Source organism: Bos indicus, chromosome 11 (genome assembly GCF_029378745.1).
Source record: "Bos indicus isolate NIAB-ARS_2022 breed Sahiwal x Tharparkar chromosome 11, NIAB-ARS_B.indTharparkar_mat_pri_1.0, whole genome shotgun sequence".
Taxonomy (NCBI): Eukaryota; Metazoa; Chordata; class Mammalia; order Artiodactyla; family Bovidae; genus Bos; species Bos indicus.
In genome coordinates, this window is record NC_091770.1 from 9,868,904 (window position 1) to 10,144,879 (window position 275,976).

At 46.2% G+C, this 275,976-nt stretch overlaps 20 protein-coding genes across 41 annotated transcripts; 12 read left to right on the top strand and 8 right to left on the bottom strand.

Moving 5' to 3' along the window:
- Positions 1 to 10,825: 10,825 nt before the first annotated feature.
- On the bottom strand, positions 10,826 to 35,492 carry SEMA4F (ssemaphorin 4F). 3 transcript variants are annotated; one of them, XM_019969861.2, is made up of 14 exons: positions 35,209 to 35,492; positions 32,211 to 32,362; positions 31,528 to 31,587; positions 31,227 to 31,325; positions 26,367 to 26,460; positions 16,622 to 16,741; positions 16,376 to 16,527; positions 15,652 to 15,830; positions 15,269 to 15,416; positions 14,929 to 15,151; positions 14,680 to 14,789; positions 14,405 to 14,565; positions 13,365 to 13,423; positions 10,826 to 13,137 (listed from the first exon to the last, which is right to left on the bottom strand). In XM_019969861.2, exons 1-14 carry the CDS (start codon positions 35,354 to 35,356, stop codon positions 12,527 to 12,529), a joined length of 2,316 nt encoding a protein of 771 aa, XP_019825420.2. In that variant the 5' UTR covers positions 35,357 to 35,492; the 3' UTR covers positions 10,826 to 12,526. The 3 variants fall into 3 exon arrangements, with proteins under 3 accessions (XP_019825420.2, XP_019825421.2, XP_019825422.1); XM_019969862.2 differs by lacking the exon at positions 31,227 to 31,325; XM_019969863.2 differs by lacking the exons at positions 26,367 to 26,460; positions 31,227 to 31,325; positions 31,528 to 31,587; positions 32,211 to 32,362.
- Positions 35,493 to 38,756: 3,264 nt separating this feature from the next.
- M1AP (meiosis 1 associated protein) lies at positions 38,757 to 134,300 on the top strand. 2 transcript variants are annotated; one of them, XM_019969866.2, is made up of 10 exons: positions 38,757 to 38,944; positions 42,741 to 43,032; positions 68,281 to 68,466; positions 69,353 to 69,521; positions 105,941 to 106,114; positions 110,542 to 110,704; positions 111,668 to 111,809; positions 130,656 to 130,862; positions 131,947 to 132,087; positions 133,035 to 134,300. In XM_019969866.2, exons 2-10 carry the CDS (start codon positions 42,793 to 42,795, stop codon positions 133,215 to 133,217), a joined length of 1,605 nt encoding a protein of 534 aa, XP_019825425.2. In that variant the 5' UTR covers positions 38,757 to 38,944; positions 42,741 to 42,792; the 3' UTR covers positions 133,218 to 134,300. The 2 variants fall into 2 exon arrangements, with proteins under 2 accessions (XP_019825425.2, XP_070654500.1); XM_070798399.1 differs by having other exon boundaries at positions 131,947 to 133,152.
- Positions 134,245 to 137,184, bottom strand: DOK1 (docking protein 1). Of its 3 annotated transcripts, XM_019969864.2 has the most exons (5): positions 137,034 to 137,184; positions 136,385 to 136,684; positions 136,147 to 136,240; positions 135,742 to 135,926; positions 134,245 to 135,516 (listed from the first exon to the last, which is right to left on the bottom strand). In XM_019969864.2, exons 1-5 carry the CDS (start codon positions 137,091 to 137,093, stop codon positions 134,704 to 134,706), a joined length of 1,452 nt encoding a protein of 483 aa, XP_019825423.1. In that variant the 5' UTR covers positions 137,094 to 137,184; the 3' UTR covers positions 134,245 to 134,703. The 3 variants fall into 3 exon arrangements, with proteins under 3 accessions (XP_019825423.1, XP_019825424.1, XP_070654501.1); XM_019969865.2 differs by lacking the exon at positions 137,034 to 137,184 and having other exon boundaries at positions 136,147 to 136,236; positions 136,385 to 136,518; XM_070798400.1 differs by lacking the exons at positions 136,147 to 136,240; positions 137,034 to 137,184 and having other exon boundaries at positions 136,385 to 136,522.
- Positions 137,185 to 137,880: 696 nt separating this feature from the next.
- On the top strand, positions 137,881 to 155,814 carry LOXL3 (lysyl oxidase like 3). 4 transcript variants are annotated; one of them, XM_070798397.1, is made up of 14 exons: positions 137,881 to 137,987; positions 138,375 to 139,895; positions 141,562 to 141,725; positions 142,354 to 142,568; positions 152,350 to 152,566; positions 152,800 to 152,980; positions 153,113 to 153,267; positions 153,514 to 153,681; positions 153,816 to 153,978; positions 154,181 to 154,424; positions 154,520 to 154,635; positions 154,715 to 154,851; positions 154,959 to 155,070; positions 155,253 to 155,814. In XM_070798397.1, exons 2-14 carry the CDS (start codon positions 139,583 to 139,585, stop codon positions 155,324 to 155,326), a joined length of 2,259 nt encoding a protein of 752 aa, XP_070654498.1. In that variant the 5' UTR covers positions 137,881 to 137,987; positions 138,375 to 139,582; the 3' UTR covers positions 155,327 to 155,814. The 4 variants fall into 4 exon arrangements, with proteins under 4 accessions (XP_070654498.1, XP_019825426.1, XP_019825427.1 ...); XM_019969867.2 differs by having other exon boundaries at positions 137,882 to 137,987; positions 139,547 to 139,895; XM_019969868.2 differs by having other exon boundaries at positions 137,889 to 137,987; positions 139,571 to 139,895.
- On the bottom strand, positions 155,761 to 158,990 carry HTRA2 (HtrA serine peptidase 2). The gene is made up of 8 exons (XM_019969870.2): positions 158,336 to 158,990; positions 158,010 to 158,214; positions 157,726 to 157,920; positions 157,454 to 157,486; positions 157,125 to 157,230; positions 156,920 to 156,989; positions 156,221 to 156,316; positions 155,761 to 156,119 (listed from the first exon to the last, which is right to left on the bottom strand). The coding sequence occupies exons 1-8, from the start codon at positions 158,839 to 158,841 to the stop codon at positions 155,954 to 155,956; spliced, it is 1,377 nt and encodes a 458-aa protein (XP_019825429.2). The 5' UTR covers positions 158,842 to 158,990; the 3' UTR covers positions 155,761 to 155,953.
- A 75-nt stretch (positions 158,991 to 159,065) lies between these two features.
- Positions 159,066 to 162,130, top strand: AUP1 (AUP1 lipid droplet regulating VLDL assembly factor). Of its 4 annotated transcripts, none has more exons than XM_070798401.1 (12): positions 159,066 to 159,263; positions 159,344 to 159,481; positions 159,561 to 159,711; positions 159,911 to 160,095; positions 160,349 to 160,421; positions 160,513 to 160,586; positions 160,673 to 160,880; positions 160,976 to 161,078; positions 161,209 to 161,328; positions 161,445 to 161,560; positions 161,745 to 161,863; positions 161,958 to 162,130. In XM_070798401.1, the coding sequence occupies exons 1-12, from the start codon at positions 159,214 to 159,216 to the stop codon at positions 161,992 to 161,994; spliced, it is 1,374 nt and encodes a 457-aa protein (XP_070654502.1). In that variant the 5' UTR covers positions 159,066 to 159,213; the 3' UTR covers positions 161,995 to 162,130. The 4 variants fall into 4 exon arrangements, with proteins under 4 accessions (XP_070654502.1, XP_019825430.1, XP_070654503.1 ...); XM_019969871.2 differs by having other exon boundaries at positions 160,814 to 160,880; XM_070798402.1 differs by lacking the exon at positions 161,958 to 162,130 and having other exon boundaries at positions 161,683 to 161,863.
- Positions 162,131 to 162,281: 151 nt separating this feature from the next.
- DQX1 (DEAQ-box RNA dependent ATPase 1) lies at positions 162,282 to 170,813 on the top strand. The gene is made up of 11 exons (XM_019969873.2): positions 162,282 to 163,364; positions 163,590 to 163,783; positions 164,162 to 164,546; positions 164,891 to 165,124; positions 165,216 to 165,315; positions 165,420 to 165,578; positions 165,659 to 165,850; positions 167,551 to 167,670; positions 167,851 to 168,041; positions 168,379 to 168,569; positions 168,826 to 170,813. Exons 1-11 carry the CDS (start codon positions 163,128 to 163,130, stop codon positions 168,980 to 168,982), a joined length of 2,160 nt encoding a protein of 719 aa, XP_019825432.1. The 5' UTR covers positions 162,282 to 163,127; the 3' UTR covers positions 168,983 to 170,813.
- A 124-nt stretch (positions 170,814 to 170,937) lies between these two features.
- TLX2 (T cell leukemia homeobox 2) lies at positions 170,938 to 175,005 on the bottom strand. The gene is made up of 3 exons (XM_070798405.1): positions 172,085 to 175,005; positions 171,401 to 171,638; positions 170,938 to 171,298 (listed from the first exon to the last, which is right to left on the bottom strand). The coding sequence occupies exons 1-3, from the start codon at positions 172,482 to 172,484 to the stop codon at positions 171,082 to 171,084; spliced, it is 855 nt and encodes a 284-aa protein (XP_070654506.1). The 5' UTR covers positions 172,485 to 175,005; the 3' UTR covers positions 170,938 to 171,081.
- Positions 175,006 to 179,047: 4,042 nt separating this feature from the next.
- PCGF1 (polycomb group ring finger 1) lies at positions 179,048 to 181,368 on the top strand. Its single transcript, XM_019969874.2, has 9 exons — positions 179,048 to 179,197; positions 179,619 to 179,724; positions 179,883 to 180,035; positions 180,188 to 180,259; positions 180,386 to 180,491; positions 180,671 to 180,704; positions 180,814 to 180,900; positions 181,038 to 181,118; positions 181,222 to 181,368. Exons 1-9 carry the CDS (start codon positions 179,105 to 179,107, stop codon positions 181,267 to 181,269), a joined length of 780 nt encoding a protein of 259 aa, XP_019825433.1. The 5' UTR covers positions 179,048 to 179,104; the 3' UTR covers positions 181,270 to 181,368.
- Positions 181,369 to 186,580: 5,212 nt separating this feature from the next.
- Positions 186,581 to 188,562, top strand: LBX2 (ladybird homeobox 2). Its single transcript, XM_070798410.1, has 2 exons — positions 186,581 to 187,112; positions 188,177 to 188,562. The coding sequence occupies exons 1-2, from the start codon at positions 186,908 to 186,910 to the stop codon at positions 188,560 to 188,562; spliced, it is 591 nt and encodes a 196-aa protein (XP_070654511.1). The 5' UTR covers positions 186,581 to 186,907.
- Positions 188,563 to 192,844: 4,282 nt separating this feature from the next.
- Positions 192,845 to 200,520, bottom strand: TTC31 (tetratricopeptide repeat domain 31). Its single transcript, XM_070798155.1, is given in 9 exon segments — positions 192,845 to 193,263; positions 193,472 to 193,770; positions 193,849 to 193,901; positions 194,210 to 194,420; positions 194,528 to 194,600; positions 194,708 to 194,770; positions 195,206 to 195,326; positions 199,939 to 200,105; positions 200,410 to 200,520. Coding segments are annotated over 8 exon segments (891 nt in total). The 3' UTR covers positions 192,845 to 193,263; positions 193,472 to 193,678.
- On the top strand, positions 200,097 to 207,033 carry CCDC142 (coiled-coil domain containing 142). Of its 3 annotated transcripts, none has more exons than XM_019969875.2 (9): positions 200,097 to 201,569; positions 201,868 to 201,954; positions 202,033 to 202,182; positions 202,320 to 202,450; positions 202,520 to 202,633; positions 205,492 to 205,606; positions 205,823 to 206,000; positions 206,125 to 206,324; positions 206,455 to 207,033. In XM_019969875.2, the coding sequence occupies exons 1-9, from the start codon at positions 200,519 to 200,521 to the stop codon at positions 206,709 to 206,711; spliced, it is 2,283 nt and encodes a 760-aa protein (XP_019825434.2). In that variant the 5' UTR covers positions 200,097 to 200,518; the 3' UTR covers positions 206,712 to 207,033. The 3 variants fall into 3 exon arrangements, with proteins under 3 accessions (XP_019825434.2, XP_070654507.1, XP_019825435.2); XM_070798406.1 differs by having other exon boundaries at positions 202,532 to 202,633; XM_019969876.2 differs by lacking the exon at positions 201,868 to 201,954.
- A 173-nt stretch (positions 207,034 to 207,206) lies between these two features.
- Positions 207,207 to 208,977, top strand: MRPL53 (mitochondrial ribosomal protein L53). Its single transcript, XM_019969877.2, has 3 exons — positions 207,207 to 207,857; positions 207,955 to 208,067; positions 208,156 to 208,977. The coding sequence occupies exons 1-3, from the start codon at positions 207,766 to 207,768 to the stop codon at positions 208,287 to 208,289; spliced, it is 339 nt and encodes a 112-aa protein (XP_019825436.1). The 5' UTR covers positions 207,207 to 207,765; the 3' UTR covers positions 208,290 to 208,977.
- Positions 208,978 to 212,605: 3,628 nt separating this feature from the next.
- Positions 212,606 to 216,372, top strand: MOGS (mannosyl-oligosaccharide glucosidase). Its single transcript, XM_019969878.2, has 4 exons — positions 212,606 to 213,119; positions 213,302 to 213,528; positions 213,992 to 214,188; positions 214,424 to 216,372. Exons 1-4 carry the CDS (start codon positions 212,768 to 212,770, stop codon positions 216,165 to 216,167), a joined length of 2,520 nt encoding a protein of 839 aa, XP_019825437.2. The 5' UTR covers positions 212,606 to 212,767; the 3' UTR covers positions 216,168 to 216,372.
- Positions 216,373 to 216,557: 185 nt separating this feature from the next.
- Positions 216,558 to 218,878, bottom strand: WBP1 (WW domain binding protein 1). 2 transcript variants are annotated; one of them, XM_019969881.2, is made up of 5 exons: positions 218,744 to 218,875; positions 218,314 to 218,415; positions 217,686 to 217,788; positions 217,390 to 217,566; positions 216,558 to 217,221 (listed from the first exon to the last, which is right to left on the bottom strand). In XM_019969881.2, the coding sequence occupies exons 1-5, from the start codon at positions 218,810 to 218,812 to the stop codon at positions 216,761 to 216,763; spliced, it is 912 nt and encodes a 303-aa protein (XP_019825440.1). In that variant the 5' UTR covers positions 218,813 to 218,875; the 3' UTR covers positions 216,558 to 216,760. The 2 variants fall into 2 exon arrangements, with proteins under 2 accessions (XP_019825440.1, XP_019825441.1); XM_019969882.2 differs by lacking the exon at positions 218,314 to 218,415 and having other exon boundaries at positions 218,744 to 218,878.
- Positions 218,879 to 219,178: 300 nt separating this feature from the next.
- RTKN (rhotekin) lies at positions 219,179 to 250,264 on the top strand. Of its 5 annotated transcripts, none has more exons than XM_019969885.2 (13): positions 237,300 to 237,440; positions 237,796 to 238,221; positions 243,325 to 243,524; positions 245,534 to 245,595; positions 245,693 to 245,746; positions 245,845 to 245,962; positions 246,173 to 246,382; positions 247,120 to 247,214; positions 247,324 to 247,514; positions 247,667 to 247,795; positions 248,495 to 248,663; positions 248,881 to 248,985; positions 249,564 to 250,264. In XM_019969885.2, exons 2-13 carry the CDS (start codon positions 238,150 to 238,152, stop codon positions 249,896 to 249,898), a joined length of 1,740 nt encoding a protein of 579 aa, XP_019825444.1. In that variant the 5' UTR covers positions 237,300 to 237,440; positions 237,796 to 238,149; the 3' UTR covers positions 249,899 to 250,264. The 5 variants fall into 5 exon arrangements, with proteins under 5 accessions (XP_070654508.1, XP_019825443.1, XP_019825445.1 ...); XM_019969887.2 differs by having other exon boundaries at positions 237,301 to 237,440; positions 247,324 to 247,430; XM_070798407.1 differs by lacking the exons at positions 237,300 to 237,440; positions 237,796 to 238,221 and adding an exon at positions 219,179 to 219,288.
- On the bottom strand, positions 219,478 to 222,273 carry INO80B (INO80 complex subunit B). Its single transcript, XM_019969879.2, has 5 exons — positions 222,140 to 222,273; positions 221,732 to 221,924; positions 221,392 to 221,510; positions 221,052 to 221,221; positions 219,478 to 220,110 (listed from the first exon to the last, which is right to left on the bottom strand). The coding sequence occupies exons 1-5, from the start codon at positions 222,246 to 222,248 to the stop codon at positions 219,580 to 219,582; spliced, it is 1,122 nt and encodes a 373-aa protein (XP_019825438.1). The 5' UTR covers positions 222,249 to 222,273; the 3' UTR covers positions 219,478 to 219,579.
- Positions 250,265 to 250,384: 120 nt separating the features above from the next.
- WDR54 (WD repeat domain 54) lies at positions 250,385 to 254,286 on the bottom strand. Of its 4 annotated transcripts, none has more exons than XM_019969889.2 (10): positions 254,184 to 254,286; positions 253,576 to 253,863; positions 253,346 to 253,408; positions 252,750 to 252,816; positions 252,608 to 252,661; positions 252,156 to 252,283; positions 251,179 to 251,279; positions 250,917 to 251,079; positions 250,649 to 250,723; positions 250,385 to 250,573 (listed from the first exon to the last, which is right to left on the bottom strand). In XM_019969889.2, the coding sequence occupies exons 2-10, from the start codon at positions 253,795 to 253,797 to the stop codon at positions 250,442 to 250,444; spliced, it is 1,005 nt and encodes a 334-aa protein (XP_019825448.1). In that variant the 5' UTR covers positions 253,798 to 253,863; positions 254,184 to 254,286; the 3' UTR covers positions 250,385 to 250,441. The 4 variants fall into 4 exon arrangements, with proteins under 4 accessions (XP_019825448.1, XP_070654509.1, XP_019825447.1 ...); XM_070798408.1 differs by having other exon boundaries at positions 253,576 to 253,798; positions 254,184 to 254,253; XM_019969888.2 differs by having other exon boundaries at positions 253,576 to 254,248.
- Positions 254,287 to 254,332: 46 nt separating this feature from the next.
- C11H2orf81 (chromosome 11 C2orf81 homolog) lies at positions 254,333 to 260,226 on the top strand. Its single transcript, XM_019969892.2, has 4 exons — positions 254,333 to 254,459; positions 258,184 to 258,405; positions 258,491 to 258,712; positions 258,803 to 260,226. The coding sequence occupies exons 1-4, from the start codon at positions 254,442 to 254,444 to the stop codon at positions 260,159 to 260,161; spliced, it is 1,821 nt and encodes a 606-aa protein (XP_019825451.2). The 5' UTR covers positions 254,333 to 254,441; the 3' UTR covers positions 260,162 to 260,226.
- A 457-nt stretch (positions 260,227 to 260,683) lies between these two features.
- On the top strand, positions 260,684 to 267,792 carry LOC109565916 (retinol dehydrogenase 12-like). The gene is made up of 6 exons (XM_019969893.2): positions 260,684 to 261,038; positions 261,208 to 261,447; positions 261,944 to 262,033; positions 265,695 to 265,883; positions 266,361 to 266,467; positions 266,586 to 267,792. The coding sequence occupies exons 1-6, from the start codon at positions 260,861 to 260,863 to the stop codon at positions 266,772 to 266,774; spliced, it is 993 nt and encodes a 330-aa protein (XP_019825452.1). The 5' UTR covers positions 260,684 to 260,860; the 3' UTR covers positions 266,775 to 267,792.
- The last annotated feature ends 8,184 nt before the right edge of the window (positions 267,793 to 275,976 follow it).

Consider the following 275,976-nt stretch of genomic DNA (forward strand, 5'->3'; position numbering starts at 1 on the left):
ACTTGGGAGAATTCCAGCCCCAACTGTCTTTGCTGGGGCTGTTTTATCAAACCTAGGAATAGATTGTTGCCAAGTTATCTAAACTCTGCTTATCTGAGTCAGATTTTACCCGTCTAATTATCTATCACTAAAAGGCTGAATGCTTCCCAATTCATTCTAACACACACGTAGCAGTCCATGAAAAGAGTGGGGTTTGCACACGGCTTGAAACATGTGGCCTTTTTCATGAGACTTTCAAGAGCAGCAACTTTCCCTTCCCAGGCTGCAAAATCATGAAGACAGGATTCATTCCAAGAAACCAAGGTATTCTCAGCACCAGGACATTAGCAGGCTAAAGGGGAAAATCTGTACCATGTTAATGGATGATGGAAAGGTATTTGACCCCATACAACATCCATCCTGATTCTCCTAAAAGAAAAATATACAACCCTGTTAGTGTTTGAGATATAGGAGACTCCCTTAATACCATAAATGTATTAGAAACCAACAGAAAACATGAAAAAAATGGTGAATTCTTAAAGGCACTGCTATTAAAATTAGATTCAGGTCAAGAATGAGCTGTATCTGGGCTTGTTTTGGAAGTTGTAGTCAATGTGCTGATATAATAAATAAATTTATCATTATTCTAGGAAGATATGATGTTAATCAATAGAGAGATCATTAAAAAAAGAAATATCAAGCAAAAGAATTTTATGCAGCTATTAAAATAATGGTGTAGAACTTCATATGTTATTGTGGAAAAGTGTCCAAGATATATTATCAAGTGGAAGAAACAAGATACAAAGAGCATTATCGTATGTTTAATTAAATCTATATTTATATACTTACATTGAATATATATACGTATTGAAGTGAAAGTTGCTCAGTCGTGTCTGACTCTTTGCAACCCCATGGACTATACAGTCCATGGAATTCTCCAGGCCAGAATACTGGAGTAGGTAGCCCTTCCCTTCTCCAGGGGATCTTCCCAATCGAGGGATCAAACCTAGGTCTCCCACATTGCAGGAGGATTCTTTACTAGCTGAGCCACAAGGGAAGCCCATATGTATATATATTCTCTCTTTACATATATATATTCTCTCTATGAGAGAGAGAGAGAAGACTGAAAGGAAATTCACCAAAATATATTTAGAGATAATATTTCTGGCAAGATACAGTGGGATTCCAGGTGATACTTATTTTCTATACTTTTCTATATTTTCTGAATGTTTTATACTGTAATAAGCATATTTGTATAATGGGGAAAAAAAAAATAAATCTCATTTACCCACAAACACATGCACATTGGGCATGCATGCAAAATTCATTTCAAAGGATGAGCTATTTTCCTCCTAAAGTGATCAGTGTTTGTGACCTAAGGCCACTTCCCTACTCACCAGATTGGTCTGTTCTGCCTGGTCCCTTCCCCCTGGAGAGCCCCAAATCCATGGATTCCAGAAAGACCTAGCCCTGGGCCTGATTCCCCAAGTGGCTATGGCTCATGGTGTCAGCACCTGCCCATAGTCCTGCCCCATCTAATCTATTTGCAAAGAATTTCCAGCCCTCTAAGGCTGCCCACCTTGCCCAAAGTTGGGAGGGCTCTTCCTTGCAGTCATCCAGCAGAAGTCTTTGCCTCATCGGTAGATGGATTTGGAAACCATTCTGGCAGTCTCATATACCAGGCTTCTTTGCCCCACTTCTGGGCTGGAGGGCACAGGCAGAGCATGCCAAGTCCAGTAACCTCATCCCAGGTTTCTTGGAGACCTTAAGTGTCCCGTGCCCCAGCCCTGTACCTCAGAGAGTTGGTTGGGTCCATCCTGCTACCTCATTCCTAGTGGCCACAATTTTGTGTCTGAACTCTGCATCTGCCACTGCCCACCTCATCATACATAGACATTGTCTGGCATATGTGGTTCATCCAGCCCTCCATTCTGCACCCTGGAGGTTGTAAGAAGGCCCCTAGTAGGTCTCAATGCTTGCTAGGAAGAGGACTGGATCATCTGTCAACTCCCTGTTTCAACCTGAGTCATAATCTAGCAGCCCCTCCCCTGAGCCTCCTCCACCTGTTACTCACCCCACACTCCACCAGCTTTACTCCTGGCCCAGAACCCACTAGGCCATCAGAGGTTGTCAGGCCTGCTCTATAAGGCTAGATAGCCTCATCCCAGCCTGGAGCACACCCTTCAAATCGCTACAGCATTGAAGTGAAAGACCAAGTCCCAGGGAGACTCAGTAGACTGAAATCAAGACTGGTGTTCATTATTGGGATTTTTTTTTAATTGGCATAGTCAACCCACATCTCTCCAGAACCAACTCCCTACCAGTTTGACCCAGTAAGTAACATACAAATTCAAATGACTTCAAATAGATTCTCTTTGAACTTGCTAACTTCATAGTCATTTCTACCTAGCCTAGGTATTTGATTTATAATTCCATAACGTTTGAGGTTAAGCAAACTAGAAAAGGAGAAAATAGCAACTACAAAGCAGGCATCAGGAAGTGATAACCCAAGAAGAATTGCGTGTAAGTTTTGGGAAAATGTAGACCCTCAGAAGGAAAAAGCAAAAACTCTATGTATCTGACGTTACCACAAAGCACAATAATGGATGTTTACAGTGTAACTTGCAGTCACACACAAACATGAGTTACATTCAGCATGCTCCCCAAGGATGCCTGCTGCTGCTGCTAAGTCGCTTCAGTAGTGTCTGTGCGACCCCGTAGACGGCAGCCCACCAGGTGCTTACAAAGAACTCGCAGACTTCTGAAGGCTGCCTACTTGCCCACATTTCAGGGCTCCGCTTTGCAGTACATTCATCAGGAGCTTTTGTACAACCACACAGCACAGGCAATATGGGTCAGTTCTCATCATCTGGATGGCAGTTCTTGGAAACTGATTTGAATGTACTTTCACTACTGATACTTCTATATACTGATATATTTAAAGCACAGATAGTGCTGTTTTGCTATTATGTGCAAGTTTCTAGAACTAGCCAATGGAGGGGAAAGAAACCTGAACCAATGAACTGTTAATGACTTAAGTTTTCTGGTTAACTTCAGTTTCCTCATCTGTACACTGGAGTATATATTACCTGCCTGCGGTACTTCAAACGATTCCTGTAAAGATAGAATGTGTATGTGAAAAGGAATAAAGAGTATGTTTTAGTACGGTAATTTCTCTTACCGAGACTGAGTCATGGAATAAAATGAGGAGAGGAAGGAAAATTACAAGTACATAGTACTCAGAGTTAAATTAGATATATCTGGCTTTACAATAATTTAGATAATTGGTTTACAATGAGCACTGCTCAAAGAGGACTTCATTAACAATATGCAGCTCTCTGTGAAATAGCGACACCTACTGTACCTTGTCTGGTACCGCAACTGATTTGGAATACGGAAAGCCTTCAAACCTAATTTTCAGTTTAGTTCAGTCGCTCAGTCGTGTCCGACTCCTTGCAACCCCATGAATCGCAGCACCCCAGGCCTCCCTGTCCATCACCAACTCCCGGAGTTCACTCAGACTCACGTCCATCGAGTCAGTGAAGCCATCCTACCATCTCATCCTCTGTCGTTCCCATCTCCTCCTGCCCCCAATCCCTCCCAGCATCAGAGTCTTTTCCAATGAGTCAACTCTTCGCATGAGGTGGCCAAAGTAACTGGAGTTTCAGCTTCAGCATCATTCCTTCCAAAGAAATCCCAGGGCTGATCTCCTTCAGAATGGACTGGTTGGATCTCCTTGCAGTCCAAGGGACTCTCAAGAGTCTTCTCCAACACCACACCTAATTTTAGTCAGGCACAAAATACCATTGCAAAAATTAATTTTTTCATAGCAGCACTATTTATAATAACCAAGACATGGAAGTAACCCAAGTGTCCATAGATATATGAATGGATAAAGAAGATGTGGCATAATACTATTCAGCCATGAAAAAGAACAAAATAATGCCATTTACAGCAACATGGATGGACCTAAAAATTACTGTTTTAAGTGAAGCAAGTCATACGGATAAAGACAAATACCATATGATCTCACTTATATGTGGAAACTAAAAAAAGTGATATAAATAAACTTACTTGCAAAACAGAAATAGACTCACAGACATAGAAAACAAATTTTTGTTACCAAAGGGGATAGTGGGTAGGGAGTGGTAGATTAGGAACTTGGAATTAACCTATACACATTGCTATATATAAAATAGATAAATAACAAGGATTTACTGTATAGCACAGGAAACCATATTCTATATCTTGTAATAAACTGTAATGGAAATAATTTAAAATATATACATACATGTATATGTATAATTGAATCACTTTTTTGTACACTTAAAACTAATACAACATTGCAAATTAATTAGCTATTATTCAATTTTTAATTATTTAAACGATTTTAAGTGGCCACAGAGTATTTTCCTCAGAAAAAATCACAATTTTCTTCCATTTAAAAGTAACTTCTATTATTTTTCATTCGAATGTAATGTATATTAATTGTAGACAATTTTAAAAAGAAAATATAGTCCAATAACATCATCAACACTTAATACTTCAATTAGAGCCACTGCTGCTACCACCATCATTCTCTCCTCATTCTTCTTTCTTCTTTCCTTTCTTCTCTTTTCTTCCCCTCTCCCCTCAAAAAAAAAAAAAAAAGTATTGGAAATAAAAGCAAAAATAAACAAATGGGACCTAATTAACCTTAAAAGCTTCTGCACATCAAAGGAAACTATTAGCAAGGTGAAAAACAGCCTTCAGAATGGGAGAAAATAATAGCAAATGAAGCAACTGACAAACAACTAATCTCAAAAATATACAAGCAACTCCTACAGCTCAACTCCAGAAAAATAAATGACCCAATCAAAAAATGGGCCAAAGAACTAAATAGACATTTCTCCAAAGAAGACATACAGATGGCTAACAAACACATGAAAAGATGCTCAACATCACTCATTATCAGAGAAATGCAAATCAAAACCACTATGAGGTGCCATTTCACATCAGTCAGAATGGCTGTGATCCAAAAGTCTACAAATAGTAAATGCTGGAGAGGGTGTGGCGAAAAGGGAACCCTCTTACACTGTTGGTGGGAATGCAAACTAGTACAGCCACTATGGAGAACAGTGTGGAGATTCCTTAAAAAACTGGAAATAGAACTGCCTTATGATCCAGCAATCCCACTGCTGGGCATACACACTGAGGAAACCAGAACTGAAAGAGACACGTGTACCCCAGTGTTCATCGCAGCACTGTTTATAATAGCCAGGACATGGAAGCAACCTAGATGTCCATCAGCAGATGAATGGATAAGAAAGCTGTGGTACATATACACAATGGAGTATTACTCAGCCATTAAAAAGAATACATTTGAATCAGTTCTAATGAGGTGGATGAAACTGGAGCCTATTATACAGAGTGAAGTAAGCCAGAAAGAAAAACACCAATACAGTATACTAACGCATATATATGGAATTTAGAAAGATGGTAACAATAACCCTGTGTACAAGACAGCAAAAGAGACACTGATGTATAGAACAGTCTTATGGACTCTATGGGAGAAGGAGAGGGTGGGAAGATTTGGGAGAATGGCATTGAAACATTTAAAATATCATGTATGAAACGAGATGCCAGTCCAGGTTCAATGCACAATACTGGATGCTTGGGGCTGGTGCACTGGGACGACCCAGAGGGATGGTATGGGGAGGGAGGAGGGAGGAGGGTTCAGGATGGGGAACACATGTATATCTGTGGCGGATTCATTTTGATATTTGGCAAAACTAATACAATTATGTAAAGTTTAAAAATAAAATTAAAAAAAAGTAAAGTAAAATCCCTCACCATTACCAACAGCTTGGTATGTATTATTCCACATATTTCTGTACCAATGGCAGTATATATCTATCACAAACAATAATGGACTGGACTGTTTGTCCTTGACCTCCAGCCAGAGATTACCAGGAACACAGTGGTAGCTGGGTTCATCACTCTACAGCGAGAGAGAATTCACAGCATGGGCAACTACGGTTGTTTCAGTAACAGGCTGTTAGGAGGGACTTACTCACACTTGTGTAGGTGGCTTGCAGGAGGGTTTAAGGACGCAGGGCTTTGCTCTAGACTGGGTGTTGCCAGAAGCAACATAATTCTCTGCTGTTATTGTTTTTTAGTCGCTCAGTTGTGTCCGACTCTTTGTGACCCCATGGACTACAGCACTTCCTGCAGACTTCTCTGTCCTTCACCATCTCCCGGAGCTTGCTCAAACTCATGTCTGTTGAGTTGCTGCTGCCATCCAACCATCTCATCCTCTGTCGTCCCCTTCTCCTTCTGCCTTCAATCTTTCCCAGCATCACAGTTTTTTTAATGAGTCGACTCTTCGCATCAGATGGCCAAAGTATTGGAGCTTCAGCTTCAGCATCAGTCCTTCCAATGAATATTCAGGATTGATTTCTTTTTGGATTCACTGGTTTGATCTCCTTGCAGTTCGAGAGACTCTCAAGAGTCTTCTCCAACACTACAGTTTAAAAGCATCAATTCTTTGGCACTCAGCTTTCTTTATAGTCCAACTCTCACATCCATCCATGACTACTGGAATAACCATAGCTTTGACTAGATGGACCTTTGTCGGCAAAGTAACGTCTCTGCTTTTTATGACTGTGTCTACTTTATGTCTTTATGTCTTCTTTATGTCTGTGTCTATTCTGCTGCTCTGCATGTAGGATCATCAACATCATCTTTCTAAATTCCATATATATGCATTAATATACAGTATTTGTCTTTCTCTTTCTGACTCACTTCACTCTGTATATAGGCTCTAGATTCAACCACCTCATTAGAACTGACTCAAACATGTTCCTCTTATAGCTGAGTAATATTCCACTGTATACATAACTTCATTATCCATTTATCTGCCAAGGGACATCTAGGTTGCTTCCATGTCCTAGCTATTGTAAACAGCACTGCAATGAACATTGGGGTACACATGTCTCTTTAGTTCTGGTTTCCTCAGGGTATATGCTCAGTAGTGGAATTGCTGGGTCATATGGCAATCCTATCCCCAGGACTTTAAGGAATCTTCACACTGTTCTCCATAGTGGCTGTACCAGTTTACACTCTACCGATGGTGTAAGAGGGCTCCCTTTTTCCATACCCTTTCCAGCATTTATTATTTGTAGACTTTTTGATGGCAGCCATTCTGACCATGTGAGATGATGCCTCATTGTGGTTTTGATTTGCATTTCTCTAATAATGAGTGATGTTGAGCATCTATCCATGTGTTTATTAGCCATCTGGATGTTTTCATTGGAGAAATGTCTGTTTAGGTCTTTTACCCACTGCTTGATTGAGTTTTTTACTTTTCTGGTATTGAGCTGCATGAGCTGCTTGTGTATTTTGGAGAGTAATTCTTTGTCAGTTTTGTCATTTGCTATTATTTTCTCTAATTCTGAGGGCTGTCTTTTCACCTTGCTTACTGTTTCCTTCATTGTGGACACCACCATTCTACTTGCTGTCTCTATGAATCTGATTACTCTAAGTACCTCATATAAGTGAAATCATATAGCATTTTGTGATTGGTTTTTTTCACTTATCATAATGTCCTCAAGGTCCATCCATGTTGTAGCATGTATCAGAACTTCCTTCCTTTCTAAGTCATGTAAGAAACATGTTGTTTCAAACCACTAAGAATATGGAGTTGCATATTATTACATCATAGCAAAGCCTGTCCTGAGTAGTACAGCAATAAATACCCAAAAGAATAAGAACTTATCTAATAAAGCTCCTAAGGACAGCTTTGTCATAAAACTTTGCAGTGGCAGCATATGGACAACTTTGTCAACTAGGAACAGATTCACGTTCCCTTCTAAGAATGTTTATCTGGGAATTACAAAGTGATCACAACACAGTGAGCTATAGTATTATGATGAAACCACAGACAAATTGCCAAAATCCAGTACATCTGAGAGGTGATCAGTTTTGAGTGTGATTAAAAAAATATTAATTTGGTGGATATGTATGCAGATGAGCTACACTCGGGGGACTGACTCCTCAAAGGGTTGGAAGAAGCCCCTCCTTCTTCATTTCAGACAGCCAGCAGTCTTTCAGTTCTACTCTGTCTAGTCAGTTCTGCTCTCTGCATCTATAGGTCAGTTCATAATGCAGGTGTTCTAGACTCAGATAGTTTCAGACACGCTGGTGTTAGTTATCAGGTGTGTGGATTTTTCTCCACAAACTCATAGGTACAAAATCTATTATCTCTATAAGTCTAATTAACCTGGTTCTGAACTTCCAGTCACTTCGTGGGGAAAATATTCTATCTCAGCCATTTGCAGATGGTTATGCTTCTCCCTAGAACTGAACATGAATTCAGGGTACTTCTGTGGCTCCCACCAAAAGAAAGAAGAGTCTCTGGTTCCATGATTGCTGCTGATATGCTCATCATCCAACCTCACACAAAAGACAGGCAGTCCATCCTTCCACACCAAAGCATGGGACACCTGCCCATAATCCTCAAGGCCATGACTGTCTCCAGCATCCATAACTTCTATCGCACCAGAGCAGGAGTCACTCCTGGAGAAGCTGCCTGGAAACGGGACACAGTTATACATCACTGAAAGGAAAAAGCAGCCAACTCCATCTTCACCTCTCTTCTGCCTCCTCACTTCTTCTAGGAAAGGAAGAGCTTACCTGCCACACACAATTAAATGTATCGAAAGGAGAGTATTGAAGCGTGTGCCAAGTCTTTGCCCTCTTGGGCAGGAGAGAATTCCAGAGGACCCATCTGAGGCTGATTAGAACCTTTCCTGACAGATTTGGGGCTTGCTGGCAAAGGCCCGAAGCCCGAGCTTGCCCTAGGAGTTCTCTTCCTCAGCTTCTGATGAGAGAGGTCTGATCAGCCTCAACACGTAACCTTCAGAGAGTCCCTGGAGTGAACCTCAGCCCCAAGTGGACTGTATTCCCAGCCTCCTCAACCCAAAGGACTTGCCTGAAACTGAAGTTGAGATGTTGGTCTTTGGATCTGGTGTCAGTTGCTGACTCCTCCTGCCTCGACCGTGGCTCCGGCCACGGGTGATAAAAGCCTTCGGCCTGTGGTTCAGCACTGCTGTGCCTTGAGGTCCGTGAGAAGGGTGCCATGCACACCAGTGGGAAGCTCTGGATTCACTGGGAGCCCCAAATCCTAGGCTCAGTGTGTCTAGGGAAAACCCAAGCTCATGGGCTAGGAACCCAAGAAAAAAAGAGAGGAAGACAGTTCCTGGCTTGCATTTATTTCTCCACAGGACCAGAAGCAGTTCTCTGACCCCTCATCTGGGCTCTTCCAAATACCCCTGACTCCACCTAACATCCACAGGGAGCCAGGTCATTCTCTCTGTTGCTTGCCCCTCCATACCCTAACCCAAACCTGGTGCTTTACATCAATCCAGTTGGACTTCACCTCACCTCGGACCACATCTTCTGTCTACTGGCCACACAAATTGCCGTATCACAGAAAGGTCTGTGCCTGGACTCTACTAGTGAGAATTTTAAACTGCATAAACAATTCTTACTGCTTTTATTGCTAGTTTTTCCTCCATTTGGTGAAAACTGATCTTTAAAAATTCCAACCCTGGCTCTACTACAAACAAAAAAGGCCAGTCCAATCCCCACACCCTTGAGATAGGAGCTCTGTGCAATTGACCAGGAACAGTCTGTTGTAGCCATGACTGCCCCCTCTGACAGGGGCACAGTAGCCAGGAGGGACAAGGTCCAGCAGATACCTAAAGAAACCCTCTCCTCCCATCACTTGTGGGGCTACTGGGGAAAGGTAGGGAGTCAGGAGACTCCCAGGAAAAGATGTGAGTCTGCCTCCTGTTGGGTTAAGGGCCAACATTCTGGAATTCACTTGGCTCATGACAGTCAACGGTGAGCGTCTCTTTCTGGCTCTACTTTCAGTAAGGTCACGTGGATAGTAGCAGACCACTGGTTAGGGTTGACAAGCTAAGAGTCACAATGTGTGGACCAAAAACAGAGGGGAATTTAAGAGTAAGGGCCAGAAAGTGGATGACCTTTAGAGTCTGGAGGTAAACACAAATACAAACCCCATCCCCAACCCTCTCCCTGGCTGCTTTTATGTGCAAAAGCCAGTCAGGTCTCTGGTAGCCAGAATCCTCACAGTTCTACCCGCAGGAACCCTGCACACTTCTTCACCTCCCTTATCACTGGATTCTTTCCAACCCCACAACCCCACAGTCTGAAGATAATGCAACAGTTATTCACACTATTTCTTTGGGAACAGGTTTCACATTTCTATCCTCTCACTCACTCTTGGGGCTTGAACTTTCCACAGCCAAAGATGTGGCTCCCCTCCATTCCTGCCTATTTCCAACTTTCCTGTTTTCCTACATTTCACTTCTCATTTTCCTCCAACCAGAGCCACTATCCAAGGAGCAAATGCCCCACACCCACTGTGATCTGGCCCTCCCTCCTTGTGAAACTGTTCTCCCCTTTTCCCAGAGACTCCAGGTCCCTCTGAAATCCCCCATTCCCTTCCTTTCTCAAAATAAAACTAACCCATAACCTCAAGAGTGTACAGTGAGTGAGGATAAACCAAATACAGAGCCCTCCTCCATTCCCACAAAGATTAATAAGGTCACCAAGGTCAGATGCACCTGAAGAGTATAAAAATGACAGGCCCTGCTCCCAAAACCTAGACACTGGCAGCTAAGATCTGACCAGAGATGACCCAGGACAGGATGTTTGTGTGTGGCAATGACTCTTCTCCAGCCAAATGAGGCTTAAAGTGACTGCATGTGTCATGGTTATCCGATGGTTCAACTGTGTGATAATGGCATAATAAGCCAATTTTTACAAAAACAACCACTACTGGTATAGATAGTGCTTTATTGTTTACACGTTCTCTCATTTAATCCTTGCAGCAACCCTGAGGTAGGTATTATTATCCCCACTTTACAGATGAGTAAGCCATTGTTCCAAGGTTAGACTACTTGCTGAAGATCACACACTTACTTACAGCAAAGCCACCAATAATCACAACCCAAGGGGACTCTTGAGTAGTTCACGGGCTGCTGTCAAGGAAAGTAGAGCTGAAAACCTCAACTGGGAAAGGCTGGACCATTTATGAGAGTTCAGGGGGGTCCCTCACCAGGGATGAATGAGGCACATTCACAGGCCAAGACTGGAACTGAGCAGGAGAAGCCTAGAGCTCCTGGGAGTCGTGAAGCAAAAGGAGGTCTTTACACTTGGTGAGAGTTGACGTGTCTTCAAGTAGGCACAGGGCCCACCTTCCAAGGAATGGAGTAACAAGAAGGTATCCAGCAGCTGCCAGTCCAGAGGCTAGCCACAGGGCAAGTGTGGCAGGGCAGGAAGAGCTGCCCCTGCTTGGCACTACGTCAGCTTGGCCAACACGTGCTGACTTTCAGGTAGTGGTCCTTTACTTTGGTTAAGGCTTGAGAATCTGATGAGAGTCATAACCCCCTGCCCCCCAAGAAAAATATAGACACAAGTGTACAGACAGCATCTTGCATACAGTTTTAGGGAGGCCCTGAATCTCAGGTGAAATCCTGCTTTACAGCAAGGATGTCATGAGTAAAGTCACTGAAACAAACCTATCTTTGTGCAGCTTGTATTTACCATGGCTGTTCCCATTTTGCTATCCCCTGATATTTAGAATGTTGTGAAGTTTTAACAGAAGTCAAGGAGAGGGTTCTAGCCAGAGAAAGAGTAGCTGTGCATGGCAGTGGTGGCAGCCAGGAGGCAAAAACAAAGAAAAAGATAGGGTCATATGTACTATTCCACCCAGAAGATCACTTCTGGGGTTTTTGTCTACTCAACAGAAGGGCTGTGAGAGGTGATGGAGACAGGGCAGTGGTTTCCTCCTTTCAGAAAGGAGAGCCATTCCCTCACTGGCTACAGGGTCTAAAGTCCTGTTGGCATTGCCCTACTCCGACCTGACCCTCTCTGTAATCCCATGAATACACCTGAGCATCGGGCCAGTCATCCATGCACATGTGGCCAGGTAATCTATGAACACCCGTGTATTTACACATGCTCTTTCATGGAAGAAGGAAAACTGGGATGGGGTAGGTCTCAGGACAGAGATTGCGTGTTGCAGTTTGGGGAGCATGCATTCCCCACAGAGAATCACATACATTTCAAGAATCAGCACAAGGAGTCAGGGCACATGAGCCCCCAAACACTTCCACAGTTCCTCCTTCTGGCCAGGGCCCAACCCGAAAGCAAAGTTGCAGCGCTGTCCTGGGCCAAAGCGCCAAACTAACAAGCCCAAGAGAGTGGGCTGAAGGGGTCACACGGGTTGAGCGGGCAAGTGCAGGAAAAGTACTGATTCACTGTGACAGCAGTTCTGATCTCTCAGGGGAATCAGGCAAAGGCCTGGCCCTGAACCCGTCCAGGCCCAGAGAGAGCAGACAGGGAAGCTGAAGTGACCATTCAAAGGACAAAGAAAACTCAGAGGCCACGGTGACATTCCAGGCCCGCTGACCCCCCAGCATCCCAGTAGTCATTCCATCCAGGGGTCACTCATGCACTGGTGGTTATTTGCCCGGCCCTAGATGGACGTCTCATCACAGGTGGCTAGAGGAGCCCCAGTTAGCCGAATGTGGGCTGGGCTTGGGCAAGGATCAAGTAGAAAGGGTGGAGGGAAGCCACCAAAGCCACTGCCCCTCTTGGCCAGGGCCAGGGGCAGCCGCTCATCTTCGGGAGAGGGAGAGGGAGGATCCTGGCTGTAGCTTGTGGTACCAGACGGTGGGACCCCTAGGTCCAAGCCCACCTTGTCTCTAGCCAGAAGTTCCCTTTGTCGCTGTCGCTGCTGATGCCGACCAATCAGGAGGAGAGTCAGGGACGCTGCAAGAACTCCCAGGAAGAAGCCTGCTAGTCCAGCCCCTATTGTATGAGCCTGGCTCAAGGGGCCCCGTGGGGTGCCCCACACCAAGCTGTAAGCAGCCACCACGCGGGCTGCCCCACCCTCCTGACACTCACAGGCATAAGCACCCATGGCCCCTGGGGATATCACCACTTCTAGCCCCTCCTGCCGGCGGGTGAGTGCAGTCACTCCGCTGGGCTGGCGCCACACGCAGGATGCCCAGGCTGAGCTTGGGGAACACGGCAAGACCACATGTGCAGCTGCAGCCACAGGAACTTCAAACACCACCGGGTGTTCTGGAGAGAAAGCAGAGGCACAAACGATGGTGACGCTATAGGTTTGGGGTGACAGAAATGTGGGGTGATATGAGAAGGGGCCATGGGGGACAAAGCCAAAAGGGGGATCCCCAAAGACAGTAAGGCTGCCACATCTTCCAGCAGACAAGTTTTAAAGTAGGTCCAAAAAGGACTACTTTCTAGGCCCTTCCAGCCACTCCACCCATATTTCCCTAAACCATACAGACCTCCAGGCTCTTCAGGACACAAAGAAGAGACATCCGCTGACTCTATGTCTTGAACCAGCCTATAAAGAAGAAAACACTTGATAAATCCAGTGTCAACATCCCCTCTACCCTCCTCGGTACCAATGAACGTTCACTTGCCAATTGCACCTCCCGTCATCTCCTAAATCACTTCTAGAATTATCAGTCAACATTCTCTTCATCCCTAAACTTTTCCCCAATACCTTTTAGATGCATGACATTTTCTACAAATTCTACAAATATTTCTATTTGTAGAATTCTACAAATTGTACAAATATTTCTAGTAGTCGACAGAGAATTAAATCTGCACTAGGTCTGTCAGAAAGACATTTGGTTGGGGTACAAACAAAAGAAACACAGGAGCCTTCCAAGAAGTACAGCTGGTTGTCCACAACCCCAAGATTTCTCTGGAAATCTCTGGTAAAAGATTTTTCTGTTAAGAGCAAAGCTTCTTTCCTATCACAGTTAATTAAAATCCTGTTAGGATCAGTGAGATGACTGTGTATTTCATAAAATAGCTCAGCTAAAGGCACATCTGTGGTTATCACCAGTGCTTGGGGATGAAATCACCTTGCAAGCGCATAAAAGTGTAAAGAGAAGGATTAAACCCAGGGGAGTATTAGCATTCAGAAACTAGCTGGAAAAAGAACCAATAAGAGACATCTAGATAGGTGAGAGAGGTAAGAAGGAAAACCAGGAGAATGCAGAATCATAGAAGGCAACAATATAACGTTTTTCAAGGAAGGAAAGAGGGAGTGAAACCACTTCTGAGAGCACTTGTAGAAAACTGAGAAGCAAATGGCAACATGCAAGTCAACCATAGGCAGGGCAGGTCCAGCCGGGATGAGGACAGGCGGATGAGTTAGTATGGGCTGACGGATGGACACACAAGTGATACGAGCACACAAACCACACACACACACACACACGCAGGGCAACATCAACCCATGAGAAACAGACTCAGACGGATGGCTGGGCAGGAGCTGGGACCTCAGGCAATGCAACAGTGTAGCCACACTCACCCTCCGTGCTCTCCAGGGTGGGCCACACACGCAGCTAGCCGAACGCTCCAGGCACAGGCAGGGTCTCGGGCCAAAATGCACTCTGAGCAGCTCTGTAGACGGCCACAGTTGGCTGTATTCACTTGTGTCACCTCAGTACGGGAGCCAACCAAGAGCCAGTTCTACAGAAAGGGAATGAGCAAAAGGAACATGCTAGCTCTCCCAGACCTCAGGGTCACCAACTGTCTCTGGATTCAGATATCTTCCCAGCAGACTTGCCAAAATCTACAACTCACTTGGTATAACTTCATATTCTCAACTGGCTGAGGCTCTGGGAATAAGGCCAGATCCTCAAGGACACTGAGCTGGGCTCCAATCTGCACTGCTCGGTGGAGGTGTCCGTCCTCTAGGAAGCAGGCAAGGGGCAAAACATCATAACATAACTACCTGTGCCCGGGACCCTGATTACCTGTATGCAGGGGACCCTCTCTGTGGCCACAGCCTGTGTGCACTGGATGGGCAACTTGCTTGGCTATTAAACATACCTGTCCCCAGATAGAGCACATCATACTCTTTCCCTGAGAGGCTAGGGACCCTGTGGGCCACAACTCTGAGATAGGCTGTATCGGTCGTGACCAGGAGGGGGCGGCCATCAGCTGGAAACACTGGCCTGTCCATGAGCGGGTGGTCCCGGATGAAGGTGAGCACACGGTCAGGCAGGAAGAGTGATGAGCCAAACTGCTGGAGCTTCATGTTGTTGGTGATGCACTAGAGGAAACAGAATGTGTGACAAAGCTTTGCAGGGGCCAGGAAGTGTCTGTGATGCTTAGCTGGACTCTTGTCCTCGTGGGGCAACTCAGTTCTTTACCACCCCAGCCCCCTCACCTCTCCAGGCCTGGGCTGGGGTACGTCATTGTCCATGACAGGCAGTCCCCTGTTGCAGTCATGTTTCAGCTCTCTGAAGGGACCATTCAGCACAGTCCGAATATCTTGGGGTCGGAAGGAACAGACAGCAGAGATGGCAGCCCCTTCCCTGGAAGAGTCACAGATGGGAGCCAGATATTTGGCGGGAACTGGGGGGAGGCAACTCAGCCCCCGTCAAATGAGATGACCCATGAGAAACACACAGGGAGCTGTGCAGCCTGCCCCAGGGCAGAGGGAGCAGGGTTCCAGGAAGAATCCACCCCACTCTGGAGGAGACCGCACTGACACTGAACCAATCCCAGGTGTCTTCCACCCTGTAACTCTCCATATCAGGAGCCCCTCACCACTGGGAGGAAAAGATGCCGTAAAAGACAGGTGTCCCTGCTCCACCCTCAGGTCGAAGAATGGCCACGTCCTGCAGGACACTCGAGGCCCGGCCATGCTCAGGCCCTGGACATAGCAGGTCAGCCTTTAGAAAGGTCGTCCATCTCTGCTGGAGGGTCTTCCGGCCCCCAAGATCGCCCTGGGATGACAAGCACGTAGGAAGTTCTTTTTAGAAGACCAATGTTAGGGAAGGACTGTGGAGACCAATACACACTCCCCCCAGTCAAGATGCATAGAAATGCAAGGACAGAGACAGAGTAACTGAGGAGGACAATGCGATACAGGGCGGGCAGGGTCACAATAATGAGCGTGACCACGTTTATTGTGCACGTGTAAAGTACTGCACTACGTGCTTTACATAAGTTGCTCCATTTAGTCCTCAGAACAGTACCTATTCCTGTCCAGAGTTACACAGGCAGTAAGCAGTGTAGCAAGGACTTGAATCCAGGTCTGTTTGTCAACAGTTTCTGCCTTTAACCTCTACACTGCGGTGTCACACGGGGTAATAACGGGGGTAAAAGAGGCCAGAGCCCTTTCTCCCACATTCCTCAAGCTGCCAGAAAAGTAGTTAAGGTCCAGCAGAAAAGGAGATGGAAGAGAGACACAAAAACAAGAGACCAGAGGAAAAGACAGGAGAACAAGCGGAGCAGAAAACAAGGCAGATAGCTGGGATCAGGGTCTCACCGCACACACACGAGCCACCCTCGGGACTTTAATGCGTTCGTATGAATCAAACGCTCGGGCAATCTCCGTAAAGAAAAAGTAGATCTCATCGTCTCCATCTTCATCCCCCCACTCGGCTGGGCTCAAGGCCATGGCTGCAACAAAGGCTGGGGCTGGGGAGACCGGCGGCTTCAGATCCCACAGACATAGTCTGGGGCCGCCCAGCCTCCCCCGACTCTGTCCCCGGAGCAGCCCCCCTCTGCCCACCGTTAAGCCAGGATGGCAAGGTCTCTGTCCGAACCCAGTCCTCAGCGCGACCCACAGCCCGAGAGATGATCGGCTCGGTCCCCAGGTAGTTCTTCACAGTGGCAGCGTAGAGGGCGCCCCCTGCAGGGTGACAGCGAGAAGACGGGCTGTCAGACTCACTGAAGGAGCCTGCAGAAAGGGTCACGGTGGGCAGAGTAGGGAGTAAAAGCAGGGGCAAGAACCCTCAAGGGCTAAGCACCCATGTGCCAGGCACTGCTAAGCACAGGAGGCATTATCTCACTTAAAGTGTTCCAGGGCAGTAACAGGAACCAGGGTTGAGGGGAAAATGCTGGAATGTTCATGTATAAGAAAGAAGAATAAAAGCTATCCCTGTGGAAATCAAGATTTTTTGTTGGTCTGTTTCTTGTTGTTGTCATTTTTAATGACTTTTCTGTTTTACAATATGCTAATTACATGATAACTTTCCAGGAAGAGATCTGCTCTGCAGCATGTTCCCATCTTGCTGAGCTCTCCCACTATGGTGAATGTCTAAAGGAACTAGTGTTCTTTCTGAGTATTAGTGGCGTACACTGCCCTGGAACAAATCACCACTTTAGGGTATACTAGCATCATTTAGGGAACTGATCAAAATGCAGGTCCCTAAACCTGGGGCCCACAGTTCTCACTCAGTAGAGTCGGGGATTGGCCCATGAGTTACTATGGTGTGGGCAACTCAAGACCTCACTCTGAAAAACACCAACCCAAGGGGTTTCTGGATGTTTCACAGCCCGCCACAGGAAGCGACGAGGAATCAGATCCTTCCTCCTGGTTCAGTGGCAGAGCAGAGGTGCTCTAGCGATGGTGGGGATTAGAGAAATGAGATATCACACGCATTCTGGGAAGAAATGGAAGGTGCAGCTCTGTGGGCTGAATGTAAGAACTATAACCACTCTGATCAACACGGCCAAAGGCTCAGACAAGACTGGAGAAAATGACTTAGGGGATGAAAGAAGGTCACAAACCCCCTACTGGAGTTTTGAGTATTACAGGGACTCTGCAGAGAACAGAGAAGCATTCCTTCACCACCTACTACAGGAGAGGCACTGCGCTGGGTGCTAAGAACATCACTGCTCCCCCAAGAATTCCCAGCTGAGTCTAGAAGACAAATGTAACCAGATACCAGGAGGCGTGGACTCCTAGATGTGTGGGGGAGCACAGAGGAGGAGTGTGCTAGTTCTCTAACTAGGAGAACTAGTTCTCTCCTAGTTCTCTAACTAGGAGAACAGCATCTCAGAGGTCATGTCTGAGCTGGCTCTGAAGAATGAGCAATTTGCAAGGCAGAAGGACTTCAGGGAGAAGACAGGCAAGTGGGGAAGGGGGGAGCCATGTCTGGTGATGTGGGGCACTCCCGGTGGGAGCACAGGGCAAGTAAGCAGAGATCGCTAGAGGTGCAGTGATAGGCACTCAGTTGTGATGAATCTTCTCTGTATCACCAGGAAAATGTGGACTTTATCCTAAAGGTGAAGGCAAAACCGCAGAGATTTTCTTGAGGAGGAGTGACATAATTAGTTTTGTTTTTTAGGAAGACAATGCTAATTAAAAGGGCCTTCTCACAACAGAAACTAATTCAAAATTGTAAAGCAACTACACTCCAATAAAACTTAACTGAGGACTTCCCTGGTGGTCCAGAGCTTAAGAATCTGCCTGCCAGTGCAGGGGACACGAGTGCTCTCCCTGGTCCGGAAAGATTCCACATACCGCCATTTGCTGCCATAAAGTCACCACAACTCATGTCTGCGCACAGCAAGGAAAACCCAGAGCGGCCATTAATTAATTAATTCGTTTTTAAAAAGGACCTTCGTACAGTCCTGGCAAGAATAAAGGAGGACTAAGGCACAGCAGAGGAAAGAAAGAGGTTGGATTTGGGAGAGATTTCTGAGGAACAGCCCATTAACAAAATTTGAAAATTGAGTATGAGATGTGAAAGAATGTAGTGAGTGAGACAATGTCTCTAAGGTTTCCACCTATAAGACAGACAATAGGAGTTGGTGATATTGTGAACCAAGTGAAGATATGACGGAAGGCTCATAAAGGAGGTGGCCTGAGAGGAGGCGATTTCAGGTTTTGGATGCGAAAAGGTTGAAATGCCTTCGGGACATCTGGTTGGAGCCACTGGAAGGCGATTGAACAGAAGGGTGTGGACAACAGGGTCAGAGCCAAGCAACCTGGGAGTCATGTTTAGGTCACTATGTGAACCTAGAAGCCAGGGGAAAAAGGGAGAAGGAAACCCTGGGGCACTGCCACTTGAGAGCAGTTGAGAAGATCATGTCAAGGAGGCTAGAGAAGCAAGCAAGGCTGGAGTGCTGGAGGCTGGTGTCCAGGAACCCCAGCAAGAGCCACGGGGTCCTGCACACTGAGGGAGGCAGCAGAGGGCAGGGCCACCTTGAGGGAAGCACTGCATCCCGGGCTCACAGATGCTCCTGTGAAGCTGCATGTCTCAGGCACTGAAATGATAATGACTAAACTTAAAAACACTTGATGCAGGGCAAAAAAAAAAAAAAAGGTGGGTGGGGCCAGGAGGTGGGAGGGGAGACTACACTATCACTCAAGCTTGTGAAAGGAATCCAAGCATTTTAGAGTCAGGAAGGTTGGGTTTGAACTCTGAATACTTATTAGTAGTGTGATCTTAGGCAAATTACCCTTCCTAAGCCTCAGGTTCCTCAAATGTAGAATATGGATAATACCGCCTTCCACTCAGAGCAGTAAGATAAAGTAAAAATAAAGTGTTAGTCACTCAGTCGTGTCCAATTCTTTGCGATCCCATGGACTGTAGCCCACCAGGCTCCTTTGTCCGTGGAATTCTCCAGGCAAGAATACTGGAGTAGGTTGCCATTCCTTTCTCCAAGGGATCTTCCTGACCCAGGGTTAGAACCCCGGTCTCCTGCACTGCGGGCTGATTCTTCACCATCTGAGCCACCCCGGAAGTCCTACTCAGAGCAGTGCTAAAGGTTAAATGAGATAAACAGAGACACCCAGGTGGGGCCTGGCTATGGCTGGCACTCACCACGTGTCAGGTGTGGCAGCTCGCAAACCTCGGAGGACCGTATGCTTGTTTATTGCCATAAGGCAGGAGGCCACAACTGTAAAATGGCATCCCATTTCCTTCCAGAGTGTTTCAGGATGGAGAAAATAAGATTTGGGGCATAGGTTCTGGCAGCTAAGGAGCAGCAAATAAAAAAATCTTCAGTAGTTCCAGGGGGTGGTGGTTAGGGGTGGGGGAGAAGTTGATACAGAAGCCAGAATTGGAATGAAAATTTTTCTAAGAGCATTATATACGAAACACTTTAAAACCAAAATTCTGACAGAAGCTGTGTCATGGATACCCTGAGAATGGGGGAGATGTGGTGAAAGAGATAGCTATAAATATTTTGGAAGCATAACTTGATGTGTTTGAGGGAGAACAGCCGAAAATATTCTGGAAACGGTAAAGGACCACAGACAGCCATGCAAGGAGCCAGGGGTGGACAGAGGTAAAGTCCTAAGACTTTCTAAGGGATCAGTGGGGCAGCCAGCAGCTCTGGAGCCTAGAACTGCGGAAGAGCACGTTCACTCAGGGTGGAAGGGCAGAGGGCCACAGAGGGACCGCAGGAGGGATCAGGCACTTTGGGAGGGCACAGCAGGGCTTCAGGTGTTCTAAGAATACCGAGGGGTTTACAACACAAACGTCACACACACGCAGAGGAAAAGGAAGAGCAGCCACCGCAGTCACAGGGGCAGGAGTCCACAGGAGTACACAGTATCACATGCCCTGAATTTCCCGGAACAGTCCATTTCAAATATTCTATTGTACTGTCCATACAATAAAATATCCCTGTATGAGAAATTGTTTGGGAACTTATTACTGACTAGATCAAGCTAGTAAACATGAAAATATACATCTACTATATTGGCAAAAGATGGTATGTCACAGAAAGTGATGCCCAAAGTTCTGAATTCAGTGAACAAGGTAGAAAAAAACACCAGGTGTAATTCAACCCTATTTAAAAAAAAAATTATATATATATATAAAATTTAGTTGCAGGAAAGATTGAAGGAGTTACAACTGTACAGTGTTACTGATGCTTGTTTCTGACTAATGAAATAAGAAATGATTTTTATTTTCTCCTCTCTATTGTTTTGTATTCACTGAATGTTTTTTGTAGTTAGCATCTTTTATTTTTATAAACCTCCCCCCAAATTAAGATACTGTCATTTTGGAAATACGAGGAAAAAAAGATTGAAAGCCACAAAGATGAAGAATCACAGCCAAAGAAAGGTGACAATTATGTGCAGAAATAGATCTCTACTTGCTCAGAGGTAAAGTCTGTGAACATAAGCCTCCCAGATACGATAATAACTCAACACTGACAGACTAGGATACAAGCCATGGCAGTGAATATTTCACTATACCCTCGAGGGGTTCAATTTTTAACTCTGGTGTCAAAATGCTCACTTTATTATTACTTTTTTTTTTTTTTACTTTACAATATTGTATTGGTTTTGCCATACATCAACTGGTGGAAACTGGTGGATGTATGGCAAAATGCTCACTTTTAAAGAAGGTTTATAAGAAGAATTATCACTCATTGGTTTTAGAAAGAGGGCTTTAAACATATCCTGTCCTGCCTTCTTCCTCTCTCTTTTCTTCTCATGGTCAGAGCTTTGCAGGGTAGACAGCTGTGTGTGTGTGTGTGTGTGTGTGTGTGTGTGTGTGTCTGTGTGTGTGTGTGTGTGTGTGTGTCTGTGTGTGTGCACGGGTGCACTTAGTGGCTTCAGTCATGTCCGACTCTGTGCAACCCTAGGGACTGTAGCCTGACAAGTTCCTCTGTCCATGGGATTCTCCAGGCAAGAATACTGGAGTGGGTTGCCATGCCCTCCTCCAGGGGATCTTCCCAACCCAGGGACTGAACCAGCATCCCTTATGTATCCTGCATTGGCAGGTGAGTTCTTTACCACTAGCACCACCTGGGTAGCCCAGATAGACTGCTATTGACCTAATATTCTCTATTTCCTTATCTAAGGATTATGCTAGCTGGATACTTTTTTTAAAAGTCTATTATCAGGACATAATTATAGATCATTGGAGATGCAGTTTTTACCCTACCTTTTCCTCTGCTGGCCATATAGGGTTTCTCTAACTATCTTGTTTTGGTGTGTGAATGCTAGTCTCAGGGTACACACATTCATGGATTTAAGAGATAAGCTTGACCCCAAAATGCAGGCAGCACCCAGTACATCTGGAACACATACAGGGCTCCTTGACTGATGCGGTAATCAAAAGATGCAATGAGACCAAAAGGAGACAAGAAAAACATGAGATGGGTTCCCAAGAGAAAACAAAAGCTCCCTTCTGCTCTTCTTTGTAAGAGCCCTATTTATTACCGGATGTGACGGGGAGGGCCGAAGATGACAAATCACCTTTTCCAGCTTAGGTACCTTGGTGGGTGATGGCACTAATGCACTCACAGAAGGGGACACTGGTGCAGAAGGTTTGGGGGACGTGAGTGAAGACGATGAGCTCGGTTTGGGACATGCTGATTCTGAGATTCCTGGGGGACATCTAAGTGGAGCTGTCTGGAAGGTAGCTGGATGTGTGGTCCGTAGCTCCACATAGGATATGGGAGGCATCAGAATTTGGTGGAAACAGAATCCATAGGGCTGGCTGAGATCACAATCACAAAGAATATAAGAGAAGAGGATCTTGGGAACCCCAACGTTTAAAGCATGAACAGAAGACAGACACTGCAAAGAAGACTGAGAAGGAATTGCTGATGATCTTAGGCTAATGTGAACATTACTGTCAAAATATTTGCATTTTTCCAAATTGGAATAGTGCAAATAGAGACATTGAGATCATTTTTTTTTAATTTTATCTCAGTGCAGTGCAGATAAATGTCAAATTTGAAGATAAGATTTCTGAGACTTTTTCCTAAAGAAATACAAGTACCAATAAACACATGAAAAGCTCTTTGATCTAATAGAAATGCTAATCAAAAACATCAAATTGGACTCTGGAGAATAGCTAACAGGGTGTAATGAAACAGACCCTCTCATCACTGCTGGTAGGACTAACTGAAGAGCAAATGTGGCCAAATCCATCAAGTATTATAAAAATTTTTTATATCCTTTGGCCCAGCAATCCTACATTTTGGATTGACTAATGTAATTAATTGCTGTTGTTTAGTTGTCAAGTCATGTCCGACTATTTTGTGACCCCATAGGCCAAGCTCCTCTGTCCATGGGATTTCCCAGGCAAGTATACTGGAGTGGGTTGCCATTTCCTTCTCCAGGAGATCTTCCTGATTCAGGGATAGAACTCGTGTCTCCTGCATTAACAGGTGGGTTCTTTACCACTGAGCCACCTGGGAAGCCATGTAATTAATTAGATTCATGTAAATGATTTACATAAAAATTTATATAAAAGGATTCCTTACACAGCATTATTTATAAAAGCAATATTTTAAAATCTGAATGTATAATTATATGGAAATAAATAATTGTACTATATTCATAAGATGAAAAAGTATGCAACCACTAATAAAATCAAATTTTGAATAATTGAACAAATTCTACGATGATAAAATGCTCAGTATACAATACTAAGTGAAATATACATAATTCCAATTTATTATATTTATAATACATGTACACACACAGAATAAAAGAAGATACTCCAAAATAATAATAGTGGTTTCCTGGTGATGACTGAATTACAATCAGCTTTTAACTTTCTTCTTTATACATTTCTGTATTTTCTCAATTTCCCACAATGCATGTTGCAATTTTTATAATTTAAAATAAGAAATACTCCTGCCATCATAGTCTAATATTTTCATTACTAAGAGCTTTTACTTTTCTTTCAAAATACCTCTATTATCCTTAAAGACATTTGTATGACTCCTAACTGGGAATTTGGGTTCTAATTCTTAAATAATGTTGCCGTTATCTTCTATACTGCTATTTAATATTTTCAAAACAGAGGGACAGTAGGGCACAGTAGATCAACATTAAAAGCTCCAGCTAAGTATTGGCATTATGTCAGACCAAGAAAAAATTACATTATAGCCCTATACAGAACTTCAGAGGGAAACATTTAATTTGTAAATACCTTTTAAGACTTTTCTTATAAAGTCATGCATAAGAAAAAAGTTTAATGTTAGATCTTACACCCAATTTTTGCTATTCATAAAATACTGTGCAATATTTAAATTAAAATGTAAATTGTCCTATTGTACTATTGACAATATGTATAAAATCGATAACTAATGAGAACATACTATATAGCAGAGGGAACTCTGCTTAATGCACTGTGGTGACCTGAATGAGAAAGGGAGTCCAAAAGGGAGCAGAGACATGTATGTTATGGCTGATTCATTTCACTGTATAGTAGAAACTAGCACAACATTGTAAATCAACTATACTTCAATACAAATTAATTTAAACAAAAAAACAAGTAATACAACTCCTTCCTACTCTATCCCATACACTAGCCATCAGGCCAGGGATCCAGCAGGGTTTTGAAGGTTATATTCCCATCTCAATGCAGAAACTCCAAGCAAATGTGCTTGTTTATTTTGAATAAATAGTTTTCATAGTTTAAAATGTTTAATTGTCTGATATTTTATAATAAAGTTTGCAGCAACCTTAGTGAAGAAAGAAAAAACAGTATGATGAATGATGTTAAAAAGTCAACTGATTAGCTAGTTGGGGAAAATCAATTTTGATTCCCTTCTCATGCCATTTGAAAAATAAATTTCAAATAGATTAGAGTTAAAATGTTTGGGAAAAAATTTGAGAAGAAAATTTTACCTGCTCCCTAACTGAAGAAGGATTTAGCTTAAAATATATGATCACAAAAGAAAAGATATAGATTGGAATACTAATACCTTACCTGAAAATTGGCCCAAGAACATGAGCAGAGGATTGACCAAAGCAGAAATAAAAGTAAGTACTAAAACATGAAAAATGTTTAACTTCACTAATATTCAAAGAAATACAAATCAAAGCAAGGTGCCATTTTTAGCCTCAAATCAGCAAAAAAGAAGAAGTTTAATAACAAAAGTTATTAAACAAAGCAGTACAGTGAAATTTATGTGAGAAAAAAACTCATTTACTGCTGATTTAGAGTGTAAATTGGTATACCCTTTCTAAAAACTCAATTAGCAACAGATAATGAGCTGTAAAATATTCACACCCTTTAATATAGTAATCCATTTGCAGGAGTCTTAAAGAAACGATCTAAAATGAGGATAAAAATTTATGTACAAAAAGATTCACTACAGCGTTACAGTGGTGATGGTTTAGTCGTTCAGTCGTGTCCAACTCTGTGACCCCATGGACTGTAGCCCACCAGGCTCCTCCATCCATGGATTTTCCAGGCAAGAATCCTGGAGTAGGTTGCCATTTCCTTCGCCAGGGGATCTTCCCAACCTAGGGATCAAACCCAGGTCTCCTGCATTGCAGGCAAATTCTTTACCAACTGAGCCACTAGGGAAGCCCTTGGTGTTACAGACAAGTATTATAGACAATAGTAAAAACTTTGAAGTGAACTAAATGAAGTTGAGAATAAGTTCATATAAATGATTTGGAATTATTAAATCAGCATATGCTCACAGGTTGAGTAAAATAATATCATTAAAATTTTTCTTCACAAAAAATTTTAAAATTATATAGAAATGCCTATGCTATAAAGTCACGTGACAATATTCAAAATTATGTCCATGCAGCATGACATTTTAAAGTTTCATAATATACACACTCATAAAATTTCTATTAACCTGCTTGTCTTAAACTATCATGAGAAAAATGGTTGTGTTCTCACTGAATTTGCAGAGCGTATGTGGAGTGGTCTAACCTAATACACAGGCTATGTGGCACACAAACTGTTCGCTTTGTGGCTACCAAAGAACTAGTCAGTCATTCTCCAGAAAAGCTTAGGTATAGTCTGTGATAGAACCATTCAACACTTGAGCAACTGTATACGTATAACTTGTTCAAAGGAAGTAACAGAAGAAATTTGTTTAATAGTCATTATGGATTCTTCTGAGCAACAAACACTGGCCAGCAAAATGTACATGCATGAGTATATATGTGTGTGGACATAAAAAGACTAAAAGGAAATATCCTAAAATACTAGCGTGGTTTTCAGAGTAGGAATGCTCTAGAACTGTGTTAATATGGTACTCACTAGGTATGAATGGCTATTTACATATAAATTACAATTACATAGAATTTAATATTCTTCCCTTCAGTTGCACTAGTCACATTTCAAGGGCTCAACAGCCCATGTAGCCAGTGGCTACCATATTAGACAGCGAAGATACAGAACAATTCCATCATCATACCAAGTTCTTTTGAACTGTGCTATTCTAAAAGATTTCTTATGTTCTTTATACTTTTTGCAAATTCATTATAATATGCATTGTAGTAGATTCCTCTTCTACTGAGGAAAAAAATGACTAAAAGAAATAAGGTTAACAAAGGAAACGTTCACAGTCTACTGTGAACAGCAGACACATTCTCTAGAGGAAAGCAAGGGAAATGACAGTCTGTGGGGAAAAGCAGGAGGACACAAGCACTCTGGGAAGAACAGGAAAAGCTAGAAAGAGATGTGGGAATAATAGACATTCCGAGGAAAGAAAAGAAAGGACACGGAAATTCAAACAGCAGGGTGGGGAAGGAGGCGATTACAGCAAGAAGTCACAGGTTCTGGTCTCTCCCCACTCACCAGCCATCACAGCTGCTGACCGCTGAGCTGGCTCAAAAGGACATTTCCCCCGGCCACTCTCAAGTCTTTCAACCTGCTGGAAACTGGACACATCCTACAGACCAGAAGGGGGCAATTGGTTTAGAGGTCATGGGGAAGTTCATAGTGAGAATTACAAAGATGGTCAGATGAAGAAAAAACCCAATTCCCACTCATCTCTCATTCCCCCACTACCATCCCTGTATTCCCAGTCTGCCATTCCTGGTTCCACCGCCCATTCCTATATTCCCTATCTCTGCCATCCCTCTTTTCATCAGTTTATTCCTCTTCCCTCAATTCCCACAGTACCTAACACCCACATGCTCTAATGAAGGAATACCTAGGATGGCACTAGAAGACAATGAGAGACTGAAAGGTAGATCTCTCTGAAATGCTGCTGAACTGCTAGCTTGACAACTGGCTGGAGAATGCTATAAGATAAGGAGAACCAGGGAAAAAAGCAGGCCTCCCAGGGGCAGGAGCCCTTAAGAAGGATAAAGCAAAAGTACAGGTTGATAGAGGACCATCTGAAGCCCAGGGGTCTAGAGAGAAGGGCCATCCTTCCCCTAATCCCACCCACCAAACAACAGACAGAACCAGAATCAAGGATACACAGGAGGGAAGGGAATCTGCAAAGTCAATGAAGACCTGAAGCTCAGGTCAGAACCTGAAGATTTGGTGAGTAAGTGTCTTCCTCATCCAGGGATTCCAGAGAGACTGACCTGGGTTGGGGGTTTCTGGCGAGGGCAAGAGGTCTAAGAGTTGCACAGAGTCAGTCAGACAGTACCTTAGCGGAGCATCCAGCACTAAGAGAGGCTTTAAGGTAACATCTAAAAATGAAAATCAGGGATGATTTCAACCTGGACTGGTAGGGAAGTTAAATGTGGCCGGTTAGGAATCAGTCATGACATGAAGTGCCAGCATGATATATCTCGTTCACAAACTAGGATGGACATATGATGTTGCTGGAGCCTAATTACTGTGATGGCAGTGGGAGTACCAACACAAATCTAAGTCCTCTGAGCACAAGTGCACCACTGGCCCAACTTGACTACTCATGTATTTGCTGCAGTTGGTAAACAGAGTTTTATTTTATTGAGAGAGGCTTGAAGAAGGCCTGTTAAAATCAGGTGTTATCTGATGTTCCCTCAAAGGGGACTGCTGATGTTTTTGTTTAGTCACTAGGTCATGTCTGACTCTTTTGCAACTCTACGGACTGTAATCCGCCAGACTCTTCTGTCCATGGGAATACTGGGTCGAGAATTTTCTGGAATAGAGGACCCCATATAAGCACAATCACCTACATTGTGTGGCACTGGGCACATCACAGCTTGAGGAGAAAGATGACAGTTCAATGAGAGATTACCAAGATGTTTAGGCTCTCTGAACATAGGGTTATTACCTGCTGCTTTGGCCTGTTTTATTGCCTCCTTTTCTCCATACTGCCTAGCCTTGCCCCTAATTTACTCTCCATATGCACCCCAGATTAATATTCCAAGACTATTAGTCACTGACGTGATAAATGCTTGAGTCAGAAACAGACAAAAAAAATGGCTCACCACCGCCTCTTGATCCCAAACTACTGCTTCTAATCAAACCCGGATCACCTGTTATTCCTAGAAAACAATTCCTGAAACTACACCCTTACATTTCACCAAGGACTTAAAAAGGATGAGCCTTTTCTCAGTTCTCATTCTCTGTGATCTTTTTGCACTATTGAATACTTCTGATTCACTCCCTTCCTTGAAATATTCTACCTCTTGACTCCCTTGAAATTCTACCTCCTGGAGTCCCTCCTCCTATCGGTTGTCTGTCTCCTTTGGTTGGTTCTCTTCTTTCTAAGCCTCTAATCATGTATCCTTAGTCATTTTCATATATTTCCTTCAAGATCTCATTAATTTTTCGCATTTCTGCCCAGACTTTCTATGCAAATCATTCCCCTAACTCTCTAAAGCCTGATGTCTTCCAAACTCTAGTCCATATTTGCACTTGACTGCTGGACTTACAAAGAGGACCTATTAAAACTCAACATGTCAAAAACTCATCTTCTTCCAGGTTTCCCAAATGGCATCATTATAGTATCTAGGTTTACAGCCTTTGAGTAAGTGAGCCTATTAACTACATAGGTTATGATTACTGTATGTTCAAAGCGACATTTAATTAGGGTCTGAAAGGATAAGATCACTCTACTACATTATCTGAATGTTGAGATTCTTCATTATATCATCATGTGTCAGTCGGCACAGTCTTATCAACATCAGTTGCGATGAAGGCAAGTCCCTCAAGTTGAAAGCCGGAGCTACATAGCCAGGCTTTCATTAAGCTGCAGGGTTGGAACCCATCCTTTGACTTAGGCCAACAAGAATGCAAGGCATATAAAGGACCTTTCCTAAAAGATTAGGGGTGAGGGATAGAGGGGAGGTGGTCCCTGTTACATGAAACAAATCAAATGTCACACAAGACTCAAGCCATCTAACGTCTCCTCTTGGGTGCAGGCTGGATTAGAAGGACAGGGTAGTGGAACTGAGCCAGACAAACCCTGGGTTTGAATTTTGGCTCTGCCTTGGCCAGCATTATCTCTGACTTTACCTAACTTTGGGGAATGCTGTTTCATTCAGGTAAATTGGAAATAAATACTATCATGATGTGCTATCACTATTATAATAAATAAATATCATGATATGGTGATAAGAATTAATCTCCTCTATGAATGTAAGTATCCAGCACCAAGCCTGAACAGAGCAGACACTCAGTTAAATTGCAATTCTTCTCACTGTTGTTGGTGCTGCTCTTTTAATTCTAACATTTATCTTTGTTAATCGCTGGAGCTCTCTCAACAAAACAAATTAAAATATTTTCCTCCATGTCTAACGAGCTGTCACTGAAGGGCAGCACTCCACATTTTTAGAGCTGGCAGGTCCTATGCTTTCTTTTGTAATAACCTTCATTCTTCTGAGCAATCAACTCTGAGCAAGTTGTTATGGCTGGATCAGCTAGTCAAAGCTCTCAGATAATAGTTATACACAGTCTCAAAGTCATCCATCTGGGACATGAGAAGTTCAGCACTAAGGATAAGGCAAGAAATTGCTCAAGCAGATGGGGATTGTCAGGTAGCAGGATAAGACAGGTAAAGGCAGAAGAGAGCATTCAAGGAGTCTAGAGAGCAGTCTCAGGATGCTCGAAGAGTTAGCACAGCTGCTAGTTGTAACTTCTATTTCCCTATAAACAACTTTTGATTAAAGGATGGTCCTTCATTTCATGAGCTTACTGGACAGGAGGGTTCAGAAATAGAGCTGAAAGTCATAGGAGTGCAGACCACAGGCCCCTAGCTTCACTCTTGGTTGCTGATATTCCTCAAAAAAAAAAAAAAAAATGGATAGGGGTCCAAGTCACACCAATCCTGACCGGTGTGTCCAGAACATTTTCTGTCTAGATACTTATGTAACAACCATTAAAGCCGAAGAAGAACAGAAGGCCCTGTGGAACCAGCTTGGAGTGACTGCACCATCTGTAAACCATGGCTCTGGTATTCACATCCATGGGCTCCCTGATCCTATATATACTGGGAAAGGACAAATATGGCAATGGCAGTTCCACTGCTACTTTTGTGAGCTTCATGAGAACCGCAGGGAAACTAGACTCTCAATGTTACCTGAAGGGATACAGAGACTGTCAACAACATTCTGAACTGGGAAACCTTCCCAGGATGAGGGAACTAGCCATACTTCAACAGGGAATCTATCACCAGCATGATGAAAATAACTCAACATAAGCCCAACTCCCTCTAGGGAGAGTTCAGAGGGACTAACTAAGGCATCAAATATATACAATTAGAGCATTCTTGAGTCAAAAATATAAGGATGACGTTTAACAAAGAGGTTTCAAGGTATATGCTGAGTAGACCCATGTGGCAAAGACTATTGAAGACTGCAGAAGGATCAAGTCAAGATCTACTATTAATGACCATGGTCAGGAAAGGGAACTGCTGCACTCCCTCCTACCCCTAGCAGAAAGGGATAATAAATGTCCAGTAATATGAAGGATATTCGAGGCTTTTGACTCATTCCAGGGACTGATCACTAATGTGTGCTGCCAGAATAACAGTAATTGACTACCAGGTAACTGATGGGAAAAGGTGAGGGGTCAAAAACATTAAAACCCTTCCCTAAGATGTCACCAACCCCAGGGGCTTTTGAGGCCATGGCCAATCTACCTGTTATTAGGGGTATCCATGTCCCAAGCCTGCCTGGGTTTGAGGTTGGAGATGCCCAGGGCTTTAGCAGCAATGAAGAGGATTAAGAAGAAAACATCCTTGACAGAGTGCCCACCTTGAAGGCAAGATCCGGAGTATGAGGCCAACATGTACTACATTAGTGGGCAGTGACCTCAGAAGCCATGAGAGCAAAGAGTCACAGCCCACACAGAAAGAGGTTGACAGTGGAGGTGGGAGAAAGTGGTGAAAGTCAATTACATGCCATGGGAGGAAGACACAGGTACAGACAGTGCTGTTTGAGAAACGGACCCAGGTTACCTGGACAAACCAGGCACAAGGCAAGGAAACCATGAATTACTGGCCTCTGAAGTTCCTCCCCTCAGCCCAGCTAGCATCCTCACTTCCTTCACCATCCCACTATGGCCCTCTTCACGCTTCGTATTCCTCACCTTCTAGGGACAACCTCCCTCCCCCTCCCTTTCAAACCCTCCTTCGGTGGACAAAGGCTCTACCCTATGAGGGCATCCTTCACCCACAATGTTTCTCATGCACAAGGGCTGCCTTAAGCACGACCCCTGTCACAGTTGCTCACAGAAGACCCCTCCCATCCGCCCACCCCTGTCACTCACAATAACCCCGCACTTCGGATCAAAAGCGAAGGTGCCACAAGTGAGGAGGTGAGAGGCATTGGCAATGGCGAGAATCTGGACAAAATTGTGACATTCGTCCTAGGGGTCAGAGATGGTTAGAATCAGAAGCAGCAGGTACAAGGAAAGGCAGGGTTAGGACAGTTATATGGAGCTCTGGGCATGGTGTTAGAGTCCTTGCCTGGGTCCATGGGGATGGGAGCATTACGGAGGACTGACAGCAAGTCAGGGCTGGACCAAGGCCTCAGCTGACACCCAGGACAGGGCCTGGATTTATACCTACCTCCTTCTTGCCTTTCTTCCTACAGTTCTGTCTGTGGGCCTCAGGCACCATCCAGTCAATCTAGAAAGGAAGAGTGACCATTTCCCCCACATTCTCACCCCAACCCCTCCCAAGTCAGGGTAGGTGGCACAATTCCACAACCTCCATCAACTTGGGAGACAGAACCCCCTCTCCCAACCGCAGAGCACTGCTTTTCATACTGGAGGTCTCCACCCATTAATGAGCAGTGAAATCTCAACCAACATTATTTTTAATGAAATAGAATACATCAGAATGTACCACATGTAGGAGACTAAATATTGTTTCAAAAAAGTTTTCTTTCAGTATATACTTTGTGCACTGGGTCAAAATGTACCAGATATTTCTTACTAAGGGATGATCAAAAAAGTCTGAAAGCTATTGCCCTAGAGTAATGTGATGTTAATGATTCCTTGCCCACTGCCACCTGAACCCTGGCCACTGTGGCCTCCTCCGCATCATCATGAACCTCCGTCCTAGCCTCTTCAGTCACCATGACCCCCCCAATTACCCTCAGCTGAAACAATGAAGTTGATTATCTACCCTTATTCTTTTTTCACCCAGCATTCCCCCTCCTACCACAATACCCTCCCTCATATGCCATAAAACCAAGGACCCAATCACATGCTCTGGAATCAGAGGTCCTCCCCACTCTCATCTCTCACCCTTCGAGGTTTCTCCCCTGAAAAGGGCAGGGATGTAGCGAAGATCGTGTCCCGGGCGCCGACATAAAGCATGTGAGAAGCAGGATCCACAAGGAGAACTGAGTAATTGTATGTCTGAGGGATGGTGAACCGGGTGAGATAGGAGTCAGCCTCTAGCAGGACCAGAGAATGAGAGTGAAATGCGATATCAGCCATCATTTCGTAACAGTTAGGTCCACAAGAGCAAAGCCAAAGGGGCCCATTTTTTGCTTTCTTCCAAGAACCATTTATTTAGCAGCCTTAAGGGCAAAAACAAAGCCTTAACAGGCCAACCAACTAATTTCCCCAGGGACAGATAACTGACGAGGCACACAATAAAGTATGCTTTTTCTATAAAACAGTTTATTAAAACAGCATAAATATTAAGTCTATTTCATATTGGGCTGGCCAAAAAGTTCATTTGGGTTCCCATAAGTTGGTTATGAAAAACCCAAATGAACTTTTTGGCCAACCCAATATTTATTTCTATTCATAGCAACATGATACATAATTGAAAATACCCTTAGAAGGTATGAGTACTTTCCTCTCTAAATCTCCTTTTTTAAAAAAAAAAATTACTTAATTGTTCAGTCGCTAAGTTGACTCTGCCACCGCATGGACTGCAGCACTCCAGGCCTCTCTGTCCCTCACTGTCTCCCGGAGTTCACCTAAGTTCCTGTCCATTAAATCAGTGATGCTATCCAATGATCTCATTCTCTGCCGCCCTCTCCTCCTCCTTCTTCTCTTGCCTTCAATCTTTCCCAGCATCAGTCTTTTCCAATGAGTCAGCTGTTCGCATCAGGTGCAAACTATTGTTACTTAACAGTAACTCCTTTTTACTTAGAAGGGAAATGTCTCACTCTTTTTACCAACACATTAGTAGACTATTTCCTCTCTCTCCCACCACCCTTGATCCCAACCTGATTCTACCCAAAGAAGTAGACAGTAGCGTGGACAAGAAGAGAATGTGCTTCGGAAATAGATTCTACCCACGGTTTCAGCCCAAGTGTAAATGTGGCTCTTTCACTTACCAGGTGTCTGATCTTGAGTATGTTACCTGCCCACTCTGAGCATCACTTTGCTCATCTGTAAACACCATCCAGTGTTGTTGGGAATCAAATGAGATAACCTATGTGGAAGCATCTGACACATACTACATATTTCACAAATTGTTCCTTTCTTCCACCCTTAAGCATGTGTTCTGTTTGGGCCAAATCTAAACATATATCAGCATTCAGAACTCTGATCTAAGACTTCCCTGGTAGTCCAGTGGATAAGAATCCACCTACCAATGCAGGGGACCCAAGTTTGATCCCTGGTCCAGGAAGATTCCACATGCCATGGAGCAATTAAGCCCCATGCGCAACTCCTGAAGCCCGCAGGCCCTAGAGTCTGTGCTCCACAACGAGAGAAGCCACCAGAATGAGAAGACCATGCACCGCAACAAAGGGTAACCCTTACTCGCTGCAGCTGGCGCAAGCCCACACACAGCAACAAAGATCCAGTGCAATCAAAAAATAAAGTAAATAGTTAATTTTAAAACCCTGATCTATTTAAAGATCAAATAAGATGAATTTACCTTCTTAGCTCAATCTCTGGCGCTGGGGACAGGAATTAATACAGCTCTGCTCTACCTGCTTCATCTGCTCAGCTATCTTCAAGACTGGTAGGATGGCCATGCAGTCTTATATGTGCTGACTGGAGCCCCACCCACCCCATCCTCCCATACCCATACTCATATCTGTGCTGTTTCCTGCCTACTATCCCATGCTTACTATAAGCCCCAGATCCCCAACCACCCTCATATCCCCAACTCTGCCTCAGCTTGTCATATAGACCTCTCTGGATTCCTGGATATGAACCCAACCTGGCAACTTCAATGCCATGCTGTGGCTATTGCTCCAACAGAAACTGAAACCCAGGCTCTGATCACAACTTTGTCTTCTGGATTCATAGCATCCCTATATGTCACTGGTCTGAAATGACACAGTAATTTAGAAAACTCTATTACCCGGTTGTGAGTTTTTCCCAACAGGTTGTACTCTTGGTTTCACTGGTTCTGTCTGTGCAAGGTGCTAACGCTCAGGGCCCACTTCGAAAAACACAAGGTTCACGGCTACACTCATGCCCAACTCAGCAAAGAGCCTTTAAAGTCTTTAAATCACTCCAATGACCACTTTTAACCTCATGGCATCCCTTGGCTTCTTTCACATCTTTTGAAAGGGCATCTCCCTCCTCCTTTTTTTCCTTCTGAAGATTTTTAAAACCATTTAAACAGAATTTTAAATCAACTCATCGAATCGCTTCCCAGCACTCAATGTAGGGCATGGATAGAGGAGCACTGAGGAAGTTAGGAGGGTTATGTTGGATCAGATAATGGGAGACTAGGAGTTGGTGTCAGAGATGAAAGGGCTGCAAGTGGGTTAGGGATATTAGGGCCATGAGTCGGACAAAAGGCTCGGAGGAGGTTAGAACTGAGGATAAGGGAATGAACCTGAGAAGCGGGCAGATGTAAATGCTAAGCTGGCAATCAGAAGGACGGGTGTTTGGAGCAGTATGAAAGATCGATGGGTTTGATAGGATGGTCGTCAGGCTAGCACGACGGACACAAGTGCATGCGAGGGAAGAGGGGAATAGGGAGAGGAAACTTGGAAATGGACGGTCCCCGGCAACCCCCATTCCCCGCCCTGGGCCTCGGTGTCTGCGTCTACACTGTGAGAGGCGGCTGCACAAATAAAGGAGAGCGGGCGCCGCCTGGGCGTGCCGTAGGAGCCCAGACACCCGGTCGGGTGTGGAGCGGCACCACGTGGGGGTCCCGCCTGCATTGGGACGAGGCACGGGCACCGAAGGAAGCCGTGGACAGACCTGTGGGGGCGCGGGGTGCGGCTGCCCGGGTGAGACCGGAAGGTGGGTCTGGGTACCTGCAGGCGGGATCTGGGCCGGGAGCCAAGGGCTAAGGGCGAGGGCGCCCGCGCCTTACCGGAGATAGGAAGCGAGGTCCTGGGGACCGAATGTGGGACGCGGCCACACACCGGGCCTCTCAGCAACGCCAGCAGCAACAGCAGAAATAAGGGCGAGGTCCCGGAGGGCCGCAAGCGCGGGAGGAGCCGCGCGACGGAGCCCGGCATTTTTGCCACCTCCTGGCCACCGGGGTGTGGCACGCCCCGCAGCCTCGCTCGGCAGCTGAACAGCCACCAGCCTGGGCCCACTCAGTTCCCCTTGGTTCGGTTGGGCCTGCGGCTGCCGGTCACAAAGCAACCTGGCTCCACCCCTTCAAGAAGAGACCAATGATTGGGCTAATTTTCTCCTCCCTCAAAGGGGTTGCCTGGAAGAGGCTGGACTAAGAGAAAAAAACCCAACCCAGACAGACGGAGAGCTACACCCAAGGTTAGGTGGGAGGTCTACCTCCGAATTGGGCTGGACTTGTCATTCCAGGATCCTCAGTGACAGATTTGCAAAGGCTCTGCAACCTAGAAGAAATAGACAAATTCCTAGAAATGTGCAATCTTCTAAGAGTAAACAGGAAGAAATAAAAAACATGAACAGATCAATTATGTAATGAAACTGAATCAATAATAAAACAACTCCTACAAAACAAAAGTCTAGGACCGAATGGCTTCCTTCTACCAAACATTTAGAGAAGAGTTAACACCTATGCTTTCCAAACTAGTTCAAAAAAATTTCAGAGGAAGAAATGCTTTCAAACTCATTCTACAAAGCAGGCATCACCCTGATACCGAAACCAGACAAAGATATCACCAAAAAATGAGAAAATTATAGGCCAATATCACTGATGACCATAGATGCAAAAATCCTCAATAAAATAATAGGAAAATGAATTCAATAATACATTAAAAGGCTCATATGCCATGATCAAGTGGGATTCAATTCTCACAACTTAATCAATGTGATACACCAAATTCACAAATTGAAGAACAAAAATCATATGATCATCTCATGCAGAAAAAGTTTTAATGAAAGTAAACATCTATTCATGATTAAAAACTCATCAAAAATAATAAATTAATAAAATAAAAACTAAAAAATATTTTTTAAAACTCATCAAAATGAATATAGAGGGAACAAATCTCAACATAATAAAGGCCATATATGATAAGCCCACATTTATGTTTCAGTAAAGTTTCAGGATACAAAATTAATATACAGAAATCAGTTGCATTTCTATACACTAAGAACTATAGTAAGTCCACTACATATGAACAAGTTCAGTTCCAAGAGCATGTTCATAAGTCTACTTTATTCATTCAGAAGACATACAGATGGGCAACAGGGACATGAAAAGATGGTCAAGATTATTAATATCAGGGAAATGCAAATTGAAATCACAATGAGATGTCACCTCACATCTGTCACTATGGCTGTTATCAAAAGGACAACAAATAACGTGTTGGCAAGGGTGTGGAGAAAAGGGAACCCTCATACACTGATGGTGGGAATTTAAATTGGTACAGGCACTATGGAAACCAGCATGGAGATTCCTCGACAAATTATAACTAGAACTACCATAGGATTCAGGAATTCCACTCCTGCCTATTTGTCTGAAGAAAATGAAAACACTAATTAGAAAAGATACATGCATCTCTATGTTCACTACAGCATTATTTACAATAGCCAAGATATGGAAGCAGCCCAAGAGCCCATCAATAGATGAATGGATAAAGCAGATGTGATATACATGTATGTACAAATATATGTGCACATATATGGGGCTGCCCAGGTGGCACTAGTGGTAAAGAACCTGCCTGCCAATGCAGTAGATGTAAGAGACCTGGGTTTGATCCCTGGGTCAGGAAGATTTCCCCTGGAGGAGGGCATGGCCACCCACTCTAGTACTCTTGCCTGGAGAATCCCATGGACATAGAAGCCTGGGGGGCTACAGTCCATTGGGTCGCACAGAGTCAGACACAACTGAAGCGGTTTAGCACACACACACACAATCATGCACATACATACAACAGAATACTGCTCAACCATTAAATTAATGAAATCTTGCCACTTGCAACAACATGGTTGCACCTAGAAAGCATTGCTGCTAAGTCACTTCAATCATGCCCAACTCCATGCGACCCACCAGGCTCCCCTGTCCCTGGGATTCTCCAAGCAAGAACACTGAGGTGGGTTGCCATTTCCTTCTCCAATGCATGAAAGTGAAAAGTGAAATGGAAGTCACTCAGTCATGTCCGACTCTTCTCGACCCCATGGACTGCAGCCTACCAGGCTCCTCCATCCATGGGATTTGCCAGGCAAGAGTACTGGAGTGGGGTGCCATTGCCTTCTCCAGAAAGTGTTAGGCTAAGTGAAATGAGTCAGACAATTACAATATTTTATGACTTCACTTATATGTGGAACATAAAAAACAAAACAAATGAACAGTCAACCATAAAGAAACAGAGTATAGATAGAACAAACAGGGGGTTACCAGAGGGTGGGGGGTTGGCGGGGAGAGGGGAGTATGGAATGAAATAGGTGAGGGAGAGTAACAGGTACAAACTTCTAGTTGCAAAATAAATTAGTTACAGGTATGAAAAATGTACAGTGTGGAAATATAGTCAGTAACTATGTAATATCTTTGTACAGTGACAAAAGTAACGATGCATTGTGATGTTCAGTTTGAATTGTATAGAAATACCAAATCACTATGTTGTCTAACAGGAACTAACATAATTTTAAAGGTCAATTATACTTCAAAAACACAGAAAAAAAAAAAAAAAAAAAACACCTCATAGTAAAGAGATCAGATTTGTGGTTACCAGAGCCAAAGGCAGGTTGGGGTGGATGAAGGCAATCAAAAAGTACAAAATCCCAGTTATAAGTAAGTACTAGGGATATCATGTACAATGTAAATAACACTGCTGGAGAAGGAAATGGCAACCCACTCCAGTGTTCTTGCCTGGAGAATCCCAGGGACGGGAGAGCCTGGTGGCCTGTCGTCTCTGGGGTCGCACAGAGTCGGACACGACTGAAGCGACTTAGCAGCAGCAGCAGCAGCATGTTATATATGGAAGTTGTTAAACAGCGTAAATCCTAAGAGGTCTCATCACAAGAAAAAAAAATTTTTTAATTTTTAATTGTGTATTTATGTGAAATGATGGATATTCAGTAAATTTATTGTGGTAAGCCTTTCGTGATGTATGTAAGTTAAATCATTATGCTGTACACCTTAAACGTATACAGTACTGGATGTCAATCACATATCGCAATAAAGTTGGAAGAAAAAGAGTGACGGAGTCAATGAGTGAACCCAGGAATAAGATTGGGATACCGCTGGAGTTTCATGGGGTAGGAGTAGCTTGAGGAAGTGTCGGGTTTGGCATAATATTCTCAACACAAATCCGAAACTCTAAGCGTCAAAGAAAGGCTGTTAACCCTGGTGCAGCCTTGAAGACTGCCATCCCAAAGAGCAGCCTCAAGCGGACCCTGAGGAGGCGTCAGCAGTGAGCCGCCCAGCCTGAGGGGGGCGCCCTCAGAAGCGGTGGAGCACGCCGACGGCCGGAAGGGCCCGGTAGCCCGGTCTTTGCCTTCACGAAGTGGGGGTTCTCTGCAGGTGTGGGAACAGAGTAGAGGACCAAAAGCTGGGAGCCGGGTTGCGGGCAGCACTTCGCAGGAAAGGCTTGGGCTGACCTCGGGCTTGCCCTCACGGGGTGTCGACAGGCACCCGGTCAGCTGCCAGGGAAGCCTGCCGCCCGGAGGCCCAGGTCAGACGCGTGTGTGAAGCCGCCTGCCGCTCGCGGTTCTGACAGGGCGGACGGAGCCGAGTCTCCTCCTCTGCTGACCCTCCCGCGCCTGGGGGCGAGGCGGCCAGGCCGCCAGGCCGCGTAGGTGCCCTGCTGACAGCCCAAGACACTTTGAGTGGGAGGGGGGCAGGAAAATATATTAACTTCTTGTAAATCAATAGGAAACAGTGAAACCTCTGGGTCAAAGAAAAGGGGTTCGGTTTGGTTTGGTTTTTCTTAACAAGGGTGGGGGAATGAAATTTGAGGGCCTACGAAAATGTTTAAATTTTTTTTCTTTTAAACGCTGCTGCTAAGTCGCTTCAGTCGTGTCGGACTCTGTGCGACCCCATAGACGGTAGCCCACCAGGCTCCGCCGTCCCTGGGATTTTCCAGGCAAGAGTACTGGAGTGGGTTGCCATTGCCTTCTCCATCTTTTAAATGGGGGTTCACGAAAGCAAAGGTGCTTAGGATCATGAAATTTTTAATGCAGCCCAGTGGGAGGGAGAACCATTGACTCATAACACATAAAGTGTCCAATATAGAAGTTACAGGTGCTTTTATAGGGGCTTATTAAAGGGCCCTAAGCTATAAAGACCTGAAGTTTGAGACCTAACGGATGAGTAGGGTTAAGGAGGGGGCTACTCAAAAGAGACTATCAAAGGGCAGGATCCAGAGCAAGGGGCCAACCGCCTTGGGGAGGTGAAGGGTGCCGGCAAGGGCAAGGAGGATGGAACAGGGGAGGGGGTCGGCGGGGTGTCGCATGGCAAGAAGATAGAGAGTTGGGAGGAAGATGCCTGCAGAATTTCGGAGCCAGGGTAGAGATTTCAGATTTTGTTCCAAGTGTATGTGGAGGCCATTGAAAGGTTTTTTGGCAAGGGAGTAACGTGATGGCTTTTGGTGGTTCAAGGCCCAGATTTAACCTGTTTACAGAGGAACATCAGTAAGTGGGCATTCTTGTCAAAAGTGGAGAATATAGGGTCACAAATAGTCAGATGCTGCTTAGAACCACGCCCAGATGCATTAGAAGCATTATCGCGTTTGATGATACAAGGAAGAAAGCTGCCTTTTACCTCATTTAAAGAACAATATTGGAATTGTATAGTCTAAAAATGACTGTGGGGTGGGGTGATGATTTGGGAAATTGGGATTGACATATATACATGATTGATACTGCGTATGCAGTAGATAACTGTTGAGAACCTGATGTGAAGAGCGGACTCATTGGAAAACACCCTGATGCTGGGAAAGATTGAGGGCAGGAGGAGAAGGGGGTGACCCAGGATGAGATGGTTGGATGGCATCACGGACTTAATGGACATGGGTTTGAGCAAACTCTGAGAGATAGTGGAGGACAGGGAAGCCTGGCGTACTGCAGTCCATGGGGTTGCAAAGAGCTGGACACAAGTGAACAACAGGAATCCAGCATACTTGATCTAGCACATGAAAGAGTGCATCTGACTCTTTCGCAACCCCCGTGGACTGTATCCCACCAGGCTCCTCTGTCCATGGGATTTCCCAGACAAGAATATTGGAGTGGGTTGCCATTTCCTTCTCCAGGGGAGCTTTTCAACCCAGGGATTAAACCCACACTCCTTCCTTTGTTGTTCAGTCGCTAAGTTAGTCCACTTCTTTGTGACCGCATGGACTGCAGCACACCAGGCCCTGCTCAAACTCAAATCCATTAAGTAGGTGATGCCATCCAACCATCTCATCTTCTATCAACCCCGTCTCCTCCTGCCCACAATCTTCCTCAGCATCAGGGTCTTTTTCAATGAGTCAGCTCCTCACATCAGGTGGCCAAAGTATTGGAGCTTCAGTTTCAGCATCAGTCCTTCCAGTCAATATTCAGGGTTGATTTTCTTGGCAGGTGGATTCTCTACCACTAAGCCACCTGGGAACCCCATCTCTAAGAATAAAATTTAGTAAAAGATGAGACCTTTGGGGAAAATTATGAAATTATAAAATCTGTATATTCTTTTAGATTTTCTGTATGAACAATTAATCATATCATCTTGGCAAACAGTGACAGTTTTATTTCTTCCATTGCAGTGCCTTTTTTTTTTAATGTGCCAAGTTTATTTGTCTTGCCTTATTGCTACCTTCACTACTGTGTTGAAGTGATGATAGCAGCCTCCTTGTCTTGGAAAACTTTCAGCATCAACATTAAGAACTGTATTTGCTTGTTTTATAAATATTTTATCAGATTATTCCTATTGTCTACTCCTAGTTTACTGAGGTTGATTCTTTATCATGTATGAATGTTGTTTTCTTGCATCTATTGAGATGACCATATAATATTTAATCTTTTAATATGATGAATTACAGTGACTTTTTCTAATGTTATGTCAACCTTATGTTCTTGAGGTAAACCCAGCTTGGTTATGATGTGTTATTCCTTTTATATATTGATTTTTTCAATTTGCTTATATTTTGCTTAGGATTCTTACATCTAAGTTCATGGATGAGATTGTCCTATAATTTTTTTCTTATAAAAAATTATCTGATTTGGGCATCAAAGGTTATGCTAACCTACTAAAATCAGTGGTGTTCTCCTGTGCTCTGCAAGAATCTGTTTGAAATTCTTGATCTTTGAGAGTAATATGGAACTCATCAGTGGAATTATGTGGTCCTGTAGTTTGCTTCACGGGAACATATTTGACTACTAATCTCATTTTCTCACTGGTTATAGACTATTTATGTTTTTTAAATTTCTTTTTGATTTAGTGTTTGTTAAATATGGTTTTCTAGAAATTTGTCCATTTTATTAAACTTACTGGTATAAAGTTGTTCATTATATCCTTTTGTAACCTTTTCCATGCTTGAGTATTTGTAATGATGTTCCCTCCTCATTGCTGATGTTTGTTCCAAGTTTTCATTTGTTCTCTTTTCCAAATCTGAGCCCTGGGGATAAGTGTAAGTAGCCAGTAAAGAAAAAAGGCAGGGCTGTTGCAGGTATAGAAAACAGCATGAGCAAATGCACTGAAGTTGATGGTATACTTGGTTTTATTTCAGTGAAAAACTTGAGGTAAAGAATAGCCTCCAATAAGACTGAAGATCAAGTCATAAAGGGTTTTGAGTGAGTCTTGGAGGGTGAAAATGTAGTTATATTTTCATTTTTAAGAATTACTATGTACAAAATAAACACTTTGCTAAGCTCTGATATATAGAGTGGGTAATTTCTCTATCCTTGGGAAGCTCACAATACAGTGGGAGAGGCAGTCAGGGAGACAATTATACTACAGTGCAATGCCAATAAAGAAACAAAGTTCATGAAGACAGATAGCTTACTTTGAGACTGTAGTTTGACTTTTTTGATTAGTTCCCATTCAACATTGCTAATCATCCTCAGCCTTACATTACAGGCAAACATCTAGATACCTTGGCAGCTGTTAAGATTAGGATAGCCTAGAGAAACTTGAGGAGAAGGCAATGGCACCCCACTTCAGTACTCTTGCCTGGCAAATCCCATGGATGGAGGAGCCTGGTGGGCTGCAGTCCATGGGGTCGCTAGGAGTCAGACACAACTGAGCAACTTCACTTTCACTTTTCACTTTCACGCATTGGAGAAGGAAATGGCAACCCACTCCAGTGTTTCAGTGGAGAATCCTCTGGGGTCGCACAGAGTTGGACACGACTGAAGCGACTTAGCAGCAGCAGCAGAGAAACTTGAGTCATCACCTGGTTTGACTTCTTTCTGAACTTAGTTCCCTAGATCTGTGTTCATTGTTTCAACCTTCAGTTTTATGAAAACCAGTGATTTCTCTTTTCTTCCTTACAGGTGTAGAGAATATCTCAGTGGCGGCTACAGTACCACCTCTGGTCTAGCTGCCATGCATCATGGGCAAATGGCTAGTAAAAGGCCCTCTAATCCCACACAGATGTACCAGCAACCTCCAAGGCTTCTCATTGTGCATATTGCTCTACCATCCTGGGCTAACGTCTGTTCCAACCTCTGTGAGGCTCTGCAGAACTTTTTCTCTCTAGCCTGCAGCTTGATGGGCCCCAGCCGCATCCCTCTCTTCAGCTTATACATTGTACAAAATCAGCACGAGTGCATCCTCCCTTTTGTGGTGAGTATATCTATACTTGTTCATTTTATCCTGAAAGCAGAGGTGAGAGTTCTGGAACAGAGATCAGTTATTATTACTTAAAGCAATAACTATGCCCACTCCCCATACCCATAACTCACAGGCAACACAATGAGAGCCTCATATCATCCTACACACAGGGGATTTGTACTGAAGGAAAAGAACCGCAAAATTATTAATATGAGACTGTAGATAAGCCATGTCTTGCCCCCCACCTCCAGTCCTGAGAGAGAGAAATCTTGGCATTTACAGTCCTTTGGAATGTAAGCAGCTGACCTCTTTCATCCCCCTTTGAAATGTAAGCACAAGGAAATAAATCTCTAAATTTCTTCAGAAGTCTCTGGCTACTCTACCACCCTTTAATTTCTAAAACTTGTCTTTTGACCCAGGTTCTAGTTTTTTGCTCAGAAAGCCCCATCTGTGCAAAAACATGAAAATATTTTTTACACAGGACTCAAGTGAAACTCCCCTAGTTTCAGAAGGCAAAGGATGGGCTAAGGGCAATGCTTTTACCAAGCTCCCTCACACATAGGTAACTCTTTTCCTCCTCAAACAAACCCAATTTTTTACTTCCTCCCCTTTACAAAGTTCAGAGTCTCAGGGATGGGAAAGACTTCAGTTCAGTTCAGTTCAGTTGCTCAGTTGTGTCCAACTCTTTGCGACCCCATGAACTGCAGCACGCCAGGCCTCCCTGTCCATCACCAACTCCTGGAGTTCACCCAAACTCATGCCCATCAAGTCAGTGATGCCACCCAGCCATCTCATCCTCTGTCGTCCCCTTCTCCTCCTGCCCCCAATCCCTCCCAGCATCAGAGTCTTTTCCAATGAGTCAACTCTTCACATAAGGTGGCCAAAGTATTGGAGTATCTGCTTTAGCATCAGTCCTTCCAAAGAACACCCAGGACTGATCTCCTTTAGAATGGACTGGTTGGATCTCCTTGCAATCCAAGGGACTCTCAAGAGTCTTCTCCAACACCACAGTTCAAAAGCATCAATTCTTCGGTGCTCAGCTTTCTTCACAGTCCAACTTTCACATCCATACATGACCACTGGAAAAACCATAGCCTTGACTAGATGGACCTTGGTTGGCAAAGTAATGTCTCTGCTTTTGAATATGCTATTTAGGTTGGTCATAACTTTCCTTCCAAGGAGTAAGCGTCTTTTAATTTCATGGCTGCAGTCACCATCTGCAGTGATTTTGGAGCCCCAAAAGATAAAGTCTGACACTGTTTCCACTGTTTCCCCATCTATTTCCCATGAAATGATGGGACGAGATGCCATGATCTTAGTTTTCTGAATGCTGAGCTGTAAGCCAACTTTTTCACTCTCCACTTTCACTTTCATCAAGAGGCTTTTTAGTTCCTCTTCACTTTCTGCCATAAGGGTGGTATCATCTGCATATCTGAGGTTATTGATATTTCTCCTGGCAATCTTGATTCCAGCTTGTGCTTCTTCCAGCCCAGCGTTTCTCATGATGTACTCTGCATAGAAGTTAAATAAACAGGGTGACAATATACAGCCTTGCCGTACTCCTTTTCCTATTTGGAACCAGTCTGTTGTTCTAACTGTTACTTCCTGACCTGCATATAGGTTTCTCAAGAGGCAGGTCAGGTGGTCTGTTATTCCCATCTCTTTCAGAATTTTCCACAGTTTATTGTGATCCACACAGTCAAAGGCTTTGGCATAGTCAATAAAGCAGAAATAGATGTTTTTCTGGAACTCTCTTCCTTTTTCCATGATCCAGCGGGAAGATCTCCTGGAGAAGGGAATGGCAACCCATTCCAGTATTCTTGCCTCCCCCACCCACCCAAAAGACTTCAGAGGTTCTAGTAAATCCCCTTCCTTCCTGAGACAGCCTTGCTGTTGGGATAGTCAGAAAAGACCCAGTGGAAAGCCAGGACTTTGATTCCTACCTAGTGTGAATAAGACCTCCTCCCACATAGTGTCCATGAAGCCATATGGTAGCCTGGACTCCCCTCAACCCATTCAACTTTAACAGGGTAACTATTTCACCCCCTCCCTATTGAGGTGGTATTGGAGGCTGCAGAGTGGAGGCCATGTGGGGAGTGATAATGAGGCATCTTTTTGCCTCTAAGGCAGCCTGGTGTCAGTGAAAGCCTAGTGGGAAGCCACTTCTTCTTGTGGGAAAGCCACTTTCACTTCTTCCTAGTGAAATGCGTAATGGTAATGAAGCTTCTCTATTCCCAGAGTGTCATTGGGGGGCATATGAGGAACCTGAACTTCCACCCCCACCCAGAGATAACAGGACACTCTCCCTTCTGGGATATAATTAGAGACCAAATACACCCCAATTATACCCCAACCTGGCAATAATTATGTGGAAACCACTTCCTTCACTGGTGCAGTGACAAAAAAAGTCCTGCTAAAACAGAAGATTTAACAGGATTCGTTCTTACAGCATAATACCCAAAATGTCCAGAATACAATTTTTTTTTAAAATTCCCATAATTATCAAGAAACAGGAAAATCCAAACTTAAATGAGACAACAAACATTGAGATAACAAAGATGTTAGAATTATCTGAAAAGGATTTCAAAGCAGCCATCATAAAAATCTTCCAACAAGCAGTTATGAACATGTTTAAATGGAAAAATATAAAGTCTCACCAAAGAAATAGAAATATAAAGAAAAACCAGATAGAAATTTTAGAACTGAAAAATGCAATACTCAAATTTTAAAAACAGAAAATCTACTATAGACAGGCTCAGCAGCAAAATGAAGAAGTCAAAGGATCTTGAAAATAGAATAGAAATTACCCAATCTGAGTAACAGAGAGAAAAGAGACTTAAAAAAAATTTACAAAGCCTCAGGGATCTGTGAGACTATAACAAAAAGCTAATATATCATCACAGTCCAAGAGGAAAGAGAAAGGAGGGTGGGACTAGAAAAATATTTAAAGAAATAATCACTGAAAATTTCCCAAATTTGGCAAAAGTTATAAATCTAAAGATTCAAGAGGCTACAGAAATCCATTCTAAGACACATCATAATTAAAATCTTAAAGACAAAGAAAAATTCTTGAGAGCAGGACACTGACACCTTACCTATAAGGGAGAAACAATTCAAGTAATAGATTTTTTTTCATTAGAAACCATGAAGGCCAGAGGAAGTGTCACATTTTTCAAATGTTGAAAGAAAAGAACTGCCAATGTAGAGCTCTATCCAGTAAAAATATCCTTAAGGAATGATGCAGAAATCAAGATATTCTCAGTTGAAGGAAAGCTAAGAGAGTTTGTCACCAACAGACCTACTTTATCAGAATGACTAAAGGGAGTTCTTGAAACAAAAAGGAAATTATAAAGGCTCTTGGAATATCCAGAAGGGAGAAAAAATAGAAAGAATTAAAATATAGATAAATATAATAGATTTTCTACAAAATCTTCTAAATTATATTTGACAATTGAAAGAAAAATTATAACATTGTCTGATATGGTTGTTAGTGTATATAGAGGAACTACTTAGGATAATTACATTATAAATGGGAGGACAAAAGGACTTAAGAAAATTAAGGTTCTTAAATTTCATTCAAAATGATAAAATATTGACAACAGTGAGAGTCCCTTGGACTGCAAGGAGATCCAATCAGTCCATTCTGAAGGAGATCAGCCCTGGGATGTCTTTGGAAGGAATGATGCTAAAGCTGAAACTCTAGTACTTTGGCCACCTCATGCGAAGAGTTGACTCATTGGAAAAGACTCTGATGCTGGGAGGGGTTGGGGGCAGGAGGAGAAGGGGACGACAGAGGATGAGATGGCTGGATGGCATCACTGACTCGATGGACGTGAGTCTGGGTGAACTCCGGGAGTTGGTGATGGACAGGGAAGCCTGGTGTGCTGCGATTCATGGGGTCGCAAAGAGTCGGACATGACTAAGTGACTGAAATGAACTGAACTGATACTGTGATAAAGATGTATGTATGTATAAAGTAACACTTAAAACAACCACTTTAAAAAATCTGTGTAAAGAGACACACTCAGAAACACTATAGATAAATCAAAATGGAATTTTAAGAAAATAGTCAAGTAACCCAAAGGTAAAAGAAAACAGAGAAATGAAAACCTGAGGGAACAAACAGAAAGCAAAAAAACCCCAAAAACACCTGATAGGCTGACATACCAATAATTATATTAAATGTAAACACTTTTAATTAACCAATTGAAAGAGAGAATTCCCTAGCAGTCCAGTGGTTAAGACTCTGTGCTTCCACTGCTAAGAGGTCAAGTTTGATCCCTGCTCAGGGAAGTAGGATCCCCCAAGCCACTCAATGTGGCAATAAATAAAGAGATTGGTGGAAATGGAGGGATGATCCAACTATATTCTATCTACAAGAAACCAACTTCAAACACAATAAAAGTAGGTTGAAAGTAAAAGGATGGGAAAAGATATCCCATGATAACAATCAGAACAGTACACCTAATAAAATATGGCTTCCTAGGTGGCACTAGTGGTAAAGAATCCACCTGCCAATGCAGGAGATGCTAGAGATGCAGATTTGATTGCTAGGTTGGGAAGATCCCCTGGAGTAGAAAGTGGCACTCCCTCTTTCCAGTGGCCTGGAAGATTACATGGATAGAGGAGCCTGGTGGGCTACAGTCCATGGGGCTGAACAAGTCAGACATGACTGAGCAATTGAGCACACACACACAGTGATAAAAGAGTCACAGAACTAGAATAAATAATCCTAAAATTTATAGGGAATCCAAAGGCCTAGGATTGTCAAAGCAATCCTGAGGAAAAAGAACAAAACTGGAGGCATAATCACCCCACCACCACCTGAGACGTCAGACAATATTACAAAACTACAGGAATCAAAACAGCATTGGGGCTTCCTGGTGGTCCAGTGGTTAAGACTCCACGCTCCCACTGCAGGGGGCATGGGAAGATCCTACATGCCACGTGGTGTAGACAAAAAAAAAAAGCATGGAACTGGCACAAAAACAGACATATGGATTAATGGAACAGAATAGAGAGCTCAGAAATAAGCCCATGCACCTGCAGGCAATTGATCTTTAACAAAGGAAGCAAGAATACACAATGGAGCAAAGACTGTGTCTTCAGCAAGTGGTTTCTGAAAAGCTGGACAGCCAAGTGTAAACCAATGAAGTTAGAACACTCTGTCACACCATATATAAAAATAAACTCAAAATAGCTTAAAGACTTCAAATATGAAGCATGGCAACATAAAACTCCTAGAAGAGAACATAGGCAAAACATTCTCTGCAGTAAACTGCAGCCATGTTTTCTTAGGTCAGTCTCCCAAAGCAAAAGAAATGAGGGCAAAAACAAACAAGGGAGACCTAATCAAACTAGGAAACCATAAACAAAATGAAAAGACAATCTACAAAATGGGAGAAACTGGAAATTATGTGACTGACAAGGGCTTAATGTCCAAAATATACAAACTGCTCAATATCAAACAGTTCTATATAAAAAAATAAAATGAAAAATGGGCAGAAGACCTAAACAGACAAGAAGGCATATAGATGACAAACAAGCACAGGAAAAGATGCTCAATAATGCTAATTATTAGAGAAATGCAAATACGAATGACTGCGGTGAGGTATCACCTCACACCAGTCAGAATGGCCATCATCAAAAAATCTACAAGTAATAAATGCCTGAGAGGTTGTGGAGAAAAAGGAACCCTCCTACACTTTTGTGGGAATGGAAATTGGTGCAGCCACTATAGAGAACAGTATGGAGGTTCTTTAAAAAACTAAAAATAGTGACCATATGATTCAGCAATCCCACTACTGTATAGCTAGGGAACTATGTTCAATATCTTGCAATAACCTATATATCTGATTCACTTTGCTATACACCTGAATCTAACACAACACTGTATATCAACTATAATTTTTTTTTAATTTCCAAAAGAAAAAAAAAGAGTCAATCCAACAAGAAGACAGCAGTCTTTTTTTTTTTTTAATACTTATTTATTTTTGGCTTCATTGCTACTCATGGACTTTCTCTAGTTGCAGCAAGCGGGGACTACTCTCTGGTTACAGCGCACAGGCTTCTCGTGGTGGTGGCTTCTCTTGTGTGGAGCACAGACTCGAGGCTCACAGGCTTCAGTAGTTGTGGCTCACAGGCTGTAGAATGTGGGCTCAGTACAGGCTTAGTTACCCTACGGCAGGCAGAATCTTCCCAGGCCACGGATCAAATCTACGTCCCCAGCGTTGGCAGGCAGATTCTTAACCATTGGACCGCCAGGAAAGTCCAAGAAGACAGCAGTCTTAAATCTGTACCCACTAAACAACAGAGTTGCAATGTCTATTAACTGGTGAATGACTAAACAAAATGTAAAATTCTCACTCCATAAAACTGAGTTTCGTATAAGCACACTGAGGACAGAATGAAAGTGATAGTGATGTTTACAGTGATATGACCCATATGACAAGTATGTTCTACTGTGCCATTTTCCTTGTGCATGTCTGTCCCATGACCACACTTGGCTGTAATATCTATCTTTTGTCAGGCAACAGGGGTAGAGAAAAGCTGAGAGTGGTCTGGAAGGGCAAATAGAAAATATCCAGCATAGGAAGCTTCTGGGAGATGAGCTTATGTCCCAAACAAAGGTAAAAGGATTTTTATTTCCTTCTTCTAGTGACTAGGTTCTATGCCTCTGGTACTCAGTACATTTGTCTCTAGGTGAATCCTTTGATCCCTTAATCACTCTATTAGGAAAGACAGACGGTTCTAGCCTAAAAACCACTGACTAGTCATTCAGAAAAGATTAGAAGTTAAAATTTCCTTCCAGAAGATCGATAATTTCAACCATGGTCAAAAGCTCAAGAAAATCACTGAAGTAATGCCATTACCTTGTGTATCTCTGTGTGCATGCTCATGCTCACTTGTGTCTGACTCTTTTGCAACCCCATGAACTGTAGCCCGCCAGGCTTTTCTGTCCATGGGATTTCCTAGGCAAGAATACTAGAATGGGTTGCCATTTACTCCTCCAGGAATCATTTCCAACCAGGAATCGAACCCATGTCTCCTCCAATTCCTGCACTGGCAGGCAGATTCTTTACCACTGGGCCACCTGGGAAGCTCACCTTATGTATAGAGGAGTCCAGTCTTTGTTTAAATCCATTTTCTCTGACCTATCTAAGTATCTGACATTTTCTGTCTGCAGAGTTAGCTCAAAATATAAATGGAGAAAGAGACCAGGTAGGGAGTCTTGCCTACGTTGAACACTTCAATTTATCTCCTCATATTTGATTTATAAGTATAATAAAATAATTCTGAACTTTTCATGAGGAATGTTGACAAAATTCATAATTTAAATATTAGAATTCCTTTTATATCCATTGTGCTCTTAATATAAATAAATTCTAAAATGATTAATCTCTCAAAGAGTTTCAAAAGAATTCCATTACTGTGAAGATTTTATCAATTCTTTTACCTTTTTTTTCGAGAGCAAAGAAGTTATTTAAATCATATAAGATCTACTATGGTATTTGAAGATCAGTACCGCTGTAATTTGGCTATTACATTTATTTTCTTATCCTTACTAGCTGATCTTCAATAGAATCATTTAAAAGTGGCAAATAATGGGAATATATTATATAAAGGAATATAAAGATAAACTCCAATACAGATAATATGTTGCTGCTGTTTAGTTGCTAGGTTGTGGCCAACTCTTCACAACCCCAAGGATTGTAGTCTGGTAGGCTCCTCTGTCCATGGAATTTCCCAGGCAAGAATACTGGAGTGGGTTGCCATTTCCTTCTCCAGAGGATCTTTCTGACCCAGGGATCAAACCTGCATCTCGTACATTTGAGACAGATTCTTCAGAACTGAGCCATCTTGGAAGCCCAAAGATAATGTAATAAACTATAATTGAGGAGGGTGGGGAGAGTAAGAAAAGGAAAGGTACAAATTTTATGATTGTATAGTGGACATTTTCATTGCTCATTAATGGATATTACTAAATAAATAACTTACTGGAATTATATAAACATGGAATTATAAAGACAACCACTAGAACAAATACAAACCTTTCTAATTATGACAAGAAAAACATAATAGAGCAGACAAATTTACACAGTATAGTGATTTTTCAAAATTTATGAAAACAGTGTATACCTTAAAATAATATTACTAAAAATAACTATATCTGTCACATTAATAAATGTGTCCTAAACTTATCTATTAAAACATTTAAAAAACACAGATTTGATTGCAAAACAAAATTCTGTATTCAAGAGACTATAACAAAGTGATTCAGAAAAGTTGAAAATAAAAGGAAGGGCAAAGGTATACTAAGCAAATGTACCCCTACAAAAAAAACATGATTTGAATATCAGACATCATTGAATTTGCAGCAAAAAGCACTAAACAAGACTAAGTATGGCACTATAATATCAACACAAAGCAGGGAAGAGTAGAGAATTATCAAGAGACTCATGAGAAATATATTCAATACAGAGGGCTTGCTGGAGAGGGAGTCTATTAAAAATATAACAGTTTTGAATACCAATTACCAAATAATATAGTATCAACATTTTTAAAAGAAATATGTGTATTAAAAAAATCCACACCTTCCTGAAGTGCTCATGGAATATTCACAAAAGTTGACAGGATGTTAAGCCACAAATAAACCCAAAAACTTAGATGAATTCTAAAAACTACAAATAGATCAATCAACATTCTCTGAACACAGTGCAGTAAAACTGGAAATAAGTAACAGACACAGAGAACAAAAAGTTTCTACCACCTGGACATTTTTATGCTGCTTAATAGCTTTTGAGTCAAAGAGGAAATTCAGGCAAAAATTACAGTGTATCTAGAAAATAATAATAATGAAACACTACATACCAGAACATATGTGATACAAAAAAGGCAATGCTAAGAGAAAAAAATCATCTTTAAACTGTATGTTTTATTATTTTTAATTTTATTTGTAAACAAGAAAAACTGAAATGACGCAAGCAACTCAAGAAGAAAAGAAAAAACTTAAGGAAAGCTGAAAGAAAGAAAAAAGATAGAAGCAAAGAGTAATGAATATGAAAATAGAAAATGGTAGAACAAATGAATAAATCTAAATATGTTCTTTGGGGGGAAAATAGGAAATACAGATCAACCATTGTTAGTTAACTTAGTTTTAGGAAAAGAGCAGTGGGAAAGGCATGTATACACAAAATAAGGTAAAAAGAATGTAACCATAGATATACTTGTGTGAAATACATAATTCTCCATGAAAATATAATTACCAAAAATGAATTCAGAAGAGATAGAAACTCACCATTTTCCATAAAAGAAATGGGAAAGTTATCAAAGAACTACCCTCCCCCAAAATAAAGTACTGGAACCAAATAGTTTTTGTTTTTGTTTTTTAATTTAATTTTATTTTTTAACTTTACAATACTGTATTGGTTTTGCCATATATCGAAATGAATCCACCACAGATATACATGTGTTCCCCATCCTGAACTCTCCTCCCTTCTCCCTCCCCATACCATCCCTCTGGGTCATCCCAGTGCACCAGCCCCAAGCATCCAGTATCATGCATCGAACCTGGACTGGTGACTCGTTTCATTTATGATATTATACATATTTCAATGCCATTCTCCAAAATCATCCCACCCTCTCCCTCTCCCAGAGTCCAAAAGACTGTTCTATACATCAGTGTCTCTTTTGCTGTCTCGTATACAGGGTTATTGTTACCATCTTTCTAAATTCCATATATATGTGTCAGTATACTGTATTGGTGTTTTTCTTTCTGGCTTACTTCACTCTGTATAATAGGCTCCAGTTTCATCCACCTCATTAGAACTGATTCAAATGTATTCTTTTTAATGGCTGAGTAATACTCCATTGTGTATATGTACCACAGCTTTCTTATCCATTCATCTGCTGATAGACATCTAGGTTGCTTCCATGTCCTGGCTATTATAAACAGTGCTGCGATGAATATTGGGGTACACATGTCTCTTTCAATTCTGGTTTCCTCAGTGTGTATGCCAAGCAGTGGGATTGCTGGATCATAAGGCAGTTCTATTTCCAGTTTTTTAAGGAATCTCCACACTGTTCTCCATAGTGGCTGTACTAGTTTGCATTCCCACCAACAGTGTAAGAGGGTTCCCTTTTCTCCACACCCTCTCCAGCATTTATTGCTTGTAGACTTTTGGATCGCAGCCATTCTGACTGGCAGGAACCAAATAGTTTTATAGGGGAATAATACCAAACTTTTAAAGGACAGATCTTTACATTTTTTTAACTATTTTATACTGCAGAAAGAAAAAATATCCTTCCCGATTCTTTTTATGAAAATAACATAATATTGATCTTAAAATGCAACAAATATTGCAAAGAAAGAAAAACTACAAATCTGTCTCACCCAAAATCCCAACTAAAGTATTAGCAGTAGAATCCAACTTGTATTTAAAAAAGCATTTACAGGAATGCAGAGATGGTGCAATATTGAAATCTATTAATATAGTTTACTATGTTAATATATCTAAGAAAAATATGGTAGTGTTTTTTTCCATAAGTACTAAAAAAAGGTATTTAATAAAATGCAATATCCAATCATTAAAAAAAAAACTTAAAAAACTAGGAATGGCCATTCCCATAGTGTTTGTCGATGACAACTCAAAAACAGGATCTTATTTAATGAAAAACATTGAATATATTCCTGTGTAAATCAAATAAATTTACTATCATCACTGTTATCTAACAGTATTCGAAAGATTTTCACTGATATAATCACACACATAAAACGAAGTTAGAATAAAGAAATAAGGAAATGAAGGGCTTAGCTGGCAGTCCAGTGGTTAAGACTCCATGCTTCCACTGCAGGAGGTGCAAGTTTGATCCCTGGTTGAGGAACTAAGACCCCAAATTCCACACAGAGTAGCTAAAAAAAAAAAAAGAAAGAAGGGAAAGAGAGGGGAGGGAGGTTCAAGAGGGAGTTGATACGTGTATAATTATGGCTGATTTGCATTGTTGTACAGCAGGAATACAACATTGTAAAACAGTTTTCCTTCAATTAAAAATCAATTTAAAAAAGAAGAGAAAGATAAATGATTATTATTTGCAGATTAATGATAATATATCTACAAAACCCAAAAGAATTAACTAGAAAATTATTTCAAACAACAAAAGAATTCATTACAATGGTCAGGTATAAATATTAATACAGATAATAGTACCCTTTCCCCTTCATGGATCACAGCCTTGTCTTGGATAAGGGGCTTGTGTGACTCAATGAAACTATAAGCCATGCTGTGTAGGGCCACCCAAGATGGACAGGTCATAATGGAGAGTTATGATCCACTGGAGGAGGGAATGGCAAACCAAAATTCAGTATTCTTGAATGAACAGTGCAAAGAAGTAGAAGGAAGCAATGAATTTGCTGGCATATTGAGTGCAGCACTTTCACAGCATCGTCTTTTAGGATTTGAAATAGCTCAACTGGAATTCCATCACCTCCACTAGCTTTGTTCATAGTGATGCTTCCCTAAGGCCCACTTGACTTCACATTCCAGGATGTCTGGCTCTAGATGAGTGATCACACTATCGTGATTATCTGCATCTTGGTTATAACAGGATTAGTCAGAGGTTTTCAAGGAGGAACTATCCTCAAGCAGGATACATTGTTGTTATATAATCCTTAGTACAGAGTTTAAACTGAGTTAGTTGTTGTGTAATCATCAGTTCTAAGCTTAAAGAAAAAAAACGTTTTATGTGACTAAGACTAAGGAATGTACAGGGAAAAAAAAGTGTCTTTTCCTCCTCCTTGAGAATTCTAGACCCCTGTCTCTTCCTTGAGAGCCCCAGACCCCTTTCTCCTCCTTGGGGACCCTGGACTTCTTATCAACCTGCCTAGGAATTGACTCCCTCAACAGCAAGGTGATCAAGCCAATCAATCCTAAAGAAAATCAACTGTGAATACTAATTAGAAGGACTGATGCTGAAACTGAAGCTCCAACACTTTGGCCACCTGATGCAAAGAACTGACTCATTGGAAAAGACCCTGATGCTGTGAAAGATTGAGGGCAGAAGGAGAAGTTGGTGGCAGAGGATGAGATGGTTAGATAGCATCACCGACTTAATGGACATGAGTTTGAGCAAACTCTGGGAGATAGTGAAGGACAAGGAAGCCTGGCCTGCTGCAGCCCATGCTATCACAGAGAGACATGACTGAGCAACTGAACAACAACAAAAGTACCCTTTGTATTCTGGTTGTTATTCCAGAACAACCAACTACAAGTTAAAATGGCAGAAAAGTTCTCATCATAATAACCAAGGTGATCAAATAAATGCTTATGAATGAAAATAATAATAAACATGAAAAAATTTATATGAATTGAAATGCTTTTGAGAAACACAAAAGAAGACTTGAACAAATGAAAAGTCATTAGTTCTTGGGAGCATTCAGTCCAGAAAGATGTCAGTTATCTCTAAATGAATCTATAAATCCAGTGCAATTTCCAGTTAAAATTTCTAGCAGAATAGATATTTGATAATAAAGTTAAAATTAGAAATAAAAAACAAGAATAGCTAGAGATTCTTTCTCTCAAATATTAAACAGGTATTCAAACAGTGTGACACTGGAAATTGAAAAAACAAAGCAATAGAATATAATTTAAAGTCTAGAAATAGACCCAAATATATGGTGGGATTTAGTGTATAATAAAGATGCTATTTAACATTAGTTGGAAACAGTATTCAACAAACTAGGTAGTTGTGGAGAAAAATTAAATTAGATTCATACTCACAGTTCAGTTCAGTCGCTCAGTTGTGTCCGACTCTTTGCGACCCCATGGACCACAGCACTCCAGGCTTCCCCTGTCCATCACCAACTCCCAGAGCTTACTCAAACTCATGTCCGTGATGAGTCAGTGATGCCATCCAACCATCTCATCCTCTGTCGTCCCCTTCTCCTCCTGCTTTCAATCTTTCCCAGCATCAGGGTCTTTTCCAACTATTTTTACTTACAACTTATACCTATATAAATTCCAGATGGATCAAAGATTTAAATGTAAAAATTGAAAATGTATAAGTACTAGAACAGATTGTATCATTTTGGGTTCAATCAGGAGATAGAAACCACAGTAATTTTAAAAAGGAAAATTTACACAGAATATTTTAACATAGTTTAACCTATTAAACTATGCATGCATGCTTGCAGGCTGAGGGAGAGATCTCAAAGAAGGACAAACTTGAAAAGGGGACCCCTTTCCCAAGGCTGGGGTTTAGAGCCAGTTGGAGAATGTGTGGTTGTAGCTCACTGGATACAAAGAAGATACTGGTTTGCTCAAGCTAGTGCTGGTCCATGGCTACTGGGACAACAGGAACCTTTCAGGTATAGGCACAGTGGCCAATGCACAAGCATGCAGAGTGGAGTGCCAGTGTGGGCAGGAGGCCTGGAGTAAGCAGTATCCATGTTGAAAAGAATGGCAGCATTGGAAGGACCTCCAGAGACAAACCTCTGAGAGGAATGACAGGTGAGCAAAGGGAGTCAGGCATCAGTGCAGGCAAGAGGCCTGAAGCATGCGGTGTCCTGGCTAAGTGAACAGCTGAAGGTGATCAGGCTAGGGCTAAGAAGTTCCTAATGTCTTAGCTCAAGTTGTGACTGACTGGTTTAAACAACAGACATTTATTTTCTTGAGGTTTAGAAAGCTGGAAGGCCAAGGTCAGGGTGCTAACCTGATCAGGCTCTGGTGAGAGCCCTCTTCCATCTTTCAGACAGCAGCTTTCTTGCTATGTGCTCGCATGGACTTTCCTTAATGCATGTATTGTACATGAAGAGAGAGCTCTGGTGTCTATTCCTCTTATTACAAGACACTCATGACTTCATCAAAACCTAATTATGTCCCAGAAGCTTTGCCTCTCATCACATTGGGAGTTAGGGCTTCAATACATGAATTTTAAGGGGACACAAACATTCAGTCCGTAACACCAAGGGCCTATAGGTTCTGGGCATTTGGGTGGAACACTGCGAGGTTGTTTTATCCCCATTGGTTTTAGCAGAAACGTACCTTCCTCCTGCAGTGTCCCTCTAGTACACTCTACTCAGAAAACTTACCATCATGATTACTGTGAAGGAGAAAGGCTTAATTGACAATAAGTTGACAGCATGCAGAGCTTGGGGGGAAATGTAAGAGTAAGAAAGGCCTTTCTAACCATAACACGAAACCCAAAATTCCAAAAGTAAAAGATTAATAAATTCACTTGAATAAAAATAGAAAATATACACTTGGTCAAAAAAAATACTAGGTGTAAAATCTAAAGACCATATGAGGACAAATATTTGCTTCTATACCACAAAGAGTTAATTTCCATAACTGCATAAAGGTTTCCTTAAAATCAATAAAAATAATGACCAATAGTCTAATAGGAAATGAGATATGATATGAACAGTTTTCAGAAAAGGAAATACACATGACCTTGAAATATTGAATATGTTCAGTCTCACTCATAAAAGAAATACAAGTTGAAACTGCTTTGAGATGCTATTATTTTTCAGCTATCTGATTGGTAAAGACTTTTTTAAGTTAAATGACAATGTTTTTGAGGATTTAAAGAAACAGGCACCCTTGTATACCATTTATGGGTATATATTTTAACACAGTTGCTATAGTGGGCAATTTGGTGACAATATCACAATTTACATACCCTTTAACTTAGCAAGTCTGCTTTTAGAAACTTATCCTACATATATGTTTTCATATGTGCAAAAATGGTTTTAGATTATTCATTTTAGAATTGTTTAGAATAGCAAAAGATTGGAAATAACCTACTGTCAATTAATAGGGAATTGGTTAAATAGAGTTATGGTCCATCTATTAATGGAATCCTATTTAGCCATAAAAATTAAGATACTTTTTATCTATTGAGTGTAATGATTACCCAAATATACTGTGTAACAAAATCAGGATTCAAAATAGTATCATAATTGTTGGGGATTTTCTCCCCGGGACTTGGAAGCGATGAACCTGAAAGAATGACACTCGGACAGTCTCTTGCAAGAACTGACAAGTTTATTTCTGCAGTCAAGCTTTTTTATAGAAGCAGGAACAAAGAGCTTAAAGTATAGGGCCAGCAGAGCACATACGGAGTTAGCACATAATCGGTAAAAACATTTCAAGGACAGCGCGCTCTAAATGACTCATGGGCTTATCCCACAACCCGCTTTCACAAGTAACATCCCTATTTATTATTAACTCTTGGCGCTGAGCATAACCAAAGGCAGGAGATGTTTTTCTGTCCGCAGTGCAAAGCTGGGTACTTCGGGCCCTTCACCATTTTCCCAAGGACTTTCTCCTTTTATGGCTATTTTGCACTATGCTTCCCAACAATAATCTCTTCTGTTTTGGTAAGAAGAAAGATGGAAAGTGAAAGTGATAGTCGCTCAGTTGTGTCCAACTCTTTGCAACCTCATGAACTGTAGCCTGCCAGGCTCCTCTGTCCATCTAATTCTCCAGGCAAGAATATTGGAGTGGGTTGCCATTCCCTTCTCCAGATCTTCCTGACCCAGGGATCGAACCCAGGTCTCCTGCATTGCGGACAGATTCTTTACTGTCTGAGCCACCAGGGAAGCCCATTTATATTTCCTTTTATGTAAAGATATATCTCTGGGAAGATATCGAATAAGCTGATAATATTGATTGCCTGCAGGAAACTACTGGTTAGCTGAAAAATAAGAGTAGGAAGGTGACTTTTTCTACATGTTCTTTTGAAACCTTTGAATGTTTGTTGAATGAGAGGAGAAAAATTGCAACAAAATTTTGGAAACTATAATACAAGTGAAAAGTAATAAATGACTTAGCAGTCCCCTAGAGAGCTAAATCTTAAGCCAGTAGTGGGAAACCCAAGAGAGAAAGCAGTTTAAATCACCAATTTCTCAAAAGGCTTAGGAACTAACAAAATCAAGTACTTTTGAAAGTAAGAATGTAGATGGAACTAAAAGTAGAAAAATGTTAACCATCTGTTTTAAAAGTAGCTTGACCTTTAGATCCTCTCTTCTACTCCAAAAACAACAAATTGATTCGTCACATTTGGTTTGACATTGCGACATGCCCCATACCAATGGACATGTAAAAATTTCACTGAGGTAGAAGTCCCCTGAATTTTAGTCAAATTTATTTCCTACATACTGGCTTACAAATGTCTTACCAATAAGTTAGAATAGGTGCTACTTCTTGCTCATTAGGTCCACTCAGCATGTCATTAATGTAAAGGGCCAGTGTGATAACTTGTGGAAGGAAATGGCAATCAAAATTCCTGTGAACTAAATTATGACATAAGGCTGGAGAATTGATACACCCATGAGGTAGGATAGTGAAGGAGGTGTATTGCTGGTCTTGGCAGCTGAAAGCAGACTGCTCCTGTGGGACATTATAGACAAGAGTGGAGAAAAGGCACTTACCAGATCAATAGCTGTATACCAGGTACCAAGAGATGTGTTAATTTCTCAAGCAATGAAACTGCATCGAATACAGCAACTGCTGTTGGAGTTACCACCTAAGTAAGTTTATGATAATACACTCTCATTCTCCAAGACTCATCTATCTTCTGCACAGGCCATATAGGCCAAGTTGAATGGGGATGTGGTAGAAATCACCAACTCTGCATCTTTCAAGTCCTTGATGGTACACTAATTTCTACAATCCCTCCAGGAATTCAGTATTGCACTTATTGTTTTCCTAAGTAGAGACAGCTCTAGAGACTTCCACTTGGCCATTCCCACCATAGTTGCCTTCACTCCACAGGTCAGAGAACCAATGTGGGGATTCTGCCAGCTGTTAGACATGTCTATTCCATTTATACTTTCTAAAACTGAAGAAATAGCCATAGGATGCATTTGGGGACTCATCAGACCCAACATAAAATTTCACTGATCACTTGACTGCCATAAGCCCCTGCTCTGATTGGGGTCAACAATAATGTTCAGGACCTCTGGAAATAGTGTCCATTCATAGCCAGTATCCAGTAGATACTGAAAGGTCTGATTATTCCCTTTACTTCAGTGTACAGATACCCTTGTAACTTTCAAATCTTTTGGGTCCTTTTTGATAATTTTTAAATTCTTTATTCATGGCTTTGAATAATCCCTCTTACTTCTTTAAACTTCTTAAAGGTACTTAAATATATTTAATATTTCCAATATCTGAAATGGTATTCTAATTCTCCTCTTTGTTGTTTCTGTGGACTCTCACTCATAATATTTATTATCTAACTGATTTTGTAATTTTGGATTATGAGTTTATCTTAAACTGATCTTAATGTGTGAAAATTCTGTGAGGTCTTAAGTTTATGGTGTATGTACATCTAGAAAGGATTTATGTTTGCTTCAGTCAGATGCCCTGAGGTGCTATCACCCCAGGACCACTTTAAGTTATGTTTTAAACTTAGGGTTTCCTAGACCCTGTTCAGTTCAGTTCAGTTCAGTCACTCAGTCATGTCCAACTCTTTGTGACCCCATGAATCGCAGCATGCCAGGCCTCCCTGTCCATCACCAACTCCTAGAGTTCACCCAAACTCATGTCCATCAAGTTGGTGATGCCACCCAGCCATCTCATCCTCTGTTGTCCCCTTTTCCTCCTGCCCCCAATCCCTCCCAGCATCAGATCTTTTCCAGTGAGTCAACTCTTCGCATGAGGTGGCCAGAGTACTGGAGTTTCAGCTTTAGCATCATTCCTTCCAAAGAACTCGCAGGGCTGATCTCCTTTAGAATGGACTGGTTGGATCTCCTTGCAGTCCAAGGGACTCTCAAGAGTCTTCTCCAACACCACAGTTCAAAAGCATCAATTCTTCGGCTCTCAGCTTTCTTCACAGTCCAAGTCTCGCATCCATACATGACCACTGGAAAAACCATAGCTTTGACTAAATGGACCTTTGTTGGCAAAGTAATATCTCTGCTTTTCAATATGCTATCTAGGTTGGTCATAACTTTCCTTCCAAGGAGTAAGCGTCTTTTAATTTCATGGCTGCAGTCACAATCTGCAGTGATTTTGGAGCCCAAAAAGATAAAGTCTGACACTGTTTCCACTGTTTCCCCATCTATTTCCCATGAAGTGATGGGACCAGATGCCATGATCTTCATTTTCTGAATGTTGAGCTTTAAGCCAACTTAGACAAATCCTAAACTGACATAAAGGAATGTATGTAGTTTCTAGGTTTTAGCAGTGATTTCTTTCTCATTTCTACTCAGAGCTCACATAAGTCAACAAGTTTTATTGTCATCTGCTTTGACCAGTGAGTGGATTCTTTCTAGCCCACCTTTTCACTGAGAAAATAACCTTTTGAATGGTCTTAACTTTTTGAGCCAGGGTAGCAGTTCCAACTCTTCTTTACAAGGGCCTAATGCCTTGTCTCCTTTTCCCTTTCAACACAAAGCCTTTGGTTCCCAAGATCAGCAAATAAAGTCAAGGCTTTTATGCCTGTCTAACACTGTAGTTTCCTGTTGACCCCCCCTTTGGTACTTGGGGATTTCCCTTAATTTCTTATGAATTCAACTATGCATTTAAAAGATATTCTAAATAGACATTTCTCCTAAGAAGATATACAGATGGCCAAGAGGCAAATGAAAAGATGTTCAGTGTCACCAATTATTAGAGAAATGCAAGTCAAAACTATGAGGTACCACCTCATACCAGCAAGAATGGCTATCATCAAAATATTCACAAACAATAAATACTGGAGGATGTGTGAAAAAAAGGGAAGCCTCCTACACTGTTAGTAGGAATGTAAAGTGGTACAGCCACTATGGAGAACAGAATGGAGGTTCCTTAAAAAGCTAAAAATAGAACTACCATATAACCCAGAAATCCCACTCCTGGGCATATATCCAGAGAAAAACATGATCTGAAAGGATACATGCACCCAAGTGTTCATTGCAACACTGTTTACAATAGCCAGGACCTGGAAGCAAACCAAGTGTCCATCAGTATAAATGGATAAAGATGTTGTACATATATATAATGAAATATTACTCGACCATTAAAAAGAATGAAATTATGCCATTTACAGCAATATGGATGGATCTAGAGATTTGTCATGGGCTTCCCTGGTAGCTCAGTTGGTAAAGAATCTGCCTGCAATGCAGGAAACCCCAGTTTGATTCCTGGGTCAGGAAGATCCCCTGGAGAAGGGACAGGCTACCCTCTCCAATATTCTTGGGCTTCCCTGGTGGCTCAGATGGTAAAGAATCTGCCTGCAGTATGGGAGACTTGGGTTCAATCCCTGAGTTGGGAAGATCCTCTGCAGGAGGGCATGACAACCCACTCTAGTATTCTTGCCTGGAGAATACTCCCATGGACAGAGGAGCCTGGTGGGCTCCAATCCATGGGGCTGCAAAGAGTCAGACACGACTGAGCAACTAAGCATAGTGCACAGAGATTTGTCATACTGAGTAAAGTAAGTCAGAGAAGGAAAAATATTGTATGTCATCCCTTATATGTGGAATCTGAAAAGAAATGATACAAATGAACTCGTAAAATAGAAGCAAACTCACAGACTCAGAATGAACTTATTTTCCAGGGGGATGGATGAGGGGAAGGGATAATTACGGAATTTGGGATGAACATATATACACTGCTGTGTTTAAAATGGATAACCAACAAGGATGTACTGTATAGCACACAGAACTCTGCTTAACCTTGTGTGGCAGCCTGGAGGGGAGGGGAGTTTAGGGAAGAATAGATACATGTATATGTATACCTTCTCTGTTCACCTGAAACTATCACAACATTGTTAATCCGCTATACCCCAATACAAAAAAAAGTTTAAAAAAAGATGTTTGTGTTTTATCTGGTATATGTATTGTTAGCTGGTGAAAGAGTGTGTTTCAGATATCTAGTTTATCTGTAAATGCTTTTTTTACACATTAAGATTAATGTCATGCTGATTATATACATTGCAAATACTTACCTAGTTTGTTTTTTGTCTTTAACCTTATTTGTATTTTCCTTTACTTAACATAAAAATTTATTTTTTATATGGTTAGATCTTCTCATTTTTCCCTTTGTGTTTTCATACCTTTTTTGTCATGTTTCCAAAGACCTTCCCTACCATAAGATAGTATCCTTTTTTTCCTACTATTTTCCTGGTTTATTTTTTCAATAAATTTCTCATTACTGAGTAATTTTAGATACATCAAAAAGTTTCAAAGTATGGAATTCCTATATTTTTAACTTATATTTTCCTCTCCATGAAATTTTTTATATATGCATCCCTTTACCATTTATTCAAAAATAATTTGTTTAATACAACTGTATTCCAGGTACTGTTCTAGGCCCTGCAGACATGGCAATGAAGAGAGAGCTCAGATTCCTCCTTTAATATATTATTATATTGAGCTTATATTCTAGTGAGATAGACAGACAATAACTGGTCAGTATACTTTGGAAAAATGTCATTCTCGTTTGGCTCTTATCCATTTGTATTCTGAGGCTATTTATCTCACTTGTTGTAAAGTTAGTAGTGAGTGGGAATTATTTTTTTTTTAAGGTACGTAGTACATCATAAGTGGGCTTCCCAGGTGGTGCTAGTGGTAAAGAACTCGCCTACCAATGCAGGAGACATAAAAGACGCTAGTTCAATTCCTACGTTGGGAAGATCCCCCGGAGGAGAGCATGACAACCCACTCCTGTGTTCTTGCCTGGAGAATCCCATGGATAGAGGAGCCTGGCTGGCTACAGTCCATAAAGTTGCAAAGAGTCGAACACGACTGAAGTGACTTAGCATGAATGCACGCACACACATCATAAGCACATAATAATAAATGTTTTTTTTAAGTGGGTGAGTTAATGGACCTATGTCATTTACATAGACAGTATATTTTCTTCACTTATTTTTATCAGTTGTAGACTAGGCCCATTACAATACAAACCCCTTCTGTTTAATTAGCAATGTCTTAAGTGTTTTTAGGGTTTGATCATCATGATAAAAAAATAATAAACAGTTAACACTGAGTACATACTGTGTGCCATGAATTAAGTCATTTAGTATTCTTTAAGATAAGTATTTATATTCTCCTCATTTTCTGGTTGAAGAAATTTTAGCTTAAGGACTCATAGTCAAGAAGAAGAAGAGAGTGGTTAGGAACTCAAGTTGCATTTGGATCTAAAACTTGAACCAAGACTAGTGCTTCTTTATTCATAAACTGTCCACTACTCTTCAACAAGCATCCTCTACTCTTATCAGGCATATTCCTTCTTTCTCTCTGGCACACTACATTCACTTTCAACCTCCATAGATGCTTATATTGAACTTTCAGCCTCTCTACCAGCCCCCCAACAAACGCACACATATACATCTAAAATACTGTATTCTTTTTACAAACCTTATCCTTTAAATTCTAAGCTCAATCTCACCCCCTTTCCAACAACTCTTTTTCTAAGTTTCTAAAGTATCAATGGTCTATAAGTCTCTTCCACCTGTGATACACATAAAACTGGGGCTGTAAGAGTTCCTAGGGCATGGGAATATATAATTTTCAAGAATTGTTATTATAGATCTTCCATTTCTACTGTATTCTTTTCTAAAACTTCTATAATTATGCCTATGATGAGGGTGTCAGGCTCCTTCTTCATTCCTACCATCCCTTTAACAATTACTTGTCTTCCACATCACAAAGAAAACCCAAAAATAAAAAGGATGAGGTGAAAAGAACATATCTTTCACCCACTATAAATTTTACTGTGATGAATTGCCATGTGGTTTTAAAACTTCCAAGGACACCAAACAAAGGAATAATTCAAAATATTGACATCAGTGTAAGAAAGAAAATGACTTAATGATTGGGTTAAAAATCTTTTGCAACCGGGTAGTCTCCAATTTTAACAAAATTGAAGGAAGACTAAATTGAGTAGCAGCTAATAGATCATTAAAATAATTTTATTAGTATATCCATATGTAATTTTTGGCATATAACTCAGAATGAATTTGACAGTTTGTTTGACATCTGTATTTATCAGGATGAGGTTTCTCAGCACTAGAAACCTCCTAGAAAATAGGAATAGGATTAATACTTAATGTTGTGCCATTTAATCAATAATTTATTTATTCACACATACCTTAACTAATTAAAGAACCCAATGTGCTCACCATTGAGATACATTTCTAATTAAATTTTATCCTTAATGCCAATAATTATCAAAATTGATACTATATATGTTGTTTTGATCAATTTATATGAACAATAATTTTAAAAATAGTTCAATCTAGATAACTCCTTAGAGCCTATGGTCATAGGAAATTTAAAAATCTGATGACATATTTTTGATGCATAGAAATATGATAAGATAATCAATAAAAGACTGCCAACCAGAAAGTTCTATTACATTATGATAAAACTAGGGGAAATTGAAATGGAAATATGAATTCAAGGAGAAAATGAATAATATTAATTTCCATCTGTTAAACTTTTAAAATTGAAAAATGAAAGTATCAAATTCTTATGATATTAATATTTAGATTAATAAACATAATTAGATTATGTTTTAAAGAGTTGTATTATAGTGTCATTTTTAAATATTGATATTTAAATATACTGGAAATTATATATCCTTAACAACTACTTACACTTAGAATTTTAAAATCTAGATGTCAACATAATATATAATAGAGTATATCATTTTTCATATTCTTTTAGGGAGTACATGAAAAGAAATACTTAATGGCTACTGGCCTCATTTGTTCTCATTTATTTCTTGAGTAGGTTTCTTATCTTCCTGTCTAGATTACAAGTTCTCTTTGTATAAAAATTATATCCTATTTCTTCCATTTTCACCAGAGATTCATGAAAAGGAGCAAGTAAGCAAAGTAACATGCTCATGAATTTTATGTGTGTTTTGCAAATATTGCTCAATTCTGCTCTTTGATCAGGAAAGTGTCTTCATCCCAAATATAATTTCTCCCCACCCCACCCCCACCTGCTATTGATGCCTGGCATTCCTTCAAATAGTGTCACAAATTTTAATGCCACATTTATTCAAAATGTATATATTCTTAGGAGACGTAACATTGATCTAGAATCATATTAGATTAAACTACTTCCTGAGAACAAGATTTTGTGAAGGAGAGTGAGGACAGTCAGGAGATTTACATGTTGACTCCTTGACCTGATTGCAAACAAGCATCTTTTCTTTACTGAAGTGACCCTGAGGGGCCTGTTAGGTAGGACCTTATTGGAAAAGGTCAGTTTTCATTCCAATCCCAAAGAAAGGTAGTGCCAAAGAACACTCAAACTACCACACAATTGCACTCATCTCACACTAGTAAAATAATGCTCAAAATTCTCTAAGCCAGGCTTCAACAATACATGAACCGTGAACTTGCAGATATTCAAGCTGGTTTTAGAAAAGGCAGAGGAACCAGAGATCAAATTGCCAGCATCCTCTGGATCATCAAAAAAGCAAGAGAGTTCCAGAAAAACATCTATTTCTGCTTTATTGACTATGGCAAAGCCTTTGACTGTGTGGATCACAATAAACTCCAGAAAATTCTGAAAGAGATGGGAGTACCAGACCACCTGACCTGCCTCTTGAGAAACCTGTATGCAGGTCAGGAAGCAACAGTTAGAACCAGACACGGAACAACAGACTGGTTCCAAATAGGAAAAGGAGTACATCAAGGCTGTATATTGTCACCCTGCTTATTTAACTTCTATGCAGAGTACATCATGAGAAACGCTGGGTTGGAAGAAGCACAAGCTGGAATCAAGATTGCCAGGAGAAATATCAGTAACCTCAGATATGCAGATGACACCACCCTTATGGCAGAAAGTGAAGAGGAACTAAAGAGCCTCTTGATGAAAGTGAAAGAGGAGAGTGAAAAAGTTGGCTTACAGCTCAGCATTCAGAAAACGAAGATCATGGCATCTGGTCCCATCACTTCATGGAAAATAGATGGAGAAACAGCGGAAACAGTGGCAGACTTTGTTTTGAGGGGCTCCAAAATCACTGCAGATTGTGACTGCAGCCATGAAATTAAAAGACGCTTACTCCTTGGAAGAAAAGTTATGACCGACCTAGCTGCTGCTGCTGCTTCTAAGTTGCTTCAGTCGTTTCCGACTCTGTGCGACCCCATAGATGGTAGCCCACCAGGCTCCGCTGTCCCTGGGATTTCCAGGCAAGAACACTGGAGTGGGTTTTCACTTCCTTCTCCAAAGCATGAAAGTGAAAAGTGAAAGTGAAGTCGTTCAGTCGCGTCCAACTCATCGAGACCCCATGGACTGCAGCCTACCAGGCTCCTCTGTCCATGTGATTTTCCAGACAAGAGTACTTGAGTGAGTTGCCATTGCCTTCTCCGGACCAACCTAGACAGCATATTAAAAAGCAGAGACATTATTTTACCAACAAAGGTCCGTCTAGTTAAGGCTATGGTTTTTCCAGTAGTCATGTATGGATGTGAGAGTTGGACTATAAAGAAAGCTGAGCGCCGAAGAATTGATGCTTTTGAATTGTGGTGTTGGAGAAGACTCTTGTGAGTCCCTTGGACTGCAAGGAGATCCAACCAGTCCATCCTAAAGGAGATCAGTCCTGAATATTCATTAGAAGGAGTGATGTTGAAGCTGAAACTCCAATACTCTGGCCACCTGAGGCAAAGAGCTGACTCATTGTAAAAGACCCTGATGCTGGGAAAGATTGAAGGCAGAAGGACAAGGGGATGACAGAAGATGAGATGGTTGGATGCCATCACCGACTCAATGGATGTGAGTTTGAGTAAACTCCGGGAGTTGGTGATGAACAGGAGGCCTGGTGTGCTGCACTCTATGAGGTCACAAAGAGTTGGACACGAATGAGCAGCTGAACTCAGTTTTAAATGATCAACCACATCAAAATCCTCATTTCTGGTAAAATATCACTCTTGAATAGAGTGCCTCCCAGTTCCTAGACTGACTGAGAAATGAAGAGTGACACATTGAGAGTGACACTGCTAGGCCTCCAATTCGCAATAAAACTGAGCAGTCACAACTGAACCTTCCTTTGGGAGAGTGAATGAGTTAAAACACATTTTCTGTTTCTAGTAACTCCGCATAATTAATGCCTTTTGGCTGCAAATTGTAGGGAAATTTAGGGAAGGTTTTAGTGCAGTGCCTAGAATGGAATGTGCATTCCATAGATCTTGGTCAAATAAATGGATTTTCAGGAAGGGAAAAGTACTCAAGTAATAATGGATAATAAATTAGACTGCCAATTAATCTGTAACCTGAGTCACTAAAGATGTGCACCCTTGATTCATTTTTCTCTGCAGCAAGTGAAAGGGAACTTTGCTAGGCTGCAGGCCTGCATCTCAGAACTCCGCATGCTGCAAAGAGAAGGTTGTTTCAGACCACAAGGCACTTCTCTGCAGCTGGCAATAGAGGATGGGCTGCAGCAGTTCAAACAGTACAGCAGACACATGAGCACAGGTGCAGCTCTGACCTACAGTTCCCTGGAGGTAAGAGATGCTGGCCTTAGGACACTAAGCTTTCTTCCCATTTAAGTCCATCGAAATCCTTCATTATTTGCCATCCTTCTATAGTTCGCTGTTTCATTCACTTGAAGGTCATCACTAGGCACTCCATTGGGTATGTGAGTGAGTTAAAATACATTCAGTCTCTGTAACATCAGGCATCAAACAAATGAGTTTAAAAATAATTATGCTCTCATCCATATGCTTATTCACCAATCAAAATGTCTAAGTACAAAAGAAAATTGCATATATTTAATACTTGCCTTCCAGAGTTTGATGTTCAGCCTGGATTCAGATTGAGCAAGGAGAGACATCCAATGGAAGTACCACTGAGAAAAGAGCATATAAGCTCTCTGATACTTAGTACACATCTAACAAGTGGAATTTAAGGATTCTGTTTCCTTTGTTTCTTCATGAAATCAAAGCACTTTGAGCAAGAGGGATACTGCCTGTGATTCAAGCAATCTTAAAAGCTGAAACGCAGTGGGGGACTTCCCTGGCAGTCCAGTTGTTGAGACTCCGTGCTCCCAATGCAGGTGGTGTGGATTTAGTCTCCGGCTGGGGAATTAACATCCTACATGCTGTGGCATGGCCAAAAAAACACTGAAACAAGGATGGCTTCTCACTAGTCACTTTCTGGGATAGATTCAGTGTGTTTGGAAGGGTACTGTGATGATCTATCGCACCAGACCTCTCCCACCAGAATCTGTCAAATAAAACTTGATTTGCAAGTTACAATTAAATCCTCTTCTGTGCTCTAAGACACTACTACCAATTTCTTCGATGTTTATCCTCTAGATCTAACCTCTTAACATTCTTCACTCTGTACATCAGCGAAAGAGGGCACAATGATTCTTTGTTTTATTTCCAGATTACCGTTCTGACTTCACAGCCTGGAAAAGAGGTGGTCAAACAGTTGGAGGAAGGATTGAAAGATACAGACCTAGTCAGGATCAGGAAGCTTCAGGTGGTTGAGATCACAAAGGGAGCCCTAGAATGTATGAACTCAGCATCCCCTGTTGAAGAGCCCAGCAATGAGGGTAAGGATTAAATGAAAAGGTTAAAAGAATGGGTAGAATTTTAATGAGTAGTCTTTTACAGCTGAGGAAGATTATTTTCCATGGTCTTTTTATATTCTTAAATGAAATAAATCCAACAGATTTCACTGTGGTCCAGAAAAGTGTTTCTAGGTGATAGAGTTTAGTTTTTAATCTTATTTTTAATTTTAGAAGCTATATATATATATTAGTGTAAAATCTGAAACATTATAGGTAAAGAAAGTTAAAAATTCCTTCCTCCTCAAGAGATTGGGGTATCCTTTGTAATGTTCTAACAAATAGATATATAGAAATACTTTATATTTTAATGGGATCATCACATACATAATAATCTGTAACCCTCTTTGTGTGTTGTACAGCTGTCTATGTTAGTATCTGTAGACATGCTTCATTTTTTACTGGATACATGATGTTTTTTACTTTCTGGTTGGACCATAGTTTGTTTGTTTAATTGCTTATTAGTGAATAACTTGGTTTATTACATTTTGCTGTATGAAGAGACTTACATGCAGGGCTGGCTTCATTGGGCCTATGACCAGTACAGTCATACAAGGCCCTGCATTTAAAAAGATCCCATGCTTAGAATTTAATGCTTTTGGGTAACCGTCTTAAAATTCTTGATAATTTTATTTTTGAATTTGTGCTTTGTAAGTGAAGTTTGATGGAACAATGGAACATGTGCCAGGGGGTTATATTCTCAGTTCATATGTGTCCTGCCTACCTTCTACCTCCCCAGAATGGGTTCTCAGTCACTAACTTTCCAGTCCTGATGGTCCTAGACTGCCTACCCCTACCAGTCACTACTGGCACCAGATCCTACACTTCTCTGAAGAGAAAATATTTAAACTGAGTTTTAAAATACAAGTAGGAATTAACCAAGCAGAGGGAGAGGAAAGGGAGACTCAAAAAGGAGACCAGGGGCATGAGAAAGCAAGATAAATCATTTTTCAGAGATAAACGCATGGTTCCATGTCAGGAGCCTATCAGGCAGAGGCAGGAGTAAGGCTTTAGAGGTAGACAAAGGTTAGATGAAGAAAGGCCGTATATGCCATGTGCCCGTTCTGAGACATTTGGATTTAATGCTGAAGCATTGGAAATTTATGAAAAGATTTTGGTCAGAAAGTCAAATAGAGATTCTCAAGTTATGGAATTTAAGATTTTTAACTGACTTTAACTTATCCAAAACTCAAGTTAAATTCACCCTCCAGCAGTTATATTGGCTTTCTCCAAGGTTATACACACCTGGAGGTGCTCACTGTTCTGATACCATTGATCTCTTCCTGGTACCACAAAAATAACCTCACTCTTCACTTCACACCCTAATTGGGTCAGGGACTTGGTAGCTAAGGGTGTGTTTCCCATCGAATTCTGACTCATGTGTATCCTTCCAGCATCATGGACCTCTGACATTGTGCCAGTTGGGGAAGAAGGGTAACCAGCCTTGCTGTGTGGTATATGATATCTTACCTACTATTCAGTTCAGTTCAGTCGCTCAGTCGTGTCCAATTCTTTGCGACCCCATGAATCGCAGCACACCAGGCCTCCCTGTCCATCACCAACTCCCAGAGTTCACTCAGACTCACATCCATCAAGTCAGTGATGCCATCCAGCCATCTCATCCTCTGTCATCCCCTTCTCCTCCTGCACCCAATCCCTCCCAGCATCAGAGTCTTTTCCAGTGAGTCAACTCTTCGAATGAGGTGGCCAAAGTACTGGAGTTTCAGCTCTAGCATCATTCCTTCCAAAGAAATCCCAGGGCTGATCTCCTTCAGAATGGACTTGTTGGATCTCCTTGCAGTCCAAGGGACTCTCAAGAGTCTTCTCCAACACCACAGTTCAAAAGCATCAATTCTTTGGCGCTCAGCCTTCTTCACAGTCCAACTCTCACATCCAAACATGACCACAGGAAAAACCATAGCCTTGACTAGACGGACCTTTGTTGGCAAAGTAATGTCTCTGCTTTTTAATATGCTATCTAGGTTGGTCATAACTATTAACACTCTGCTTTTCTCAAGCCAATGTCCCCACTGACTATCCTATTTACATCCCTCCACTTGTAGTAATCTTTTCCTCTGAATTTCCTCTTATTTCCTCTGAATTCCTCCCCCTATCCTCTTCCAACCAAATCATCTTCATCCTTTAAGGCCTAATTGAGGTTCATGACTACTGTATTGATTTTCCTCTTCTTAAAAACAACCTCATAGCTTGTGGTCTGCACAATACAAGTTAGCGCTTAATTATATACCATATAGAATTATTTACCATTGCTTTATTGTGCTTCCCTAGTAACTCAAATGATAAAGATTATGCCTGCAATACAGGAGACCCCAGTTTGATTCCTAGATCAGGGAGACCATCTGGAGAAGGGATAGGTTATCCACTCCAGTATTCTTGGTCTTCCTAGTGGCTCAGCTGGTAAAGAATGAACCTGCAATGCGGGAGACCTGGGTTCAATCCCTGTGTTGGGAAGATCCCCTGGAGAAGGGAAAGGCTATCCACTCCAGTATTCTGGCCTGGAGAATCCCATGGACTGTATAGTCCATGGGGTCACAAAGAGTCAAACACGACTGAGCAACTTTCGCTTTCTTTCTTTCTATTGTGTGATAATTTTGTCTTCTCACCTAAACTGTAAACTAGTTGATTTTTTTATCTGCATTAAATCTTAAGTTTTAAGCCTTGGCATTACAAATTTATCTTATTTATTTATGTGCCCCACTCTGTAAGTATCTCCTAAATTAGCAGTAAATATTTGTTAAATGATGACTGTGATACCTGTGGAGTCTGTTCTTGCTCTGCCCAGCGTCCCCTGCATCCCCTTTCTTTAGTAATGCCTCTACTTTCCTAGTCACAGAGTGGGCCATAACCCAGGTAAGGCAGTCATAGTTCTCCAGGCCAATAATCTAAGAGTCCCTCCCAGTGGGTTCTCAGACTGAATCTGTGAGAGAGAAGCTCCTTTTATTTCTCTTTGGCCATGAACAGATCAGGTACGGACTATGTCCTTTTCTCCCTTCAGTGACTAGAGAAAGGGGATACAGATCTCTCCAATCTTATACAAACTCTTTTAGAAATTAAAAAAGAAAGAAAGAAAGAAAAATGCCCTCCCCCTAGTCATGATATAAAGCCAAACAAGAACAATGGTAGCTGGATGGGAGGGGAGTTTGGGGGAGAATGGATACATGTTTCTGTATGGCTGAGTTCCTTAGCTGTTCACCTGAAACTCACAACATTGTTGATTGACTGTACCCAAATACAAAACAAAAAGTTAAAAAAAAAGAAAATTTCAAGCCAATCCACTCATGAAAATAGGTAAAACCATCTTAAATAATCTAATCATACCTAAAAAGAGAATACAGAGCTGATCAAGTTGAGTTTATCCCTGTAATGTAAAGTGATTTTGCATTAGAAATACATAAATATAAATTTAACCAAGGAGGAAAAAATTTATACTCTGAAAACTATAAGACATTCATGAAGGAGATTAAAGATGATACAAATAGGAGGAGGAGCCAAGATGGCAGAGGAGTAGGACGGGGAGAACACTTTCTCCCCCACAAATTCATCAAAAGAGCATTTAAACATCGAGTAAATTCCACAAAACAACTTATGAATGCCGGCAGAGGACATCAGGCACCCAGAAAAGCAATCCAACTCTTCGAAAGGAGGTAGGAAAAAATATAAAAGACAAAAAAAGAGACAAAAGAGGGAGGGACGGAGTTCCGTCCCGGGAAGGGAGTCTTAAAAAAAAGAGAGAAGTTTCCAAACACCAGGAAACCTTCTCACTGCCGAATCTGTGCCGAGCTTTGGAAGCACAGAGGGCAACATAACAGGAAGAAAAAATAAATAAACAATTAAAACTCGAAGATTGCGAGTCCTACGGTAACTCCCCCAGCGGAGAAGCAGTGCAGACGCCTGCACGCGCCATTAGCAAGCGGGGGCTGGGCAGGGAGGCGCAGCTGCATCGCTTAGAGTAAGATTCTGGCCTGAATACCCTGAGCACTATCTGAGCGAAATAATTTGGGCTAGCAAACCAGACTGTGGGATATCTACCACGCGAAAAGTCAGCCCCAACCTAAGACACCGCCAGGCCCGCACACGGAACAAAGAATTGAACAGAGATAGCCGGCTGCAGACCTTCCCCCTCCGGTGACAGGCAGCCAGAGCCGGAAGGGGGCAATCGAAGCCCCAGAGAGACATTATCTATAAAACTGTAAGCAGGCTTCTTTGCTAACTAAAACTTTTTGGGGGTCTGGACGATTAACATCTGCCTGAGAAGGTGCGCCGGTTTTACACCCAGATAACCGAGTGGCGGGGAGGCGATAAGTCGCAGCATTGGCGCTCGCCAAACACCTCATCACTTGAGCTGCTCGGACCTGGGAAGAGCACAAAACTCAGGCCCAACTGAGTCTGCGCCTCTGAGGACTACCCGAGTGCCTGAACCTGAGCGGCTTGGACCTGGGAGGTACATGCAACCCAGGGCCAGCCTCGGATTGTTCCCGGCGGAACAACCTAGAGCCCGAGCAGTGTGGGCAGGGAGGCTACGTGCGCCGTGAGCGGGGGCAGACCCAGTGTGGCTGAGGCATTGCGAGCGCACGCCAGTGTTATTTGTTTGCAGCATCCCTCCCTCCCTCCCCACAGCACGACTGAACAAAGAGAAGAAATACAGCTCCACCCATCAGAACACCGACACAAGCTTCACTAACCAGGAAACCTTGACAAGCCACCTGTACAAACCCACACACAGCGAGGAAAAGCCACAATAAAGAGAACTCCACAAACTGCCAGAATACAGAAAGGACACCCCAAACTCAGCAATTTAAACAAGATGAAGAAACAGAGGAATAGTCAGCAGATAAAGGAACAGGATAAACGCCCACCAAACCAAACAAAAGAGGAAGAGATAGGGAATCTACCTGATAAAGAATTCCGAATAATGATAGTGAAATTGATCCAAAATCTTGAAATTAAAATGGAATCACAGATAAATAGCTTGGAGACAAGGATTGAGAAGATGCAAGAAAGGTTTAACAAGGACCTAGAAGAAATAAAAAAGAGTCAATATATAATGAATAATGCAATAAATGAAATTAAAAACACCCTGGAGGCAACAAATAGTAGAATAACAGAGGCAGAAGATAGGATTAGTGAATTAGAAGATAGAATGGTAGAAATAAATGAATCAGAGAGGATAAAAGAAAAACGAATTAAAAGAAATGAGGACAATCTCAGAGACCTCCAGGACAATATTAAACGCTACAACATTCGAATCATAGGGGTTCCAGAAGAAGAAGACAAAAAGAAAGACCATGAGAAAATACTTGAGGAGATAATAGTTGAAAACTTCCCTAAACTGGGGAAGGAAATAATCACCCAAGTCCAAGAAACCCAGAGAATCCCAAACAGGATAAACCCAAGGCGAAACACCCCAAGACACATATTAATCAAATTAACAAAGATCAAACACAAAGAACAAATATTAAAAGCAGCAAGGGAAAAACAACAAATAACACACAAGGGAATTCCCATAAGGATAACAGCTGATCTTTCAATAGAAACTCTTCAAGCCAGGAGGGAATGGCAAGACATACTTAAAATGATGAAAGAAAATAACCTACAGCCCAGATTATTGTACCCAGCAAGGATTTCATTCAAGTATGAAGGAGAAATCAAAAGCTTCTCAGACAAGCAAAAGCTGAGAGAATTCTGCACCACCAAACCAGCTCTCCAACAAATACTAAAGGATATTCTCTAGACAGGAAACACAAAAATGGTGTATAAATTCGAACCCCAAACAGTAAAGTAAATGGCAACGGGATCATACTTATCAGTAATTACCTTAAACGTAAATGGGTTGAATGCCCCAACCAAAAGACAAAGACTGGCTGAATGGATACAAAAACAAGACCCCTACATATGTTGTCTACAGGAGACCCACCTCAAAACAGGGGACACATACAGACTGAAAGTGAAGGGCTGGAAAAAGATTTTCCATGCAAATAGGGACCAAAAGAAAGCAGGAGTAGCAATACTCATATCAGATAAAATAGACTTTAAAACAAAGGCTGTGAAAAGAGACAAAGAAGGTCACTACATAATGATCAAAGGATCAATCCAAGAAGAAGATATAAAAATTATAAATATATATGCACCCAACACGGGAGCACCGCAGTATGTAAGACAAATGCTAACAAGTATGAAAGGAAAAATTAACAATAACACAATAATAGTGGGAGACTTTAATACCCCACTCACACCTATGGATGATCAACTAAACAGAAAATTAACAAGGAAACACAAACTTTAAACAATACAATAGACCAGTTAGACCTAATTGATATCTATAGGACATTTCATCCCAAAACAATGAATTTCACCTTTTTCTCAAGCGCACATGGAACCTTCTCCAGGATAGATCACATCCTGGGCCATAAAGCTAGCCTTGGTAAATTCAAAAAAATAGAAATCATTCCAAGCATCTTTTCTGACCACAATGCAGTAAGATTAGATCTCAATTACAGGAGAAAAACTATTAAAAATTCCAACATATGGAGGATGAACAACACCCTGCTGAATAACCAACAAATCACAGAAGAAATCAAAAAAGAAATCAAAATTTGCATAGAAACGAATGAAAATGAAAACACAACAACCCAAAACCTGTGGGACACTTTAAAAGCAGTCCTAAGGGGAAAGTTCATAGCAATACAGGCACACCTCAAGAAACAAGAAAAAAGTCAAATAAATAACCTAACTCTACACCTAAAGCAACTAGAAAAGGAAGAAATGAAGAACCCCAGGGTTAGTAGAAGGAAAGAAATCTTAAAAATTAGAGCAGAAATAAATGCAAAAGAAACAAAAGAGACCATAGCAAAAATCAACAAAACCAAAAGCTGGTTCTTTGAAAGGATAAATAAAATTGATAAACCATTAGCCAGATTCATCAAGAAACAAAGGGAGAAAAATCAAATCAATAAAATTAGAAACGAAAATGGAGAGATCACAACAGACAACACAGAAATACAAAGGATCATAAGAGACTATTATCAACAATTATATGCCAATAAAATGGACAACGAGGAAGAAATGGACAAATTCTTAGAAAAGTACAACTTTCCAAAACTCGACCAGGAAGAAATAGAAAACCTTAACAGACCCATCACAAGCACGGAAATTGAAACTGTAATCAAAAATCTTCCAGCAAACAAAAGCCCAGGTCCAGACGGCTTCACAGCTGAATTCTACCAAAAATTTAGAGAAGAGCTAACACCTATCCTGCTCAAACTCTTCCAGAAAATTGCAGAGGAAGGTAAACTTCCAAACTCATTCTATGAGGCCACCATCACCCTAATACCAAAACCTGACAAAGATCCCACAAAAAAAGAAAACTACAGGCCAATATCACTGATGAACATAGATGCAAAAATCCTAAACAAAATTCTAGCAATCAGAATCCAACAACACATAAAAGATCATACACCATGACCAAGTGGGCTTTATCCCAGGGATGCAAGGATTCTTCAATATCCGCAAATCAATCAATGAAAAAAAAAAAAAAAATTCTAGCATACAGGTATGTTGTGTCCAAAAATACACACACACACACACACACACACACACACACACACACACACACATATTTAAAGCAATGTGCTTTACTCAACTTAACTTCTATATTTTTACTTAGCATTTGTCTTGTTACTTTAAATTTTCTTTCCTTAATAAATGTATTCATTTAACTGAAAAAAAAAAAAAAAAGATGATACAAATAAATGGAAAGATATCCTATGTTCATGGATTAGAATTAATGTTGTTAAACTATCCATACCGCCCTGTGAACTCGCTTCAGTCGTGTCCAACTCTGTGCGAACCCAGAGACGGCAGCCCACCAGGCTCTGCCGTCCCTGGGATTCTCCAGGCAAGAACACTGGAGTGGGTTGCCATTTCCTTCTCCAGTGCATGAAAGTGAAAAGTGAAAGGGAAGTCACTCAGTCGTGTCCGACTCTTAGCAACCCCATGGACTGCAATCCTCCAGACTTCTCCATCCATGGGATTTTCCAGGCAAAAGTACTGGAGTGGGGTGCCATTGCCTTCTCTGTCCATACTGCCCAAAGCAATCTATACATTTAATGCAATCAGTATCAAAATACTCATGACATTTTTCACAGAACTAGAAAAAATAATCTTAAAACTTGTATGGAACCACAAAAGACACCAAATAGCCAAAGCAATCTTGAGAAAAAAGAAAAAAACTAGAGGCATCACACTGCCTTACATCAGACTATACTACAAAGCTACAGTAATCAAAAAAGTATGGTTCTGGCACAAAAACAGACACATAGATCAATGGAACAGAATAAAGAGCCCAGAAATAAACCCACATACTTATGGTCAATTAATCTACAACAAAGAAGGAAAAATACATGTTGGAGAAAAGACAGTATCTTCAATAACTGGTATTGGAAAAACAGCACAGCTATGCATAAAAGAATTAAATTAGAACATCTTCTCACATGATATACAAAAATAAACTCAAAATGAATTAAAAACCTAAATGTAAAACTGGAAGCCATAAAAATCCTAGAAGAAAATATAGGTAAAACAATTTGACATAAATCATAGCAATATTTTTTTACATCTATCTCTTAAAGCAATGGAAACAAAAGCAAAAATAAATAAATGGGATCTACTTAAACTTAAGAGCTTTTGCACAGTGAAAGAAACCATCAATAAGATGAAAAGACAACCTACTAAATGGGAGGAGATATTTATAAAGTCATTTGATAAGTGGTTAATATCCAAAATATATAAAGAGCTCATACAACTGAATATAAAAAAAAAAAAACAATTAAAAATGGGTGGAAGACCTGAATAGACATTTTTTCCAAAGAAGACATATAGATGGTCAACAGGCACATAAAAGGATGCTCAGCATCACTAATTATCAGGAAATGCAAATCAAAACCACAATGAGCTATCACCTCACACCTATCAGAATAGCTATCATCAAAAGATAGCAAATAATAAATGCTCACAAGGATATGGAGAAAGGGAACTCTAGTACACTGTTGGTGGGAATGTAAATTGATGTAGCTACTATGGGCTTCCCTGGTGGCTTGGACGGTAAAGTGTCTGTCTGCAATGCAGGAGACCCGGATTCAATCCCTGGGTTGGGAAGATCCCCTGGAGAAGGAAATGGCAGCCCACTCCAGCCTGGAAAATCCCAGGGACGGTGGAGCCTGGTAGGCTACTGTCCACGGGGTCACAAAGAGTTGGACATGACTGAGCGACTTCACTTCACTTCACTATGGAAAACAGTATGGAAGGTCCTCAAAAAAAGTACAAATAAAACTTACACAAGAGGATGTAGAGTTGCCGGTGCCTGACAGTGCGTCTGACACAAAGCTGGATGGGGTAGAGAGTAGGGGATGGTAGTGAGGGGTGGTGGAAGAAGGAAGAGGCAGCGGTGAATCACTTATAAATGACTCCAAAGCAGGACCTGGAGCGTAAATTCCAGGAGGATAATGGTCATTCATGACAAAAAGGGAAAGGCCTGAGACGTGGAATCAGCAATTGCAACCCTTCAGTGTGAGTTAGCAGGCCCTGAGAAAGGGGAATGCCTGCCAACTGGCCTTCATTCAACTGCAGCCACTCCAGCCACTCCCTATGGTGAACCTAGAGGAAACTCTGAGAATGCAGGATTACAGGTCCAAGTTAGCTAAGATGCCCTGTGACCTGCAACCAGAGGATTATACATTCTGAAAAAGACAATTCAAAGGACTGTCTCCAACCTGGACAGAAAGACCCTTCTCAGATGACGCAGATTTACATCACAATAAAGATGATATGCAGAGAAAACCCATGCCCCCAAAGAGATTACAGCCATTCCTCCAAACAGATTCAGTGGGAATAACCGCAAAAGTCACCCTGGGGCCCCTTAATAGAACAGGGCGAGAGCTCCATGACCCCAACTAGGTAGGGTCTAAGAGTCCTGTGTCAGCATTAAAGAAGTTACAGAAGACTAACCATCTGTCCCTCATTACCCCAATAAAGATTTCTTGGGGTTCACATCTCAAGGAAAATTTGAAGTAGGAGATAGATGGGTCCCTGGGCTGAACAGCTGGTGATTTTCAAATGGAGCAAAATTGAAGTTTATCTTCAGCCAGACAAGAATGACACGTGTTTCCCTTCCTCCCTTCATATGGAGGGAATAAACTGATGGGGGAATTTGTTGCAGTGAAAAGGAAAAATGAGGAATGAGTTTTTCTTTTTCACTTCTCTGAGAGTAAAGAAGATAAAGAGAACAGTGAGCAGGCCTGAACATTCCTAGTTTATTTTACTTTGCTGCTACTGCTAAGTCACTTCAGTCGTGTCCGACTCTGTGCGACCCCACAGACAGCAGCTCAACCAGGCTCCCCCATCCCTGGGATTCTCCAGACAAGAACACTGGAGTGGGTTGCCATTTCCTTCTCCCATGCATGGAAGTGAAAAGTGAAAGTGAAGTCGCTCAGTCGTGTCCGACCCTCAGCGACCCCATGGACTGCAGCCTACCAGGCTCCTCCATCCATGGGATTTTCCAGGCAAGAGTACTGGAGTGGGGTGCCATTGCCTTCTCCTGCTCTTAATTCTGCATGTCTGTAACTAAGTTTGCTTTTCTGCCCCCTAACTCTGCAGAGCTACACTTCACTTGACTCTATGCTAAATACATCCCCTATCTGGTGTTTACCTTTACAACAGCCTTCCCCTTGTAGTTACATGTCAGAAAGAAGGTCTCAGAGCCACCAAACTGCCAGATGCAGTTACTGGGTTACTGACACCAGTTTATGACTGTCTCTGAAACAATGCAAGAGGAAGAAATCAAGATCCTCTCACCTTTGTTCTCTCATCACCTACTACTGACTGCGAGCACTTGCCTTAGGGGCACAGTTCTTGAGGCAGGAGCATACTGTGTTCCCCTCTCCATCAGCTGAGAATAAAAGCCACCATTCTATTTCTTCCAAAAAAAAAAAAAAAAACCTAACACAACATTGTAAATTAACTGTACCTTAATAAAAAAATTAAAAATAAAATTACCATATGATCCAGCTATTCCACTCCTGGGTATACATCTGAAGAACACAAAAACACTAATTTTAAAAGATGTATGCACCCCAATCTTCATAGCAGCATTATTTTCAAAAGTTGCTTATGGAAGCAATTTGTGTCCATCACCAAATTAATGGATAAAGGAGATGTGGTATGTATATACAATGGAATATTACTCAGCCATAAAAATGATTGAAATTTTGCATTTGCACAACATGGATGGACCTAGAAGATATTATGCTTGGTGAAGTAAGTCAGACAAAGACAAATACTGTACATTAGCACTTATATTGGAGAAGGAAATGGCAACCCACTCCAGTATTCTTGCCTGGAGAATCCCAGGGATGAAGGAGCCTGGTGGGCTGCCGTCTACGGGGTCCCACAGAGTCGGACACGACTGAAGCGACTTTGCAGCAGCAGCGGCAGCACTTATATGTGAAATCTAAAAAAATAAGTGCATAATATAATAAAACAGAAACAGACTTATACAGAGAACAAATTAGTGGTTACCAATGGGGAGAGGGCTTGAGGGGGATGGAAGATAGGGGAAAAGGATTAAGAGGTACAAACTACCATTATAAAAGTACAAGGATATAATGTCCAGCACAGGGAAATAACCAATATTTTTTAATGACTTTAAATAGAATATAATCTAGAAAAATATTGAATGACTATGTTGTAAACCTGAAATGAATATAACATTGTAAGTCAATTATGTGTGTGCTTGTGTGCTCAGTTGTATCCAACTCTTTGTGACCCCCAAGGACTATAGCCCACCAGGCTCCTCTGTCCATGAAATTTTCCAAGCAAGAATATGAAGTGGGTTGCCATTTCCTACTCCAAGGGATCTTCCCAACCCAGAGATCAAACCCGCATTTCTTGTGTCTCCTGCACTGGCAGGCAGATTCTTTACCACTGATGCCACCTGGGAAACTATACTTCAGTAAAAAGGAAAAAAAACATATAAATATAATTTACCACATAAACAAATGTAAAAATTATGTTATCTTAATAGACACAGGAAAAAAACATATGATAAAATAAACATCCATTCATCATTTAAGGAAAAAATCTTAGTAAACCGGGGATAGAAAATAACTTCTGTAACTTGGCAATAATGTTTCCATCAAAAATCTACAATACAGTCCTTACTGGTGAAATGTTAGAAAGATTACCTTCATGCCTCTGCATGAAGCACCCTGTGAACAAGTGAAACTAGACTAAACACAGAGGAAAAGGGGGGGGAAAAAGTGGCTGAGATGGCAGAATAGAAAGACCCTGAGCTCACCTCCTCTTGCAAGCACAACAAAATCACAACTATCTGTAGAGTAGCCATCAATGAAAAAGACCAGAACCTACCAGAAAAGGTCTTCTACAATTAAAGACATAAAGAATAGACCACAATCAGATGGTAGGAGAGACAGACTTGCCATGTAATCAAGTCTCATACACACTGGGTGAGCAACCCACAAAATAGAGAATATATTGCAGAGGTTCTTCCACAGGAGTGAGACTTCTAAGCCCCATATCAGGCTCCCCAGCCTGGGCTGCACCAGAAATATAAGCCACAGAGCACCTGGTTTTGCAGGTTCAGTTCAGTTCAGTTCAGTCGCTCAGTTGTGGCCAACTCTTTGTGACCACATGGACTGCAGCACACCAGGCTTCCCTGTCCATCACCTATGCCCAGAGCTTGCTCAAACTCATGTCCATACAGTTGGTGATGCCATCCAACCATCTCATCCTCTGTAATCCCCTTCTCCTCCTGCCTTCAGTCTTTCCCAGCATCAGGATCTTTTCTAATGAGTCACTTCTTCGAATCAGGTGGCTAAAGTATTGGAGCTTCAGCTTCAGCATCAGTCCTTCCAATGAATATTCAGGACTGATTCCTTTAGGATTGACTAGTTTGATCTCCTTGCAGTCCAAGAGACTCTCAAGAGCCTTCACCAACACCACAATTCAAAAGCATCAATTCTTCAGTGCTCAGCTTTCTTTATGGTCCAACTCACATCCATACATGACCACTGGAAAAACCATAGCTTTGACTAGACAGACCTTGGTTGGCAAAGTAGTGTCTCTGCTTTTTAATATGCTGTCTAGGTTTGTCATACCTTTTCTTTCAAGGAGCAAGCGTCTTTTAATTTCCTGGCAGCAGTCACCATCTGCAGTGATTTTGGAGCCCAAGAAAATAAAGTCTGTCACTGTTTCCATTGTTTCCCCATGTATTTGTCATGAAGTGATGGGACTGGATGCCATTATCTTCGTTTTTTGAATGTTGAGTTTTAAGCCAACTTTTTCACTCTTCTCTTTCACTTTCATCAAGATGCAGTTTAGTTCCTCTGGCTTTGCAGGTTAGCAGGGCTTAATTTCAGGACTCCCAAGGACTGAGAGAAATAGAGACTTCATTCTTAAAGGACACACACAAAAATCTCACACACACCTGGACCCAAGGCAAAAATAGTAATTTAATAAAAGCCTGGGCTAGACCTAGCTGCCAGTCTTGGAGTCTCCCAGAGAGATGGGGGGTGACTGCCACTCACCCTGGGGACATAAGCACTGGCAGCAGCCATATTTAGGAGCTTTCTACTGTACAGACACTGGTCCAGGCAGGCACCATGGTGGTGTCTTCCTCCTAGCTCATTCACACCAAGACCTGGCCCCACCCAACAACTTGGCACCAATTCTGGTACATCTCAGACCAAACAGCTAACTGGGTGGGGACATAGCCTCACCAATCAGCAAACAGGCTGCCTAGAGACTTCCTGAGCCCACAGCTGCCTCTAGATATGCCTCTAGACACAACCCTGTCCACCAGAGGCCCAAGACCCAGCTCAGCTGACCAGTGAGCAAGCACCTGCCCTATCCTCCAGGAAGCTTGCAGTAGCCTCTAGACCAGCCTCACCCACAGAGGGCAGACACTAAAGGCAAGAACACCACAATTCTGCAGACTGCAGACCCAGCCCACCCACAGCAGGCCACACCTTACCCTAGGATCAACTGGGCCCTGGCCCTGTCTACTAGTAGGCCAGCACAAGCTTTTGGACACTCTAGACCCCATACCCAACAGTATTAGAAATGTCTCCCCTGCTCTGACCCCAGCAATCTGATACCAACTCTGGGATCCCTGGGCTCAGCAGCTGGACTCCAGGACCCAGCTCTGCCTTGCCATAGTCCAGCACTAACCCCAGACCTGGCTCCATCCACCAGTGTGCAGGCACCATCCCTGGAGTCTTCTGGACCCTGACTCTAGCCACCAGAGAGCCAGCACTAGCCCCAGGCCCCCAGGGGTTCTGCAGTTAGCCACCTTGTGACCAGGCTCTGCTAACCAGCACCTAGCAGCATCCACACAAGGCAAGGCCTGGCAACCGACCTGGCTAGGGGCTAACTTAGCCTACCAGAATGCTCACACAGTCAGCCCACCACAACAGAAGGGAACCCCGCAAGCATATAACTTGGGTAACAAGAGGGATGTGCACTGAGGGGACGCATAGAATATCTCCAACAGAAGGCCACTTCTCCAGGGCCAAGAAAAGTAACCTACTATATACATAAAAGTACAAACAACAGCTTAAATAAAATGAGGCAATGGAGGAACATGTTCCAGACAAAGGAGCACAATAAAATCCCAGAAGAACTAAGTGAAGTAAAGATAGGCAATCTACCCAAGAGAGAGTTCAGAGTTGTTTGTTTTTTTTTAAATACGATCCGATCAAAGAAGTCAGGAAAAGAATGGACGTACGGAGAAAGAAGTTGGAAGTTTTTAACAAAGAGTTAGAAAATATAAAGAACAACCAAACAGATGAACAATACAAATAACTGAAATGAAAAATACACTAGGAGGAATCAATAGTAGACTGAGTGTTTCAGAGGAATGAATCGGTAATCTGGAAGACGGGGTAGTGGGAATCACTGCCACTGAACAGAAGAAAGGTTAAAAAGAAAGTTTGAAAGATTGAAAAGGACAGTTTGAAAGACCTCTGGTGCAATATCAGGCACACTAATATTTGCACTATAGTGGTCCCAGAAGGAGAAGAGAGAAAAAAGGGCTGAAAATATATTTCAAACCATAATAGCTGAAAACTTCCCTAACCTGGGAAAGGAAACAGTCACCCAAAGTCCAGGAAGTAGAGAGTCCCATACAAGATTAATCCATAGAGGAACACACCAAGACACATATAATTAAAATGACAAAAATTAAAAATCAGATCAGATCAGTCACTTAGTCGTGTCCGACTCTTTTCGACCCCATGAATCGCAGCATGCCAGGCCTCCCTGTCCATCACCAACTCCCAGAGTTCACTCAGACTCATGTCCATCGAGTCGCTGATGCCATCCAGCCATCTCATCCTCTGTCGTCCCCTTCTCCTCCTGCCCCCAATCCCTCCCAGCATCAGAGTCTTTTCCAATGAGTCAACTCTTCGCATGAGGTGGCCAGAGTACTGGAGTTTCAGCTTTAGCATCATTCCTTCCAAAGAAATCCCAGGGCTGATCTCCTTTAGAATGGACTGGTTGGATCTCCTTGCAGTCCAAGGGACTCTCAAGAGTCTTCTCCAACACCACAGTTCAAAACATCAGTTCTTCAGCGCTCAGCCTTCTTCACAATCCAACTCTCACATCCATACATGACCACTGGAAAAACCATAGCCTTGACTAGATGAACCTTTGTTGGCAAAGTAATGTCTCTGCTTTTGAATATGCTATCTAGGTTGGTCATAACTTTCCTTCCAAGGAGTAAGCGTCTTTTAATTTCATGGCTGCAGTCACCATCTGCAGTGATTTTGGAGCCCAGAAAAATAAAGTCTGACACTGTTTCCACTGTTTCCCCATCTATTTCCCATGAAATGATGGGACTGGATGCCCATCACTTCATGGGAATTAAAATAGAAAATTAAAAATAGAGAACATTAAAAAGGATTAAGGGAAAAGCAACAAATAACACACAAAGAAACTTCTATATGGCTATCAGCTGATTTTTCAGCAGAAACTCTTCAGGCTAAAACCTGGTGGCACAATATATTTAAAGTGATGAAAAGGAAGAAACTATAACCAAGAATACTCTGCCCAGAAAGATTGCCTTCAAAAATCAGGAATAAGACATGGGGGCCCCGTTACTGCTTTGATTCAGCATAGTTAATCATAGTGGTTTCCCAGATGGTGCTAATGATAAAGAACCCGCCTGCCAATGCATGAGACGTAGAGACGTGTTCAATCCCTGAGTAGGGAAGATCCCCTGGAGAAGGGTATGGCAGCCCATTCCAGGAGTCCTGCCTGGAGAATCCCATGGACAGAGGAGCCTGGCAGGCTATAGTGCACAGTTGGACACAACTAAAGCGACGTAGCACACACACATGCAGTTGTCATAGACTAGCAAAATAAGAAAAATACTAAAAAAATGTGAAGATTGGAAAGAAAGAGACAAAACTATTTTTGTCTGAAACATACTTAATTGGCTACGTTAATAACCAAAAGATTCTATGGAAAAATTAGTAAGAGTGTAACAAGGTGGTTGGACATACCCATGGACTATAGCTCGCCAGGCTCCCTGAGGATTCTCCAGGTAAAAATACTGGAGTGGGTTGCCATGCCCTCCTCCAGGGGATCTTCCCAACCCAGGGATCGAATCCAAGTCTTTCGCACTGCAGGTGGTTCTTCACCGTCTGAGCCAGTGCGGAAGCCCAGATGTAAGACAAACATACAAAGTCGGTAGCATTTCTATAATTAGAAACAAACTCTTAGACTTCCATTTTTAAATAAATACCTTTTACAAGAATAAAAGAATAAAGTATTTAGAAATAAAGTTTAACAAAAGATGCATAGAATAGTTATTGGGAAAAGTTGAAAGCTTTACTGATGGCACCTTAAAGAAGATATAACTAAGTGGAGCATGTTAATGGATAGAAACATTCAATATCATAAGGATTCAGTTCTCCCCAAATTGACCTATCAATGCAATTCCAATCAAAATGCTATCAGAATTTTTTGATGAACTTACAAGCTAATCCTAATATATATATTTAAAAGGTGATGGAATTCCAGTTGAGCTATTTCAAATCCTAAAAGATGATGCTATGGAAGTGCTGCACTCAATATGCCAGCAAATTTGGAAAACTCAGCAGTGGCCACAGGACTGGAAAAGGTCAGTCTTCATTCCAATCCCAAAGAAAGGCAATGACAAAGGATGTTCAAACTACCGCACAATTGCACTCATCTCACACGCTAGTAAAGTAATGCTCAAAATTCTCCAAGCCAGGCTTCAGCAATACGTGAAACGTGAACTTCCAGATGTTCAAGCTGATTTTAGAAAAGGCAGAGGAACCAGAGATCAAATTGCCAATATCCGCTGGATCTTCAAAAAAGCAAGAGAGTTCCAGAAAAACATCTATTTCTGCTTTATTGACTATGCCAAAGCCTTTGACTGTGTGGATCACAATAAACTGTGGAAGATTCTTCAAGAGATGGGAATACCAGACCACCTGACCTGCCTCTTGAGAAACCTGTATGCAGGTCAGGAAGCAACAGTTAGAACCAGACACAGAACAACAGACTGGTTCCAAATAGGAAAAGGAGTACATCAAGGCTGTATATTGTCACCCTGTTTATTTAACTTATATGCAGAGACATCATGAGAAATGCTGGGCTGGAAGAAGCACAAGCTGGAATCAAGATTGCCAGGAGAAATATCAATAACCTCAGATATGCAGATGACACCACCCTTATGGCAGAAAGTGAAGAGGAACTAAAAAGCCTCTTGATGAAAATGAAAGAGGAGAGTGAAAAAGTTGGCTTAAAGCTCAATGTTCAGAAAACAAAGATGGTGGCATTCGGACCCATCACTTCATGACAAATAGTTGGGGAAACAGGGGAAACAGTGGCTGACTTAATTTGGGGTGCTCCAAAATCACTGCAGATGGTGATTGCAGCCATGAAATTAAAAGACATTTACTCCTTGGAAGAAAAGTTATGACCAACCTAGATAGCATATTAAAAAGCAGAAACATTACTTTGCCAACAAAGGTCTGTCTAGTCAAGGCTATGGTTTTTCCAGTGGTCGTGTATGGATGTGAGAGTTGGATTATAAAGAAAGCTGAGCACTGAAGAATTGATGCTTTTGAACTGTGGTGTTGGAGAAGACTCTTGTGAGTCCCTTGGAATGCAAGGAGATCCAACCACTCCATCCTAAAGGAGATCAGTCCTGGGTGTTCATTGGAAGAACTGATGTTGAAGCTGAAACTCCAATACTTTGGCCACCTGATGCGAAGAGCTGACTCATTTGAAAAGACCCTGATGCTGGGAAAGATTGAGGGCAGAAGGAGAAGGGGACGACAGAGGATGAGATGGTTAGATGCCATCACTGACTCAATAGACATGAGTTTGAGTAAACTCTGGGAATTGGTGATGGACAGAGAGTCCTGGCATGCTGCAGTTCATAGGATTACAAAGAGTCGGACACGACTGAGCGACTGAACTGAACTGAAGATAAATATTAAAGCTAAAGGTTTCCCTTGCCTGATATTAAGATGATTATTAATATAAGGCTGTTCTAATTAAGATAGTGTTGTATTTCTACAGGGAAAGACAAATGTCCAGTTTAGAACAGATGAGAGAACCCAAAAACAGACAGCCACATTATATGAAAACTTAATATGTGGCTAAGTTGACATGACAAAGCAATAAGAAAGAATGGATCTAGTCATTAAATTATACTGAAACTATAAACATTCCATATGGGAAAAAATGAAATTTGATCCCTGCTGCTTCTGCTAAGTCACTTCAGTCATGTCCGACTCTGTGCGACCCCATAGACAGCAGCCCACCAGGCTCCCCTGTCCCTGGGATTCTCCAGGCAAGAACACTGGAGTGGGTTGCCATTTCCTTCTCCAATGTATGAAAGTGAAAAGTGAAAGTGAAGTCGCTCAGTCGTGTCCAACTCTTCGAGACCCCATGGACTGCAGCCTACCAGGCTCCATTTACAACACTATATTTTAAATAGATTAAAGACTTAAATATGAAAGTTAAAACTTGAAAAATTTGCAGGAAAATACAGGAGAAAATTTTATCACCGAAGTTAGGGAGGAGGAAGAATAAATTTGCTAAGCATAAAGTAAAAGATTGATATTTTATGGTATTTGATTACTTCAAAATTAAGAATTTCTATTCATCAGAAACACCATAAAGAAAATAATGACATGTCATAACTATATTTATAACTCATATGACCAATAATGAGTTGGTATCTAGAATACGGAATGCCTGAAACTTGATTTTTTAAAAAAAGACTATCTAATTTTTAAATAAACAAAGTCTGAACAAGTATGTCACAGAAGAGGAAATCTCATGAAAAATAAACATAAGAAAAATTCTCACCATCATTAATAACCAGGGAAACACGAATTAAAACAATGATATCCCATCTTATACCCACTAGATTGCAAAAAATTAACAAGTCTCACAAGAGTGTTAGCAATAGCAGAGCATGGAAACTCTTATATACTGACAGGAAAAATGTAATTGTTTCACAAATTGTCATTTTGTTATAAAGTAACATCCATAATACCCTACAACCTAGCAGTTCCATCCCTAGGAGAATGTCTCCAGAAAAACTTTTTATAAATGTGCAGTTGAAGACATGTACAAGAACATGAATATTGACATTATTTAAAAAGCCAAAAATTAGAGTACTCAAATGTCTGTTGAATGACTCATGAATAAATGTGTGTGCATGCTCAGTTGCTCAGTGGTGTCTGACTCTGCAACTCCGTGGACTGTAGCCTGCCAGGCTGTCTGTCCATGGGATTTACCAGGTAAGAATACTAGAGTGGGTTGCCATTCCCTTCTCCAGGGTATCTTCTCGATCAGGGGATCAAACCTATGCCTCCTGCATTGGCAGGCAGATTCTTTTACCATTACAACATATATTCACAAAGTAGAATATCATACAGTTATGGAAATGAACGAACCACAGCTACCTACAACAGTGTTGACAGATCTTTTCAATACTGAGGAAAAAAGCAGATAACCAAGAATGTAGACAATAAGACACGTCTTTATAAAGCTCAAGCAAAACTAAAATCATAAAGTATTTAATAAAACTAGCTTTAAAAGGAAAGATAAGATTTTTAAAAATTCAGCATAGCAGTGTTTCCCTTAGAGAAGATCAGAGCAAAGCATATAGATACCTTACTAGCATTGTTGATCGACATCTTAAGTTAAAGGCTTCATGAGTGTTCATTTTGCTGTTATGCTTCATAGCTTAAATATGTGGTGCCTATATTCATTTGCATGTAATAAAATTTTTATAGTAGCTTTCCAAAGAATGACTAAGTAATCAATACGACAAAACTAAAACAGCCACTGTGATCAATGCATTTTGGCATCCAGAGGGTGTCATCCATGTTAACAGCAGTCTGGGTATGTAAGCATTCTTTGGGTATGTAAGTCTTTCAACCAGTTACAAATCATCTTAATGATGCTGTCAACCGGCCTCCATTTCTCAGCCTTGGAACCACAAGAATATCAGGTTTCTTTTCTAAGTGCTCACAAACCATCTGTTTAGTATTTCCTCCTAGTCTTTGCCAGGGATTGATGTCAAGCTATTTTATCCATATGTGTTCTCAGGAAACACCAAATGTTAACAGCCCAAACATATAACATAAAGATTCATTGCTTCCTAAAGGATTCCAGAAGGAAAAAAAAAAACTTTTCTATGATTCATGCTTCAGTACAGTTGTCAGAATTCTACTTACTGATTTTTTTCTCTTTTCGGTATCCTTAAAAATACATCAGAAAATGCAGCAATCTGTTGAATTTGTCTTTGAAAATTATATTGAAGTCATTTCCCTGTGGCATTAAGACTAAATTAGAACCACTGTTCTTTTACTATCTAAAGATTTTTAACACAGAGACATTTATTAACAGGAGGCATGGCCTCAGAAAAATGACACCTCTTCTCTTCTTAAAAATTGAAGAATTTTTTTAGAGCTCAGTAGAAAACCTAAAGTTATTTGAAAATTAGGTCTTTTAATTTTTTCCTTACCTCTTTTGAAGAATAATTTGCACACTAAAAGTTTCATTCCCACTTCTCCAGTAGCTCAGATGGTAAAGAATCCACCTGCAATGCAGGAGACTCTGGTTCAATTCCTGGGTTGGGAAGATCCCCTGGAGAAGGGATAGACTACCCACTTCAGTATTCATGGACTTCCCTGGTAGCTCAGATGTAAAGAATCAGCCTGCAATGCAGGAGACCTGGGTTCGATCCGTGTATTGAGAAGATCCCCTGGAGGAGGGCATGGCAACCCACTCCAGTATTCTCGCCTGGAGAATCCTCATGGACAGAGGAGCGTGGCAGGCTACATTCCATGGGGTGGCAAAGAGTTGGACACGACTGAGCGACTAAGCACAGCACAAATTTCATCCAAACTGTACAAGCCAGTGAGTTTTGACATCTGTGTATGCCCACAAATCATCACCACAATCAAGATACAGAACACTTCCATCAACCCCAAAAGATTCTTCTTGCCCCTTTACACTCCATCCCTCATGTATACCGCTGATCTGGTTTTTGTCTGTAGATTAGTTTGTATTTGCTATAAATAGGATCATATAAATGGGATACAATCTTTTGTCTGACTTTTTCATTAGATTTTGAGATTCATTTACGTTGTTTATATCAACAAGTAGTTATTAGTTTCTTTTTATTTCTAAGCAGCATTATATGATTATGCCACATATTGTTTAACCATTTTCCTGTTAATGGATGTTCAGTTGTTTCTAGTTTTTGACTGTAGTTACTAAAGTTTCTACAAAATATCTGTACACATATCTTTGTGTGGGCATATGTTTTTAGTTTTCATGAGTCTTACCATATTTATGGTTAATCATTTTCCATCCACTTACTTTCAACCCGTTTGTGTCTTTATACTTAAAGTTTATCTTTTATAGACAGAAAATAATTGGGTCTTGCTTTCTACCTATTATGCTATTCTCTGCTTTTTTTTTTTGGGGTGTACACTCCATTAACATTTACCATAAATATTGACATTGTTGGATTTAGGTCTGTCTGTCATTTTATTTTTTTGTTTGTCCTCTCTGGTTTTTGTTCATCTTTTCCCTGTTTTCCTGCTTTCTTCTGGATTAGCAAACATATTCAGAATTCAGTCTTATCTATTATAATTTAGCTATATTTCCTTGCATTACTTTTAGTGGCTTCTGTAGGGATTACATTATACATTCTTAACTTTTGAAAGTCTACTTAGAGTCAATATAGTACACTTCACATAAAATGCAGAAACCTCAAGATTACAGTACCTCATAAAATAGAAACCTTGTGGGGATTAAAATATATTTTAACTTGTTTACAGCCTACTTAGAATTAATACAGTACTATGTCATGGATATTAAACAAACTTTGCAACTATGTGGGTCCATTTATCCCCCTGCATACACACACATATACACATTGTCTTTTTGTTACAGTTGTCATGTGTGTTAAATCTACATTATAAACTTCACAAGGCAATATTATAAGTTTTTGCTTTAAACAACCATGTGTATATTATAGAAACTGAGAGAAAAATAGTTTTTATATTTACTGTTTCCAGTATTCTTCACTTATTCCTAAAGATCCAGCTTTCCCTTAGGTATCATTTCCTTCAGGTCAAAGAACTTTAATACTTCCTGTAGCTTGTTTCTGGTCATGACAACTGCTCTTAGCTGTTATCTGAAAATGTAAATTTCACTTTCATTCTTGAAGGAAGTTTTTATTATACACAGACTTAAGGGTTGACAGGATTCTTTTTTCTTTCAGCACATTAAAGATATTGCTCCATTGTCTTCCTGCTTTCCAGGGTTGCTCAATAAAAGTCACAGTCCTTAAATCACCTTCTACTTTATGTAAAGGATCGATTCTCTGGATGCTTTCAAGAATTTTCTCTTTATGTGTGTTTTTAAGCAGTTTTATAATGATGTGAATGGGCACAGATTTCTTGTTTGGGTTAACTGAGCTTCTTTAATCTGTAACTTTATATCCTTAATCCAATTTGAGAAATTTGTAACCGTTATTTCTTCAAATTTTTCTTTTCTGTCTCATTCCCTCTCCTCACTCCTCTGATACTCCAATTACCCACATGTTAAACCTTTTAAAATTGTTCCACAGTTCCCTAAAGCTCTGTGGTTTTCTGCTTGTTTGTTTCATTTTGTCCAAACTCTTTTCTTTCTCTTCTTCAAATCAGATAATCTCTGTTGATCTGTCTTTAAATTCACTGATTCTCATCTCTCATCTCCCTTCTGCCATTAGGCTCATGTGGGGAGTTTTCGTTTCAGATAGTATACTTTTAAGTTCTAAAATTTCCATTTGGTACTTTTTGATATTTTCTATTTCTCCATTGATATTTCCTATCTTTTCATTCATATTGAACATATTTTCCATTCCTTATGACCATAATTTTAATTTTGCTGCTTTAAAGTCCTTGTCTGATAACTCTAACATCTTTGTCATCTTGAGTTTGACTCTATTTTCCTCTGAAATTGGGTCACATTTCTGATTCTTTGTATGCCAAAAACACTTGGATTGTCTTTTCTGTATGTTGTATAGACTCTGGAATCTATTATATTACCCTGAAAAGTGTTTGTTTTAGCAGTTAGCTTTGTTAGACTCAAACTGCAACATTTCATGACCTGCAGTAGGCCCCTCACTCAAATCTCAGTTTCATTCTTTAAGCTTAAACTAGGCACTGCTTTCAGATTGCCCCACCTGGGGTCACCGAGGTATCTGGACTCTCTGACCCTGGCTTTCTCCCTCTGTAGATTTCTTTCTCACTCACCAGAGGCTCTGGTTGCGCCAGGCTGCTTCTCCTGGTAATGCTAGTGAAAGACAGAGGCCTTGGCACTGAAGCTTTAGTTGACCCCACACTGCTGTGATGGAGGCTCCCTGTAAGACAGAGGTACAAAAAAATGGGAAACTCATTTCTTGCTTATCACTTATTGTAAGTTTCAACTCTTCTCACAAATCTATCTTTGTTCAGTCTCAAGAGACCTCAGGTAGTTATTTTGTTTTGTCTTCTAATATTATCCAGAGTTTAAAGCTGTTATTGACAGGAAGATGAGTTCGTCAGGTATTAGATTGGAAGACCCTTATCACTCTCAGCAGTTTGGTTCCTTCTTTTTACCTCCTCTTCCATCTTCTATTTAGATTAATAGGGTCAAGTTCTTCGTCATCTCTCTCTATATTTAGGAAATTATGACTTAACTTATTCTGATTAAATTCCAACCCTTCTTTCCTCCTGTTCTTTCCCCCGCATCCACTGACACTCAGAAATAAACACAGCCCTGCTTTACTTGGCAGATGACTTGACTGCTCCCACTCAGTCTTAGTACAGTCTGGCTACTTCTCTACCTGAAATCACACCTATCGTATACCCAACACTAGAGCATAGTTAGCACAGTACAAAGACTGATTCCCCAAAGGGACTTCTAATAAAACTGAAAACCATTCCAATGGGTAAAAAAAAAAAAAAGATTGATTGCAGTCAAAAATAGACACAAGTACATATATAAATTTAGTATAGGATGAAGATGACAAATCACTAGAGCACAGATGGTTCAAAAAGTGGTCTGGGACAAGTGGTTAGCTATCTAGAAAATATTCTAAATGGACCAGGGACATTAATGTTAAGAATGATATTTTAAAAGTCGGTAAAGAAAACCCTGGTGAATTTCTTTATAATCACAGCATAGGGAAAGATTTTCTACCTATGACTCAAAATCCAGGTACAATAATTTATTTAACTACATAAAAATTCACTATGTAAAAATTAAAATCTTTAGGCATGGCAAAGATCACCATAAACAAAATTGAAAAGACAACTGGGACTTTCCTGGTGGCGTAATGGGTAAGAATCCGCTTGCCAATGCAGGGGACATGGGTTCAGTCCCTGGTCTAGGAAGATTCCACATGCCTTGGAGCAGCTCAGCCTGTGCGCCACAACTTCTAAGCCCACGCTCTAGAGCCCACAAGCCACAACTACTGAGCCCTTGAGACACAACTACTGAAACCTATGCGCCATAGAGCCTGTGCTCCACGGCAAAGAGTAGCCCCTGCTCCACACAGCTGGAGAAAGCCAGGAAAAGCAACAAAGACCCAATGCAGCCAAAAATAAAAAATTAATTAATCAGTTATTTTAAAAAGACAACTGAAAAACTAGGAGAAAGTATTTGTAATTTATATCTTGGGGGGAAAAGGACAAATATCTCTAATATATAAAGAATACTTAAAAATCAAGGGTGGGGGGAGACCAAAAACCCTATAGAAAAATGAACAAAAGACATATACAGATAATTTTTTAATTAATAAAAAAATTTTTAATGATCCTTAAACACATAAAAATATGCTCAACTTCAATCATAATTCAGTTCAGTTCAGTTCAGTCACTCAGTCGTGTCCGACTCTTTGCGACCCCATGAATCGCAGCACGCCAGGCCTCCCTGTCCATCACCAACTCCCGGAGTTCACTCACACTCACGTCCATCGAGCCGGTGATGCCATCCAGCCATCTCATCCTCTGTCGTCCCCTTCTCCTCCTGCCCCCAATCCCTCCCAGCATCAGAGTCTTTTCCAATGAGTCAACTCTTCGCATGAGGTGGCCAAAATACTGGAGTTTCAGCTTCAACATCATTCCTTCCAAAGAAATCCCAGGGCTGATCTCCTTCAGAATGGACTGGTTGGATCTCCTTGCAGTCCAAGGAACTCTCAAGAGTCTTCTCCAACACCACAGTTCAAAAGCATCAATTCAAAAAAGAAAAAAAAAAACAAAAGCATCAATTCTTTGGTGCTCAGCCTTCTTCACAGTCCAACTCTCACATCCATACATGACCACAGGAAAAACCATAGCCTTGACTACAGAAATGAAAACTAAGACTATACCAACATACCATTTCCCACCTTTAAATGGACAAAAGTTAAAAAGTATGACAACAACAACAAAAAAAAGTATGACAACACATTCTGTTGGTGACGCTACATTTTCATTCAATGCTGGTAGACTATACAATGGTACAACCCATTGGAAAAAACTCTGATGCTGGGAAAGATTGAGGGCAGGAGGAGAAGGGGGCAACAGAGGATGAGATGGTTGGATGGCATCATAGACACAATGGACATGAGTTTGAGCAAACTCTGGGAGATAGTGAAGGACAGGGAAGCCTGACATGCTGCAGTCCATGGAATCACAAACAGCTGGACACGCACGACTTAGCCATTGAACAATAATTGGCAGTATCTAACAAAACTACTTAGGCGTTTGCTTTTTTTTTTTTTAGGCATTTTCTTTGACTCACGACTCTCACTTCTAAAAATCTAATACCCTGAAGATATACCTCTAATAATGTAAAAATGCATACATGTATAGAGGATTACAAAACTGTTATTTAGATTTTTATTGCTGTTGTTTGGGATATGTTTTAGGACTTTTTGTAGTTTCTGTCCCTTTTTTTAAAAACATTTCCTGACTTAACCTAAGTCCCCAGTAAGTCTTACAGTCTTTCTTGGTTCCTCCAACTTATATTTTCACCTCAGAGTAGATCTTTCTCTTAGCTTGCTTGGGCATTAAGAAGGCAAAGCTCCTTGGTCTGAGTTCTCAGGGCCATACCATTTCCTTCTCCAGGGGATCTTCCCAACCCAGAGATCAATCTCGTGTCTACTGCATTGGCATCAGGGCCACATCAATAGATTTAATGTCATCTTAATCCCACTTCCTCCTTTTCCTAAATAACCATTCCCCTGCTCTCCTCCAGCACCGCAGTGCCTTTGAAAACACTTCTTCCCAATCCACTTTTCTAATTTGCATTGCAATTTACATTAAATGCTTTTAGTTTATAGAATACGTAAATTTGTGCAGAAAAGGAATTCTTTTTTTAAATACCTTCTAAGTCTTGTGTTTCCCAAGTCAAACTGTGCTTTAGATCTTGGTATGTCTCAGTCAGTAGTGATCAACCCCTTTTGCATGTGAGTCGTAATTTTTTTCTCAGTAAAATGAAAATAGAGCTAATTGAGACCCAAAGATAAAATATGTTTTCTTACAAATTGAATCATATAAGTATGATATAATATGATTATTGAAGACAAAAATGTCACCAAGAAAAGAGGAAAGAAATGTAACTAAATGTTCATGTGCAGACAGCTGGGAGGCAGCTTTCTGCTGTTTCAGCCTTTATAGTTTAGTTATGCTTTTAAGTCTACAAAGTGCTTTCCAGTATCATCATTTGATACTTAAATGAACCCTAAGCCTAGGTGTTATCATCATCCACTTTATAGATGAAGAAATTGAACTTAGAGAGAAGTGGTCTAAGATCACGAGGAAGTTAGGAGCATATTGGCCATGATTATTTGTGCAGTGAAGCATTTGCCGAGCTCCCTGTTGTATTCCAGACCCTGTGCTAATGCTAGGTCTATAGAGGTGGGTAAGGTGCTACATCTGGTATCCACAGGCATGCAGATACCCGTCTATAACCCAGACCCTCTTTATTGCATCTACAAGATCTCTCTACTGGGGCTGGCCAGGGCAGGGCAAGTCAGGCATCTCAAAGCAGGATTGGATGGGACTCTGTGCTTCCTGACTTCTGGTCAGGAACTAGAAAGCCATGTGGCTCGGGAAAAAAAAAAAAAGAGGATTGGATGGCAGGGAATATTGTCAACTCCTGTCACGGGGTGTTGCTCCCACGGCTCCAGATGTGTGAGGATCCCATGCAGCTTCTCCCATTGGGAAGTCCCTACAACCAGTCACAGGCTTCTGCACCCTTAGGAACAATTCTGAAAAGATTGCTCTCCCAGCCAAAGTAATTGCTCTGGAAACATTTCTTTTTTCTAATTCATCTACTTACTAAGGGCTGAAATTTTACATTGGGAATTATATTAAGGCATGTCTCAGAGCTAGAGATGCCCATACGTCCCTATTTTGTCTCTAATAATGTAAATCATCCATTGTGAATCATTAGTATTACATTCTTTAGTTAACACTCGAGCCTCCTTTTTATTTTAGCCCACCTTAGGCTGCACCAGCTTGACCTTCCATTGTAAAACTCTCTGGGTAACTGACTAGGGCTGGAAAAGAGGCATGTCCACTACAAGCTGAGGGGTCTCTGCTTGAGTTCTGCTTACGGGACTCCCAGATTCCTCTCTCATTTTTCGACCACTGCCCATTACTACCACAGGACAGGAAAGTATGTGTGGGAAGCCTGGACTGAGACATGGGTATCTCACACAAGCTAGCAGTTTGGCACACCTTCAGACAAGTGTCTTTAGAATACTAATTCAACAATTGTTTAGGAGCCAAGAGCTATAAAGAAGTAAAGGGAAAGGAGTACGGGTTCTCTTCTGCCCCAGTCTTGCACACTTCTTCCCTAAGCAGAGTCAAAGGCTTGCAATAATGGAACCCACCCTTCTTAGAAACAGGTGTAGTGACTACCTGTTGTTACATGAGTGTGTTCCTTTGGGGAGATCTCATCCTTCACCTCGGCTGCTTACCTGCCTGTCCTCACTTCCTCCCTTTTTCTGCTTTAGCCTTCTTGCTAGTCCTCCAATATACCAAGGTCATTCTCACTTTAAGACCTTTGACCTTGCTGACTCCTCTGTAAGGAACAGTCTTTCCATAGATGTTTTCATGACTCCCTCCTTCACTTGGTTCAAGTCTCTGCTCAGCTGTTATCTTCTTAGAGCATGCTTCTTCCCTGGCCAACCAAGAGAAAAGTTCACAGACACACACAAATATCCTGATTTATTTTTCTTCCAAGTTACCCATTATTATCTGTAATTGCTTTCCATTTTGTGTGTTTGTTATTGTCTGTTCTCCCACTAGAATGGAACACCATAAAAGCAAAGAATTTGTCTCTTTCATTGTTGACCCCAAGCAGTGCCTAGCTCATGGAAGGTACTAATAATCATTTGAATGACAAATTAAATAAGTGAATGAATGAATGAATGGCAGTAGTATTCTCCCTGAGACTAGTTCCGAGAAATGAATTTTCTCTGTCTCATTACACTTCTACTGATGTTTTAACCCCTCTAATAGACAGGGATCCTAAGAAGATGATCACCACTTGGTCAGTGCTATGCTCACTTCTCTACAGAGGACACACTGCCTTAACCCCACCACCTCCTTTCAACAGGCTTTTCCTTTTTCCCAGGGCTCAATCATTACCACCACAAATGAGGCTTATAAGTTCAGAAAGACAAGCTGGACTGCCCCTAACATTGTGATGTGTTAGAGACTATCCCCTTGCAGTTATTGACTTAAAAACTGTGGTTGAATGAGCATGAACAGTTATTCCTGAGCAAACTGTCTGCTCTGATTACTTATCCTAGTTGTTAGCATCCTAAAGCCACTCCTGTATTCACAGAGTAGATAGCACTGATTGTAAACTGACCCAGAAAGCTAAGGTACCATGATTACATAGTTTCTGTAGCAGTTCTTGACATTTTGAGGGTCACAGAGCTCTTCTGAGAATCTAATAAAAGCGAAGGACCTAACCATCTCCTCCACCCCGACCAAAATACACCTATGCTCTTACAAACTGAGTTGTATTCAATTTCAAGGGTTCCCAGAACCCTTGAAGCCCATCCATGACACCAAAGGACAGGTAACATCATAGTCATTCAGAAAGAAATAGAATTTTCATATAGGTCAAGACCTTTGTGGGAATGGGGAGGTTGTGCAGGACTGGCCAGGAGCACAATTTTCCTGGGCCTCTTCTTTAGACATTCTAGGTGTGTGTTAAAGTATTAAATTCTCCCCTTTTAAACACATTTCAATTTTGTAACCCTATTTTAGGGTTGACTTCTGAGAAGCATTGCTTTAGGCATTACCTTATTACTCTTAGGTTTTCTTCAGTTCAGTTCAGTCGCTCAGTCGTGTCCAACTCTTTGAGATCCCATGGACTGCAGCATGCCAGGCCTCCCTGTCCATCACCAACTCCTGGAGTTTACTCAAATTCATGTCTATTGAGTCGGTGATGCCATCCAACCATCTCATCCTCTGTTGTCCTCTCTCCTCCCACCTTCAATCTTTCCCAGCATCAGGGTCTCTTCAAATGACTCAGTTCTTTGCATCAGGAGGCCAAAGTATTGGAGTTTCAGCCTCAGCATCAGTCTTTCCAATGAATATTCAGGACTGATTTCCTTTAGGATGGACTGGTTGGATCTCCTTGCAGTCCAAGGGACTCTCAAGAGTCTTCTCCAACACCACAGTTCAAAAGCATCAATTCTTCAGCACTCATAGGTTTTCTTAGTCTTTCCCATTATTGTGGCTCTTCCAGAACTTAGCTCAGTGAAGGATATCACTGCTTATGGCCACAGGGTGGCAGAGTAAGTCTAAAAACTGAATGAAAATGCTGGCTACCGCTACTCTGCAACAGACCAGGTCTTCAGGAACACCCAAACAACTCAGAGCCAGAGCGGGTGCATGAGAGCCACGCGTTGACTCCAGTAAACTTTTAGTTCATAACCTCAGTAGGACCAGTCCCACTGACTACCCTGCTCACCAGTAAGTATGAGAGCTGATTGTCATCTGAGAAGTCTCCTCCCCATTCCCCAGGTTTAGTACATTTAGTTGTATTTATAAAGAACACAATACCAAGTGTTGATGTTCTTATGTTTGTTGGTGGCAAGGAGAAAGTCACCAAGATAAGCAAGTAGAGGGAAAAATACTTTTTAAAAAGGAAAGTATCTTCTTTTCCTGTAAGAGCAACTCATTTTGTTGATGAGAGAAAAGGAAGAAAATTCCATTTGTTGGCTCTGCCATATGCCATTCATAGGTAATCATCTCATTTCTTATGCATCCTGTAACTATGAAATAGGCTGTGCTTTCCCCACTGTGCCAAAGTAACATAGCTAACAACTTTCAAGCCACAATTCAAACCCTGTCTTTCTACTACATTCCACCAAACGAAGCCCACAGATGCTCAGGGGCTACTGATTAAAGTCAGATAGGGAGGATATAATTAAACATGTGCCTGCATGCTAAGTCGCTTCAGTTGTGTCCAACCCTGAGACCATATGGACCATGGCAGGAGCCGCCTGCCAGGCTCCTCTGTCCATGGGATTCTCCAGGCAAGAACACTGGAGTGGGTTGCCATTTTCTTCTCCAGAGAATCATCCCAACCCAGGGATCGAACCTGCCTCTCTTATGTCTCCTGCATTGGCAGGTGGGTTCTTTACCACTAGTGCCACCTTGGGAAGCCCATAATTAAGCCCATAATTAATAACTTCCTAGAAAAAGTCAGTCTGAATTGAATTCTGGAGAAATTGCAGGCCATAGATTGAAAAAGCACTAAGGAAGGAAATAACATGGCAAGGAGACTAATTTAGTTGAAGCAGAAGAGTTACAGGAAAAAGTAATAAGAGCTGAGGAATAGGCATTTGCTGAACTTCAGCTCTATGCAAGCTACTAAGCTGGAGGATGGAGGGGCAGGGGTGTTGATAGGCTCTCAACAAGTGGAAAAAAGGAGGAATGTATGAAAGGGCTTCCTTGGTGGCTCAGTGGTTAAAAAAAAAGGTCTGCCTGCCAACGCAGGAAACATGGGTTCAATCCCTGGGTCGGGAAGATGCCCTGGAGAAGGAAATGGCAACCCACTCCAGTATTCTTGCCTAGAAAATCCCATGGACAAAGAAGTCTGGTGGGCTGTGTAGTCCATAGGGTCACAAAGAGTCAGACACGACTTGGCCACTTGAGCACATGCACATGGGAGTATTTGAGGAATAATGAGTAGTAACAAATGGTTCAGAATGAGTGAAGAGGATAAAGAAGCTGACAGCAGAAAGGCAGTATGTGCTCCTTAGCAAAGGAAGGATCTGGTGAAACTGTTTCAGAAAAATTAATTGGTAGTAAAAAGTACCAGAGGGGAAAGAATGGAGTTTGATGGGGCAGCTAAGAGGCTACTGCTATAATTCAGGCACAAACAAATGAATGCCTTGACCAGTGACAGAGAATATGGAAAAGAAGTTCCCCCTCTAAAGTGTTCTGGTTTCCATATTACTGTTTAGCTTGGATAATGTGACTGTTTCTGAGACGGTCCCCTCAAACCTGAAGCATAGCTCTCTGGCGATTACTGAGAACTGTTTCAAAGGAAGAAGCTCTACTCAGTGGCTCTCTGAAGAACCTATAGGTTAAGTTGGAAAGAACTCTCACACCATATACAAAAATAAGCTCAAAATGGATTAAAATATTAAATGTAAGCTCTGAAACCATAAAACTTCTAGAATAAAACACAGGCAGTGAACTCTTCAGTATCAATCTTAGCAATATTTTGGGGGATATGTCTACTCGGGCAAGGGAAGCAAAGTGAAAATAAACAAATGGGACTACAGCAAACCGAAAAGGTTTTGCACAGTGAAGGAAACAATTGACAAAAAGAAAAGGCAGCCTACTGCCTTTTGCAAATGATATATCTAAAAAAGGATTAATATTCAAAATATACATAGAACCTATACAACTCAACATCAAAAAACAAACAACCCAATTTAAAAATGGGTAAGGGGCCTAAAAAGACATTTTTCCAAAGAAGACATGCTCTGTCAACAGGCACATGAAAAGATGCTCAGCATCACTAATCATCAGAGAAATGCAAATCACCACAATCACTGGACACCTGTCAGAATGGCTATCATCAAAAAGACAACAAATAACAAATGTTGACAAGAATGTGGAGAAAGGGGAACTCTCATGCACTGTTAGTGGAATGCAAATTGGTCCAGCCACTGTGAAGAACAATATGGAGTTTCCTCAAAAAGTTAAAAATAGAACTGCCATATGATCCATCAGTTCCACTCCTGGATGTTTATTTGAAGAAAAAACACTCATTTTAAAAGATATATGCATCCCTATGTTTATTGTAGCATTATTTACAGTAGCCTAGATATGAAAGAAACCTAAGTGCCCATCAATAGATGAATGGATAAAGAAGATGTGGAATATTCTTTATGGACTATTACTCAGCCATAGTAAAAAAAAAGAAAAGAAAAAAGAAGTCAGTCTTGCCATTTGCAACAACGTGGGTGGACGTAGAAGCTATTTTCTAAGTGAAATGAGAAAGACAAATACTTTCAGATTTCACTTATATGTAGACTCTAAACAACAAAACAAATGAACAAACATAACTAAACAGAAACAGAGGTGTAGATATAGGGAATAAACAGGAAGTATAGTAAGGAGAGCAGAGAAATAGCTGAGGGAGAGTAAAAGGTACAAACTTTCAATTACAAAACAAAAAGAAGTTGGAAAGAACTTAGCAACATTGACGGTGTGTCTGCAGGGAAGACTGGCATTTTCCTTCAGAGGTGCCATGTTTCAGACTTGCTTCTTCAGCTTTACAGGGTCAGAAAGTTGATCTTATCAACATCCTCTCAGAGATAGACTCGCCTGATCAAGCTCAAGACTAAAGTTGTTGGCCAGAATATTTTAGAGGAAGGGCCATAACCACTATAACCAAGAAGAGCAGAAGCTTGACAGATGCATCCTGCCTTCCTGCCGCTGGGGCTCCTCACTGAGCTAGCACGCCCTCTCCTCTGAGCTATGCTTGGCTGATCGAGGCCAGCATCTGCCGCTGTTCCTCCCTTTCTCCGTGCTCCATTTCTGGTCAACCCTCTCTCCTTCTAATGGATCATTCATTCCTTGGATGAGCCCGTACCATCCATAGGCTCCAGCCAAATCTTGCTTTGGTCTATAAGCCATTCTTTTTAAAGTGACTGTTTTTCATTGACCTCATCACTCTGTATTGACTTTATTTTTTAACTATCTGAGGAAACCCCTATTTTTCTTATTTCCAGATTCTTAATGGGGAGATACTTTGCTCTGTCCCCATACCCATGGTAGGAATTTTCTAATCTTTTACCATTTCACTGGGGAGAAAAAAAGAAACACTTGCCTTCTCCAAAATTCTGTTGTTTGAACTCAAAGCAGTATCATCTGCTCTACTTTTTAAGATCCTTTTTTCTACTTCATTTATTTAGTTCTATATCTGCCTCCTTATACTTTAATAACTGTTTTGCTTCTTTGAAGAGAAGCTGTTCAGTCATTTCCCTACTTATTACTCAAGTTGAAGTCCAGACTCAGAAAAATTACTTCTTCTTTTTCCTATGACACAATAAATTTCCCATTATTAAAAAGAACATTTCTCCTCACTTATGAGGAGCATTTATTTGATGATGACTTCATATTTATCACTGTAGTACCTGAAAACATAGTGGAGTAGACGAGAGTTTAAGGAGAAATGGTCAAGAATAATGTTGCTTTATAAATTCATTAAGGTAAAGAGTATCATATATCTTTATATAGTATTTCACCTTCTATGTAGTACATAATTAATATTATTGCTTGATGGAATGAGTTCATTAGCTAATGAATCCTCATAACTATTCACAGAAGATGGTAGAAGTTTTTTTTTTTAAGTGAAAGCAAGTTTATTTAGAGAGATTCACATCCCATAGGCAGAATATGGTCCACCTCAGAAGGCGAGCGTAACCAGTGGTAAAGTTTTAATTATACTGGGTCAAAGAGAAATGCATTTGGTGCCCATTTTCAGCCACATAATACGTCGATAAATATGACATGAAGTCACTTAAGTCTCACCACACTTTCCCCGTGTGGGTGCCAACACGTTGGACTGAAGCCCTTTGTTCCGTGTGGAGAGTCTGCCACCTCTGCAGACTTGTCCTCAGGAATGTCGTTCTAGAAATAAACCAGCGTTCTCCTTGGGGTCCATGAGTCATACATAGAAGTTAATTCATTGGAGCGACTGACTTTTCTTAGGCCCTTTGTAAAAGTATTTCTGAGAGTCCCTCACGGTAAGGCAAAAAAAGCCAGGTTCCTCTTCAGTTTCTTTCCAGCTCTTGTCTCATTTCCTCTCTCTGTGCTTCCTCTGTCACCTTATATTTGGCTTCTACTGACAAACTTTATGTCCAGATCCAGATCCCAATTCCTGAGCTAGTGTTGCCTAAATAAGGAAATAGACCATCAAAGTCTCATCACCCCGCCTACCTAGTCCCATTCATTCAGATTGGGAATCAAATCACACTCCACCAGCCCATCCCTGGCTTCTTGGCTGCTAATCACACTTGTGAGATACACCAATGGCAAACTTGTATAATTCTGTATCAGAAGGTGGAGCTTATAATTCATCTTTTCTCTTTTAGTCTTTTAAAATTTATGTTTTATAACAGAGGAAATAATTGAATACATTTTCACTGTGAAACAATAACATAAAATTGAAGACCTTATTAACTAACTATTTAACTTGCATTGTGGATATGAGAGTTGGACCATAAAGAAAGCTGAGTGCTGGAGAATTGATGCTTTTGGACTGTGGTATTAGAGAAGACTCTTAAGAGTCTCTTGGACTGCAAGGAGATCCAACCAGTCCATCCTGAGGGAAATCAGTCCTGAATATTCACTGGAATGACTCATACTGAAGCTGAAGCTCCAATATTTTGGCCACCTGATGCTAAGAACTGACTCACTGGAAAAGACCTTGATGCTGGGAAAGACTGAAGGCAGGAGGAGAAGGGAATGACAGAGGATGAGATGGTTGGATGGCATCATTGACGCGATGGACATGAGTTTGAGCAAACTCCGGGAGTTGGTGATGGACAGGGACGCCCACTGTGCTGAGATCCATAGGGTCACAAAGAGTCGCACATGACTGAGTGACTGAACTGAACTGAACTTGAATTGCTATATTATTTTTGGCTGTTTTTATATTCCAAAATGTTTTTTAATACATAAAATACATAAATACAATAAAATTCAAATGTATAGAAGTATGAATAATATAAAGTGAATGTATCTCAGAATTCTGCCCCATTTCTACTCCAGTCCACCATTAACAATTTAATAGTAGACTTCCAGAGCTCTGTAAAAGGCATTTCCATACATATGTATGTATTTAGGCTAACAGTTTTATTTTTATATAAATGAGTCACACTATACTCTGCTCTAGAACTTTCTTTATTCACTATCTCCTAGCTTTCCATGTCAGTACATTTAACTTTGTTAACAGCTGCATAATACTCCATAGTCTATGCCATAATTTATTTAAATATTTCCCTATTGATGGGCATTTGAATAGCTTTCTGTTTGGGGCTTTGATTATTTGTTTTTGCAACAATGCTGTGCTGAACATCTTTGCATGTGTCTCTTTGGGTACTATCCAAGAATGTCTCTAGGCTAGATATCTAGAGGTAGAATTGACAGGTTCAAAAATGGGTGCTTTTAATATTTTATAGTTTTAAAAATTTGTAACTAAAGAATTAAACATTGTAACTACCGTTTCCCTTTCTTCTGCAGAGAGTTCTGTCCTGGCAACTGACATTGATCTTCAGACTATAGACAGTGATATTGTCAGCATGGAGATTTTCTTCAAAGCCTGGCTGCATAACAGCGGAACAGATCAAGAACATATTCACCTTCTTCTTCCTTCATGGAGTATCAGCAACATTTCCAGAACCAGAGATGATTCAAGTACACTCTCCCTAAAAGATATATTACATAGACAGTGATTATCCTAGTCTAGAATTAGGATTGGAAAGTCATCAGAATACAGAGTAGTTGAGGTTTAGGGACTGGAGGAGGAGTGGATGAGGCTGTCCAATGTCAGCATGAGAATTTCTAAACTTCTAATTTTCAATTAGGAAACTGAACCTGATTAAACCCAGACAGCAAGAGCCAGTTAGTTTCAGTGTAGAGACTTAAACACCTCAGTAATAGGGCATCAGCTACACTACATGAGAGAACAATGATCATATGTTTTCTCAAGTTTTCATTTTTGATGTGGCAGATACTATTGACATAATTTCAGGTAAGCTGGTACCTCAATAACATGAATAGGGCCCATAAGGAGAGGAAAGGAACCAAAACTAAATGATTAAATAGAGATCTTCTCAACAGGAAGACACCAAATTGAGGGGAACTAAAGCAACTATAGAACAAGCCCCAGGGAGTTCAACTAGTGGCCCTAGACGCTGTTAACAAAGTCCGTTCTGGCGGTTGTGGAAACCAAGAGGTCAATCCAGTGCTGTAGGCGTGCCAGCAAGGTCCTGGATACTGTTCCAGCCGGCAGTGATACCTAATTCAGGTCCCACAGGATTGTAGGAATAAAGCCATTTCTAGTCTCCATCCCCTTTGAAGGTGGGCCTAAGACCTGGGTGGCAGGACCTGCAAATGGACCCATCAGTACAGTCAGCCACAGCTTCAAAGGGAAAAGACTAAACTGTGTCTTCCCCTTTAGGAGTGTGTGCTTAATGAGAAAAATAGATATACCGACTTCTGTCCCCAAAGGGGAGGATACACCTTGGTCCTTTCTTTATAGAGATAGCCATTGGGTTCTTAATCTATCTCCCCTTCCCCCCCATTTCAGTCAAGGGCCTGTGATGCCTTTAACAACTTCTCTTGATTTTCCTGTCTTTCCTTTGTGTGTAAAATCTTCCCATGGCCTCCATTCCACCTGCTTTGCCCAAGACCAATTGCTCACTTCATATCTATTTTTTCCCAAACAGTGTTAACTCCTTTCCCTGCATTATCCTATTTCATCTTCATAACAGCAACATGATGCAGGTACTGTTATCACATGCCATTGAATCTAAAAGTGAAAGTGTTAGTCACCTCAGTCGTGTCCGACTCTTTGCAACCGCATGAACTGTTGCCCACCAGGCTCCTCTGTCCGTGGGATTCTCCAGGCAAGAATACTGGAGTGGGTTGCCATTCTCTTCTCCAGGGGATCTTCCCAACCCAGGGGTAGAACCTGGGTCTCCTGCACTGCAGGCAGATTCTTTACCGTCTGAGTTACCAGGGAAGCCTAGATGGTGTCAATTATAAGACATACCATTATTTTATGTACCACCAAGAAAGAGAAACAATTCCAATTAAATGTGACACATTGCTTTTTATCACTTAGAAATATTATTTTATTCTTACTGAGAGAGTTCTTTCAGGTTAGAGTAGTAAGTAAGGGTTAAGACTGTCTGCCTGGTCCATGGTGATTGTAAGACATATACAGAGACACTGCTGCTAAGTCACTTCAGTCGTGTGCGATTCTGTGCGACCCCATAGACGGCAGCCCACCAGGCTCCACCGTCCCTGGGGTTCTCCAGGCAAGAACACTGGAGTGGGTTGCCATTTCCTTCTCCAATGCATGAAAGTGAAAAGTGAAAGTGAAGTCACTCAGTCGTGTCCGACTCTCTGCGACCCCATGGACTGCAGCCTTCCTGGCTCCTCCATCCATGGAATTTTCCAGGCAAGAGTACTGGAGTGGGGTGCCATTGCCTTCTCCATACAGAGACACTAAGTGAAAAAAAAAAAGTGTCTTAAAATCAATAAATATATTATCCCTGTTTACAGATGAGAAAACTGACACTCAGAGGAATTAAAAATTCCCCCAGGGCTGCACAGAAAATTAATAGCTAAGCCAAAATCTGAAGCCAGGCAACTCTGAATCCCATTCTTAACTCTTAGGATTAGAAATCTATATTTTATACATTTGATTACTCTCAGCCCAAAGCATATTCATCAAACCCTGGTCTGTCACCTCCAGAGCCTGGGCCCTTACCTACCATGCAACCTGCATCCTGCTGGGCACTTCTCTCAATAGGAGGGCTAGGGCCATCCAGAGCCAGAATCTCCTGCAACCAGCCTTTCTTCTGCTGCCGCATGGCATTTGCCCATGGTCATATTGAGAATTCTCTGCTTTGCCCTCTCTTTTCCCATGGCTTTCAACACCAGGGTCAGACCCAGAATGTTTATCTCCATCTGCAATTATTTTTTGGAAATCCACAGGTCTTCAGGGTGGGTGGTAGAACTTAGATCTAGGATGGTGGTAGAACTGCTGAAAACATCTTCACTGGAATCCAGATGCTCATGCACAAGTTGGAATGATGTCCAAAGAAGGTAGGCCTCTCCTGGGGTGGGTATGACCCACATGAGAGTTTAAACAAGCGCAATAAAGACCATATTATAGTTACCCATTGTTCACAAAACTGATGCATTGCTCTTTATGTGAATTTCTAGAAATGTGTTTCCCTAAGGGGAAAAAAAAAAAAAGCTAATTAAACCCCTAAGCTCTCCTAATATATAATCTTTTGAGGACTGCTCTTCAGATGTTCACTCTGACTTCTCTTTACAAGGTTCTCCACCCAACACTACCTGCTTCCTTCACCCTCTCCCTAGATGCTTCCTCAGAGGCCTCTTTCTGACAGAGCATAGTCTGCCTCGGATGAACTTCTTTTCTCATTCTTGGTCTCTGCTGTCTCTGCACCTGGGTCTGAGTGATGAGAAGCATATCTGGTTCTAGACTCAAACCCTGCTAAAACACCTTTCCCAGGTTTGGAACATTGCTGAGACTACGGTTCCATTAGTTCTCATCCCTGGCTACAGTAAGAATCAAATGAGGAACTTTTAAAAATACAATATCAGCTCCAGCCCCAGAGATCCCAGTTTTGCTGGTGTGAGGTAGGGGCCAGACATCCGTACCTTTTACAAGTTCACTAGGTGATTCTTACTGCAGCCAAAGTCAAGAACCTCAGTCAGATGAGCACAGCTGTCTAATCCTAAAACCCAAGGACCCAACAATGAAGCAGTCAGGCACAGAGGAAGTAAGGGGAAGCTGGAGTCCTAGGCCGGAGAAGGCAATGGCACCCCACTCCAGCACTCTGGCCTGGAAAAACCCACGGACGGAGGAGCCTGGTGGGCTGCAGTCCATGGGGTCGCTAAGAGTCGGACACGACTGAGCGACTTCACTTTCACTTTTCCCTTTCATGCATTGGAGGAGGAAATGGCAACCCACTCCAGTGTTCTTGCCTGAGAATCCCAGGGACGGGGGAGCCTAGTAGGAGGCCGTGTATGGGGTCGCAGAGTCGGACATGACTGAAGCAACTTAGCAGTAGCAGGAGTCCTAGGCAGAGTCCCTCCTAATGACTTCCTGGGCTCTGGGACACACCTGGCCAAGAGCTCTCTCATCCAGAAGTGATGTCCAGGTCTGGTTGCCAGGCCCAGCTAGACCTATTCTTTCTACATTATTTCTACTTTTGTTTTTACCTCATGTTGCAGGTACTTCAGTCATTTCATAAATCACTGACATCAACAGCTAACCTTCTCACAAGTACAGAACACTCATATATTCATAGTTTGTTAACAATACTTAAACCCAATATATATTTCATTTAAAACCTTCATAGTATCAAGGATTCAAATCCAGAGCAACAGAACATTGTACACTGTGACATGTGAACATGCCTGCTGGAGAAGAAGCTTACGGAAGCATAAAAAACCTCCATGAATAACCCATACATAGTCGGAACACCCTCAGAAGTGTTGTATGTTGCCATAGTGATGTTGCAAGGTCCAAAAGGTTCTATTCACTTGGGGAATTATAAAATAAACCGTTTCAGGAACTTAGTCCTCCCCCTCCCTCGAGTGTCCTGGAAGAGCTCACACAGAAGCAGTAGCTGTCAGCTGACTGCCTGACTTCTGCTTTCCTGCTCTTCCTTCATCTGACCTGCAGTCTTGCCAAAGCTTAGCCACAGGGAAGCAGGAGGGGCAACATTTCCTTCTCTGATTGCCAAAAGGCCCTGCATATTGCAGTGTTAACTGCCTCCTCCACAGCAGACACACATTCCTCTCGGACTCAATCACAAGCCAGATCTCTCACTATGAGGAAACTGCTCAGCCAGCCCAGAAGTAAAACAAGAAAAAAAAATCATGTCACACCCAGAAAATAAAGTTACCTGTTATGTAGAGCAATATTATTTCAGACCTGCTCCTCTGTCCACTTTCCTGCCTCCCAACCCTTACTTGCCTGGTGGACACGGAATGGGTGGCAGATGATCTCTCTTAATCATATAGCCTGAGGTAACTTGTGACAAACAATCCCTCCCCAAATGCCATTTTTATTGCAGTGTGCCTGAAATGTGATCTCCAAGAACGACTTCTCAGCCCATCCCTACTCCCTGGAACAGCTGATGGCTCCTTGAGGATGGATGACCCCAAAGGAGACTTCAGCACCCTCTACCAGATGGTTTCCCAGTCACCAGCCTCTTGTTACAAGCTCCGGGTGATCAAGTATGGTCCAAGAGAACCTCCCTAATCCATGCAAATATTTATTCTTATTGGTTCCAGCTAGGAAGACTAAGATAGAGGGAGGGCATGGGCATCCCCAAGTGTCAGGCAGCAGGGGGTCAATTCCAGAGTAGCAACTACAGGTGTGGGCGTGAAATAGCAAGGTCAGGCTGCTCAGTATGTGGAGATGAATGAGGAGACAGTGAAAGATATGTCTCAGTAGAATATTCTAAAGTCTGGATGAAGACTGGAAATCCAGAAAGTCTCTGAGAATGCAGAGGAAAAAAAGATAAACAGAGCAATGTTTATCCATTCAGCAAATGTTTATTAAACACCTACTATGTTTAGACATCAGGACAGAGGTCTGATCATCAAGGAACGAGTGGCACCTAGGATCTACCCCACCTTTCCATTTCTTTAAGTACTAGAATTCTTGTTTCTGAGAGAATCAGTTCCAGAGCTGAATTAGGAATGATGGCAAAGACCACTTTTACTGCTTCCTAGTTCTGTCACAGTGCCCACATGCAGGTATCTGAGTAAGCTTGTCTATGGACTTGGGCCCATGGATGCTGCTGGGGAAACTGCTTAAACGAAATCTCTTCTTAACTGTGTCTTCCGTCAGCATCTTGCCACAGAAGAACCAGGTCTGGGATGCAGATAGTTAGCATACTGTTGTATAATGTGGTTGCTGCAGCAGGAATGAATGGGACAGAGTAAGCTCAGGAGAGGAAATACCCATCAGAGTCTTGAGGTCTCAGAATAGGTGCTGCATTCATTCATTGACAGACTTTGAGACTCTGCTGTGTGCCATATACCCTGATAGGTACATCCTAAGGTGAATAATTCACAGGCCCTAACCTAAAGGATTTCACAATAGAGTCTTAGACTTAAGCTAAATTTAAGTGGATCTGGGTCAAGGTTCTGGATATCACGAAGGAGCCTCATACTTCCATTGTCTCTTCCCAGGGCTCTAAAATCCAGTGGGGTCTGCGAATCATTGACATATGGACTCCCCTTCATCCTCAGACCCACAAGCTGTTGGCGGCTGGAATGGGATGAGCTGGAAACAAATCAGCAGCATTTCCATGCTTTGTGTCACAGCCTACTGGTGAGTGCCCATGTCACCAGGTGATGAAGAGTGTTAAAGTACCCACCAGAGGGAAGCAGCTAATTTAATCCTGCCCTGATCCCAAATCTGTCCCAGTCTTCCAGAGGATAGAGAAAAACTGGACATACTTTGAAATATGGATCAAGTATGACTTGCCTTTGTTGGTTTCATGCTATAGAGAATAATTCCTGAATTCCGTTATATGACACTAAACTTAAAAATCCCTGATTTTACATTTTAATGGCAACAGGAAATTGTCCTTAAGTAACTATATCTTAAACCCTATTTTCTTCCTATCACTATGCTGGATATTATGGTTTATTTCAATGAAGAACACATAGTCTATGCTAGAAATTGTGCTAAGTCCCAGATATTCAATCTATTATGGTAGACATTATCTGTGGTCTCAAAAAACTTTCTAATGAAAGAGACAGAATTAAATATGTATATTCTTAATTGTGAGAAGTTTATGAAGGAAAATAAGGGCTTGCTAAAATATAGCCTCTCTATAAAAGTGACGATTAAACTGAGATCTGCCAGATGAAGGAATTAGCTAGGTGAAGGGTGGCAGGAAGACCATTCCAGGTGCAGAGAAATCCATGTGCAAAGACCCAAAGGCCAGAAAGAGATGATCCTCAAATCAAGAATGGAATGATCATTGTGACTGAAACAAAATGAGCAAGAATAGAGAGAACCAAAAGGTGAGGAGCTAAAAGTGAGCAGGCTAAAATCATACCAGGATTTGTAGCCCAAACTGAGAACGTGGGACTTTATGTACAGAAAGAAATCATTAGAAATGACATCATCTATTTAAATGTTTAAATGATTAATTGTGCCAAAATTTAGAAATGAACTTTCCAAAGCAAAAATGAAAACAAGAAAATAAGGTAGGAGGGCGCTGAAATAGTCTAGGCAAGAGACGATTTTGGCTTGGTATTGGATATTGAAGTCAAGATGAGAAAAGTAAACCAATTAAAGCAGTATTTTAGAGAAAGAGAACTTGTGAAGGATTGGATATAGGGAGAGAGAAAGAGGAAAGTATCAAATAACTGCCTGGTTTCTGGTTTACCATTTCCTGAAATGAAAAATCTAAAACGATCATACACATGAAACAGTAATACAACACTGAGAAAGCAAAATGAAAAAACTGTAAATGCAATTCAGGGTTGAGTATAACTACTTAGTGGCTACAGAATAACAGTTTGACCCAGTAGGATATGGGAGATCAAGACAACACAATAATGTGTCTCTTTCACTATCAGAAGCAGACTTCTTTTTTCCTGTTTCAAAGCCCACACTCCCTTTTAGGTCCACCCACTAAGTTCCTGTTTCCTATCTGACGAACACCCATCTCCTATCTTTGCAGAGCAGAGGCAACAGATACCTCCTGACTGTTAAAGCCCAACCACTCAGTTTACTATACTCTACCTGATTCCTCAGGATCTTGGAGATCTACTGGGGAGAAATTTCTCTCAAGGGGCTTCAATACATTCTTTTGAACATGATATCTTAAACAGACATTTGCATTTTAATACACTGATAGAGGGAGTATAAATTTTCTGAAAAGTGGTAACCCTCAACACTTTAATTCTACTACCAGGAATATAGCCCAAGAAAACAGTGAGGAAAGAGAGAAAAGTATGACCATAGGTATGGTAATGTTTATCTCGGTGTTATTTACAATGGTAAAAAACTGGAAACAACTTTAATGTCCTAAATAGAAGAATTGTTAAATTGAAATAGGGGAAAGGTTAGAAGAACAACAATTCACCCAAGCAATGAGGTATTATGTAGCAATAATAGTTTATAGTAAGGATGGGAAAGACTATTCTTTTCCATCCTGGCTTAACATTACATGAGATTAGAGTCTCTCTGCCTCTGAACTTGGGATGTGAGAATCCATATTTATTCGTTCAACAAATATTTATTGAGCGCTTCCCAGGCGGTTCAGTGGTAAAGAATCCGCCAGCCAATACAGAAGACATAGAAGATTCGGGCTTGATCCCTGGGTTGGGAAGATGCCCTAGAGTAGAAAATGGCAACCCACTCCAGTATTCTTGCCTGGAGAATCCCATAGACAGAGGCGCCTGGCAGGCTACAGTCATTGAGGTTGCAAAGAGTCAGACAGGACTGAGCAACTAAGCGTGCATTTATTGAGCACCGTGTGCCAGGTATAGTTGTAGAGGCCAAAGAGACCTCTTCTTTAGCACTCCTCTCCCATGCAAACTCACAAGTATGTAGTTGATCCAAGTCTAGCAGATACCCATTTTTGGTAGCACTTATTATAATAAGAGCTAGTCACTTAACCAAGTGCTTTGCATATCTTAACTCATTTAATCCTCACAGTAATTCCATGAGATAAATTGCTATCCCTATTTTTACAGATAGAGAAGACTAAAGAGATCAAGTGACTTACCAAAGGTCACGCAGCTACTGAAGTGATCTCGTCAGAATTTGAATGTAGTTCTGCTGACTACGTACTTTTTAAAAATATGTGTCATACTTTTAACTCCTTGGTTTCTGCTACCAGTGTAGCCAGATAAACACAGACTACAGCACCAAAGCTAATCCTTCTCCCTTCACTTAACACCCCGTGCCTCTGTACTTCACTGGACTCGAATTCACTTAAACTGGTAGGAGGTACTTCCTTCCTTACCCATGTTGTGCTTCTTGTGCTCCACTCCATCAGATCAAAGACCACTCTCCTCTTCTAGAAAGGAAAGAAGCAAAATAGTGTTTGAATGGCTCTCCCTTCTTGCTTCTCACGTGGCATCTCCAAGCAGCAAAAAGCCTGAAAGGCAGTGTGTTATGGAGGGAAAAATTCACAAGCTTCTGTTCATTCATTCAACACCAAATATTTTTGGAGTCCCTACTATGTGACAAGACTTATTTAGAGTTTTAACCTTCCTGATCCTATTTTTACAAGTTCTCAGCACTTCTTTCTCACACCTCTTTCATATGTTCTTTCAGAATCTGATGTCATCGGCTCCCCATGTAAATCTTTTGACTTCTTTTTTTTTTCCTTCTGTTTCTCACTTTGTTGTTTCCCCTCCAGCTAACTTCTCATTCTAACTTCTGTCTTTCTGTTAATAGCAGCACCACCACTGTCTACTCACCCAGGCTTGAAACCTCAGTCACTTTCAGCCTTCTCACCCTTTACACCCATTTCATTCCTAAGTCATATCAAATTTTTTCTCAGGAGTTGTAACTGTTCTTCCCTCCCCCTTCCCACTGCTTGTTCTCACCAAGACTTACTTCTTCAGTAAACTCCTAATTTGCTTCCCTGTGTCCAATCTGTCACTCCTAATTTGCTCTGTTCTTTAAGTCAGGTTAATCTTCTTGAAGCATTCCCCTAATGTCACCTGATTACTTATGTCGTGCCTGCTCTAACACCATAACATCTACTGTATGTATTTTTTCCTCTCTATTCTTCTTATCATTATCTTAGGTCAAGTCCCCTTCCCCTCTTTCCTTTAATGTTACAGTAATTGCTTAACTTGGCTTTTAGTGTTGCCCCTTCCCAATCCATTTTCCATACTGCTGCCAGATTAATCTTCTTGAAACACAGCACTGATCCTGCCACTCTTCAGCTTAAAACTATTTTGTGGCTTCCTATTAATCATATTTTAAAGTCTATATTCCTTAGCTAGGTAGTCAAACTCCATCCTTGCCTCCCGTTATTCTCCTTCCTATATCATACAGTCCAACCAAATTAATATACAAACTTAAAATCACCCCACCACTGAACTTTTTTTCACGTTTTCCCTTCTCCTATCTCCATCTGTTCAAATTCTACCTCATTCTGAAGGACTCAGCTCAGATGTTGCTCCTGCAATGAGGCCTTTCTGGATGCCTGTATTTACCAGAATGACTTTGTGCATTCTGTTTCTTTTTGGAGAAAAGTATATTTCAATTTGTTTTTAAAATATATGATCCTATGGTTTTGGTTAAAGCCTATGATATAAATTTGACTACCCAGACTCTAGGAAAACATGGTTGCCTTTTCCTGAAATTTCTACCACTTCCCCATTTTACCAACTAATTCCTCAGCCTTATTCAAATTTAGGTTTAGAGTAGAAACTCTTCTTTTGCTATCTCTCTTTGTTGGAAGTCAAGACCAGGCAGTCTTCTTTTCTTTTTTCTTTTTCTTTTCTCATTTTCTTTATTTGGTAGGAATGTTTTCAATATAATTCAAGTAGTACTTTATGCCAATAATGATTTTGTTGAGAACAGCAGCTTTTCATTTTTCTTTATAGTTCTCATGATTAGAACAGTACATGGAACACAGCAGGTTCTCAATAAATGTCCATAAATACCATTTAAATTTTTTATTTTTTAATTTATCTTGTTTAATTGGAGGATAATTGCTTTATAGTATTGTGTTGGTTTCTACTATATATCATGAATCAGCCATAGGTATACATATGTCCCCTCCCTCTTAAACCTCCCACCCTACCTCCTACCCCATCCCACCCCTGTAGGTTATCACAGAGCTCCCTGCATCATACAGTAAATTTCCACTGGCTACTTAATTTTCCCTATGGTAATGTATACATTTCCATGCTACCCTCTCAATTCGCCCCACCCTCTCCTTCCCCTGCTGTGTCCACAAGTCTCTTCTCAGTGTCTGCATCTCCACTGCTGCCCTGCAGTTAGGTACATCAGTGCCATCTTTCTAGATTCCATATATGTGCATTAATATACGATATTTGTCTCTTTCTGAACTTACTTCACTCTGTATAATAGGCTCTACCTTGGTAGAACTGAGTCAAATGTGTTCCTTTTTATGGCTGAGTAATATTCCATTGTGTATATGTACCACAGCTTCTTTATCCATTCATCTGTTAATGGACATCCAGGTTGCTCCCACGTCCTACCTATTGTAAATAGTGCTGTGATGAACATTGGGGTGCATGTGTCTTTTTTAATTATGACTTCCTCAAGGTGTATGTCCAGTAGTGAGATTGTTGGGTCATATGGTAGTTTTATTCCTCATTTTTTAAGGAAGTTCCATAATGTTCTCCATAGTGGCTATATCAATTTGCATTCCCACTAACAGTATAAGAGAGTTTCCTTTTCTCCACACCCTCTCCAGCACTTACTGTTTATAGATTTTTTTGGAGGATAACCATTCCAGCCCATGTGAAGTGATAACTCCTCATTGTAGTTTTGATTTGCATTTCTCTAATAATGAGCAATGTTGAGTATCGTTTCATGTGTTTATTCGCCATCTGTATTTCTTCTTAGAAGAAATGTCTGTCTAGGTCTTCTGCCCACTTTTTGATTGGATTGTTTGTTTTTCTGGTATTGAACTGAATGAGCTGCTTGTATATTTTGAAGATTAATCCTTTGTCAGTTGTTTCATTTGCTACTATTTTCTCCCATTGTGAGGGTTATCTTTTCATCTTGTTTATAGCTCCCTTTGCTGTGCAAAGGCTTTTAAGTTAAATTAGGTCCTGTTTGTTTATTTTTGGTTTTGTTTCCATTACTCTAGGAGGTGAGTTATAGAGGATCTTGCTGTGATTTATGTCAAAGAATGTTCTGCCTGTGTTTTCCCCTAAGAGTTTTATAATTTCTGGTCTTATATTTAGGTCTTTTATCCATTTTGAGTTAATGTTTGTGTATGGTGTTAGGAAGTGTTCTAATTTCATTCTTTTGCATGTAGCTGTCTAGTTTTCCCAGCACCACTTATCGAAGAGACTGTCTTTTCTCTACTATATATTCTTGCTTCCTTTGTTAAAGATAAGGTGCCCATAAGTGCATGGATTTATCTCTGGGCTTTCAATTTTGTTCCATTGGTCTGTATATCTGTTTTTATGCCAGTGTTCCATTGGTCTATATTTCTGTTTTGTGCCAGTGTCTTGATAATTGTAGATTTGGAGTACAGTCTGAAGTCAGGCAGGTTGATTCCTCCAGCTCCATTCTTCTTTTTCAAGATTGCTTTGGCTATTCAGGGTCTTTTGTGTTTCCATACAAATTGTGAAATTTTTTGTTCTAATTCTAGAAAAATACCATTGGTAGTTTGATAGAGATTGAAATTGCATTGAATCTGTAGATTGCTTTGGGTAGTATAGTCATTTTCACAATACTGACTAGGAACATGGTATCTCTCCATCTATTTGTGTCATCTTTGATTTCTTTCATCAGTGTCTTATAGTTTTCTGCATACAGGTCTTTTGTCTCTTTAGGTAGGTTTATTCCCAGGTGTTTTATTCTTTTTGTTGCCATGGTGAATGGGATAATTTCTCTTTCTGACTTTTCATTGTTAGTGTATAAGAATGCAAGAGATTTATGTTATTAATTTTATATCCTGTGGCTTTGCTATATTCATTGATTAGCTCTAGTAATTTTCTGGTGGCATCTTTAGGGTTTTCTATGTATAGTACCATGCCATCTGCAAATAGAGTTTTACTTCTTCTTTTCCAGTCAAGATTCTTTTTATTTCTTTTTCTTCTCTGATTGCTGTAGCTAGGATTTCCAAAACTATGTTGAATAATAGTGGTGAGAGTGGATATCCTTGTCTTGTTCCTGATCTTAGAGGAAATGCTTTCAGTTTTTCACCATTGAGAATAATGTTTGCTGTGGGTTTGTCATATATGGCCTTTATTATGTTGAGATTTTTTTTTAATGCCTATTTTCTGGAGAGTTTTTTTTATCATAAATGTGTATTGAATTTGTCAAGAGCTTTTTCCGTATCTATTGAGTTGATCATATTACTTTTATCTTTCAGTTTGTTAATATGGTGTATCACATTGATTGATTTGCATATATTGAAAAACCCTTGCATCCTTGGGATAAAGCCCTCTTGATCATGAAGTATGATCTTTTTTATATGTTGTTGGATTCTGTTTGCTAGAATTTTGTTGAGGATATTTGCATCTATGTTCATCAGTGATGTTGGCCTATAATTTTCTTTTTTTGTGTGGCATCTTTGGTTTTGGTATCAGGGTGATGGTAAGGCCAGGCAGTTTTCTAATCTGTTGTGGTAAAATACAGTTTATATTGTCCGTGAAAAGTGTGGGCTTTGGAATCAGATGGTCCTAGGTTTCTGAAAGCTTCATTATTTTCCAATTATGTGAACTTAGGCCATATACTTAACCTCTCTAAACATAAGTGTATTTATCTATTTGTGACCCTAACAAATCTAGTGGCCCCACGTGCTGTAGTCTCCATATAAATGGCATATAAAGAAGCACTACCCAGAAGACAAATAGTAATTTTAAAATTAATTTATGTGTGCTTTCAAAGAACACCAAACAGGAAATAGTTCATTACCCACAATGATATTTTTCAAATTTTCTTCCTCTACTCCTCAATCATATCTAACCTGGAGATGTTCTAAGAGCCTTTCACATACATGCACACACAAAAACTAAGACTCTGTTCCAGTTCCTGTTCCTCTATCTCCTTCCTCTCTCAGCCATATATATATATACATATATTCTACAGATTGATTTAGCCTCTCTGACATAGTCCCTTCCCTCTTAGGTCCTGTCTCTCTTTACCTATCTAAAATATACAGGAATAGAATCCACACAGCTTCTCCTTTCATGAGTAGAAGTGGAGTGTGAGAGAAGGGAAAAGAGGGAGAAGATGCATGATGGACATATTAGTAACCCTTGTCTCTTTCACATGTAAAACAAGACAATAAAAAATACCTCGTGTGGTTTTTAAGATGACTAAGTAATACTACATGTGTAAAGCACCTGGCATACATCTGGCATATGATTTGTACATAATGGTTGGTTAGTAGTTCTATGAATTACATATGTTTCTTTTTTATGGATTCTAATTCTCTGGAGAAGTTCTCCACATTTTAACGTATTTTTTTAAACAAACTAATCATAGTTATTTTAAGGTACTTTGCTAAACTCAACACCTGGATCACTTGTAGTTCTGTATCTATTGTCTCTTTCTTCATTTGTGTTTCTTGTCTTTTGGTGAACCTGGTAATATTTTAATGAAAGATGCTCATTGTGCCTAGAGAAATTATAAAGGCTCCAGGTGGTGTTAGCTTCCTCTGAGCAAGTTTATCCTGCCCTGCACTAAGCAGATAATTTTGACAAATCATCCTTTTCTACTCAGGAGCTGTGCTGAGTCAAGGCTGGGCTGTAGTTCTGATAAGTCTCAATCTACCCCTGGTTTGCTCCAGGCCCTCTAGAATTTTCCACTGAAAACCTGGTCTATAATACGCATGACGATCCCAACTCTAATCACTGTTTCTCAAGTCTGCTAAAATGCTCTACTTCTAGAGACTTTCTCCTTGGGTGTTTTTGTCCTCTGCTCCATGCAGCCCCAGTATTTGGCAAATATGGTAAGTGAGAAACTGACTTGAGCAACTGTCTTACCCCTGTCAAATCTCCACCAAAAAGTTCTGCTAGTTTCTCTGTTCCCTTGCAACTGCCTCAGGAGATATAAATCCTAGATTATCAGTTCCCAACCACCATTCCCTTCAAGTCAAAATAAACATATGCCCTCAGGATTACAATACCTCTCTCACTTCTCCGAATTCTTCCTTTTCCAGAAACTTAGCTACCTCTCACTTCTATTGTCTCAGCACTTTCTCACAGCCCTCAACCAAATGGTTTCTATATATTTTTCAGCTTTCACAGATATTCTAGGCAGGAAAACCAGTCTGCCTCTGGCCATTCCAACCCACTTAAATGTAGAAGTTGAAGGTTATTAAATGTTCATTTATTCCCTTTTGCATCCTTTATCTGACTGGACAATCTGTAATACATTTTCTCGTTTACCCTCAGTTAGTTGGCTGGTTCCACCGTGTTCTCATTTTCAGGTTCCTGGGCATAGCTTCTAGCAAAAGTGGGCGGTTTGCATTTTTATGATCTTATCTAATCTTGGCTCTACTATCACCCTTCAACCCACTCCAGTATTCTTGCCTGGAAAATTCCATGGACAGAGGAGCCTGGCGGGCTACAGTCCCTGGGGTTGCAAAGAGTCGGACATGACTAAGTGACTGAGCACGGAGCAGCACCTTTTATTTCCTTTGTCCAGTCCCCCTAATTGTTTATTTTGTTGTTGTTGTTGTTGCCTTTTTCTAAACTTGGATAACCACTTTGGAGAATGTGGTAGGGAATTATATATTTAATTTTTCCAAGTATTTATTAGATGAATTTATTCATCACTAGGAAAACATCTTTTCAGTTACCAAATCCTACTACATAGTCCCCATTATGTAGCTAGTGACTCACTTTCCACATCCTCATTTCTCTTACAAAGTCATGTCTGTGTGAACTAGGAAAAGAAATGAAAATACCACCTATTTAACAGATCTTTATATTAAGTATTTAGTAGATCTTTCAGTTTCCAACTTAAAATGTCAGAATTTCTGGATACACATTCCAGAGCTTTACAACCCATGTCTGCCCTAATTGGCCACAGAAGTGACAGGATTCAAGCCAAGGTATGCCCAGCAGAAGTCAAAGTACATAGGCAATGACCTGGTTGGGCTGTAAATGGGTGGGGAAATGGAAATTCCTTGGTTATATTAGGCAAAGAGTCAAGAGCAAGAATCTAAGCTGAGAGTGGGGTGATGGCAGGTCAAGAGCCATTTGTTAAAAATGATCAGAATGTAGTTAGAGTATACAGCCTCCAGTGTATACAGACAGGGGCTAGAATAGCAGGATAGCACAGCATCAGTAGCCTTCTTGTGACCCAGCCTCTTGCTTCATCTTTCACCATGTCCCTTCTATCCTCCACACCAGCCATACTTATAAATTACTAAATGTTTCCCAAAGATGCTAAACTGCTTCACACCACCACACCCTTTTTCATGCTGCTCCCTTCCCCTTGCCTTAGCCACACAACAAATTTTTTTAACTTTTTTCCAGATTCTGCTTAAATACCTTCACTATGAAGCTGTTCCTGCCTCCCACCACAGCCTGCCCCTACTCTTTCTTTTTTCCCTGTCCCCACCCATGTACCCATTATCACATCTATTTCAACCTTCACAGAACTGGTAAATGGTATGAATGTGCACCTTAGCTCTCTGATGTTGAGAAATGTCACATTATTATATTTTTCTAAATAAAATTTTAAAAATATTAGTCCTCAAGTGCTAGGATATTAACATGCTCATAATCCTAGAGGGGCTAATAGTCCAGAAATGTGGGAAATGGCCCTTTGGTCTTCAGTACATCTCCAACATTGTTGAATAGAAATGACAAGTGCAGACATCTTTGTCTTGCTCCTAATCTTAGGGGCTAAGCACCCAGTCTGTGTTGTTGGGTGTTGTCATTATAGACATCCCTGAACCGGCTAAGTCTGCTCCTGCCCCTAAAAAGGGCTCTAAAAAAGCTATGACCAAGGCCCAGAAGAAGGACGGCAAGAAGCGCAAGCGCAGCCGCAAGAAGAGCTACTCCGTGTACGTGTACAAGGTGCTGAAGCAAGTCCATCCGGACACGGGCATCTCGTCCAAGGCCGTGGGAATCATGAACTCCTTCGTCAACGACATTTTCGAGCGCATCGCTGGCGAGGCATCGTGCCTGGCGCATTACAACAAGCGCTCAACTGTCACATCCAGGGAGATCCAGACCGCCATGCGCTTGCTGCTACCTTGGGAGCTGGCCAAGCACGCCGTGTCCGAGGGCACTAAGGCTGTCACCAAGTATACCAGCTCCAAGTAAATATAATATGCCTAGCCGCTGTTAACAGAGAAGGCAATGGCACCCCACTCCAGTACTCTTGCCTGGAAAATCCCATGGACAGAGGGCCTGGTGGGCTGTAGTCCATGGGGTCTCTAAGAGTCGGACACGACTGAGCGACTTCACTTTCACTTCACTATGATGTTAACTGTAGTTTTTTATGGAGGCCTTTGATAGGTTGAGGAAGTTCCATTCTGTTGAATGTTTTTATCATGAATTTTATCAAATGCATTTCCCACCTTTATTGAGTTAATTATGTAGTTCCATCCATTAGTCTATTAACATGATGTATTACATTGTTTGGTCTTTCAGATATTATGCCAACCTTGCATTCCTAGAATAAATCCCACTTTTAGTGTATAATCCTTTTTATATTTGCTGGATTTGGTTGGCTGGTATGTTGCTGAGGTTTTTTGCATCTATATTTGTAAGGAATAGTGGTCTGTAATTTTCTTGTGATTTTTTTTTTCTAGTTTTAGTATCAGGGTAATACTAGCCTCGTAGATTAGTTGCAAAGTTTTCCTTCATCTTCTGTTTTCTTGGAAGAATTTGTGAAAGATTAATGATATTTATTTAAAGGTTTGGCACAATTCACCAGTAAAGCCATCTAGGCCTTAATTTTTTGTGTGGAAAATCTTCTAATTACTAACTGTATATCTTTACTTGTTATAGATTGTGCCAAAAAGTTTATATAGCAGGCCTGAGATTTCTTTGCTTAGAAAGTCCTACTTACAAGATTAACCCTTGTCTGGCATATGGGAATTTGGATTTAGGGAGTGTTCCCACCATCCCCCAGTGGCTCACTGTGCAAAAGTATGTGCTGACATCTGCTTTTCTTACAGGAGTCTAGAACTTTGGGATGTGCTGGGTACAAGGTGCTTATGTGACCAACCTCCAAAAAACTGTTGGGCACTGAGTCTCTAATGACTTCTGGTGGACAACATTTTACATATACTGCCACAGTTTAACACTAGAGGAATTAAGTATGTTCTGTGACTCTACAGCATGTGTGTGTGTGCATGTTAAGTTGCTTTAGTCATGCCCCCAACTCTTTGCAACCATATGAACTGTTGCCCACAGGCTCCTCTGTCCATCGGATTCTCCAGGGAAGAATACTGGAGTGGGTTGCCATGCCTCATCCAGGGGACCTTCCCAACCCAGGGATCGAACCTGCATCTCCTGCAACTCCTTCATTGCAGGAGGATTCTTTACCACTGAGCCACCAGGGAAGCCCAACTCTGTAGGTAGAGGACTTTTAAAAGCTTACACTTTGTTTCCTCTGAACTTCACCCATAAGCCTTTTCTTCATGCTGATTTTCTTTTGTATTCTCTTGCCATAATAAGTCATATTTATGCTAAGTCTTGTGAGTCCTCTTAGTGAATCACTCAACCCAGGAGTAGTCTTGGGGACTCCTGACACAGATTTATTCAGAAGATTTTCTATTTCCTGTTGAGTCAGTCTTAGCAGTTCGTGTCTTTCTAGGAATCTGTCCATTTCATCTAGGTTACCTAATTTGTTGTCATACAATTGTTTATAATATTCCCTTATAATATTTTTCATTTCTGTAAGGTCACTATTGATGCTACCTCTTTTTTTAATTTAATATTTATTTTTGTTTGGTGGTGCCAGGTCTTAATTGCAGCATGTAAACTCTTAATTGAGGCATGTGGGATCTAGTTTCCTGACCAGGGATCAAACCTAGGCCCCCTGCATTGGGAGCACGGAGTCTTAACGGCTGGACCACCTGGAAAGTCCTGATGCTACCTCTTTTATTTTTGATTTTACTAATTTAGATATTTTCTTTCTCTCTTATCAATCTAGCTAACTGGTTTTTACATTTCTATTGATCTTTTCAAAGAACCAACTTTGGTTCCATTGATTTTCTCTACTATTTTTATACTGTCTATTTTATGTTTTTTTACTCCAGAAATTTTTTAATTTCCTTCCTTCTACTTGCTTTAAGTTTAGTTTGGTCTTCTTCTTCTAGTTTCTTAAGGTAGAAGATTAAGGTATTGATTTGAGATCTGTTTTCTTTTTAGTTTAATAGAGGAGTTATCGGCTATAAATTTCCCTCTAAGCACTGCTTTGGCTATATTTCATAAGTTTTGGTATGTTGTGTTTTTTACTTAAACTCATCTCAGATTGCTTTCTAATTTTCTTTGTGATTTCTTCCTTGATCCATTGATTACTTAGGAGTATGTTATTTAATTTTCTTATACTTATGAATTTCCCAAATTTCTTTTCTTTGTTGATTTCTAATTGCATTCTACTGTGATCAGAGAAGATACTTTGGATGATTTTAATTTTTTTAATTATTACAGTTTGTTTTATGGCCTATCACATGATCTGTTCTGGAGAATGTTCCATGTTCATTTGAAAAGAATATACAGTCTGATGCTTGGGGGTTTGGAATCCCATTTACCATCTTCCCCTGGTCTCCTCTGTGGAAGCCAGTATGAGAGCAGCAGAGGAGTTGTCACTGTATCTTCTTTTTCTTCCCCTCCTGCATCCTGCCTTCTGGAGGGAGAGAATAAGCAAATAATGCCAAAGCAACAACTTCTTCCTGATGCCCTTCCAGATTCCAAAAATCCCCAGGTATGCATGGCTTTACTATCAGATCAGATCAGTTGCTCAGTCGTGTCCAACTCTTTGCAACCCCATGAATCCCAACACGCCAGGCCTCCCTGTCTATCACCAACTCCCAGAGTTCACTCAGACTCACGTCCATCGAGTCAGTGATGCCATCCAGCCATCTCATCCTCTGTCGTCCCCTTCTCCTCCTGCCCCCAACCCTTCCCAGCATCAGAGTCTTTTCCAATGAGTCAACTCTTCGCATGAGGTGGCCAAAGTACTGGAGTTTCAGCTTTAGCATCATTCCTTCCAAAGACATCCCAGGGCTGATCTCCTTTAGAATGGACTGGTTGGATCTCCTTGCAGTCCAAGGGACTCTCAAGAGTCTTCTCCAACACCACAGTTCAAAAGCATCAATTCTTCGGTGCTCAGCCTTCTTCACAGTCCAACTCTCACATCCATACATGACCACAGGAAAAACCATAGCCTTGACTAGACGGACCTTTGTTGGCAAAGTAATGTCTCTGCTTTTGAATATGCTATCTAGGTTGGTCATAACTTTCCTTCCAAGGAGTAAGCGTCTTTTAATTTCATGGCTGCGGTCACCATTTGTAGTGATTTTGGAGCCCAGAAAAATAAAGTCTGACACTGTTTCCACTGTTTCCCCATCTATTTCCCATGAAGTGGTGGGACCGGATGCCATGATCTTCGTTTTCTGAATGTTGAGCTTTAAGCCAACTTTTTCACTCTCCACTTTCACTTTCATCAAGAGGCTTTTGAGTTCCTCTTCACTTTCTGCCATAAGGGTGGTGTCATCTGCATATCTGAGGTGACTGATATTTCTCCCAGCAATCTTGATTCCAGTTTGTGTTTCTTCCAGCCCAGCGTTTCTCATGATGTACTCTGCATATAAGTTAAATAAACAGGGTGACAATATACAGCCTTGACGAACTCCTTTTCCTATTTGGAACCAGTCTGTTGTTCCATGTCCAGTTCTAACTGTTGCTTCCTGACCTGCATGCAAATTTCTCAAGAGGCAGATCAGGTGGTCTGGTATTCCCATCTCTTTCAGAATTTTCCACAGTTTATTGTGATCCAAACAGTCAAAGGCTTTGGCATAGTCAATAAAGCAGAAACAGATGTTTCTCTGGAACTCTCTTGCTTTTTCTATGATCCAGCAGATGTTGGCAATTTGATCTCTGGTTCCTCTGCCTTTTCTAAAACCAGCTTCAACATCTAGCTGTAATTTCTCTTCCTAGACACATATGACAATGAAATGTGTCTGTTCCCACAAGCAATGCAAAATGAGTGCTCTTGGCTCTTCCCTACTCTCAGTGGCTGCCTCAGGAGCTCTCCCACTCAGGAGTGGGTCAGTGCTTCTTTAATGGATGGATTTGGTCCCAGGTCATTATCTTGATGGGCTTCCCTCGTGGCTCAGATGATAAAGAATCTGCCTACAATGCAGGAGACCCAGGTTTAATCCCTTGGTCAGGAAGATCCCCTGGAGAAGGGAATGGCAACCCACTCCAGTATTCTTGCCTGGAGAATTCCACAGACAGAGGAGACTGGAGGGCTACAGTTCATGGGGTTGCAAAGAGTCACACATGACTGAGTGACTAATACTTTCACTTTTTCATCATTGATGGCAAGTCAAAGAAGGAATGGTTTAGTGAGATTAGAGTTTTTACTTGATAATAATAAACTCCCACCTGCCCCTCTAGCAAGGCCTACACCAGTGCCATTGAATTGTCCCTTCTACTCCTGTTTTCCCATATACTAGAAATAAATAACCACCTCTTCTTCTTTTTCTTTGAAATCTGTAAAAGATCCATCTGGCTGTTACTAACAGAAAACCAACCCAACTCTACTTTGAGTAAGAGTTTATTTTTCTCATGTAACAAAAGAGCGAGGACAGAATTCTGGGGCTGGTGCAGTTGATCAGTGCTGTCGAGGACCCAGGCTCTTGCTGTTTTCCCATAGCATCCTTAGCAGGTATACTTCATCCTCATGCCTGCTGCCTCATGGTCACAAGCTGGCTGCTGCGCCTTAAGATCAAGTCCTGTCCTAGGGAGAAAGAAGGGGCAGGGTGCAGGCGCAAAAAGCCTGCCAGCACATTACAAAGCTTTTCCAGAAGCCACTTCTGCTGATGTCTCATTATTTAAGTCCACATTACATATCACTGAAAGACTAACAGAGAGAAAGGGGGTGGGGGCAGTGTCCAGGAAACCAACAGTGGCTGCCACACCACACCTTCCTTCAGAGCTTTAGTAATTAGAAGTGGGGAGGATGACTTTAATCAGGCTGAACTTGGAATACAGCATGCCATTCAATTCTCCCCCTGTCACACCTGTTCTAATAAGAATCAACCTCCACCTCCTAAAATCTAAACTCCCTGACACCTTACATAGCAAAGTCCCTAACCACAACATAAGTATAGAAATTTTTTCACCCACCTTCTGGTAAATTCAGCATCCAACTCATGCTCCTTTCTTTTGAATTAGAAAAAAACATATTCTAAAGTACTCAGCAGTCATCTAATCATTCTAATCCCAAAGAAGGGCAATGCCAAAGAATGTTCAAACTACCATACAGTTTTGCTCATTTCACATGCTAGCAAGGTTATGCCAAAATCCTTCAAGCTAGTCTTCAACTGTATGTGAACTGAGAACTTCCAGATGTACAAGTTGGGTTTCAAAGAGGCAGAGGAACCAGAGATCAAATTGCCAACACCTGTTGGATCACAGAAAAAGCAAGGGAATTCCAGAAAAACATCTACTTCTGCTTCATTGACTATGCTAAATCCTTTGACTGTGTGGATCACAACAAACTATGAGAAATAAAAGATGGGAATACTAGACCCCTTACCTGTCTCCTGAGAAGCCTGTATTAAGGTCAAGAAACAACAGTTAGAATCTCACATGGAACAACGGACTGGTTCAGAATTGGGAAAGGAGTACAAGGCTGTATATTGTCACTCTGCTTATTTAACTTCTATGCAGAGTACATCATGCAAAATGCCAGGCTGGATGAATCACAAGCTGGAATCAAGTATTGCTGGGAGAAGTATCAACAACCTCAGAGATGCAGATGATACCAACCTAATGGCAGAAAGTGAAGAGGATTTTTTTTCTTTTTCTTTTTTTTTTTTTATTCTTTTTTTAAAAAAAAAGAAAAAGAAAGTGAAGAGGAACTAAAGAGCCTCTTGATGAGGGTGCAACAGGAGAGTGTAAAAGCTGACTTGAAACTCAACATTCAAAAAACAAAGATCATGGTATCTGGTCCCATTACTTCATGGCAAATAGAAGGGGAAAAATTGAAAGCGGTGGCAGATTTTCTTTTCTTGGGCTCCAAAATTACTGTGGATGGTGACTTCAGCTGTGAAATTAAAAGAGGCTTGCTCCTTGGAAGGAAAGCGATGACAAACCTAGACAGCATCTTAAAAAGGAGAGACATCACTTCTCCAACAAAGGTCTGTATAGTCAAAGCTATGGTTTTTTCATTTGTCATACACAGATGTGACAGTTGGTCCATAAAGAAGGCTGAGCACCAGAGAATTGATGCTTTTGAATGCTGGTGCTGGAGAAGACTGTTGAGAGTCCCTTGGACTGCAAGGAGATCAATCCTGAATATTCATCAGAAGGACTGTTGCTGAAGCTGAAGCTCCAATACTTGGCCATCTGATGGGAAAAGCCAACTCACTGGAAAAGTCGCTGATGCTGGGAAAGACTGAAGGCAAAAGGAGAAGGGGGAGGCGGAGGAAGAGATGGTTAGATAGCATCACCAACCAAACAGACGTAAATTTGAGCCAACTCCCGGAGACAGTAGAGGACAGAGGAACCTGGCCTGCTGCAGTCCGCAGGGTCGAAAAGAGTCAGACGTGGCTTAGTGACTGAACAATAGCAACGAAGTCATTAAGCACTGTTCAATTTGAGGATCCCAAGGTCTTCTGAGACACCCCTATGCCACTGCCTTTTCTCAACCTCAGATACCTGGTTTGTCAATTAACTATTTCCATCACAGGTTCAGTGCCTGTAGGAACAAGTCAACCCATGACCTGGGTAACATGCTCAAGCTTGGTTCCAGGACTTCAAATAATCACTGTCCAGGAAGAGGTTAGAAATTCAGAGTCAAAATAGGAGCCTTAAAGTTCAATTTCCCTACCTCTTACTTTCTCAGGATGTTCCTGGGAAATGCAGATAAATTAATATCTTTACCATTCTAATAAGGGTATATTTGCCTGTCTTCTTCCAGAGCCTCTGTCAATCTCTCTGTAAATTAGTCCAGAAATTTTAAAGTGCCCTGTAAAATCCTTTCAAATCAATCTTTTCCCAGTCCTCTGACAGTTCCCACATCAGGAGTTACTTTTGAGAGATCTCATGTATTTCTACATATCACTTCTCTAACATAATTTTAGCCATTGTCCCTAAAATCAATAGACTCAAATTCTAGGGATCATAATTTTTTTGTGTGCTGCATTCAGATTTTTTTAGTAACCCCAGGATATAACAGTTGTGAATTTGCCTCATAACCCTGAGGTGTAAGAAATGTCACACTGCCATAGTTTTAGCCCCCAGAGACTTGCCACGGTGGCAAGATATTTTATTCTCCAAGGAGTCTTAGAAGGGTAACCAATTGCTCCAGTTCGCCCAAGACTGAAGTGTCTTCTGGGATACAGGACTTTCAGTGCTAAAGATGGACAAACTGAAACAGTTGGTCATCCTAAATCTTGGACAAACAGTAGTTTACAAACCTTCTGCTTCACGTGTCTAATGAATTTCTATATACCCATACCTAGTGCTTGGGACATAACGGGCATTCAACAAATTCTTAATAAATAAACAAACTAATCTACAAACAAATACATGAACCAGCATGAAAAAAAAGATTAAAGTAATGATAATAATCCAAACCCTGAGCCACATCAGAAGGTACTTGAAGGATTTCCCTGGTGGTCCAGTGGCTAAGACTCCACACTCCCAAAGCAGGGGGCCCAGGTTCAATCCCTGATCAGGGAACTAGTCCCACATGCTGCAGCTAAAAAGCCTGCATGCTGCACCAAAATCTAAGATCCTGCACTCTGCAACTATGCCTGGCGCAGTCAAACAAATAAATACTTTTTTTAAAAAAGAATTGGGAGTCTAGTAATAAGCCCTCACTTTTTACTTGAGCCAACTGAAATGGAGTGCCCTGCAATTTCCTAATATCCCTTCCAGCAAACATCCCTTCCAGGCTTAAAAAGGCCATGTCCTAGGACCAGGGGCAAATTCTCCCCATGCACACATAATACCGTGAGTTCTATATCATTTATTTCCAATTTGACAGACTTGAGAAGCATCAGGTACTTTCCAGACATTTTGGATCTGTCTTCAGGAACACAGTGCATCTCCAGATAATAAGCAAAATGTTAGAAACCATGAACTTCTGCAGGCACCTACCACTTGCCTGGCTTACCAGACCCCCTCAGAGTTCTGTGCTGCACAAAATGATGGCACTGCTTTAAAACGTCGAGAACTAGTTGAGGGGAGGGAGAGTAAACAGGCCGGCAATTGGGACTAATCTTCCAAACATGCCAAAGACTGAAGATGAGCCTACACTTTTGTGTCTTTGTTTCAGAAAAGAGAATGGCTGCTATTGGCCAAGGGGGAGCCCCTGAACCGAGAACACAAACTGAGAGAGCCCGCTAGCACCTTCTACGTGATCCTGCCATCTCACTCTCCCACTCTGCTGGTGAAGGCAGTGGCCACTCGGGAACTGATGCTGCCCAGCCCTTTCCCCCTGCTACCTGAGGACATGCCTGCTGACAGCCTTAAGACTGTGGAGGCAAGTGAGCCCGGATCTCATGGGATAGAGGGGAGAGAAGAGAATGGAGTTCAAGAAAGGGATGAGGGAAACGAGTCAGCCCCAGAAGGAAAGGACCAGGGAGCAGAGGGAGAAGTGGTTCCAAGAGTATGGTAAGAGGAACAGAGAAGAAGGCCAGGAACTGAGGTGAGGCGGAAAAAAGCACGCATCTGTGTGATGGTGTGTTCTCATGGGTCCGTCTTTGCAATCTCTGAATGCATGTGTGTGTGCCTGTGTTTGTACGCCTCTATCTCTGAGAGAAAGAGGAAAAGGCAGCCAATATAGGCGCTGAGAATAGGAAGAGCTTTAAATGAGACTATGATGCAAAAGAGGGAACAGCTCTAAGGCCAGTTTTCTCCTTCCCCTCCTCTCATCTTGGATTGGGATTCTGGATTTCCTCTGCCAGCCTCCCCATCTGAGGGTGGGAGGGGGGCTCACGGCACAGAGAACTGGAACCACACCCCTGCTGCTAGATTCCTGGCTTACGTGCCGAGAGGACAGAGCCTGGGATTGTGCTCTTGGCTTGGCAGCCACAGGGATGCGAGAGAGGTGGGCACGAGTGGCCGTGGCTCACTCAGCGTCTCACTTCAGGGCCAGTTGTTTCCTGGCACAGGATGTTGTGGCCGGAAAACCTGACTGCTCAGGAATGCTCTGCTCGCATGTCCTCTGGTTATGCTCGCCTCACAGGCCGAGAACTCAGTGTACTTGCTTTGCAGACTGAGCACCTCAGCCCCCAACTCACCCTCCCTCACAGCCTTACACACTGGCTCCCTTGTAACCCTCACGGCACTCTGGCCTTTCTCAGAATCCTTGTGACATGGTTCTTGGGGCCAGAAAGCTCAGTGTCCCTCACCATTCGGTTGCTGCTTGTACCCCTGCCTGACACTTCACAAGCGCTCAGACCTGGGGGCCTGAACACCCAAGAGGGCACGCATCTCTCTCACACCCCTCAGTGAAGCCCAGGGCCATCACACCTCCTCAGCTTCTCACGCTCAGGTCTCTGCCTGACATCTTGGGTTCTGTGACCTCACGTTTCCCAGTGAGGCGCCTTGTCTCTCTTCTTCAGAGCATGCTTGATGACCTGGAACTAGAATCCACCTACAACCCCTTGGAAGTCTGGAGCCACCTGTACTCACACCTGAGCAGCACCTTTGCCAACCCTCATGGCCGGTTCCACCCAAGCTCGAAGAGCCGGGCTGTAAGAAAGGTACTTCCCTCCTTCCCCGTTATGCCCAGAATGCCAGAGTCCTCTTCCCCTGTCCCCCATCCAAAGGAGATCCTCCCTGATATCCTCTGGAAGAACAGACCAATGGGAAGAGAAGCCTTTAACCCTAGACAAAGAAAATTACAACCCTTACACAGTACTGGGACTTTTTTTGCTTGGGCATTTACATAAAATATTTAGTTATCTTAATTGCAGTGTTTGGGAAATTCAGTAGTCATTTAACAGATCACTGTCCCACTAAGCAAACTGGCTGCGTTGGAACCACAACCGCAGCCTCTGTTGAAAGAAGGTGGGATAAGAAATGCCCAAGGGGAGGGAAATTAGTATTTACCAAGCAACAGTTATTTGCCAGGTTTTATGACATGTACTCTCACATATATTTTTCTGATTTAATCCTCACAGCATCCCTACAAGGTAAGTGTTATCTCATTTTACAGATGAGGAAAGGGAGGCTGACCAAGGTTAGAAGCTTAGAGACATGGCTCCAGTGACAAGAGTCCAAGAGAGAAGAGTAATTGGCGGGGGCGGGGGAGGATTTATTTTTATGAAATCCATGTTCTGTAGTATATGGGCTTCCTTTTGTGCTCTTATAAATCTTTTTCTTGTTTCTCAGTAACAAAGCCTGTAGAAAAAAACTTTTGTCTTACCTGAAGTTACAAGAGAAAGAGGTTTCCAAACTACAGACAGTCTAGAGAGGGGAACAGAACCCACCATGAGTTAGCTGTTTGGCAAGCAGACAGAGGAGGACACTCAGCTGGGAGATAGGCATTGTGGAGGCTAGGGCCCCGGGGACTCCAGTGCTCTGGGCCTTAAGGCTGTCACTCATGGGACCCAAGAAGCAGTTAGGACTGGAGACCCAGCAGGGAATGGAATAGGAAATCAGGACTTTGTCTAGTCTTCACAGAAAGCTCTTCTTGCTTTCTCTGCAGGCTCAGCCTTTGCAAATAAATCGAGTGCGAGCCACAGTGGCCCCTCTGCCTATGACTCCAGCCCCTGGCAGAGGCCCCAAGATGCCAGCAGCCAGCAAAGCTTCCTCAGAAGTCTTCTTCCAGCCTCCTATGGAAGAGAAGGAGGAAGAAGAGGCAGAGGAGGAGTATCCCTTAGGGCCCTAAGTCACTAGCACCATAGCCCGACTGCCCTGCTAAAGCACATCCATTCCAAGGTCCCAGATCTGTCCCACAGTGGCTTTCTGTGGCCAGACTTGCCTTCTGTCCACCTGACCCTCTGCGAGTTCCAGGTGACTGGGAAACAGAGCCTTCCCCTCCTTCGCCTCCAATGCTTTCATCACCCCACTCCTCAGGCTATAAAGAGACACATCTGACCCTCTTCTTTCTCCAAGAAGGGACTTATTTTTCTTTTGGATCATTTGATACTGTTAACACAAATGAAGAATAAATACCCAGTAGGTCTCCACCATTGTTAGGAGTATTCCCAGACCCAAATTTCTCCTTGTAGTTCTGTGTAAGCAGGTGGATGATGTCAGGTCACCTTCAGGAAACTGGACCTCAGGAGAGAAGGATGAGGTTTTCCGAGCTCATGACAAACAAGTAGGAGTGAAATCTAAGCTTCATTTCAAAGCCTGTGCCCCTCCCATCACATTGCAAGTCCCATCAGCCTTCAGACAGAAAAGTGGCTGGTGCTTGCTACCTACATGCAAACTACCTACATGTGAGAGAAAGAGAGAATGAGAGACAGGGGAGGGGGGCATCCTAGAGCTGAGAACGGGGGAGAGGGTAGTATGAAAAAGGCCTGTTTTCCCTCCCTGTTCCCCTTTCCTCACACCCACCCAGCAGCCTTGTCCATCCACAGAATAACTACCATTTGTAAAATGCTTATTCTGCACTTCAAATCAATTAAGTACTTGAGAAATTTAACTCCTTCCATACAAAAAACCCTGTGAGGTTGTGCCTATAATTAAGGGCAACAGGGGAAACTGAGGGTTACCGATGTTATACCCAGGGCCTCACCCACCCCAGGTGGGCCTAAGTGGACCTTTCAGACTCTGAATGGTCACCCCCTCCCTGGGGCCCTTTCCTCCTTCAGTGGCCCCTAACGCCTTTCTGGTTCTCCTAACCCCGTGTCTGCCCAGTACATCTTACCCCTCTGTCCCCTTTATGACTGTTCACAGACATAGACCTCTTAAATCCAAACTGACTTTAATGAGAATAAAACTTACCCCCCCCAAAAAAAAAAAATATATATATATATATGGTAAAGAACAATGAAGCGGGAGGGATCCAGACACAGCTCAGTGTCTCCCTTTACAAGGAGACATACAAGCCTCTCCATACAAGCCTCTCAAACCATACCTTGTCTGACCAAATACCCTTTTCTATAGTTCTGCTCCAGCAGCTATCCCTTCCTTTGGTGGGGATGACTTAGAGGTGCTGGCCTCCCCCAGATCCCATCCCTGAGCCCCTTTATGACTCTGTCCCGCTTCCATGACTTCTTGGGACAGATCATCCTTCCCTTGACTCCCCTTGTACCCCGGTCTCTGCACACAGGCCCCTCTGGTTCCTGCTGGTTCTAACAGGTTTCTTTGATCCCATGCCCCTTCCCCATGGTCCTCCTATCGGCAGCCTCAGCTTCGCCCAGTTCTCACGTGGAACCCTCTGACTTGGCCCCAGTCCTGTCAGTCACTACTCCAGAGAGCCCACAGTCCCAGCTCCCTGAGGCCCCGCTTTTCTGGACCTGGCTGTACAGGGCAGTGTCTGAGCTATGGCCTTGGCTGCCACTGCCAGTTGCAGCACCAGATTCAGATAAGGCCAGGCCCTGGGGCTTGGGAGCTGGAAAGGGCTTTGTGCTCCGAGGGGGTGGCACAGCATAATCATCCATGGCAGGGTTGTAGGGGAGCTCATAGCCCTCCTCCTTCACCCGAGCCTGGCACCACCACGCATCCTTGGGCTCCTGAGGCAGATCATAAAGGCCCCGGAGAGTGGCTGGGGCCAGGCCCTCAGGTTCATCATAAATGGGGTCTTCTTTAGGGTCTGTCAACTTGGCCTTTATCAGCTTTTGCTGCACATGTTCACACAAGTCCCAGTAGAGAGCTTTCTTTAACTGTGTCCCCTCCCCTGCCCGAGCAGGGGTGCTGTCCAAGGGGTCTGAGTACAGGGAATCTTGGGAAGGGCCTGGAGGAATGCGCAGGGAGTCTAAGGGTTCAGAATACAGGGCTGGAGGGCTTCCTGGGAGCTCCAGGGGGGCCGCGAGGGAAGCCAACTTCCCGTCTGCCACTTCTCCTTCATGGGAATCAGCTCTGAGAACATCCTGCCCCTGGCCAGCCTTTCCCTGAATCTTCTGTCGGTGGATAGCAGTCTCGACTGCCTGAAAGATGTCATTTCCCTGTGCCGTCTGGAAGGTGAAGGTTCCAGGGCCGGAGGGACAGCGGCGGCCAGCCTCAAAAGAGAACATAACCTGAAGAGGATGTAGAGGGAAACACATTACCAGGAGACATCAGAGGAGGTGAGTCACAGGGCTAGAACTAGTTAGGGGACCTACAAAAAAGAGACCACTGGAAAGGGAGGTTGGTCATGGTCTAGGCAAGAAAGAGTTATCTAGAGTGCAGTCTCCCACCTTCCTGTCCACCCCTCCCACAGGTGCCCAACCCAGTCAGCCAGTCCTGTCTTGACAGCACCCTACCTTGTCACGGCCATAGCGACGCAACAGAGTGTAGGGCCAGAAAAGAAGTGGCTCCAATATCTGCCTCTGGGCCCCCGGGGCCAGAAGAGTCAGCCTCTCTGCCTCCACTCTCAGCACATAGGAGCCATGCAGGCCACAGCGCTCGGCGGCCTCAGTCTTCTGCACCGTTACCCAGAACTGGGATCCTGGAAGGATTATACAATTAGACTGGGACCCGGCCAGGACTGGGGTGGGGGAAGGGAGCAGATTGTAAACACACACACACACACACACACACACACACACACACACACTCTCTCTCTCTCTCTCTCTCTCTCAAGCCAGCTCTTAGGAGCTTCCTACTTCCCCTCCTAGGACACCCTTTCTTTCCACCCCATCCCTGCTGGGGCTTTTCAGGCCATCTACCTTCCCAGGAGGGGCTATACAGCGAGTTCTCCAGCATCTCCAGGGCGGAAAGCTTGGGTGGGTTCTCGGCAGGTGCCAGGGCCCAGCTGCCTTTCTGGGGTAAAGAGAAGGAGTATGAAGGAGGCTGTGATTCTCTCACCCCGATTCCCAGGGTCTGAGCCAGCCCAGTTCCTCTGCCGCTGTAACTGCTCCCACCCCGCCTCGCCTCTTGGGCCCAGTGCAGCCCCGAGCCCCTCACCGGAAAGGCGTTTTGGCACAGCGTTTGCACCCAGGCTGCACTGGACGGCGCGTCGGCCGCCAGCAAGTGGGATCGCTGTGCGGTATCCAGGCGAAAAGCTGCGGCGCCAGGCTCAGGGGGGCTCTCCACTGCCACGGGGGCCACGCTCACACACTCTGCCAGACGGATCACCTTGCAGTCCAGGCGGCGCGAGCTCCCTCGGCCACCTCCAGAGCTAGACCCCTTGTGGTCAAAGAACTCGAGCCGCGCGACACCGTGGGGACTGGCCGGGTAGAGAACCGCCCAGGTCTTCCTCCATCTCTGGGGAAAGAGCCGAGAGACGCTGGGGAGGGAGCGAACAAGCACTGGCTGCCCGGCCCCGACGGGGGAAGGAAAGACCCGCGCGGGCCGATTTCAACACCAAGGCTTCCCGATCGCTGGCGAAGTTTCTCCTGGAGGATGCCGCTCTGTCACCCCAGGGCTGGAGAGGCATACCCGGAGGCCGGCGGACACTTCTCCGAAGAATGTGCAAAGCATTTTAGCGGGAACGTCACGGGGCTCTCCGGGTCCCGGCGCCGCTCCCCTACCCGCCGCGAGCCCCCTCCCTCAGTTTGGGCTCAGTCGCCCACCCCTAGCTCTGATGGGGTTCAGCAACCCATGCCCACACTACCTTGGTCCCGAAACGCTGACTCTGCAAAAACAGCGGCCCTTCCATCACGGCCCCGTCCATGGCCCCCGGCGGTTCCTTCCGCGCTTCCTGGCCCGGCGGGCCCGGAGGCGGGGCGGGGCGGGGCGGGGCGGGGCTCGCGGGAGGCGTTCCCATCCCTCCCCAGCCTCAGCGAACCCAGAAAGGGGAGGAAGGAGATGGGCCAGAGGAAGGGGAAGGGGTACCACCTCCAGACCCCCACCTCCAGCCCTAGGTCTCACTCTAGTGGCTTCACCGAGAGAAACCCCGTGACTTCGGTCAGAGGACTCTGGCTCTTAGGCTTGGGGGCTGCGTACAACGTCAGATGCTCAACGTGACATCAGAGTGAAGGCCGTGACATCATCTAGAAAATGCCTACGGGCACCCTGGGGCATTGGAGGGACTTTCTGGGCCTTCGAGGCTTCAGTTCCCCGGACCTGACCCGACCCCTGCTCCGCGGGAATTCGGCTATTTACGATCCGCAGAGCCGGGGACATGGGGGAAGGGCTGGGGCTGGGGACTGAAGACTTCCCGGAGCTCGGAGCCGAGTCGCCGCACGGGGCGCAGCCCGGGATAGTCTGCGGCCCCGTGGCCTCCTGTGTGTCCAGCTCTCTGACCGCAGCTGCCCGGCACCCAACCCGCGGGAAAAGAGAGCTTTATTAAACAGGCTGGGAGGGGCGAGGAGGGGGGCGGGAGGGAGATTGAGCGGCGGCAGCGGCCAGCTTCAAGGAGGAGGGGAGAAGAGGAGGGAACTGGCCTGGGAGGGATCCTGGGAGAAGGCGGAATGTGGGAGGGCTCAAGGGGACGTGGGAGGAACGAAGAGGGGGGGCGGGGGAGAAAGAGGGGCAGTCTCCCAAGTACTTTTTTTTGGAAGTCCTAGGATTGATCTACAGGACCAAGACTCTTCTCCCAGCCGCTAGGGTCCCCGTTCAGCCAAAGGTAGGGGGAGTCACGCTCCCGGTGGGAGGAAGGAGAGTTGTAGATGGAGAGGATGATGGAGGGACCTGGGAAAAGGGGTGATGTAGGGTAGAATCAAAGGAAAGCCAAGCTACTGAGGGTTGTATAGTCAAAGAAGACACAAGAAGAGTGGGGAAAGGAAGCAGATATTGGGGAGTGGGGCTACAGGGTGTTCCAAATAGGGCATCCGAAGTGCCCGAAGGCTAGGGGCTCCTCTGTGAGGCCCTCTCCCTGGGTCCCCAAGCCAAAATGTCCCCAAACAAAGCTTCCCTGTTGTGTTGTTTGTCTGAGTTGGGGGAAGCATGGGGCAGGGGTTGTGGGGGGGCGGGTAGGGGGAGCTCGCTGTAAAGGAGTTGTTCTCCTTTACAGAGGGAAGGCCTTGGCTGAGAAGCCGACTAGTGCTCTTGCCTCCTGTGGCCCCGGGAAAGAGATGGCTGTGTTGGCAGGAGGCTTGGACAACCCCACCCCACCCCACCCCACCCCAACCTTGAGGCCTGGCCCTTCTGGGCCCCTTGACCCTGCAGGGCATGTAGGATGTGTACCAAGTTCTCCAATGCATTCTGGTTCTCTGCCTTTTCTACCTGGAATCTGCCCAGAAAGGACTCTCAGCTTGGCTGCCATTTAGGGGACCTGAGATCTGAGGATGCCCTAAGCCCCTTCTTGCCTGCCTCTTTCCACAATCAGTAACTATCTGTCCTCTCTCTGACTGGCTGAACAGGATCATCTGGGTCCCTCCTGCCTCTGCTCCTTGGCTTTTGTCAGTCCCTCTCCTCCTCTTTGCCTTTTCATGAGGTTCGTGGGGTTCTCAAGGCAATTATACTGAGTTTCAGTAAGCTCTGGGAGTTGGTGATGGATAAGGAAGCCTGGCGTGCTGCAGTCTGTGGGATTGCAAAGACTGAGCAACTGAACTGAACTGAACTCCTCCTTACTCATTGCCTGCCTTTCTCAGTTGCTCCCCAATTCTGTGTGCCAGACTCTCTCCTGATCCCCTTCTGTCCATTTTCAACACACTCTCTCTCTCCGCTGTCTGTTTGGTCCCCTTTTATTCCCACAGTTTCCCTTCCTCTCACATCCTGTCTGTCTGGGTCTCCCTCTCTGTGTCTCTTGCTCGGTCTCAACCTATTTATCTTGATGGGCCTCTGATCTCGGTCTCTAATCTCTGTCTTTTGATCACTGGGTGTCCTTGACCTGTGAATCGGGATATAGACGTGATGATAGCAGAACTAGGGAAAGGACATTATGAGACATAACAACTAATAGTGAGCGTTTATTCTTTACAGAAGGGAGGGAGAGCCTTCTCTCTCTCTCTCTTTTTCTCTCTCTTTCTCTCTCTCTCTTCCCCCCGCCCCCCTCCCCAATCTGGGTGTCTCAGTCTGTGCCTCTGTTACTCTGTATTTCTCTTCTTACCTAGTATTTCTTTCTGTCTCTCTTAACCCCTGGGTCCCTCCCTTTCTGTCACACTGGCTCTCTGTCTCTGGTCTTAACCAGTGTCTCTTTTCCTCTCATGACCTCTCTCTCAGACCTGGGCTTCTCAATTTCAGCTTCTCTCTCTCTGGGGCACCCAGGCCTTCCCTGCCATGGGACCTGTCAGCGTTTGGCAGTGGAGCCTGTGGGGGTTGCTGCTGTGCCTGCTGTGCAGTTCGTGCCTGGGATCTCCAACCCCATCCACGGCACCTGAGAAGAGGGCTGGGAGCCAGGGGCTGCGGTTTCGGCTGGCTGGTTTCCCCAGGAAGCCATCCGAGGGCCGTGTGGAGATACAGCGGGCTGGTGAATGGGGCACCATCTGCGATGATGACTTCACGCTGCAGGCTGCTCATGTCCTATGCCGGGAGCTGGGCTTCACAGAGGCCACAGGCTGGACCCACAGTGCCAAATATGGCCCTGGAACAGGTGAGCAATGCTTCAGGCACAGCCTAGGTATTGCCAAGGTACAGCCTAAATGTAGGGGAGGGAACAGCCATGGGGACACAGAACACCAAGAACAGCCAGAGTCAAGTACACCCGCGGAGGAGAAACCATCCAACATACAGCTGCATGAACTTAGGCTGATCAATGCCTTCTCTGAGCCTCAGATGCCCCCATGTGCAAAATGACTAGATGATCTGTAAGTTACCTTCTTCTGCCAAAGTATGATTCTACAAAGCCACATGCAAAGACAGCCTGACGCAGATGAGCCCTGTATGATTAAAGTACAGCTGGTTTCATGGGAAGCTGAGAGCAGGTAAATGATGTCTGGATGTCCCAAAGACAGAAGTGATCACAGATACTGCAGCCAACAAGATCAGATTATAATTTAGAGCTGAAACTGACAAGCTGGGCTTCCAAAGACAAGTATAAACTTTAAGATGTGGTTAGTAGGGGTTTAGGAGCAATTCTGAGACCTGGGGGCACTTGCATTGTATAAACTCACAGTGGAATTGGTAGAACTGGTGCAATCTGCAGTTAACCCCCAATTCCCACTGGTTAGACCACATCTGGAATAAAGCATCACTTTAGATGCCACATTTTCAAACAGACAGTAGAAAATGGAAGCACTGGGCATTTCCTGGTGGTCTAGTAGTTAGGACTTTGCGCTTTCACTCCCGAGGGCACAGGTTTAATCCCTGAATAGGGAACTTAGGTTCCTGGAAATGGAAGTACTTTCAGAGGAGAGCTACCAGATGTAAAAGATTGGAAGCCACGTTTCAAGGAGGAATAGCTGAAGAAAGCAGGGATATTTGACATGAAATGAAAAAGCTTTGGATAATAATTACATGATGGTTGAATTCAAACTTGAAGACAGTCATTTGACTGAGGGACTTTTTCTGGGTGGCATCAAAGGACTGAATCAGACCTGGAGTGGAGGAAAGTAATAAAAGAATCTCAATAGTTTGTGATAGTTCCGATAGCCTGATGGGGCAAGAGGTAGGTATCCCAGCAGAAGCTGGGTAAGTCCTGTCCGGATATGCATGAGGGTTCCCTGCACATGGCCCTTTGAGGGGCCACCAGTTCTGAGAGAAAGTCAGTGATACTCATTTCAGTTTGGCTCAGGTCAAGAGAAGAACACGGGGCAGCATGGCAGCACAGAGCAGTCACATGGGAGAATGGAAGGCTGAGGTGAAAGGCTCTTACGTTTCCAAGTCCTACAAATGGCTCAAATCCCTAAGCCCTCATAAATTGGCTGTATGGTCCTAGGCAAGTTACTTCACTTCCCTGAACTTCAATTTCTTTATACAAAATGGTGATAATATCTTCTGGCAGCTTTGTTCTAAGAATGATCACATATGCACATACCTTGGCAGAGTGCCTCACACACACTAGGCGGCTATCACTGAATGGGTAAGGACAGATCAGAACTTCAGTGTTGACTCTTGGGTTTTTTATTCACCCTACCAAATTCTTGGGTATCCCCAGAACACTATCAACTGTCCATCAATCCTATGCTCCCTTTCCTATTCCTTTCCAGGGTCCCCTGTCCCTTCCCTACCCATTATCTTACCAGGTGTGAGGCTTCCATGCTCTCACCAACATCCCCATGCTACCTCTCCAAGCCTCCCTTATCTCCCCTCCCACACAGGCCGCATCTGGCTGGACAACCTGAGCTGCAGTGGGACTGAGCGGAGTGTGACTGAATGTGCCTCCCGGGGTTGGGGGAACAGTGACTGTACCCACGATGAGGATGCTGGGGTCATCTGCAAGGACGAGCGCCTCCCTGGCTTCTCAGATTCCAATGTCATTGAGGTCTGTAGTTCATAAACACACACACACACATACACACACACACACACACCACCCAGGACGGCAAGACAGAAAGGGCTGTGGGGTGGTTATATGTGGAGATACTAGAATGTAGGGGATCCCATGTGCCCAATGGGATAATTGGGGTCAGTGGGAGACTGGGGGAGTGGGCAAAATGATAGAGCTCTGAGACACTGCATAGTCCAGGTTTATTTTAGCATTAGCATTCAAGTTACTAAGCCTGGCATGAACCTCTCCAACTTCATCCCTGGTCCCCAGGGCACCTGTGCTCTCTCTCAGCTCAGATATTCCTGAGGGAACATTTCACTCTTACTTTCTCTTACTTCTTCAGTGCCACTTCCTCCGTAAGTGTTCCCTCAGGCTCCAAGCAGAGTTAGATGCTCCTTCCCCAGCTTCTTCTGGACCCTTAGTCATTTCTCAGAGCCCAGCAAGTCCTCACACTCTGGTGGCTGCACCACAGTCAGTACCTCACAGAGCGCAGGCCTGCCTCTCAGCCCCATCTCGCCACTGGGTTCACAGCAAGTACACTCAATCAGGGTTTCTTTAGAGTGGCCAGACGTGTGAAAGGTGCCACTGGGATGCCTTCCTCTGCTTGTGGCCCCCTCCCCAGGTAGAGCATCACCTGCAAGTGGAGGAGGTGCGACTTCGGCCAGCTGTTGGAAGGGGCAGACGGCCCCTGCCTGTGACTGAGGGACTGGTCGAAGTCAGGCTTCCGGATGGCTGGTCGCAAGTGTGTGACAAAGGCTGGAGTGCGCACAACAGCCATGTGATCTGCGGGATGCTGGGCTTCCCGAGCGAAAAGCGGGTCAACGTGGCCTTCTACAGGTGAAGCGACGTGGGCGCTGGTGCAGCAGTCTGGAGTTGAGGGGTGCTTGTTAAGGAGCGGTGTTGAGGGACCTCCGAAGGGGTTGGTTCACCTGGGGAGCCGGGGGAAATCTGGAGGCCTCGGTGAAACTAGAGAGTTGAGAAATCTTGGACCATGAAGCGGCCCCCGAGGCGGATTTGCTGCGGGGACCAGCGAAGCTCTGGCCCCAGTGGCCAGAGCCGGGGCGGGGCGAGCGGCGGCGGTGGCGTCGGGGCCGGCGGTCGGCAGGTGGCGTCTCCGCGCCCCGGGGCCAGAGCTGGGCCTCGCGGGGCCACGCCCAGCGGCCCGGGAGCCCGCGGGTCCGAGTCGGTGGGTGGGGGTAGCGACCACGCCCCGCCGAGGCAGTACCCGGGCGGGGCCTAACGCCGTAAGTCTGACGGCGACCGGCCCGGGGCGCCCGCGGGGCGGCGGTCCCATCCTGGCCGCCAATCCCTGAAGGCCGGAGGGCGCCGGAAGAGGCTGGGGCCCTTCCCTGGGTCCCGGCGGCCCACTAGGCGTCTGTGAGCGCGAGAGCACTCAGGACTGCTAAACTAGTTTTCCAGAATATCCTTCAGCCCTGGAGGCCGGCCCTCTCCACCTGCACTGGAGCCCTGGTGTAGGCGCCGGCTTCCGGGGAATGTATCACACTGGGGACCGGCTCTTTGCTTACTGCGTCTCGCTTCCCTGGAGCATCTAATTTGGCCGTTTTAAGAAATTTTGAAATATCTTTATAATTTAAATGATTATCTTCTTCAGCTGTTCCTTAGACCAGTTTTGCAGGAAGAGCTCTTAACATCTGGGTGACCTTCTACTAGGCACGCTACTTCCGATGTGGGGCTGATCGGGGCAGGGTACAACATAACAGCTCTTTTTAATGAAAGCATCTAGATTTTGCACTGCCTTTCCGTTGAGGCAGCATCCCACTGCTCTTATTGACCTTGTAATCACCTAAATTAGGTCTTCCCTCCTCCTTGATACTGATAGAGCAGCCTATTTGAACCTGAATCTGTTGAGTTTACCCTATGAAATGTTTGATACATGTTCTCATGTTTGATACATCATTTAAAAACCATAATGATCCCATGAGATTATCTTGAATCTTGACATTATTTTGCACTTGTCATCCCTCCCTGCCCCCTCTGTTCAGTAGATATGATAGCTATGCCTCCTGACGTCATCAAAGTGACTGTTAAATGTGTTGAAATCTTTAGAACCAAAGTCTAACTCCTCTTATGAATCCTCCAGATTTACATCAAACCTTTAATCATTAGTTGTGAAATGTTTTTTCAACAGTTGGGACAAACTGAACACTACATTGATACAGCCAACATTTCATCATCTTATCTGTAATGAGATTATAGGAGATTTTATTAGTCTTTTGCTAAAATCCACATACACTATGTTCACAGCCATTCTGCAATTTTAGGAATCTTAAAGGAAGTCATGGTGGTTTGATTGAGCTGACTGTTACTGAAATCCTTTTAGATTTCTAAGGATCACCATATTTTTTCCTCAATGCTCACAAACTTTCTACTTAATGACTATTCTAGAACATAAATTATCTGTAAATTGGGGAATCCTTTTCCTCCTTTTTGAAAGTCAGTACATTAACCAGGCTCCAGTCTTTTCCATACCTGCTGAAATTTTTTTTGCCTTGGCTCTGAGAGACATCTGAAAGTTCTTTAGGCCCCAAGGAATATACTTTCTCTGGTATAGCAACTCATATACAGTTGAAAACATCTATGTGCTGTGCTCCTCTGCTGTTATCTACCTCGGGCCTATATTTCCCTATGCTTGTTCTTTACCTTCCCAGAACCAAATCCAGGTTCTGAAAGATTAGTGCGACTTAAATAGCAGGCATTTCAGATGAAGAGGGTAGCACGAACAAAGGTACAGAGAATAAACATTTATTGAGTGCCTATTGTGTGCCAGGGACTGTTGTAGACACTAGGAATTCAACAATAAACAACAACAACAAAACCCCCAAAATCCTTGATCTCATGAACTAGGGAAGAATCAGGAAAAAAGTAAAATTACAAAATGTAAGGATGGCAAAGAGTGTAATAGGTAAAAATAAAGCAGGGAAAATGTTAGGAAGTGGGACTGGAATTGCAGTTTTAAAATAAGTCAGAGGAGGCATCATTTGAGAAAATATTTATAGGGCACAATCTATGCAAAAATCTTGATGAGCATCTCCAGGAAGAGGCATCATAAATGAGAAGATACCAGAATGAGGGGTTAGGGGGAATTCTTGTCATACTCCAGGAAGCCACTGGGGCTGGAGCTAAGGGAACAAGGCAGAAGATGACAGGAGATGTAATTTAGGAGGAGATAAGGAAAGAATGAGGAGCCAGATCATGTAAGGCCATTTGAGAGACTTTAATTTTTACTGTGTGAGATGAGGTTTTGAGCAGAGGCGTGACATCTGTCTTCCACTTTTTGTGTATTGGGCTGTTTTGTTAAGAATAGACTGTAAGGAATGTGTAGAGTCAAGGAGGCAGGGAGACTAGTTAGGCAGTTATTGTCTCCTGAAAGCCAACTAAAGAAAGTGAGAGGTGATGTGACCAGTGAAAGTGGTGAAAAAGTGATCAAATTCTGTGTTGAAGATAAAGCCAACAGGATTTGCTGATGGATCCATCGTGGTATGAAAGAATGAGAGGAATTAGGGATCATTCCAAGGTTTTTGGCCTGAGCTAGATATGGAGTTGACCTCATTTGATAAAGAAAACAGTGAGTGGGGCATATTTTGTGTGGGGATGGGAGAGTGGAGATTGTATATTAGGAACTTGTTTTTAGACCAATTAAATTTGAGTTGCTTTAGATACTGAAATGGCGAAGCTATTGGATATATGACTCTAGAGTTCAGTTGAATTAAAGCCCTGAAACTGGACAACATCACCAAGGGAGGGAGCGTAAATAGAGAAAAGGAGGTGCAGGGACTGAACTCTAGGGAGTTTAAACATTATGAGGTCAGGAAGATAAGGCAAAATGCAAACAGAGAGGTGAGGTAGAAAGAAAACCAGGTGAGTGTGGAGACCTGGAAGCCAAGTAAAGTGTTTCAAGGAAGAGCAAGAGGGATCAACTGAGTCACTACTGCTGATGCATCCAAAAACATGAGGACTGAGAAATGAATAGGATTTAGTAACTTGGATGTCATTGTTGACCCCAACAGAGATGAAAATGAATAGGAAATTTTGAAAGACAGTTGACTAGAGTAGAAGATTTTTGTTTAGTCACTAAGTCATGTCCAACTCTTTTGTGACCCCGTGGACTGTAGCCTGTAGGGCTCCTCTGTCCATGGGATTTCCCAGCCAAGAATACTGGAGTGGGTAGCCATTTCCTTCTCCAGGGGATCTTCCCAACCCAGAGACTGAACCCATGTCTTCTGCACTGCTGAGCCACCAGGGAAGCGAGAGAGAAGATGTATACTGAGAAATAGTGGAAGAAAAATCTGAATGGATAAAGTAAGGCTAGGAAATGGAACACTTTTAATGCCAGAGTGGAGAGTTTTACCTTTATCCTATGAAAAATTAAAAAATAAAAGTACTTGTATGGGACAGTGACAAAAATAAGGCCAGTGTTTTTAAAGTTCGTCTGATAGTAGTGAATTGGAAGAGGAGGTTCTAGACGCAGTAAGAGTAATTAGGAAATATAAAAATGAAGCTGACTAGGAGGATGACAACAAAGAGAGAGGAATGAATAGAGGTAGGATGACTGATAGAACACAGAAAATAAAAGAAGAGATAACTAAAATGATTCTGAAACTGCTCAAGAGAAGGATGGTGCCTGGCATCTCTGGGCTTTAAGTTAATATGAGCTAGCTTTAGACATGGGCCATCCCTGGGAATTTTGAGGCTCAGGAATTGTCCCTAAGTATGCACAGACTCAAGAAAACTTCAGAAATCAGGAATATATGTCTACATATTGGAATCTCTTACTGAGTCTGGAATATGAAGGCTGGAAAAGGAGATATATATTAAGTACAGAGTTCATTCTTAGTAGGGAAAGAGATTACAGTGGTCCTGGGAGATTCTGTGATGAGAATTTGTTGTAGATATTCCTTCACAGGTCAAGTCAGACAGAGGGAGACTCCTCATAGGTAATGCAATTATAAAGGCTAGGCAGGATAGTTATAAACAACTCTGCCTTCCTTGGAGAAAGAAGATGCATCTGGTAGCTTTTAGAGGAAGTTAGTAAGATTTAGAGAATAAGAAAATCATAATGTGATGTATCATATTTCAACTTTGATTTGGTACTTCTACCCTAGAACATGTGAAAGTTGTAGAATTTTAGAAGAGGAAAAGAATGTACAGATAACTGAGCCATTTAATGCCTTTTGGCAGGCAAAGAAATTGAGGTTCTAAGAGCTTAAGTGCTATTTAAGAAGACACTCTTCTAGTTTATTTCAGATATTCTTGTTCATATTCAGATATATTCACTGACAGATATTTACTGAGCTCCCACTGTTTGCCAAGCACTGCGCAAGGTGCTGAGAATACAGAGGTGATGAGAGAGTTGATTTGGCACCAGATCATAGAAGACCTTGTAGGCTATGGTAATGATTTGAATCTTTATGATAAAAGTAACGGAAAGTGATGGAAGTTTTTTAATGAGGAGGGCTGTGAGAGAACGTGATCAGGTTTGGGGCTCCCACTTTGACTGCACTTTGAGAATGGTTTAGAGAAGAGCAAGAGCAAATGGATTAGAGAGTCATTCAGGAAGGAACACTGGCAGGACTTGGTTACAGATTGACTTTGGGAGCCAAAGAAGAGAGAGATGTCAAGGTTGATTCCTAAGTTTCTGGCATATATTTTGCTAAAACAATTGGACCCACATTAAATTTTAGGTACTTTTGAGATATCTAAGTAGGAACATCGAGAAGGCAATGGGATATACAAGGTTAGATGTAAATGAGAACATATAAAGAGAGGATGTGAAGTGAGAAGAAGGCCTTAAAGCTCCAAAAATGTAAATAACTATATAGAGGAGGAGCCTGCAAAGAAGACCAAGAAAGAGCATCCAGAATTAGGACTCAAATAAAGCTAATGGTGTTGTGACAGCTAAGGAGGGAGAGAGAACAGCAGTGTCAGATGCTACCAAGAGTCAGTGGTATGTGAGACCAAAAAAAAAAAAAAAAAAATCTAGATTATTATCACAGAGTGATGGGTGGGGAAAGACAGAAAGGACTGGATTAAGGAGTGAGTGGGAAAGATGATGAGTGTTGACACTACTGAAAAGTTTTTCTACTAAGAAGAAATGTGGGCTGGAGTGTGTGTGTGTGTGTGAGAGAGAGAGAGAGAGAGAGAGAGATTTGAATATGTTTAAAAGGATTCAGTTGAGGGAAGGTTATGTGCAACTTCTCAATTGAAAGAGAAAGGATCCTAGGGGAAGGAATTCAGAAACATTTAGGGGTGGTGGCTTTAGAAAAGAGAGACAGATATCAGCACTGTCCTTAAGTGCCAGGGCCTCAATGTAACCTGTATTTGCCTGATATATATTAATAATTATATATACCATATAATTATAAAGACCTTATAAAGTTCTTGAATAACTAGAGAAGTACTTCTAAATTTGTAGATAATACTACATTTTTCTGAGTATTGTTACATGATTTCTCTTGGTTACTGGTGAAAGAAAGTGCCAGATACATTTCATTTCAGACATGTTTGAGAAAAAAACATTTGGAGAAGACATTTTTCACTATACTTATCTGATGAAAGGTTCTAAACTCTTAGCAGTGTCTCAGGAAAGGGACCCAAGAGTTATTGTAGACTCTTTGCTAGGAATGTTGAATGTATTGGATGTTTTGGCAAAGATCATCCTCAGGAAGAAGCCAAGGTAGGAAATACCAAGCAGATTCAGCCCTGTTTAAATCTATATATTAAAATCCTCGCACATCTGCACGTAATATACCACATCCAAACATAACTCAAGAGAAGCAGCAGAACAGAACAGACAGGATAACTAAGAGGATAATGGGGAATTCCATACATTTTGTAAAGACAGACAAGACCTGCATTCATCTATATATAGTTGGACAGGACAAAGAGTGGGCAAAATGAAAGTCTTTGAAATCAAAGGGAGAATGAGAGGAGAAACAGACCTAGTTTTCATTCATCAGACTTAAGGTAACCTCCTGAAGAATAAAATAGGTCAAATATTTAGGTCAATTAAGAAGAAATAAGGTTTTAGACCTTAATTCCCTAGAAGTAAGTCTGGGAGATGAGCTGTTTGTGAATGACTAAAGCATGTGGGATTTAGTTTAGACAGGAAGGATACTGTCATCCTAAGCATCCTGGCCTCATGCTCCCCCAGTCAGACCCAGTCAATGTCCCTTGCTGTCCAGCCTTGTTCCTTGGTCCTCGTCCACTGGCCTCGGACCTGGATATGCCAGAAGCCAGAGCGCATCCAGAAAAAAAATAGTCAGCCTCCCTAGGTGTGACCAGGCCAGTTCTCTCTCCTTGCCTAGTCAGTCTGGCAATCCTAACACCCGTCATTTTAACCTGTCCCCCCAGCCCTCCCCCAGGTTTAGAGCAGCCCTAATATCAGTCCAAGAATCCTGTTCCCCGTCTGCCTTAGCCTGACTTCTGTGGGTCCTGGTACAGGGTCTCTATCAGCCCCGAGTCCACGTCCTTCACCGCAACTCACCTGTCTAGTTCATGTGCTTCTGAGGCCAAACAGCTGTGAAGGGTAGAGCCTTGGGGGCATCTAATGCTATAAGATCCTGCCACCAGGAGACCTCTAACTGCTAAAACAGAAATCTTGCCCCTGGTCCCTGTTCCACCAACCTTTCCCACTTGGTTCTAGACTGTTCCTGACTCTGCTGTTGTCTTATCCTCACAGAAAGTTGAGGAAGCGAGCGGCCAAAGCCTCGGCCCGACGCTCCAAGCCCCTTGGAAGGTAATGGGGCAAGAGCCCCGGGACCTCCTGCTCATCCCTGTGGCCCCAGGAGGTGGATGGATGGAAGGCAGCCTATCCATGTCCATCCCAAAACCCAAGCTGATGAATTAGGGATATGGCTGGAAAATGGCCATTCCAGGAGGGAGGAGTGGGGAGGCAGGCATGCGGGTGGGTAAGTTTTGATTTAGGAAGCACAAGGAGGAAATAATATAGGAATGACTAAGGAGACACCTCCGTATCTTTATACTGCCCCCAAATAGCTTGGACTCCAGCCTCAGCCATCTGCATGCTTCCTCCCCCCACAACTCCTAACCTCCCTTCATTCACCTACATCCCCACACTCTCTCCTCCCTCCACTATTCCTCTCATCTCCTCTCCCCTCCACCTGGACTGACATCACCAGATTTCTCATCACTGTTGCTGAATCCAGTGAGCAGCATGTATTCCAAAAATCCAGTTAAGTGGTATTCAGCAGTGTATGTGGAAAATCTGACTGCCTGCTTTGCCCCTTCCCACGCTCTGCATGAAGGGTCCTTCCTAGAGACAGAAAGAAGAAAGAATCCTTTGCCTTTCCCGGGTAATGCACCTGACCACTACTGCCACTAACTTCTTTCTCCTTTTTTCAGACCAGTCACCAAGCTTAAAGCCAAACCCAAAACCCGAATGGGCAGGGGGCCTATTAAGAGGTAAATAAAGTTTAGGCTGGGTGGAGAGGAGAGGGAGTGCCAAGTGATGAGTCGGGGGCATCGGGCTGTGGTTAGGAAGGGGTCCAAGAGACGCCTCCACAAGGAGGTGGAGGAGCAGCAGCAACTGTTACAAGCCACCTTACAGATGATTCACCACAATGTAAAGTAAGATCGGCCCTTTTGTTGTGGTTTTTTTTTTTTTTTTTTTGGCCCATATGTTTTTTGTCTGAGGAATTATGCTCGTCACAGGATTTTTGAAAAATCTCCATAGAAGTTCACCCATTGACTCCTCTTGTTCCACATGCTTATTTATCTTCCCCCAGCAGATTTTAGGAGATACTCTGGCACTCTTGTCCTTCAGATGCCATGCTTGCCTCTCGCCCAAGGAGTTAAGTTTCCCTAAGGGATCAGTGTTCCCATCCTACCTTTATTAATTGTTAAATGGAATAAGTGCTACTGGGTTGGAAGTGAGACTCAGGATCCCCTGTGGAACCTTTCCCAGGGCAGGAGTCAGATGACAGTCCTGGTCCTCTGGCCCAGTTAACACAGTTAGGCTCCCAGTTCCATCATTTTCCTTCTGGGCTCCTTCAGAACCCCAGGGAACAAAAAGCTTCCAATCCCAATGACTGCGTCTCAGGCTTCTGAAGGCAGTTCGCGCAAGAAAAGTCCCCTGGAGAGCTCCTTCAGCAGTGTGTGAGGGGTGGAGAAGTAGGCCCTTTCTATTGTCTCCTCCTCTTTTCACAGCATTCCAGGATCACTCAGGGGTCCCAGGCACCGCCCCCCCACTCCCCAGCTCCTCCCTCTGGTGCCTTCAACAGGCCTTGGCATTGGAGGGTGTTCCCATAGTGCCCTTCCAGCTTAGGGTTGTCTTGCACAACATGGCCATACTCTGGCCTTCCCTGACCCCCACATTAAAGCGATGACCTCTTTCACTTTTGTTTTCAGCCACACAGGACTTTGAAAGAATACTAAGTCTCTTTGAGCTTCAGAGTCCACTTATCTTGAGCTTCCAAAGGTATTCTGTAAAGTCTCCAGGCTTCCTTTGTCTGATTTGTCTATAACTTATCCCTCTCTCTGTGTCTTCCTAGCCAGTGGCTTCAAATCATCATATTCTCCTCTGACATCAAGTAATAGAGCACATTACTGTAGTAATTCGCCACCAGACCACCCTCACAGGCCCACCCCACCAACACAAGGCCTCATTGGTTCCTTCCCTCTCTGGGTTCAAACAGGCTGTTCTGGGAAGAAAGCACTTCTCTTATTTCATGGCTCACTGCCTTGAAATTTCATTCCCTTCCGTTGGTGTTGATAAGCAAGCCCCCTCATTCTCTCTAGCATCTCTCTGCTGTGTTTCAAAGTTTTAACGTCTCTAATTTAGTCCCATTTTCCTGCTCAGGTGGCTATGGAACATTCTTTCTGTTACATTTAAACTACGGAAGCATGGACTACCTCATTAAAGACTCATACAGTTCAGCTTTAGGTCTGGGGTTATCCTTACCCTTCAGTTGTTCACATTCACTCTCCTTCTCTGGTCATGTGGTCTCTCTTTGTCTTGCATTTGTACATCTTCATTCCTATATATACCAGCTCCAGTCTTTCCTGTGTTCCACCTTCTAGTCTGTTCTTCCTGTAACTGCCCATCATCCTCTGGCCTGGAAGCCCCTCTGGCCTCTAAGAAGCCATGTAGACCCAAGACTTACTCACTTCTTTGCATCCTGACTCATTTAGTTCTTTCAGTCGCAGCGTAATAGAAAGATCTGCTTACTCTGGCCATTCAGGCTTCCTGTTAGCTACTCCCTCCTGCCTATCTCTTCCAGATGGTCAGTCCTGGCTTCCTAATCTCTTTGCACAGCAGCTTCAGCCTCCACGGGGGCCAGCTCCCTGAAACCACACAGAACAAGGTCTCTGTCAGGCAAGTCAAAACTAGCTTTCCTTCCCACAGGGTTCTTCTGTTGCAGAACATACCCAAGGAGCCCCCTGTTTGGGCTCTTTCAGCCTGGAAACTCCCCATTACCGTTGTCTCTTTGTCTCTGTGTTTTTGCAGAGAAGAGAAGAAGAAGAACTAAAGCGGTCATGAAAGGTTGGGGGATGGTGGAGGCATGGAGCGGGAGGAGGGCTGCAGGCAAAGAGGCAGGAGCACTGTTTCACCCTACTGCTCCCACTCCTGTCCCCCCAGGCTGCTGGCCCAGCGGCAGCAACACTCCTTTGGTCTGCATGGGGTGGCGTGCGTGGGCACGGAGGCCCACCTCTCCCTCTGCTCTTTGGAATTCTATCGAGCCAATGACACCACCAGGTGCCCGGGGGGGGCCCCTGCGGTGGTGAGCTGTGTGCCAAGCCCTCTCTACGCAGCATCCAGTGGCCAGAAGAAGCAACAGTCGAAGCCTCAGGGGGAGGTGTGTGAAACACTATGACCTTCCCCACCGCCCAGGTGAAGAACCCCATAGCCTGGCCATCCCTTGATTAAGCATAGTTCTGACCTTTGAGGACAGAGAGGAACCTTCCAGGGGTTGGGCCACAGACCTGAGACCACCTGCTCCCTCCCACCAGAATCTCATTGATCTCCCAGGTCTACTGTCTCTGTGCTGATGTTCCCATTCACTGCTGCGCACGTCTCTCTCCTGTACAGGCCCGAGTGCGTCTAAAGGGCGGCGCCCACCCAGGAGAGGGCCGGGTAGAAGTCCTGAAGGCTGGCACGTGGGGCACGGTCTGTGATCGCAAGTGGGACCTGCAAGCAGCCAGCGTGGTGTGTCGGGAGCTAGGCTTCGGGAGTGCTCGAGAGGCTCTGAGCGGTGCCCGCATGGGGCAGGGTGAGGCGGGCACAGGTTGGAGGGAGAGGGAGGTAGGAGGTACATACTCCTGGAGGGGTACATTCCTTAGGAAGGAGACCCCTGGGCAGACAGTAAAGTTAGAACCTCCCGACCTCTGACTTCTGACCTTAGGCATGGGTGCCATCCATTTAAGTGAAGTTAGATGCTCTGGACAGGAACTCTCTCTCTGGAAGTGCCCCCACAAGAACATCACAGCTGAAGACTGCTCGCATAGCCAAGATGCTGGTGTCCGATGCAACCTGCCCTACACTGGGGTAGAGACCAAGGTCAGTCACTCTTTCCCACCTTGGTTCAGGAGTCTCATGTCCTATCCAGTCCTGCCTGGTCGTGATGCAGTCTGATGGCCCTACTGCCCACTGCCCCAGGCCCCGATCATCCTGCAGCTCCCCCTTGACGCCACCGCTTGCTAGCCCTGTAAGTGCTTCTGAATCACCATTCAGCCACGGGCCCACTGTGGACTCCCACTACTCCACCCCAAAAGCTTCCACAGCACTTCCATTGCATCACTACAGATCCGACTCAGCGGGGGCCGCAGCCGACATGAAGGGCGAGTCGAAGTGCAAATAGGGGGACCTGGGTCCTTTCGCTGGGGCCTCATCTGTGGAGATGACTGGGGAACACTGGAGGCCATGGTTGCCTGCAGGCAGCTTGGACTGGGCTATGCCAACCACGGCCTACAGGTGAGTGGGAAGGAGAAGGGAACCAAGGCTATTGCCTCCAAAGGTGGTGTCTGGGACACAGGTCTGCCAAAATGAGTCTCTTGGCTGGGGAGGCTGGATGGTGGCCTCACAAAAACACCTCTGTATGTCCCCAGGAGACCTGGTACTGGGATTCAGGAAATGTGACAGACGTGGTGATGAGTGGAGTGCGCTGCACAGGGGCTGAGCTGTCCCTGGACCAGTGTGCTCATCATGGCACCCATGTCACCTGCAAGAGGACAGGAAGCCGTTTTACTGCTGGAGTCATTTGTTCTGAAAGTGAGTCAAGTGTAGGGTGATGCAAGCCAGGGAGGGGAGGCTCTGGGTCACCTCTTTGCAGGAAGAGCTGCAATCTGGAGGGGTACACCTTCCCTGTGGAAAGCCAGTCTCACCCGCTTTCTGGGGGAGGGGGATGGAAGCACTCCCACCTGTCCCTGCCCCTCACCAGTGACGTCTAACTCTCCTCCCTTCCTCGGTGCAGCCGCGTCAGATCTGCTGTTGCACTCAGCACTGGTGCAGGAGACCGCTTACATCGAGGACCGGCCTCTGCACATGCTGTATTGTGCCGCTGAAGAGAACTGCCTGGCCAGCTCGGCCCGCTCAGCCAACTGGCCTTACGGCCACCGGCGTCTGCTCAGATTCTCCTCCCAGATCCACAACCTGGGACGTGCTGACTTCAGGCCCAAGGCTGGGCGCCACTCCTGGGTGTGGCATGAATGTCATGGGTGAGAGGGTCAAGTAGTAGAAGGGCAAGACCACTGGGGAAGAGGTGAGCCTGCTGGGGGCACGGAAAGAAACAGGGATCCCCTTGTCCCCACAGGCATTATCACAGTATGGACATCTTCACTCACTACGATATCCTGACCCCCAACGGCACCAAGGTGGCTGAGGGCCACAAAGCTAGTTTCTGTCTAGAAGACACCGAATGTCAGGAGGGTGAGTTGAGGCCCAGAATAGATGGCACTGTCCTCATCTCCACAGCCTTGCCTCGCATGACATATGCTCATCTCCTCAGATGTCTCCAAGAGGTATGAGTGTGCCAACTTTGGAGAGCAGGGCATCACTGTGGGTTGCTGGGATCTCTACCGGCATGACATCGACTGTCAATGGATTGACATCACAGATGTGAAACCAGGAAACTACATTCTGCAGGTGCCGGGGCTCTGAGATTTCCAGTTGTTGAGTGGGAAGAGTGTTTATTAAAGACACCTTTGGATTTGAGGAATGCAGCTCATTTGTTGGCTTTCTCCTACTCACAGGTAGTCATCAACCCCAATTTTGAAGTAGCAGAGAGTGACTTCACCAACAACGCCATGAAATGTAACTGCAAATATGATGGACATCGCATCTGGGTGCACAACTGTCACATTGGTATTTGGTGGGAAGAGAAGCCAGAAGGCCTGGGAGTGGGAGGGAAAGGCCTTCATTCGCATCTCCCTAGGTTGTTTCTGAGTCTCCCCACCCACTTCTGGATCTCCCAGTCTCTCCACTTCCACCCACCCTTCCCCATAATGGGTCTGTTTTCCTACCCAAACCACCTGTTCACCTTGCAGGGGATGCCTTCAGTGAAGAGGCCAACAGGAGGTTTGAACGCTACCCTGGCCAGACCAGTAACCAGATCATCTAAGGTGCCACCACCTTCCTCTGCAGACCACCACTGGCCCCTAACGGCAGGGGTCTGAGGCTGCCATTACCTCAGGAGCTTACCAAGGAATCTTTGATGTCGGCAGGCCCACAGCACTCGTCCGTTGTGCACTGCAGATATGGAACCATCAAGCAGAAATCACTGCCCTCTTTCTTAGGCTAGCTGTCCTGATCTGTGGCCAGGCACGGGGCATTCTGCTCCCAAGCCCAGCACAAAGCCAAGCATGCCAGAGAGAGGCGCACCTGACTGACTACCCAGGACACCAGACAACAGCGGCTCGTTTTCTTGAACAGGGAGGTCAGAACGGTTTAACTCCAGCATCTCCCCTCAGTTCTGGAAGACAAAGCTTTACCTCTAGCCTTTTTGTGGGGGGAAAGAGCAGTGTTCCACCCTTCCCCTCATTTTTCAGTATGACATGTTGTTAGGTATAATTTTATTTTATATAAAAAGTGTTTTTGTGATTCTTCAGAGCCCAGGAATTGGTGCTGGTAGTTGGAGGGACCTGCCCCCAACTGGTTCAGTCAATCCTCTGTCCAGGTGCCCTCAGAGCCCAAGCCATGAAACCAAGGTTGCAGTCCGAACAGGAGCCTCCTCCTCTTGCTGGTTCATTCATTCCGTGACTTCAGGGGTCACATATAAGGTCAGAGTTTCCTGTCCTCGCCGGATCCGCACTGCCAGTTGGGATTGGGTTCGAACAGCTTCATAAATATCTTCAGCATTTTGTACCAGCTGCTCCCCAATGGCCAAGATCACATCACCAGGTCGTAGACCAGCCCTATGGCAAAAGATAGAGAGATAAAGGAGGGACTAGATGGCCCAGTTCAAGGGCACATACACCCCACCCATCTCCACCTCCTAATGCAGCCTCTCCCTCACCGGTGAGCAGGGGAGTCCAGGATGACTTTATGGATGAGCACACCATGCTGAACATCAGGAAAGCTTGGTTCTCGAAGCTGTAGTTCAGCAAGGATGCTGAAAGGACACAGATCACTCTGTTAATCACAGGGCACTCTCCCCATTTGGGGTTTGCCTCAAATCCTTCATCAGCATGCTGACAAGTGGGTGAACAGGGCATGCACTAGATCCTCTTGATACAAAAACAATTCACTTTCTGCCTTCTAGCAGTTAGGACGTGGAATTCCAAGTGACACACAGGGTTAAATCAATAGCACTAATGTCATTCTAGAATCCTAAAAGAAGCTATAACTTTAGGAAGTGCTATAACTTTAGCTTAACCTAGAAGGATCAATCTGATATTTAACTATATAAAACAAGAACAACATAAAAACACGGGATTAGGAAATCAAGTTGGCAGGAACAGAAAATACTCATAGGGAAGCCACGTCTAGGTTGGGTGTTGTAAATCTAAGCAATAACAGGATGGGAGGTATGCAAAATAGAGTGAGGTGAGAAAAATCAAGATAATGAGAGAGAACAGCTCTTCTGATAGCTCCAAGAATGGGGCAACTCATCTTAGATAAAAACAGAACTAAGAACGAAGCTCAACAGAACTGCCAGGTACCCACCACGGGTTACACTGATGGCCCTACGTGTCACTACCCCTAAAGCTCATACCTGGGAGTCAAGGTCAGCATCATCACCCCAATGTAGCGGCGCTGGGACCCACTGATTCCAAACCAGGAGTCTGTGTTAGAAGGACAAATGAGCCCCACCCAGGTATATCCTTACTTCCCCTCCCCCTCCCAATAGACCCCTCTCCAGCAAACCCTCCCCACCCCTGCCACTTAAAGAAACCCCTTTCCCCGCAAGCCAGGCTTACTCTTCTTTTCTCCACGATGCAGAAACTCTCGAAGGCGATCAGAAGGGATGGCAAAGGAGATTCCAGATGTGACCTTCATGGTATTCACCCCAATCACCTCCCCATCCTGTTGGGACACAGCCCACTATTCTCTAACCCAAACAAATAATAGGAGATGGGGGTACCTGAGCAAGAGTGGCAGGGAGTTTTAGGGAGATCTAGTTGGATTCTGGGAGACAGCCAACAAGAAACTGCTCAGAAACTTGACCAAACATCGGTGAATTAGGGAAAACCCACCCCTTCCCATACTGACCTGGGATAGGGATTCTTGGAAAGGATGTCACACTCACCAGGTTGACCAGGGGACCTCCAGAGTTTCCAAACTGCAGGACAAGGAGAAAATATGGGAGAGATCCAGGGACTCTATGCCTCGGGGCACAATCAGGATGTAGACACTTTCTCCAAATCCTCTCCTTTCCCAGCCCGTGAAGGAGTGGCCACATTTTTTGCGACCCAATCCCAGTATATAGGCTCATCCACCATCTATCACCATTGGTGCCTGTACCACACACCCCCTACCCCCCCCAACCTAGTCTCTCATTTCTCTCATATCAGGACGCACATCAATAGCTGCATCAGTCTGGATATACTCCACATTGGTTTGGGGAAGGCCCAGATCTTTGGCTGGACGCTGAGCAGAGCTGACAATGCCGGAGGTGATTGTGTTCTGCAGTGCAAAGGGACTTCCCATAGCAACAACAAACTCCCCTTGCCGAACATCAGCTGAGCGTCCCAGGGGCAGCGTAGGGAGAGGCTCCTAAGGGAGAATGGGTACAAGAGACCTGTCATCTGGAGATGTGAACAAATTCACAGCCCCAAGCAGATATGGCCTGCCCCGACCCCCACCTTGGTCTGAATCCTCAGCGTGGCGATGTCTGCCACAGGATCCACAGCTGTGACCACGGCCTCATACGTGTCGCCGCTAGGCAGCCTTACACGGACTCGGCGCCGATCAGCCACCACATGGGCATTGGTAACGATGAGTCCATCGGCAGCCACCACGAATCCTGAGCCATTCGAGATAGGGACTTCACGGCCCGAAAAAGGGTGCCTGGAAAAAGGGGGGGGGGCGGGGCGAGGGGGAGTACGGATGTGAGGAGGCTCGGACCCATCCTTCTTGCCCGCCCTCTAGCCCGCGGCTGCGGTGCCTTTGTGTTTACCCCCACCGTTACCTGCCCAAGATCTCGATATAAACCACCGCAGGGGCCGTCTTCTCCACCACGTCCGCGATGAAGTTGTACTGGCTCCGGGGAGAGGTGGGCGGCGAGCCAAGGACCGAGGCGAGCACAGCCGGGGGACCCCGCCCCCCGCCCCAAAACAACAACAGTACTGCCCCTCCAGCGCCCAGCGCCACCGCTAGCCACACGCGCAGACGGGTTCCAGGAGTCCCTGAGTCTTCCGGGGTCCGGGGATCTGGGGTCCCAGCGATCAGCCGTGCTCGGAGATCCGAAGTCCGGGACCTCAGGCATGTCCGTGGTTCAGGGACCCCCACAGACAACCGGGCCCTGAAACTGGGGGTCCCATAAGTCACTCGGGTCCGAGGGTCAGGAGTTCCTGACGTCAGCAGGGCCCGGAGGTCAGGGGTCAACAGGGGTCCCTTTCCCCAGCGACCCCCCCACAAAGCCCGCCATGCCCGGAGGCTCCAGCCAGCACCCCGCCCCGCCCTCAGTGCAGCCATCAGCTCCGCCTCGGCGGCTTCCTCGCCCGCCCAGCGCAGAGGCGGCGCCCTAGACGCGACCGGGAGGACGGCTGGACGCTGAGAACGCCGGTACCTGAAGTCTCCAGAAGTGCACGCTGGGACCCAGGATTCCAGGAGGCCAACTCCGCCCCCGCCCCTCGAATGCCGGGAATTGTGGTCCCCGCGGGACGCGAGTTATGAGGTGGCCTACGGGTCCGCGAGGCATGATGGGACCGCTAGCCCTTCCGGGGCGCCTCAGAATTTCAGGTCCCGGCACCCTGGGCGGATGCCCGCAGACTCCGCCTTCCCAAGAGCCCCTGCGGCGGGGCGCAAAGATGGCGGCATCGGCCAGACAACCCTAAAGCAGCGGCAATGGAACCTCCCTCGTCTCCGGGGCCGGAGCGGCTCTTTGATTCGCACCGGTAAGAACCCCGGTGGGAAGAGACCGACTTCCGTGTCCACTTGGCCTTCGGCGCCCGATCACCCCGCCTCTCGCCCCCAGGCTCCCGGGTGACGGCTTCCTGCTCCTCGCGCTACTACTCTACGCTCCAGTCGGGTTCTGCCTCCTGGTCCTGCGCCTGTTTCTTGGGATCCACGTCTTCCTGGTTAGCTGCGCGCTACCAGACAGTGTCTTTCGCAGGTTCCGACCCGGGCGCTCGGGGAGGGTCGGGGCTGGGCCTGGCCCGAGGCCAGGTAGTCACCACTGCCTGCGTTCGCAGGTTCGTGGTGCGGACCATGTGTGCAGTGCTGGGGCTCGTGGCCCGGCAGGAGGACTCTGGACTCCGGGATCACCGTGTCAGGGTCCTCATTTCCAACCACGTGACACCTTTCGACCACAACATAGTCAACTTGCTCACCAGCTGTAGCACCGTGAGTTAGGGAGGAAGCCGAGAGTGCCACGGAGTGGCTCCCTGGGGCCCAGCTCAAGGCGCCCCTCTCCGTGTTCGGCTTTCCCTTGGGGACCACAAGATACTGACCCTTACCCCGACCTCGCTTTTCTACCCATATGTCAATTTTTCTCACTTCACAGCATTCTTTTCTTCTTGCTTTCTCTCCTTCCGATTCCCAGCCTCTACTCAATAGTCCCCCAAGCTTTGTGTGCTGGTCTCGGGGCTTTATGGAGATGGATGGTCAGGGCGAGTTGGTGGAGTCACTCAAGAGATTCTGTGCTTCAACAAGGCTTCCCCCTACCCCTCTGCTGCTATTCCCCGAGGAAGAGGCCACCAATGGCCGGGAGGGGCTCCTGCGCTTCAGGTGGGTGAGCACAGGTATCTGTCTCCAACTGTAGGTGATCAGGCTTGGGGGCCCTTGGGTTTTCACAGCCTTCTTCAGCCCTGCCCCCTACTTTCCTAGTTTATTTACTTTTTGCCCACTTTTAGTTCTTTCCCTTGAATCCGTTAATTTCCCACGTTTCTATTTGTACAGTGTGACAGTGTCTGTTTTAAGTCAGGTATGAGCTGCTGACTAGATTGGCTAGAATCCCATCTTACTTTCTTCACTCTTATAGTTCCTGGCCATTTTCTATCCAGGATGTGGTACAGCCTCTTACCCTGCGAGTCCAGAGACCTCTTGTCTCCGTGGTGAGTGTGTCCCACAGGGAATCTCTGGGTTTGGAGGGGAAGTTTCCTACTCCTGGCCCTGGTTTAGACCTCACTCATGCCCTCCCCTCAGACGGTGTCAGATGCATCCTGGGTCTCAGAACTGCTGTGGTCACTTTTCGTCCCTTTCACGGTGTATCAAGTAAGGTATTAACTGTCCTCACTTTTTGGTGGCTGGGAGAAACTCATCTCAAGGTCAAGGAAGTAGCTGTCTCTGCCCTGTCCTTTTGCAGATCTTTTAATGTCAAGGTCCTACCACAGAGGCAATATAAAGTATTTATTACCTCCCTACTGTCACCACCACTGTTCCAAGAAAAGACGCATCAGAGTGGAGAGTGGGTGACCCCAACGTGGACCTGGATTATTTTTTGCAGGTGGCTCCGTCCTGTTCATCGACAGCTGGGGGAGGGGAGTGAAGAGTTTGCCCTCCGTGTACAACAGGTGGTAGGGGACATGGGCAGGGTGGAAGTGGGTTCTTTCTTTAGGGGGAAGGAGAGGAACACTTGAGAAACTTCCAATCCTCCAATTTTCCCTAGTTGGTGGCCAAAGAATTGGGCCAGACAGGGACACGACTCACTCCAGCAGACAAAGCAGAGCACATGAAGCGACAGAGACACCCCAGATTGCGCCCTCAGTCAGGTGTGTGGTCTCTGGACATAAAGCTTTTCAACTCTTTTGCAGCCTGTTCTGACTTCCTCCCTATGCCTGTACTAATCAGCCTCTCTCCTTGAGTTTTCCACTCACCATATTTTGGATTTCTTTTTTGCAGCCCAGTCTTCTTTCCCTCACTCCCCTGGCCCTTCTCCTGATGTGCATCTGGCAACTCTGGCTCAGAGAGTGAAGGAGGTTTTACCCCATGTTCCACTGGGCGTCATCCAGAGAGACCTAGGTATGAGAAAGAGTAGCTTTACCCAAGAAGACAGGCATAGGGAGGGAAAGTGGGTGGCGAAGGGAGAAGGTGAGCAGAGAAATAGACTGTGCTGTCCATTCCTCCCTTCTCCGCAGCCAGGACTGGCTGTGTAGACTTGACCATCACTAATCTGCTTGAGGGAGCCGTAGCTTTCATGCCCGAAGACATCACTGAGGGGACCCAATCCCTTGCCACAGCCTCCACTCCCAAGGTGAGACCCAGAAAATGAGCAGGTCCAGGACTTGAGGTGGGATGGGGCAGTCTGCATATTCCCTGTCCTGACGTCTGTTTTTGATCCTGAGACCCTAGCACAGTACCTCTCTTGCAAAGTAGGCATTCGATGCGTGTTTAATGATGATGACTTCGCAAGCCCTCTGACATTGTGATCACCTCAGTTCCCCAGCTCTGGCCCGGCAACCCCTCAGCCCACAGCCCTAACATTTGCCAAGTCCTCCTGGGCCCGGCAGGAGAGTCTACAGGAGCGAAAGCAGGCGCTGTATGAATACGCGAGAAGGTGAGACGCTTAGAGGACAACCAGTAGGAAAGGGCAGGTTGGAGAAAGGGAATAATATAGCAAAGCCCATACAATGTTTTCTTGTGTCCCACAGGCGATTCACAGAGAGGCAGGCCCAGGAGGCTGATTGAGTACAGGATGGCACCCAGAGCCGCAGGACGGAGACTGGGGGCAGCCCTCACCCGACTCAACAGGCCGGATGGGTGGGTGCTAAAGGGAGGAATGGGCTCCCCCCAGTGTCACATTAAATTCAGGGTTTTCACTCAAGGTCTCTGTTGCCTCTTTGGGTCTCAAAAACCTTGTAGCAGGTTCCTTTTCCCTTGGTTGTGGGATCAGGAATGAGGGCCTCCTTGTGGGTTTGTGGAAGGTTGGTCAGAATGGAACTGTCTGTACTCACCTCATGTCAAGAGATGAGTGATATTAAGGAAGTATAACTAAGCTGAATGCCCAGCAGCAACTGGACCCAGCCTCAGAATTCAGCCCAGGTGGATGAGGAAACAGCTGTAGAACTGCAAGTCCCAGGATACCTTTCACTAATGAGCACAGTACACAAAGTCTAGAATTCACACATGCTCAGTGTGGTGGCTGGAGCCTATTTTCCATAGGTTCCTAACTAGATTAAATAAGGTGGAGCACATGGCCCCACCCCAAAACAGTCTCTAGGATTGTGCCCCAGGGTGGATCCGGAATTGACCTTTGTACCTCACAGTAGGTCAGGGTTTGTGGTGACTTGCTGAGTGGGTCTGGAACTGGCTGCCATTCCATCGCGTCTCAGAGCGGCAGGCAAAGGTTTGAATCCAGGATCCCTGTGGCCCTGCTCCCCAATTCCTGACCCCACTCCTCCTGTTCCTCACTCTCTTCCCCAGGGGACCTTCCCACAGGTCACCAGGTCTTTCTTTCTTTCTTTCTTTTTGGCTATGTCAGATCTTAGCTGTGGTGCACGGGCTTTGTTGCCCTGCCATATGCAGGATCTTACGTCCCCAGCTAAGCATTGAACCCACATCCCCTGCATTGGAAGCTGGGTTCTTAACTACTGGACTGCCAGGGAAGTCCCAAAGTCCACTTTTGATAGTCCCTTACTTGGAGACTCAACTCTTCCCTGTTTCCTGGCAGACGAGAAGTACTGGGAAGGATGAACCCCAGTGCATTATCACCTGAGGGTACAGGTTAGGGATCAGGGCTGAGGTGGGAAGATGGTGTCGGTCACCAAATACGAGGCCTTGATGACTGCCCTGCCTTCTGTAGGTCCTGCTAGACAGTCACCATGGCCTCTCAGCTTCTCGGGTTGGAAGAAGAGTCTGGCCCAAACCCTGAGGAGTCTGAACTGGCTGTGAACCCCTTTGACGGGCTCCCCTTCTCTTCCCGCTACTACAAACTACTTGAGCAGCGCCGATCCTTGCCTGTCTGGGCTGCTCGCTTTATCTTCTTGGAGCACTTGGAGAGTAGCCCCAGTGGAGTGGTACTGGTGTCTGGAGAGCCTGGTTGTGGCAAGAGCACCCAGGTGGGAGTGGTGGGGGCTGGGGAACTGGCTCCTCCTGGGACAAGGTGGGGAGTGGGGTGGGGGTTGCTGTGTGAAATAATAGGGGAGGTGGTCAGAAGGAGACAGGCAGTGAAGCACCAGAGGACTCCTCAAATAAGGAGAGATGAAACTGACCACAGTTCCTCCGGCACTTTTGATGGGTTCTGTGTCCTGCTGACGGGTTGTCCTTCCCTACGCTTACCCCAGATCCCACAGTGGTGTGCGGAGTTTGTGCTGGCCAGAGGTTTCCAGAAGGGCTGGGTAACTGTGACTCAGCCTTACCCTCTAGCAGCCCTGAGCTTGGCTCTGCGAGTTGCTGATGAAATGGACCTGACCCTGGGTCATGAGGTTGGATACAGCATCCCCCAAGAAGACTGCACTGGGCCTGACACTCTGCTAAGGTGTGGCCCCTTGCAGGCCCAACTCCAATCTCCTTCCCCTCACTCCGTAGAAACAAACCCAGCCTCTGACATCTCACCGTACCCTCCCTCAGAATAGCTCACCGTGTAAATCATGCATGATGCAACTTCTGAATGTAGCCATTTAACCCTAGCCAGCAACCTCAGACATTCAACCTCACCCTCCTCATGAAAGTCTCACTTTCCTAACTGGAGTACAGCTTATGAACAGTGTCATCAATAGGTCACAGAAACTCAGTCACAGGATCTTTTCCTGATCTTTACTGTCAGAGCCTAGGCCCCCTGAGGGGAAGCTCCTCTGGACTTCTGGGGCTGGTTGGTTTCCACACTGACTCCTCTGCCCACTGCCAATGCCAACAGGTTCTGCTGGGACAGGCTGCTTCTGCAGGAAGTGGCCTCAACCCGGGGCACTGGAGCCCGGGGTGTGCTGATCCTGGATGAGGCTCAGGAGCGGTCAGTGGCCTCAGATTTGCTCCAGGGACTCCTGCGAGATGCCAGGCTGGGAAGCCTTCCAGGGGACCTCAGAGTGGTTGTAGTTACTGACCCAAGCCTTGAACCTAAGCTCCAAGATTTCTGGGGCGGTCCTCCTACTGTGTGTGTCCCCAGAAAGACTGGCAGCTGCCCCACTCCAGTCTACAGGGACTCTCTCCCTGCTGACCGAGTAGACGCTGCCTGCCAAGCTGTGCTTGAATGGTGTCGGGAGGAGGCTCCAGGAGATGTGCTAGTGTACCTGCCCAGTGAGGAGGTAAAAAAATGGGATGCGAAAGGAGGTACTCGTGGCGAATGTCTGCCCCTTCCTGTCCCAGGGGAGAATGGGAGCAATGCTGATTAGGAACATTGGAGCTCTAGTACTTATTCTCTGTTGAGGTCTTAAGGAAAAATTCCAGGGTTTTGGTATAAAAACTTTTTGATTCCATACAATGTAGAGATTTGCAGTTCAGTGAGTTGCTGAAATTAAAACACCCCAACTTTATATATAGAGTATGTGCACTTTCTCAGAGTGAAGAACCATAGCTTTCATCAATTTTTCAAAGGGGTCTCTGACCCACAAAGGTAAGAATTACCCTAACACCCCACCTCTCTCTTCAGGAAATTTCCCTGTGCTGTGAGTCCTTGTCCAGGAAGGTAAGGTCCTTAGAAAACCAAGGGCCCCCACCACGGGTGCTGCCCCTTCACCCAGGCTGTGGACAAGCTGTTCAGGCTGTGTACGAGGACACAGAATCAGGTGCCCGGAAAGTTGTGGTCACTCACTGGCTGGCCGACTTCTCCTTTTCCCTCCCTTCCATCCGACATGTCATTGACTCAGGACTGGAGCTTCGAAGTGTGAGTGAAAGAGAAGTGAGGGGGACACAGGGGCTAAAGATAGAAATAGCCCACTCTCATCTGTCTTGGCCTTGGTTGGGGGTGGTGACAGGTTTACAGTCCTCAGATCCGAGCAGAATCTCAAGTGTTGAGACCAGTCAGCAAGTGTCAGGCAGAGGCAAGACGGCTGCGGGCAGCAGGGATCCCACCAGGTAAGAGCTTTCACCCTCAATAGGATCAAACACGAAAAAAGTCACCAACCACCGGCCCCGAGAAATCTACAGTGGTCTTCTCTCCCAGATCTTTCTCCCCTCAGGATCCTGCCTCTGCCTGTATCCTAAGTCCTTCCTAGAACTAGAGGCTCCCTACCTGCCCCAGCCCAGAGTGTGGGCAGAGAATTTGAGCTCCCTGATGTTACTACTAAAGAGGAGACAGATTGCAGAGCCAGGGAAGTGTCACTTCCTGGACCGGCCCGGTGAGCACCCTTCCTGCCCACGTCCTGCTGCTCTCCAGGTTCTGAGATCCCCTGTCCTGTAAGCCTTGTTCCCTCTCCAGCTCCAGAAGCACTGATGCAGGCCCTGGAAGACTTAGACTACCTGGCCGCCCTGGATGATGATGGGGACCTGTCAGACCTGGGAGTTATCCTGTCAGAATTTCCCCTGGCCCCTGAGCTGGCCAAAGCCCTGCTGGCCTCGTGCGAGTTTGACTGTGTGGATGAGATGCTCACCCTGGCCGCCATGCTCACTGGTATGAATCACTCGCCTCTCTGGCCCTTAGGACCGCTTCAGCCTTCCGTCTGGCGTTCTGATGCTCCTTAAGCTGGCCCCTTCCCCTTTGCTCTAGTTCCCAGCCCTCACTGTGCCTAAAGAGTTAGGCTTCATCACTTTCCCCTCTCCTGTCTCTGTTGCTTCTTGTCCCCCAACAAGTCTCTCCTACCTGTTTTTACTAAAACTGTACCTGTCTTGTTCAACCCTGTAATCCCTTCATTATTCAGAATAATCTCCATCCTGCTCAATCTAGGTATTCCTCACCCACTGCATTCCAGTTCAGGCCCACCCCAGCAGAAGGGTGGCACTTCTGCTCACCAGTGGCCTCCTAGAGACCTAATCCAGTGAGCACTTCTGAGCCCTGTTCATGACTTTCTTTTGACACTTGAGAATGGCAACCACTCCGACTTTAACATTGCCCCCTCCCTAAGCCTGTGATCTGCTTCTTGTGGTTTTCACCCTACCTCTCTTGCCACTCCCTTAATCTCTTACTTGAGCTCTTCCTCCTCTGCTTGTTCAAAGTAAGTTGAACCTCAGGGTTCCACCCTTGCCCCTTTTGTCTTCTCATTCCCTGAACTCTCTGAGCAAGTTCATTCACATTCATGGTCTGAAATGCTACAATATCATTCTTCTGAATCTTGGATTTATATATCTAACTCCTGATGGCCATTCCTGTCAGAATGGTCCACAAAACTTCAACCCAGAACTGAACTCGAGCACCTCTGTTGTTGCTGAGCTGAGCCCTTTTTAAATCTGCTCCCTCACCACCATCACCAAAAATCATACCATCACCTCAGTGGCTCTACTATCATTCTAGACTAACCTTTCTCCAGGTTTGTTTTTTTAATTTTTATCTCCTAATTTAAAAAAAATTTTACCTGTTCTTCACCTGTTCTTCTCCATACTTAAGGACTTCCCTGGTGGCTTAGAGGGTAAAGCATCTGCCTGCAACTCAGGAGACCCAGCTTTGATCCCTGGGTCAGGAAGATCTCCCGGAGAAGGAAATGGCTACCCACTCCAGTACTCTTGCCTGGAAAATCCCATGGATGGAGGAGCCTGGTGGGCTACAGTCCATGGGGTCGCAAAGAGTCGTACATGACTGAGCGACTTCAGCTTCACCTTCACTGCATACTCAGAGTTAATGCCAATGTAGCTTCTCATCGCTGCTCAGCTGGATTCCTTGAGTAGCCTCCTAACTAGTCGTGTGAACTTCTTCCAAACATGTGGATTCTCTTAAAAGCTCTTCTTCATCAGTTATTCTCTACCTTCCAAACAGAATGTAAACTCATTTGCACCGCCTTGCCCATACCTCCCTCCAGCTTTATCTCCAGCCACCCTGCCACACATACTGTTCCCTTATCCATAATCGTAGGTGCTCGAAGTTCTCCAAACATGCTATTCCCACGCCTAGAATACTCCCTCTGCCCTTCTCCACTCAGCTAATTCTCAAACTTCAAATATTGGCCCACACACCTATCTTACGTGTTGGTCTCTCCCACTAGACTCTAAGCTCCTTGTGGGCAGAAACTGTTTTTCATTTATTTATCTTCAGTGTCCAATAAAGTGCACAGTATCTACAAGTCTTTTGAGTAAAGTTCCCAGAGTGACGTTGCTGCCTTTTTCAGTGTACTGCTATCTGTTCTCATGCCCCCAAATGAACTTCCTGTCTTCTGCCTCCAGCTGCCCCCGGGTTTACTCGTCCTCCACTCTGTGCAGAAGAAGCTGCCCTGCGTCGAGCGCTAGAACACGTGGATGGTGATCACAGCTCTCTGATCCAAGTGTATGAAGCCTTTATACAGAGTGAGTGCTCCACTCTGCATCCTCTTACAGAACCCAGATTTTCCAAAGAGAGGAAGTAGTATGCAGCCAGCTGACAGATCTCTAGTCCCAGGAAAAGGAAGCCCTTTGACTGACAGTTGGGTTCTTTTAGTCTTAAAGTCTCAAGGACTTTAGCTATAACTGGTCCCTTTCTGTTCCCAGGTGGAGCAGACAAGGCTTGGTGCCAGGCTCGGGGTCTAAACTGGGCAGCATTGTGCCAAGCCCGTAAACTTCGGGGAGAACTCCTAGAACTCATGCAACGGATTGAACTTCCCTTGTCTCAACCAGCCTTTGGATCTGAGCGGAATCGCAGAGACCTTCAGAAAGCACTGGTGTCAGGATACTTCCTTAAGGTTAGGGGAAAGAGTTGGGGCAAGGATCATAAAAGGAACAGAAAGTAGAGGGAGCAAAGGTTAATGTATGCCACCTCTGAAATTGGGACCCAGGTGGCCATTCAAAGAACTCTTTAGAACCAGGAGAAACTTTTCCTTTGATGTTTTGGGGTACAAGGGGCTATGGAAATGCCATACATTATGGTAATATGGTAGGACTATAACACCTAGAGGTATGCCTTACTTTTAATACTCTCACTACCCTTGCTAATAATTCTTTCTCAACCCCCCTTTCTTTCTTCTACTGACTGACACTTCACTCTCACTTATTCCTTCAATATCTTTGTCTTTCAATGAGGTGGCCCGAGACACAGATGGAACTGGAAATTACCTGCTTCTAACCCATAAGCATGTGGCCCAGCTCTCCCCAAACTGCTGCTACAGAAGCCGCAGGGCTCCTGCCAGACCCCCACTGTGGGTGCTTTACCACAGTTTCTCCATTTCCAAAGACAACTGTCTTTCCATTGTTTCTGAAATTCAGCCACAGATGTGAGTTCCCTGACACCCCTCCTGCACTGTCCATTCCTCTTCCTGGGGCCAAATTGCAGCTGGAGACTTAGAGAAGCTAAGTGGGGGTGGGGGGTAGGGTGGCAGGGGTGGGAATGGAGGGGAGTGAGAGGGTCTTTGTGGTTTGTAGTAACATGATTTGAGGAGACAGGGTTTGTGGAAGGGGTAGTAAGAAGTTCAACAATATGCATTATGAAAGAGGATATGGAAATCATCTAATTATGAATGTCTCTATCAGGCTGGTGGAATTGGCTCCTCCATACTTTCTGAGTAACTTACCCCCTAGTGAAAGCAGAGACTTCCTGAACCAGCTGAGGGAAGAAAGGACAGATTCTTCAATCAGGAGTGAATCTTCCTCCACCCAAGAACTTGAGAATGCCTGTGCCCTGCAGTGACCTGCCTATGGGGTGAAGTTGAATTCATCTCATCACATGAGATCTTCCCTCAGGCTAGCACGCCATCCAGATTTAGAAGCCCAAGGGTCAAATGTAAATACTGGAACCTGAGTCCCAAGAAATGGAGCTGGGAGTGGAGCAAATTGGTTAAGCCCCAGGCTATACAGGGTAGGACTGATTCCTTAGCTTTCTTCTATTTATTGAAGAGGAACTGACATGCCCTCTATACCCCCAACTTATGCCAAACCCATCCTTGTGCTCCCTTTTGGTCTATAAAAGTTCTGTTTATATGATACCAAATTTGAGTTTGGTTCTGCAGTAGCATTTACAATATCTATGAGTTAAAGATAACACAATATAAAAGAATCAAGGTGAATTTCAACAGTGATATCCTCCTGCCTGGCTCCCACCTCTGGTCGAACCTTTGTGCTCTGACTGACCTCGCTGTCACTAACATGGAAACAGGTAGTTTGACTACAGTTGGCCTCTGACCCTGCCTAAAGCTTACCTCACTCTATCAACTGCTCTTGCCTGCAGGGGAGGAAGAATGGGGGTGCTATAAGAATAAGAAACAATTGACCCTTTTGTTCTCATACAACTTAAATCTTGCTCCTTCTTAAACCTCAAGGCTATTGGAGCTGTACCCAAATCCTTAACTTTCTAGCACCAAGCTTCCCAGCAGCCCCTGGCCCACCCATAAGTTCTAACAACTTCAGGAACATCATGCTTTTACCAGCTGGGTACTTCTTTCTCTTTTCTTTCCTTAGACTATTAACTTTGATATCCTCAATCATCTTACACATTATAAATGTGTTTACAGAAATTGATAGAAACATTTAATCCTTAGAACTCTGCTTTTCTACTCAGAGTTCCCTCCCTTGGTGATGCTGTCTGCTTTCATCATTCCATGTATTTCCTCCTCTATGTGGATGTCAACTGACCTCCCCCGAAAGGCATTTTTCCAGAATGTATTCTCTCCGTGTGCTTGCTCAGTCGCTCAATCTTGTCTGACTCTCTGTGACCCCATAAACTGTAGCCTACCAGATGCCTCTGTCCGTGGAATTATCCAGGCAAGAATACTGGAGTGGTTGCCATTTCCTACTCTAGGGGATCCTTCTCTCGAGGTTTAGCATTTAGTTTTGCCTGCAGAGTTAATCTTGGTCTTGTCTTCCCAATTTCCCTTTCATCATCCACAACACCATTGATTTCTTGCTCCTTTACATTTCCAACCTAGGAATTATCTTTGATTATTTTTAAGCCTATCACTTCCTATTATTTGCCAGATTCTGCTCACTGTAACTCCCCTGGGCCCATTAACTTTGTCCATTGCTTCCCTCTCTGTCCCTGAGGGACACCAGAGCCTGATAAGTGTTCTTAGATTTTCTCTTTCATCAAGTGTGTCTCGCCCACCACTCACTTGGGAGGCGCACGCAAGTGGGAGGACGTAGTCAGCAGGTTAAACACAAGACGATATGGGGCTCAAAGTCCTTAGCGATTATTTTACAGTTGAAGAATGACATGCCCAGCATGGATAACCCTCTGGTTCCCGTCACAGTCAGACTCGCCCTCTAGCACCTCCTCCATTACTCCCCTGTCATTGGCGTCTTCCTTCCTTCCTTCTTTCCTTCACACATTTGGTACAGACCCGGCAGGCTGCAGCTGCCGAATCCCAGCGGGCCCTGTGAACAGCTTGGGCCCGACGGAACCCTGGTTCCACCCCACCCGCGGAAGAATCCGGAGTCCCTCAAGAGGGCAGCCATAGGCCAGCCTGCTCTCCTCCGCGCACCTCACTGGCTATCAAACTGCAGGTCCCGCCCCCTCAGCCCCTGGGTTCCAGCCACCGTGCGACAAGAGTGTGTGGGAAATGGCGGGAAAGATCGCATTTAAGCGCGCGGGGCAGTTGCGCAACGTTGGCCTGCGAACCGGCGGTGGCCGAGGAGCCCTCGGCGATAGCCTCAAAGCCAGCTCCTCCTCACACGCTCCACTGCTACAGAACCACGGCGTGGGCGGCCATGCGCTCCTAGGCCCCAGCTCCGAGGCTCCACGAGGCGCCTCGGTCCGGAAAAGAGCGCTCGCTCGCTCGGTCGGGCAGGCGTCGCTCACACCACTGAAGCAAGCCCGGACACGGAAGCCACCTTGTTGTCCTCGGCCCAGGGCTGCAGATTCTGCAGCGCGAAGAGCGACGAGTTGTGCAGGCAGAGCGGGTCCGGGGGCAGCGGCGGCCGCAGCGGCCGAGGCAGCGCGTCCTGCTGCAGGTGCAGAAGTAGTCGGCCCGCGCGGTGCCGCTCCGCCTCGCGCTCCTCGGCCGTCTGGCGCCTGGGCGGGCGGAGACGCGGGGTCAGCGAGGCCAGCCCCAGCCCGCCCCGCGCCTCACCGCCACTTGGCCCAGCCCGGTCTTTCACCCGCCCCGCGCCTCACCGCCACTTGGTGCGCCGGTTCTGGAACCACGTCTTGACCTGCGCGTCGGTCATGCGCAGGGCCTTGGCCAGCGCCGCCCTCTCGGCAGAGGCCAGGTACTTCTGGCGCAGGAAGCGCCGCTCCAGCTCCAGCACCTGCGAGCGGGAGAAGGATGTGCGCGGCTTCTTCCGCTTTGGGGGGGTCCGATTTTGGTAGGGGTGACCTATACGGCGCGTCCCGGAGAAGGGCGAGAGCGCCGCTACAGAGAGGAAGAAAGAGCAAGGCTAGGTTTACGGGGTGGCCCGAGGTGTCACAGAAGACAGCGCGGCTGCTGAGGCCGCAGAGCTCCCGCGCCGGGTCCCTACAGTGCCCCAACCTCGACTCCGCACCAGTAGAGTCTTCTACACACAAAAAAAGGGGGCCTCGGAAATGGCCTTCCCTCTTGGGTGAGGGAGAAACCTCCCCTGAAACTTCACCCTGCCCTCCCTGCCGTGCGGACAGTGAACTGCAGAGAGCGCGGGCATCGACGGCAGCTACCTCCCCAGCGCCTCTCAGCAGCGGGGCCAAGAGATACAAGTTGAGGGAGGATCCCCTGGGATTAGGGGCGAAGGGTATGAAAGGGACCTTGAGTTGGAGCAGAAGGATCAAAGATGAGAAAACAGGGTCAGTGTGGGGCATGACACTGGAGGGATCGGGCAACCTCACCCGTGAGCCGGTCCTTGGCATAGCGGCGGCCGCTGTCCATCCAAGGGAAGGTGAGTCCCGCTAGGCCCCCGGCGCCGCCCAAGCCCGAGGGTCCAGGAACTGCAGGTGCGCCTCCCGCGGGCGGCTGCACTGGCAAAGGACGATGCGCCGGGACGCGGATCACGCCGCCCGGGCCAACACCAGAGCTGCCTGGTACTGGGGCCAGCGAGGCCGCGGGGCCGTAGCTTGAGGCTCCGTGAAATCCACCCGAGAACGCCGCACTCTCTCCATGGCCTTGGCCCGTGCGACCCGGGCCTAGGCCGCTCCCGGGGGGTTCCGGGCAGCTCAGGATCTGATCGATGCCGAAACTGATTGGCTCGTGGTGCGGGAGGTTGTGCGAGGCCAGCACCCCCGGCTCCATGGGTCCGGGTCAAAGAGGACCTCAGGAGGTTTGGCGGTTAGGGAGGACCCCCCAAACAGCTGTGGGAGCCCAGCAGCAGAGCGTTTAGGGCGGTGGCTTCAGGGACCTGCCGGGCTGGCCGCAGAGAGGCGCCGGGACGCCCAGGACATCTTCATCCCTATGTACTGAGAGTAACCCAGCCCGTGCCGGCCTCTGCCGGGTGTCGGCGCAGGGACTCGCATCCCGGGGGAGCGCGACCGACTGGGGCCCCAGGAGCGCCCTTCTTGACTCTGAAGCGCGGATGGACGCTGGACTGCCAGGGCCTCTGCCCGAGTCCGGGGTGGAGAGCGTTGGCCGACTTGGGCTGGGGCAGTGACTGACAGATCAGTCTTGGGTGGGCAGTGGGGGCTGGGGGTAGGGCAGGGGCGGGGCCGGGCCGTTAAAGGGGAAGAGACGCCTGTTTGCTCCAAGCGCGGGCAAGACTGGCCGGCGGGAGTGGTGAGGGTGTTGGAGGGGGGAAGGTGGCGAGTGTGTTATGAACTTGCACGGGAGGGGCCAGAGCTCCGGCCGCTGCGCGCTGAGTCAGCCGAGATGCGCAAGGCGACTCCATCCTCACTGGCCTCCGCCTCTGGGTTTCCTCTCCTCACCAACTTCCTTGCAGGTGCCGCCTCCCACAGCCCCCACTCTTCGCCTCCCGATGGGTCCAGCCTGACGACTCCCGGATTCGTTGTGGCCCCCGCCTAAATGCTCTCGAAGACCAAATTTCGTTGTGGCTTTCTGGCTGCGATGGGAAGCGGCTGGGGAACGGCGCCGGCGAGTTGGAGGCTGGGGAAGAGGACAGTTGGAGGTGTGGCGGGGTGTCCGGTGAGCTAGGGCGGGGAATCACTGGGCCAGTGATCCTGGTGCTACTCCCGGCCTCTCCCGTAGGGGCCCCAGCTTCTCTCCGGAGCGCCAGTAATGGGCGTCCAGTGTTTCTTAGAATTTCGATTTCCGTAAATCGGTGTAAAGCGGACCCGTGGTTGTACCCGAGCCAATTTAGGTCGGTGAGGACTTGGGGCTGGCGTTCTGCCCCCGACAGGGAACCAGCAACGCGGACTCTGCGCCCCGGCTCTTCGCCCAGGAAGTCTATTCTCACACACTCCTGCCCAGCCTCCAACGAAATCGCCACAGGCGACACTTGGAACCTTACTGAAGTCCTCGGAGGATCCCAACCGCCTCATTTCACAGAGCTGCTTCACCCCACCCAAGCCCAGGAAATTGTGCCTGGAGCGTGTCAGAGAAGGGCGGTGGGGAAAGCCCGAAGCCGCTCAGCGACCTTGTGACCTCTGGCCGCGGACCCAGGAGCTGGGAGCGTGTGAACTCTGCATCCTTCCCCGGGATGGGACCCCGGGCCTGCCGGGCCCCTGAGCCTTAGACCCGCCCCTGCCGCCACCCGGCCCGGTGCAGGCCGCCATAATCGGGTTAGCTGGGTCGGAATTACATTACCTTCCCCGGCCCGCCCCGGCCCCGGGGGTTGGGGGGGGAATCCTGGCGCCTCTGAGCCGGTGAGACTGGGCGCCTGGAGGCGGATGTTCTTACCATCCCTCGGAGGGTGGGCACCCGATGAGCAGCTTGGCTTGTCTCAGACACATGGTGGCCAAAGGACCCTGCCCTGCTGTGGCAGTCCTTAGCCCCTCCACCGCAGCCCACTCAGGTGCTCTGATCCTGACTGCCAGTGACCCTTGTGAGCTGAAGTGCCTTCTAAGTCTAATAGCTGGGTCTCCCTGGGAGCACGGATCTTCCAGTTGATTCTCCAGGATCTTCTGGGGAAAACTCTGCCCCTCCTTTCTCCCTAGCAGATGGGCTGGCAGCCTGGAGCCTAGGGCAGGGTAAGAGGTCTTTTCTCTCAAGGGAACCAGGAGTGATATTTGGGCATCTGGGCAGGAAGATAAGGAAGAGGAAGAAGGGCTTTCTCCCCACACAAAACCTCAGTGTTCGCAGAAGCCTCAAGGTGAAGGCTGAGGCAGGGAACAATGGGGCAGGGAGGCAGTGGGCATTAATAACACGCAACATCCTCCCCAGACTTGTCTACCTTCATCACGCATTTATCCAGCTCTCCCCCACCCTGCCAACAATCTTCTGAAAGGGTTGAGGGTGGGGAGGTACTGCCCTTTGGTAACTGTTTTTGTCTTGGTGCAGAAGACAAATAATATCACCTTCCCTAAGCCTTCACAGAACTCCAAGCATCTTTTCTCAGCAGGTAAGGGCTTGGACTACTAGACAGCATGAAACCTCTGCTGTTCAGGCAAACCCTTCATAGATAGCATGGGCTGGATTCCCCTGGATGAGAACAAAGAGCCTGGGGAGACAGTAAATTAAATAACTCTGAAGAGGACTGGCTGGCAGGTTAGGAATTTGTCAGTCCCTTTTCCCACTCCCTTGGGGGCTTCTCTTGTGGCTCAGCTGGTAAAGAGTCTGTTTGCAATGCAGGAGACCTAGGTTAGATCCCTGGGTTGGAAAGATCCCCTGGGGAAGAGAAAGGTTACCCACTCCAGTATTTTGGCTTGGAGAATTCCATGCAAAGAGTTGGACATGACTGAGCATCTTTCACTTTCTTTTGCCACTCCAGAGGTGGGTCCCTAGGAGGAGAGAGTGGGCACTAGTGTGTCTCCAATCAAGCTGAATAAAATCCTTCTTGAATAAATCAATGCAAGTGAAAAACGTAGCATCGTGCAGACCTTTATACCTCCTTATTCTACATCCTGCCTTGAGGTCAGCACAGATGGCTGTGCCACCCAGAGATTGCCCAACTGATCCTTAGAGGAGAATGGGCACAAACCTGGTAGTGTATATATATATATATACACACACACACACACGCACATATTCTGGAAATTTAAAAAAAGATTTCAGTGCTCTGCTTCAAGGACAAAAGGCATCCAGTTCTGTCAGCCAAAGTTCTAGGAGTTTCTCAGTTTGCCTCCACCTTGCTGATTCCCTGACTCTATGAAAAGCATGGTTCCTATTGGTTTGTGTTGAAGAGAGGCTCTGGAGTCAGCACCCCCACCTCTCATAGGGACTTCCTTGGATCCATGTCACCATATCTCACATGCATGTAGCTGCCCAACTCTTCAAACCTGCAGCTTCACAGGGAGAGGCCACACTCCTAGCCTGTTTTCCTGCATCTTCTCTTCCATCCTGCTCTTGGTGCAGTATTCCATGGTTGAGGTGGTTCCCACTCCTATATCATCAGTTTCCTCATCAACTTAGTCCCTTCTACTGCCAACTGTCTAGGTCTCTACTGTCTGGACAAAGTTTTTGCCCAACTCTTCAAGAGAAATTATGTTTCTTTTTCTCCTTTACTGCCCATATCCATTGTCTCCATTTCCTCAGTATTTATTCTTTTAATCCACTGTAAGTTAGCTTCACTACATGGACCCTATCTCAGAGATATCCAGTATCCAGTGTCTATTATCCAAGACTTCTCTGACATGTTTTACTTTGTTGACCATCAACTCTTTCTTGAGGTATCCCTTCTTTTGGCTCCCATAATATTGTATTATTCTACATCTTTGGACATTCACAGTTGCTGCTTATCTTTTTCCTCCACTGACTTTTCTTCTTCCACTGAAGACTGTGAGCATTCAGAGCTCAGACTTCAGCTTTACCCATATCTACATCTGCTCAGTTTTCATCCTTTCCAATAGTTCCATCTAATATATCTACCCAGAAAACTCTGTGACCTCAGTCCCTGGTTGCGACCCTTGCTGTGCTCCATCCCACTATTCTAGTTTTCTGGCCAGCTCTACCTGCTTTTGCTCTAGCCACCTTAGTCCAACAAGCTGGAGGAAATGCTTCCCCCGAAGCTCCTTATTCACTTCCTCCTATTATTCTTTGAAATGTTTCATACACAGCCCTTCCTTTCCATTTCCACAGATAAAACCCTAATATAGGCCAGGCTTCCCTGGTGGCTCAGTGGTAAAGAATCTGTCTGCCAGTGCAGGAGACACGGGTTCAATTTCTGGTTCAGGAATATCCCACATGCTCCAGAGCCATGCTCTAGCTAAGCCTGCGTGCCACTAGTACTGAGCCTGTGCTTGTAGGGTCCAGGAGCCACAACTACTGAGCCTGTGCATGCCTTAGAGCCCATCTTCTGCAACAAGAGAAGCCACCACACACTGCAACTAGAGCGTGGCCCCCCACTCACCACAACTAAAGAAAAGCCTGTGCAGCAATGAAGACTCAGCACAGTAAAAATATATTCTTTAAAAAAAAGCCTAATATAGGCCATCATCACCACCACCCATATTCATGTGTTCATCCACAAAATTTTGATTGAAGGTACTATGTGCTTGGTACTATGTACTAGCTACTGTGTGCCTGGCACTGGAAATATAGTTGTAAACACAACAACAAAAGTCCTACCACTGAATAGCTTACATTCCAGTGGGGGAGGCAGTTGAAAAAGAAAATGTATACCATATACTCAGAAATGCTAAGAAGAAAAATAAAGCAAAGAAGGGGGCAGAGTATAAGAGTAGGAGATGATGATTTATCTAGATTGATCACAGAAGGCCTCATGGAGTAAAGACCTGAAGGAAGAAAAGGGCCATTTGGATATCTGAGCATTTCAAGTAGGGGACACCAGTAGGTATACTGGTGTACCTGCGGAAAAAACAGTGGGAGGTCCTGTGTGTTTGGAGAGACTGAGTGACTGTGAGAGACCAAGCAGTCTTGAAGGCTTTTATTCTAATTGGAAAATGACTGGATTGTTTTAAACAGAAAGACACCTGATTTTTACATTTTAAACAACTTTAAGGCAAAAGTGACATACAGTAAGCTGTACATAAAATGTGCAATTTCATACACTGATAAATGTGTACACCCATGAAACCATCAACACAATCCAGATAATAAGCATCTGTCAACTCTTCTAAGAAAACTTCCTATGTATCCTTTTGGATTTTGATTCATGTTTTACCAGAATCACTGTGAGCTGCTATGTTTAGACTAGGCTAAAGAGGGTAAAAGTAGAAGCAAGAAAGCAGGCAAGAAGCCACTGCAGTCACCCAGAGAAGAGATAATGGCATCTTGGAACAGGGAAGTAAGCAGTGGCTATGCTGCTGCTGCTGCTACTGCTGCTAAGTCGCTTCAGTCGTGTCCAACTCTGTGCGACCCCACAGACGGCAGCCCACTAGGCTCCTCTGTCCCTGGGATTCTCCAGGCAAGAATACTGGAGCGTGTTGCCATTTCCTTCTCCAGTGCGTGAAAGTGAAGTCGCTCAGTAAATGTCCAACTCTTAGCGACCCCATGGACTGGAGCCTACCAGGCTCCTCCGTCCATGGGATTTTCCAGACAAGAGTACTGGAGTGGGGTGCCATTGCCTTCTCTGAAGCAGTGGCTATAGCGAGTAGTTATTTTTAAAAATCACTTATCTCATAACTCCTTGCCTCTAATTCACTCTGAAGATAAATGAATATGTTTCTTTCATAGGATAACCCCCTTTCTTCAGAAAAGTTTTTTTTTTTTTTTTTTCCCTATTGCCCTCACACTAAAGTCCCAACTCCATACGGTTCTGCTGCTTCTCATTCTTCTCTATCATCGCTCTCAAATCTACACCTTATCCTCTTTCAGGCCTCTCTCCACTGTGCTTTTCTTTTCTATTTCCACCACACTTCTTTCCCCTACTCCCAATCTCTAATTGTGCCCACACAAAGACCCACTTCCTCCAGAAAGTTTTTCCCCGTCTCCGCTGGTATCTCTCGCTTCTTGATTGTCCAACTGTACTTGATGTTAATACTCCACAGTAATCTTATCCTTGTTTTCGTTGGATTTTGAATCCCACTTTTTAGAAAGTACCTAGGGACGTCGGTGTACCAGGTCTAGTGCCCCTGCATCCTCCCCAAGTATGGGACTGGATCTATGCCAGGCAGGAGCTCGCTGCCTCAGCGTGTCCATGTGTGGTAGTGTCCTAGCCGTCCTCCCCTCCTCCTTGGGCATCTGCTCTGCATTAGTCTGTCCCAGGCCTCCGCAGGCGCCGATGATTGAATCATCATCATTAACCAGGGCCTGCCCCCCCAACCTCGGCGGCAGAAGGGAGTGATGGGGGTGGGCACGATCACTACCAAGTCCCTGGGGTCCCTCCTTCCCCGCCACCCTCTACGAGATTCCGCAGAGCTCCAAGAAACCTCCGCTGTGGAGGGGGCACAAGGCCTGCCATCGGGATGAAGCTCCGCAATGCGGGCGCGTAGTAGGACACAAGCAGGGGACCCGGAGGGGTTTCTTTTATCAGGGACGTCGCCCCAGGAGATCGACAACCCTGAGTGGTGGCGGGCGGAGACCGCCGGGCCTTTGGGGTAGAAGGCGGCAGTCTTTTGCAGGCTCCAAAAGTCAGTCCCGAGATCATGTAGGGTCTACTATGACGATTACTACAGAAGGTCGAGGAGATAGGACCCCTTCCCACGAACCCCCTGGACTCCCTAATAACAGATTGAGGAGGGGGAGGGGCTAGTGGGGCTCAGGTGAGCACACGGGGAGAAAGGACATGGGCGGGGCCTTACAGAGGGTCAGCGAATCCGAAAAGACCTAAGCCTTCGTTGCGGGGCGACAAGTCCCGCCCCGCAGGCGGCACCGGAAGTAGCAGGCCGAGATCAGCCTTTAAGATGGCGTCTCCTCAGGGGGGCCAGATTGCGATCGCGATGAGGCTTCGGAACCAGCTCCAGTCAGTGTACAAGATGGACCCACTACGGAACGAGGTGAAGGGGCGGCAGGGTTACCACTGCGATCGGCTAGCAGTGCGAACTGGGGCCGGCTAGAGGACGGGCGGTGGCTGGCAGGGCGCCCAGTGCGCCTGCGCAGAGACAGGGTGCCCAGTGCGCCTGCGCGATTGCGGTTGGGTTGCCAAACTCCAGGCTAAGACGCCTGCGCATTGCGCCGCTGACGTTTTGTAGGCTCCCCTGGGAAAGGAAGGTCGGGTGAGTCAGGCTGGAGAGAACCCCTGCTGTGCACGGAGCCCTCTGCTGGGCGGAGGGGGTGTGTCAACCCCCTGGGAGCTAATCAGCTGACGGCGCTGGGTGCAGAGTTGGCGGTGGGCTCTGATGAGTGGCGACTTCCAGATCGTGAAGGCACACGGGTTGGGGTTGGGGAAATGATCGTTGACGGAAGGTGTGTCCGCAGGAGGAAGTACGAGTAAAGATCAAAGACTTGAACGAGCACATCGTCTGCTGCCTGTGCGCTGGCTACTTCGTAGATGCCACCACCATAACAGAGTGTCTTCATACGTGTGAGTGCCCAGAACCCTGGCTGTTTCTTCCAAGCCCTATATCCCACTAAGCTGGCTGTCAGCCTCTAGGCTGCTTGCCCTAACCACCCAGGAAACGCAGCCAGCCTATAAACCCAAGTTTTCAGAGGGCTTGAGAGTCTGCCTTTCTCTTCTTGCAGTCTGCAAGAGTTGTATTGTGAAGTACCTCCAAACCAGCAAGTACTGCCCCATGTGTAACATCAAGATCCATGAAACACAACCACTGCTCAACCTCAAACTGGACCGGGTCATGCAGGACATCGTGTACAAACTAGTGCCAGGCTTGCAAGACAGTGAGTAACCACCTTGACTTTGAGGGGCCTCTAGAGCACTCTTGCTGTGTGGCAGCTTGAGGTGGCAAGGGCTTTGGTAAAGAGGTTGACAGCTCAAGGAACAAAGAATGAGAGAGGGCTTATATTTTACTTCCCATACTACCCTCTTCTAGGTGAAGAGAAACGCATCCGAGAATTCTACCAGTCCCGAGGCTTGGACCGGGTCACCCAGCCCAGTGGGGAAGGTATGTTGCTTGGTAGCAGGAGGGTAAGGTAAAGCCCCCAGAGCATTCCTCCTGCCCAGATTTGCCCCCTGGGGAAAATGGAGTGTGGAACACCTGCCACTTTCCTTGTTACTCTGTCTTTCTCAGAGCCAGCCCTGAGCAACCTTGGCCTCCCCTTCAGCAGCTTCGACCACTCAAAAGCCCACTACTATCGCTATGATGAGCAGCTGAGCCTATGCCTGGAGCGGCTGAGGTGAAGGATAGGTCATGGGCTATATGAAGTGACAATGACAATGACCCAGAGCCAGGGAGGGGCCCAGGGAGAAGGCGAGCAGTAAGGGAGTGTCTTCCATTCAAGAGAGTATATCCTAGCTCTGGGTGGGGGGCAGGGGAAAAGCCAGGGCTCCCTAACCTGTGTGTGTTTCCTCCCAGTTCTGGCAAAGACAAGAATAAAAGCATCCTGCAGGTAAGAGGGGCTGAGGGGAGGGCCTCTCTAAGGAGACTCACCACTCCATGACCCTTCCCTCACACATCTTGTCTTCTTCCTGTCCCTTCCGCCCCCCACCAACCCCCAGAACAAATATGTCCGGTGTTCTGTTAGAGCTGAAGTTCGTCATCTCCGGAGGGTCCTGTGTCATCGCTTGATGCTAAATCCCCAGCATGTGAGTATTCCCATGTAGATTTTTTTTTGAGGGGACGGAAAGGGGTAAGAAAGGAGGAACAGAGTCAACGGTAGACTTGGTAGTTCTTGACCTGGGCAAGAGAATAGTTTCTGAAACTTTGCCCGTCTCCTTCCCAGGTGCAGCTCCTTTTTGACAATGAAGTTCTCCCTGATCACATGACCATGAAGCAGATATGGCTGTCCCACTGGTTCGGCAAAGTAAGGCAGTGCCAAGGCAGTCCCCAGGGCAGAGGTGGGCTGAGGGGGCCTTCTGGGTAAGAACATTTCCACTGACTACTACTTCCCATTGTTTTTTCCTTAGCCATCCCCTTTGCTTTTACAATACAGCGTGAAAGAGAAGAGGAGGTAGGGGCCAAGCCCCCACCCTTCCTTGTCCCCTCCCCTCCCCAGATATTTATGTGAAATTAACTTCGGCTTTATTTTTTGAAATAAAAACTTGAAAAAAGCAGCTCTCCTTGCCCTGTTTTGTTCTGCCACACACCCCTGCTTTATCCTGTGTCCTGCTTCCCTGTTGAGACGTCTTCTTGAGTTTCATCGAAAAGGAGGACCTTTCTGTGTTGGTGTCCCCTCAGTGAATTACCAAAGGACAGCCGTGGAGAACCTTACGTATGTAAAACTCAGAAAGTGAGCTGAGTGAACCAGGTCACTCATAGCTTCCTCTTCTGGTGAAGGGAAGGGGTGCTCTCGCTGTCCTTGAACGCTACCACGTGTAAAGCAGACCTGAGTGCATCAGGTGTCCTAATTCAGTAGTGGTGAGAATGGGGCTAGGGTCTGATAGTGGCCACTGCAGGATTGAAGAAGAGTGATATTTTAAAGAAAATACAAAGAACTGCACCATGGGAGGAGCCTTTAAAAAAAAATGGGATGCAAGAACACATTGGGGATCGTCACAGTTGGAAACCTGCTGTCCATGTGAGATTCAGGTGCCTGGGCTAGGTGAAGCCAGGGTGTGGAGAGGGTGGTTGAGAGAAGGGAACTGGTTCCCAGAAAGGCCACCTTTTAGGAACAAGAGGGAAGCAGCAGGGTGAGAACTCTATTGAGTACTTTAGCAATCATTCCTTGTCAGTTTGAGCCAAACAGTAACAAAGGAGGGAACTGGAGGCCAAAGCAAGGTGTTTTTCCTGTAAGAAGCTAATGGGCTGCTGTGGAATCTGGGACAAGCTAAATGGTGCAGGCAGCATAGATGTTGCCAGAACCTGATGTTAAAGCCTAAATCTGGCGCTGGCCAAAGTCTGACAGTATGAGTTCAAGGGGGTCGCTGAGCATAGCTTGTGAGGGCTGAAGGTGCCTGAGCTTCCCTAGATGGAGACTGGGTGGCAGAGGACTTGGGAAAGGGGTTAGTGAAAAACCCTTAACTGGCCAGAGGAGCCAGAGACTCCGGGGGCAAAAAACCTGAGCTCTCTCCCAGGACACAGCAGGCCAGGGCTTTGCTCCCCATGGATGAACCTTGTAGGCCAAAAGAAAGGCCTATGTGGAGGGATTGCAGACGCAAGGCAGAGCCCTAGGTACAAGCTGGGCAGGGAACAGGGCCCAGGGTGGACACTGCCTGGGCACAATTCCCTCCTCGTACCATATCCAGGATTCCTGAATCTCCGATTCTTCAGGACTCATGCCTGATTTGTATCCCCCACCCCCTGCCCCCAGCTGTTCTTGAAAGCATAAATTCACCTCCTCCAGAAAACCTTTCCTCAGTCAGAATCAGGCCTTCTTCCAGAGTCCTTGGCCTGCCTCCACACCAGCACATATCTCGAGGATTTTGATTAATTATATCTATCCCAGGGTTCCCTATTCTCTTCTCCCTGAATATAAGCTCTGGGTAGTCCCAGGCCCACTCAAGCCACAGTATTCAGATTGTTCTCAAGGCATTTGTGTGTGAAATGGCATTTCCAAGGCAGGTGGGGTGGGGTAGTGGAGGTAAGGAGAATGGAAATACCCCTGGGGACTTTTTCTGGCATAATAGTCCAGTTGGGGCTTTGCGGCAGCTTGATGTCTAGCAGGCCCAATCAGAAGATAACTCTGGGGGAGACCTGAGAACCAAGCCTTAGGATGAGGCCTTTCATGACACATGACATGCAGCCAAGAAGCCCCAGAAGGCACTCAGGCCTGGATCTGGGGTGGCATGGCTCCCTGCCTGACCCCCAGCTCAGCAGAGCCTTCTTTTTTCAGCAGCAGTGGCAGCCGGCTGATGCAGGCCATCTGCAGGTACCTCGCCATTCTCTAGCTATGGGTCCATTACTTCGCTCCCCAGCCTGCCCCACACAGATCCTGCCCCTCGGAATCACTTGGGTCTCTATCTGTGCCAGGGTGGGCAAGTCAAGCCCGCAGTGCTCTTGGGCTCAGTGGCCCAGAACACACATGCCTGCTCAGAGAAGCAGCTGTAGGGCTGCCCCAGCATGCTCCCAGTTGCCCCAGACCTCATGGGGTGCCAGGGTGGAAATGTCAGTCCTCACCTGCAGGGCCAAGCTTGCCCGTGCTCCTGATGCCCTTTCTCACCAAGCTCTTTTCGTGGTCCACGTTCACCTGGGCACTGAGACTTGCTCTCCCCTTTGGCACAGAGGAGTACAGGTCCCTCTCAGGCTGGTCCCTCTCCCAGGACTTGGAGGTGAGCGATGGTAAGGAGACAGGGAAAAGGGACTTCCCTGGGACAGTGCGCCTCAGGGGGTATGCCAGTGTCGGGCTGTGGTGGAGGTGGTGAGCATCCCACTGCTCCCCGACCCCAGCCTGCAGACCCCCCGAGTTGGCAGCAATTGCACGGAGAATTTTGTAAAAGGCCTAAAGAACGCACAGACCCAGCGTTCTGGAAGTAAGGAAGATTTATGTCTGAATCGGGTCACTCTGCATTAACGTTTTCTGAAAGAGAAAACCATCCCAGAGGTGTGTGAAATGGAAGGACTTCCGGCCCCAGCTCTTCTGTCTGGAGTTTCTTCATTTAAACACTCATGGCCCTCTCATCCTGGTTAACAGGTTTTCTCTAAGATGGGGGGATGGTGAGGAGAAGCACGCCTCTTGGGGCTGTCCTTCTCGGTCGTCCACCACCCCTAGGAGGTTATTCTGAGGATCCTCGTCCCCGCTTCTCTCACTCACAGAACTCAGAGAAACGTGTACGGTGGGAAATCCAGGGGCCTGAAGGCCATTTATTGAGCCGATATCAAGAAGAGGGGGTACATCGGGGGTAGGCCTGGGTACAGGCATCTACAAGATGAGAGGGTGAAATGGACAAAGGCAAGTCAGAGATGCAGTGGCAGGGAATGAGAAATAAGATGGGGGTGATGGGGAAAGGGAATTCTGAAAGAGGGTGGTGGGTGTGTGTGAGAAGGCATCCTTAAGTGGGAGTGGAGGTGTCTTCTGAAGAGAAAGTGAGAAAGAGGGGATCTCTACCAAGTGAGGGAGCAGAGGGCCCCCGAATGTCCTCTGAAGGGACAATGGGGAGAATCCATCAAAGAAGGGGAGTGGCAGGCAGGAATGTAGGCTCAAGTCCTTCTCTAAGGACCCAGGGCAGAGAGGCTGGGGCCATGGGTATGGGTGATACGGCAGGAAGAGGTGCACTGGAGCGCAGCCACTGTCAAGTTGGGCTTGGGGGAAGCCTAGGAGACAGCTGAACACCCCCTCCTCAACCCAGGTTTAATCTCTTAATCTCCCTCATTAATCATCCCCCTCCTCCTACACCCGTCAGAGGATCTGGTTTCTCCCCAGCTCAGGTTCCAGGGGCTTTGCTGGGAAAAGTCCCCTCCTGAGGCCCCACAATTGTCTGGACAAATCCCTGGCTGCTGGGATGACCTTAGCTGGTCTCTGCTGTCAGCAACCTCTTCCCTTGACTAGTCTCTCCTTCCCTCTCCTCCCCAAAACCCACATCTGGGGATTGCCCAAGCCCATTGTCCAACCCCTTCTGTAAGCCTGGCGGCAAGGGGAAAAGGTTGAGAGACAGAAGGGGAGGAAAGCAAAGGCCCTTCAGGAGCGCTCCACAAGAACACACAAGAGTAACTAAGAGCAGAAGAGATGACATAAAAGCTACATAGAAGATGCATGAGTAAAGGTCACAGTGTCTTTTTGGTGGCAGGACATGAGCTAGGCAGTTCCTACAGCCTCCCTAGAAAAACCTTCTTTGCAGACTAAGTGAAACCACCAGCATGGTTCAGAGGGCTGAGGCCTCCTGCCTCTCTGCCACCTGCCACCATTAATAATCAGTTAACAAGGTCCTGAGGCCTCTCAGCTTTCCACTGTCTGCTCTCTGACCCAACAGTGGGCCCACTGGGCTGAGTTTATTGCTTAGGCTGCCATGAAGGTACTATGTGAGTATCTGGGTGTGTCTCAGGGGACGGGGAGTGTCACTGGAGGGAGTCCTTTATCAAGAAGACCCTGTGTTTCTCCACCTTTGTTGGATGTGGACTAGGTCAATGCCTCCGGTTACATGAGGTTCCCTGACCCCCATTATCAAAGTGCCTTCCTGTCCTTGTCAAGGAATCTTTATCCAGGTGTCTTGGCTCTCCCAAGCTCTGTTTGGTGCACCCCATCTTCAGGCTCCACTTGCCCCAGAGCAGACAGGTGGACTCAGGGGATCACAGCACAAATCGTGGGAGGAAGTCTACAGAGAAGGTGACCAGGAGGGACTTCATGGCACTGTTTGAAGAAAACAGAAAACCCCGCGTTCCCTAGGAATGGTGAGTTCCCCAGGAGTGGCAGGGCTTCTCTGCCTCTGTGATGTGACCTATGAACAAAATCCTTGCCCTGTTGAACCTTCACTGGTGAGCAGTGCTGTCCCAGAGCTGCCTTCTTCCTACAGTGGAAGGATGTGGTGTGAGCCCAGGACTAGAATAAGTGTGGGAGAGAAGGAAGACGGGACTCGGATAAAATAGAAAAGAATATCCCTGGTCTTAGAATTTGCAGTTGGGTTTGTAGGGGTTCTGTCTCCAGATCTGGTTGGGTAGATGAAGTCTGCCCTTGAGGTTACTCTTCTACAGTGAGTGGCCCTGATGCTCTGGGGCAGTGAGTGGTCCCCACTGTTGCAGATGCTGGGTGGTTTTTGGGCCTCTCCAGACTGAAGGACCCATACTCCAACTATAGGAGCTTAATAGGAAGACAAAGACAGACAGATCGACTGATAGATGGAAAGACTAATCAGGAGGCCCTCTGTGGAGGCCAGTCTTCACTGGCCTCCTGGGCAGTAACAGCAGCTCTGGTTTGCTGTGTTCTCTTTCCTGAGATTCAGGTCTCCGGCCGGTTCTCCGTGTGTTTAGACTTCCTCGAGGCCTCTGAGACGTGGCAGGACGGCCTTGGATTCGGCCAGAGAGCCAGAAGAATCCACTCACCTGCGCTTGCTTCCCCGTGGCATCCCCAGAATCCCCGGTTACAGTCGCCCTGCCCTCCGGTCCTTCCAAGTCTCCAGTCCCCCAGCCCCCAGCGCCGCGCTAATAACTTCCAGCCGCCGGACCTCTTTAAGAGAGTTCCGCAGGGGTGGGGCGGGACGAGGGGGCCAGGTCAGGAGATAGAGGTTCTTACTAGGTGAGGCTGGGGACCCTACCACTGTCAGCTCTGCTCTTCCTTCTTGAAATTTCGCAAATCCCCAGCCGTTGGGGCCAGGGAAGGCAATTTTATTGCCGACGACTTTATGAGCCAGAGCTGCGGCTAGGCGGGGAGTCTGTGGTACACAGAATCTAGGGGCCGCCCAGGACGGGCCCAGCCCGAGTGTGCACTGGGCCGCGTCTGGCAGCGCAGAGTAGCCCTGCGGCCCGGCCTGGCGGGTAGTTCCGCCGGTTTCTCTCCGCACCTCCCCACCCTGTAGAAATACCGCTGCCGGGACGTCTACCAGCTCCAGACCCACCGCGGACCTGGGGTGGGGGGTGGGGGCGCAGGAGGAGGGGCACACAGGCTCGGGCCCAGCGCGGGGGGCGGGTCCGAGGCGGGGGGCCCAGATCGGGAGCCGCGCTGGGGCCCAGGCAGCTGCGGAGCCGAGCGCGGCAGGCGGCTGGCCCGCCACAGCCCCGCTGGCCATGAGCTCGGGATCCGAGCCCCGGACATCCCTAACATCCTTCAGCATCGCAGACATCCTAGGCTCGTGCATGATTCCCCGAAGGCCCTCTGTGTCACGGCCTCCAGAGTCGAACCAGGGTCCCACGTCGCCGCTGTGCGCGCTGGAGGAGCTGACTAGTAAAACTTTCCGCGGACTTGACGGGCACACACCGCAGCCCTCTGAAGGTATAATTCTGGCGAGGTCGCACACTGTGACTTGGCCTTCTCCCCATTCCTCTTCCAGGTTCCTGGTCTCGAACCTTCGTTCACCCTGGCCGCTACCCTAACCTGCACCCTGCCCGCGGCCCATGTGCCGGGGTTTGCCTCTTCCTCTCCTCCCCTCCCCGCCGTTAGTTCTCAGGCTCCGCTGCCGCTCCTGGAGGCCGTCAGCGCCGGGGGAAAGGACCAGACTGTCGAGAACTGAGCGACCCTTGGGTCCGTTCGCTGTAGGCGGAGCAATCGCGACAGAGAAAGGCCGGAGAGGAGACAAAAGGCTGTAAATAAGTGAGCTAGGGTTAGGACCGCAAAGAAAATGCTGGGAGGTGAGGCTCGGGCCTCGCAGGGTGACCAAGCTCCGCTCCAAGCTGCTCTCTTCTCGAGAGGGCTGAAGGAGCAGAGGGGCCCTAGAGCCGCAAGGGCCGCGGGACTCTGGACTCTGTTTTTCCTCGCCCTTTGTACCCCACTCTCCCCCTTTTGGGCCCGAAGAGAGTGTGCTTGTGTCATCCAAAACGAATAAGCCCAGAATGCCCGACACCCACGAGTTTAAAACAGGGCATGATCAGGGTTCTGTTACAGAACCCTGGCTGGCTAGGGTTCTGCCAGCTGGCTGCCCCTACTCTGACCATGGTCGGCCCCCGCCACCGGTGCCGGCCTGATCTGCAAGTCCGCTCCAGCAGGGGCTCCGGAAGGCCTCAGAGTCCCCGCCCTGTACTCCAGACGGTGCGCCCGTTCTCCTCTGGCTTGTCCCGCCTTCCTCCCAGTCCCCCGACCCCGCGAGATGCCCTCATCCTTCTGCCTCCCAAGGGTACCCTGAGGCCGGCTCCACTTTGCGCCCCACCCCCCGGGCTGAAACACCACCGTCGCCCCTCGAAAAGTTCGGGAAGGGTCCGCGGCTCTGGCTCGGGTTCGCCTTCTGGCCCGCACCAAACCTCCCCCCTCTCTGACTTGACCCCACGCCCGCTTCTCCTCGAGGACCGAAGTCTGACTCCCCCAGGCTAGGATCCTGGCTGACCCCCACCCTGTCCCCGCAGGCCGCGCGGCCCAAGGCGCGCTGGGCTCTGGCCAGGCTGGCCGCAGACGACGGAAGTCACGCACGGCGTTCACCGCGCAGCAGGTGCTGGAGCTGGAGCGGCGCTTCGTCTTTCAGAAGTACCTGGCGCCGTCCGAGCGCGACGGGCTGGCGTCTCGGCTCGGCTTGGCCAACGCGCAGGTCGTCACGTGGTTCCAGAACCGGCGCGCCAAGCTCAAGCGCGACGTGGAGGAGATGCGCGCCGACCTGGCCTCGCTGCGCTCGCTGTCCCCAGAAGCCCAGTGCCGCCTCGCGCTGCCGGACGGCGCCCCTGGCCTCGGCCCTGGCCCCGCCCGGCCTGACTCTGAGCTCCACCTTTCTGACGAGGAGATACAGGTGGACGATTGAAGGCAAAGCTGCCTCGAGGGCTCTGCGGCGCTGACCTCCGCGCCCCCGCGCCCTGTCCGGGTTCCGGGGTAGGAGGGAGGGTGTCGATCCGCGCCCCTTCCGGCTCACAGTCCAGACGCCCACCTTCCCCGATTGTTGAGAATCAAGTCCAGACTTTGCTGCTGCTGCTGCTGCTGCTGCTAAGTCGCTTCAGTCGTGTCCGACTTTGCGACCCCATAGACAGCAGCCCACCAGGCTCCCCCGTCCTTAGGATTCTTCAGGCAAGAACACTGGAGTGGGTTGCCATTTCCTTCTTCAATGCATGAAAGTGAAAAGTGAAAGTGAAGACGCTCAGTCGTATCCGACTCTTAGTGACCCCATGGACTGCAGCCTACCAGGCTCCTCCGTCCATGGGATTTTCCAGGCAAGAGTACTGGAGTGGGGTGCCATTGCCTTCTCGCAGCACTCCTCAATCCTGGCGCCCAGAGCAAAACCTCCTGATTATTGCGAAGATTCCATGCTTTGCACTGTGCCGAGCGCTGTAAATCCGATGTTTCCTTTAACTCTCATAGCAACCCTATAAGGTAGGTGATACGGTTATGTCCGTTTTACAAAAGAAGAACCCCTAAATCAGGATGTAGACCCAGGCATCCAGCCAGCCTTCAGATCTGGTGCTTGTCAGCTTTCTGCTCCAGGGACGCTGGGTGAGGGGAAGGGCACTGGACTCTGATAGTTGCCAACCCCTCCTCTAGCCCCCGCCTTGGGGCTTCCCTGGTAGCTCAGCTGGTAAAGAACCCGCCTGCAATGCAGGAGACACAGGTTCGATTCCTGGGTCGGGAAGATCCGCTGGCGAAGGGATAGGCTACCAACTCCAGTATTCTTGGGCTTCCCTGGTGGCTCAACTGGTAAAGAATCCGCCTGCAATGCGAGAGACCCCGATTTTATTCCTGGGTTGGGAAGATTCCCCAAGGAAGGGAAAAGCTATCCCTACTCCAGTATTCTGGCCTGGAGAATTCCATGGACTGTATAGTTCATGAGGTCTCAAAGAGCTGGACACAACTAAGCGACTTTCACGTCACTTCTCTTCAGAGGTCGCCTTAGTTCCAGAACGCCACTCGGGGTTTGATCCGCCGCCGCCTGGCAGACCTTGCACCTAACAGACTGGTGCCAGAGTGACAGCGTCCCACCTGCCTCTCCTCCTTCCCCACCCTGAGGCCATTTGTTAATAGGGTCCGGACTTTTGTCTTTTTCCCCAGGAGAGTCCTACACTGAGACCCAGGCAAAGTGATAAGCGCTGGGAGAGGTGACGTACCCCTGCTTCTGGGACCTCCACCCCACCTTGCGCTGGTGGGAAAATGTCCCCACCAGGATGGTGGTGGTGGCCCCGGGACGGTGGGGAGGACTGATCCTACACCCTGAGGCAGAGCTTGGGGTAGCTGCTTGCCGGGTAGAGAGCCCAGCCCACCTCCTCCAGCAGGCTTTCCTGAGATAATTTCTAAGGCTGCTGATTAATCATCCTCCCACATGTGATGGGGAGGGAGTGCAGGTCTTCCCTGAGCTGGCCATCCTGGTTCTTGGTTAGGTGCCTTCCTGCTTCCCCATCATTGACTGGAACAGATAATGACTACTAACTAGTATAGAGCTAAGAACCTGTCATCTATCATGTACAAAAAGTATTCTTTGCACCTGTGTTGCCTCTTCAGTACACATATACAACACACACATACCTCCCCTGGTTCCTGTTCAGGATCCCTTCTGTATTCCCTTCATGCTCTTCTAAAGTCTGCCTTTCTGGAAACTTTAAATTGGAATGACCAACTCATTCGTGTTTGCCTAGGACTTTCCCAGTTTTAGCACAGAAAGTTCCACACCTTTGGAAATCCCTGTCTCAGGAAAACCACGATGTTCGGTCATTCTGCTTTGTTTAAGGCACTGGGTCAGAACCCTACCAGTTAGCAGTGTGAGTGTGGGATAAAGTGGAGGCAAGGTGTCAGGAGTCCTATGGCTCTGGGTCAGAACCCTACCAGTTAGCAGTGTGAGTGTGGGATAAAGTGGAGGCAAGGTGTCAGGAGTCCTATGGCTCTTGGGGAAGATTCAAGCCTAGGACAGTCTAAGAGGCACTGGGGAGGGGACATTGCTTTTGAGAGGCTAGAACCCTCCTCTACTTAAGCCTTCCTAAATAGAATTTAGAAGCCCAGGGCTGCCACCTCTTATAATCAAGCCTTGAATAAACAAAACTCAAACCTGTAACACCAAAATAGCCTCTTGGATGGGTGTCTCCTCTCCTAGGTCCTAGAGCTGCTGCTGCTGCTGCTGCTGCTGAGTCACTTCAATCATGTCTGACTCTGTGTGATCCTATGGGCTGTAGCGCACCAGGCTCCTCTGTCCATGGGATTCTCTAGGCAAGGGTACTTGAGTAGGTTGCCATGCCCTCCTCCAGGGGATCTTCCCAACCCAGGGATCAAATGTCTCCCGCATTTCAGGCAGATTCTTTACCTCGGAACCACCAGGGAAGCCCAGGTCCAAGAACAGACCTTCTCAAATATCAGGATGCCTCAGAATCACCTGGAGGGCTTACTGAAACATAAACTGTTGCGCCCTACTCTTAGTTTCTGATTCAGAAGGCCTAGGGTGGGCCTGAGAATTTGCATTTGTGAAAAGTTGCCAGGCGACACTGATGCTACTGGCACAGGGGACGTGCTTTGCGAACCTCAGTCCCACAAACTCCGGCACTTTGTGAGATAAGTGGCAGTTCAGTTACAGCCCTCTCTTTCTGGCGTCGGAATCATGAATGTGTAGGACAATTTCAGATAAAAACCAGTTTATTGAACACTCACTATGTTCCAGACTTTTGGTAGGTATTTTCTCACACTTTCTCTTTCAGCCCTCATAGCAGCCCTGTGAGGTAGGGATTGCCCACATTGTACAGAAGAGGAAACTGACGCACAGGTGTTAAGAAATCTGCCCAAGGCGACACAACTTGTAATGACAGCCTGCATTCCACCATACAGTATTTAAGAGGCCTGCAACTGTAAACAAAAGAATCTGGGAAGGCCTTAAACAAAGGAGGTGTCTCAGAGCCGCCTATCTCTAGGTACAAATGGTGTTGAGTAAGACCCATAGGGCAGCAAGAGTCATTTATCCTGATAAACCGTTCTCCAAAGAAAAGCATTCTGGGACGCCTGCAGATCCACATTTTAATGAACTGAGAGTCCCAAGCAGAGCCAGGGAGGAACCAGCCAGGAGGAGCTGTCAAGATCTTAGAGGAAAAACTAGAAGGAGGTCGTGTTTCTTATAGAGAAATTAGAGAATTTTAGTTTTTTTAGGGGCAGTGATCCTGGGTAGAAAAACGAAGTAAATTCACACGAGGGAAACGCTGGTTACAATGCCCAGCGCTGGAGTGGAGAAAGAGGAAAACCAAAGGGGCAGAAGCCCGTGTATCTGCTGAGGCTCCATCAGCGTGAGAGCCAGCAGGTGGGGCATATGGAGATGTACGGATTCTGCCAGCTCCAGCAAGGGGCTGGTAAGGGGCTTCCCAAATGCATACCCTTGGTGAATCTTCTAGCAGTGGAAGGAGGTGAGCATCAGAACCACTGGACAAAGGAGAGGTCAGAATATGCGTAGAAGTGTGGACAGGAAGCAAGGTATGAGAACTGAGGCTGGAGAGGACAGGGTAAGAACTGGGATTAGGAAGAAGTGGGCTTCCATCAAGCTGCAGATCAAGACTTAGGCCTTATTCATCACTGTGACCCCATTCCTGAGCACAGAGCTCTGGCTGGTGAGTTCCCCAAGACCAAGAGCAAGCTTCAGATGCCCCTACAGACAGGTCTGTTATAGTCTGAGAATCTGAATTTTTGTCTAGATCTCTTCTTGAGCCTTGGGGGATTTTATTTTTCCTTACTGCTCCCAGAAGCCATCTGCTTAAGAACCAAAGAAAGGCTATTTCAGTGGATGCAGAGAAAGGAGCCCTGCATCCACTCTGTGTCAAGAGGTATGACTATCTCTGTGTCAAGAGGTATGACTGCCAGCCTGTTCCCATCCATGGTTTTAGAGTACAGGTCTCACAACGTGCAATGAACTGCTCCTACACCGTGTCCTTTATCCCCGTGGGATGCACACACGGCCCTGCCTTATCAGGGACAGGTTCTCCTTCATCTGGTGTGAGGTAGATGCTGGGGCCCAAGTTCCAGGATGCCCCAGCCCTCTGAGGAGTCCTGGAGGTGGAGAGGACCGGGTCTTCTGCTCTGAGTCTGGGGGAAGGACCAGACTGGCTCAGGTTGGGGATGATGCAAGGGTGGAGATAGAAGGCCAGAGGCCCTTGGGGCAGTACTTCCAGGGCAACTGCAGGAGAAGAGGCTTAAAGGCCCCAGCTCAACATGGAAAAATGGATGGAGAAATTCAGTTGACGGAGGCAGCCCAGAGATTCCTCTTCGCTGGTACTGCTGAGGAAGGAGAGAGGGGCCACTGGACACCTTCCAGCAGGGCTGCCCATGCCCCCCTTATCCTATGCATCCTGTACCCCTTACCTGTCTGAGGCAGAAAGCAGCACCACTTGTGATTGCAATCTCGGCCAGTTCTCTCTGTTGCCCTCTCAGCATAAGAGCGGGCCTGATCCCCTTACCAGGGTGACTTGCAGGAGGCAGGAATGTTAGCTCCCAGACTGCGTCAGGCTGGGACCCGCCTCTCAGAGTCTCCAGAACACACCGCTGCCTCTTCAAAATGCTTTGGTCCCAGAGGAATTAGAAAGCAGAAGGTTGAGGTGTCAGCGAAGTCAAGGAATGTTAAAACTTCCCTTTTCTCAAACTGGCTCCAGCTCCTAGTACCACTAGCACATTTTGGTAATAGCTTAACTAGAAAATGTCAATGTACACCTGATCCCCACCCCATCCCACCCAAACTCCTCTTCTGCTTCCAACCTCAGACCCATTACCTGCAGTACCATCAAGGCCTTGCCCAGGCGGAAGAGGCCCCAGGGGCTACATCAATCAGGGCTCACACCGGCTGACCCAGCCATTCACTGCAGAATGAGCAATTTCCAAATAACCTGATAAAAAATAAAGTGGGCCAAAGTCTGGGTCCTTGGCACCCCGCCTTGCCCTGATAGCTCAGCACAAAGGCCACCCCCACCCCCCACCTACTAGTGGTCCTGGGGGTTGAGCTTCAAGACTCAGGTGAAAAGGACCATGGCCTTGTGGTAGAAACCATTTTGAGCAAAGCTGGTACCCAACTCTGGGGAGAAGGGAGAGTGGGAAGTTCAGATGGGGCTATCCTAGGGAGGGATAGGTGAGGAAGGAGAAAGAATCTCACTTGCCAGCTCCTGGCTCTATTGTAAGGCAGCTGCCAGCAGTCCTGGAGATAACCTAGGGATGGGAAGCAAAGTCAAGGCCTCAGCCTCCCCAAATCCTTCTCCTTTGTCCAAACACTTTGCATCATGCAACGCATGGAGTCCTCATGACAGTTCTGCAAGATCGAATCAGCCCTACTTTCCTGTAGAGGAAACTACCCTGGGTCAGGGGGACAGTGATGGATCTTGATCCCTGGTGTCTCAACCTTGGGGCCAGAGAACTCCTTCTACTAGTCACTGCCCTCAACCCTTAGTAGATCACCTCTCTTCCCAAAGCCCTCTGGCATCCCTTCCCCTGGTTCTAGCTGAGGTTCTTCCGCCCACCTCCTCACCTCTGCCTTATGACTCTGCCTAGGGCTCTCTTCTTTTGGAGTACTTCCTTCCTCCCGGTTCATCTTTTCTTGGAGACCCAGGCTTCTGCCTTGGGGCTAATGACTTAGTCCCTTTTCTCTGTGGGCATTGAGGGGTCAATCTCCAACCTTGCTGAAAGCCAGAGACACAAAAGTACTATTAACAGATAGATCCAGTGAGTCTTGTGAGCAGAAAGGAAAGTTAAGGAAGGGCAGGGATGACGTATGTCCTAGAGTAGTGGGAGGAGAGGGCAGGCAGAGACCATGAAGGGAAGGAGGGAGGCTCTTTCTTCTTCCTCACTACACTGTCCCTGAGCTGAGTTCCCAGAGCTGGACGGGGGTCTCCCATCGCCATCTGTAACGGCCTCAGCCTGAAGGGAAGGTGAATAGCTAGAGTTGGGATCAGCTTGAGCTGCCTGCTTTTCCAGTCCCACCTCCTGGCACTTGGTGCTCTTGGGATCTGCCTGCAGACATTCGTGTTGGACTCCCTGCCATCCTTCTCCAAGTACTCTCTTCGCTTCTGATCCTTTTGACGCTGTGGTAACAATGACAAAGAAGAGGAGGACGTATTTTGAGCACTATACTTAAACATCCACACACATCCACAAACAAAATTTGTAACTTGAGACCAGCTCTTCATGTGGACAATATATACTATATGCCATGTTACTGGGCTAAAAGTTTTGCATACACTATGTCACTTAATCTTGAAGCTCTCTGAGGTAGGTTTTGTTGTCATCCTCATTTTACATGTGAAAAAGCAGATTAGACAGTCACCAGGCAGAGGGCTCCTAGAAAGCAGGCAGATTCCAGCCCAGGCAGCAGAGTGTGACTCTACAACCACTGCACCAAATGGCCTCCAGGAGACCCTCCCGTCCCTGAGCCCTAATGGCTCCCCAGCCATCCTCAGTTCTTTCCTACTCCCGCCCCCAAATCCCTCAGGGCTCCCACTTCTTTGCCCTCCAGCTACCTTCTTCCAGAGTCTTTTCTTCTCTGCTTTCTCTTTCACACGCTCCTCCTCAGGCATCAGCTCCTTAGCAGGTTGCTTGGCTTCCTGGAGGATCCTTCTCCACAAGCCATCATTTCTTGATCATTTCTCCATCAAAGAAAACCCACTATGTCCTGGGATGGGAAGGGGAAGGGAGGCTGGTATTGTGGGGAACTCTGAGACAGGGCAAGGAGCTTGGCTGGGTTAACCTCTCCACCACGGCAACCACAAACTAGCTACCCAGCCTGGAGAATTTGACAGGCCAACCTCTCCCTGCTCAGCATCTCAAAACACGCTGCTGGCTTTCATGGTGTTATCGCCTCCCTTCACTAATTCTCCTGCTTTCCCAAGGGCTGAAGGTAGCATTCAGTCCAGCCCTCTTCAGCATCCTGTCCCTACTCAGCCACAATGAGGCCCCTGAGATGGAGCCCTCTTACCTGCTCTTCCAGCTGTGTCCCTTGTCATATCCTTGAATATGAACATCCCCATATAATCCACCCTGGGGCTAGCTCAGTGCCTAAATGAGTGCCACAGTTCCTGGTTGGCCCCTTCCCTGCACTTTATGTGTTTCTTCCCCAAACCAAGTTCTCAGCAATTACGCCCTGTCTCAAAATTTTCCAGTAATCCTCCAATGCCAGGGCCACAGGCAAGATTGAGTCTAGCCTGGGACTTGGACCCTTACAAAAAGCCCCCCGGCTAAGCTTTCCAGTCTTCTCTTCCAGTCTTCCCTTACTTAGCTGCTGCCCTCCCTCTGCTACCAGGCTCCTTCCAGCCTTGGGGGTCTTCCCCTAGCTGTCCTAGAATCCTTTCTGGCTCTGAGCTTCTTTCTCACCACACTTTGCCTTACCTTCAAGATGAAGTTCAAGTTCACATCCCATTTCTGCCTAAAGCCTTTCCAGACTCTTTCAACTCCAGTTTGTGTGTGTGTGCTAAGTCACTCAGTCGTGTCTGACTCTGTGCAACCCCATGGACCATAGCCCCCCAGGCTCCTCTGTCTGTGGAATTCTCTAGGCAAGAATACTGGAGTGGGTTGCCATTTCCTCCTCCAGGGGATCTTCCCAACCCAGGGTTCAAACCTGAGTCTCCCACATTGCAGGCAGATTCTTTACCACTTGAGCCACCAGGGAAGCCCCTCCAGTTCTCTCTGCCCTCACTCAAAAAAGCAGCACTAACATAGCCTGTGGTATATAACTTAAAAGCTTGTTATTCATTGGTTTTTATTGCTCTTAACTGGCCAGGCAGCACAGAGCTGGAGAGAACACTGTGCTGGAGCAGAGCTGCTTGCACCTTAGTTCTGTCTCTGCCACTGCCCGGCTGTTTGATTTTGGACAAGTCATTTAACTTCTCTGGACCTCAGCTTACTCATTCACAAAATAAGGCAAGTCCCTTCAAGGCTTGCCCTGGACATTCTGTGGTTCTAATGAGGATTGTTTCCTTAGTAAGTGTTCTGTTCAGTTCAGTTCAGTTCAGTCGCTCAGTTGTGCCCGACTCTTTGCGACCCCATGAATCGCAGCACACCAGGCTTCCCTGTCCATCACCAACTCCCAGAGTTCACTCAAACTCATGTCCATCGAGTTGATGATGCCATCCAGCCGTCTCATCCTCTGTCGTCTCCTTCTCCTCCTGCCCCCAATCCCTCCCAGCATCAGAGTCTTTTCCAATGAGTCAACTCTTCGCATGAGGTGGCCAAAGTATTGGAGTTTCAGCTTTAGCATCAGTCCTTCCAAAGAACACCCAGGATTGATATCCTTTAGAATGGACTTGTTGGATCTCCTTGCAGTCCAAGGGACTCTCAAGAGTCTTCTCCAACACCACAGTTCAAAAGCATCAATTCTTTGGCACTCAGCTTTCTTCACAGTCCAACTCTCACATCCATACATGACCACAGGAAAAACCATAGCCTTGACTAGACAGACCTTTGTTAGCAAAGTAATGTTTCTGCTTTTGAATATGCTATCTAGGTTGGTCATAACTTTTCTTCCAAGGAATAAGCGTCTTTTAATTTCATGGCTGCAGTCACCATTTGTAGTGATTTTGGAGCCCCCCAAAATAAAGTCTGACACTGTTTCCACTGTTTCCCCATCTATTTCCCATGAAGTGATGGGACCAGATGCCATGATCTTCGTTTTCTGAACGTTGAGCTTTAAGCCAACTTTTTCACTCTCCTCTTTCACTTTCATCAAGAGGCTTTTGAGTTCCTCTTCACTTTCTGCTATAAGGGTGGTGTCATCTGCATATCTGAGGTTATTGATATTTCTCCCGGCAATCCTGATTCCAGCTTGTGTTTCTTCCAGCCCAGCATTTCTCATGATGTACTCTGCATATAAGTTAAATAAGCAGGGTGACAATATACAGCCTTGACGTACTCCTTTTCCTATTTGGAACCAGTCTGTTGTTCCATGTCCAGTTCTAACTGTTGCTTCCTGACCTGCATATAGGTTTCTCAAGAGGCAGGTCAGGTGGTCTGGTATTCCCATCTCTTTCAGAATTTTCCACAGTTTATTGTGATCTACACAGTCAAAGGCTTTGGCATAGTCAATAAAGCAGAAATAGATGTTTTTCTGGAACTCTCTTGCTTTTTCGATGATCCAGCGCATGTTGGCAATTTGATCTCTGGTTCCTCTGCCTTTTCTAAAACCAGCTTGAACATCTGGAAGTTCCCGGTTCATGTGTTGCTGAAGCCTGGCTTGGAGAATTTTGAGCATTACTTTACTAGCGTGTGAGACGAGTGCAATTGTGCAGTAGTTTAGTAAGTGTACACCATCTTTAAAACCAAACAGAAAAAGGCCTGCCTTGACCTTCTATTTCTCCCCAAAACACAGTCTATGCTACTCTCTTAATTCATGACCTGGCCACACATGATCTGGCCACCCAATCTCTTCAGGAAATCACCTCCTACCCTTTCATCTTCTTCCAACTGCAGCAGTCTCCTTTGAAGTTTCTACAATGCGCCAAGTGTGCTCCCATTTCAGAGCTTTTGTATGTGTGATTTCCTTTGCCTTAAATGCTCTTTCCCCAGTGAATGGCTCAGTCCCTCACCCCCTTCAGATCCCTATTTAAATCTTCCAGGGAGGACTTCTCTGACCACTCCATTTAAAAAGTGAAACCTCTCACTTCTCCTCAGTGCTCCCTAACCTCCTTCTTGCTTTATCTTTCTTTACACTTCTCATATTTGACATATTGTTTATTTGTTAACTGGCTGCCCCCACTGGACACTCCTGATTCAATGAATAGAGGGATTTTTGTCTGTTTGGCTTAATGCTTTCTTCCCAGTGCCTAAAACAGTGTGCAGTACATAGTTGGTGCTCAACAAGTGTACACTGAATGTGCCCAGATGGGTGAGGCGGCTACTGTAATTGAGATTCAGCCAGGAACTGGGCCTGAAGAACCCTGTGTGATCTAGTGAGTTTGGATTTTGTCTTGTTAGTGATGCGAGTGGATCTGATCTAGGGAGTAAAATGCTCAAATGAAAGAGTACTGGGGAAAGAGATGAGTCTAGGCGTGAAATGTTTAGTCGGCAGGTCTTTACAACTGTTCAAGTCAGAAATAATGAATTCTTGAACTAGGGCAGTGGCTGCAGAAGCAGGACTGGAAATAATGGGTTTGATCCAAAAGACACTTCAGAAGTAGATTTTGTGACTGAACACAAATGAGGTAAAGGAAAAGAGAGGAATATGGAGACTGGTTCTCAGATTTCTGAATAAAGCAACTGGAAGGAAGTTTGTGTGGTTAATCAAGATTAGAGGAAATGCAATGAATCTGCAAAGATGATGAATTAACTTCTGGATTTGTTGCTTTTTTGAGATAACCAGGAAGCAGTTGGAAGTATAGCTTCTCAGTGCTCCCAAATCTGATCCTGTCCCTCCCTCAATAGCCCTCCCACCTACTTCAGGACATCCAGACCCATGTGCCATTTTTTCAAGCCACTTACTGTCCTCCTTCTCGCCTCTTCTCTCAAACCCATAGCTAAGGTCTCACTTCACTTAAGTTCTTTTTAAGGTTTCTTTGCTTTAGCGCCTTTGTTCCCTCTGTTCATAATATCTTTCCCCAAGCAACTCCTTGTTGTTTGTTGTTTAGTCACGAAGTAGTGTCTGACTCCTTTGTCACCTCATGGACTGTAGCCCACCAGGCTCCTCTAGCCATGGGATTTCCCAGACAAGAATACTGGAGCGGACTGCCATTTCCTTCTCCGGGGGATCTTCCCCATCCAGGGACTGAATCCACGTCTCCAGTGTTGGCAGGTGGGTTCTTTATCACTGAGCCATCCCCAATCCTCAACTACCCATTCCCCAATCCTCAACATTCCCCAATCCTCAACCCTCCTCTGCCCAATCCTGCCCACTTATTACTGCCGAGTTGTCCCTGGCTCCCCACCCTCCCTCCACTTGCATCGCGCTGCTTGACAGTAAGCCCCACAGTCTTCTGCTGCTGCTGCTGCTAAGTCGCATCAGTCGTGTCCGACTCAGAGCGACCCCCTAGACGGCAGCCCACCAGGCTCCCCCGTCCCTGGGATTCTCCAGGCAAGAACACTGGAGTGGGTTGCCATTTCCTTCTCCCTTGCGTGAAAGTGAAAAGTGAAAGTGAAGTCGCTCAGTCGCGTCCGACTCGTAGCGACCCCATGGACTGCAGCCTACCAGGCTCCTCCATCCATGGGATTTTCCAGGCAAGAGTATTGGAGTGGCTTGCCATTGCCTTCTCCAAAGCCCCACAGTCACTCCTCTCCAAAGACCCGGGAGAGCACCACAGGACAGCCAGGGAATTCCCATGGAGTCCTTTTTACCTCGGCGGCGCCGCAGCCCTCAGCACCGAATACCCTGCAGTGTTTGGAGACAGCAGCGACCCCCAGCGGGCAGCCAGGCCGCAGAGGAAAGCCTACAGGAAACTAAAGCGGTAGCGCGTCGGAGCCCTCTGCTCGCCTAGCGAAGCACAAAATCCCACTGAAAACAGATCCAAGCGGAGCCCTCCTGGACCCCCTCTGGTCTTGTCTCACCTGTTTACCTAACTTGACTAGCCCACAGTCTTCGGAATCGGCGCCATCCCCGTCAACAGTGACGCGAGAATGAAAGACAGTAGGGTATTTGATACCGGCCAAGGGAGAAGTGAGACGGAGGATGCAGCCATCTTTGTCGAGGGCGGAAGCATGTGCTTACGGAGCGTCAGAGAGTCCATGACGGTCCCGGCGGCACCCTGGCAAGAGCTGAAGGCTCCGGGGATAGGGCGGAGCCGCCGCTGTGGCGGGCGTTGGGCAGTGCGGGGTGGTGGGAATCGTTAGGCTGGTTCCGGACACGGTGTCCCATGGCCCAAGCGTCTCGCTGTGGTGGCCTTCTGCCTCCGCTGGCTGCCGTGCCGCCGTTACGGGCGCAGCCCGGGGGCGCCGAGGAGGAGCAGTGGCAGAAAAAGCGGGACGTTCGTGGCTGGCCCGGGCTGCCGGTCGCCCGGAGCATCCTCTGCCAGGACCCTCGGCCTGACGGGGCTCCGAAAGAGCAGCCGTGGTGGGTGGCGCCGGCGGACGCAGGAGAGCACAGTGAAGCTGGCGCTGTAGACTGGGGGCGGGAGCTGGCCGCTGGCGGCCTGATTCCTCCGGCGCTACGGCGTCTCAGGGCTGTGTTGCTGCGGCTGCAGCGCGAGCGGGAGCAGCTCCTCCAAGCGCGGGATTGCGCCCTCCACCTACAGGCGGCCGTGCGCTTCCTGAGGATCCTGAGTCCCGGCGCTCCATCTCCCAGCCACGGCCTCTTGCTTCAGCTGTGCCGCGACCTGCTACAGCACCTTTCCGGAGGGGCGATCCTGCGAAGCAGGCTTCTGGAGATGCCCCACCCGCTACTCCTGGCACGCCCCGTCGGACTAGCAGCCCAGCGCTTGGATGCTACTGTCGAGATGCGGCTTCGGGCTCTGGGCCGGGCGCCCGCCACCCCAGCCCTGTCGTCCCAACTCGCCGATCTGCTGCTGGCACTTCCGGCGTACCACCAGCTGCAGGGGAAAGTCTTCAGCCAAGTCCCAGCATCAGCGCGCCCGTATCCCCCCGGCCGTGTGCTCCGCCTCCTGACGGGGGAGCGGGGTTGCCAGGTGGCAGATTGGCTGGATGAGGCGCTCAGGGGATCTGGCTTGAGGGACCAGCTCCTCAGACGGTGCCAAGAGGAGCGGGAGCTGTTGCCAGGGCTACTGGGCCTGTTGGGGGGCGTGACAGGTTCAGCCAGCAGTGAACTGGGGCTTGGAGGGGCCGGAGCTTTGTGGAGCCAGTACTGGACCCTGCTGTGGGCAGCCTGTGCTCAGAGCCTGGACTTAAGTCTAGGACCCTGGAGGGACTCCAGGGCAGCGGCACAGCAACTGAGTCAGGCACTGGGTCAGGGTGAGTGATGGGCCTGGGTGGGTGTTTGGGAAGGCTGGAGTCTTTTACTTCCGTATACACCTCACTCACCTGCCACAAGACTACAAAAGCAGGCCCTTTAGAAGGAACATCCCCCACCCCACCCAAGCCCTGGGGGTTCAGGTTGTAAGCTTCTTAGCTTTCAAGGCAAGGTCTTGCTTTCCATGCCAGCCTTGAGTCTTGGGAGAAACTTCCCCTCTTCCCCCATCATTGAGTGGGGGCAGTGGCTGTGGAAAAGAGAGACCTTGTTTTCAGGCTCCAGAGTCATTTCTTCCACTAGCATCACTGCCTCAGGAGTGTGAGAAGGAGCTGGCTTCTTTGTGTCGCAACCTAACTCATCAATCTCTTATTTGGAGCTGGGATCAAGGTGAGGAGGAAGGGGTAATGGCAGTGACACAAGCCCCAGATTGCCCCTTCCTTATCAAACCATACCCCTCATCTTCAGGCTTCTGCCAGGTCCTGGGATCTGCTAGTGGAAATCAGAGCAGCCTTCCCTCATCCTCCTGTACCACCAAACTTTTACAACAGCTCTTCCCTCCTCTCTTGGATGCCCTCCGGGAGCCCAGGTCAGGACTCCTCCTCTGCGGGCCACCAGGTGAGACAAGGTGCTGGGGATGGGGGGAATAGGAGAACACTGAGGATACCCCCTTTATTCCTTATTCTGTTCTGAAAACTGCCTCTTCCCAAAGGTGCTCCATATCCCTTCAGATATTCTGTCCCTCCTCTCCTCAGGTCCTGCACCCCTTGCCCTGGGGCTCTGTACCCTGCAGACTACCTTGCTCTGGTTTTGGAGCAGAACTCAGCAGCATCTGGCAGCGTGGGCCCCAGGTTCCTTCCTGCTCCTGATCCAGAAGGACTTACCTGTGAGTAGCTAGGGAACACGTGGGGAGCATCCTGCGGTGGGCTCAGAGCTGACTCTGTTTCTATCAAAGCCTCTACTGCAGGAGGCAGAAGCTTTGTCTCACCTGGCCTTAGAGGAAAGCTTGGCTCTGGATGTGGAGCAGCAGCTGGGCCTGGAGATCCGGAAGCTGACTGTGCAGATCCAGGTAAGGAGAGGCACCAGCTTGGGGGTTGGGGTGGTTGTGATGGTGGTAGAACAACTCAAGTGCCTTGGAATTGCCACTGAACGAATGTATCTTCTTGTGTGGACTGCCACTAAATCCACTTTTTGTCCTCTCATTATGGAAATTTTTTTTAGAATACAGAAGTAGAAGAATATAATGGACCTCCATATTCCTACCACTGAGGCCTTAATAACAATCAACTCATGGTCAATTTCTTTTGTTTGTATATCCCAACCCCCAACTCCTATGTCAGGCTCTCCTGTTGTGACTTTAACAGCCACTGATGATCACTGTCTATATCCATTATTTCATTAGAGGGTGCAAGGTGGTGACATTCTAATTCTGTCATCCTTTCTTCATTAGTAATCAGATTACTCTTACAAAGTAAAACTTTAAATTTTTTAATTTACTTATTTGGCTGAGTCTTAGTTGTGGCATGTGCAATCCTCGTTGAAGTATGTGAGATCTTTCATTGTGCATGGGCGCCAGAGTGTGGGGGCTCAGGTGCCCCCTGCATGTGGGCTCTTAAGTTCCCTGACCAGGAACTGAACCGGGGTCCCCTGCATTGGAAAGTGGATTCAACCACTAGACCACCTGGGAAGTCCCAAGTGAAACTTGCCTCAAAAATTATTTGGTTACTTTGAGGTATATTTTGTAGAGAATAAGCAAGATAAATGATTGACTTTATTTACTAGTTTTTGATAGAATGTTTCTTTTTTTTTTTTTTTGGTAAAAGTACAACTTGTATTTTTATTAAAACTCAAAATATTATTCTAGAAGGCTTGTAATGAAAAAATAGCACTTTGCTTCCACCTCGACTTCTAATCCTTGTTCTACAGTGGTGATTTTCATACATTTTTGGCTGTTTCTTCTAATATTTGATTATTTCCCTCTAAATTTATGAATTAAACTCTTGTATTTTAATCTTTCTCCATCTTACACTCTATCTGTTCCTATTGTGGATGATGTCTCTCTGCTTTTTGTTTTCTGTTCCTACCCAGATGTCTCTTTGCCCTGAATATAGGGGCATGGTTGTGTTTAGTCCCTGGCCCCCTGCTCCTCTCTCTGCACCAAGGTGCTGTGAACCCTCATACTTTAGCCCTAACCCACCATCTGCATCTGCCTGTTGGGCATTTCTACATCAATTTACTCCCATGTCCTCTCTCAATTCAACATGTCCCAGAAGACTCTTCATGAGTAGGGTTGGGCAGTGATGATTGTGGGAGCTCTGGGGAGGGAAGGCTTTGGTGAGCATGTGGTAACAGAAGCTCCATACAGGGCCTGTGGCTCAAGCTGGTAGATGGGTAGCCTCAGAGGAGCAGCAGGGGTTACTGGAGGTGGGGAGTTCACAGTTCCTTGGGGGAGTAGTGGGGAAATGGCCTGACCAAAGCAAAAGCTCCCTTTGTGTGTGTGTGCATGTACATGGGCATATACTTGCCCTAGCATGCACATGTCAAGAGTAGGGGCGGAGGATTGTGGAGGAGTAAGTTGTCATCAAGATGTGGAGGGCAGCCCACAGATTTTAGACTTTATCTCTTAAGTGATAGGGAGCCATTGTAAGTTGTAAGTGATAAGAGTTTGATCTAGCTATAGCAGTCAAGATAGAAGGGAAGTGGGGAGACATAATACGAGAAAGGTCCAACTCTTGGTAGTTGCAGTGAGAACAGAGCAAAAGGCGCAGGGACAGCATGCTCACCATGTGAATGCAACGCCGTCTAGTTTCGTGCCTTGCTCCACTGCTGGGTCTGTTCTGCACTTTCAACTACATACATCACTGGGACGAAAAAGAAGAATCAGATGTGAATTTTCTCCTCAGCTGGACTGTAATGTCTCATAGAAAAAACTGTCTCAGAGTGTGACCTTGTATTTCCTGAGTGTTGAGTCCAGAATTTCCTAACAAATGTCAGTTGGCAAAAGGGTAACTTCTTTATCATATATAAGGGAGAAAGGGGTTCTGGTGTTTGGGCTAAGAGAAGAAGAGTTTGGATTTAGATAGGCTGTTGTCAGAATATGTATCAGGAGCCACAGGGGCCCTCCCCAACCAAGTCTGCCCACCCCCACCCCCCAACCCAGTCCCATCCTCTCTTCAGGCTTCAGGCATACAGTCACCTTTTCTTTAGACCTGCCACAACACACCCCAATTCTTGGGGTTCTTCTCCAAGATGGGCTGTAGACACCTCTCTCTTTTTGCTGTCTTCTCCCCCATCCAAAAACAAAACCTATCAAACCAGAGAAACCAAACCAGCACATGGACTTTTTCTTGGTTTGTGGGTTATAATGCTTTGGAGAAATGAAAGTGGCTATAAAGAATATTCAGTGTGAGGACATTCCAAAGGTTCCTAAATCTCAGAAAGTTATATTGATTGCTCCTGATCTACAAGCAGTCCTTGCCTTCCTTTCATAGATGACATAAGATCATGCAATTCACTTTTCTCTCTCAGCTGCTGCCTGTCTGCAGATCATGCAGACCCCTTTCTGTAGCATTTGTTTTTGAACATTGGTGGTAGTGAGGGTGTCTCCATCTTTTTTTTTCCTATTAATGTTCCTATGGAATAAAATTAACCTGGAGGATATCCATTTTCTAAACCAAGCTGAGGAGAGCAGGGTAATCTTAGGGCAATTGTCCATAATCTTTTCTCAGTCCAGGCCTTTGGAAAACTCAGTAAAGGCTATAGCATCTCTCCTCGGAAAATGCCCAAGCCCATACAATTATGCGTACAATTCTGTTCTGGGGCTTTATGGATGCCAGGTTAATAAACACCTCAGATTTAGAAGAGCGTACGACTTGACAAATCCCTCACGAATAAGCAAGCCCTTTTACTTTTTCCTTATTCCCATAGCTCCTGCCTGAAGAGTCACTGAGTCTCTTTTTTCAAGAATGTCATAAACAAGCCACACAGGACTTTGAACTCCACATGCCACGGGGTCGGTACTGGAGGCATCGTCTGTGTTCTGGTAACTCATCATGGCATTCCCTCCCAGGCTTCCCAGGGTAACAGTATCCAAGCCCCTCTGTGTCCTTCAGGGGCTCCACCTCTCTGCCTCCATCATTGTCCTCACCTTCTTTGTCCCCACACCCTGAAATCCTACCCTCTTCCCCCAAATGCTCCATTAGGGGCTGGAGGGATCTCCCTAACCTCATATCCTGTCCTTTCTCTTCTCTCACTCCAGAACTTCCCAGCATTCCTAGTGAGTATGCTGGGTTGGTGGTCCGCAGGGTACTGGAGCCTGTGTTGCAAGGACTGCACGGACTGCCACCCCAAGCCCAGGCCCCTGCCCTGAGCCAGGCGCTGACCGCCATCCTGGGTGCCTGGCTTGACCACATCCTCTCTCATGGGATCCGGTTCAGGTGAGAAGAAAAGAAGGAAGTGGCAGGGCGATGAACAGAGCTGAAAAAAGGGAGGGGAATGGTGGGGAAGAGCAGTTTGGAGAGGCAGGAGGGTCAGGTGGCCACACTGTATCTTGGCCTTCAGCCTGCAGGGGGCGCTGCAGCTCAGACAAGACTTTGGAGTGGTCAGGGACTTGCTGGAGGAGGAGCAGTGGGGCCTGTCCCCAGAACTTCGCCAGACTCTGTTCATGCTCAGCATCTTCCAGCGGCTGGATGGGGCCCTGTTGTGTCTGTTGCAGCAGCCCCTGCCCAAGACTCAAGTCCACAGGAGGCTTCCCCGTTGCTGTGAGTCACTCTCCCTCCCCAGCTCCAGGCTCTCTTCGCCCCAGCTCATTATTCGTAACCCATTCCTACCCTCAATCTGGCTTTAGTGTCCCCCTCGCTAGCCACCTGCCTTCCTCTCCTGCTTTACCAGGTGCATGTAATGAGGTTCAGACCATGGAATTGCCCAGCAGCAGCCTCAACAGCCTGGAGAGCTTGGAGCCCCCTCTTCGGCCTGGAGTATTTCCAACCCAGACAGCTCAGCTGCTAAGCACACTGTGGGGAGGAGGACCTAGCCCTGATGCTTACTTGGTAGGAAACCAGCAGGCCTGGCTTGCTCTGAGGCAGCACCAGCATCCTCGCTGGCACTTATCTTTTCTTTCCTGCCTGGGGACCAGTTCTGAATCCTAAGGACCCTCATCAGAAGCTAGTCAGAGCTCCCCATCTCTGTCTGAAGAAGCCCAGACATTTAGAAATGCATATTTTAAAAGCTTAATTGGGAGCTTGGAAGAAAGCATATCTGAGAACCACAAGCTACAGAGAGCCTGGACTTGAAAAGCCAATCCAAGATAACTACTCCAATTGCCTGGAATCCAGAGTAAAGGGCATAATCACAGCTTGAAACCTGGAAGTCAGCATCCTTGGGAGGCTCAGGCACAGTTCCCCATCAGTAAGGACATCTCAGGGCTAGACGCTAGCAGCTAAATCCTGGGAGTAAGACTTTAGTGTTGGATCCCAGGAGAAACGGGAAAAGCAATAGAAAGCAGGGAGCCTAGATGTCACTTCCTCTTCAATCCCAGGAGCCAGGCTAAACACAAGACAGGTTGGGACACTACTACAAAGTAATTCCTCAGGAACCAGAGGTGGAATTTCTACACCCAAATCAGTCCCCACGGCCTATGTTACAGTACCCTGTACTCCCCTCATTACTATTTTTAGTCATTTAAGAATAGTGGGCTGTAGAACCTTCACGTGTAAGCGTTAGCTACTCCAGAGTCCACAGATTTAATCTTAAGTTACCTGAGTGGGGTTACCCTCTGGTAGGTTTATAATCCCTGCGGTGGTAGGGACCAGCACTTAAGACAGTGTTAACCTAGATCTAGCACAGCAGGGTGCAGAGAGGGAGAGGCTGCAGAAGGCGTGTCATCCGAGCCAGGAGCAAATGGCTTTCGCTTTATTCACTGTCTTCACCGTGGTACAAGAGGGCTGTTGATGTCACGTAGTGTTTATTGAGAGCGTACTTTGGGCCCTCCATACCCTGTGCCGAAACCGTCTCTCTCCTTCCTGGCGTTCCGCCTCTTGGTTGGGGAGCCCAGGGCGGCGGCTTGGGCACCAGCACCGCTAACACCGGAGGAGAATCCGCACCGAGCGGAGGTCCGTGACTGCGGAAGTGCGCCGCGGCTCACAGACTCTCGCACCAGAGACACTTCCGCCAGCCAAGAGTCCTTCCGGGGCGGATGTCACCATGGCGGCGGCCTTGGCTCGGCTCGGGCTCCGCTCGGTCAAGCAGGTTCGGGTTCAGTTCTGCCCCTTCGAGAAGAACGTGGAATCGACGAGGTATGAGGGGCAGTGGTGCGGGGCGAAGGGACACGCCTCCCTCCCGCTGGGGATCTAGTCCCTTTTGCCCGGCGCTCACGCCGTTTTCTCACCGTAGGACCTTCCTCCAGGCGGTGAGCAGCGAGAAAGTTCGCTCCACGAACCTCAACTGCTCAGTGATTGCGGACGTGAGGCACGACGGCTCCGAGCCTTGCGTGGACGTGCTGTTCGGTGGGTTTCGTTGGGAGTCGGGCGGGAGTCGCGCGCCCTCGGCCCTGGCCCCGCAGTCCTGGTGCCTGACTCGTTTTTCCCCCTCCAGGAGATGGGCATCGCTTGATTATGCGCGGCGCTCACCTGACCGCCCAGGAAATGCTCAGTGCTTTCGCCTCCCACATCCAGGCCAGGGGCGCGGCGGCGAGCGGGGACAAGCCTAGCGCCAGTACTGGGCGCTGACAGCACAAAAGAGACCAGTCAACAGATTTTAACCCAAGACTGCTAAGGACACTTATTTAAGAAGAACTTAATTACTTATATCACTATCTGGAGGGCCACAGAACGCCAAAAAAAAGAAGAGAGGCCTGTGACTACAAACCTAACCAGTGTTTCTGGGACGAGGAACGACGAGGGGTGCGGACAAATTTGAATTTATTTCAGTGTCTTACCATCACTCACTGCTTAACCCTTTTGAATTTGGCTTCTCCTTCCACTACTCAAGGTACCTCTTACTCTATTAGAAATGCTGTTTTCTCAGTCCTCATCTTTTCATTTCAGTCGCATTTGCCACTCTTAATTAACTCCTTGTGGAACTTCTCTTCCTCTCGGGTCCCTTGTCTTAACCATAAAGGTGTACTACTCTCCTTTCTTTTATTTTTGGGGCATCTTGTCTTCTGTCATGACTTGAAGTATCCTCTTGGGTTAAATCCTATATTTCTGTTGGGCTCTAATCTTAAATTCTGTGCTATATAGTCAGGGTACCTACTACCAATTTTCGCCTAATTCCGGCAACACTTTGTCCAAAATAAAACTGATAATCTTGCATACTGTCTATAATGGTCTTTGAACAACGGCAGGTTTGAACTGCAGGGGTACTCGTATGTGCCTATTTTTAAAATAAATACTACATGATCTGTGGTTGTTTGAATCTGCAGTTGTGGAATCATGGATGGTGACTGTAAAGTTATCCCCGCCTTATCAACGCTGAAGGAGTGGAGCCCCTAACTCCCTTCCCCACCCCCATTGTTTTAGAGTCAACTGTACTTGCCTCTTCTGACTTCCTTATTCCTTTAAAAGGCACTTCATCTGCTCAGCCTCTTGAGCTGAAAACCACAGCTTTATATCTGGTTCTGCCCTCTCCCTTTCCCTGCATATCCAGTCAGTAAGTTCAGAATATTTTGTCTTAAAATCTCCTGAAATGTTCTCTCCATTCCCATTCCTGCTCTTGTATTATTGCTGTATTCTCTCACCTGGTCTCCTTTTTTTCTAACCATTTTCATTCCTTAATTTTATCTTTCCAAAGCATTGGTTTTATGTCTTACTACTTCTTGTTTCTGGAAAAGGAAATGGCAACCCACTCCAGTATTCTTGCCTGGAGAATTCCATGGACAGAAGAGCCTGGTGGGCTACATACAGTCAGTCCATGGGGTTACAAAGAGTCAGACACGACTGAGTGACTAACTTTCACTACTTGTTTCAGAGAACAGTGCCTAAAGTGTTTTCATACTAGGTTACGCTGTGGATCATGAAGTTAATTTAGGGGGATTAAATCAGCCTTTAAAAAAAAAACAGTAAAATAGAATAAAAAGTATCAGAGTGCATGGCACATGGACTGGGAAGTATTCTTTAAGAAACCTAAGTTTTAAGCATATAATCATGAATATAGTTATATAAAGTGTGTGGATGTGTTTTTATTTGCATGTACTTGGTTGCAGTATAGAATTATTTCTTACCATAGGTTGTAAGAAAAAATGCTTGATAGCCACTGGTTTAGAGAAAAACTTAAGAATGTTCAGCCAGGCATTCAAGAATCTCTGGACACTGGCTGCTATGTACTTTGCCAAATATATTCTCCTACCACATTACTATAGTACTTCTCCGCTTAAAACAGTGATATTTTCAAAGGACTGGTTTTCTCCCCTCTCCCTTTAAAGAAAAACTATCAGGAGACAATCAAGTGTAGTAAAAACCAGAATGCCTGGGATTGAAATCCTAAGCTTTTCCCTTAAGTAGCTATGTAACTTTGGACACATTACTTAGTCTCAGTGCCTATTTCCTCATTTGTAAAATGGGGATAATAGTACCTACCTCATAGAAGGTATGTTGGGGCTTCCCTGGTGGCTCAGAGGTTAAAGCGTCTGCCTGGGATCTGGGAGACCCAGGTTCCATCCCTGGGTCAGGAAGATCCCCTGGAGAAGGAAATGGCAACCCACTCCAGTACTCTTACCTGGAGAATTCCATGGAGGGAGGAGCCTGGCAGGCTACAGTTCATGGGGTCGCAAAGAGTCAGACATGACTGAGCGACTTCACTTCATAGGACTGTTGAGAGGATTAAGTGAATTGATATCTGGGACTTCCCTAATAGTCCAGTGATTAAGACGCTATGCTTCCACTACAGAGGGCACTGGTTCAATCCCTGGTCTGGGAACTAAGATCCCCACATACAAATAAGTAAATAGATGTCTGTAAACTTTCTCGAATATTGAGTGAGCATAACATAAGCATGTAAGAGGCCTTATGCCATATAGTGATGATACTACCTACCTAGATTTGAGTTCTCCACCCCATGGTTAACCTCTTATCTTTAACTAGATTAACCACTCTGATCTGTAAAATACAGATGGTCCAAACATTGCTGTAAACATGGATTGAACGCTGGCCCTATGCTTCTAGATTGTGAACTTGAGGTTGGGACTGTTTTCTCTGTGTCCCCAACATTTTGCTTAGTGCCTGATAAGCAGTGTGCAATAAACGTGTTGAATTTACACATATTTAGCATTAACCTTGTGACTTGAACTGATTATTATTACTGAGATGCAAGGATGAATGGTGAAATTCAGGTGTGTACTAAGTGCTAAAATATAGAAGTGGACCAAGTGCAATGGTAGCAAGAAAGGACTGACCATTTGCTTTGGTCAGAAGGTGATTGTTAAATGAGTAAAAAGTCTACCATTGGAGGGTAGGGCCAGAAGTCAGATTATAGTAAAATATGTGAGCATGCAACATAAAGTGTGAGTTTTATATAATTAAAATTTGGATGGGAGGTGTGATAATAGCTAGAATAACATAAATGTGGATTCGGGTTTTTTTGATCATGAAGTCGCTCAGTCTGTCCGACTCTTTGTGACCCCATGGATTGTAGCCCACTAGGCTCCTCCATCCATGGAATTTTCTAGGCAAGAGTACTGGAGTGGGTTGCCTTTTCCTTCTCTAAAATATTTCTTTTGAGCCGCTTTTTTGGGGGTAGGGGGCAAGAATACTGGAGTGAGTTGCCATTCCCTTCTCCAGATCTTCCTGACCCACGGCTTGAACCCGGGTCTCCTGCACTGTAGGCAGACACTTTACTGTCTGAGCCACCAGGGAAGTCAGGGTTTTTTTAGAGGATGATAGAAATTTGTACTTTATGAAAACACCTTTTATGCTGAGCTGTTGGTGAGAACTGTGAATCTAAGTTGCATTTCTGAACCATCATCAAATGTAACGTTGGGACTTACTTAGTGGTCCAGTGGTTGACTCCCTGCTCTTGAGGCAGGGGGCCTGGGTTCGATCCCTGGTCAAAGAACTAGATACTACATGCAGCGACTTAGAGTTTGCATGCTGCAACTAGGACCTGGTACAACCAAATAATTTTTTTTTTTTCTAAAGCCCTCTTACAAAAAAAAAGAGTAGGGCTTCCCTCATGGTCCAGTGGTTAAGGATCCACCTTGAAATGCAAGGGACTCGGATTCAATCCTTGGTCTGGGAAGATCTCACATGCCCCAGCCAGCTAAGCCCTTGCGCCACAACTACTGAGCCTGCACTTTAGAGCCCCAGCTGCACAATGAGAGAAGCCAGAGCAGTGAGAACCCATACATCACAATCAAGAGTAGCCCCTACTCACCACAACTAGAGAAAACCCGTGTGCAGCAAGCAAGACCCACTATAACCAAAAATAAATCTTTTTTTAAAAAAATGTAACCTTGACTCTATGTCAACATCAGGTGCAGATGCCACCTCTGCTACAGCCTTCCCTGACCTGGACATAAGCAATCTTTCCTCTAAGCACCTTTGCTTCCTGGGTTGTAGAAAAGGCTAAAAAAAAAGTATGCACAGCACCATTATGGTCCTTTTAGGGTTCATCTAAATTAGGAACCTTAGACTGGAGATGCCACAGCTAAAGTCAGAGGGAGGCTTAAAGACACTGCTGGAAAAGATGCTCTTGTATCCACTCCATTTCACTAGGAAGGCATAGGTATGTGGACAATATGGTGCAGTCTGATTCAGATACACCTAGGTTCCAAGCTAGCCACTTAGCTCTGTGGCCAAGGCCAGCTTACTGAACTTTCTAGGCCACGGTTTTCAGCCACCAGATTGGGGCGCTGTTGGGAGAGGTTAAAAGTAAAACAGGATGGCGTCTCAGGCTCTTATACATAAAAGGGAAAAAAAGACAAATGTGAGACTAGTTTCTCCTACTAGCCTGTGAACTCTGTGAGAAGGCCCACCCCCGAGATCAACGTTATGCCACAAGGGCGACAACCTTTCCCGGTCGTGGAGCTTAACCTGACGTGGCGGGGCGGGACTTCCGGGAGGAGGCGGAAGCCGAGCTGTAGGCACCGGCAGGCAGGTGCGGCTGACACATCGGTGGTCGCCCCCGGCGCCGCGCAAGGCTAGGAGGCAAAGCAGGACCGGGTTCTGTTGCCATCTTCCCGGGTCCCCGCGACGAAGATTTCTATGCAAGGATGGCTCGGGGTGACCGGCGGCGCCGCGGAGCGCCGGCGGACGGACCGCGGACGGCAGAGAGGGCGGCTCGGGGAGGCCCCGTACGGCGGGATGGCCGGGGCGGCAGGGCCCGGGGCGCGGCTGGGGGCGCGGCTCTGGCCTTAGTGGTCCTGTCTCTGGCCCTGGGCCTGTCCGGCCGCTGGCTTCTGGCGTGGTACCGTTCGCGGCGGGCTGTCATGCTGCACTCCGCGCCGCCGGCGCTGCCTCCCGACTCTTCCAGCCCTACAGTGGCTCCGGACCTCTTCTGGGGCACCTACCGCCCTCACGTCTACTTCGGCATGAAGACCCGAAGCCCGCAGCCTCTCCTCACCGGTAACCTGGACCCGGGGCGGGCAGGCAGGCGGGCATTTAATCTGGGTGCCCCAGCTTCGCGCCAGATTAAGGGTGGTGAGGAGTGGATCAGGAGAGTTAGGAAGAGGGATGACCCTGAAGTAATCGGCGACCCAGAGGGACAAGAGCTCTCTCTTTGACTTACGTGGCCATTCTACCCCCAGGACTGATGTGGGCGCAGCAAGGCACCACCCCAGGGACCCCTAAGCTCAGGCACACGTGTGAGCAGGGGGACGGCGTGGGTCCCTATGGCTGGGAGTTCCACGACGGTGTCTCCTTCGGGCGGCAACACATCCAGGATGGGGCCTTAAGGCTCACCACTGAGTTCGTCAAGAGGCCTGGGGGTCAGCACGGAGGGGACTGGAGCTGGAGAGTGACTGTAGAGCCTCAGGTCAGGGCCCTCAGGACACCCCTCCCCCAGTCCAGACTTCCTCCACCCTTTCTTTGCTGCCTGCAAATGCAGGATAAAGTGGGGGTAAACAGAAGGGGCTCTGAGTTTGCTGCTTGCCTTAAACACTTGCCTGTATGACCATCTCTTTTTACTATCTTCTGAGCCTTGGTTTTCTCGTCTGTAAACTGTAAATAAAAATAGCACCTAATTCACAGAATTGTTAAGGATTAAAGGAAATACCAGTAATATGTAGAGTTCTTTGCACAGTACATGGCACAAAAGTACTATTATTTCCCAGAGCTGAGCATAGCTCTTTATCCCATCCCACTGGTGCTTCCTCTCAGTGACCCTTGACACTGCTAGATGTGTGTTGTTTTCACCTGCTGTCCCTTTCCCTAAGGCTGATTCTTGGGGGAATGCCTGCTAACCTAATGCTGTTTTTCTCTCCTCATTGGTCACCCAGGCCTCAGGTACTTCTGCCCTCCCTTTGGTGTCCCTGTTCTTCTATGTGGTAACAGATGGCAAAGAAGTCCTTGTGCCAGAGGTTGGGGCTAAGGGGCAGTTGAAGTTCATCAGTGGGCACACCAGTGAACTTGGTGACTTCCGCTTTACACTTCTGGCACCAACCAGTCCAGGAGATACCACCCCCAAGTATGGCAGGTAACTGGGGGAAGAGAGTGTGGGACGGTGGGAGGGGTGGTATGGATGCTGACTTAGTCTGATTTCCATCTCCTCAACCCTACCCTCTTTTCACCAGGCATGTCCCTTCTCACTAGGCTCCGTGTCCCCTGCATTGCCAAGACCCTCCCATCCTGACTCCTCATCAACCTCGTTTTTTATAATCCTCACCGCTTCCTCCTGCATAATATTTCCTGTTTATCTTCTTCCTTTCAAGCTACAATGTCTTCTGGTCCTCCAATCCAGGACTTCCCTTGCTGACAGAGATGGTGAAGAGTCGCCTAAATAACTGGTTTCAGCATCGGCCCCCAGGGGCTTCCCCTGAACGCTACCTCGGCTTGCCAGGATCTCTGAAGTGGGACGACAGAGGCCCAAGTGGGCAAGGACAGGGACAAGGGCAATTTTTGATACAACAGGTGACACTGAAAGTCCCCTGTTCTGTGGAGCTGGTGTTTGAATCAGGCAGCGCCCGGACAGGAGGCAGCCAAGCCCTAGAGCAGCTGGCAGGCAGCCTGCTGACCCACGCCCTCGAAAGCCATGCTGAAGCCTTTAGAGAGCGCTTTGAGAAGACTTTCCGGCTAAAGGAGAAGGGCCTGAGTCCTGAGGAGCAGGCTTTGGGTCAGGGTGCCCTCAGTGGCCTTCTTGGTGGGATTGGCTACTTCTATGGTCAGGGTCTGGTGTTGCCAGACATGGAGGTTGAGGGGTCTGAGCAGAAGGTGGACCCAGTCCTCTTTCCATCTGTCCCTCTTTTCACAGCAGTGCCCTCTCGGTCATTCTTCCCAAGAGGCTTCCTTTGGGATGAGGGCTTTCACCAGCTGGTGATCCAACGGTGGGATCCCCGGCTCACCCGGGAAGCCATAGGCCACTGGCTGGGGCTGCTTAATGCCAATGGCTGGATTGGGCGGGAGCAGGTGCTGGGGGATGAGGCCAGAGCCCGGGTGCCCTCAGAGTTCCTGGTGCAAAGGACAGCCCATGCCAACCCCCCAACCCTGCTTTTGCCCGTAGCCCACATGCTAGATGGTGGTGACCCTGCTGACTTGGCCTTCCTCCGCAGGGCCTTCCCTCGCCTGCGTGCCTGGTTCTCCTGGCTTCATCACAGCCAGGCCGGGCCAGTGCCACTATCTTACCGCTGGCGCGGCCGGGACCCAGCCTTGCCAACCCTACTAAACCCCAAGACGCTGCCTTCGGGGCTGGATGACTATCCCCGGGCTTCACACCCCTCAGCCAGTGAGCGGCACCTGGATCTGCGGTGCTGGGTGGCCCTAGGTTCCCGTGTGCTGATGCGGCTAGCAGAGCAGTTGGGAGAGGCTGAGGCAGCTGCAGAGCTGGGCCCACTGGCTGCCTCCCTGGGAGCAGAGGAGAGCCTGGATGAGCTGCATTGGGCCCCAGAGCTAGGAGTCTTTGCAGACTTTGGGAACCATACAAAAGCAGTGCAGCTGAAGCCTCGGCCCCCTCAGGGGCTGATGCGGGTGGTGGGCCGGCCCCACCCTCACTTACAGTATGTGGATGCCTTGGGCTACGTCAGTCTTTTCCCCTTTCTGCTGCGGCTGCTGGACCCCAATTCACCTCGCCTTGGACCCATGCTGGATGTTCTAGCTGATCGGCGTCAACTCTGGAGCCCCTTTGGTTTGCGCTCTCTTGCAGCATCCAGCCCCTTTTACAGCCAGCGCAATTCAGAGCATGATCCTCCCTACTGGCGAGGTGCTGTGTGGCTCAATGTGAACTACCTGGCACTGGGGGCTCTGCACTACTATGGGCACCTGGAGGGTCCCCACCAGGCTCGTGCTGCCAGGCTCCACGGAGAGCTCCGTGCCAATCTGGTGGGCAATGTGAGACGGCAGTACCAGGCCACAGGCTTCCTGTGGGAGCAGTACAGTGACCAGGATGGGCGAGGCATGGGCTGCCGCCCTTTCCAGGGCTGGACCAGCCTTGTCCTACTGGCCATGGCTGAAGACTACTGAAGGGGCGCGTGGGAGGGGAAGCCAGCCCCCTTATTCCACTCTGGACTAGAGGGACAGGTCTCTCACTTCTGCCCCTAGCTATTAGATACCAGTGCTTCAAACCCTCCTCAACTCATCTCAGGTGTCTCCTAAGTGACATCCCACATAGCCCTGGGGTGAATGTGAGTTCAGAGTCTTATTTTTCTAAATAAATGGGAAAACCATGCCAGACTCTATTGCTTTTACCAGCTTTCCCTCACCAAGAGGTCTTAACTCAGTCCAGGCCTTAGGGCTGCCTGCTCTCCTTCAGAGAAGGTGGAAAAAGTGGCCACTGACTGTCCCTTCCAAACCTAGTCAGGTCAAGTGCAATGCAGTCAGTCGAGCACTAGTCCACCCAAATCCACAAGCAGCTGGTTCACATCTCTTTAATGAGATCAAAGGCTCCTGTGTATGTCTTGAGGGACAGAGCTTGCACAGTCCCCCAAACACTGCCCTTCTCAGGACTCCAGCCTTTTCAGATTCTAGGAGGGCAGGGAGAAGCCAAGAACCCAGGGAGGTGGGAGCCGGGCTGTTTCTGGTGGGCAAGTAACCCACCCCCCGCCTCCCAAAATTGCTCATGGGATGTCCCCTTCACTGGAAGCCAGCCCCACAGGAGAGACTTGGGGGGCAGGATTTAGGGGCCGTGCACAAGGGGACTGGTCCTCCACCTCTTGTGAGGTGGCACTAACCCTAGCCTCCTTGACTGGCTCACCCTCGCTGGAGTCAGGACAAGGGCAGAGCTCAATACCTGAGTCACCAGTCAGGCGGCGATAGCGGCAGGAGGGGGGTGTGGGGGCAGGGCTCACTCCTGCCCCAAGCTCACCCTCCTGATGAGGAGGGGCACTCTGGTGGGAGGAAACGTCTTCCACGTTTGTTCCCTCGTGGCGGGCAGGACAGCTGGAAGCGGAGGAGCAGCAGGTGCACTGGCTGGAAGCAGTCGAGGGGCAGCCAGTGGCTGCAGTGTAAGGAGGCGGTGGTGTGCCTGGGCGGTGAACCACATCCTCATAGGCTGGGGGTTTGAAGGCGCTGAGGAGGCCTGCAGGAAAGAATGGTATGGTTGATAGAAGGCAACCAGGGGTGGGGTGGTGGCGTCTTTCCTATGAGGGAAAAGTGTGCTTTGAAATCTCTGAAAAGGGAGTGTGGAATGAACCAGGGTCCTGGTTTGGGAGGGACCACTGAGAGGCCAGAGCCTCAAGTCACTCACGAAGGTCAAGCAGTGAGCCAGCAGGGACAGGGCCAGCCCCATGGCATGCCCCATGGTAGGCCAACAAGTTGATCTCACGCTGCCGCTGCTGCTGCTGCAGCCGGAGTTTAGCTCGTCGATGGCGGAAGGCGCAACAGCAGCTAAAGAGAATGAGGACAGTCCAGAGCAGCCAGAACCCTGCAGGAGGCGAGGAGGAAGAGACTTAGATACCTCCTGTGCAGAGAAGGGTCCTTGAAGGCTGAAGTCCAAAGGCGGGTGGGCAGAAGAACAAAAGAAGAGCCCCCTTGAAGACTCACACCAGAGCTCATAGTAGTACGTGCAGCAGCCAGTCTCCCCACAGCAGTGACCACTCTCACAGAGGTAGGGCTGGTTGTTCACTCCTGGGCACAGCTCTCGAAGCTGGGAGCAAGGAAGCACTTAAAACAAAGGGAGATTCCAGCCCAAGGCACTGTCCACCCCCACCCCCTGCATACACATACACAATCCCATCCTGTGAGCCAAGTTTAGCTCAGAAATCTATGGGGAGAGGAAAAAGTGATGTTGAAAGGAGTGTTCAAATATCTGAAGGGCTGCCAACATGGAAGAGGATTTGGAATAGCAAGAATCAGTCTAGAGACTAAGAGGCAAGGTGTGGGCATACAAAGAGGCAGATTGCAGCTCTGCATATAGGAGACCTCTCATATTCAAGCCTGGCTCCCTAGGGTGTTTAATGTTAAAGGAGTGTTTTGGCAGAAGTCCGAAGACTGGGCTATCTCAAAGTCTCAGACGATGGGTAAGGGGTTTAGGTAATTTCCTAAGCTGTTTTCATTGTCATTTCCTGTGGTCTGCCAATCCCCACTCCTAAGCTGGATCTTTCCACCCCTGGGTCTCAGGCTTCCTAGGGTAGAGGAGGAACAATGAGAGACCCAGAGCAGGGTTCCCAACCAGATGGGATTGCTGTGGATGATAAAGGATGGCATCCAGGGCGTGATTCTGGGTTCCATCTCTTCTCCAAATTGCTCCCTCAAGAGAAGACGCTGCCAGACTCTGTTATGACAATAGGCACATAGAAAAACATCACAAATAACTGTTGCAAGACAGAAGGAACCTCCCTGGGGCCTCACTATGCCTCTGGTCACTGGAGAGCCACTGCAAGCTTCCACTGCAGCTAAGGGATGGGATCTACGAAGCTGCAGGCAAAAGTCAACAGCACTTACATTACAAAGTTTACACAGAGTAGAAAGGCCGTATCTAGGAATTTCACAGTACCTTTGGCTCTGAGAGTTCCTCCGCCACCCGCCAAAAGGCGGAGGCAAGGAATGGGGAAGGAGAAATAAATGGCTGTCGTGATAGGCTTTTGGAGCTGTTGGGATACCTGCTGTTGCCGCACCCGAAGTGCCCCCCAGGCCTCCTCGCTGCCGTTCCCGCCGGTAGCCCGAGCCATTCCTCCACCTACAGCTCCCTGAAGACCACAGTCTCCTCTACCGCCAGCTGCCCCGCCCCTGCCACCTCTAACTCCACCGCCATGGTCCCTGCCCGGCCCATCTTCGCTGCCGCCACCATCACTCTGCGACCGGACCTTCCATCCAGCGAGAGCTCTGCCAACTAGCACCCAGGTTGTTCCGTCCCACCAATCCGCATCACTCTCGGACAGATGGGCCAATAGGAAAGATCACAGGCTTCTCCCTGTAACCAATCTACAGCAGCACCTCCGCCACTCTCCCAGACAACAGGAGCTTGACAGACAAAGAGTGGGGAAGGTTCGACCCATGGCTGTGACTGACAGCGACAACAGCCAATATGGAAAACAGAACAGGGTTTGCGTTATCAACCAATGAACGGCCGCCTGGGACAGCAAAGTTCCCGCTGACTGGCTTGAGCCCTATTTTCTGGATGACGCCAAACACTTGACCACGCCAGGTAATCCCATTAGGAGCCGCGGAGTCCAAGGAGTCTGCTGGAGTCTGGGTGGGCGCTGACCGGCTACCATTCTGGGGCCTGGTGAACGATTCCCGGCACCAATGCAAGCAGCGGGCGTGGGGGAAGAGGGCAAGCTGTGTGTTTGGGGAATTGGCCTACCCGTACTCCATTCCCCCAATTCTGTACAAGTCAAGGCACTGGATGAAATTTAATAAGGTGGGGAGGACACTGAAAACAAGGGGCAGAGGAGAAGGCACAGAGTCCAGATTGTGGGGGGTGGGGGTGGGGGGCTTAAGTAGCCAGAAGTGGGGATCCGGGGCCCTCAGGCCCACCTAGCCGCATCTGCAAATTGATGCGATAGCACTGAAGGCTGCAGAGTGCCTGGCCCGTGCGCGAGCAGGCATAGCGGCGCGGATGGGGACAGCCGGGGACAGAGCATCGAGGAGGTGGGCCAGATGGGGATGGCCGCTGAGACACAGGCGCGGGGGCAGGGATGCCAGGCGGGAAGGAGAGGGTGGAACCCTGTGCCCCGCTGCTGTAGCGCACCATGGGGGCTGGGGCCACCGCCCGCCCTCCCCGCCGCTCGCCCCGGGAGGCCCCTCGGCCTCCCCGCCCACTGGGCGCCGCAGTCTTGGTGAGGCGCTCGATAGTCTGGTTCTTGTGCTCCTCGGCCCGCCGAGCTGCCTGCAGCCGCCTCTTCCGTGCCCGCTCCTCACGCTTCAGCAGCATTTCTTCGGTGAGAGCGGGGGCCGGGCAGCCCCCAGCCACAGGTAGTGACAGCATCGGGGAAGGCTGACTTCGAGCCTTCTGCAGCAGAGCTCGCTAGGGAGATATGGAGATGTCAGCAAATCAAGAAGGGAGTTCTGCCGGAACGAGGGAGGGGGGAAATGGGGACACGGAAAGCAGGGTCTTGAAGAGCAGGCCTTGAGAAAAGAGTCAAATGGGCACAGTCTCTAGGAGCCTTTCATACTGCCTCCTCTCAGGTCTCCAGACTTTCAGCTTTAGATCCTTGATCCTCAAGGACAAATGCTTTAGTAACGTTACCTTCCTGCCCTGAGTCCCAAAACTCGGTCCTAGTTCTCTGGAGGCTTTTTTGTTGTTTTCAGTCTTTGAATCCCAATGGATAGCATCAACTGGATAATTGCTCAAGTCAAAAACTCAGGGTTATCCTTGATTCCTTCCTTCCCCAACAAGTGTCTGTTTCCTAAATATATCCAGAATCCATCTGGTTTCTCCAACTCATTTCACCTTGGTTCAAGCCACCATCTCTTACCTGACTACTTCAATAGCTTCTTAACTGGTCTTGCTTCTATCGTTTACCACCACTAAGAAACCAAAGTAATCTACTGAAATATAAACCAAACATATCACTTCTCTGCATACCACCTTGTTGTCACAGTCACATTTATTCTTCTCCTTGGCCATGATTAGGCATGTTCCACTCTCAGGGTCTTTGCCCCTGCTGGTCTCTCTGCCTGGAAAGCTTCTCTGGTATTGGAAACATTATATTTTTAGAGAGGTCTTTCCAAACTACCCTATCTAATGTTGTTTGTTTTCTGCTTTCTATTTCATCACCCTATTTTTGTTATAAACATTCCAGTTTTTCAAAATTATTTACTACACAAGAATACTAGCTCCATGAGAACAGAAACCTTGTCTGTCTTTTCTCCACTGCTGATATCCCTGCTGCCTTGCAAAGTTCTCCAGACGTGGAAAGCTCTCAGTATCAATTTGGCAAACGAATAAAGAATGAACCTACTCACCTGCCGAGCGGTGAGCAGCCGTTCATTGATCTCCTTTTTGAGATCTCCATTGTCATCCAGCTCCCCCTTCTCCAAGGCATCCAGCCACCTCTGTTCTTCCTCTTCCTCCTGACCTCCTAACCCCCCGGATAGGTCCCGCAGTGGGGAGGGGGACAGATTACTGTCTTCATCTGAAAAGTAAAGTTGGAGAGCTAAAAGTAGAATTGTTCAGATTGGGAAACTTAATTTGGCCAAGTTAATACTGGGACACACAAAATTTTCACCTTCCTCAGAACGAACCCTCTTCCCTTAACCAGGTATAATGAGAAACCCAGTTTCCCCACCTCTAGATCCTTCTCACCCAGCCAGGCACGGTACTGCTCAAGGGGGACTCCTTCCACAGGTTCCTCTTCATTGTCCACAACCATAAGGGGAGAGGGTGAGCGAGGACCTTCAGGGATCACAGTGAAGGTAGGAACACTGCAGAGAAGCAACCACTCTGTAAGGTGAGCAATCGTCTCCTCCTGCTCAGTACATCTAGTCTTCCCTACGCCCTCTTGGGTTCTTGCTACATTAACCTGGGCCCTGAAGTCACAGCATCCATTCTCTGTTTTCTGAAAACTGCAGCCAGTTTCTCCTACCTTCTGTCTCTGCCTGCTTCTAAAGTCCCCCAAGTAAAACCTTGGTTCTCTTGGCCTCACCTCTTGGTGCCCAAGACCTGCCCGCCCAACTTGATTTTGAGTTTGAGCTGGGGCTTGGCAGGAGACTGCTGCGTTGGCCCAGCCTCCTCTTCCTGGTAGTGTTTTTTCTTGTGTTTCTTCTTGTGTTTCTTGTGCTTTTTCTTGTGCACTCCGTGGCCGTGGGCACCCGCTAGACTCAACTCCAGGGCTTCCCCTGCAGAAGGAGAGCCTGTCAAAGATGTATGGGAGGGGCAAGAAAAGCCCAGTACCCCGAAGGGTCCTATTGTTGCCGCGGTATTCTGGTATTACCAAAACAGCCCCACCTTTTTGCTTCCCACCTGTGGCGAAGTACCCGGGGGAAGCTCGAAGGAGCACGAAAGAGACTGCTTTTATGCGAAGGCCAGACTTGCCTTATGGATCCACGCTTACCAGGCTCAGGGGCCTCCATAGCCCCAGAGGTGCTCCCGCGCCGCCACAGCTTACTCATGGGGCCCTGCGAGGAAAGGGGGCTGTAAATAGTCGAAACACATTCAGACATACCTTTTCCGCCCCGCGGAAGAACTTATCCCAGCAAATAAACGGGTACTTCCGGGGCGTAGGAACCATGCTTGTGCGGGGCACGCTTTGCGACTAAAATGCTCCAGGAGAAACAAGGGTCCTTCCAACAATAGTTCCGACTCTTTGAGGCCGGGAGGGTTTTCCGCTCGCCCCGCAGCCCCACAATCGAGATCAGAGCTCAGCGCCAGAGATTGAATTATTATTAGACGCAAGGGTGATGAACGTATCTGTATGTTCCGGACCAAATTCGGGGCTAGGCAATGATAATACAAAGATAAATATGAATACTCCTCTCTGCCTTTGAGGAGCTTACAGTTTGGTGGAGGAGCACGAAACAATTTGCCAGCAAAATGAAGGAGGGCTTAACAGCACAAGTGCCCTACAAGGTGGGCAGATGGTATTTAAGCCTCAATTCTTTATCAGTAGAGAAGTGGATAGATGAATTATGGTACAAGCTAAGAGTTGATCGGTAATTGATAAGATAGACGTGGGATTTAGATCCTAGTGGGTAATAGTATTGGAAACAATCTAAAGAAAAACCAAAATTGGTACAGGGATTTGGTACACCATAGTGGGAAGCTGTCAATGGCACCCCACTCCAGTACTCTTGCCTGGAAAATCCCATGGACCGAGGGGCCTGGTGGGCTCCAGTCCATGGGGTCGCTAGGAGTCGGACACGACTGAGCGACTTCACTTTATTTTTTCACTTTCATGCATTGGAGAAGGAAATGGCAACCCACTCCATTGTTCTTGCCTGGAGAATCCCAGGGACTGGTGGGCTGCCATCTATGGGGTCGCACAGAGTTGGACACGACGGAAGCGACTTAGCAGCAGCAGCAGCAGCAGTGGGAAGCTGTGGTGCTATTAAAAGAAATGGGGCCCCAGAAAGTTACCCAAGAAACTGGTGACAGCAGTCCAATGGATGGTTGGGAGAACAAGGGTGAAGGGAGACTTATTCTTCCTAATATACCCTTTTGTGCCTATTGAACTTTGTATAAAACGTATGTAAGATAACCCATGTCTCAGTGGTAAAGAATTCACCAGCCAGTGCAGGAGACGCAGGAGACTTGGGTTCCATCCCTGGGTTGGGACGATCCCCTGGAGGAGGAAATGGCAACCCACTCCAGTATTCTTGCCTGGAAAATTCCACCGACAGAGGAGCCTGATGGGCTGGAGTCCATGAAGTCACAAAGAATCCGACAGGACTGAGCACGCAAGTGCGCGCACGCATAAAACGTGTGTTTTACTCATTTTAAAAAAAGGAACAAGGTAGATCTATATGTGCTGACATACGGAATAAGAAAAGCAAATTTCAAGATGAGGTGATTCCATTTTATGAGACTGAGGCGCTACCTACTGCCCTAATGAAGCACCTGTTATTCCATTTTTAAAAGGCATAATATGCTACTACATTCCTAGAAAAAACTAAGGAATGTATACTAAATGGTTAATGGTGATTATCTTTGAAACTTAGAGTTGGGGAACTTTCACTATCTAGATCTGTAGTGAGTTTTCTTACTTTTTTTTTTTTCTTTTAAAATATTCCTTAGTATTTTGTGTAATGAATTTTCTTATAGCCAATATATATCACATAAAAAGCACTATACATGTAGTGTATAGATATATACATGGGATACATGTCTGAACAGAGTAGCAATAGTGAACAAAGTAAGGGAAGAACTGACTCAAGAAATATTTCATTAATGAAATTTAAAGGAACTGATAAACAATTGTATATGAGAATTCAGGAAGAAATCAATATAGTATAGTGATTGAGAATGAACTTTGGAGTCAGACAAGCCTATTATCAAATTCCAGTTTATTGGCTATGTAACCTTGGGTTCACAGTTATTTAAGTTCTCTGAACCTCGTATTCCAGCTTTGTAAAATGGAATGAAGTAGGATCTAGTTCGGAGAAGGCAACGACACCCCACTCCAGTACTCTTGCTTGGAAAATCCCATGGACAGAGGAGCCTGATGGGCTGCAGTCCATGGGGTCTCGAAGAGTCAGACACAACTGAGCGACTTCACTTTCACTTTTCACTTTCATGCACTGGAGAAGGAAATGGCAACCCACTCCAGTGTTCTTGCCTGGAGAATCCCAGGGACGGGGGAGCCTGGTGGGCTGCCGTCTATGGGGTCGCACAGAGTTGGGCACGACTGAAGTGACTTAGCAGCAGCAGCAGGATCTAGTTCATAGTGATAGTGAGGTAGCAGTGAGTGGTGGCATGAAGTACATTCTTAATTTCCTGCCCAGGAACTGAACTTGGGTAGCTTGGATGAGAACCGGGAATCGTAGCCACTGGAGCAGCAAGGGCCAGAAGCTAAAAGCTATTTTTCCCTGGATCTTTGCCCCCAGTGAAAAAATGCATTTATCACAGAGGCAGAAACTGTAAATGCAGGTACAAAGTTTATTATTAGAGACATAGTACAACAACAAGTGGGAGAGAAAACAGAGAAACAATGTGTTTAGATGAGCTAGAAGCAAAACAGAGAGAAAGGGTGTGGACATCCTCCCTAGAGAGGAGGAGGAGCGCAGTAAAGAGGTTAAGTCATTTATATAGGTCAGTTCTGCTGGGCCTTTGTCTTCTTTTGGCCAATTATCTGGTTTCTTTTTCCACACCTGAGCTACCCTGGGACCCTTTCCTGGGTGCTCACGCACCCCTCAGCCAAGATGGCTCTCAAAGTGAAGGCTTCTGAGAGGAGCAAGGCTCATTATGGCCTGGAGTTATACCTTGACTTTTGACCCACAAGGAGCCTTTCTGCCTATGTGTGGTGTCTTCCTTGTCCCCAAAATGGGGGGAGCAGAGGTCCCTTAATCCTTGACTCAAACAGGATTTTGCCCCTCTTTGTCCTTGCATGACTATTACCTTGATTATTGCCATGACTATTACCTTAAGATGTTTACAAGAGACAAACACTGGCTATTTATCCTGTTTCTGTTGTTACTTCCATTTCGGAGACCAAACAGGAGGTTGATTGTAAATGCTTAACTGGAGCCCATCTATCTCTTATCTCAGAAAACGCTAACAGTTTTAAGTATCCAACCCGAAGCCCACTTATTTGTGCCCCGTGAAATGCAAACAGGAGGCCAGTTGTAAATATCTAGCCTGAAGCCCATCTATTTCCTACGTCAGAAGGGCTCTTTCAAGGAATAAAGCAAATCGAGAATGCAAAATATGTAGGATAGTATCTTGACATAGTAGATATTCAATAAGCATACAACCACAATAATAAGTGACTTCTACATTTCTAGCCCAAGTATTAGAGAGAAATAATATTTTTAATACAGAAGAGAACATAAGAAGAGAAGTAAAAAGAAAACCATTTAGTGTCACCTAAGGTGAACTTAAAGTGCATGTGAAAAGTCAAAACTATAATGAGGTATCACCTCACACCCGTCAGAATGACCATCATCAAAAAATCTACAAACAATAATTGCTGGAGAGGGTGTGGAGAAAAGGGAACCCTCCTACACTGTTGGTAGGAATGTAAACTGGTACAACCACTATGGAGAACAGTATGGAAATTACTTAAAAACCTAAAATAGAGCTACTGTATATGACTCAGCAACTCCACTCCTAGGCATATGTCCAGAGAAAACCAGAATTCTAATGGATGCATGCTCCCTGATATTCATTGCAGCACTATTTACAATAGCCAGGACTTGGAAGCAAACTAAATATCCGTCAACAGAGGAATGGAGAAGGAAGATGTGGTACATATATTCAATGGAATATTATTCAAGATATAAAAAGGAACAAAACACTGCCACTTGCATAGATGTGGATGGACCTGGAGAGTCAATTCAAAAAGAAAAACAAATATTGTATAATATTTCTTATATGTGGAATCTAGAAAAATGGTACAGATGAACTACTTGCAAAGCAGAAATAGTCATGGATGTAGAGAACAAACTTACAGTTACCAAGCGGAGAAGGAGGATGAATTGGGAGATTGGGATTGACATATATACACTACTATGTAGAAAATAGATAACTAATGAAAACCTACTGTATAGCACAGGGAATTATACTCAGTGCTCTGTGGTGACCTCAATGGGAAGGAAACCTAAAAAAGAATGGATATGTGTATAGGTAGAGCTGATTGACTTTGCTGCACAGCAGAAACTAACACAACATTGTAAAGCAACCATACTCTTAACAAAAATTAATACAAATAAAAGAAAGGGCATGTGAGAATGCCCACATGGAGATGGAATACTGAGAAGAGAAGTCTTCTTCTCTTCACAGAAGGTGTGAGCTGGGGTGTCATCAGCACTGGAAATGCTAAGAGATGGGAATAGATGAGACCTTCCAGAATGAGCAGATGAAGAGGAAAGGACCAGGAACAAACCCAAGTGGGCATCAGTCTTGAACAGACTGGCAGAGGGGGAAGGCAGGGCTGAGAAGAGGTCAAAGGGGCAATAAAGGCACCCAAGATCAGAGATTGTCAGCAGACAAAGACTATGATGAGCTCTGTACAGTTTTGCAGAGCCTAGGTTGAGCTCCAAGAAGAGGATGCATTGTAGCAACACGTGAAGACAATAGTCCTGTATCACCAGGAGTTAAAGTGTAGTTAGTATTTGTCAAACATATTAGAGTTTATAACCTGCTTTCGTATTCCTTCCCTTCCTTGAGCCCATGGCAGCTCTATCAGGGAGATGCTATTGTTCCCTCATGAGGAAACTGAGGCTTAGAAGGGTTAAATGATGTGGCCAGAGTCACATAGTTAAGAAGCGGCAGAACCAGCATCAAACAGAGACTTCCTGACACTAGGCCCAGTGGTGTTTCCTCAACATCCTGATGCCCAGCAGGGAGGAAGTGGTGACAGTAAGCAGCTATGGGCTTCATTATTTTGTTTTGTTTTTAGTTTTGCTTTGTTTAGTGTCGGAGAGATTTGAGCAGGTTTGTAGGCTGAAAGGAAGAACTTTGTCCTTCTGAAAAAGTTCTTAGCTTTAATTTTTTAGATATTTTTGGGGGACATGATTTCAAAAGTTACAGAAAAGTTGCAAGAAGACTACAAAGAACTCGCTTAGCTTCTTAAATCAAATTCTACCATCATTAACATTTACCATTTCTTCCCCTTCCTCTCCATTATCATTACTCCTCTTCTGATCATTCTGAGAGCAAGTTGCAGACATGATGCCATTTCACCTCTAAATATTTCATTGTGTATTTTCCTCAAATATAAGTACATGATTCTATAACCTTTTTGCAACCCTCCCAATCAGGAAATTAACACTGATACAATACTACCATCCTATCCATGGATCCCATTCAAATTTCACCTACTGCCCAATGTCTCCTTTTCCTTTCTAGGTTGGAATTCAAATCCACAGTCCTACATTACAATTCCTTGTCATATGTCTTTGATCTGCTTTAATCTGCTAGACCATTTCCTCACTCCTTCCTTATCTTTCGTGACCTTGACAGTTTTAAACAGTGCAAGCCTTTGATTCTGTAGTATGTCCCTCAACCTGGACCATCTGGTGTTTCCTCAAGTCAAGACTTAAGTTTTTGGCAGGAGTGCTACTCAAAAAATATTTCACTGTGTTCTTCTCAGTGTATCACATCAGGAAGTACAGGACATCAGCTTATTCCACTGATGATGCTAACCTTAATCACCTGTTCAAGGTGGTGTCTGTCAGTTTTTTCCACTGTAAAGTCACCATTTTCTTTTTTTTTTTTTTCATTATTTATTTTAAATTTATTTTAAATTTGGCCATGCCGTGTGGCTTTCAGGATCTTAGGTCCCTGACCAGGGATTAAACTTGGGCTCCAGCAGTGAAAGTGCCAAATCCTAACCACTGGGATGCCAGGGAATTCCCAAACTCACCATTTTCAACACTTCACTGAGTGTTTTCTGGGGAAATACTCTGCAACTACTCTGATATGCTATCCCCCATCAAACTTCCACCCACACAGTGTAATATCCATTGATGAATACTGTACGAATCAATTCTACTGTAATAATTGCCAAGAGGCATTCTACTTCCGTTATTCCATCTACATTTGTTAGTTGGTGTTCTGTAGTGAAGTGCAGTTTTCTCTTCTCCTTACATTCGGTTACATTAGTGTTTATTATATCAGTATGGATTCTCATTTCAGTCAATGAGTTGTAAATCCGTTACTATTATTATTTATTTTGATGCTTAAATTTGTCCCAGATTTGGTCAGTGGACATTTATTTAAGATGGTTTCTATATTCTTCTCCCATATCTTCATCATTCCCTGAGCACTTTTTACTTCCCAGCACTACAAAATATTTGGATCTTATCTTGTACTCTCCCTGGATAAGGGGTGGGAACCCTTGGGAGGCCAGGCATTGGGAATATATGGCTGAGGTTATGCTGAGCCCAGTTGGTTCCAGATGGCAGCTGGATAACATGGCAGCAGTAGATTGAAGAGGCAGTGGTGCCCTAAAGAGGTGGTAGTGTCATGGGCAGTGGGTTCGTAGAGATTCCCATGGAGGCAGAGCAGGGTAGTGACTGGAGCCCCTGAGTTCCTAGCACGGTGGGGTGTGAAGTCATGAAGCACTACGTGCCCCACTCAGTTAGGCTGGTCTCAACAGGCTTGGACAATAACTACAAGGAGCCAGAGAGGAAAGGCAGGGGCCAGAGATCAGCTGGCGGCGGGCCATGCAGGTGGCAGATCAGCCCCAGGGCACCTAGCAGCAGCAGTGAGGCTGGGGAGCTCTATGCTCCTGGGCATCCTCCAACCTTGGCTCCAGCCTTCCTTGGACCCCCTTCCTGGAAACTCCAGTAGGACCTTTGCCCTGGCCCCTGGCAAAGGTTTACATGCTCAGTAAGAACCAGCAGTGGGTCAACCAGGGCGCTGGACATGTCCTCCAGCTACATGGAGTGGCTGAAGGGCATATCCCTGCTAGTCAGGGCCTGAAAAAATGTGGTCCACTGGAAAAAGGAATGGCAAACCACTTCAGTATTCTTGTCGTGAGAACCGCATGAACACAATGAAAAGGCAAAAAGATACGACACTGGAAGGTGAGCCCCCCCCAGGTGGGTAGGTGTCCAATATGCTACTGGGGAAGAGTGGAGAAATAGTTCCATAAAAATCAAGAGGCTGGCCTAAAGTGGAAATGTCACTCAATTGTGGATGCGTGTGGTGGTGAAAGTAAAGTCCATTGCTATAAACAACAATATTGCATAGGAACCCAAAATGTTAGGTCCATGAATCAAGGTAAATTGGATGTGGTCAAGCAGGAGATGCAAGAGTGAACACTGACATCTTAGGAAGCAGTGAACTAACTAAAATGGATGAGAATGGGTGAGTTTAATTCAGATGACCATTATATCTACTACTGTGGGCAAGAATCCTTTAGAAGAAATGGAGTAGCCCCCATAGTCAACAAAAGAGTCCAGAATGCAGTACTTGGGTGCAGTCTTTTTTTTTTTTTTTTTTTTACTTTACAATATTGTATTGGTTTTGCCATACATCAACATGCATCCACCACGGGTATACACGTGTTCCCCATCCTGAACCCCCCTCCCACCTCCCTCCCCATACCATCCCTCTGGGTCATCCCAGTGCACCAGCCCCAAGCTTCCTGTATCCTGCATAGAACCTGGACTGGTGATTCATTTCTTATATGAAATTATACATGTTTTAATGCCATTCTCCTAAATCATCCCCCCCTCCCTCTCCCACAGAGTCCAAAAGACTGTTCTATACATCTGTGTCTCTTTTGCTGTCTCGCATACAGGGTTGTCGTTACCATCTTTCTAAATTCCATATATATGCGTTATTAGTGTTTTTCTTTCTGGCTTATTTCAGTCTGTATAATAGGCTCCAGTTTCATCCACCTCATTAGAACTGATTCAAATGTATTCTGGATAAGAAAGCTGTGGTACATATACACAATGGAGTATTACTCGGCCATTAAAAAGAATACATTTGAATCAGTTCTAATGAGGTGGATGAAACTGGGTGCAGTCTTAAAAACGACAGAACGATCTCCGTTCATTTCCAAGGCTAACCATTCAACCTCACAGTAATCCAAGTCTATGCCCCAGGCACTAATGCTAAAGAAGCTGAAGTTGAATGGTTCTATGAAGACCTACAAGATCTAGAACTAACACCAAAAAAAAAAAAAGTCCTTTTCATCATAGGGGACTAGAATGCAAAACAGTAAGTCAAGAGATACCTGGAGTAACAGGCAAGTTTGGCCTTGGAGTACAAAATGAAGCAGGGCAAAGACTAACAGAGTTTTGGCAAGAGAATGCACTGGTCATAGCAAACACTTTTTTTCCAACAATACAAGAGACGACCCTACACATGGACATCACCAGATGGTAAATACTGAAATCAAATCGATTGTATTCTTTGCAGCCAAAGATGGAGAAGCTTGATACAGTCAGCAAAAACAAGACCTGGAGCTGACTGTGGCTCAGATCATCAGCTCCTTACTGCAAAATTTAAGCTTAAATCGAACAAAGTAGGGAAAGCCACTAGGTCAGTGAGTGAGTGAGTGAAGCTGTTCAGTCGTGTCCGACTCTGCGACCCTGTGGACTGTAGCCCACCAGGCTCCGCTGTCCATGGGATTCTCCAGGCAAGAATACTGGAGTGGGTTGCCATTTCCTTCTCCAGGGGATTTCCCAACCCAGGGATGGAACCCAGGTCTCCCACATTGCAGGCGGACGCTTTAATCTCTGAGCCACCAGGGAAGCCAGGTCAGTGATGTATGATCTAAATCAAATCCCTTATTATTATGCAGGAGAAGTGACAAATAGATTCAAGGGATTAGATCTGGTAGAGTGTCTGAAGAACTATGGATGGAGTTTTGTAACATTGTATAGGATATGGTGACCAAAACCATCCCCAAGAAAAAGAAATGCAAGACGGCAAAATGGTTGTATGAGGAGGCCTTACAAATAGCTGAGGAAAGAAGAGAAGCAAAAGGCAAAGGAGACAGAGAAAGAAAGATATACCCATCTGAATGCAGAGTTCCAGAGAATAGCAAGGAGAGATAAGAAAGACTTAAGTAAAGAATACAAAGAAATAGAGGGAAACAATAAAATGGGAAAGACTAGAGATCTCTACAGGAAAATCGGAGATATCAAGGGAACATTTCATGCAAAGATGGGCACAATAAAGAACAGAGACAGCTAGGACCTAACAGAAGCAGAAGAGATTACGAAGAGGTGGAAAGAATACACAGAACTGTACAAAAAAAGGTCTTAATGGCTCAGATAACCATGATGTTACTCAACTAGAGCCATATATCCTGGAGTGTGACGTCAAGTGGGCCTTAGGAAGCATTACTACGAACAAACTTAGTGGACATGATGGAATTCCAGTTGAGCTGTTTCAAATCCTAAAAGATGATACTTTTAAAGAGCTGCACTCAATATGCCAGCAAATTTGGAAAACTCAGCAGTGGGCATAGGACTGAAAAAGGTCAGTTTTCATTCCAATCCCAAAGAAAGGTAATGCCAAAGAATGTTCAAATTACCATACAATTGTGCTCATTTCACATGCTAGGAAGATTATGCTCAAAATCCTTCAAGCTAGGTTTCAACAGTACATGAACCAAGAACTTGCAGATGTACAAGCTGGATTTAGAAAAGCAGAGTAACCAGAGATCAAATTGTCAACATCTGTTGGATTGTAGAAAAAGCAAGGGAATTAAAAAAAAAAAATCTACTTCTCCTTCACTGACTATGTTAAACTTTTGACTGTGTGGATCACAACAAACTATGGAAAATTCTTAAAGAGCTGGGAATACCAGACCACCTTACCTGTCTCCTGAGAAACCTGTATGTAGGACAAGAAGCAACAGTTAGAACCAGACATGGAAAAACAAACTGGTTCCTAATTGGGAAAGGCTTCCCCATTAGGTTCCTAATTATTTCAAGGCTGTATGTTGTTACCCTGCTTATTTAACTTACATGTAGAGTACATCATTTGAAGTATCAGCCTGGATGACTCACAAGCTGGAATCAAGATTGTGGGGGAAAATATCAAGAACCTCAGATATGCAGATGATACCAGGCTAATGGCAGAAAGTGAAGAGGAATTAAAGAGCCTCTTGATGAAGGTGAACGAGGAGAGTGAAAAAACTGGCTTAAAACTCAACATTCAAAACATGAAGATCATGGCATCTGGTCCCATTGCTTCATGGCAAATAGATGGGGGGAAAGTGGATAGATTTTATTTTCCTGGGCTCCAAAAATCATTGCAGATGGTGACTGAAGCAACAACATTAAAAGACGCTTTCTCCTTGGAAGAAAATCTGTGACAAAGCTCGATAGCACATTAAAAAGCAGAGACATCACTTTGCTGACAAAGGTCTGTATTAGTCAAAGCTATGGTTTTCCCAGTAGTCATGTATGGATGTGAAAGCTGGACCATAAAAAGGGCTGAGTGTGGAATAACTGATGTTTTCAAATTTTGGTGCTGGGAAAGACTCTTGAGAGTCCCTTGAACTGCAAGGAGACCAAACCAGTCAATCCTAAAGGAAATCAACCCTGAATATTCATTGGAAGGACTGATGCTGAAGTTGAAGCTCCAATACTTTGGCCATGTGATGTGAAGAGCCAACTCATTGGAAAAGCCCCTGATACTGGGAAAGATTGAGGGCAGGAAGGGAAGGCGGCAACAGATGATGAGATGGTTGGATGGCATTATCGACTCATTGGACATGAGTCTGGGCAAACTCTGGGAGACGGTGAAGGACAGGGAAGCCTGGCGTGCTGCAGTCCATGTGCGTGTGTGCTAAGTAGCTTCAGTCGTGTCCGACTCTTTGTGACCCCATGGACTGTGGGCTGCCAGGCTCCTCTGTCCATGGGCTTCTCCAGGCAAGAATACTGGAGTGGGTTACCATTCCCTTCTCCAGGGGATCTTCCTGACCCAGGCATTGAACCGGCGTCTCTTACGTCTCCTGCATTGGTAGGAGGGTTCTTTATAACTAGTGCTGCCTGGGAAGCCCAGTCCATGGGGTCGCAAAGAGTTAGACGTGACAGAGCGACAACAAAGTTGTATTTAACAGCTGGAATGCACAATTCCAGAAAATTCAGCAATTTTCTCTTATGAGCTAGTATGAGGCTTCAGCATTCTATGGCACCAAACTGTCTCAGTGTTTTTCTGTGATTATGGGAAAAGTGTGGTTTGTTCATGTATTTTTTACTTTTATTATTTTTTAAGTGGTAGAAAAAGAAATGTTTCAAAAACTGAATGAGTACTTTCAAAAAAGAATTTAATTAAAAAATAATACCTCCTCAGAAATTTTGGCCCTTGTCTCTCCACCTTCAGTTGAGGACAGTGTCAGCTGGCTTCCCAAACCCCAGACACAACCTCGTCCAGCAGATCTATGCAAATGCACGTCAGATTATGATCCCTAAAATATAACTCTGGTTGTGTCACTCCTTTCCCAAAATCTGAAGTCACATCAAGTACACATTCTCAGGCAGGATTTGAGCTCTGTTTTCTTTCCAAATGCTTTCCATTCCTCCTGCTCTTGTTAGGGGTTTTCAAAACCTTCTGCGTAGCCTGTGTTCCACAGGTGTGTGCATCCCTGCATGCAGCTGAGGGGGCCTCTGGAGAGGACACGATTCGGGGCTCCAGCCCCGCTTCTATTACAGCAGCTGTGATCATATTTCATGTATTTCAGGTGACATTTCATTTGGGGAAAAAAGCATTCTGCTGCCAAAAGTTAAACATTTGAAACGAACCATTTTAGTCCCACAGCGTGGCTCATCCCAGTCAAGCACTCTCAAATCTGTATGTTTCCTTTGGGCGTCTCATTTGTTCATTTACTTCAACCAATGATTTATTGAGAACTCCATATGTGCCAGGCACTGGGCATAAAGCAGTGGATAAGACAGACTGTCTCTCCTTAGGGAGCTTACAGTTTGGAAGAGTGATGATAGACATTTGAAGAAATTCAGAAACAATGCCTTCCTTTCCCCTTCAGTCTTCCTTTGAGATTTATCTCAGAGGCCACAGATTTTTCAAAATCTTTTGATCTGCCTTTCCTACTGACAGACGAACTCCCTTCTCCATGTAAACTTCTGTAAACAACAAAGATGTTTGTTGTTTTTTTCTGTCCAGCATCCATTCTTTCACTTTCTGGTGGTAGGACCTGTAACAGGTTTTCTGAAACTATGTCTCCCTCCCCTCTCTCCCAGCTTATTGGGTTCCATTTGGTTTCCAGGACTGGGAAGTGACCTAGGCCTGGCCAACTGACACATGGAATCCTATTTGGCCATAGCGATTGGTTCAGGTTTGGCCACCCCTCTGCCTATAAAAATCGGTTTGAGAAGGATAAACGATCTGAAATGCCCCATAGTGAATCCCAGACACAGTGAATCTTGAAGCACAGGAGCTTCAAGAAACAGAGTCTCTCTTTTCTGCTGCATTTAAGCCTGAAAGTACACAGACCCAGAATTTTTGACAACCATTTTATAATGCTGTGGAGAATGAAGCCCTTGGAGAGGAAAGTAGATCCAGATGAAGGAGAAAGACAGGATCCTTGTGGGCACTGACTACCTGGATCAAGCCACGACTAAAGCCTGAGCCCTGGATATCATCAGTCCTTAAGCCATAAATTTCCCCTTTTGCCAAAGTAAATTTAAGTCAGGTTTTCTAAAAGAATGTTGAGTAATTTTTCATAGCCCAGCAGTTCTAACCTGGGCTCTCTAAAGCTATAGCCTGGTATTTCTCTGGCTCTAGCTTTGAAGGAACCATTCTCTCTCTCTGTCTCTCTTGTTCTCCCCAGTAAATTCCTAAGTCCCAGGAATTCCTCATCTGTGGTCAGCAAATTAATCCTCTGCCATTTCCTTCTGTCCCACAGAGCTGGGGGTGGTGGTGAGGGGCCCCTTTTTCTGCAGAAGCTGAGAATCCTAACCCTGTCTCAGCTACCCAGCAAAGCAGCAGAGAGCCCATCTTAGGTAACAGATATCCTCACCCTCTAAGGCAGTCAAGGTCTGGGTCCAGGGACCTGAAGGTCGCTGGTGCCCCATCCAAGGGCACAAAGGCGCTGCATCCTACCCTTTTTCTTCATAGCTCCGCTTAGGCGGCGCTTGTCTCGTGCCAGGCACTCATGCTCGTCGTATGTAATCCTCATAACGACCTGAGGAGTGCGGTAATTACTGTATCCTCACTGCACAAGTGAGAAAGCTGAAGCTCAAGAAGTTCTCTGACAGTCAGGGATCCACGGTTAGGAACGAAGAGAGCAGAGTTACCAGGCATGCTTAAGCACTGCTCGGTGAACTGTGGCCACTAGGGACGGAGGGGAGCTTAAAGTGAGGAGGGGGACGAAGAAGGGACTTTTGGGGCCGTAGGAAGTTGAAACCCTGAGAAGCTGCTCCGGGGTGAGACTGGGCGCAGTCCCAGGGCCGCGCGGTGTGACTCGCGGTGTGACTCGCGGTGATCCCTGGGCCTCGGGGTTTTCCGCGCGCAGGTAGTCCGGCTCGCCGAGGGGGCTCAGCCTTTGGGGCGGGGCATCTCTAGGCCCGCCCCTCGCCCAGGTGTGGCGCCCGCAACCCCCGCCGCGAGGGGCGGCGAACCCCCTCAGTGCTCCCGAGGTGTAGGCCTGCTTGGAGCCCGGGACTGGCCCGGCGGCCCGGGCCTTTGGCGGGGGCGGGGGCACGGGGGGTGGAGGGAGAGAGTGCCGCGCCCTGCCCGGCCCAGGTGTCGTCTCCGGAGGAGGAGTTTGGGAATCCGGCTGCGGGAGATTCCCAGCCGGACTAGCTGAAGGGCAACGAGGGAAAGAAGCCTAAGGGACAAGGCAGAGCCGGGCGGTGCGGGGAGTGCAGAAGGGAGGCAAAGCCGCGGGACCGCCAGCATGTTCTCCCGAAACCACCGGAGCCGGGTCACCGTGGCCAGGGGCTCTGCCCTGGAGATGGAGTTCAAACGCGGCCGCTTCCGACTCAGCCTCTTAAGCGACCCGCCGGAGGTGAGAGACCCGCGTCCCTGCCTTCCCCTCCCCCGGCTCCCGCAGTTCGGGCCGCCCGGGCCTCCCGCCCCGCCCGCGCGCACCAAGGGGCGGAGACGCGGTGGGTCGGGTACAGACCAGAGGTTGTTGACTTGAAAAGTCAGGCGCGGACCGTCTGCACGTTAGTCCAACCGTGTCACCCCAGACATTCTCTGGCCCAGTGGGATGATTTGCCTCCGCCTGGAAAAACTTCAGTTTAAGGAGCCCTAGGCTCGATTCCTAAGATGCGCCTTACGGCAGCACTTCGGGGTATCCTGGAGATGTGCAACTAGCCGGGCTCTAACCAGACTCCTGGCCTGGGTGCCCGCTCCTTCCCTGGCCTCCAGCCGCATCCCACAGCCCGTCTCTACCGTCTGGGACAGCCTCCGTCGTCCGTCCTGACTTCTCGGCCTCCTTCGCTGAAACTCTACGCAACTGCTCCTCTGTGGCTGGGGGAATCGGAAATGAGGGGTTCCCAATTAACGATTTGGGATTATTTCCCACACTCAAGCTTTCAGCCTCCTTTTCTGTGGCCTAAGAGGAGTACAGCCTCTACAGTTCCCTCCCTGGCCCACTACTTTGCCCAGGTCTGAGCCCTACTTGTAATTCCTTAAAGAGGCTCAGGAGAGGCTGAAAGATGTGGGGGCCGAGCCAGGACTGAGAGGGCCAGTAGCGACAGGAGAGGCTGTCCCCCAGGTCAGTTCTCCTTCGCTGCTGGTCCTGGAAAGGGTTAAGTGAGGGGGCCTTCCTCACTCCTCCCGGATTCCAGTCCTGGCTTCTGCACTTTACCCCACAGCCTGCCCAGAACAAAGGCTCTTTCACACCCCTGTCCCACAGTCCCAGGCCTTCTCTGACTCAGAAGCTAGTGGGCCTGGGAGACAGGGCCTCTATCGAGTCCCGCATAAGCAACGCCGCGTGGGGCCAGCGTGGGGGAGTGAGGGGCGAGGCCCAGGGACCAGGAGGAGGGGCCTGTTAGCTGGAGCCGCCCCCGGGATAAGCCCGGCCTTTTGGGGGCCATCGCGGAGGAACCGGGGTGGAGCCGCTGGGCCCCGGAGCGGAGTGTGACTCCGTGGGCCTGGGGTGGAGCGGGGGCGGTGGTGGCAAAGCTGCAGCTGGCTGGGAATCGGGGCTGGTTTCCTGTCTGGAAGGGAAGGGGCCCGCAGAGGGGAGCGGGGGCAGCGCAGCCAGGCACACCCCTGCCTTTCTCCCTCCCTCTCCTCCCTTCTGCTGGAAAAGCAAGGTAATTGTGAACCCAGGGTGGGGCGGGCTGGATGAAGGTCCCAAGTTGGAAGAGGTGGCCCTGGGGGTTGGGCTGCAATTACCCCTCTGTCCCACTTCCTAGGCTCACTCAATCAAGTCCCCACCTCTATCCCTCTTCTTCCTCAAACTAAGCCCGAACCCTTTCAGAAAGCAACCTCCTGACAATCCCCACGAGTCCACAGAACCTGCATGAAGTGTCCCTTCCCGGCCCCCTTCCAGTTGTGCCTGCCCCTCACACCCTACAGCACACAGATTCTCTGTCCACCAGGCCAGGGTTGTGGGCGGGGGCTGGGGAGGGGCCAGAGTCGGAATGAAAGAGCCTTTTTCTTCCACAGCTGGGAGAACAGCTGCCACCAAAGCAAGACTGGACACTCTGTGCCCAGAGCCCCTTCTGCAGCTGGCCTCCTCTCCGGGTACCCTGCTCATCCTCACCTCGCTTTCCTTTCCTCCCATGCCTGGCTCCATCAGGGCCCTGGAACAGCGGTAGGCAAGGAGACTTTGTCACAGCAGCCAGAGGGGTCTAATTGGAGCACGAGAGGGACAGGGGCTGCCTCTGCCCTCTGACCAAGAACTGCCTACCTCTTTCAAGACGAGGAGAGCAGCGGGAGAGGAATTCTGGGGCAGCGTGGGGCTTGCTTGCCACCCCTCTGAGGGGTCAGCAAGGGAAGGGGAGCCCAGGGGGCACAGAGATGCAGGACAGATTGCACATCCTGGAGGACCTGAATATGCTCTACATCCGGCAGATGGCGCTCAGCCTGGAGGTAACGCCCCCACCCCTGGAGTGCACCTCCTCCACAGCATCCCAGCTCCGGTTCTGCGGTTCTGCGCTGCCCTTTCCGGCTGGGCCTGCTCCAAGTGGGGAGAGGGATGAGGTGGTTCTGTGTGCCCTTCTTTGGGTGCTACTTGTGGACCCAGGTTCAGTTCTGCCAGTTAGAGTATTGTGCTGGCAACAGGGTCTTCACCCTTATTTCTGGAAGCTCTGTGGGTTGGTGTGGCTGTGTGTTCTGGGGCTGAGGGCCCCTTTTAGGTGTGGGAAGAAGAGAGTACACTGTGAGCGTGGTCTTCAGGAAGGAGACGGCCTTACCAGAGAAGCGGAAGAGGATTCTAGGGCAGGATATAAGGATTCTGTGGCCCTGAAGATGGCAAGGAGCTGTTTATTCATTTATTTATTCTTAATCACATTTACTGAGCACCTAATATATGCCAGCTGCTTTCTAGATCTTGGGACACCTCAGTGAACAAAACAGGAAAGGTCCACTCTAGGGGACCTAGAAACATGCAAACACATAAATAATCTCACAATGAAATTGTGATAAAAACAGGGGTATCATAAACATCAGGTAGGAGAGGCAGCATTAGATGTAGGAGTCAGGGAAGACCTTTGTGAGCTCTTTGAGCTGTGGCCAGAAGGATGAAGATATGTAAAGATGGGAGGAAGAGCTTTCCAGACAGAGGGCAGAGTAAGGACCTTAAATGAGGATGATGATATGTTTGGGGAAGAAAGAGAGCCAGTGTGGCTAAAACATACTGGTTGGGGTCAAACTGACTGGCGGGGACCAGATTATGCAGGGCTTTGAAGGCCATGACAAGTCATTTAGATTTTACTGTGTGGTATTGGCCCGTGGAGGGTTTTAAGCGTGTGGGACAACTCACCTAATGTTTTAATGTGATAGCTGTTGTGTTTGAAAGGAACAGGCTAGGTAGGGGTGGGGGTGACCACCAGCTAGGAGGTCATTACAGCCTTTGGGGAATGAACCTGATGGTGAGGAGTAAATGCTCATGGTGAAGACAGGGAGAAAAGGGTGGATTTGAAATGATGGTGGTAGATCTGACAGGGCTTGCTGATGGATTGGACGTGAGGCTGAGGCAAAGAGAGGGCTCCCGGATGATTCTCAGGTGTGTGGCTAAGCAACTGGGCAGTGTAGTCATTTACAGAGATGGGAAAGATAGAGGAAGCTGTGGCAGTGACTGCCTGAACCAGGCAGAGGGTTGCTGCTGAGGGAGGTCAGAGGCCGGACAGTAAAGAGTCTAGCTCAGAAGGGGGATTTATCGCATGTTTTTGCACCCTCAACCTGGTCCCCACTCCCTAGATAATGATAGACACATGGCACTCTTCACCAACAAATCCACGCGTGGCCTCACAATCTTTCTCAGCACAACCTTGGCATAAATTATGCAGATTGTGTCTTTCACAAGGGCATTGCATAGTGGCGAGAGTCCTGGCCTAGTTTCAGGCTGGGTGAGGAGGAAACACCTTTATCTAAGTTCTTTGCCTAGTGAGGGTCATCTTTTTCTGATGTGCAGAAAGTTGCCCAAGGTTTCCACTACCTATTGTCTTGGGTCGGCACAGGAGATAAAATCTATTTGCCATCCCTCGTCCTCTGCACTGTTCATGTTACTAGTTACATGTAGCTATTTACATTTAAATTTTAGTTAATTAAAATGAAATAAAATAATTTTCAGTTCCTTAATTACTTTAGCCATATTTCATGTGGTCCATGGCTATTGAGCATTTCCATCATTGTAGGATGATGGAATGATCTTATTGGACATGGCTGGTCTAGGTATTTAAGTATTCAAATTCTGCATCCCTCCCCCTCCAGGTAATTGTTCTTCATAGGAGCCCTGCCCAAGTTCTGGACAGAAAAGGGGGCTTAGATTTCACTTTAATCATCTCTTATTCAGCCATTGGTTGGTTGAGGGTGCTGTGTTCTTTCTCCGGGAGGCTCAGCAGTTCTCCAACCCCCAACTCATTGATGTTTCAGGGATTAGCAAGATGGGTAGTTGTCAAAGTGTAAATTCAAGGAGATTTTTCTGGAGAAGGCAACTTGAGGTGCAAGTAAGGAGGAGGTGGGAGTGCTGGGCCCAGGTACAAGTTAGATTTTCCCATTTAATCCTTAAACAGTGCTACGGAGCAGGTGGAATACCCAACTCCCACCCCCTACCCCTACCCCCACCCCCAGAGGTTAAGTTCTCACAGCTAGTTAAGTTCCTAAGCCAGGATTTGAATTTAGCCCTGGTGGAGTTTCTAAAAGGATCATAAGGCAATGAGAAGCAGAGCAGGAAGTTAGAGACAGAAGAGGGTGGGAGGAACTGGAAAGGATGTCCAGAGAGGGCCTAGTATGTGCTGGGGTTTCAGGCCATGACTCATCCTTCTTCAGCCACTTGGGTCCTGACCCAGTCCAGCTGACATCCAACTGAGGGCTCTTTCCCAGGAGAGCCTGGTGGAAGTACTGCTGGCTTGGGAAAAGAGGGCATATGGGTGGGGAGGAGGGGACATGGAGCTATCCCTGAGGTAGGGAGAGGGGGTGAAGGTCTGGGATCCAGATCCTGTGTCAGGATTCCCAAAATGGTCTGCCCAAAGGATGGGAGGTTTTTAGGGCATTCTCCACTGTGGGGCCGTGGGAGAGTGGATTCAGACCAGAGGGCTGTGGGGGCAGTGGCAGACAGGGTGTCTGGGCCCCTAAGCCAGCTCATCCAGGCTGGATACCATGACTTCTCTGCAGCCCTTTATACCAATGTATTCCAATGTATATACCATCCTCCCTCTGGCAAGCTCCCAGGCCAATAGTCACCTTGGAGAGCACTTGTAACGTGGAGGGGTCTCCTGGTCTCTGGCAGTTCTAGACCCTGGAGCCCTTTCCAGGGTGAGGACAGTGCTCCTGGAGGTACTGTCCCTCTGCCACTAGATCTCTCTGGTTAACGCTGCCGCTGGAGCCTAATGGGGCCAGGTGGACAGAGGGAGCAAGGGGCTGCCTGCAGCTCACTCTCGCGACAGCTGGGAGCTGATATCATCGGCGCTCACTGCAGGCGTGGCGGCTCCCCAGGGTACCTGGTCTTGAGGTTCCCCTGAGGACCAGCCATACTGCCTGCATCGTGCTGCATGTGCAATGGACAGGGCTAGGGAAGAATCCGTGAGTGCTGGGGCTGGGACCAAAAGGCAAGTCAGGAGGGGGCTGAGGCTGTTGCGCAGCCCTACCCCCCTCACTTGTTTGAGGTATATGTGGTAGAAGCTGGATGCAGAATGAGATGGGGGTGGGCAGGCAACAAACCTTAGCAGAGATGGGATCCTGGTGCAGGCAGGCATGGTGGAGGTGGGGACAGCTGTGTAGCCTGAGAGGGCTTTCTGGTGGAGGCGGCACTGTACATGTTGGCCTATTTAAAGAGTCAGGAAGGGAAACGTGGATAGTGAGGGTGATGAGATGAGGTGAGAGGTGATGAGAGTCTGGCCTAGCCCAAGTAGGGAAGGAAGAATCAGCAGGTAGGTCAGACAAGGCAATTCCTGCACGCAGTAATTTAGGGTGTTCAGTCTTGGAGACTTGAAGGCTAGAGTCATCAGGGACAGAAGCAAGGGCACAGAGTGTGAAAGAGAGCTGGTGTGAGGGAGAAGACAGGTTTTGATGTTGGGCAGTCACATTCACCCTCCTCTTCCAACACTATGACTCCACTTGGCTTGCTTCTGATTTGTATACACTGTAATAGGGTTAGTCTTCCAGTTGCTCTCTGAAGCCTTCCCCATCACCTCAGCCAGAGACAAATAGGGCCTGTTTCCTGAGTGCATTTGTGCCATGACCTGGCACTTACAGAGCAGCCATTAATGTCTGCATCCCTCACCTCCCAGCTGGATTTCAAATGTGAAGCCTTTGACAGCACAGGGATGCTCTAGTGTTATTACTGAGTGAATGTTACTGGGGCTGAGGTAGCATCATTAAAATAAGTACACACTACTTCCTCCCAGCCCCCACCTCCTTCCAGGTACACCATATGTTGGGCATTTTGCTAAGTGCCTGCTCAGCAACTCGCTCTTGACCTTCTGTTTCACCTGCCTTCCTGTCTGTCTTCACCTCCCATACTCAGAAGGCCAGCAGGTGGCAGGCTCCAAAATCTGGGGTGTGTACTGCATTCTGTACAGCATGGGTGAACACTGTAGGTAGTATGCTTCTCCACTGACCCCTTACCAACTAGATGTCCTCTCTCATCACTTGAGTCTTTGGGGTAAGCCAGGATCTACCATCTGTGGCCATTCCCTTTAGGTAGTGGTTCTCAGCCTGGGCTGCACCTCAAGGTCACTTGGGGAATTCTCCCAAAAATGCACATGCCCCACCTGTTAAGAGATTCTTATTCTGCTAATCTGAGGTGGGGCCTGGTGACCTTTTTTTAAAAAATCAGAAGATTTAATTTTTTTAAAAGGTAACACAATTTCCAATAGTACGGTAGATTTATAAACTATCATAAGTTGACTTTCCATTCCTGGCTCCCAGCCCCACAACCACTACTGTTTTATGTGTATCTGTGGATATGGATATGCATATATAAATATTGTGCCCAAATAGAAGCATGCTGTAATACTGTTCTACTATCGTTTCTCACTTCATATATTTTGAATAGTTTCATTTTTGCATACATGTCTACCTTAATGTCTGCAATATTCCATATTCTGTGGTATAGATGTACTATAACTTATTCAACCAATGCCCTATTGAAGGACTTTTAATCTTGGTGTTTTAAATTGATGCTGCAATGAATATGGCTCTGCCCACAAGTGTCACTATATTTGTAGAATAAAATCCTAGATGGTGCATAGCTGGAGAAAAGGATGTGAATTTGTAGTTTTTACAGATTTTTCCAAATTGTGCTCCAAAGAGGCTGAAAAAATTTATACTCCTGAAGGGCATCTGTATTTTTACAAAGCTTCTCTGGTTATTCCTGGGCAGTTGAAGTTGAGACTCAGTCCCTGCCCTTTAGTTGCCTGAAACCTAAGTTCATCAGTTTCTTGTTGACCACAGCCCACTTAGGGACTGAAAGGTGCATCAGCCTGTCCCCAGTTGATATTTCCTTCTCTTTCTTATCCCCACTCTGGCTAGGACACAGAGTTGCAAAGAAAGTTAGACCATGAGATCCGGATGAGGGAAGGGGCCTGCAAGCTGCTGGCGGCCTGCTCCCAGCGAGAGCAGGCTCTGGAGGCCACCAAGAGCCTGCTGGTGTGCAACAGCCGCATCCTCAACTACATGGGCGAGCTGCAGCGGCGCAAGGAGGCACAGGTGCTGAAGAAGACAGGCCGGCGGTAAGCAAGGGGAGGCGAGGCTTTATGGGGATAGTGGTGCTCTGGATATATATATGGAGCATGGAGCATGGAGCACCTCGAAGACGACTTCCTGATGAAGACTTCCCAGGGACCTAGAAGACACCTTGATGTTTATCACCACAGTGTGCTGCCCAGAGGCACACTAGTGAGTTGCTAGGGCCCAGTAAAGCCCGTGTGTCTGGTGAAAGGCTGCTAGTCTGAGGATAGTAATGCAGGAGTGCTAATTTGCTAAGCCGTGCCTGTGATCTGACAAGCCTGTTTGTCTGGCTTCTGGAAAGCTAATTTTCTCAAAGCCAGTTCACCAAATGGTCAATTTGCTAAATGACCAATTAGTCATTTACTGTAACAGACAGTAGCTATTGTACTTGGGGTTTGCCTCATTTGAGGCAGAAATTGGGAGAAATAATAATAAAAATAATTTAAGTAAAAGCCTGCTGCTGCTGCTGCTAAGTCGCTTCAGTCATGTCCAACTCTGTGCGACCCCATAGATGGCAGCCCACCAGGCTCCCCCATCCCTGGGATTCTCCAGGCGAGAACACTGGAGTGGGTTGCCATTTCCTTCTCCAATGCATGAAAGTGAAAAATGAAAGTGAAGTCACTCAGTCGTGTCCGAGTCTATCGACCCCATGGACTGCAGCCTACCAGGCTCCTCCATCCATGGGATTTTTCAGGCAAGAGTACTGGAGTAGGGTGCCATTGCCTTCTCCGAAGTAAAAGCCTACCCATTCATATAAATTAGACTGTGTACTAAAAGGACTCAATCTGACAAAACTGTAGTGAAATGGTTGAGGTGATACTCTGGTAAAACTAAAATGTGGGAGAAAATATTTGGCAAATTGATCAATTCTGAGAACTGACCATTTTTTTGTAAATTGGTCACTTGGAAAATTGGCTTCTGGCAAAGTAACCTGTTTGACCCCACAAGGCTGAGTGGGGAGAAGGTCCAGGCCCCTCGCAGGCATAGTGTCCATTCCAGCTCACACACAAGGAGGTTGCCAGGAGGCCTCTAGAGTTCACCCATGAAGACACCAGGGCAAGGCAGGAACCCCTCAACGGCTGCTCCATAAAGTTAAAGGAAGAGCAAGCAGGCATAGGGACAGCTTCTACTTTGAGTCTGCTGTCTTTTAAGAGGTGGCCGTTGACAAGCTCTGCCTTGCCCAAGTCCTCACACATCCCATACAGTGTGATCTGTGGCACACCGTAAGTCCCTGGCAGCTGAACACGTTGCCATCAGTGCCACATCATTTAGTTTAAGGCTGTTCCAAGTCTCTAGTTTCATCATGACGAATTATAAATTAGTATGGAGAAGCTGGCCACCACCTTAGGAAAGGGACACATGCTCAGTGAGTTCTAATGTTAGGCAGGGAGGGGAGGAAGACCGGATGTCCCTCCCACAGTGGAGGAACTGGGGAACTTGGGGCACTGGGAAGGTTTAGCCAATCTAGCCAGAAGGTTAGAGGGGAAATCAAAGCTGGGGGGGGGGGTGGAAGATGGAGAGAGATTTGTGATAAATGGGATACAAATGTCCCCTATTTGGGTTCTTGATTTTCTGACTGAGTACCCTCCTTTATTGAAGTGATGAGATGGCGGAGACAAGTACCCTCCTTTGTTGTTAAAAAGAAAGCCTGCACACTCCTCCAAGCCTGAGGAGAATCCTTGAAAGGGAGTCTCTCTGTGGGCAACCTGTCTCCTCAAGCCCCACTTCTTCCTGGCAGGAGTCTAGGGAGGTGGTCAGGAAGGGTGCTTGCTGGGGGTGGCCTGAGCTTGTACTGTGTGTGTGAGCTAAGTGCCTCTAGTATTCCCAAGCCCAACAACCTCCTGGGTTCAAAGGACAACTCTCCCTAACAGTCCTTCAGCTCTGCCAATGTCAGCCTGGCAGGGATCTGGCAGCTGAGCCCTGGGCCGGGGGGGTCCTAGAGCCTTTGGGAACCAGAGCCAGGGGGAATAGTGTCAAGAGGCCAGGCTAGGATGTTGTGATTTGCCCACAGGCCTTCGGACAGTGGGCCACCCACTGAGCGCTCCCCCTGCCGTGGCCAGATCTGCATTTCTGGTAAGAAGCACAACTACCCCAGCTGCTGGCATTCTTTGCCCAGTGATAAGATCTCCTGTCCTGTCTTGATGTCTGTTCCTATCCCTCTGCCCCTTAGATCTTCGGATTCCACTCATGTGGAAGGACACAGAATATTTCAAGAACAAAGGCGGTGAGTTCCACACATGTGGGACAGACTTAAGGGAGTGGCCCTGAGATTGGAGGTCCCCTCGGGGGCACATCATTACCGGTTTTGCTCTCGGCCCCCAGACCTGCACCGCTGGGCTGTGTTCCTGCTGCTGCAGATAGGGGAACACATTCAGGACACAGAGATGATCCTGGTGGACAGGACCCTCACAGACATCTCCTTTCAGAACAACGTGCTCTTGTGGGTACCTCATCCCTGTGGCTCCCCACTTTTTCTGCTAGGCTCTAATCATGTAGCTGCAGAGGAGGGGAGGAAGAGAAGGAGGGAGGGAGCTGGGCCTTCCCTGTGGAGCTGTCCTGTACTTGCAGGACATCCATCCTAACCCCAGTGCCGCTCCCTGGACTGGCCCAGACTATCCTCCCCTCCTTGCTTCCTCCCATATTCCTACAGTGCTGAGGCAGGGCCAGACTTTGAACTGCGGCTGGAGCTGTATGGGGCCTGTGTGGAAGAGGAGGGGGCCCTGGCTGGAGCCCCCAAGAGGCTTGCTACCAAACTCAGCAGCTCCCTGGGCCGCTCCTCAGGGAGGCGTGTCCGAGCATCGCTGGAGACTGCTGGGGGCTCAGGCAGCAGTCCCATCTTGCTTCCCACTCCGGCTGTGGGGTAAGCACCTATTTTCCTCCCTGGCCCTCAGCTGGCCACTGGTGATCTCTAAGCTGTGTTGAGCATGCGGAGCCTATTTTCAACTGTTGCCAGGACATGCAGACAGATATGAATGAGCAGTGGTCACATACTGGGAGGCACTCTGGCCCATACCTCAGGTACTTCAAACAGCCAACTGAGAAGACCAACAGGAATGCAGGAAGAGCTAGGTTCTGGGGTCTTCACTGCTTTTGCAGCAACAGATACACCTTATGTAGATATAACAGAGTGCCCCTGGCTACAGCAGAATAGCCTGGGTGCTGTGGTGTTGCCTACAGGCACCTGGAGGCATCTAGTAGACTCACTGGGTCTCTGAGGAGCAGTTTGAGAACCTTGCAGGTAATGAACAGATTGCTTATTTTGGAGACAGATGCAGATTCAGATTCAAGTTCTACCTCCTCAGCTTTATTTTGGGGCAGACTTCTTAACCTGTTTAAGCCTCAAGCTGCCTCGTCTATGAACTAAAGAATGCCACCAACCTCAGGGCTGTTGTGGGAATACAGTGGGATAACGTATTTAAAGCACAGGCCCCAGCACTTAGCGGGAGTACAGTATATGTCTGTTTCATCCCCTGTGGGGGAGGCAAGCTAGCTTTCTGTGGGGCAGCCTAAACAGGGGGGCAGACCTGCTCAGCTCTTACTGCTCTTGCCACCCAGCATGCCCCTCACTTGGCTGCTGCCCACTTCTCTGTCCTGCAGTGGTCCTCGTTACCACCTCTTGGCTCATACCACGCTCACCCTAGCAGCTGTGCAAGATGGGTTCCGCACACATGACCTCACCCTCGCCACTCCTGGTGAGTATGTATCTATGTGGGGGACGCTGGATGATGAGAAGAGGGGCTGATAGATGGTTCCTTCCCCTTCACATTTCCCACCCTCACCCTGCACTTCTCTCTCCCCCAGAGGAGAGCCCTGCCTGGCTGCCCCTTTACGGTAGCATGTGTTGCCGCCTGGTGGCTCAGCCCCTCTGCATGACTCAGCCTACTGCAAGTGGTACCCTCAGGGTGCAGGTGAGGGACCCTGAGGAGTGGAAGGGAAGTGGGAGAAGACAAAGGAGAGCCAGATCACGTAGGGATCAAAGAACCATTGAAAACGTAAGATCTGGGTGGAGGAAGGAGGGGCACGGTAAGATGAAAGGAGGGTAAGGTAGGAGGGTGGGCAGAAAGGAGTCATTTTTCTGTGGGGGGCTGGGAAGAAGGGTGTTGGGGGTGTGATTCCCCTAGGAAACCTTGAGTCATTTATGCAGCAAGCAGGGGAGCCGCGGGACTGGGTGCAAGTACACGGAGTCCTGAAAGGCACAAACCTCTTCTGTTACCGGCAACCTGAAGACACAGACACTGGGGACGAGCCGCTGTTTACTATCGCAATCAACAAGGTGATGAGTCTCTGGTGGTGAAGCCACCAGGTGCCAGGGTTCGGGAACCTCTCCATCAGGCCCTGGGAGGGCACAGAGGGCACAGAGACCTCAGAGAGATTAAAGCTAGCTTCCTGCTCCCAACAGCACCACACCCTGCTTCAGGGCCAGGGATGCTGAGGGACCGTGTTCTCCCCACCAGCATCACGGAAAACGAGTCCCTTCTACTCACCAGCCTCCGCCCCTGCCAAGTGTCACAGAGAGTTCGATTGCCAGTTTAGGACTTTTCATCCTCCTCCCATCTTTCTTCAGATTCCAGTCTGCGTCTCTTTTACCCTTTCCTGGTTTTCTCTCCCAGCCCAAGTCCAAGAACTTCTTTGTTTCCTAGCCCTTTTGCTGGCACTCCTGCCGACTTTTATAAAAGTATTGAGGGGCCTTAGTGTTCCTGTTCCTGCCTGCCTCCTCACCTTCCCTGCCTTGCTCCATCCCTCCTTTCCTGTCTCCATCTGCTCCTTTTCCTGACTAAGGATGACTTGTCTCATTCCAGTCCTTTCTTGCCATTTCTTCCCACTCTGATCAGTAGGAGCCAAGTGAGAGGGCTTGGTGAAAGCTCCACAAGTTCCTCCTTCTAAGGGTAGGGATGACCAAGCCTGCCTGATGTCACTGCTGACTTCTGTGACCAAGGTGAAGGTGGAAGCAGATCTTGGATTTCTCCTCTAGGAGACTCAAGTCCGGGCAGGGGAGCTGGACCAGGCAGCCAGCTGGCCCTTCACCCTGAGCATCAGTAACCGGTATGGGGAGGAAGAGGTAACGCACACTCTTCAGGCAGAGAGTCGGGGAGCCCTGCAGAGCTGGATGGAGGCTCTGTGGCAGCTTTTCTTTGACATGAGTAAGAGGAGGGGTCTGGATTGGGGCTTGTTATTTTTACCAAAGTAAAATTATTTGATAATTCTTGTAATTAAAAATTATATAATACAATATTAAATTATTATAATAATTCTTATAATAATACAATACTTTTTGAAATGAGCCTGTTTTCAAGAATGTGTGGAAGGGAATGTAGCAGGGGAGAAGGCAGCCCACCCCCATCAATGCTCTCCCCTCAGGTCAGTGGAAGCAGTGCTGTGATGAAATAATGAAAATTGAAACACCTGCTCCTCGGAAACCACCCCAAGTGCTGGCCAAGCAGGGGTCCCTGTACCATGAAATGGGTGAGTGAAAATGCACTGTGGGGTCCTCATGGGCAGCTGCGTTGGGGGCTTCAGGGGAACCCAGATAGTGGAGACAGAGAGAAAGCACACTGTGGGCTAAGGCAGAACTCTGGGGACCCAAGTCCCACCCAGGAGTCCTTTCCCTTCTCCAGCTCTTCTTAAAATCACCTCCACCAAAGTCCAAACAAATCCTTGTAGAACCAGACTCATTTCATGGATTTTTTTTTCCTAATTTTTTCTTTCCTGTTTCCCTTTCTGCATGTGGATTCCTGTCTGTTCCTCTGACCCTTCACTTGCCCGGCAATGCTTTAATTTTCCTCCTCTTTCTTGGTTTCTTCACCTCCTTCTGCCTACTCCCCTCTCGCTGTCCACCCACTGCCCCCATGTGCCACAGTCTGATCAGAGCCTGTGGCTCCTGGGGGCCCGTGTGAGGGGCTGCTCCTGCAGGATAATGCAGTCTCAGCAGAGATCCGGGCTCTGCTTTCCTCCTCTTACACTGACAGGTGATGCTCAGGGCTGAGTAGCTCTGGGGCCCAAGCTCTGACTCCCCTCCCCTCGATCCCTTCCTGATGCCACAGCTATTGAGCCGCTGGATGACATCGCAGCAGTGACAGACATCCTGGCCCAGCGGGAGGGCGCGAGGCTGGAGACACCCCCACCCTGGCTAGCAGTGTTTACAGACCAGCCTGCCTTGCCTGGCCCCTGCTCACCTGCTTCAGTGGCCCCAGCTCCAGCCCGGATCCATTCCTTGCCCTGGGGGAGACCCCGAACATTCTCTCTGGATGCTGTCCCCTCAGACCATTCCCCTGGGGCTTCTCGCTTGGTCGCCCCTCTCCCCCTGCAGCGATCCCCACGATCCAGAGGCCTCTGCAGCAAAGGCCCACCCCACACTTGGCTCCAGTCACCAGTGTGAGAGAGAAAGGTGCTGGCAATAGGATCTGGCCAGAAGAGGGGAAGATGTGTGTGCAGCTGGGCTCGGATTCAGCACTGTTTGCAGCAGGCTGACCAGCTTGGCCTCCCCTTCCTCTGCTGGAGTCGGGGTAGGCTGAGAAGGGGTATCAGAAGCCCCTTTAAGCTGTGGTTGCCACGGTGCTGAGGGACTTGTTCCCAGGGCTGGCTGGGACCCCGTAAACCCTTCCTGGGAGAAAACTGGAACCAACCCTGCCCTACCTCCCTGCATTAACCAGCTTTGAGAATGGCACTGAAGAGCCTTGGGAGGGAACACACCTCCCTTGTGACTTTTACATTGACCATTAAAGTTATTTAACATCACCCTTCACCTGGTTGTTGAGAACAGATTGCCTCTTGACTTGGTCAGGACCCGCCATAGCCTTTTATCCCTGGAGCTTATTCACTAGGTGTGAAGTGTGACCATGAGATTGAGTAATCAGACAAGGGCTGGGTGGAGAGGGAGTACTTTATAAATACCACAGGGCAACAGAGGGCTGCTCTTCTCTCATATGCTGCTGAATCTCAGGATCTCAGCGACGTCATAGCCAGTCACAGCAAAGGAGCTGCCTGAGGGGTCACAGAATCGGGCACCACACAGCTGGGTGTCAGGCACACACTCACCATGACAGTGTTCCACCTGGGAGAAAAGACAGCTGTTCAGGCCTGTGGCCTCATCCTCGGGCCCTCATTCCATTCCTCTTATGACACATACCTCAATGTAGCCATCCTCTGGGCTTCTGCTCAACTTCCAGATGTGTACGAAAGTGTCTTCAGCCGCAGAGAGTAGCTATTTTAAAGAAAGGCAAGGAGGACCAGTGGGAGTCAGAATGTGCTGACAGAGGGCTGGTATAGGCTGTAAAGCTCAGTCCAGGTGCCTGGGAAGGGGGCTACCCTGAGAGGCAGAGATAAGTCTGTGGAGTGCCTCTCAACATCCCAGCACCAGGAAACAAGGCTTTGCAAGGTCAGAGCTGGAGACTGACCTTGCCCACCTCAGGAGCCAGGTCCAGGGCACAGATGGCCCGGGCGTGGGCATCGATCTGGACGTGTACAGTTCCTGTACTGGCTTCATATAGACGCACTTGCCCGTTCCCGTAGCCTGCTGCTATGGTTCCCTGCCACAGCTGCACAGAAGAGCACGGGACCCTGCAAGGGTGACATCGCACTTTGATTTCCCAGACCTAAGCCCACTCCCCACCTTGAAGCTACCTCAGGAAGGCCTCAGCCCCCTTCTGCCTCACCTACCCGAATCCTGGAATCTGGGTCAGTAATTTGAATTTGGGCCCTGATCTCCAGACACACAGCAAGCCCGAGTCATCTGCTGTCACAGTGTCAGCCACGCAGTCCTGAGGGGAAAGGCAGGATTAGCCCTTTTTTCTCCCTGCTGGGTCCTGTATACAGGGCAGGAGGGGAAGGGAGGCAGTATTTGCATCTTTGTCTTTCCAGGGAAAGGGGAAGATGTGGAGCCATCACTGGCTGGAAGGGTCTCTTGGAAGCATTAAATGCTTTCGTTATATTCCTTATAGAGTCTGACTCCCTGCCCCAACCCCAGCACACACCCCGTGTGTCAGGGTATACAATTGTCCTCATTGGATGAATGATGAAACTAAGGCCACAGTGTTAGGGCCTTCTGGAGGTCTTGCACTGAGCCAGTCACAGTCATGACTGAACTCTGGGACTCTTGACAGCCCCTCAACCCAGGCAGCCAACAGAGCCCATGGGCCCAACTTTGTGCCAGGTGTAGTGTAGCATAGGAATTATAAGATACATACCCTGTTTTCAAGAGGTTTACAATCTAATCAGGGAGGTAAGAGTTGTCTTTGCAGGCAGTGTCAATTCAGGGTTCAGCTAAGGGAGACGAGTGGGGGCTGGAAGAGGGGGAGGCTTCCAGGAGAGGATAGCACTGGAGGTGGGCCTCAATAGGGTGGACTCGCCCAAGCTCAGAGAAGGAAGCCACACATGTCAGAAACCATCGGTCCCAACTCCTCCATTCACACCAGGATCGTAAAGTATGAGTGAACTATTAAGTACCAGATAAATAGAAAGTATTTCTGGACTCATCACTGGACTTGAGGTTGCTGAAACTTAGCAAAGTGCACTAATTTGCCCAAAGTCATTCAGCTGCTTAATGGCAAAGCCGAGGCTTGAACCCAGGTCCCCTGCTTTCCCAAGGTGGGGAAGGCCCTCAGATTCACTGGAACAGGTAGGGGGGATCCACTCACCTGTCCCTGGGCAGGCTCAGTGGCAATGTCTGAGATTGGTGTCTGGTGCCTTGCCAGCTCTTCACTCAGTACAATGTTGGGACCCTTCGTGGGGATGTCAAACACCAGTACCTGGCCCGACCATGTTCCTGCAGAACCAGTGCTCCACTGATGGCTTCCTGATGCTCCCAGGTCTCCAGCCACCATGTTCAGCCCTCCCTCCATCCCAGAAACCTTAGTAACAAACCCACCTCTCAATGTTCCAACAGCCCCACTCCCAACATTCACTGCCCTTTTCCTATACCATCCTGACCCTCTGAACCCCTCCATGCCTTTTTGGAGTTTCTCAGACCCTCCTTCACTCCCACCCCTCTAACACTCCACAATTTCCTCAGACCTTCAGCAGCATCCTGGTCAAAGCCCACACCCCTATACCTCAGCACTCTCCAATGCCCTGCCTTTGGCCCCCTCACCCACACAGACGTAGTGGCCACTGGCAGCAATTCCTCGGGCAAACGCAGCCTGCACTGAGTATGAGAGTGGTAAACGATTAGAAGTATTATCCCCCCTAGGCCCAGCAAACACTCCCTACCCCCAACCCAGTCCTGCAGGTACCTAGAGAGGCATCTCCAGCGTCCAGTGCATGCCAGTAGACCATGACGGAGCCATCAGACTCGTACATCTGGAAGACCAGGGCAAGGACGGGGTCATAACCCAGCTGACCTTTGCTGAGCTCTGTACCAACTACTCCACATACTCATGTTAACCTTAGCCTGTTTAATCCTCAAAATTACCCTGGGAGGGAGGCGCTACTTTTATCTCTATTTAACAGAAGACACTGAGGCTCTGAGAAGTTCACTAAATTGCCCAAGGTCACACAACTAATAGAAGGGCAGATATTGGAGGTGGCACTTAAGAATTGGAAAACAAGGAAGGTATGAAGATGAGAAATGAGGGGGCTAAGCATGAAACAGCTTGGAAATGTTTAGAAGTAAGATCGCTGGGTTGGGAAGATCCCCTGGAGGAGGAAATGGCAACCCACTCCAGTATTCTTGCCTGGAGAATCCCATGGACAGAGGAGCCTGGCCGGCTACAGACCACGGGGTCGCAGAGTCAGACACGACTGAGCGACTAAGCACAGCACACACACTAGGGGCCTTGGCGAGAAGTTAAGACTCTAGCGGGGGAGGATAGGAAGGTCCTCGTCTTACTTGTATTCCTCGATGAGAGGTGAGTACCAGCAATACTCGGAAAGGGAGGACACACCAGTGGATCTAGAGGGAGATAAATCAGAGTAAGAAGTAGGGCAGAGGACATGAGGACTCGAAAGTGTGGAAATTCAGACAGTCAGGGAAGGCCTATTCCTTCAGGTTTGGAGAGGAAGTACCGGGTTCTAGGTAGGGCGGGGTTCAGCAACACCACTCCCAACTCCACGCCTCACCTGGGTGATAAGTGGGGGGCTCACTCCAGCGCCCTCCTTAGCGTGGAGTTGGCGCTGGGCCAAGGGCACACCCTCAGGAGCAGCGCTGAGTAGCTGGGCGCTGGGTCCATGAACTACTCCAAAATGAGTGAGGTTGCGGGCGGGCAGCTGCAGCACACTGAGGTTGTTGCACAGGGCGGCCGCCGAGCCTCGAAGCGGGATGGAGCGCTCCCGGCGGAACATTCTTGGGGAGAGACGGTCGATCCCAGGCGCGCGGAAAGCAGAAGATAGCCGAGATTCCTAAGGGGGCTTGGGGGTGGAGTGGTGCTGACAGAAGGCAGTGGGAAAGCCCCCGGCGACTGGGTCGCGAGGTGAATGAACGAGGGCCTCGGGGATGATGATGGGGGTTGGTGGTCACGTGTGTGGGAAGGGTAACGCGGAGCTGGCGAGGGGAACCCTAGGGCTGAGTCATGAGGTGATGGGGGGAACCCCAGAGGAGGAATGGTGATGGCCCAGGACCCAGTGGCCCCAAAAGCCCGAGTCAAGGCAGGATGAAGCAGGGTAGCCTCTAGGCTCTTCCTCCCTCAGCCTGGCTCCCCGAAGCCCCCGGACCAGGTCAGAGTTCACACCAGCAGCTCCGAGACTCCAGAAGCGTTCGGTCTCTCCGAATCCGCCGCCACCATAGAGACGACGCACGTACGCACAGCCGTTGGGTGGGGTGAACTACCCTAACGTGCGACGCGCGGCCGGCGCGGCTGCCAGGGCAACTGTGGGCGGGGCGAGCCTCAGCGCGGCGCGGTTGCCGAGGAGACCGATAGGCTGCAGTAGCAGCTGCGGCTGGACCGGAAAGCTGCTGGAGCCTGGGGGTTGAAGCTACAGTTGAGGCGATGGCGCACGAAGGCCCGGTGAGCTTTAGCTCAGCTGAGGGTGGCCCAGAGCGGGGTTAAGACCAGTGTCCGGAGCGGTGGGCCAACTCTGAGCCACCCGGCATCCGCCTTTCACGCGGGCGTTCAAGATGACCGAGGAAGCCATGTCTGTGCACTAGGACGGAAAACCTACACCTGCACCACGCGCACTCACAAGCATTGTCACACTTGGAGCCTGAGGGAAGGGGGTTAAATGGGTGATGAAGAGCCCAAGAACAAGAAGTAACTTTGACAACAGTTAATGCATTTAATGAGTCTCTTATATTGAGGTACTCATTTAAATGGATAAACCAGAATTGGTCAGGCACTGGGGAGAGGGTGTTGCTAGATAGGTTTCATTTGGAGAATTTCGGGAGGAATAAATGGATTAAACAACAATTCTGAGGCTGCACTTGAAAGTCAATTGTTTAAAAGCCAAGAAACTCTAAAATAGACTGAAGAGCATTCATGCAGTAATATCTCCAACCCCTCTGGTCAGGCCATTTCTAGGTGTAGCCATTAGCGCGGGTGTAATGAGAGCCTGGGCGTGGTTGTCTAAGGAATCAACTCTCCTCTCCCAGCCCTACCTACCCCTGCTCTGGCCAAGCCTGAACGGGGCTGTGGACCGTTCCTTGGGCTTGCCAACAGAACTGTTCTCACTAGCAGAGAGGGGAAACGAAACAAGGGATTTTGAGTTCAGTGTGAGGTTTAGGAAACACCAGAGTTGGGGGAGAATGAATTTTGGGGAACACCATGTATGAAGCAATAATGTTGGCGGTGGGGAGACAAAAGTTAGGGAAATTGTGTTGGGGGTAAATTTTAGAAGGAATCAGCTTCAGGGAAACTGTTGTGGGGAAATTAAGAGGCTCCCAATAATTTACTAGTAAATTCGTATGTCCCTAAAATGGGTTTTGGGGAGACTAGACTTTTTTTTCAGTGGGTTTTTCTTGATTATAAAAGGATATAAAGTCATTGTAGAGAACTTATAAACTGGAGAAGAGTGTAGGAAAAAAACATATACACGGTGCTTTCCTTTTCTTCAACACATATAGGTTTACACACCTGAGATCATACTTGATATGTAATTTTATATCGTTTCTTTCATTTAAGATTACATCATAAGTATTTTCTTATGCTATTGTAAATTCTTCCTAAAGACTGCCTTTAATCATCACATAATATTTCATCATATAGGTAGCACACAATTAGCCACCTATTTTCCTTGTTAGATGTATGTTTTCAATATTCTGCTATTATAAATGACATCACAGGGAATATTTTAGAGAATATATTTTCAGAGTATGCCTTTGTGTATTTATAAAATGGAATTGGTACTTTTGAAGATTGGATATCTTTTCAAATGTTTATTAGTCATCAATAGTTCCACTTTTGTGAAATATTATGTTCTTATTATCCTTGGAGATCTTATGGTTATAAAAATTTATATGCATTTTTAATGTATTTGGGAATATCTTTTTAAAAAATTTGTTGCATGTATTTTTGGTTTAGGAAGCAGGATAAAGCCAAGCTCTGGAGTCAGACAGACCTGCATATGAATTATGACTCTACTACTTCCTTACTCTGTGATCTTAGGCAAATTCTGTAAAATGGGGATAAAAATAGTATGTAGTCTAAAAAATGTAGGAACTGAATCCATGTATGTGACTAATATACTTTCAGTTCAGTTCAGTTGCTCAGTCGTGTCCGACTCTTTGCAACCCCATGAATCGCAGCACGCCAGGCCTCCCTGTCCATCACAAACTCCCAGAGTTCACCCAGACTCACGTCCATCGAGTTAGTGATGCCATTCAGCCATCTCATCCTCTGTCGTCCCCTTCTCCTCCTGCCCCCAATCCCTCCCAGCATCAGAGTCTTTTCCAATGAGTCAACTCTTCGCATGAGGTGGCCAAAGTACTGGAGTTTCAGCTTTAGCATCATTCCTTCCAAAGACATCCCAGGGCTGATCTCCTTCAGAATGGACTGCTTGGAGCTCCTTGCAGTCCAAGGGACTCTCAAGAGTCTTCTCCAACACCACAGTTCAAAAGCATCAATTCTTTGGTGCTCAGCCTTCTTCACAGTCCAACTCTCACATCCATACATGACCACAGGAAAAACCATAGCCTTGACTAGACGAACCTTTGTTGGCAAAGTAATGTCTCTGCTTTTGAATATGCTATCTAGGTTGGTCATAACTTTCCTTCCAAAGAGTAAGCATTTTATAATTTCATGGCTGCAGTCACCATCTGCAGTGATTTTGGAGCTCCAAAAAATAAAGTCTGACCCTTTTTCCACTGTTTCCCCATCTATTTCCCATGAAGTGATGGGACCTGATGCCATGATCTTAGTTTTCTGAATGTTGAGCTTTAAGCCAACTTTTTCACTCTCTTTCACTTTCATCAAGAGGCTCTTTAGTTCCTCATCACTTTCTGCCATAAGGGTGGTGTCATCTGCATATCTGAGGTTACTGATATTTCTCCCGGCAATCTTGATTCCAGCTTGTGTTTCTTCCAGTCCAGCATTTCTCATGATGTACTCTGCATATAAGTTAAATAAGCAGGGTGACAATATACAGCCTTGACGTACTCCTTTTCCTATTTGGAACCAGTCTGTTGTTCCATGTCCAGTTCTAACTGTTGCTTCCTGACCTGCATATAGTTTAAGTGCCAGTAAATGATAACTACTGTTATCAGCTTGTAATTAGGAATTTTAAGAAAAAGCACAGGAAAATTTGACATATATATATATGTGTATATACACATGTGTATATAAATACATATACAGTTGCTGCTGCTGCTGCTAAGTCGCTTCAGTCATGTCCGACTCTGTGTGACCCCATAGACGGCAGCCCACCAGGCTCCCCCATCCCTGGGTTTCTCCAGGCAAGAACACTGGAGTGGGTTGCCATTTCCTTCTCCAATGCATGAAAGTGAAAAGTGAAAGTGAAGTTGCTCAGTCGAGTCCAACTCTTAGCGACCCCATGGACTGCAGCCCACCAGGCTCCTCCATCCATGGGATTTTCCAGGCAAGAGTACTGGAGTGGGGTGCCATTGCCTTCTCCATATATAGAGTTACCTACCCATTTCTTTATTATTTCTTACATTACTTTTATGCTTAGGCAGCTGTTTCTCACCCAGAGATTATATGACAATTTAAACTATTTTCCCTACATTTTATCTTTTGTTTTAATTTTGTTTTGTTTGTATGCGTGCTTTAATTCATCTGGAATTTATTTAGATGTATATTGTGAAATGAGGATCTAAGTTGATTTGGGGAATGGGAGGAAATGGGAAACACACCAATAATTCCTGCTGTTTATTGAATTTTTCAAATTCCTGAACTCTCAAGAATTTTGAATACTTTGAACTAGCACAAATAACAAGGACTGTGCAGTTAGAGCTATATATAGCCTGGGCTCACTGTGTAATCCCAAGCAAGTGGAGGTGAACTGCTATCAGGCTTCAGTTCCTTTGTCTGTGAAATGGACTGAGTGAGCTGTTTGAAAAATTAAATCGGCTAGGTCACCTGAAAAGCATCTGTCACATAGTAGGCTCTTAGTAGTAAATTGTCCCTTTCTAAAGGCCTTTCCTAAAAAAAAATTAAAAATAAATAAATAAATAAAGGCCTTTCCTTCGTCTTAGACAACCTAAGGAAGCTTCCTCCTAACCCATAACTGGTGCTCCACTCCTCGGTTTCCCGCCCTGAGTGCCCTATTCCTTTCCCACAGAGGCAGGTCCGAGACCGCGGGATGACCCGATCCAAGGCGGAAAAGGTGCGGCCACCTACGGTTCCGGTGCCGCAGGTGGACATCGTGCCTGGGCGGCTCACTGAGGCCGAATGGATAGCGTTCACGGCTCTCGAAGAGGGCGAGGACGTTGTGGGCGACATCTTGGCTGATCTGGTGGCCCGAGTCATAGACTCCGCCTTTAAAGTCTATCTGACCCAGCAGGTAGGCCTGGATCCTTGTCCTTCAGACACATCTCCCCTCTCCTGACCCCTCCCTGCCGGACTGAGACCCTTTCTCGCCTCCGCAGTGCATTCCATTCACCATCAGTCAGGCACGGGAGGCCATGCTGCAGATCACCGAGTGGCGCTTTTTGGCTCGGGACGAGGGAGAATCTGCAGTGGCAGAGGACCCCACATGGGGCGAGGATGAGGAGCCCTTGGCTTGCACGACGGATGCCTGGGCTCAGGGATCCGTGCCGGTGCTGCACGCCCGGGCCTCGATGGGGCTGGAGGAGACGTTTCAAGGCGAAGTAAGCCCAGCCTCCAGCTGCCGCCCACCTCTTACCGCCGCCCCCGATCCATTACTCACCCCTGACCTCCACCCCTGTGCATTTTCCCAGGACCAAGACAGCGTGGACCAGATCCCTTTAGGAGGATCGTGGACGGATTCAGGCTCTCAGGAGCCGATGGAATCTTGGGAGCTAACTGTCACCCCGGACTCTCCACCCACGCCCGAGTTGCTTCAGGAGACAGGGCCCCGGAGTCCTTTGGAGAAACTAGGTGATCAGTCGAGGAGCGACCAGACTGACCTGTTTGCAGTCGGATCCTCGAACTCGAGCAGCCAACTGTCGATGGAGATGGTGCCGGCAGGCAGTACCCACGCTTCTCTGGAGCTGTCCTTGGTAGCCAGCCCTCAGGCCTCTGTCGAGCGGGCACAGCCCATCAGCTCTCAGTTCTCTCTCGAGGACCTCTACAATTGCACGCCCCAGCCGCACGCGGCTGGAGACCGGCTGGAACTCAGGGAGGAAAAGGTGCCCCTCATCCCCTCGCGGGTGTTGGTGTCCGATCCCTCCGCGGGCGGCCCCACCACGCTCAACCCCTCGGCGGGATTCCAGCCGCAGCCGCCGTGGCTGGCTGAAGAGCGGCCCAGCGCACTTCAGTCCAGAATTGGCCGTAAGGGGACGACGGCGCGTCTGGACCCCGCGCGGCTGCCGCGCCCCTGGGTGCGCCCGCTGTCGGAGGTCCTGGTCCCAGACTCGGAGGGCCGCCCCTTGGAGGCCTACCGGGGGCGCCAGCGGGGCGAGAAGACCGAGGCCCCAGCCGGACCGCAAGCCTCCCGCCCCAGCTGCCGCGTCTCCCGGTCAGAGTTCTTCCCTTTCCCACCTGGCGTTCCTGTCCGAACTTTGGGCCCTGGTCTAAGCCTCCAGTTCCCTACTCTAAACTTAGGCCTACCATCGCCAGGCTTTGGTTCAAAGCTTCCCTTCCCCAGTCCCGGGCTCCGTTTTCTCGCCACACACCGGGCGCGCCCGGACATGGCACGCAGCCCCAGCCCCAAATTATGGCCGGGTGCTAAGTGGCCCAGCGGCTGGGAGGGGGAGGCCGAACTGCTGGGTGAGCTCTGGGCCGGTCGTACCCGTGTACCTCCGCAGGGCCTGGACCTTGGGGACCGGGAGAGCCAGGATCCTCACCAATATCGTCATCCCGTGCCTCAAGTTCTGGAGGCCACGTCCCAGGTGACGTGGAAGCCCGTGTTGCTGCCGGGAGCATTGAAGCTGGCTCCTGGTGTGAACATGTGGAACCCAAGTACGCAGGTGCTGCTTAGCTCCTCTGAGCCTCAACGGAACGACAGAGAAGGCAGCGCCTCTCCTCCCATCCATACAGGTGCCCCGAAGCCCCAGGTGACTGTGGCACAGCTAATGAACTCAGCCCTCAAAATGTGGTCACTCCCCTCCAAGCGCCTGCCCAATTCTAAGCCCTAGGCATTGGGAATTCTACCTTCCTTCTGTCTGCTTGCTAGAAATAAACAGCCGAGTTGCCTTAAGAATTGGCCTGATGTCCATCAGTTCCTTCCAAGTGTGCACTCTCACTGAACTGGAGAGGTCTATAAGAACACAGAACATAATTACGTTACACCCTTAGGAGACCCTGCTTTAGGGTCAAGGTGGCTCTCCAGGAGAGGCATTCTGGAGAACCATCCCCATTTCCACAAAGGAGCACGCAAGGGTTGCAAGAGGGATCTGCCTCAGTTGGGAGAACTTAGTCTCCTTCCAGTAGGGGAAGAAGGGGTGGCTCTGTTTAAGCACAGAGTGATTCAAGACATGAGGAATTTGATTTTCAGTCCCTGGAGCTCTATCAATTCACCTTAGAGTGCATATCCAAGTTTTCTGTGAATACAAATTTGAGGCTATGCAGGATTTAGGGAAACTCTGACTCCCTTGATCTTTGACCAGCATTGGATTGAGGCAATCAGATAGCGAGTGAAAATAATTTAAGGAGGAACTCACTCTCAGGTTCAAATGGGATACTCGAACACATCCAAGAGTGAGTGGTGCCTCCTTAAATTTTGTGCTTTATGCTCCACATCAACCTGTTGGCTGGTCCTACTCTGCTCTGACTAGTCCCTCCCCGCCCCACTTCTGTGGGCAGCACTTCTTGGGGGTGGGCCAGTCTTCTCTGCCATGTCTCTGTGGTCTGTACTCAGCAGCCCAGTATGGGGTCCTGGCTCTGCCCTCCTCATTCTGGTCCTCCTGCTTAGACTAAGTGTGCAGATCTGGCATAAGTTTTATCTCTGGGACCTCCAGCACTGCTCCACGGATTTGACTGGGAAGACAGCAGTGGTGACTGGGGCCAACAGTGGTGAGTGTTCCTTCTGACCTGCCACAACCACAGCCTCCAACTGCCCCAACAGGGAGGGCAGAGAGGAGGACCAGCTCCCACTGTCAGAACCCTTGTTTCCCACCCTACTTGCTCCATTGCCCTCTAGTCACTCCCCAGACTAGCATACTCTGAAGCTGCCCTCCCACAGGCATTGGGAAGGCTGTGTCCCAGGAGCTGGCCCACCGCGGGGCCCGTGTGATCCTGGCCTGCCGTAGCCGAGAGCGAGGACAGCAAGCCCTGGCTGAGATACAAGCAACATCTAAGAGCAACCGCCTCCTACTTGGTGAAGTGGACCTGAGCTCTATGGCCTCCATTCGGAGCTTTGCTCAGCGGCTGCTGCAGGAGTGTCCTGAGATTCATCTATTGGTTAACAATGCTGCAGTCTGTGGTATGTGCCTTGACTTACTTCCCCTAAACACATTTCCAGAATTTCATTTCTAGCTCAGGGACCTCAAAACAGGCATCCTTAAAGCCTAACCTGTACATCCCATGGAAACTCTCTAATTCAGACACTATCCTGAAAAACCTAAAATTATAGTCTCAAACATCATTGCCCCCATCTCAACACATCCATGCTCCTGTGGTGTTTCTGTGCTGGGTTTAGTCACTCAGTCGTGTCCAACTCTTAGTGACCCCATGGACTGTAGCCCTCCAGGCTCCTCTGCCCATGGAATTCTGTAGGCATACTGGAGTGGTTACCGTGCCCTCCTCCAGGGGATCTTCACAACCAAGGGATCCAACCCAGGTCTCCTACCTTGCAGGTGGATTCTTTACTGTCTGAGCCACCAGGGCATTTCTATTGAACCCAATATATCCTCCCCAGATTTTGTCTCCCTCAGGATTCTCACTCCATCACCCACTACCTATGTTTTCATCTTCCACAGGGTTCCCTACCACACTTACTCCAGAGGGCCTTGATCTCACCTTTGCAACCAACTACACTGGACCCTTTCTGCTCACAAATCTGCTCCAAGGTAAGGAAGGATGGGTACTTACCTTCTGTGTGACCCCTGCTTTTCCATTCCTCTAGCATTTTCATGGCTTACTGTCTGTCATGGTCATCTCCTTTCCCTTGGCACCCAGATGCATGCTGAGTAATGACCCAATACATTTTAACTTTTCATACTTGGCATCAGTCAAGATTAGGAGACTGGTAATGGAATCAGTTAGCCCCCAGATATCCATACAACAAGCAGGAGGATATAAGATCTACACCACACCTCTCTTTCCCTCAGGTCTGTGTTCTAGCCAGACCAGTAGACTCAGTCATCTCAGGTCTGAGTTCTAGCCACACTGGTAGAGTCAGTCATCTCAACAAAAGCTTCTTGAGGGTGGTATTAGGCTACTAGGTTTAAGGAGGCTGTGTTCTCCTAGGGAAGGGAGGGTTTAAGCAGCAGGCGCATTCTCCCTAACATTTTCCCTGGATTGTCTGATAGCCTGTTTATAATTTTATTTATTGATTGATTGATTTTTGGCCGTGCTGGGTCTTCCTTGCTGCATGGGCTTTCTCTAGCTGCCCTGCAAGGCTTCTCGTTGCAGTGGCCTGTCTTTTTGTGGAGCACAGGCTCTAGGATGCCCGGGCTTCAGTAGTTCCGGCCTGTGGGCTCAGGAGTTGCAGCTCATCTGTGCTGGGGCTCAATGGTCACGGTGCACGGGCCCAGCTGCTCTGCGGCACGTGGGGTCCTCCTGGATCAGGGATTGAACTCGTGTCTCCTGTATTGGCAGGCAGATTCTTTACCACTGAGCCATCTAGGAAGCTCTCTAATAGCCTCTTTAAAAGAAAATTAATTTTTTGTTCAGGTAATGAATAGATGTCCAAAGTACAAAAGGGTATATAGAAAAAGAAAGAAAGAAAAGAAAAACTCTCCTCCTCTCCTGGAAAATCAGCTGCCCATTCCCTTCCTGGGAGGCAACTCCTATTGCCAGGTCTCATGTACCCTTTAGTGAGCAATTAAATTAGTCCTGACTGGAAAGTGAACAAAGAGCAAGGCCAAGCTCTATGGCCTATTAATACATTAATACGTAATGTATTAATATATGTTTTGCCCTTTTCCAAAAATTGTAACGTGCTACAATACCCTGTGTCTTGCTCAGTAATAATTTCTTGAACTGTCTTCTTGTTACTAAAAAGTATGTGTGGGGGGGGTCTGACTGCTCGCCACTCAAAAGCCAATAAACAGGCCAGGTTCATGGAAAGGAAAGTTTGCTCTATTTCGGATTCTGGCAGCTAGTGGTAGGGAGGGTGGCGGACATCTGTGCAAAGGCCGACTCCACCACCGGACAAGCACTGGGTGAGAGCTTTGATAGACAGAGTGTGTGTAGGGGGGACATTACATGTGGAAACAGTGCATTTATCTCTAAGAGTCATCTTCAATTGGTCATCAGTGGTCTGACTAGCATCATCTTCATTGTTTTAGGTAGAGTTAATCTTCAGTCCTAGGTACAGTCTGGTCACCATGGAGTTAACTTTTCCACCTGATATTTTGGTATCTATAAGACAACTCACAGGATATGGCTCAACATATTATCTATAACCCTTGAGAAAGAATTAAAGGTCCTTAACTATGCTTAATGACTAAATTACTATTATTTAGTCTCTTTAGACAGTTTTCCTTTGTTTCAGCCATTTTTCACTTTTCTGATTAAACTTATTCTTTGATTAAAGTTTTCTATAGACAAAAGGCGGGCAGAGGACATGGGGCGGGGAGAGGGGCAAGGACCATATGGTCCTGCTCTGTTTCATTCTCTCCTATCTCCTCTGTCTAGTCTATTCTCCCTTCTATGTCTTCTAAGAAATCACCTTTCATCACATCACTTTCTTGCTTCAAATTTTTAGAGGCATTCTAACCTTTATACAATAACTAAGCTGTTTATCTCCACTTACAAAACCTCCGGCAGGCTGAGAGCCTCGCCTTGACCTTTCCCAAACCCACGCCCTCATCTTCAGCCAAGATTTTTTCTCTCTTAGGCCACACTCTGTCTTCTAAATCCTGGCTGTAATTTGCACATGTGTTTCCCTCTATTTGGAATATCCTTTCCCATCCTTTTAGCTTGGCTAACTTAATTCAGCTTCCAGCACTCAGCACAGATACCACTCGTGCTGTGGATCCTGTCCTGACACCTCTGCCTCCCACCCGGTGTCCCCATTTTCCTCATAGCTCAGGTGGTAAAGAATCTGCCTACACAGCAGGAGACCTGGGTTGGGAAGATCCCCTGGAGAAGGAAATGGCAACCCACTCCAGGATTGGAGATGGAGATTGGAGATTGCCTGGAGAATCTCATGGACAGAGGAGCCTGGCAGGCGGTCCCTGTGGTCGCAAAGAATTGGACACGACTTAGCAACTAAACCACCACCACCACCTGAGCCCCTGTAAACAGCTCTGTTCCTGTACAGATGCTGTTGCATGAAGATCAGTCTCCAACTAGGTTGTGAGCCCCTTTGGTCTTTATGTCACTATGTTTGCAAGTCTGGAGTTCACTGTCCTCTTTAAGAATAATTTTCTCTTCAGCAAATTATGGCTGAATACCTCCACTCAATTTTTCATTTGTGATTCTTCATGAGGGCTTAAAATAGCTTTAGTATTTTGAAACAATAAGTAAACTCTATGTGATAACTATAATTTTTTATACTTTATATAATCCAGACTTTTTTTTGTATAGTTAGGAAACTCTTTTCTTCCCCAAAGATTTGCTTGTACCTCTTCTATTGATAGTAATTTTACTTTCATTCTTTTGGAAGATAAATTCCAAATTTTTTTTAATTAAAAAAATTTTTTTAATAAAACTCTTTCCCAAGAATCTCTGCACATATTTCTTTTCCCCTAAGCCTAGCACCCATATGTCTTTAGTGCCTAGCATGGTGTCTGCCATAATTCAGGGGCGCAGTGAATATTTGTGGGATGAATTCAGTTCAGTTCAGTTCAGTCACTCAGTCGTGTCTAACTCTTTGCAACCCCATGAATCGCGGCACGCCAGGCCTCCCTGTCCATCACAAACTCCCGGAGTTCACTCAGACTCAAGTCCATCGAGTCAGTGATGCCATCCAGCCATCTCATCCTCTGTCGTCCCCTTCTCCTCCTGCCCCCAATCCCTCCCAGCATCAAAGTCTTTTCCAATGAGTCAGCTCTTCGCATGAGGTGGCCAAAGTACTGGAGTTTCAGCTTCAGCATCATTCCCTCCAAAGAAATCCCAGGGCTGATCTCCTTCAGAATGGACTGGCTGGATCTCCTTGCAGTCCAAGGGACTTAAGTGAATGAATAAATGTATGAATGTGTGAAAGCCAATTTTCACAGCATTTCCAGCCTCTCCTCCCCATTCTTAGCCATCAGCAAAATAAAAATATAAACAAGGATTAATTAAATTAGCTTCAGCTGGCAAGCGGCAGAAAAGGGAAAACTCCACTTTTACTTTAGGCCAAAAAAAAAAAAAAAACCACACTAAAATAAAACAAGAAGAACCACCTTCGTAAAGCAGCTAATGAAAATAGTCACAGTCACATTACACTCTGCACGGGGCCCACTGACTGTCTTCTGAAAGCCTGGGATGGACCCTGCTCTCCTGTAGTCTCGTGGAGAGTGGGCATGGGGGTTTACTCCATGACTTGGATTAAGGGTATGTGCTCTTCTCTCCACCTAGGGGCCCTGCAGCGGGCAGGGTCAGCCCGGGTGGTGAATGTATCTTCCTTCCGGCAATCACATGGGTACATTGATGAGGATCATCTGATAGGGGCGGGTAGACCTTTGACCTTCAACCAGAACTATGATTGCAGCAAACTGCTTTTGGCCTCGTTCACTGGGAAGCTTGCCCAGAGACTTCAAGGAACAGGTAACTGCCTCTGACACTCCCTACCCTTCCACTCCCATCACGACCTCCCAACCCTTCCCATCTCATTCCAATATATTCTGGCCTTAAAATACTCCCAATATCCCCAAGCCAGCTGTTAATCTCTTATCATTTATCATCGGTGCACCCAGTATTTCTCTCAATCCCATCTTCCTACCTCCTTTTCATTCTTTTCCAACTTTCTCATCATCCACAACTTCCCTCTCCTCCAACACCACCCATCATATTCCCCCTGAAGATCACCCCATGCTTTCTAATACTTCTATGTCCTTACTGGCTTGGGCATTGCCATTCATGTAAGTTGTGAAACACGGACTTCTCTGGCACCACCCCCAAGTCTCTTGTCGCCTCTACCCGACAGAAGTGGTAGGATCCCTCCTTACTGCACACTGCAGAACCACACTTAACCCTTCCTTCCCACCATCCTCCTCTCACTTCACCACGCACCACACTTCTCAGGTGTGACCGTGAACTCTGTGGACCCGGGCGTTGTGTACACGAAAATCATGAAGCACTTCTCCTGGTCCTATCGCTTCCTCTTCTGGCTCCTCAGCTTCTTCTTTAAGGTGGGTAGTGGAGAAGCTGGCGGTGCCTGAAGAGGGTGGGTCAGGGCTCTGCTGCTCAGCGTCCCGGTAAGTTAGAGCTTGCCTGGCTTTACTCTTCACTTCCTCTATGTCTCTACAGGATAGCAAACAAGGTGCAGTCCCAGTCCTCTACCTGAGCTTAGCCAAGGAGCTGGATGGCATTTCTGGAAAACATTTTAGCAGTTCCTGTGTGATAACTCTTCCCCCTGAAGCTGCTCAGGATCCTCATGTGGCCCAAAGCCTCTGGAATACTTCAGTCCGACTAACAAACCTAGACAAGATGGACTGATCTTCTGTGGCCCCTGCCTTAACTAGCCACCCTCCCTCTGACTCCCAGCCCTTACTCTGATTATGCCTTCTGTTTGCCTGCTCCAAGGATCAATCTCTTTGTCTAGTAGAGTGACCACTTCCTCTTTCTGTTGGTTCAGGGGCATGAGACCTCAGATCAGCCAGGGGACAGTTTCAGCTTCTACTTTATTGCTAGTTGTCTGATAGAAGTATTCATGTCTTAGGCACTGGGATCTCCAGACCTTCTGAGTCCCACATTGTAGGGACAGGGACTAAGACTCCTTTCAGTGGGTATTAGACATGCCAATAAGAGGGGAAACTTCTATCTATTGCCCTTGGTTCCTGGCCTTGGGAGAGGCAGCACCACAGTGTCCTCTGGATCAAGGTGTGTGCCGCATCCTGCCGGAAGCACTCTAACTCCATAGGGTGCTGTCTCCCAGCTGTACCGTAACTGAACCTACAGGTAACCCTTCCACCTGTCTATCAAGCCAGCTGCTCCTGAGTGCTGAGTCCTGCAATAAAGATAGTGAATTCTGAGAGAGAGAGACCACTGTTTCTTTCAAAAGCTAAATGAATTTCGAAATAAACTTTTCAAATTTCACATACACAATGCCTGTATAAGTATGTATCTACTTGGGAGGATTGAAGTTTTTATGACAATGAGTTGTTCTAAACATGAAAAGTATGTACTTTTATCTATCTAAATCTTTTTAATATCTTTATAAATTTTTGAATAAAGATCTTATACAAACTTTACTATATTTAATTTCAGATACCTTACTTTTTATGCTATTGCAAATGATATTTTAAAATTTGTATATTAATCGTATATCATTGAGAAACTTTACTGTTATCTAATTGTGATAAGTCATCCATACATTCTTTTGGTTTTTGCACATGGAAAATCATACCAACTAGGAATAATAACATTTATTTCTCCTCTTTCAATTAATATAAATTTTATTTCTTTTCCTAGACCTTAACTGATTTTCTGCTATTAAACCAAACTTGCATTTAAACCAACTTTGTCAGAGTGCTAATTTTGTATGAAAAAAAGTGGATGTTAGTTGCACAGTCATGTCTGACTCTTTGTGATCCTGTGGACTGTAGCCTGCCAAGATACTCTGTCCATGGAATTCTCCAGGCAAGTTTACTGGAGTGGGTTGCCATTTCCTTCTCCAGGGGATCTTCCCAACGCAGGAATTGAACCTGGGTCTCCTGTATTGTAGGCAGATTCTTTACTGACTGGGCCACTAGGGAAGCCACTAGTATATAATTTGGTATACGTGGCTAAATTTAGTATACTCATGTTTTTGTTTGGAACTATTTATTCATATAGTTTTGCAAAAAAGCAAAACGGCTGTCTGGGGAGGCCTTACAAATAGCTGTGAAAAGAAGAGAAGCGAAAAGCAAAGGAGAAAAGGAAAGATATAAACATCTGAATGCAGAGTTCCAAAGAATAGCAAGAAGAGATAAGAAAGCCTTCTTCAGTGATAAATGCAAAGAAATAGAGGAAAACAACAGAATGGGAAAGACTAGGGATCTCTTCAAGAAAATCAGAGACACCAAAGGAACATTTCATGCAAAGATGAGCTCGATAAAGGACAGAAATGGTATGGACCTAACAGAAGCAGAAGATATTAAGAAGAGATGGAAAGAATACAGAGAAGAACTATACAAAAAAGATCTTCACGACCCAGATAATCACGATGGTGTGATCACTGACCTAGAGCCAGACATCCTGGAATGTGAAGTCAAGTGGGCCTTAGAAAGCATCACTACGAACAAAGCTAGTGGAGGTGATGGAATTCCAGTTGAGCTCTTGCAAATCCTGAAAGATGATGCCGTGAAAGTGCTGCACTCAATATGTCAGCAAATTTGAAAAACTCAGCAGTGGCCACAGGACTGGAAAAGGTCAGTTTTCATTCCAATCCCAAAGAAAGGCAATGCCAAAGAATGCTCAAACTACCACACAATTGCACTCATCTCACACGCTAGCAAAGTAATGCTCAAAATTCTCCAAGCCAGGCTTCAGCAATATGTGAACCGTGAACTTCCAGATGTTCAAGCTGGTTTTAGAAAAGGCAGAGGAACCAGAAATCAAATTGCCAACATCCACTGGATCATGGAAAAAGCAAGAGAGCTCCAGAAAAACATCTATTTCTGCTTTATTGACTATGCCAAAGCCTTTGACTGTGTGGATCACAATAAACTGTGGAAAATTCTGAAAGAGATGGGAATACCAGACCACCTGATCTGCCTCTTGAGAAATTTGTATGCTGGTCAGGAAGCAACAGTTAGAACTGGACATGGAACAACAGACTGGTTCCAAATAGGAAAAGGAGTTCGTCAAGGCTGTATATTGTCACCCTGCTTATTTAACTTCTATGCAGAGTACATCATGAGAAATGCTGGACTGGAAGAAACACAAGCTGGAATCAAGATTGCCGGGAGAAATATCAGTAACCTCAGATATGCAGATGACACCACCCTTATAGCAGAAAGTGAAGAGGAACTCAAAAGCCTCTTGATGAAAGTGAAAGTGGAGAGTGAAAAAGTTGGCTTAAAGCTCAACATTCAGAAAATGAAGATCATGGCATCCAGTCCCACCACTTCATGGGAAATAGATGGGGAAACAGTGGAAACAGTATCAGACTTTATTTCTTTGGGCTCCAAAATCACTGCAGATGGTGACTGCAGCCATGAAATTAAAAGACGCTTACTCCTTGGAAGGAAAGTTATGACCAGCCTAGATAGCATGTTCAAAAGCAGAGACATTACTTTGCCAACAAAGGTTCGTCTAGTCAAGGCTATGGTTTTTCCTGTGGTCATGTATGGATGTGAGAGTTGGACTGTGAAGAAGGCTGAGTGCTGAAGAATTGATGGTTTTGAACTGTGGTGTTGGAGAAGACTCTTGAGAGTCCCTTGGACTGCAAGGAGATCCAACCAGTCCATTCTGAAGGAGATCAGCCCTGGGATTTCTTTGGAAGGAATGATTCTGAAGCTGAAACTCCAGTACTTTGGCCACCTCATGCGAAGAGTTGACTCATTGGAAAAGACTCTGATGCTGGGAGGGTTTGGGGGCAGGAGGAGAAGGGGACAACAGAGGATGAGATGGCTGGATGGCATCACTGACTCGATGGACGTGAGTCTGGGTGAACTCCAGGAGTTGGTGATGGACAGGGAGGCCTGGCGTGCTGAGATTCATGGGGTCGCAAAGAGTCAGACACGACTGAGCGACTGATCTGATCTGATTTATTCATAAATGAGACTGACCTGTACTGTACTTTTCTTTCTTTATACTGCCATTGTCTAGCTTTGCTGTCATGGATAGATTCATTTTATAGGATAATTTGGAATTCATGTTAGTATAGTGACGTTATGTAAGAAAGTGTTAATTGCTCAGTCGTGTCTGACTGTTTAAGACCTCCATGGACTGTAGCCCACCAGGCCACTCTGTCCATGGAATTCTCCAGGCAAGAATACTGGAGTGGGTTGCCATTCCCTTCTCCACAGGATCATCCCAGCCCAGGGATTGAATCTCTTTGCAACTCCATGGACTGTAGCCCACCAGGCTTCTCTGTCCATGGAACTCTCCAGGCAAGAATATGAAGATTCCCTTCAGAATACTAAAGGGAAGATCCAGGGGCTCTTCCAAACCCAAGGATTGAACCCAGGTTTCCTACATTGCAGGCAAATTCTTTTCTGACTGAGCTACCAGGGAAGCCCTTATATAAAAAGCAGATACCAATTAATTGAAGATTAAATGTGCAGGAAACATGCTAGGGGAAGTGGCTGTGAGAGGAAAGTGGGGAGAGAAAGCTAAGAGATCCATCAGACCATGATACAAGTCTGACCCAGAGAGAAGGTTGGTTGGAAGCATCTTAGAGTGCAGTGGAATGCTTTTTCCTTTATTTTGGGCCATGTTGCATGAGGGATCTTACTCCCTCTACCAGGGATCAAACCCGCAGCCCCTGCCAGTGAAAGTACAGAGTCTTAACCAGTGGACAACCAGAAAACTCCCAGTTATTCCTTTTTAAAAGTCCCTCTTGTATACAATCTATTTCTGTTCTTTAGTGGTTAGTCTAAAAATTTTATTTTATTGGCCACGCTGAATGCAGGATCTTTGTTCCCCCACCAGGGGTCAAACCTATGCCCCCTCCAATTGGAGCATGGAATCTTCATCACTGGACTACCAGGGAAGTCCCTGCATTTTAAAAACCTAAAATCTTAACTCTTTTTAAAATTAATCAATTTTTTTGGCTGCATGGAGTCTTAGTTGCCTTGTGAGGGCTTCTTTCTAGTTGTGCTTCTTTCTTCTTCTTTGGGGTCTGGCTTACAGGCTTAATTGCCCTAAGGCATGTGAGGTCTTGGTTCACTGACCAGGGATCAAACCCACATCCCCTGCATTGGAAGGCTGATTCTTAACCACTGGGCCACTAGGGAAGTTCCATCCCTGCATTTAACATTATCTTTATATCTTTATTCTTCTTTCAAACAATACATAGATCTTAGAGGTCTTTAATGTCCTTTAACATTAATCATTCTCTTTGGATTCATATGCTTTTATAATCTATCTTGCCTGGAAAATCCATGGATGGAGGAGCCTGGTAGGCTGCAGTCCATGGGGTCGCTAAGAGTCGGACACAACTGAGTGACTTTACTTTCACGCATTGGAGAAGGAAAACCCACTCCAGTGTTCTTGCCTGGAGAATCCCAGGGACGGGGGAGACTGGTGGGCTGCCTTCTATGGGGTCGCACAGAGTCGGACATGACTGAAGCGACTAAGCAGCAGCAACATTCAATTATATTGTTATCTCATTAATTTCACAAATCAGGTATTTTGGTATTTTAAATAGTTGACATTTATATGGATTTACTCATATGCCTAGTTTTTTCTTAGTTCATTCTTCTTTCTTGTGTCTCAGATCCTCTATCTGGGATTATTTTTCTTCTACCCTGAAGCATATGCATCCTTTAGGAGTTCCTTTCATGAGGATTTGTGGTAGACAGAATTCTAAGATGGCTCTCAAGATCTGCATCCCCCCTGCCTTATGTACACATTCTCTGTAATCACTTCTCCCTGGGTGTGAGCAGATCTCATGAACATGATGGAATTATACTCTTGTGATTATGTTGTATATCAGGGATTGCATGGGATTTACCAATGTAATTAAAGTCTGTAACCATTTGGCTTTGTGTATGTGCTGTGTGTGACTGCACAATATTCATGTCTGTTGTATTTTTCTTATATCTTTCTACATTTGAGTTCCTCAAAGCTTTCCATAGTTTGTGTCATTCATTTATTTATTCATTAAATGAATTAATGGAGTGTCAACTGATTCAGGCATTATTCTATATGTTATTGTCCTGCAGTAATAAGTAAAATAAATAAACATTCATGAATTCAAGCAGTATATATTCTAGTGGAGTAAGAGAGATAATAAAAATATGTGGTAAAATTACATAGATATGAGTGCTTCTTGGCAAAAAAGCTATGATAAACCTAGACAGTGTGTTAAAAAGCAGAGACATTACTCTGTCAACAAAGGTTCGTATAGTCAAGGCTATGGTCTTCCCAGTGGTCATGTACAGTTGTGAGAGCTGGACCGTAAAGAGGGCAGAGCACCAAAGTATTGATGCCTTCAAACTTTGGTGCTGGAGAAGACTCTTAAAAGTCCCTTGGATAGCAAGGAGATCAAACCAGTCAATCTTAAGGGAAATCAACCCTGAATATTCATTGGAAGGACTGATGCTGAAGCTGAAGCTCCAGTATTTTGGTCATCTAATGTGAACAGCCAACTCATTGGAAAAGTCCGTGATGCTGGGAAAGATTGAGGGCAGAAGGAGAAGAGGGCAACAGAGAATGCGATGGCTGGATGGCATCACCAGTGCAATGGACATGAACTTGGGCAAACTCCAGGAGTTGGTGATGGACAGGGAGGCCTGGTGTGCTGTAGTCCATGGGGACACAAAGAGTTGGACATGGCTGGGTGGCTGAACAAAAGCAACAGCAATGAGTGCTATGGACATAAGTGAAGCAAGAAAGAAAAGGAGTGTCATATAAGGGGCCTGGGTAAAATTTTTAAATAGGTTGGCCAGTAAAAGATTCAAGTAACCTGTTGACTTTGAGATAATCAAAGGGGACCTTATTTTGGGTGTGTTAGTTGCTCAGTCATGTCTGACTCTTTGCAACCCCATGGACTGTAGCTGCTAGGCTCCTCTGTCCATGGAATTTTTCCAGGCAAGAATACTGGAGTAGGTTGCCATTTCCTTCTCTAGGGAATCTTCTCAACCCAGGGACTGAACCCAGGTCTATTGCATTGCAGGCAGATTCTTTACAATCTTAGCCACCAGGGAAGCCTAGCCTAAGTAGATAAGCCCTTTAAAAGGGCTTAGTCTTGGCAGTCAGAGAGATTCAGCAACAAGGCTCCAGTCAAGACTCTCTTGCCCCACCCTCTCATGCTCTCTGGCCCCATGTTCTGTAAACAAAGACTTTGCACAGTTATGTAGCTGAGATTACTTATGGCACTGCGTATGAGCATCATGAGGTACTCACTGGGTCATGGGCTACTTTGTGCGTTATACCTATGTGAGCTTCACCATGGAAGCCCTGGCTGCTGCTGTACTGAAACGACATTGGAGTGGCATCATGGTGATGTTATACGAGGTTATGTTATGGCTATGTCATGGCTACATTATGGTTATGTTATGGCTGCTGTTACAGCTGCTGCGTCAGCCAGGAGAGAGGCTGTGTTATGGCTGCCATGCCAGTCAGGAAAGAAAAAGTGTGTCTGCAGTTCCTATGGCTCCTTGAGTCATCTTCCAGCCTTTTAACTTGTGCCTTGCTCACCCAGGGTTCAGCAAACAGTGTGAACAGCAAGACAACTGGCATCATGAACAGGATCAGAATACAACCATGTAGAAATAAACTGCCATATTGTGGAGAAAACCACATGGCCTCTAGTAGTTGAGGCTTTGGTCCTATAGTTACAAGGAGCTGGATTTTGCCAGTGATCAGTGACCTTGGAAGAGGACCTGGGGCCCAGATGAGATTTCAGCCCTGGATGGCACCTTGATTTCAGCCTGGGGAGGTCCTGAGCAGAGGACCAAGCTAACCTGTACCCAGACTCCTGACTCTTAGAAACTGTGAGAAAATGTTGTTCAGTTCCTGAATTGTGTCTGACTCTTTGTGACCCCATGGACTGCAGCACACTAGGCTTCCCTGTCCCTCACTATCTCCTGGAGTTTTCTCAAAGTTATGTCCATCGAGTTGGTGATGCCATCCAATCATCTCATCTGCCGTCACACCCTTCTCCTCCTGCCCTCAATCTTTCCCGGCATCAGGGTCTTTTCCAATGAGTCAGCTTTTTGAACCAGGTAGCCAAAGTATTGGAGCTTCAGCTTCAGCATCAGTCCTTCCAATGAATTTCAGGGTTGATTTCCTTTAGGATTGACTGGTTTGACCTCTTTATTGCCCAAGGGACTTTTAAGAGTCTTCTCTAGTACCATATTTCAAAAGCATCAATTCTTTGGTGCTTAGCCTTTTTTGTGGTCCAACTCCCACTTTCTTACATGACTACTGGAAAAACATAGCTTTGACTATATGGACATATGTTGGCAAACTGATGTCTCTGCTTTTAATATGCTGTCTAGGTTTGTCATAGCTTTCCTTCCAGGGAGCAAGTTTCTTTTAATTTCATGGCTGCAGTCACTTTGGAGCCCAAGAGAATAGAATCTGCCATGTTTCCATTTATCCCCATTTATTTGGCATGGAGTAAGGTGTTGCAAGAGGGCATCAGGGGCAGACACACTGAAACCGTAATCACAGAAAACTAGTCAATCTAATCACACTAGGACCACAGCCTTGTCTAACTCCATGAAACTAAGCCATGCCCGTGGGGCAACCCAAGACGGGCGGGTCATGGTGGAGAGGTCTGACAGAATGTCGTCCACTGGAGAAGGGAATGGCAAACCACTTCAGCATTCTTGCCTTGAGAACCCCATGAACAGTATGAAAAGGCAAAATGATAGGATACTGAAAGAGGAACTCCCCAGGTCAGTAGGTGCCCAATATGCTACTGGAGATCAGTGGAGAAATAACTCCAGAAAGAATGAAGGGGTGGAACCAAAGCAAAAAGAATACCCAGCTGTGGATGTGACTGGTGATAGAAGCAAGGTCCAATGCTGTAAAGAGCAATATTGCATAGGAACCTGGAATGTCAGGTCCATGAATCAAGGCAAATTGGAAGTGGTCAAACAAGAGATGGCAAGAGTGAATTGTCAACATTCTAGGAATCAGCGAACTGAAATGGACTGGAATGGGTGAGTGTAACTCAGGAGATCAGCCCTGGGATTTCTTTGGAAGGAATGATGCTAAAGCTGAAACTGCAGTACTTTGGCCACCTCATGCAAAGAGTCGACTCATTGGAAAAGACTCTGATGCTGGGAGGGATTGGGGGCAGGAGGAGAAGGGGACGACAGAGGATGAGATGGCTGGATGGCATCATTGACTCGATGCACATGAGTTTGAGTGAACTCCGGGAGTTTGTGATGGACAGGGAGGCCTGGCATGCTGTGATTCATGGGGTCGCAAAGAGTCGGACATGACTGAGTGACTGAACTGAACTGAACTGAATGGGGCCAGATGGCCATGATCTTTGTTTTTTGAATGTTGAGTGTTGAGCCAGCTTTTTCCGCTCTCCTTTTTCATCTTCATCAAGAGGCTCTTAAAAAAAAATGAGGCTTTTTAGTTCCTCTTCGGTTTCTGCGATTAGGGTGGTATCATATGCATATCTGAGGTTGTTGCTATTTCTCCTGGCAATCTTGATTCCAGATTGTGATTCATTCAGCCCGGCATTTCCCATGATGTACTTTCCTTTCCCAATTTTGAGCCAGTCCATTGTTCCATATCTGTTTCTAACTCTTGCTTCTTGACATGCATACAGTCTTCTCAGGAGACAGGTAAGGTGGTCTGGTATTCCCATCTCTTTAAGAATTTTCTAGTTTGTTGTGATCCACACAGTCAAAAGCTTTAGCCTAGTTAATGAAGCAGAAGTAGATGTATTTTTGGATTTCCCTTGCTTTTTCTATGGTCCAGCAGATGCTGGCAATTTGATTTCTTGTTCCTCTGCCTTTTCTAAATCCAGCTTGTAGATCTGGAGGTTCTTGGTTTACATGCTATTGAAGCCTAGCTTAAAGGA

What these genes read in the sequence shown, in the direction of transcription:
- SEMA4F (XM_019969861.2), bottom strand. Translation starts at nt 35,356, where the DNA reads ATGCCGGGCTCCGTCGCGCGGCTCCTCCCGCGCTTGCGGCCCTCCGGG. An exon ending in GGAAGAAAGGCAAGAAGGAG is followed by an intron (nt 31,326 to 31,527) that starts GTAGGTATAAAT and finishes TCTGACCCCTAG; the next exon opens with GACGAATGTCACAATTTTGT. An exon ending in GGCATCTTTTCCTCCCAGTG is followed by an intron (nt 15,417 to 15,651) that starts GTGAGGGGCTCC and finishes TGACTCTTCCAG; the next exon opens with GGAAGGGGCTGCCATCTCTG.
- AUP1 (XM_070798401.1), top strand. Translation starts at nt 159,214, where the DNA reads ATGGAACCTCCCTCGTCTCCGGGGCCGGAGCGGCTCTTTGATTCGCAC. An exon ending in TGCTCACCAGCTGTAGCACC is followed by an intron (nt 159,712 to 159,910) that starts GTGAGTTAGGGA and finishes TCCGATTCCCAG; the next exon opens with CCTCTACTCAATAGTCCCCC. An exon ending in CAGATTGCGCCCTCAGTCAG is followed by an intron (nt 161,079 to 161,208) that starts GTGTGTGGTCTC and finishes TCTTTTTTGCAG; the next exon opens with CCCAGTCTTCTTTCCCTCAC.
- LOC109565916 (XM_019969893.2), top strand. Translation starts at nt 260,861, where the DNA reads ATGTCTCTGTGGTCTGTACTCAGCAGCCCAGTATGGGGTCCTGGCTCT. An exon ending in CCAGAGACTTCAAGGAACAG is followed by an intron (nt 265,884 to 266,360) that starts GTAACTGCCTCT and finishes CACACTTCTCAG; the next exon opens with GTGTGACCGTGAACTCTGTG. An exon ending in TCCTCAGCTTCTTCTTTAAG is followed by an intron (nt 266,468 to 266,585) that starts GTGGGTAGTGGA and finishes ATGTCTCTACAG; the next exon opens with GATAGCAAACAAGGTGCAGT.
- TLX2 (XM_070798405.1), bottom strand. Translation starts at nt 172,484, where the DNA reads ATGGAGCCGGGGGTGCTGGCCTCGCACAACCTCCCGCACCACGAGCCA. An exon ending in TGCCAAGGACCGGCTCACGG is followed by an intron (nt 171,639 to 172,084) that starts GTGAGGTTGCCC and finishes TCCTCTCTGTAG; the next exon opens with CGGCGCTCTCGCCCTTCTCC. An exon ending in AACCGGCGCACCAAGTGGCG is followed by an intron (nt 171,299 to 171,400) that starts GTGAGGCGCGGG and finishes CCGCCCGCCCAG; the next exon opens with GCGCCAGACGGCCGAGGAGC.
- LOXL3 (XM_070798397.1), top strand. Translation starts at nt 139,583, where the DNA reads ATGGGACCTGTCAGCGTTTGGCAGTGGAGCCTGTGGGGGTTGCTGCTG. An exon ending in AGTCGAAGCCTCAGGGGGAG is followed by an intron (nt 152,567 to 152,799) that starts GTGTGTGAAACA and finishes TCTCCTGTACAG; the next exon opens with GCCCGAGTGCGTCTAAAGGG. An exon ending in ATGCCAACCACGGCCTACAG is followed by an intron (nt 153,682 to 153,815) that starts GTGAGTGGGAAG and finishes GTATGTCCCCAG; the next exon opens with GAGACCTGGTACTGGGATTC.
- DOK1 (XM_019969864.2), bottom strand. Translation starts at nt 137,093, where the DNA reads ATGGACGGGGCCGTGATGGAAGGGCCGCTGTTTTTGCAGAGTCAGCGT. An exon ending in TGTGCCAAAACGCCTTTCCG is followed by an intron (nt 136,241 to 136,384) that starts GTGAGGGGCTCG and finishes TCTTTACCCCAG; the next exon opens with AAAGGCAGCTGGGCCCTGGC. An exon ending in GTATAGCCCCTCCTGGGAAG is followed by an intron (nt 135,927 to 136,146) that starts GTAGATGGCCTG and finishes TAATCCTTCCAG; the next exon opens with GATCCCAGTTCTGGGTAACG.
- LBX2 (XM_070798410.1), top strand. Translation starts at nt 186,908, where the DNA reads ATGAGCTCGGGATCCGAGCCCCGGACATCCCTAACATCCTTCAGCATC. An exon ending in CACACCGCAGCCCTCTGAAG is followed by an intron (nt 187,113 to 188,176) that starts GTATAATTCTGG and finishes CTGTCCCCGCAG; the next exon opens with GCCGCGCGGCCCAAGGCGCG.
- M1AP (XM_070798399.1), top strand. Translation starts at nt 42,793, where the DNA reads ATGCATCATGGGCAAATGGCTAGTAAAAGGCCCTCTAATCCCACACAG. An exon ending in CAGAACCAGAGATGATTCAA is followed by an intron (nt 106,115 to 110,541) that starts GTACACTCTCCC and finishes TTTTTATTGCAG; the next exon opens with TGTGCCTGAAATGTGATCTC. An exon ending in TACAAGCTCCGGGTGATCAA is followed by an intron (nt 110,705 to 111,667) that starts GTATGGTCCAAG and finishes GTCTCTTCCCAG; the next exon opens with GGCTCTAAAATCCAGTGGGG.
- RTKN (XM_019969884.2), top strand. Translation starts at nt 236,072, where the DNA reads ATGTTCTCCCGAAACCACCGGAGCCGGGTCACCGTGGCCAGGGGCTCT. An exon ending in CTGAAGAAGACAGGCCGGCG is followed by an intron (nt 243,525 to 245,533) that starts GTAAGCAAGGGG and finishes ATTTGCCCACAG; the next exon opens with GCCTTCGGACAGTGGGCCAC. An exon ending in CTTCCCACTCCGGCTGTGGG is followed by an intron (nt 246,383 to 247,119) that starts GTAAGCACCTAT and finishes TCTGTCCTGCAG; the next exon opens with TGGTCCTCGTTACCACCTCT.
- MRPL53 (XM_019969877.2), top strand. Translation starts at nt 207,766, where the DNA reads ATGGCGGCGGCCTTGGCTCGGCTCGGGCTCCGCTCGGTCAAGCAGGTT. An exon ending in AAGAACGTGGAATCGACGAG is followed by an intron (nt 207,858 to 207,954) that starts GTATGAGGGGCA and finishes TTCTCACCGTAG; the next exon opens with GACCTTCCTCCAGGCGGTGA. An exon ending in TTGCGTGGACGTGCTGTTCG is followed by an intron (nt 208,068 to 208,155) that starts GTGGGTTTCGTT and finishes TTCCCCCTCCAG; the next exon opens with GAGATGGGCATCGCTTGATT.
- INO80B (XM_019969879.2), bottom strand. Translation starts at nt 222,248, where the DNA reads ATGTCTGAATGTGTTTCGACTATTTACAGCCCCCTTTCCTCGCAGGGC. An exon ending in CAGGTCTTGGGCACCAAGAG is followed by an intron (nt 221,511 to 221,731) that starts GTGAGGCCAAGA and finishes GCTTCTCTGCAG; the next exon opens with TGTTCCTACCTTCACTGTGA. An exon ending in GCAGTACCGTGCCTGGCTGG is followed by an intron (nt 221,222 to 221,391) that starts GTGAGAAGGATC and finishes TTTACTTTTCAG; the next exon opens with ATGAAGACAGTAATCTGTCC.
- WBP1 (XM_019969881.2), bottom strand. Translation starts at nt 218,812, where the DNA reads ATGGCTCGGGCTACCGGCGGGAACGGCAGCGAGGAGGCCTGGGGGGCA. An exon ending in GTACTACTATGAGCTCTGGT is followed by an intron (nt 217,567 to 217,685) that starts GTGAGTCTTCAA and finishes CGCCTCCTGCAG; the next exon opens with GGTTCTGGCTGCTCTGGACT. An exon ending in TGGCTCACTGCTTGACCTTC is followed by an intron (nt 217,222 to 217,389) that starts GTGAGTGACTTG and finishes TCTTTCCTGCAG; the next exon opens with GCCTCCTCAGCGCCTTCAAA.
- MOGS (XM_019969878.2), top strand. Translation starts at nt 212,768, where the DNA reads ATGGCTCGGGGTGACCGGCGGCGCCGCGGAGCGCCGGCGGACGGACCG. An exon ending in CCCGCAGCCTCTCCTCACCG is followed by an intron (nt 213,120 to 213,301) that starts GTAACCTGGACC and finishes TTCTACCCCCAG; the next exon opens with GACTGATGTGGGCGCAGCAA. An exon ending in ACCACCCCCAAGTATGGCAG is followed by an intron (nt 214,189 to 214,423) that starts GTAACTGGGGGA and finishes CTTCCTTTCAAG; the next exon opens with CTACAATGTCTTCTGGTCCT.
- DQX1 (XM_019969873.2), top strand. Translation starts at nt 163,128, where the DNA reads ATGGCCTCTCAGCTTCTCGGGTTGGAAGAAGAGTCTGGCCCAAACCCT. An exon ending in GGGCCTGACACTCTGCTAAG is followed by an intron (nt 163,784 to 164,161) that starts GTGTGGCCCCTT and finishes CAATGCCAACAG; the next exon opens with GTTCTGCTGGGACAGGCTGC. An exon ending in CAGGACTGGAGCTTCGAAGT is followed by an intron (nt 165,125 to 165,215) that starts GTGAGTGAAAGA and finishes GGGTGGTGACAG; the next exon opens with GTTTACAGTCCTCAGATCCG.
- HTRA2 (XM_019969870.2), bottom strand. Translation starts at nt 158,841, where the DNA reads ATGGCTGCACTGAGGGCGGGGCGGGGTGCTGGCTGGAGCCTCCGGGCA. An exon ending in GAGGTCCCCTGGTCAACCTG is followed by an intron (nt 157,231 to 157,453) that starts GTGAGTGTGACA and finishes GTGTCCCAACAG; the next exon opens with GATGGGGAGGTGATTGGGGT. An exon ending in GCATCGTGGAGAAAAGAAGA is followed by an intron (nt 156,990 to 157,124) that starts GTAAGCCTGGCT and finishes CTTCTAACACAG; the next exon opens with ACTCCTGGTTTGGAATCAGT.
- CCDC142 (XM_019969875.2), top strand. Translation starts at nt 200,519, where the DNA reads ATGGCCCAAGCGTCTCGCTGTGGTGGCCTTCTGCCTCCGCTGGCTGCC. An exon ending in TATTTGGAGCTGGGATCAAG is followed by an intron (nt 201,955 to 202,032) that starts GTGAGGAGGAAG and finishes CCTCATCTTCAG; the next exon opens with GCTTCTGCCAGGTCCTGGGA. An exon ending in GAGGCATCGTCTGTGTTCTG is followed by an intron (nt 205,607 to 205,822) that starts GTAACTCATCAT and finishes CTCTCACTCCAG; the next exon opens with AACTTCCCAGCATTCCTAGT.
- PCGF1 (XM_019969874.2), top strand. Translation starts at nt 179,105, where the DNA reads ATGGCGTCTCCTCAGGGGGGCCAGATTGCGATCGCGATGAGGCTTCGG. An exon ending in TGGACCCACTACGGAACGAG is followed by an intron (nt 179,198 to 179,618) that starts GTGAAGGGGCGG and finishes GTGTGTCCGCAG; the next exon opens with GAGGAAGTACGAGTAAAGAT. An exon ending in CTATGCCTGGAGCGGCTGAG is followed by an intron (nt 180,492 to 180,670) that starts GTGAAGGATAGG and finishes GTTTCCTCCCAG; the next exon opens with TTCTGGCAAAGACAAGAATA.
- WDR54 (XM_019969889.2), bottom strand. Translation starts at nt 253,797, where the DNA reads ATGTTCCGCCGGGAGCGCTCCATCCCGCTTCGAGGCTCGGCGGCCGCC. An exon ending in CGCTGGAGATGCCTCTCTAG is followed by an intron (nt 252,662 to 252,749) that starts GTACCTGCAGGA and finishes TCTCATACTCAG; the next exon opens with TGCAGGCTGCGTTTGCCCGA. An exon ending in TGGCTCCTGAGGTGGGCAAG is followed by an intron (nt 250,724 to 250,916) that starts GTCAGTCTCCAG and finishes TCTTTAAAATAG; the next exon opens with CTACTCTCTGCGGCTGAAGA.
- C11H2orf81 (XM_019969892.2), top strand. An exon ending in AAGTCTATCTGACCCAGCAG is followed by an intron (nt 258,406 to 258,490) that starts GTAGGCCTGGAT and finishes TCGCCTCCGCAG; the next exon opens with TGCATTCCATTCACCATCAG. An exon ending in AGGAGACGTTTCAAGGCGAA is followed by an intron (nt 258,713 to 258,802) that starts GTAAGCCCAGCC and finishes GCATTTTCCCAG; the next exon opens with GACCAAGACAGCGTGGACCA.